The sequence below is a fragment of the Mesocricetus auratus genome, unplaced genomic scaffold (assembly GCF_017639785.1).
Source record: "Mesocricetus auratus isolate SY011 unplaced genomic scaffold, BCM_Maur_2.0 Super-Scaffold_100023, whole genome shotgun sequence".
Taxonomy (NCBI): Eukaryota; Metazoa; Chordata; class Mammalia; order Rodentia; family Cricetidae; genus Mesocricetus; species Mesocricetus auratus.
This window is the reverse complement of record NW_024429204.1, coordinates 76,020-362,235: the sequence shown is the minus strand read 5'-3', so window position 1 is coordinate 362,235 and position 286,216 is coordinate 76,020. Positions and strand designations below refer to the sequence as shown.

Here is a 286,216-nt window from a genome sequence, read left to right as displayed (position 1 = left end):
TATAAGCTCTAAGGATGCTTCAAATAATTAAAGTAAGCAAATGAATCCCATTTGGAATTGTACTAAATTTATACATTGATTTTGGAGAAATAAACTTTTTTTTTTTTTCGAGACAGGGTTTCTCTGTGGCTTTGGAGGCTGTCCTGGAACTCGCTTGGTAGTCCAGGCTGGTCTTGAACTCACAGAGATCCGCCTGCCTCTGCCTCTCGAGTGCTGGGATTAAAGGTGTGCGCCACCAACGCCCGGCTGAAATAAACATTTTGTAATAGTAAGTCATCTCAAGCTAAAAAAGGTTTATATATATATATATATATATATACATATATATGTATATATAATTTCATGAGATATGCACACACAATTCAGGCCTCAATCCATCATCTATCTATCTATCTATCATTTATCTATCTGTCTATCTATACTCAGTCTCATGTAGCCCAAGCAGGTGTCAAACTCAGCATGTAGCTGGGTATGACCTTGAATTCCTGGACTTTTTGCCTCTGTCTTCTGACAACTAGGATTGCAGATGTGGACTGCCATGCTTGGATTTTATGTGATGCTAGGAATTGGTTTTTTTTTTTTGTTTTTTTGTTTTTTTGGTTTTTTTTTTTTTTGGTTTTTCGAGACAGGGTTTCTCTGTGGCTTTGGAGTCTGTCCTGGAACTAGCTCTTGTAGACCAGGCTGGCCTCGAACTCACAGAGATCCGCCTGCCTCTGCCTCCCAAGTGCTGGGATTAAAGGCGTGTGCCACCAACGCCCGGCCTGATGCTAGGAATTGGGATCAAAGCTAAACTTTCTGTCAAATGAGCTTTATTCTCCACCCATTCCATTTTATTAGTTTTCCTGTAGATCATATGAAGTTATTGTTAAATTCTTATTACTTACTGTGCCCTTATTACAAAGGACTTCTACTTCCATTGAGCAATCTACTGGTAGATTAGAGAAAAATCATTTACCTTTAGATATTGTTGGCATATTAGTATCTTAATAAATTCTTTACTGAAGCCCTGCCTTTTTCTAATAGTCTCATGTATTTCTAGGTATAAAATTTTATCATCAGCTGAAAATGGGGTTTACACCTTTGTTGATGTCTACACCCATTATTTTCCCCTTTTATTAAACATAGATTATTTTCTCATAAGTATAATCTGAATACAATTTCCCCTCTCTCTACTCCTCCCAGCTCCCCCATCTCCTCTTCCATCCAGATCCACTCCCTTTCTATCTCTCATTAGAAAAGTAGATAAAACAAAAACCATCGTTTAGAAGTTGGGTTAGACAAACCAATACAAAAATAAAAGATCCCCAAGAGGAAGCGAAAGAATCAGAGACCCACTTGTTTGCACGTTCAAGAATTCCATAAAAGTAATAAACTGAAAGTTACGGAGTATATACAAAGGACTTGGAATTCAGAACTGGTTATTGAATAACGGAAGTTTGTATAATGAATTCCAGGTTTGAATGGAAATGATTTTAATGAGTCACAGTTTATAATTTTAGGATGACGTTTGTGGTTGGCTTGGATATAGTCATCTGTTTATCAAAATGTTTGTTTATGTTGCATTTATATTAGAAAGGCTGGTGGGTTTTACTGATGTCCCTTCAGGGTTTGCTGACAGTGTCCTGTGTATTTCCCCCTCAGTTTGTTGATAGAACAGACTGTGCTGGTGTTCCCAGGGGATTTTTTTTTTCTTGACAGCTCCTATGTTCCTTGAATAAAATTTGTTTGATCTCAGAGCACTTTTTTTTTCAAGAACTTGCTAATGTCTCCTCCCTAACACTTTCTGCTAGAACAGGCCATGCCCTTGAGTTACATTGGCTGTGTAAAATCAACAGGAGAGTGCTTCCTCTCTGTCTGGGACTAATTTGAGTTGCATTAAAAGGTCATTTCTACACTCTTTAAACCCATTTAGTCCTTGTATCTGCTCAGTGACAGCTCTCCTGGTTTTTCTGTCATAATTGGTCTATTCTAGTTTAGTATTTCTTTGGGACCAATTTTTGATATTTGGTTTTGTTATATATATAAATTTTATTTAAATCACAAACAATCTTACCTCATATCAATCCTAGTTCCCTCTCCCTCCCATCCTCCCATGCCCCCCACCCACACCCCCATCCATTCCATAGAGAGGGTGAGGAATCATCAAAGTCTGTCACATCATTTGGGGCAGGACCTAGGCCCTCCCGCATGTGTCTAGACTGAGAGAGTATCCCTCTATGTGGAATGGGCTCCCAAAGTCCACCTGTACATTAGGGACAAATACTGATCCACCACCAGAGGTTTCATAGACTGCCCAGGCCTCCTAACTGACACCCATGTTCAGGGGACCTGGTTTGGTTCTATGCTAGTTCCCCAGCTGTCTGACTGCTCAGGTCAGCTGTTTCTGTGGGTTTCCCCAGCATGGTCTTGACCCATTTGTTCCATCCTCCTCCCTTTCTACAACTGGATTCCAAGAGTTCCGCTCAGTGCTTAGCTGTGAATCTCTGTTTCTGCTTCCATTAGCTGCTGGATGAAGGCTCTAGGATGGCATTTAAGGTAGTCATCAATCTCATTATAGGGGAAGGGCATTTAAGGTAGCCTCTCCACTATTGCTTAGATTGTTAGTTGGGGTCATCCTTGTGGGTCTCTGGACATTTCCCTAGTGTCAGATTTCTCTTTAAACCTATACTCCCTCTATTATGGCATCTGTTTTCTTGTTCTCCTCTATTGTTCCCCCGACTCAATCTTCCTGATCCCTCCAGTTCTCCCCCCACTCTTCTCCCCTCCTCTGTTTTTTAAAAGGTTGTATTCATTTAGTATACAGTGTTCTGCCTGCACTCCAGAAGAGGGCGCCAGATCTCATTACAGATAGTTGGGAGCCGCCATGTGGTTGCTGGGAATTGAACTCAATGTCCTTAACCTCTGAGACATCTCTTCAGCCTCCACCCCCAATTTTTTTTTTTTTTTTTTTTTTTTTTGGTTTTTCGAGGCAGGGTTTCTCTGTGGCTTTGGAGGCTGTCCTGGAACTAGCTCTTGTAGACCAGGCTGGCCTCGAACTCACAGAGATCCGCCTGCCTCTGCCTCCCAAGTGCTGGGATTAAAGGCGTGCACCACCAACGCCCGGCTCACCCCCAATTTTTGATATTTGAATTTTGCTAGAAAATTACTGTTCTCAGTCAGGCTTTAACATTTCTTCCCATAGCTTTGCTTCTAGACACAAGCAGTCTCTTGTCAATATCCCCTGGGTCTGTCTCCCTGCTGTCTCTCCCCTGCTCTGTCTCCCCGGCACCTGTCACCCCTGCACCTGTGTGTCCATAGATTTTTTTTAAGTCTTTGAGTAATGATTCTTGGATCATATAGTAGGGGCATTTTTAGGTATAAAGAGATAGTTCTCTGTAGCTGTATTGCTTTTGTGCTCACACCAGCCATGTATGAGAGTGGGAGCTGTCTCTCATCCTTACCAACATTTGGTGGGGTCAGCATTTTCTTCTTTATAGGAGGAGTGTAGTAGCTTTGTACCCCTGTGTTTGTTTGCATCTCCCTAATATAGACATACTCTCTATATCATGTCTTTATCTCCCTTGGTAAGGTTTGGGCCCCTTTTTTAACCTGGTTTTCTCTTGTTAAGTTCTTAGTGTGTTTAGAGGGCAATCATTTTTCAGATATATGTTTTGCAAACATTTCTTTCAGTATTGGGAAGAGTGTTAGAGACTGGGTATTTGTATCCTACACCTCACTGATGTATTGAAGCCTAATCCTCAAATGTGATGACGTTTGTTGGCAAAGCCTTTTGAGAAATGATTAGGTCCCCATCCCTTCTGCTCTGTGATGACACAGAGCAAAGAAGGGTTTCTGTAAACCAGAAAGGCTCTCCCCCATAATAACTGTGTTGGTCCTCATTGCCCTCAGACAGGAAGAGTGACAATCCAAGCAGGAGTCAACGGTTCTGCCCAAAGACTGGTCATCGGATTATAGGAGTGGAAGAGTCTCCAGGACAGCTGGAGCTGAATCGTCCTGGAAAGAACATCCACCATCTGGCTCATTTCAGATATTTCTGGGGGGAAGTTTCCATTCTAACCCTTGGCGCTCCTTTTACTCTCTGTAGGAAAATTGCTTCTAGTCATAGAATCATGCTCACTCCCTTAACTTTGACCCCTATAATAAAACAACTTACTATATTGTAATAACAATTTGTATATGTATCACAAATCTCCCTAAGGATCATAAGCCTAAATAAGTTTAAATTAGCATTGCAGATAAAGGTTTTGAACTTGACTCCATTAAAAAACTCTTACTGGCTTATGAACCATTTACCTCTTGTAGTCCATGTTGTATTCTGGCTGTGCAAATGGTAGTGGTCAACAATAGCACAGAGAACACTGGCAGTTTAATGATCAAAATAACATTCATTATAATTTTAGCTGATCTTAACTCTATTTTAGTCCTAATGGACCTAGTAAATGGAATACATATACTGATAGAATTCGAAATAGAAATTGTTTCCTCGTTAATATAGTGGTGAAAAAATAAAAATAACAAGAAAAAGAAATTGTTTTTAAAAAAACAACAGGAAGGACAAATAAAAACAGAATTGCAAATTATAAATTTAATTGTCAGGTTTTTTAAAAACAGGAAAACAAGCCGGGCGTTGGTGGCGCACGCCTTTAATCCCAGCACTCGGGAGGCAGAGGCAGGCGGATCTCTGTGAGTTCGAGGCCAGCCTGGTCTACAAAGTGAGTTCCAGGACAGCCTCCAAAGCCACAGAGAAACCCTGTCCCAAAAAACCAAAAAAACAAACAAACAAACAAAAAACAGGAAAACAAGAAGCAAAAATAATCAAATGGCTAGTGGTATCATTTAGCCAGTGGTTCATGAAAATGGAACAAGACTTTCTGGTTACAATTAAAGTACAAGATCACACTATTGGAGATTTAATCTGTCACTAAAAGTAATAAGCGTGTTTTTAGCTATATTTTTTTTATTAACGCAAGCAAAGACATCTATTCAAGCTTCATAAACTGTTTTGCACATTCGTATGAGTGTGGTGAATGTAACAGTAGTGTATGCATGCTCTCATGTGTGGAGGTGCATGTATGTGTGCGGGTGCACATGAACATGTATGTACATGTATGTGGGGGCTGTGGTTGACACCAGGTGTCTTCTTTGATGGCTCTCAAGCTCCTATTTTGAGATGGCGTCTCCCATTTGAGTAGTATAGCTAGCTAGCCGGTTTGCTCTGGGGAGTCCCATGACTCTGCCTCCTGTATTCTGGGATTACAGCCAGGTCACAGTGTTTGTTCACTTGGCATTTACAGAGGTGTTGGGGATCTGAACTCCGGTCCTAGAGCTTGGGTGGAAAGCACTTTGTCTGCTGAGCTGTCTTTCCAGCCATCCGAGCCTTACACTTTTAAGAAAGAGTAAATTCTGGAAAAATGTTCTTGGTTCCTCTCCATGTGTGCCTGATTTTAACATTTTCTCTATAGAACCATGGGTATAGACCAAAGGATACTTTTTTTAAAGACTTGTGCTTGAATTACAGTTCTACTTTAGTCGTCTCAAGGTCAAGAGGTAAGTCATGAAAGCATCTAACAGCATGGGTGGAGACTGGTGTTGATAGCTTGATCGTGTTTAAGAACAAAAGAATTCACAGTTAGGGGTAGGAACAGGGAGAACAACCTATATGATTTTACTTCTTGCTGCTTAGTAAATCTGTAAAACAGTAATGCTGCTCACAGTAGTCTAAACGAAGGTTTAGTTGAAGTCGGGGATAAACTCACAGGACTGTTCAACACTGAGCCTTCAGTGAAAGCACACAGGGGAAGTAGAGGCAAGAGGAAAAGGGACCCAGTGTTGATCTTGCATAAACAAGTTTGAGGCCAGTCTGGGATGCCAGGGACCCTTTCTCAACACACACAAACAAATGCCGGAAAATGTTGAAATTGACTAGAGCTCTTAATCTGCAGAATTAGCCAATAGACTAGACCTCATATTTTTATTTTATGCTTTAAAATGTGTACGGCAGCTTTTCTTTTCTTCCATGGAGCTGGAAGCTACCCAAGCTCTTTGGGGTTCAGATCAAAGAATTCTTAGCTTCTGTTACAGTGTGGTGAGTTTTGGGAAAGTCATTCTGTTCTGTCTGCTTTTTTTCTCTAAATATTTTAAATAAGGATTACCCCATGTTTTACAGGGCATTAGAAACAAAAAACAATTTAGTATGATTAAGTATTATGTGATATATTTGCTAGCATGAGTCCTCATTTCTCCTTGAAGTAATTATAAGGCATCTGGGTTCTAGTCTGTCACCAATTCTTGTTTACATTTAAAAATGATGAAGCAAATAAATGATGAAGAAAAAAACTCAGCAAAGTCCCACATATATTATTGTATATAATTTTTTAAAAATTTATTTTATTCTTAATTACGTATATGTTTGTCTGTTTGTGTGTGGGTATGTGCAGGTGCCCCTGAGGCCAGACGGGGGAGTTTGACACGTTGTATTTGGAGTTATAAGTGATTGTGGGCCACTAGACATGGGTTCTGAAAACCAGTCTTGGGTCCTCTGCAAGAGCAGTGCACACTCTTAAGAACTGAGACATCTTTCCAGCCCCATTAGTGTATATTTTAAAGAAAGCAGCAAATGGGGAGAGCAGTATTCTCTCTCTGTCCTTTCCAAGTTGCAAGTTTATACTACAAGAACAACAATTTAAAAAAAAAAAAGACAAAAAAAAACATTGAAAATTCTCAACATGAGCGTGTCAAAGCATTTTTCTAGTCTATCCGTAGCCAGAAAACTATAGTGGACCAGAGAGCACAGTTTTCTCCCTTTTCTTCCATGTCTCACCTTTTACTTATGAACTAATGCGTTTAGAATGAAACCCAGGGGTTATACGTACTAGGAGAGTACACCACTGCTGAGCTTCCTCCTGGTCCTTTTGTCCCTGCCCCTGTGATGCTTAAGCATCTTGGTCCAGCCAGCCAGGGCTGGTGAGGCTTCTCCTATAGCACTGTTTCCCCCCGGTGTCCTGTAAGCCTGGAGAAGCCTCCCTGCCTCCCTCCAGTCATCCAGAGGCAGTTCCCACCACTGTGCTTGGTTCCTGGAAACTGTACAAACATACTCTGAGTAGCAGTGGGTGAGAGGAAAGGAGATAAAGACACGAATGGGTGGTGGAGCCACTGATGACCATTTCCTTGTCTCGTTCAGTGGTAAGGGACTCCTTTCGTTAAATCTGTTTGTGTCCTGGGGAGGATGCTGTTGGTCAAACTTATTATCTAGACCACAATGAACATACGTACGTCAGTGTCTTTTCAGGGACTCTGTCTGGTTTCTTTTCCCCCTCAGTGGAACTAAAAGGTGATGTTCTTACAGCTCCCAAAATTGCTTTCCAGTGACCAGACTGTTCTGATGTTTTTGTTACGGGGACGGGAAGGATTTGCAATTGCAGGACAATGACAGAAAGAAGAGTTTCAATGAGGCAGGCCTTGTCTTAAATGGTGGGGAAGTCAGGAGGAAATTCAAAGATGTAAACTACAGAAAATGCATTAAAGTAAAATCATAAAGTATTGAGCTGCTGTGGCAGTAAGCAGTTAATATTCAGCATTGTATGACCTTCTGGAAAGCAAAACAAAAGGATAGTGGTATGAATTGATGAGATATAAACCATTTTAATGGTTTGGCTCATTTCTTTTGTGTTTGATCTCTTCAGGAAAAACTACAAGTACAACGTTACTAGTCTTAGCTTCTTTATGCATCAAAATTTGAGTTTTTAAGTTTTATTTCTTAAAGACCCATAACTAAAGAAAGCCTTAAGGGAAAGAAGTGTTACTGGTTTTCTGTTTTGTCTTCCTTCCTTCCTTCCTTCCTTCCTTCCTTCCTTCCTTCCTTCCTTCCTTCTCCCCTCCCTCCCTCCCTTCCTTCTTTTCCTTCCAAAGTGGGCTTAGTGACAACTAAGGTTGGACTGAAAATGAAATAGTGGCCGTGAAGGGAAGTGTGATCTAAACATGTGGGCTTCAATTAAGTGCACCCAGGCCGTGTGTTGACTCAAACCAGGCCTTTCTATACTTCTAGTCCCGATCTCCCTCCTATAATCCCACATTTCTTTATTGGTTCATGGCCTCAGATATTGTGAACTTAAACAACCTCACCAAGTGTCTTGAGGTCTTAGATAGCATTTTACTTTGTGTTGCCTGGAAACAGGAACCAGGGAAGAACTTTGTCCATTCATGGGGGATAATACTTTGGGGGGGGGTTCAGTGGGAGAAGGGCACTTGAGCCAGCTGTTTTTAGGTTTTGGAGTTTTCCTGCCCTGTGACAGAAGCAGAACTGACACAGCCTTCCTCAGAGGGGATCTAACAGAGTGAAGGCTTTGCCTGACCAAAATCGACAAGGTTGAGCCTTCAGTCTTAGCCTCTTCACAAGCTGAAGAGACAAAAACGTTAATGGTAGGCAAATGGGTGGCAAGGTATCTAGGGACCAGGGAACCCCGAATCTCTGTCAGACTGACATGAGAGTCACCATCATGTTTCTGGAATAGAAGGAATATTCTCAGCAGAATGAACTGACATGCAGCCTGGAATAGGCTGCCCCGAGATGAGGTGCTTTGGCAGAACCCTCCAATGAATGGAAGTGTGTTAAATTGGGGAACAGAGGTCACCAGCACGAACTGCTCCCAGCATAGGATGAGAATATAATAGCAAGAATAAATGACAAGAAATGCTTCCACAGTGTAATGTCTCCTACACACCAGGCACTATCACGAACTCTTCCTTTAAGTGGGTGTTTAATCTTCACAATAAGCTGATGAGGTAGGTACTGTTCTCATTCTGAGTTACTAACACAAAGAAAGATTACTGATGTCACTACAGTTGCACACCAAGTACCCGAGCTAAGTGTTGAATCCAGGTGGCCTGCTTTGAGCCCATATTCAATGTCTTCCCTAGATTCCCCATGTTGCTCCTAATTCAGAATTTAGTAAACACTCCTAGAAAATTGTCGACAAGGCATACCGTTTCTTGTGGCTGTTGTGACAAGTGCCACAAACTTTGTAGCTTAAAACAACACAAATGTATTGTCTTAGAGTCTGGCAGTCTTTACTGGACTCCATTCCATTTCAAGACACAAATGCATTTAGTCATTTGTTCATTCATTTAACAATTTTTTTTTACTATATTCCACAGATAGTTATATGTAGTTATACAGTTATATGAGAGAAAACTCAACTACTTTCGTTGAGACATTTGGAGATCAGGTTGCCAATGAGATTTAGCCTACTCCAATTGATACAACTAAAAATTTAAAAAATTCACTGTGTGTATGTGTATAACATATGCATGTGTGTGTGTGCACGCGCACGTGCGCACATGCATGTGGGTAAATGTATTCATGTGTGTAGAGGCCAGAGTGTAATTTTGTGTGCCTTCCTCCATCTCTGTGAACCTTTAAACATTTTTCATCTTGCAAACCTGAGATATTATCCCCGCTAAAAGCCAGTGTCCTGGACCAGTGAAGTGGCTCACCAACTAAAGGGGCTAGCTTCCAACTCTGACAACCTCAGTTCAATACCAGGGATCCATGCGGCAGAAGGAAAGAACCAACTCCGACAAGTAGTCCTTCTGACTACTTGGTTTCTACAGTGAGCACATGGTTTCTACAGTGAGCATAAAAGTGTACACACACACACACATACACACGCATACACATACACACACACAATGAATAAAGGTAAAAATAAAAGGAATAAAACAATTTCCTCACTCCTTTTTCTTTAGCCTCCAAAGCCCTACTTTTGCTCTCCATTTTCATTATATAGCCAGGAAACTCCTAAAATTGGAAACAAAGGAATTCCTCCTGTGTCTGAGTGGCTTTTTTCACCTAGCAGGGTATCCCTAAGATTCATCCCTGTTGCCTCAGGTGTCAGAATCCCCTTCCTTTTTAAGGTTCCTTCATATGTACAAGGGGCATTTTTTTGTACCTTTATTGATGCTTTGTGGATTTCACATCATGCCTTCTGATCATCTGTCTCTCTGTCCCCTCACTTCCTCCCTCTGCCCTTGCAAACTTCCCTCAAAGAAAAGCAAATTTAAAGGGAGAAATCAAAACCAAAATAAAAATAAAACCGAAAACCAAAAAAATTTTTAAAAAATAGAAGATTCTTATCGAGGAAGCTGTAGTGAGGCCTGTTGAGACACACAGTGTTCACCCTTTAGTCCATTCATCTTTACTTGAAAGTGTTCATTGCCGCGAGTCCTTGGTCTGACTCAAGGATTCTGGTTTCTGCTACACCACCAATAATGGGCTCTTACTGGGGCTCCTCCTGGACATCCTGTCGTTGTCCCATGTCATGGGGATCCTGATGTTTTGGATCACGTGCTCCAACAGTTCATAGATGGGGCGGATGTTGGATGGGACAACTCACAGCCCTGGTTCTGGGCCTGGGTGGTGGTGGGGCTGGTCAGCTCGCTTTGTCAGCTCGGGTGAGCTCTCCCGCACTGCCCTGGGCGAGCTCACCCAATGCAGCCGACAGCAAGGAGCGGGCTCCTGCTCTCAGGCCCTCAACTCCAGGTCTCCCTTCCCCCGCACTCAAATCGCCAGGGTCACCTCTATGGTTTTGTCCAGACAAGGTGCAGGACCCTCTCTCCCGACTGTTTTGGGGGGGGGGGGTTCGTGATCAGCTCATCTGCTCTCAAGCTCCCCGGGCTGGCTCACCTGTGACCCTGACATCTGGGTCAGCTCTAGGTACAGGTAGCGTTTTATTTGTTCTTCTGTGAGGGACTTTTGGTCTGTGTACCTCTATTTCTTTCAGAATTGAGGGACCTTTATTTTCCAACTTCCTACCCACTCTTCCCGTTACTTGAATTTGAATTCTGAAATGACACTCTCAGGTGTTTAAAGGATACACAATTCAGTGCGTGGCCAGATGCAGAGTAAGATTCAAAAGTGCCTGAAAACCGCTAGTGCATCTCTCCATGTTTTGCTCTACTTTAAAACTCAACCTGTAGGCTGAGCGTTGGTGACGCACGCCTTTAATCCCAGCACTCGGGAGGCAGAGGCAGGAAGATCTCTGTGAGTTCAAGACTAGCTCTGGTCTACAGAGCGAGTTCCAGGACAGCCTCCAAAACAATACAGAGAAACCCTGTCTTGAAAAAAAAAAAACTCGTAAGAAAAAAAAGTAATAATTGATTGCAAACACGAGCAATGAAAGCCATTACTGTAACACCTAAAGATTGAAGCTGACATCAAAACATCGGATTATATTCTTTAGTTAAATTTTTTGTTTGCTTCATGCCGAGGCACAGAATGGAATTTTATGGCTGTGTTATGATAACACATAGCATTTTGGCCTTTATCTCAAAAAGAAGCCCCATAATTTATAGCTCCTTTCTTTCAAGAAAGATGTGTTTAAGCTTCTTATTAAACAGAAAATTGATGTTTCAACAGTCAGTTTAGGTCAGAAATTTAGACTCATTGTCATTAACTCAACAATTAAAGCTCAGAGTTCGTTTTTTTAGTTGTTTTTTTTTTTAAATTTATGACATCACATCTATGAGTAAGGATGTCTGTTGGCTTATTGGTTGTGTGAATGAAGCAGAAATTAGGGGAATGGTAGTCTAACTCCAATCATTGTCAGTCCTTTCTCATCTGTAAGCAGCTTTAAATATATGTTAATAAGAAGCTATTAAATCTGTATTGGTTACTAGCCAATGAATGGCAAGGTAGCAATGAAGATTTAAGGGGAGCACAGCTTACATGGGGCACATATGAAGTGCTCCAAATGTTATCCATTGACTAGTCAATTTTCTCACAAAGTGATGAAATGGCTATCCAGGACATAAGTCTTCCACTCCTCTAAGCAGGACTCGCCCCGCTTAAAAGAAAAGATGAAAAGATGAGAAGTAGGAATTCATCATTCCTTTACCCACGCCTCAGAGTTGCTTCTCTTCTCTCTTGTAGAGTCCTAGGCTATAGCATCCACATCTCTTCATGCCCAATGGTTCAGGATGTGGTCCTCATATTAGTCTACCATCTGCGAGTAGAAGGCAAGATGTCCACCCCAACTCTATAAACTTCTGCCCATATTGCTGGCTAATGTGAAAAGGTCAGGCTGCCCTGGCTCCAGCCATTGTCAATCTTCACAGAGCTGTCTCCCTACACCAAGCTAATGCTCTGGAAACACTCTCCTCTCATGAAAGCCTTGCCAGATCTCTGCCACACCTTCCGGTTCAGAGTTCAGGGAAGATGAAGTGTCATATCCGGGTTCTGTAATCTTGTGACCTGGCCTAGAATCCAATCTGCTACTCATTTTTAAATCTGTGATCTCAGAAAAATTATCCATTCCCCATCCCCCGATTTAAATTGAGAACAGAATATATTGTACTTTATTAAAGGATATTGGAAAGATTAAGGTAATTGCTAAAAGGCAGTTGGCATAGTGTAGGCACATTGGATATAGTCACAAAGTTGTGGAACCATAGCTGTCTAGACAAATGAGCAGCTGTCAAAACAGAGGGCTCGTGTCAGAGTCTCAGAGTCTCAGTGTATGTTCTGTGCGGGCCTCCTCTCCTTACAACTGGGGGTTGCTTGAACAAGGCACCCATTTTTCCCCTACTTTTCCTAATGCAAAGTAGTATTTGTTTAACATGATATACTAAAAAGCAGAACTTTTATTTGAGGATAATCAGTCTTAAATGTAATGTCCTAGCCTACAGCTAAGGTGGCTTGGTTCTTTTCCAGTCTTCTTGGAAAGACTATGGTCTGTGCCAAGAGTCCACTTTCTGGATTTTCTGGATTAGGCAATATGGCTGCCAGAGTAACACAGCAATTACTGTCTCCTGGAGCCCAACAGACAAAACATTGCCACGGTTCTCTCTCTCTGTCTGTCTGTCTGTCTCTCTCTCTGTCTCTGTCTCTGTCTCTGTCTCTGTCTGTCTCTCTCTCTCTCTCTCTCTCTCTGTGTGTGTGTGTGTGTGTGTGTGTGTGTGTGTGTGTGTGTGTGTGTGTGTGTGTGTGTTTAGTAAAAATTCTTATAGGGAAGCCAAGGAGATGGCTTAGTGGGTAAAATGCTTGCTGCGTTTGCATGAAGATCCAAGTTCAGATCCCTAGATCCCATGTAAAAGTCAAGTGTAGGGATGAATGTCTGTAACTCTAACAATGGGTGGAAACAGGTAGAACCCAGGGCCTTACTAACTATATAGGAGATAGAGAGTGACAGAAAAAAAAACACTCTACCCCCATATTTGGTCCTCACACATTCACATGTAAATGAAAGCACCCTCTTCCACATATTCATCCATCACATATACATACGCACACACAAAACCCTTAAAAAGATTTGGTATTAGAGTTAAGTATGATTTATAAGTGTAAAGATACAGCATGGTTCCTAGTGGATAATAACAGTTAATGAATGTTAACTGATAATATCATGATTATCACCAATATCGTCATTCTCCCTCTTGTCTACCTCATCTGAATACTAGAAAATCCATCCCAAGTGTGTAGTTTCCGTTATGTCTGTTAGCAGAGTGTTACTTCCAGAGCTTTAGAGAAAATGAATATTGGGTGTGGGGATATATATATATATGACATGGGAAGAGGTGTTCTGAAATGACTAGACCCTGTGAGCCCCAGATCTGGTGCAGGCTCCAATTCATTCATTCATCCAACTGTACGTCATCCTCATTAGAGTGGATAGCTGGATCTCACATAAACATATATATATGTCTAGCATGTTCCATGTCCACAGACACTTAAACCTTCTTGTCAGCCATTTCCCTTTGTGACATTTTGTATATCTTCTATGTTTACACATTGCCGTACTGTATACAGGCTCTCATAAAAACTTAGGCTTTCGACATAGATGCCTCCCTGAGTTTCTGGTCACACTCTGTCATCTATAAAGGAAAGGTGATGACACTGGTCCTTCCTCTCTCTTGGACCCATTTCAGGGTTAAAGAAAAAAAAAGCACATTCCAAACGAAAAGAGAATTCTGTACTTTCAAGTTTAAGTTATAGCTGTTGAAACAATGTCTTTAACTTGGTGGGAGGGTGTGGGAGGAAGGGAAGGAGAAGGAGCTGGGATTGACATGTGAAACAACCTTGTTTCTAATTTAAATTTAAAAATTAAAATAAAAAAGACAAAAAAATTGACAAATTTCTTCTTTCCATTTTCCCCCCAGTTTTTCCAGACAGGGTTTCTCTGTGTAGCCCTAGCCATTCTGGAACTCGCTCTGTAAACAAGGCTATCCTTGAACTCGAAGAGGTCTTTCTTCCTCTGCCCCCTGAGTGCTTGGATTAAAGGCATGTAGCACCACTGCCTGGAGACAGATTTCTTAAAAGAATAGAAAGATTCCTGAGGGTCAGTGAAGAAGGGGGCCTAGACTTGACAGATGTTTGTCGGTATACATATTTAGAATGCACAGAAAAGACCCCAAACAAACAGATGTTCCTTGAAGATTCACAAAGTGTGCCAGGATGTATGGAAATGCTTGCCAGCCTTTATGGGCATTGCAAAGAGGTCTCACCTGTAGAGTAATGTAGCATTTTATTACAAAATGGCACACGGGGATGTCAATTAAAGGTGTCCTGAATTTTGTGTTCTCATAGAGCAGACAGCAGCTGACCTCTGTTAATCAGACAGGAGGTTAGAGTGGGTAGGGACTTTGATGTTGCAATCAATTTATGGGGGAGGGGAGGAGAAATAAAGAAGCAGAGAGAACAGTAGTATGGAGGCAAAAAAAAAATAGTGGTTAACAAGGAGCCAGGCTAGGATGGAGATTCCAAGCTTAGCTCCCTGTTTAGGGCAGGGAAATGACTCTAAAGGTCATAACAGAATCATTGTAGAAAACAATGATAACATGTACTACCAGTCTTGATCTATTCTATTTTGAGCAGAGTCAGGTTCTATTTATTTTACATGTTTTAATATCATCCTTAAGTCTAACCATGAGACAATGTTACCAGAATTGAGATCTTATTTCTTGTTCCAAGTAACTGGAAACAAGTTATAGACGTGAGGAAATCTACTTTATTTGAAAATAAATGAGGACTATTCTTGCCAGGAAGTCATTTGACCCAGGTGGCCTTCTGAGGATGATGGTTAGGGACCCTAGCTTTATTGGCACATACCTTATCCTGATCACTTACTCTTGTGGTGCTTTTCAATTTCTTTGTTATTGCTTCTACTGATACATACATACAAGAGGTACATAAAGCTACTGCAAGACCCCTAAGACCATTGTGCTGAATTGCCATTGGCTGTCAAGCTCCTAGCAATGGAGACCATCTTTGCTCTATTAGTTCCATATCATACACTCATGGCAATGAAACTAAACAGCCGTTTTTTTATGATTGACTATCCTAGTTTGCTTTCTATTGCTATAGTAAACACCATGTCTAGAAGTAATTAAAGTCCATCATTGAGAGAAGTTAAGGCAGGAACTGCAACAGGATCAAAGAGGAATGCTGCTTACTGTCTTTCTTTCTTTGGCTTGATCATCTTATATGGTCCAGGCCCACCTTTCTGAGGATGGTACCGCCTACAGAGGGCTAGGCTCTCCTGCATCAATTAGTCAGCAGGAAAATGCCCCACAGACCAATCCTCAATTGAGGTTTCCTCTTTCCAGGTGAGTCTAGTTTGTATTAAGTTGACAAAGACTAAGAAGTACAATGACATACTATGTATATACATACACGTACAGACACTGTATTGTTTTGGAGGCTGTCTTGGAACTCGCTCTGTAGACGAGGCTGGCCTCAAACTCACAGAGATCCTCCTGCCTCTGCCTCCCAAGTGCTAGGATTAAAGGCATGCGCCACCAACGCCCAGCAAGAATTACATTCTTTCAGAATCAAGGCTGTCACTACTCTGCAGTCAGCCGAAAACTAAGCACAACAGAGGATGGAGAAGCCTGTTGAGTTCTGCCCAGTGCAGGACTTGTCACCTGCTGCTGCTTTGTGCTTTCTTGGCTGACACGGTCTTAGAATTGTAGCATGCTCCAGGTCCTCTACTCAAGCTTCCTTCACCATCATCCTTTCTCTGCACTGCTGAACACCCCTGAGCTTCTACTTGCTGGAGGATTGTACCTGGTGTGCCACCTTAAGACTCTGTTGTGAAGCTTAAATGGGCCCACGAATGCATTTTGCTTGGTGTTAGGGTCATCACAGAAGCTCACTGAAAACAGTTGGCCAAATTTTTTATTAAAAAAAAAGGGTAGAATTGCAGGGTCACAGCTATGTGCTTTTAAAACTTATAAAGCTACTGGGATCAAGGCAGTGTGGATACTGGTGAAGGGTTATAGACACACATAGATCAGTGGAACAGAACCCAGAGTTCAAAAATAAATCCATACAAATATAGCCAATTGGTTTGTGTTTTCTGGTGATTTTTTTCTCAACAAGTGGTATTGAAATAATTGGACATCTTTAGGGGAAAGCATAAATGAGGCATAGCCTTACATTTTATAGGAAACTTGTATCATAGATCTGTATAGAGTCTGAAGCCATAGAGCTTTTAAAATGGATCATGTCAAGGCAGCTGCACATATGGACTCAGAGTGGTTGTGTGAAAACCGTGCAAGCCCAAGACAGACCAAATTTCAGAGAGGAAGGAGGAATTGGAGATAAAGTCCCACCCCATCCATGGAGCTATTGGCAATTGTTAGCTGCTCCGGGGAGAGAGAAAGTCTCTTATCCCTATGAAAGTAGCCCCTAGTGAGTGAACTAGCCTCCAGTAGAAGACCACACATCCAAGAATGTTTGGGCAACACAAATTGGTCTAGAAGGATATTTTTCCAATGACACAAAAGGCAGGGTGAAATGAGGAAGAGTTAGGGGACAGGGATGAATGTTATCACTAAACATGTCCTGTAAAACTCCCAGAAAGGTCACTAGGGGCAGGCTTTCAGAATGTAAATGCATTTCTAATTTTTTTTTCCCTCCTTGCTTCAAGCTTCCAATTTGAAGATGGGAGCTTTCAGCTTTCTGTCCTAGCTAACATTCTTTCACTATGCCTGCCGTGATGACCTCTATTCCTCTGGGATCATAAGCCAAAGTCAGTTTTCTTCCTCAAATTTTGCCTTGGTCATGACAGTTTTCCCACAGCAAACAGAGATGTAACTAATGTGTAGGCTTTGTTGGTTTTCATAAAATTCCTCACACTGCAGAGATCACATGATGCATAAGGTGCCAAAGAAATTCATGTTAAAAAACATACATTTTAGCCAGAAGCCACATGAAGCCTGCTTGGTGGAAGACACTCAGGAGGCCCCTGCCTGCATCCATGATGCACAAGCCTGGCATGAGAGACTCCAGAGAGGACCTGCACACAGCCACAAAACATGGGTGGGTACCATTGTGACGAGCAAGTATGTGGTGCAGAGATGGCAGATAAAGAGAAACAGAATGGTTTGTGCACCGTGAAGAGAGGCAGAACTGGAGATACAAGGGTGGTGAGGAAGAAACTGGTATGAGTAGCCTGTGTTGCATCTGAAGCCATGGAGATGTCTTGGCCTTTGCTTTGGGGCACGTCTAGTCCTTGGTCTTGCAGCATCAGGGGTCTAAGTAGATGTCTGGGGCCCATGTTACCACCAAAGGCCATGCCAATGTCATTGGTCTGGGCTTCACCCTGGGGCCATGTTGATGCCCTAGGACTATGTGAGCTCAGGAGAGCTGGCCCCTCTCCTCATCAGCTGTGAAGTGATGTGGGCAAGGGATAGAGATTGCTGACCCTGAAAGTGAAAGAGATGGCCTACCCCTCACCTGGAGAGCATGGGAGAGCTGGCTTTAGAAATGTGGATGGGAGAGAACTGGTCCCACTCCCTGTTGGCTTTGGCACTCAGGTGAGCTGGTTCCACCCCTCAACAGGGCAGTGAGGGGAGAGCTAGTTCTGGTAGTGTGAGTTTGAGAGAGCTGGTCCCACCCCTCACATGGGAAAAGCAGAAGAGCTGGCCCTGGAGGTGCAGGTGTAGGATGGCAGGTGGGCTGACCAATTCAGCTGACCACCACCCAGACCCAGATCTTTGAGTTGGCCCACTCCAACATCTACCCCATCAAAGAACTGCTGGAGCACATGAAGGGACCAGTCCTGAAGAACCAAAGATGTAGGATTTCCATGACACAGGGCAACGGCATAATAATCTAGAGAAGTCCCAGTATTGAGAGTATAGCAGTAGCCAGAGGCCTCAAACCAAACGAATGACTCATTGCAATGAACAATTTCCAGCAAAACTGGGCAAAAGGGTGTGTGCTGCGTGACACACCACAGCTTCCACAGCAAGATAATTTGTTGGTTTTGCTTTTAATTTGTATCATTTTTTGTTTTCTTTTGGGGGGAGAGGTTGTAGGGATGGAGGGCAGATATGGAGGAACAGGAGATGAGTTGGATTGGGGTGCATGATGTGAAATTCACAAAGAATCAATGAAAAATTAAAAAGACCTTCCAAAGAACTAATTTAATTGATTAATTTAAAAAATGACCCTTAAAAATAAAACTACCCTATGATCCAAATACACCGTACCTGGAGTATACTGGCCTAGGCTATATAACAAGATATCTGAAAAGATAAAGTGATACAAAAAAATATCATAGCACTATGCAGTCCCAAAAGTTGCTCATTTAAAAATATATATAAAAATGAGTCACTGCTCTGGTGATCCCATCCTTTATTATGCAAATCATAGTCATCAATGATTTTTATCTGATTTCTGTATGCATTTCCCGTGTTCACTTCACCTGCATACCCTGCTATGAGGTCACACCAATTCTCTTTTGCAATAGGAGCTAAAGTCTCACTCGCTTCTATAGTAAATCTAGTAAGATTTTGCTCAGAAAATTGGTTCAGCAAAAGGCAGCTATAAAGTGCTATGAAGATTGCAGTCAATTTACTTGGAGTTAGTAATGATGACGCTGATGGTAATGGTGCTGATTGTGGTAACAGTGCTCAGAAACTGAAGCATTTTCTCAATAGCTCGCCTGTGTGGGATGAGCCTAACAGATATTAACACTAATCCCCTTGTTAGCATGAAAGTCAGAAAATCATGGCTCAGAACATCATGAGGACTTCCTAGGGACATCCAGAGTGAGGCATTCATGCAACTTTGTAGGACAAAGGATGATTTTCACCTCATGGGAGCACTCCAACTGATGGCGGGGGATGAGACTTGATTCAGCTCTCTTTTCCTCCTTGTTTTCTAATCAAGCTGAGACTCTTCACCAGTGGGTAGGTCTGCTTCTGCAAACAGAGAGAGCCTATCCACCAGTTGGGTCAAGGAAGTTCACCCAGGTTAGCAGTATGAGTTTGGGGTATGCAGAGAATATCACGGTGGTCCCACTGTTCGGCATCATTGCTTATTCAGATGGGTAGAAAGTAAACAACAGGATCATTTTTAATTTCCCAAATTGATAAGGCATAAGACGTGACCTTGCCAGTGCTCTTACTCTGCAGATTCATGGCTTTCCTGAACCAACCTCGTTGCTCCATTTGCTATTGTTTACTTACTATTGTTTTATAACATTTACAGCTTTCCTATTACAAAATCCAAGTGTGTCCCACATAAAAATATAATAAGCACCAAAAATTACAAACAAGGATAGCTATTACCTGCAGTCTCAACATCTAGACAAATGGAGACCCTGCTTGGCATTTCTCACAAGCTCCGTTTTTAAATTTTTTCACATGCATTTGGAGGGTCGAGGGTGGCCATACCATGATGCATGCGTAGAGGTCAGAGGACAACTTTCAAGAGTCCATTCTCTCTCCACCATGGAGATCCTGGGAATTGAGCTCAGGTCATCAGGTTTGTCAGAAGGCACTTTTGCCCAGTGAGCCATCTCAACAGCCCCTCGTGGGGTTTTTGTGAGCAGCACTTGTTTATGAAATTGACTTAGGACGACATCGCATAAATTGTTATCCTATTTTCACTTAGAACATAATTGTAACTGTTCACTTGTTTAAGCAGGGCAGTACTCACTTGACATTTCTTGTCCCAAACCATAGCTTTAATGTCCCCATATAAACAAGCCATGATACTGTGACTGCTCCACTTCTAGGCTGAATTCCTGACTTCATTAAAACTGTTCTTGGGCATAGAGAATCCTAAAGAGTCAAGACACACACACACACACACACACACACACACACACTCTCTCTCTCTCTCTCTCTCTCTCTCTCTCTCTCTCTCACATCATGAGAGAGAGAATCCTAGAGACAGGATACACACACCGACAGACAGAGACAGAGACACAGAGAGAGAGAGAGAGAGAGAGAGAGAGTGGAGGAGAGGGAGGGAGAGAGAGAGAACCAATATTTATTAGAGATTTCACTTCTAGTTAAGAGTGTGATAGTTACCAAGACTCTGTCTCCCTCAAAGGGCCTCTTGGGACCCAGTTCCTTGTCTCTTCAAGAGCTGAAGCTGTGCTCAGGCAAGGGCCTGGCATACTTCCAGAAACTCCTGAGCACAGAGCTACTTCTCTTCTTAAGCTCCTTTCTGCTCCAGCATGGCACCACCTGCCGCAGTTTAGAGCTTGTTTTCCAAAGCCCTCCTCAGGCTTTCCCAAATCTTCAAAAAAAAAACACAACAAACATCCATTTGCTATAATCTTTCAAATCTGCTTCCTACAGAATATTGAAGGCAGAGGAACCCAGCTGCCCCCACAGGGGCTGGAGAAGCATAAAAACGTGCGAATCTCATTTAGATTTGCTCTTCAAAATTAAGAAGAAATAACTGCCATAAACCTGCACTCAGAGGCAATGCAGGCACCTTGGAGGCACTCTCAGTTTGCAGAAGGCCTTTAACACCAAGCTGTGCCTTCTGCTTCAGGGATGCTTCCTGGAAGAGGCAGGTGTGAAGACTGAGCAGGCAGGAACCAGGCAGAGTAGGCCATCTGGGTAATGTTTGAGATAAGCTACAGCAGTACAGGGGATAAAGCAGAGAGGCCAATGTGCCCAGCGCTCCGCCACCTGTGCCTAAGGCCAAGGAGCAGGGGGCACAGAGGGTGGGAAGAAAAGAGACTGGGAAGGGAACACATCTTTGGAGAAATCCTGTCTCTCACACTGGTCATAAAATGCTATGTTTTGGTGGGATTCACAGGTCAGTGACTATGATTGGAAGCTCTGAACAAAATTACAATTCTAATATGCAAAACTGAAAAACAAATACTTTTTAGTAGTTTTCACTTCAGAAACGCTTTCCTTTTCCTCATCAGTTAGAACCCATCTCTAAATAGTTCCCATCCTTTAAAATGATCAAATTTTATTTTTAACATAATATTTGATACACAATAATCATATAAGTTTATGGAGTGTGCTATGTACTTTTAATGCATGAATTCATCGTATGATGATCAAATTAGAGTAACTAATACATTCAAATCCTCAAATATTTATCATTTCCTTGTGGTGAGAATATTCGAAATTATCTCACAGTGGTTTTGAAATTTATGATATCTTATTGTTAACTCCTAGTCACATTCCTAGTCCACACAACATCAGAATTTATTTTTCCTAGCTGTAAAACCACATCCACTGCTGAGGATAAGGCGTCCTAAACATTCTTGTGTAAATTCAGATTGGCAAGTCCCACCCTGACAACAGGAGATAACCGTTCTTGTTTAAATGATGATATATGCTGTGCTTTGGATGTGAAACATCTCCCATAGTCCCCTTTCCTTGAACACCTATTTACCAGCTGATGGCACTATTGTAGAACCTTTAGGAGGTGATGCCCTGACAGCCATCTCCCAAATAATGACACAGAGACTTCTTACTAATTGTGCAAGCTTGGCATTAACGTAGGCTTGTCCCACTAGCTCTTAATAGCTTAAATTAATCTGCTTCTATTAGTCTACATTTTTACTGCTTGGCTTTTTTACCTTCCTTTCATTCTCTATGTCTCTCTCTCTGTCTCATTGGTATCTCACTGGCATAATTCACTTGCCTAGATTTCCCCTCCTCTTCCTCTCTCTCCTGGGAAATCCTATGGAGATTTCCCTTCTTGTCTAGCTATTGGCTGTTTAACTTTTTATTATACCAATCACAGCAATACATCTTCACAGTGTACAAATATCCCATGACAGACGACACCTCTTAAAGTGGGTCACTGGGCATGGGGCCTTGAGGTTTTATAGTTCAATCTCACTTCCTTTCCACTTTCCTCCTTCTGACACATTATGACCAGCCACGTCACAGCCCTGCCATCATGCCTGTCTCAGGATGATGGAGTATGTCCCCTCCAACTCTGAGACAAAGGAAACCCTTTAGTGCATTGCTTTTTATAGTATGGTATTTAGACACAGCAATGAGAAAAGTAATCATTATGGGTGTGTGTGTGTGTGTGTGTGTGTGTGTGTGTGTGTGTGAGAGAGCAGATACATTCTTCCACTGAACTTCATTACCTGTCTTAGTTTTAATTGACAACTTGACATAGCCTAGAGTTATCTAAGATTAAAACCTTTACTGAGGAACTGCCTGGATCACAGTGGCCTGTGGCCATGTTTACAGGGTTTTGTTTTGATTGCTGGCCCAGAAGAGCCTAACCCATCGTAGGTGGTGCCATCTCTAGGCAGAGCCTTCTGGACTTTATAAGAAAGCTCCATGGCACATGTTGGTGCTGGAAGCCAGGTGGACGTCTGTAGTCTGTGCTTTTACCAGATGCCATGTGGAAGTCCATGATTAGCACTCCCACTGACTATAGAGGACAATGAAGCTTCTCCTGCAGTGGTTTTGATTATTGCAGACTCATAGTTGAGACAGAGAGACGTAGAAGGCTTTGTGACAACCCCCATCCCCATTCCCAAAAAAGTAACAGCCTAGATAGGAAGCCATTGAAGAGAACTCTTAAAGATCATGATAAGGATGCTGAAGTGTAGCTCTCTACAAAAGAGGGCTACTGGTGGTGGGGTAGGGAAGGACTCACTTTTCTTTAAGGAGCTGGTCGCTGGGAATTTGACCATGCTCTAGTGACTATATGGACAACACAAACTGGACTTGTCTTTGTTTTGTTTTGTTTTACTTGGAAGGGGCACAAGGAAGAACAAACCTGGGAGGGCTGGGAAGTAAGGTTGATAGGGGTTCACTATGTGATATTCCCAAATAAGCGATAAAAATATTATGTTAAAGAAAAAGAGAGAAAAGAAAGCTAACTAAGCATTCATCAGCCAGAGACCCAGCACATAGCATTCCTCCAGGGTTTCTACTTTAAGTTTCTGCTTGGGTTCCTGCTCTGACTCCCCTCACTGATGGACTGTAACCTGAAGCTGAAATAGATCCTTCCCTCCCCTAACTTGCTTTTTGTCAGGTTGTTTTATCACACAGAGGCAGAAAAGAGACAAGAACTTATCTAATTGCCCCCTAATGACTCTTAACTTGGACCATGCTATGCAATGAAACCACTGAACTGGTTGCTTTGTAGAAATACCCTTACTTTGGTCTCATCCTAGACCCAGAAGTCATTAGTCTGAGTTGAGCACTGGGAACCAGTATTTTTAAAAATATCTTCAGATGTTTCTACCATTAAACAAGACTGAGGACTACTACTGATCCTAAGAGGATGCCTTTGACCTATCTCCCTTCCCTATTAGATATTGTAATGGTAAATTTGATGTGTCAATTTAGCTAGACCAAAATACCCAGAAAAAAATGGTTAAATCCTAGTATAGTTGTTGCTCGCAGCAGATCACCCTTCACAAGCTGAAGAGAAGGGCTATCTAATGAGTTGAAGGCCTTAATAGAGAAAGTATGACCTCCCTTGAGGATGAGGGCATTCAGCCCCAAGACAATCTTCAAATTCAGGATGCCATTCTTAGTCTTCCCTGGGTATCTGCAAGTCCATTTTGCAGAGTTTGGACTAGTCAATATCTGTAGTCGTATGGGCCAGTTCCTTAAAATGGATCAGTCATTCTGTTCACCCCGACTCCCTTATATACATCTATGCATAAACATGTATACACATGCATATATGCAATGAACATATTGATATGGACTGGAAAACCTTTACTTACTTAGCAGCTGTAGCTTGTTTCCTGCCCATTTTCTAGGATCTAGCACACCCACCGGAGCACATTGATAATTTGGCAATTCCAGTCACAAGGATATCTGGTTGCAGACCACAGAAACCAATTCCCTTGGCCTGAACCAAACGGAGAAGTTATGAGAAGGGCCACAATGCCTCCTGTGATGAGTCAAGACACTTCTGAAATCTTGTTGGAGGGCAGAAAGTTTATTAGGAGTCGAGTCCATCTCTTGCCTTTGCTTCTCTGCAGGTTAGCCTTGTCATTCTCTCACTGTGTTTGCACAGTTTTCCCTGCCACAGCTCTGCCTTCCAGTTGCTGGGGCTGGAAACCTTGGCACCCTTTACAATTCTTCTCATTTTTTCCCTAGACTGCCATATTTATCCATCAACGAACCCTATGAGTCTATCTTTAACATATTTTCAGAGTCCAAACCCTTACTTAGTCACTAAGCCACTGTCATCTGATACACGATTATTGCAGTAGTCTTCCAGCCTTCCCCCAGTCTCCATTTACTTGTTCTACCTACATTTGTGGGTGACTCTCATCGCCTTCTGAGAAGAATCAAATGTTACTCTAATTTTCCAGGTAAGCAAATTGAGAAGCAAAGTAAGTGGCTAACAAAAAGTAATGAAGTTTGAGGAAATTAAAATCAGGATTCAAACCAATTGATTACATATCATATTTCACAGAGTTTGCTATCATGCCTGGGGATTCACTAACTAAATTCACATTAGAACAATGTCTTAATATAGTTCTAATAGGTAAATTAGATCTGAACAGAGTTGTCAGGTTGGGGGTAGGATTGACCTGTGGAACATCATGGCTCTGGTTAGTAGTGTGTCAACCTGTGTCCTGTTTCAGAGTTATGCACTGGAGACCAAATAAGTGATCATAGAAATAGTAAGTTCTTCCCAATGTCGTGCATCCATTATTTCAATAAATTTTCTCCATGTTTTGAAACTGAGCCAATCTCCCTGTTAATTTTACTTTCAAATAAGACTTCTAGGAATGCCTTGCATCCAGAGTCTTGATTCTAACTAGATTCTAGACAGACTTCCACCTGGCTGATTTCATATTTTCTTAATTGAAAAGATTCTTGACTTGAATTTGCCAAAGAAACAGAGACCAGGTAAATCTCGGACATTGGTTTTTGGAATCTTGTCACCTCTGCTGCTCAATCATTCTTTGAACATGAAAAAGGATACTACAATAAGGAGACCAAGCTAGGGGCAGAAAGGCCATGGGCCAGGGTTTCTCACCTACCAGTAATAGGGTATCATATCTTATTCCCATTAACTCATTAATAAGCCAACTGATTGGTGTGGGCTTAGTAGCTTGCTGCCACCTGCTCTCCAGATAGTGTTAGCATCTCAATAAACCAAAGTCTAAACTTTTAAGAAACTCTTACATTGCTATGGATTTTAGGTTTAAGGGTTGGAATTTAATTTCTACTAATTTCTGAAGATGAAAAACCAAGTAGACTTTATGGCCCCAACTCTTGTTTGCACCACCTACTGGCCCCCTACACACTTAGGGTCTTGGAGGTTGACTACACATTAAATAGTCACGTCTTAGAAAGAAGATTTCTTTAATCAATTTTAGTATGTATATGTGTGGTTGGGTGCCTATTAGAGTGTATGCATGTGCGCTACATGCAAACAGAAGCCTGGAGACATTAGAAGAGGTGTTGGGTACCCTGGAGCTGGGGTTACATACAAACGGTTGGGAGCCACTATGTGGGCACTGGAAACCAAACCCAGATCCTCTGCAAGAGTAGTAAGTACTCTTAACTGCTGATCTATCTCTCCAGCCCCAAAAGAATTTGAAGAATTACAGCCAGTAGGTTTATTTCTGTGAAATCTCCCCCAGCAATCATGGGTCTGGAATGGTTGCTCCACAATCAGGCAGGAGGCAATGGCTGATTAACCACCAACTAGAGTTGTGCAAGGTAAAATCCTCCACTACTGCAACCTGTGAGACTGTGAACCAAAGAAAACCATTCTGACCTTAAATTCAGTAGATAAGCATTAGCTTCAACATTTTGAGGCTACATTAGCAATTAGTCACCTCACCCAGGAAATTGAGAGCTCCACAAGAACCATCCATCCAGAACCTCATGTGGTTCTTTAAGAACCCCAGAGGCTCCCTCAGGTCTTTCTAGTCATTTGACAATCGGCCTTTCCATCTGATGCATGCAATTCTGAGTTGACTTGGGTTTTAAGGCAACATCAGGGCTCAGCAGCAGTGCCATGCCCCTGCAATAGACCTGAGTGAGAATGTCTACACTCATTCTTTCTGTTTGACTTTCAGTTCACTGTTGTTCCTTATCTCCACAGCAGGATAATCCCTGGGCTGATAAGCCACCCTATCCATCTGCCCAGACATTCCTGCTTCCTGAGTAGTAGGATGGGCTGGAGTGACATTGAGTACAAACCCTAGATTCAAACTCTGGCTTTTAGTTGTGTGGCTTCGGTGAGAGAATGAGTCTGAACAGGCACAGTAGATGCTGAACTAGTGTGTGTGTGTGTGTGTGTGTGTGTGTGTGTGTGTGTGTGTGTGTGTGTGTGTGTGTGTTAATTTTGCATGCATGCCTTTAGGTTCATTTCTATCACTCTGTGCTTTACTGCCTTGAGACAGGGTCTCTCACTGAACCAGAAACTTGCCATTTGGCTTGGCTGGCTGGACAGCTCCCAGGATCCACCTGACTGTGCCTTCTAATTCTGTGTTTATACAAGCAGCCATGCCAGGCTTTTTGTGTGAGTGCTTGGGATTTGAGCCTGGGTCCGCCTTGTACTTGTACAGCAAGCACGATTATACACCGAGACATCCCCACAGCCTCTGTAGTCTTTTTCTTTTCTTTCTCTAAATCAAACATCAGCCTCTTTGGGTTTTTGTAGCTCCCACGAATCCTCTCTCCTATGGTCTTTTCCTACTTTACTTTGATGGCTACTTTTCCCTTCTTTCTGCCCCACTTGGATCAGCTATTTGTCTTGTCTATCCCTGTATCTCTCTTGTTTAGCCCTGTCTGACACATATTAATTGTTCCAGAATGCTGCTTACTGATAAGTAGTTCTAAACTTCTGGTCCTTACCCATCTACCACCACAAGATGTTCCAGCTTGAGTGATGTACACATGAAAACAACTCAGCTCCAAAGACTCCCTTCGATTGTGTCAAGGGTAGAGTCAGCTGTGTCAACCTTCACTCTTCTAAAGAGTGGGCAGCACAGAGTGGAGAGAGAAGCCCCATCATTTCCAGATCATCAGACTGCAAAAGAGCTTTTCCGAATCATCACATGGTCAGTGCAACCAGTGCCTTCAGTTGTGGACATCATGGTGACACATTGGGCCAGACTGTTCGCGGAGTCATGGTGGGTAGGAGATAAGATGTCCACGCTGCTGGGACTTGGGGAATGGCACTTCTGTCCAGCTGCTGATAGGCAATGTGAATCTTCTGTTAAATCCTTAACCCTCTAATTGAGATCTCAGGGGTTTCAGCTTGGCGTAGGGTGATGTCATAAGGAAAGCTACAAGCTACTGTCTGTATCAGACATCAGGGCAGAGAATTCAGTACAAATTTTTTAATTTATTTTCTGTAAACTCAATGTTATATTCACCTACATTGTCTCTCCCTATCCTCTGTTAGTGGGTAGGGTTATTTTACCATAAAATAGCTGCAGATTATTCTTTGGGGGAATTATTGATTAAGCAGGGAGAAGTCCTGCTCATGTGATAGGCTACCTGGTTTGTATAGCAGAGACATCTGCAGCACTTGAAACAGAAACAAGACCCCTGTTGAAGAATCATAAGAAACACCAAGCACTGACATCAGTTCTACTTCAAGGCAATGACAGGCATAGGTAGGCTAAACCCTGAGGAGATGATGGAGAAGGTGGGCAGTTCAGAGAACAGAGAAAAGGACCTTCTTCATGTCCATGCAACACTGAAATGCAATACTGAAAGGTACCCCAAAGGAAGATAAATATTCAAGCCAATCTTTGGAGTGCTTCCTTATCTGAAAAATATCTGCCCTTCCAAATTTCAAGGGGGAACAGTGGTAGGGATACAGGGACATGTCTAGGTTTTTTTTGGAGAGAGCCAATTATGATGGCTTGCATCTGTAACCCCAGCATTCAGGAGGTGGAGACAGGAGAGTCTTTGCCTCAAAACCTTGCCTGGATTCTAGAGAACTTAACTGTCCGGAGATTCTTTTTCCTAATCATGGCATAAACCTAACGTTTATCTCCAAGCTGGGCAGCATTAAGCACTTCCCATGCTGTAACTCACTTCATGTTGTAACCATTACCATTTCAGCTGAGGAAACCGAGCTATGGGTGATTCAAGGACTTGCCTAAAGTCACATGAGCTCATGGTAGCAGAGCTGGGACCATTGACTTTGGAGGTCTTAGTCTGTGGTCTGTATACCTCATGGTAAGGCCATACTGCCCTGCCATCAAGACCATCTTACAAAAACCTCTTAGCCAGGATCCCACCATAGCCATCATTTCTAGAAACCAGCACCATGTACCTGTCTGTCTGTGCCTCACCTCATGACTCTGGTGTTCCTTGGTGTCTCCATTATTCACTTCTTGGCTACTGTGAGATACTTAGCATGAACTTCTCTCTTCTTCATTTTTGAGTTCCCCGGTATCCCGTTTGATAAAAGACACCAACTGGCAAACATGAAATGTAAAAGATATTCATGAATTTAGAGACATGGGAGATAACTGAGGTCATATGGGGCATGATTGAATACAGTAAAAGTAGTCATTATCATTTACTGTCTTCTTTCTAAATCCAGCAGAATATAGTCTGTTCCTGCATTGTCCGTTTTGTCATTCACACAACCTCCTGAGACAGGTCCTGTTTTTATCCTCATTCAACTTAATTTAACTTAGGTTTACACAGTTAGAGATCTGCAGGGATAAGTTTCCAATCTAACTCATAGTCTTAACTTGGACAGTGTTCAGATACCTGCCCAGATGGTCTAACCTTCCATATTCAACATGGGAGCACAGGATTGTCTTGTTATTGATGTCATGTGGTTATAGCATTGCTAGCACTTTTGGGAGATTTGGAAGGCCCCCTTGCAATGTATAGTTCTATGTGCCTTTTGTTTCCACAAGAAAGGTACTTAGTTTAAAATCACTTTGCAAATGAGAAAACTGAGACGCAGGGAGGCTTGTTAAGTTGCCCCAAATTCAACCATTAGTAAGTGACAAGTCAGAGTTTGGTTCCAAGTGGTCTGATTCTGAAGCAGTCGACCATTCTGCTCACCTGACCACCAGCAGTGGTGGGTCATTCCATATCCCCGTCTGTGGCAGCTCACTCTTTAATTAGCTGGAGATCTTCAAAGGGCTAAGGCTGTGGGCTTGATCTCTGATAGTTGTAGCCTGAACCTTTATCCTGCCAGATGTCCTGCAAATATCCCACAGATCTAAGCCTGTGGTTACCAAGGAGACCAGGTGGGAAAATGGGGATGGCTCAGTGCCAGCTAGTCAGCTCTGCAGGGAAAACTGAATTGCCAACAAGAGGTCAGAATTTACTTCTCCATATCATTAAAACCCACCAAAAACATACTAGATGGATCTGGTCTCCCTGCACCCCCAAGTATGAAACCTGTCCCCAACAGAACGCACAAAATATTGTCTTCTACAACCCTTATATTTTGAAGGGGTCAAATGCCACACTGTTTCATAAAAAGTAAATACTGTATGTCTAGATATCTGATGACTGTAAAACAAGATCATTTTCCAATGGAAACTTGGGAGGTTGGAATGCAGAGCCCAGAGTCATAGGCAAAGTTGGGACTGCTAGGGACTAAGGGGATCAAAGGCTAGCCGCTCATCATACAAATAAGGGGGCGGGCTCAGACATACTGCCAACAATGGCCTAATAATAACTGGACCTGTCATCTGCTGTTAACAGGCTGGTGAAAGGTGTGAAATTGTTTGTTCAGAACTCTTTGAAAATTCGTTTCGGCTTTGTTGGCAGAGTTTAGTAGTAGAAATAGCCATGTAATTGCAGAAGGAAAAGGATGTTCTGCTGGCAGGTTGGTATTTCGACAGCCAGACCGAAGGGGAAAATTGAACTGGCCGATTTGATCCACCGAGGTAGCCAATAGGAAGCTATTTTCTCAAACACCTAGGCCCTGTATTTGAATTACCTGGCTGTATTTATGTTAATTCTAGGTGATCCCTCACCTGTTTCTAGCCATGAAATCACATTGAACGTTTAAACCTTGACTACTGGGGAAACTGTTACAACACTGTACATTGTTCACGTTTCACAACTCTTGGAACAACAACAACAACACAGGTTTATGGCTTTCAAAGTGAAGTTGTCCCGTCACAGTGTTACACAATATCACGCACACATTGAGTGACTCTGAATTGTGGACTCTTCTCTCTGTCAGTAAGTTATCCGGTGCTGTTCTGATGTGTTTGCTTTTGAGAGGCAGTTGACATCGTTCACTTCAGCTTTTAATATTGCTTGATTCTTGTATTTTGACATCTTGCCGATAACATGTCATGGGGAGATTCTACTCGAGATTTTTTCTATTTGCCTCTTGCATTTGGATAGACATCTCTTTCTCTAGATTCATGGAATTCTCTGCTATAGTTTGAGTGACTAGGTTCTTGGTGCCTTCATTCCTTCTCTCAGCTCCTTATTGGGTCCTTTGGGTTTTGGGATTTGGTCTCTTGATCTTATCTCAGAATGTGGGGATGTTGTGGTCACATCTCTTTGTTCATGTATTTTCCTTTGCTGGTGACGTTTGGTTGCAGTATATCTTGACATTATCCATTTTCCTTCATACTCTTTTATTTTTCTCTCCTTGATGAATCTATTGCTGGGACTTATCCCTGTGGATGGGATTAGTTTTATTATTCATGAGGTTTTTCTTTTCTTTTTCTTTTTTTTTTTTACTTTTTATTTAAATTAGGAGCAAGCTTGTTTTACATGTCAATCACAGTTCCTTCTCCCTCCCCTCCTCCCCTGCACCCTACCAGCTCCCTATCCCATCCCCTTTCTGAACCCCAGGGAGAGTGAGGCCTTCCTGGGAGATCTTCAAAATCTGTCTCGCCCTCCCCCATGTGTCTAGGCGGAGAGAGCATCCTTCTATGTGGAGTGGGCTCCCAAAGTCCATTCGTGTACTAGGGATGAATACTGATCCACTACCAGAGGCCCATGTAGACTGCCCAGGCCTCCTAACTGACACCCACATTCAGGAGGTCTGGATTGATCCTATGCTGGCTTCCCGGCTGTCAGTCTGGGGTCCATGAGCTCCCCCTTGTTTAGGTCAGATGTTTCTGTGGCTTTCTCCAGCCTGGCCTTGACTCCTTTGCTCATCACTCCTCCCCCTCTCTGCAACTGAACTCCAGGAGTTCAGCTCAGTGCCCAGCTGTGGGTGTCTGCTTCTGCTTGCATCAGCTACTGGATGAAGGCTCTAGGATGGCATTTAAGGTAGTCATCAATCTCATTATTGGGGAAGGGCATTTAAGGTAGCCTCTCCACTATAGCTTAGATTGTTAGTTGGGGTCATCCTTGTAGATCTCTGAAAATTGCCCTAGTGTCAGATTTCTCTTTAAACCCATAATGGCTCCCTCTATTATGGTATCTCTTCTTGCTCTCCTTTATTCTTGTCCCGACTCAATCCTCCTCTCCCCTCCTCTTCTCCTCTTCTCTTTCTCCTACCTCCCTCTCCCCTCACCCAATGCTCCCAATTTGTTCAGGAGATCTTGTCCCTTTCCCTCTCTCTGGGGGACCATGTATGTCTCTCTTAGGGTCCTCTTTGTTTCCCAGCCTCTCTGGCAGTGTGGATTGCAGGCTGGTAATCCTTTACTCTATATCTAAAATCCATATATGAGTGAGTACATGCTGTGTTTGTCTTTTTGTGACTGGGTTACCTCACTCAGGATGGCTTCTTCTAGTGTCACCATTTACCTGCGAATTTCAAGATTGGTTTTTTTTTCTGCTGAGTAGTACTCCATTGTATAAATGTACCACATTTTCTCTATCTACTCTTCAGTTGAGGGGCATCTAGGTTGCTTCCAGGTTCTGGCTATTACAAATAATGCTGCTATGAACATAGTTGAACAGATGTCCTTGTTGTATGAATGTGCATCTTTTGGGTATTTGCCTAAAAATGGAATTGCTGGATCTTCTAGTAGACTGATCGCCATTTTGCCTGAGGAAACACCATAGTGATTTCCAAAGTGGCTGTACAAGTTGGCACTCCCAACAACAGTGGAGGAGTGTCCCACTTCTCCATATCCTCTCCAGCATAAATTGTCATTGGTGTTTTTGATTTTACTCATTCTGACAGGAGTAAGATGGTATCTCAGGGTTGTTTTGATTTGCATTTCTTTGGTGGCTAGGGATACTGAGCACTTTCTTAAGTGTCTATCAGCCATTTTAGACTCCTCTATTGAGAATTCTCTAGTTCTGTACCCCACTTTTTAATTGGATTATTTGGTGTTTTAGTGACTAGTTTCTTGAGTTCTTTGTAGTACATTTTGGACATCAGTCCTCTGTCAGATGTGGGGTTGGTGAATATCTTTTCCCATTCTGTGGGCTGCCGTTTTGTCTTGTTAACTGTGTCCTTTGCCTTACAGAAGTTTCTCGGTTTCAGGAGGTCCCATTTATTAATTGTCAATCTCAGTGTCTGTGCTACTGGTGCTATGTTCAGGAAGTGGTCTCCCGTACTAATTCATTCAAGGGTACCTCCCAACTTCTCTTCTAAGAGACTCAGTGTGCCTGGATTTATGCTTAGGTCTTTGACACATTTGGACTTAAGTTTTGTGCATAGCAATAGACATGGATCTATCTGCAGTCTTCTACATGCCAGTACCATTTATTGAAGATACTTTCTTTTTTTCCATTGTATAATTTTAGCTTCTTTGTCAAAAATCAGGTGTTCATAGGTGTGTGGTCCATATCAGGGTTTTCATTTAGATTTCATTGGTCTACCTGTCTACTTTTGTGCCAGTGCCAAGCTGTTTTCAGGACTATAGCTCTGTAATAGAGCTTGAAGTCAGGGATGGTGATGCCTCCAGAAGTTCCCTTATGTACAGGGTTATTTTGGCTATCCTGGGTCTTTCATTTTTCCATATAAAGTTGAATATTGCTCTTTCAAGGTCTGTGAAGAATTGTGCAGATATTTTGATGGGGATTGCATTGAATCTGTAGATTACTTTTGGAAAGATTGCTATTTTTACTACATTGATCCTATCTATCCAAAAGCATGGGAGATCTTTCCATTTTCTGGTATCTTCTTTAATTTCCTTTTTAATGACTCGAAGTTCTTCCTATACAGGCCTTTCACTTGTTTGGTTAACGTTACCCCAAGATATTTTATGTTGTTTGTGGCTATTGTAAAGGGTGATGTTTCTCTGATTTCTTTCTCAACCCATTTATCATCTGTATATAGTAAGGTTACTGATTTTTTAGTTGATCTTGTTTATCTTGTTTCCTGCCACTTTGCTGAAGGTGTTTATCAGCTGTAGGAGTTCCCTGGTAGTTTTTTGGATCCCTTATGTAAACTGTCATATCATCTGCAAATAGTGAAAGTTTGATTTCTTACTTTCCAATTTCTATCCCCTTAATCTCCTTTTGTTGTCTTATTGTTCTCGCTAGAACTTTAAGTACAGTATTGAAGAGATATGGAGAGAGTGGGACAGCCTTGTCTTGTTTCTGATTTTAGAGGAATCACCTTGCAGTTTCTCTCCATTTAGTTTGCTGTTGGCTGTTGGTTTACTGTATGTTGCTTTTATTATGTTTAGGTATGTTCCTGTTATCCTTGATCTCTCCAAGACCTTTTCATGAAAGGGTGTTGGATTTTATCAAAGGCTTTTTCAGCATTTAGTGAGATTATCATGTGGTTTTTCTTTTGCAGTTTGTTTATATGGTGGATTGCACTGATTGATTTTTGTATGTTGAACCATCCCTGCATCCTTGGGATGAAGCCTACTTGATCATGATGGATGATTTCTCTGATGTGTACTTGGATTTGATTTGCCAGTATTTTATTGAGTATTTTTACAACAATGTTCATGAGGGATATTGGTCTGTAGTTCTCTTTCTTGGTTGTGTCTTTGTGTGACTTGGGTACCAACGTAATTGGTAATTATTGCCTCACAAAAAGAGTTTGGCAATGAACCTTCTGCTTCTACTGTGTTGGACAATTGGAGGAGTTTGGTATTAGCTCATCTTTGAATTTCTGGTACAATTTTGTAGTAAAATCGTCTGACCCTGGGATTTTTTTGGTTGGGAGAATTACGATGACTGCTTCTATTTCATTAGGGGTTATAGGTCTGTTTAAATTGCTTATCTGTTCTTGATTTAATTTTGGTAAGTGATATCTATTCAGAAAATTGTCCATTTCCTTTAAATTTTTGAATTTTGTGGAGTACAGGTTTTCAAAGTATGACCTGGTGATTCTCTGGATTGAATTAATCTTCTTGTTCATATCCTGTCTGAGCCACTGTTTTATTTTAGTAATAACATTTCCAAAGACTGATGGGTTTGTTGGTGTAGACATCTCTAGTAGTTTTATCTAGAGACTTTCTTCTTAAGTAGCCTGCTTATGTGTGCTCAGTCACTGGCCCCACTCCGAGTAGAAAACAAATTGTTTTTGTTTGCTTGTTTGTAGAATGAGGCCTTTATTTTTCCTCCTTCTGTCTTGGAGCCATGTGGCCTGACTCACTTCTCATCTTACTTTTCATTTTCCTTCTTTTCTTTTCTTTCAAGACAGGGTTTTTGTATATCCCTGACTGTCCTGGAACTCACTCCGTAGACCAAGTGTTCAAGACTGGCCTGGAACTCAGAGATGCATCTGCATCTTCTTTCAGAGTTCTGGAATTAAAGGCATGTGCCACCATGCCCAGATTTGTCTTACTTTTCACTGTGTCACTTTTCCACTGCCTCTGTGACTTCTCAGAAATTCTTCCTTTCTTTCCCTCTTTGGAACGTAGTCTATATTTTTCCTGTCCTGGCTGTCAAAGGGTCACAAGAGAAGCAGTTTCATGTCTGCCACCTTACCTAGAAGTCTTCTGTATTTCATCGATTTATCAATAAACATATGGAATACATGCTAAGGCTTGGCACACTTGTCGATTGCTTGAACTCAGCTGAGATTCCTTCCCATGACCCATGACCATCTTTATTAAACTGTCCTCAGTGAACATGCTGAGAATCACCTATTCAGACAAACACAGTAAATCTCTCTCTCCATCTCTGTCTCTGTCTCTGTCTGTGTGTGTGTGTGTGTGTATGAGTATGCGTGCGTACAACTTTGTATATCTTACAGTAGGTGTTTCCTCTGTCTTAATTGATGCTATTTTAAGCATTTTAAAGTGCATAATGTTTATCTTGCCCCTGCCCTCTGGGCAGAAATTTCCAGAATAGAGAACTAAGTTTGAAGACTTTCTATTTAAGGTTGCTTCCATGTTTTTCTTTTTTTTTTTTTTTTTAGAATTTGTGGTCATGGTTTGAGGGATGGAGAGATGGCTCAGCAGTTAAGAACACTGACTGTTCTTCCAGAGGTCCTGAGTTCAATTCCCAGCAACTACATGGGTAGCTCACAACCATCTATAGCGATATCTGATGTCCTCTTTTGGTCTACAGACAGACATGCACTGTATGCATAATAATAATACATAAATCTTTTTTTTAAAAAAAGAATTTTTTGTCCTGGTTTGAAAGATGATTAAATCCCCAAATGGATAAAATTTTGCTTAAAAACTTCCATTATTTGGAGGTGTGTGTAGGATGAAAATTAGCTGATTTTTGAAGTATCCAATATCTTTTATTATAAAAAATGAGAAGGCATCATTTCATTTAGGGAATGCTAATTGCTTAAAACTACACTCTTTGAATGAACCTATATTGGTTTAATGAAGTTTTCCTGTGATTAGTATAATTTACTGCAATTGTATTCAAACCCCAAATTATGGGTATTACACAGATGAAATACAGTCCTGGTTGAGGCAATTAGTTTAATGACTTTCCTGATGGGAAGTGAAGCAGGGACTCACAGAGCAGGGCTTCCCGTTAGCACATGATGTGAGGCCAGCACTCCTTCCTGGCCCTTACTGGGCGGGTCCTCGTTCCTGTGCCAGCCACTTTCTGCCTTTTCCTTTGTGAGCATGTGGCGTTTTTGCAATCAGCACCTCCTCTAGTGGTGTCTTAGTGTCATTCATTGGTACCCTTAAGCTGTGCCATGCAAGTCTCCCACACCCCTCACTCTGATCATACTACCCTGCTGCCTTGTACAATCAAGCATGTTGTTTGTTTCATGAAGGTCCCTGGGGCAGTGGCGTGATGGCCATTCTTGGTCATTCCTCTAGGAAGTCCCTGAAACTGACCAGATTCTTTAGGAAGAGGACCCTCCTTCCCTAAAGTATACAATAAAACTACTGAAAATAACCGTCATAGAACACCAAGTTGGACTTCCTATCAGGGGTGAGTAGACATGTGTTTCATCTCCCCAGAAAAAGTTTTATTATAGCACGAGCTTTCAAAGTCAAAGTGAGGATATACCTGTGTGTGTGTACATATGTGTGTGTATATATATGTGTGTGTACACATATGTGTATATATGTGTGAGTACACATATATGCATGTGTATGTGTGTACACATATTTGTATATATATATGTAAGTGTGTACACATATGTGTTTATATATGTAAGTGTGTACATGTATGTGTTTATATATGTAAGTGTGTACACGTATGTGTATATATGTAAGTGTGTACATGTATGTTTATATATGTGCATGTATATGTGTGTGAGTACACATATGTGCATGTATATGTGTGTACACATATTTGTATATATATGTGAGTGTGTACATATATATATGTGTATATATATAGTGTGTGTGATTGTGGGTGAGTACACATATGTGCATGTATATGTGTGTGTACACATATCTATATATATATGTGTGTGTGTGTTTATACACACACAAACACACACACACACAGGATCTTGGGCTGCACTGCCTAATAGCATTCTTCATGTTGACAGGAATGGTCTGTGTACATGGTTCGATATGACAGCCACCAGTGTTAGTGCCTGCTGAGCACATGAATTGTGGTTAATGTGACACATAGCTGACAGTTACATACTGAACAACAATAACAGCATGATCTACTTTAGGACTCACAAAGCCCCCTCACTGCCTTTGTCCACTGTTTGCTTCTCATTGCCTGCTTCCACCCATTGGTGGCAGCTCATTGAAAAACACCTATAATTTTCCAACTAAGACAGTGTCTGTCATGCTCCAAGGTTATATGTGCTGTCTCCCAAGTATGGAATTTCTTTTCTCGTAACTTTTGCCCAGAGATAGCATACCTTCTTTCTTGGTCCAGCTCCATCCCCTCCTCCTCTGTAAACCTGACCCTCCTGTGTTAGAAGCAACTGATACTCTCTGGATATCATGAGGAGAGCCTTTTGTGTATTATTGCTCATTTGTCCTGTGCATTAATTTTAATATACAGAAATGCAAGGTGGCTCAGGGTCATATAACTAGAAAGAACCATAGATTAAAACCGAGATCTGTCTGACTGTGAAGTCCACCTCCACAATGCTTGGTTAGCATGGTCAATGTACTCCTGAATTAATATCTTAAAAGGTACACTTTACTGACGCACTGGAAAGGCTTCTATGCTCCCAGCATGACCCAGGAATATAAATTGGCATGACCTTTGTAAAGGGAGCTTGAATCCTATTTGAATTCTTTAAAAGCATGCATGCTGTTTGCTCTGGGCATTTCTCTTAAGATAATCATCATGGCTAGGTACCTGGTCTTATTCGCAAAGGCTTCACTGTAACATTGCTTACAAAGATTTTAAAATGCAAAAAGACAAGTTTATAATCCATAGGAGATTAAGTAAATTAATCAGAATCTGCACAATTGAAGGATATTTAGTCATTGAATATAAAGTTTTGTGAGACAGACTATCATCACTGTTTTTATTGAGAAAGACTAGTTATAATATGGAATGCATCAGATGATTTCCTAAGCGGAGCAAAAGTTGAGGATGCTTGTTATCTGTACAGATGAAACTAAGACCCAAGAACAGCAGACTATAATTTTGTATTGAGTTAATGATGCATTGAGTGACTGAATGTAATGGTTATGTTTCTGTCCTACTGCTTACAATCTATGAAAGTGACTTTATTTGGAAAAGAGCTCTGCAATGTTTGTGAGTATGGTTTGAGTGAGTCCCCGAAGCATTCATGTATTGAAGTTTAATCCCCAGTGCTTCGCACAATGGCTTTGGAGAATAAGTACAATTAGTTAAGGTCACCATGCTGGGGCCTCATGCTTGACTATTAGGGGTGTTATCATAAAATGGAAAGCAACTAGGCTAAGCCATGTAAACATTCTTTTTCTCTTGATGTTTTTTTCATCGAACTGTATAGACTTGGGTCTGTTTGGTTTTTGTGTGCGATATTTTTTGTTTGCAAATTTTTTATAATAAAGTTTATAAAAATTGTTAAAAATGGAAGGAAGCCAGGCCAGGCACACAAACACACTCTATTTTTCTTACTGTGTGTTGCTCTGTGCACCTATGTGACTCTGACAGCGAGAAAGTTATCACCAGTTTCAGGGCCTGGAAACACTAGGTCTGTGAGTTAATAAACCGTTTTCCTTTATACAATTACCCAGTCTCCAATATTTCATTATAGCAACACAAAATGGACTGCTACGGGGTCTTTGTAGATGTAATTAGGATCCCCTCTTATTTGAGTGGGCCCCAATCTGATGACAAGAATCCTTGGAAGAGACAGAAAAAGAGAAGAAAGTCATTCAAAGATGGAAGTACAGCCTTGTGGGATGGAACCACAGGTAGAACATGACTGCAGTCACCAGAAAAGACAAGAATGGTCTTCACAAGGAAGTTGACACCGACACCACCTCCCTAGTTTACAATCACATAAGTTCCTGTTGGGTTAAGCCACCTAGTTTGTAGTAATTTGATATCAAAATAGTAACACATTTTTATTCCCTATCTTTAATAGTAGCACGGTGTCTGCACATATTAGAATTTTAACAGACTAAATCATTATTCATATACAGGGATGGTGAATTGAACTTTTAAATGGTTTCCAACTAACATGTATTAAACATCGGAAAATTGCACTTAATAATAGATTTCCAGTTTCAGAGTTATCCAGAAAGAGAATTGATGTTTGTTGGGTGCCTACTGTGAACCAGACACTAAGATGAGATTAAGCACACAAATTACATCACAGTGAGAGGAAGTGCAGGTACTGTAAGTTACAACGGCAAAGCCAGGTCTCTGGAGTCAAATTTGGACTCTGATTCTTATTAGCTATATGACCTCAACAGATCATTTCACTGTGTTAGTCAAAATTTACTTTTAATTGGAAAGCGGAAAAGTTACTCCTATCTCCTGCCCTGTTCAGAGGATTAACAGGGAGATCGTATGAAATAGCCCTTCAGGAGCCAACATGGGAGTTTTCAGCAGATGGGAACTTTTAAGCGTGAACCATGTAGAAGCCCTAAAGGAATAAGTAGGAACTAGATCCCTCGTCTGAGAGTGAGATGCTGAACACCCACTTCTCACAGTTCCCAGAACTGCGGTGCTTGGAGGCCACTGAACCCCCATAGAACTTACCGAGAAGTCCTAACCCCAGAATCCATACCCACATCTCTTACCCATCTCCTCCTTGTGGACTTAGAAGGAGGAGGAGAGTTCTGCATATTCAGTTCATGTCTTTGTGGGGAGTGTGAAGTTGGGAGTATGTGGCCTGTGCCTTAATTTGGGTACTGGCATAGCCTGTCATAGGGAAGCTGCTAAGTAGGTGTGTGTGTGTGTGTGTGTGTGTGTGTGTGTGTGTGTGTGTGTGTGTCTAAGTACAGTGGTAGGAACTTCTATGGTACAGAAATAGACAAGGGACCTTGGTGAAGGCATCCCTTCTTCCAAGGACTGGTTAAGACAAGGGACCTGCATTCCTCATAGAGGGATTATCTCTCAGCCTAGACACACCGGGAAGGGCCTAGGCCCTGCAGCAAATGATAGGACAGACTTTGAAGATCCCCTATGGAAGGCCTCACCCTCCCTGGGGAGCAGAAAGGGGATGGGATAGGGGGTTGGTGAGGGCCAAGGGAGGAGGGGAGGGAGAGGGAACTGGGATTGACATGTGAAACAAGCTTGTCTCTAATTTAAATTTTTTAAAAAAGGGAGAAAAGAAAAGACAAGTGGCCAGGCTAACATTCCTTCTAACAAGAATTGGTTGCCAGGAATTTGAAGCTCCTAGAAGCTTATTGAGTCCTGCAGGGTGTGATACAGCGTATGGTTTCCTGCCGTTATACAGGCCACACACCACCCATGGCTACCAGTGTGACAGACCCTTCAGTACAGGTGTTGGAGGTCAACAGTTGACTCCTAACAGAGAGCTAATCTGAGTAGGGCTGACTGGTACTGATCTCTCACCCAGGGTCCAGGCAGAAAGAATATCTTCCCGAAGTCCTGCAGTGACAACAAATGGGCTTCATGGGACAGCCTATATTTGATACCTGCCATACACTTTTTAAAAATACACTGTCCATGTTAAATAGAAAATTTGTGATGAGCAACAGAGAGGATTGCAGGCTTGCTTTACAACTGACAATCAAGTAAAGTAAATCCCCCCCCACACACACATTTTCTCCTTCCACCAACAAAGCAGAGAATTCTGAGAGAAGGATTAGAACCAGAAAAAGCCAGACCTCCCCGAAGTAGCTCCTTTTCACATTGGAGGCACTGGGGAAGCTTCAGAAAGATCTTCATGGGACCAGGTACCTTGATTTAACTAGAACCCAGGCGTTGAAATTTTTAGTGATCATCACAGATTGGGAACCATGTCTCTAAAGCTAGGGCCATTGCCTGCACTCGGTGAAGAATGAGGAGTGAAGAGTGACCAGACCCCACAGACAGAAATAAAAGTACTACATGAAACGTACCTGAGGACATTTGTTTCTCTAAAGTTCCAAGTTTGCCGAGTATTCTGTTGGACAATAGTGGCTGAGGAGAAGAGACAGATGGACTGAATGGATTGAGTTTTGAAAAGTGAAGAGATCAGAGTCATAAAGGCCCATAGGAACTGCTTGACAGAGATCACTGGAAGGTTGATGTATCTGGGTGCCCAGTGAGACGTGGGGTTGGACCGAAGCACCCTGTGGGGTGTCACAGAAGAACATACCATCTCATATTTATTCCTCTCTAGAGCGGCCCTATAAACAAGCCCTGCTACTATAACTCTGCCTAGAGAATGGGCAAGGTTTCTACAAGTTTAACTAGCAGGGAAGTGATGCAGCCAGGACTTGAATAGCAAGTCTATTCTCCTTTTAAAGAGGGAGTGGGAGGTAGCTTAGTCAGCAAAGTACTTGCCATACAAGCATGGAGTCCTGACTTTATTCCCCAGAACCCATGTGAAAAAAACCAGGTGTGGTGATGCACGTGTGTAGACTAAATGCTGGCGATGCACGTGTGTAGACTCAATGCTGGGAAGACAGAGATAGGCAGGTCTCAGGGACTTGTTAGCCAGACAGCCTAACCTATTGTGATCCAGGCCAACGAGAGACCTGTCCTAAACAGGGTAAACTGCAAGGTATAACAGCAAGGTTGACTTACGGCCTTCACAAATATACTCACACATGTGCACAAGTACCCATAACGTGTACCCGTATATGAACACACACATATACGTCAAAAACTTTTCCACAGCACTAACTTGCAGAACAACTTTTTGTGATGCTGGTAAGACTTAGTAAATGCATTCCCTACTGCAAACCACCACCTCCCAAGCTCTAAAAGCCTGTATTTAGGGGAAAGTATAGCGTCCCCAGATTGAGCAGGTGGAAATGAGTTATATGAGGCATACTTCATGGATTATTTGCTCATCTAAAATTCTGATTTCAATGGTGTTCTGTGTCTCAGCTGGCACTCCTGGGGGGGGGGGGAGACTATTTGAGAAGGCAGCCTCTGACACGGTAGGGAATGGAGAAGCCAGAGGCTCAGATCATAATATTGGGGCAATGCTGACAGGCCAGACCGATGGCATTGAGGCTCAGATCATAATGTTGGGGCAATGCTGACAGGCCAGACTGATGGCATTGAGGCCATCACAGGTAGCAGACCTGACTGGCCAGGTGACACTTTGATCTCCTTGTACTGTCTGTTCTCAGCTGAATGGTATTTGTTTCGTGGCCATCTCTGTCATTCCCTCATGATGCCTACTGGTTCCGTTGCTGTGTTTTAATGAAATGTCATCTCATTGTGCCTGTACTTGCTGTGCTTGGCCTCAAGGCTGTTTTACTAAAGGGTACAACCTTGTAAATCAAATGGTAAAAAAAATAAACCAAACTCCCTGTTCTCTGAGTCTGTGACTGTCAAGCATGATGCACTCTTATCCATCTCCGGCTCCTGGGATGGAGACTGAGAGATGCCTTGACCTCATTCAAAAGGAGTTCTTCATATGGGGACTTCCCACCACAGGGGCTGCCTGTTGGGGCAAGTGGAGATGACAAATGGATGTAGAAGAAATGGGCTGCAGAAGGTAGGTATTCATAAAATTACTCATATGCAAAGAGACAAAATTTGCTAATGAGTAAATGTTCTCATCATCCATTCTCGACACCCGTCAAAGTAAAAAAAAAAAAAGTTTCCTGTAGTCCATATAGAGAACTGCTGAGATTTTTGAGATGTGGAACCAGAAGAAAAGGTTCACAGAGGAAAATCAGGTGAAAAGATGGGAGGAAGGGAAACCAATGGAAATTATGGACTGGACTTCCAGGTACGTTTGTGGAAGACTTGAGAGTATGATAGCCAAGCAATCTTAGGCAATGAGATAGGTCATTCCTTGCAATAATTTAGTAGGATGGCATTCTTATAATATGAGTTTAGTCATTATAAATAAGGAGTTCAGAGGCACATTCTTTATCCAAAAGGTTATGCAACCAACTATTTCCTCCTCATCCTGAAATATTTACATCACTCCAAAGCAAAGAGCATTTTTAGATGTTTCTTTGTGGATTGGTTCCCTTGATGTAATTCAACAAACACAAAAGAAGACTGGAATGTAATCATTGTAACAAGCGGACTTACAGTTGGACTCTGGCTTATTAATGGACCATGAATATCCAGAAGCTTGCCTGGTTTACAAAGTAGCAGAGTCACTGTCTCAGACAAAGTATAAAGGCAAGGACAGACAGCCAATGGTTGTGCTCTGATTTTCACATGTATACCTTGGCATTCGAGTGCCTACCTCCACCCCCGTAAACACATCTCAAACTCACATGCAGAGAGGGGTGTTATCTGGAACCCTTCTCAGTTCTCTGCTATATTCATTATTTGTAATGGGTACCTAATAATATATGGTGAGGCTCTTTTGTGGTTTATATAACTCTTTCTGTACTTATGAGTATTTCCTTTACCAGGTCCTTCAATGAGCCGATACACACACATCTCATACACTGATGTTTTTGCAACCAGTCAATGGATTTCAGGCCTGAATGGCATGTGCTTTTTAGAACATATGTATTTCAAGATTGCATTCAAAAACCGTGGAATATATTTTCAGAAGCAAAATACATTAGTACTCTTTACCCAGAGCCCTCCTAATGATGGCTGTTGTCCTCTTGTTATAATGTGCTCCATTGTGATAGCCTTAAAGCTGTACCTCAGGGGAGACTGGACTTCTTGTAGTTGGCTAATGATTACTGAGCCTGAACATCTTTCAGACCCATGGCTGAGCACTGGGGTGTGGTCTCTGTAGTCACTAATTTGTAGCCATTGTCCACTTCCCCAAAGAACTGCCCTTGTCCAATTGCAGAAGAAAATGCACACATCTATGCAGCCCACCACATTACACCACTTGCCTATCATTGTCTGTAACGTATTTAAGTAAAACACACCATTTCTTTCTAGAGGTTTCCTGCACTCCTTAAGCCAGTTATTGCTTTATTTTCTATAAATAATAAAAGATACTGAAATCACACACACACATTCACACCCCTCTTCTTCTACATAAAGTTGTAAGCACATTTTATATAAAAAATAAGAGCTTTAGCAACTAAATAAATACATGGCAGCAAAACAGAGATCAAGGCAGAGGGTGACAGTGGCATGGCACTTGAGAGCTGGGTACACTCTCTTTGTAAGAGGTCAAGTTGCAGGGGCTTACTGCTATTTTTTCAACGTTTTATGTATGTTGTACCTCAACACCAAATCTGTTTACACTCAAAAAACCTTCCAGGTGGTTGGGTGGTAGTGGCGCATGCCTTTAATCCCAGCACTCATGGGGCAGAAGCAGGGGGATCTCTGTGAGTTCAAGGCCAGCCTGATCTAAAGAGTGAGTTCCAGGGCAGCCAAGGCTACACAGAGAAACTCTGTCTGGAAAACAAACAAAGCCTTCTAGGACCATGGTATTACATTTGTATCTTTTGAGAGAATTGATTCTTTTTTGTTTTGTTTTTTTGTTTGTTTCTTTTTTCGAGACACGGTTTCTCTGTGGTTGTCCTGGAACTCTAGACCAGGCTGGCCTCAGAACTCACAGAGATCCGCCTGCCTCTGCCTCCCGAGTGCTAGGATTAAAGGTGTGTGCCACCAGTGCCTGGCTAAGAGAATTGATTTTTATACTATTAATTTCTTTCAACAACCTGCATATTCAGATTTTGTGTTTTGTCTATGATGTCAAACATTGAACATTCTGGATCTTGTCAAATTTCATGTTTTTACACACTTTTTAAAAATGTAGTACTGAATGTTTCTTTTGTATTTATTCTTCAATAATTTACAGAATTTTTTATCACCAAAACTGTGCTTGTTTTCCCGTTTCTATTTCTACATGAATGTACTATAGAAAAGAAAAATGATTTATTTTTCTACGTAATTCTTTGTATTTGTAATCTTCATTCAAATTTTTAAAGAAAAGTTTAATTTACTCAGTTTTTAAAAATATAATCATGTTATTATGTCCATTAACTTTATACTTTTGTGTTTCTTGCAAAGCTCCAAGGGTATATTAACCTATACTAGTAATAGCAGGCACAAGTCTTTATAAAATCCTGAGCAGAAATGAATATTCAATATTTTGTCTCTTTTCTCAAATGTTTATGCCAGTCATTTCATTTTCTTATGTTATCACATTTGCTTATAATTGAATTAAGATGGTAATGCTGGCTGTTCTTGTCTGGTTCTTTAACTTAAATGCTTTTGGGATTTTACTCATTAGAATGATGTCTGTTACAGCATTGATTTTGATAGATTTTATTATAGTCAATAACACTCATTTCATTTTAGTTTTCCTTGAAGCTTCAAATAGAATGGCTGTGGAATTTTATTGAGCGCCTTTTGGAAACTATAAGGTCATATAGTTTTCTACCTTTACTTTATTGGTAAAAAAAATTGTTGATGAATTTCCCTGGCTGAAACTTTGTAACTTAGAATGGCCAGCTCAGTTACCGTGTTAGGGTTTTAAGACATTGGTAGACTCTTCCGTAGTCTTTTACTTAGTATTGTTGCCTCTAGATTTATGATTGGCCCATAGTTCTCTTTTTGCATTGTCTTTATTCAGCTTTAGTGTTAAAGTTATGCTGGCTTCCTAAATTGAGAAGCTTTTAGTTTTCCTTGGGTTAGAATAAATTAATTAACACTGATATTTTCTATTATTTGAAGATTAGAAAGTTGAGCTGTGGGATCATATATCCTGATATCCTTTTCAATGGTAGAACTTTAATAATTCATCTCCTCTCCCCAGTTATAATTAGTTATTCAGGTTCTCACTTCCAGGATTAAATTTGGCAATTTCATGTAGATACTCAGCTTTATTGTTGTGGAGCTGGTATATAATAAATCTTAAAATTATTTAAATCCCTCTATATCTGTAGCTATGGCTGTTTTCATTTCCAATCTTATCTATCCACGGCTTTTCTTCCCTATTATACTTCAGAGATGTTTTATTATTTGGGTTGAAGTTTTGAAGAACCAGTTAAACTACTTTACTGTTTCTGTTTCCAGTGTTGTCTGCCCAGCTGCGATGTCTCCTTCGCCTGTAGAGTACATCTTTTTCATTCTCCTGTCCAATACTCTTGCCCACCATTCCTTTCCTTATTCTTAGATTTTTACCAAGATGTGGATGTGTTTTTTATTCTAAATAATTATTAGGATTGCCTTGTCTGTTTCTAGGATCTTATTTAGACCTTATTTTATACATTTTCAGACCATTATTTTGTATGTTTAGTTGTTGCCCTTATCTGTATAAAGGGCATGCCCCAGAGCTCACTTGCTCTCTCTCTCTCTCTCTCTCTCTCTCTCTCTCTCTCTCTCTCTCTCTCTCTCTCTCTCTCTCCCCCTCCCTCTCTCTCCCTCTCTCTCACTCACTCTCTCTTTTTCTCCCTCCCTCCCTTCATCCTTCCCTCTCCCTCCCTTCATCCTTCCCTCTCCCTCTCTCTCTCTCTCTCTCTCTCTCTCTCTCTCTCTCTCTCTCTCTCTCTCTCTCTCTCTCTCTCTCTCTCTCTCTCTCTCTCTCTCTCTCTCTGTTCTGCTCCCAATCTGATCTTCCCTGATTCTGAGTCCCCCATTCTGATTAAGTCATTGTTTGATTACAATCTTCTTTGTGGTGTTTTGTCAGTTAGGATACAGGGATACTAGAGCCATATGAATTATTATATACCCCAAGTGTCATCTCTTCTCACTGAGGATCTCTGACTGGTTGCATAGGAATCTGGCTACTCTAGTGCTTCTTGGGTTAAACACCTGTAAAGTTGGTGCTATGTGCTTCCCATACAGCAGAGTTTATCATCTGTGAAGCTAAAGTTTTCCCTTTTAAATTTTGGGAGTTTCATCAGAACATGCTGGGGCGTATGTTTCCTTTCCAATCCTGCTTAACCTTTGCTGTGGTTTCCTACAACAATCATACTTCGTGATCTGCAGAAAAGGTCCCTGCATTATTGTGTCTTCACTGACCTGCTCTTTGTGTGCTTGGAAGAGTCGCTTGCCCTCCTGATGACCACCTCTCTGTGTTGGGTTTGTGGTTTGAGTTGTTTCTTTCACTTGACCCCTCAGGCCTTGAGCTGAACCTCAAACTGACTATCCCTTTCTTGAGTGACCCAATCTGTTTTCATCTGGAGGGCACATTTGTTTGTTAACTTGTTTCAAAGGCTTGCCCTAAATTTCCCCGGCAGCTCTTGCTAATTTTTGTGCGGCTCCTCTAATAGCTCTAATTTTCTCTTTAGTCTCTATGTTCCAATTATTACTTGTGTTTCTCTCTAGCTATTGTATTTTTATGACCTACGATTTTTGTGTATTGACACAAAAAAGTTCTGGCGGAACTGTTGAGAATGCCAAGTAACATCAAGTACATTACAAGTACAGTTGATGACCTTATAATTTTGGCTCCAAGGATTTGAGTCAAAAGGTGGAGGAGTTAGGGAGTAAGCCTTTGCATTTTACTGCCTTTTCACGTGCATCCAACCTGCCATTTCATACACAGACATGAACTGTATCCTTCCAGCTGATGCAGATATTTCTTGAGGATGGGCAGTCCCCTGAAGTCAGCTAGCTCTATGGAGGGCATTCTTTTCAGATCCCTAGCTAAGCCCTTTATATACCTTAGGTAAGGGCTGGTTCTCACATAGGTGGGTCCAGGGGAGAGAAACAACAACAAAATATTTAGCAACTCGGATGCCCTGTGAAAATCCCTACCATATGTCCGCACCAGGTGAAGGAGATGGGATGGAGATTTGACTGAGTTTAAAAGGAATCAGGCCTTGCTAATCACCGAGTTCCCACATTTCTTCAAGGCAAAACGATGGTCATTGCCAAAGGGTGCTCACACAAGCCTCTTTCCCGGTCCTGGCGTCTGCCTTGCCTGCCCATTGAATTCTCCAGAGGAACATGAAACAAATGGGGATATCTGTCCACTCTGAGTGCAGCCCAGGCTTTGGGATGTTTGGCCTTATCCTTTACAGGCCCTGGCAAGTGACTCCAATGTGCAGGCAGGGTTGAGTGTCACTGGTCTCACCTGGAGTGACCATTTGGTTCTTGTACCACACCCATTATGTACACCCTAGATCTTCATTGTCCTCCACTTCCCATGCTCATGTTTATTATTCATTCCATTAGTTAGGGTTGTCGAGAAGAACAGAGTGATAGAATGATTATCTATTAAAGAGGTTATTGGTTGGTTTACCTGATGTGGTCAGATTAGTCCGACAATGGCTGTCCCACACTGGAGAGGCCAAGAAGTCATTAGTTGATCAGTCTACAGGGCTGGGTCCCTCTGGAGGCCAATCGGGCTTTTAAGATCTGGGGAGGGGGCGCTCCTGAGTAGCTGCTGGTTATCATTCCATGTTGGAAACCTAAATAAGCTGGCTCTAATATCAGCAAAAGAATCATAAGACTTTAGACCCATGTTGGGTGTTCAAAGAAGCTGCAGAGAAATCAGCAGCAGCAGCTGGACAGATAAACTCACCTGTAAGAGTAAAGATCAACTGAACAAAGAGCAAAGCTTCTTCCGTGTCCTTTTCTTTGGGCCACTACCCAAAGGTGCCGCCCACGTTTCGGCTGGGTCTTTCCAGATCGGTTAAGGCAGTCTATAATATCCCAGAGACATACTCAACAGGCCAACCTGATGTAGAAAATCACTCATTGGGATTTTCTCCCTCAAGTGATTCTATGTTGTATAAGGTTGACAATTAAAACTTACCACAATATTCAGTACTTTAGGCACTCAATTCATAGCTCTATTCATTTCCTCAATATTCATTATCTACTGCACTCGAGGCAACAGGCTGCCCAACAGTGGGAGATGAATAAAAGCCTCTATGTACATTTACATAGAGGCCTGGCATGGAGTCAACCTCCAAAACAAAATTATTTGTCTGTCTGCTTATCTATCTTTTCCATTTCTCCTAAAATAAGCCAGAAGAAAACTGCAGAGGACTGCCCATAATCCTGCTTGGAAAAAAAATGTTTGTGGGGTGGGGTTGCTCAAGTTTACTTAAAAAGTCCATTTGAAAAATTCAAACAGGTAAAGATGTCAGCATCAGTCATTGGCAGAGACAAATGGGACAAGCAAAGAGATCTGTGATCAGGGAAGCCTTAAAGCCACACAGCACGCAGACTTGCATCACGAATGCCTGCTGCTATCTTACTTAGAATCTATACTTCCCAAAGAAGTGGGTGACCAACTTTTCCTACCACAAATTTCCCTTTTTCGCCAGATGACTGTATTCATAGGTACTGTATAAATAGCATCAACTTTGAGTCACAGTGATGAAAAGCAACTTCTGGTACTCAGCTTTTTTTTTTTTTATCAGTTCGATGCTATCATTTTTATTGATTTAATTCCCACCAATATTCAGTACATCACAGATACATTCTAAAATATCATATCTATATGACAAACCTGTTTTAAGTGAGAAATAGTTGTATTTACTTATGAGGTGTTACATAATATCTCATGTACAATGTTGGAATTAGGGTAGTCAATTTATCACCTGAAGTTTTTGCTTTTATAGGATGAATACCTTCAACATTTTCTCTTTTGAGATATGAGATATTATGTTTAACTATATTTACCCCATTATGGCATAGCACACCAGGATCTATCCTAGTTAACAAGAACAGAACTGGAATAAGGGGTAGATAACTCTTAAACACTTTGACTTTGTTCTCTTTAAATTTAGACTCATAAGAGGTATAGACAGTTTCCATATTTGTCTTTTATAAGGACTGTATTAGTTTGCACTTTGACCAACTGAGTATAAGAGTTCTCCATTCTTCCTAATGAAACAGCATTTGGTAACTATTGCCCTTTCTTTTTTTGTTGACACAGGGTGTCTCTATGTAGCTATGTAGACCAGGCTGGCCTAGAACTCACAGAGATCAATCTATCTCTGCCTTCCAAGAGCTGGGTTTAAAGGGGTACTCAGCTTTTGGTGCGACTGATGTCCACAGATGGAGGAGAGGTGGGAACTGACGGGATGATGATGAGGGAACCCATGCTCCTCTGCCAGGCCCTTAATGTTCCCTGCCTTGATCATGAATACCCTTCACACACAACTCAGAGATGGGGAGGCTATGTTCCTTCCTGGATGAACATGTATGTGGGCAGGCTTTTGTAAGTGAATGCCAAAGAAGGGTGTTTAAAGAGAGACCATCCTGGACTTGAGCTCCATATGCACCAAGGAGAGCAAGGAACATGACTTCTGGGATATAACAGCAAATATCCCAACTTGCTTCATGCTTTACCCTCTGAAGCCCAACATAGAGCCAAGAAAGAAACCAAAGAACTCTCAGAGTAGCCTGAGAGAGTAGATATCCTACCCATGGGCCCTTGGGCACTTTACATGTAGGAAGGAAGCTTTAACTTCCAGGGTAGCATCTGCTTACTTCTCTTTACAGTTTTATTTAACTAAGTATGAGCTGTGTCCGGTTCACAAACCTCCACAGATAGAGAGAAACACACAGGGAGGCATCTCGAGGCTGTTATAGTCACACACGTACACAGACTACAGATATCAGGAGAAACAGGGAGACAGAACAATGGCGATGCGCAGAAATCAGCATACTCTATCCTTTTATCCCATTGCCTTTTCAGTGAATACAAATGTTTCATCTCCTGGAAATTCTGCCACCTGACCCCAGGCAGGTACACATTCCTCCTTGTCCTAGGTTGAGATGTCTGGAAGAAAACTCATGAGGGAAACCTGCCGGGGCTTATACAGACACTCATGGGGATACAACAAAGAAGGGGGGTGCATCATGGGTGGGCAAAGGGAAAATCCAAGACACTATGAAGCCCTACCATTGCCTTAGCTGACTCCATGGGAAGTTCTGGAGCCAGACTGGCTCCCTGGAGGATCATGACACACAAGTCATTGTGACTGCACATAATGTCTACACATAAGTGGCCACTGAGGAAGGTTGCCTGTGCAACCCAAGCAAGGAGGGTCCCTAAGACTGAGTTGCTGGGGAAAACAGGGACAGATAAAGTCTATCTGTCTGTCTGCCCAGAATCTTTCCCCCAAGTGAAGTCTACAAATCATTCACTGAAGAGGACCAAAGAGATAAGTCGGATTATTCATTACCGTCCTTAACTTAAAATGCTAGAGGACTAGTGACTTCTAATCTTCTCTGATGTCGATGCTGGGGTCCAGCCTTAGCTTGGGTCCAGGCACTGGTACAAGGAAAACTTCTGACCACCGAGTGGCCCTGAATAGCTCAGGCCATCTTTATTTATGCTTAAACAGAGTTATTTCTTACCAGGGCTACACGAATGGCTTTATTATTGACTTCTAATTTTTTTACTTCAAGAAATACATCACAATTTAAGGAATACATAGCGATCATGATGATCATTGTTCACCTTTATGCTTCTGTGATACACCTTCCCACCCCCGAATAACCTTACTCTAGACACAGAGTTCTGTAAAGGGAAGCCTTTTCCTTGTCTGCTGCTTTGGTTTATCCCCACCAGTCGCCTGGGCTCTGCCACGCTGCAGTCCCCAAATAACACACAAGACGCCTTGAGAGAAGCCTTCCCGCCAGCCTAGTTCCAGAGCCGCATCAGTCCCAAATAACACACAGGAGGCTATATTAATTATGAAGCTGTTGGCCTTGCTTGTTTCTTACTGGCTAGCTCTGACTTAAGTAATTACCCCATAATTGTTAATCTAAGTATTTCTCTTACCAGAGAACTTTCTGGGCTTCCTACCCCATGGCATTACATCTTGACTTTCCTTCTCCTTCCCAGAGTCCTCCTGGACTCCTAGTCCCACCTATCTTGATTCCCTGTTGGCCAGCAGTGCTTTATTGACATATACACAGGACTTCCCCAACAGAATTCAGCATTTTTGCAGGCTTAACTAAATGTCAAGCCAGACACATCATGCTCTTGTAGTACTTATGTCAACTGGCAGCTACTTGTGGTTACAAAGTTAAAAAGTTAATAGACATGGACACAATGCTTGAAGGACAACGATATTCAAACCCAGACAGTTATTCCATATCTGCAAGATATATTTTTATACAGTTCCCTTTTCTACAAGAGAGTCCCATGTCTCAGTCTCCCTGCAAAAGGCAGACTCTGACATAGCTTTCCTTCTCCATCTTACTATACCATACTTCTTCCACAATACAAGCTATGTATAGTAAAGATGGATCTATCGATCCCATATTTTATATTGCATTATTCCCACCAGACTATACTAGACCTTATCATTGATTTGGTATAATTGGTGTCCAGGGAACTTACTGTCAACAGTTGGCACTATGTCTATTCTTAAGGCTTTTTACCTATTCTGTGTGTTCCTGCCCTACTTCCCTTTCCAGAACTGTGAGACACAGTTAATACTCCAAGCGGTGTTTTCTCACATGTGCCTAACTATCTCTCTCAGGATTAGGAGTTACAGTTAGTAATTCCAGATAAGAGATTTGAGGAACATTAGTTCCCTGTTGAGTCTTAGGGGAAAATACTTGAAGAGGAACAGAATTTCCAGGGAAAATTACATCCTCAACTTTACGTGTCATGCTTTCTTCAAGCCCGTGGGAGACCTGTGCCTTTCTGAGTGGAGACGGAGGAGAAGTGGCTGGGGAAGGAAACAGAAGGGAGGAGGGGCGAGGGCACGGGACGAGAGGAGGGAGGGGAAACTGTAGTCAATATGTAAAATAAATGAAAAAATGCTAATTAAAATAAAAAAATTTACTGGTCTTCATACATATATATTATACAAGCAATTATATATTATATATATTATACATACAATTAAAAGATGGTAAAACTGAAACTGAAGTTTCAATAGAAAATGAATAATACAGATAATGCAGCTTTCAAACTTCTGTTATTAATTGTGTGGTGTATCTAGGTGCTTCTTGTGAAGAAAATCAACTTGGTTAAAAATTCAAATTTTTGAAGATTTCCTTTTCTTATTGGGGTAAGTCTGGAGTCCTCTATTTGATATTTAGGTCCCACAGGTTCTGGTCCTAACTGCCAAGCTTAGGTTAGCTGGTCCTTCATACCCAGCCTACGATGTTACTCTACTGTCTGGAAAATTCTCTAAATGGGTCTAGGTGACCCCTATATGTCTGTCACATCAAGGGAAATCAGCAACATCTTTGAGAAGCACTAGCTCCCTTGTTCTCAGTCTGGGTGATGTTTCTTTGTTACTTGCATTTTTTATTTCTTTAATTGCCTGATGCAATGTGAATGGCCCCAAATATTTTCTGAATGTAAGAGTAACTCCTAGCAGAATAAGAATGTTGGGATAAACTGCCTGCCTGCCTCTTTTCTTCTGTGATTGTAACTCTTGGCTCAGCCATTGGGAGGACTCCTGAGAGGCCTTTCTCTGAGCAGGGCCGGCCCAAGGCCATCACACGTGTTCGGCGTATGATGCTGAGTAATTAGGGAATTGGTAAGTAGACACATAGAAGGCATGTTCCAGGACAATGAAGGAGGCACTCGTCTCAGAAAATGGTTGTCCAAACTATTTAATCCACGTCAGCTGTGTATCTGGCACATTGCAACAGGCATTTCCTGGGTCTGGCTTGTTCCTGCCCTGCTCAAGCCCAATGTGACAGAAGCCGCTGTTTCTGCAGTGCTTGGCTGGGGCTGGAGTCTGAGAGGGGAAATGGAAGGTTGCATGTTCGACGTGCTCCTTTGAGATGCAGAAGAGTAAGCTGTGCCTGGGTACAACGTGTTGAAAAAATGACCTCCCGAATAGCTGTGCCATTGTTAGTGACTTGAAGGGACACGGTCAGTGTCTCAGTTCAGCATTTTTGGATACTGTCTGTCTATAGTGATGATGTTCTTGCCTGACGTGGGCTCTTCTTCTTCAGAGAGTAGGATTCACCTCAGTGAACCAGAGGAAGGACAAAGGAGCAGACTTCCAGCATTGAATGCTGGTTCCAGGCATTGACACAGATTTAGTTTTTTTTTTTTTTCCATTTCCACACGTGTTAAGTATGGGAACCTACGGGTCTCATGCCAGAGTTGCGGGACCCTCAGAGTCAAGTATAGGAACCTAGGACAGGAACGGGCAGACAACAAGACACTTGGGAAATGTCAGTGCCAATCCTCACTGTGGTTTCTGCCAGTCCTAGCTGGCCTATGTATGAGGGCAGAAATCAGGGACAGTGTTCCACCATGCAATTGCTTCTGCTTTCATTGCCCTTGGTCACTGGTGACCAGATGTGTTTAATATTGGTTTTGCCAGTTGTAGTTGGAAAATAATACTCTTTTTTTCCCTAAAAAAGAAATATATGAGTCAATCACAGAAATCTATGAAGGTATATTTATGTAGCAAAAAGAAACACTGTAAATCTGATTACAGTAAAGAGAAATGATCCTGGATTAGTTGGCTGGCCCTCCAGGCTATCTTAGGAGCATTAGAGGAGGGAGGGAGAGGGAAACTTGGAACTGAGAGAAATTAGGAAAGGGGCGTGGCTACAAGGGGTGTGGCTACAAGGAAAGAATGTCATCAGCCACCAGAAGTTGAGATATGCAGGAATATGGTCCTTCTATAGTCTCCGGAGGGAGAGGACTCTGGAGAGTAAATCTGGACTTCTAGCCTCAAGAACCTGGAAAAAAAAACACCTTTGTGCTGTTTAAACAGACCGAGCTATGGTCATTTGTTGCAGAGGCTACGGGAAAGCAGTAAACCACTTAACTATTTGTGGAAATCATTGCTATGGCCACAATTTACAGTTTTTATTTTTGCTCTTTGCTTTAAGTGTAGTTTCTCTTATTTTTCTGACTCTTGTGGGGGAGAGACATCATGCAAAATTAATAGAGCCTAGATTGAAGTTAGCAGTAGCAAATTTTTGAAGCCATTTATTTGCATTTTTCCAATTATTTGCGTTTTTCCAAGTAGTAAAGACCTATTTTGCTCAATATTAATCTAATCAGTTTTATGGAACTTTGGTACGATTTACGTTTTGGTACTTATCTCTGTTTTTAATCCTTAATAAAGAATCTGGATTTAGAATATTGTTGACCTGAAGGTTAGGTAAAACATTATATTTTTCTTAAAAAATAAGTTGTATAGAACACACACACACACACACAATCATCCAATGATGTCTCTAGCAGAGGGTAAGTGTTGAAAATAATTGCTTTCTACTTCATATTTCCCACTGTGGAACCCCAGGCTGGGAAGTGGGTAGACAGCTGAATGCTCTTCCACCTTTCAGGACATCTGTGTAGAATGTTGTAGGCTGTGGATTTGGGGTGGGTTGTGACTGACTTTGTACATTCATTTATCCCTGACATCCAGAGGATCTCCTGGTAAAAACGCCGATGCACTGGATTCTCCAACTTCATGCCAATGATGCTCTAGAGGTTCTCACAAACACAGAATGACAGGACACCGAGCCAGTGACCCCAGAAGGAACGCAGGGGTAGGTCCTCCCCACTCTCTAAGGAACCCTGCTTCTTGCATGTCACTTATTGGAGAGGTTTAGTTCAATAGTATTGATGGTTTGCTGACATTGACCATCCACCCTGGCACCTTGCTGGAAGGAAGCTCATCTAAGGTGCAGGGTTTTTTTTTCTTCTGTGAGGCACCATATCCTCAGAGAGAGTGATGGTTCTGACACTCAAGGAACTTAGAACCTGGCTCAGAGGCCAGGTGTGGACAGAGATGCCAGAACCAAAGGTACATTTCCATAGCTGGCAGGTCATTGCACCAGGCAGATGGGAAGGAGCCAGGGGACATCTTGATTCCTCACAGAACAGAAGGTGGGTGTCTGAAAGGGGCAGAGATCCATTCCTGACAGTTCTCCTTCTAAAGCAGAGGGGAAGAAAGAATGTAGCTGGAGGTTCTTGTCCCGCGAGGTCCCGCTGTCGCTTCAGCATCAAAGAAACACACAAAGATGCTACACTAATTATAAAACTATTGGCCAATGGCTAGGGCTTCTTCTTATTGGCTAGCTCTGTCTTAATTATTAACCCATAACTACTAATCTATATATTTCTACATGGTCTTATCTTACTGGAGAATGCCTGGCATGTCCTATCCTCCTAGTCCTTCCATGGCATCCTTTGTGCCTACCTTTCCCAGAATTCTCCTCCTCTCCTAGCCCCACCTATCTTTCTGCCTCTATCAGTCAAACAGTGTTTTATTCATCAACCAATAAGAGAAACATATATACAGAAGGACATCTACCATCCGAAGAAGGTAAAGATGCTGGGCAACTGGGAGACGTAAATGGTGTAAGAAAACGGAGCTTGGGTGGATAAAGAGTTCTCTTTGTTTCCTTCATGGTATTGTTTGAAGTTTGCATTCCTTGTACTATTCTCAATTCTAGAAAGATCTTATAATGTGATTAACTTTTCTTGTCATTGTCACAGGGGAAAATTGAAAATAAAGAGGATTGAGTTGGGCAACGGCAAAATGCTTTGTGGAATAATTTAAGTTCTTGAATAAAAATTTTATCACCCAGGATCTGAAGTTGAAGTGGGACTCTGATCAGTTTTCAGAAAGGACTGAGGGATTTTCCCCCAGCTCTTAGAGTTGTGAGGCTACTGGTTAGCATTTCTTAAGGTCATCTTCCACTTGGCTATGCTGTTAAAATGAGAATTTTTTAAAAGAGTAGTTTTAGTTTCCATAAAAACCAAGCAGAAGTTCAGAGCCCCATGTATCATCTTGTAGGGTGAAACCTTTTCCTTGCCAGCCACTTTGGTTTTTCCGTGCCAGTTGCCTGGGCTCTGCCGTGTTGTAGTCCCCAAATAACTCACAGGATGCTGTATTAATTATGAAGCTGTTGGCCGTTTGCTTCGTTTCTTACTGGCTAGCTCTGACTTAAGTATTTACTCCATAATTGTTAATCTAAGTATTTCTCTTATCAGAGAAAGGGTCTGAACCTCTTACTTCTATGGCAGCTACATGATGACTCTCTGTGTTTCTCCTTCCCAGAGTCCTCCTCGACTCCTAGTCCCACCTATCTTGCTTCCCTATTGGCCGACAGGGCTTTATTGACATATACACAGGACTTCCCCATCATCCTCTGCCTTCAAACATTCATGGCCTCCCTCTCTTAGTCACTGTTCTTTGAAGAGAGACCATGACCAAGCATTCTAGAGGGTTAGTCTGCTATCATTGCAGGAAGTCATGGTGCCGGAGAAGTAGCTGAAATGATATCTGGATCTGCAGGCAGCAGGAAAAGGGAGGGCTACTGAGCCTGGCATGGGCTTTTGAAACCTCAAAGCCCACCTCCAGTGTCACACTTCCTCCAAGGCCACACCTACTACTCCTTAGAATCTTTCAAGCCGTTCCACTCTTTGGTGACTAAACATGGAAATACATGAGCCTGTGGGTGGCATTCTTATTTAAACCACTATATTCCCTTGCTAGCAACATCTGCCAAGGAATCATTCTTTCATACTGTTGGCGAACCTACATGAAGCTATCAGGGTCCCCAGATTGCATTAGAGCTCCCTGATACTGTTGCATTATACAATCTTTAGGCTTAGACACACGTATCTAAGTGTATCACCATTACGGTGTTGTCATGCAAAGGAGCTTCACTACCCTAAAAAAAAGCTGTATACCCACCCTCCTCCCACCCCTGGCAACCACTAATGCTTCAACTGCCTTTACAGCTTGCCTTTTCATACAGTTGGGATTGTACAGTGTGGCTTCTTTCATTGGTAAATACGCATTTAGCTCTCCTCTGACTCATCCCATGGTTTCCTTTCACTGCTGAACAGTATTTTATAAGCCGAGAATTCACAGTTGTTGTATCCATTGACTCTCAGAAGGACATAATATTTTCTTCTAAGTTTGGGTGATTATGTCAAGGCTGTTACAAACATCATAAGGATGGTTTTGTGAAGCAAAGTTTCTACTGCCTTCAGGCAGATACCAGTGAATATGATTGTTGTGCTGTGTGGTGACATTTCTCTAAGACACTGCTAAACTACCTCCCAGTGACTGTATCATCATACATTCTCCCAGTAGTAAGTGAGATTTTTTTTTTTTTGCATTCCTACTGGCTTTTGATAGTCTCTGTGTTCATGGTTCTTACTACTCTAAATGGTTGTCTTAGTTAATGTTCTGTTGCTGTGAAGAAACACCATAACCATGGCAGCTCTTATAAACAAAAGTATTTAATTGGGGATTGCTTACAGATTCAGATTTAGTTCATTATCAGCATGGTGGTAACCATGGAGGCATGCAAACAGACATGGTGCTGGAGAAGTAGGTAAGAGTTCTACATTAGGATCAGAAGGCAGCGGGAAGAGAGAGAAATGCTGGGGCTGGCTTGAGCCTTTGAAACCTCGAAGCGCATTCCCAGTGATAACTTCCCCCAACAAGGCCGCACCTCCTAATAGGACTATTCACTGGTGGCCAAGCATTCAAACCGGTGAACCTATGGGGACATTCCTATTCCAACCATCGTAATTGTTATACTAATCTTTTTTTGTTTGTTTGTTTGTGGGTTCTGTGTACATGTGTGTATGCGGAAGACAGAGAAAGATTGGAAGAATCAGCCCTTTCCTTCCGCCATCTGGGTTACATATATAAAACTTAGGTTGTCAGGCCTAGCAGCAAGCACCATTACCTCACCAGCCTGCAGCACCATACTCCACTGCAGTTTTTCTTGATACCTACAGAAATTTAGCTTATGGACTCTGTGAGGCCATCGGAAACCTCACTGCAGAGCTGAGGAACTAATACATTTTTTTTATTCTACCGCCTCCTACCTTCCCCCAGAGGCCCTTACCTATTTCCTAGGATTAAAAAATTGCATATAAATATAAAATTTTGTGGACATTACAGTAAATTATACTCAAAACATACAACTGAACCTTGTCCTCATTGTCAAAGTTGGGTGGCTTGAATTTCATTTTTCAAAGTTTCTTATAGTTTGAGAAGACAGATTTTTGCTTTGGCAGGTTTAAACCAAAAGACAAAGCTTAGGGTAGAATGTGAGAGTGAAAAATACTGGGGAAAGTTTCATATGACCTTTATTGATAATGGGGAAAATTAATTAAAGAAATGCAATGTTTTATCTCCAACATTACTTCAAAAATGTGTTCCAATGCATTGCAATTTGAGATTGAATCCCAAGAGCGAACAATAAAATAAGTGTATTGTCTAAGAAAGTCAAAAATACAAAACAAGAAAGCCAGCTCCCCTGTCTCCATCTCAGAATCTTTTCTTTTCAACTTGAAGTTGAAAAGGAACACTTATTAAGTCTAAGACAGGAATATTTCAGATTTGGGTGTTTTTTTCTTCTTCTTTTTCTCTTTTACTGTCATGGTTGCTTGCTAGCTAAAAACCAAGATATTTGATTAAATTCTAGGTAGTTTTCCAGTAGGTGTACATAAAACCAACCAAAGAAGACAATCCTCTTCCCTGGAACATAAAGTTAGAAAGAGGCAATGAAAAACTCCCCCTTGCTTCATTTCCCAACATTCTGTCTTCACATTAGCAGGTTTTTGTGCATTTTCTCTTCTCTGCTGGTAGCACTATAACATTTTCTTTTCCATGCATTCAAGATTTAATAACTTCAAGCGCAGTCAACATTGACGTTGCTGGGAGCTCAGCTCCATTTCATGTTTTTCTGGCTGATGGAATAGCCTTCTTCAAAGAAATGCCAAATATGTGTGATGCTAACTCAGTTGAAATAAGACAAGATGTTCATAAAAATGACTTTATATAAACTGGTCCCTTGGGTCTTAGGAACTCTCGGTGGATAGCATACTGCTTCTAGATTTGGGATAAGGTAGCTATTGTCCCTTCTGTATGGTCTGTTATGGACATTTCCAGAAAGTTCATGAGGGAAACAAAGGCAAGGCTGGGTTTCATATGACCTCAGAATCAGGTGTCGCCCACACCAACAAAACAAAAGACTCAAAGCCATGAGTTGCTTTCACAAGCACCTGTGTGCAACAGTCGGTTGAGAACCCAGTTATTTGCCGAATTGCCCATGAATCCTGATGATAACTCGGCATCCCTGGTCTGACGCTGAACACCAGGAAGACCTCTGGAGGCCTGGAGACCACATTGGAGGCCACAGAACCTGGAGTCCAATGGCAGCAGAGCACTGCTGCTGTAACTGGAAAATGCAAGCAGGCAGCACAGCTGTACCCTCGTTATATCTGAGCCTTGCATTGGAAGGAGCTGCCCACTCTGGGGAAGACACTTTTCCCCCTCAGTGGGATTAACTAAAGAGACTACCCATGAGTGGGTCTCTTTAGTTAATCCCAGATTCTGTCAAATGGACCGCCAAGATTCACCATCATATTATCAACTACTCAGAGTCTGTGTTTGGCTTCAAAACTCTTCTGGGTCTGCATCTTAAAGCTGTTCCTAAGAAACCCTTCCTGCTGTGGCTTTTGGTGTAATGGTCCTTACAGAATTGGGCTATATCAGAGATAGCACAAGCTGGATTGAGCCCAGTGCTCAATTTGTCCTCTAAAATGACACCCAGATACAAAGGAACATCCCTAATAACAACAGTCTTTTATTTAATGAGATCTTAAGGCACTGTGCCAAGTGTTTCACACCTGTCATCTCATCTGGTCCCCACCTGTCCCTGGAAAAGGTTCCCTGTAATCCTAACCTCAGGCCCAGCAACTCCTCTACCAAACACACACCTGTGTGAAGGATGGGCGGGGCTGCAGTGTGGGTGGTCTGCCTGATGCCACTGCACTGTTAGGTTTGAAGCTCAAATGTCCCCCGAAGGCACATGTTTTAAGGGCCTGTTCCATGGCTGAGCTGACAGTGCTGTTTAGGTGGGACTCTGCAGTCTTGTGGAGGTGGGCATGGCTGTCACAAACAGGTGGTTAAGGGCAGGCTGTTGAAGATTTTAACCCAACTTCTGGTTCTACTATGTGGGCATCCTCTCTCTCTGTCTTTCTGTCTGTGTCTCTGTCTCTCTCTGTCTCTCTGTCTCTGTCTCTCTGTCTCTGTCTGTCTGTCTGTCTCTGTCTCTCTGTCTGTCTGTCTCTGTCTCTGTCTGTCTCTCTGTCTGTCTCTGTCTGTCTCTCTGTCTCTCTGTCTCTCTTTCTGTCTCTGTCTGTCTGTCTCTGTCTGTCTGTCTGTGTCTCTGTCTCTCTGTCTCTGTCTCTGTCTCTGTCTCTCTCTCTCTGTATGTTTTTGTCTCTCTTTCAGTCTCTCTGTCTGTCTCTCTGTCTCTGTCTCTGTCTCTCTCTCTCTCTCTCTCTCACACACACACACACACACACACACACACACACACACACACACACACCTTCACCACATGCTCTTGCAAGCATGATCCCCCACTATGCTGCCCCTGCCATAATGAATTGCACTTTTTTTAAACTATTGACAGTTGTTAAGATCAGGGTCAGGTGTTGCCAATTTCTTGGCCTTTTACTGAAAGACTTGAAAACTGGGATTTACATGAGCTTTTAAAGTCAGGGAGATACATTTATTTTGGACAAAAATGATAGTGCCGATTGCCGAAGAGAAGAGACATTGTTAAGATCAACAGCAGTTACATGAGTGGGAAGGTTCAAGAGAAGTTGGTTAATAAGTGGCATGGTTTGGGTGGTGCTCTATTTTGATTGACAGATTAGGCCACAATCCTTTTTTTTCCTATTACACGTGTTCCTTCCCATGTTGCATGCGAATTAGTCATATGTGTGCCCAGCTATACATAGATATTGATGGTAAATAGGGAGTTCTCACTAAAAAGTTCCTCCTATAGGACACAGTTTTGCCTTACTCCATACTCAAAACCAGTAAAGTCCAGATCAGCCCTTGTATTCTTCAGACCCAATATGTTGGAATACACTTGAATAGAAACTTAATTTGAGCATTACCAGGGGCAGTGAAATTTACACTATTGTTCAGAGATGGGAATACATGTAGCCTTATGCAGGTGGGATTCAGAGATTGTGAGGTACAATGTTTGGAGTCCATTGTGTGTGTACATATTTGAAGGAACGAGCCTAGCATGTGAATAATAAGATGAGGGAATGCACAACCAAAACCAGTGATGGTGTCCCAGGGTACTAAACTGTCTCCTATGCTTGTCTGCCTCAAAACCAGGAGCCTAAAAAAGGCTTTCCTCCTGTAAGCTGTTTCTGTCAAGTATTTGGTAACAGTAATGGAAAAATAACTGATACACATGTTCCTGGATGTGGGGGTGAGAGGAGTAGCTACAGATGGCACAGTAGAAATAAACAAGAGATAGTAGTCTTACATTTCAGCAACTCTTGAATGCAATGTGTGTTGGGATTTTATAGGTAAGCTAGGAATATTCCACCCCGTCTCTTCTAGTCTCTATTTGTTCATTGAGCCTTGCATTCTAGCCCGCTGGGATATTTTTAGACCAGAAATATCAGTGCAACGTTAAGGATTAAATAACTAATTTTGTGGTACATACCCACATCTGGCAGACAGGGCATACCTTTATATAAACTTAAAAGCCAACGCAGGCTACATTTCTCTTTTACTTCAGCATTCAAGCTGCTTTCTTACAGTTGTTCACAAATGGAACATGCTGGGTTGGGTTCTGAAAACCAAGAATCCTAAAGGGAAATTCATGACTTCAGAACCAATTTTCAAGGTTAAAGGATTTAGGAGTTTGCAAAGAACATATGGCTAACCTTATGAGAAAGGAAGTTCAAAACGTCCTGGCCTCCTGGGGAGCCACCATCCCTTTTAAAAGCCCCTACAGAATCTGAAAGGACAGCAATGAGGAGAGAGCATTTGGAAGTCATCATTTGCTAGAAGCTGTGCCTGCCAGCCTGTGCATTTTCACACATGAATGTGTTCTCCATTATGCTAGCCAAGCATTTCCTGTGGCATCCAGGTTTGTGATCCCTGCTTCCTGTTCTCCCCCTTCCTCAGGGAATTATTCAAGATTCATAGCCAGCATTCACTACCACATTTTCCTCTCTGCTCTTAGTCACACTTCCATATATGGAAATATCACTTAGCTGGGATACAGTTTAGAAAGTGTCTAGTGTATTGTGATGTTTCTAAGCTAAGTCATCCCCTAAGGATGAAGTGGCAGCAACAGGCGTGTGTGTGTGTGTGTGTGTGTGTGTGTGTGTGTGTGTGTGTGTGTGTATGTGTGTGTGTGTGCTTGTGACGGTAGATAGCCTTTAGAGTTGCACACTTGTTATTTAGCAAGTCAATGTCAAGAACCGATCTCTCTCAGTAGTTCTTGGACAGTAAACTGAAGCTTAGCTACTTAGAAAGGAATCTTCACTTAGCTGCCTAGAAGGAAAGCTGCAAGTCATGATGGGACATTTTCCCCATAATGAAGGATTTCAAATGCCCTGCACATTTGGACATTTCCCCTGCTTAAAAAGAATGACTCAATCACAAGGTCAGTTCAGCTTGAATAAATGGAAATAAAGTCAGTACTTCAGACTGGTCTTTTAGCAGATGATGTGCCTGTGTCAGAGGGCTGCAAGAACTCCTAGGGAAAGCTTGGATTTCTGCAGGGACCTGGGAGTCAAATAATTGCCCATCTTTTTGTGCTTCTGTAACCTAATTTCTTTTAGTAGAGACCAGGCCTTCTAAAATATAAGCACTAGCACATAACCTATAATCCCAGCACTCAGAAGACTGATGCAGAAGTCACTGGGAGTTCAAGGCCAGCCTGAGATTTATATATTAGGTGCAAAGTCATGCACAGTGACTGCCATAGCATGAATGATGAAATCCAAACTCCTTGGAAGAAAGCTGAAGAGTTATCAAATGTCTAATAACTGTTTTTGTAGTCAAGTCCCTGTGGTTAGGGGCAAGGCTGAATGAGAAGATCCTGCAAAGCTACAGTCTAAGTGAGGGACTCTGTCATCAAAGACTTAAGTGCAATGATACATGTGTCAGTCTGTTTGGGCTGCTATTTTAAAAATGCCTCAGGTCAGTAGCTTAAGCAATAGGTACTTGTTTCTAAGCCTAGGGTGAAGGTGCTAATAGACCCAGTTCCTGGGGAGGGCTCCCTGAATGGCTTACTAGTGATGGTCACTGTCTTGCATCTTCCCTTGGCCTTTCCTTGCTGGAGAGAAAGGAGAGGACAAGGAGGCAGGATAGTCATTCATTTTCTAAGGTCACTAATCCTATCATGAGACACCTGCCTTCAGGACAGCAACCAAATCTAATTCCTACTCAGTACCATCCTACTGGGTGCAGGACTTACACATGTGGGTTCTCAAGGGGTGAAAACATCCATCCCGTTAGGATAAGACAGTGATCAGGAAAGCTGGCATAGACTGGAGGGAACTCATTTTTCCCAAGGGTCTATGAAACTCTGACTTGATGCAGCGCCCATGAATAGCTTCCTCCTGCGACTCCTGATTTGTTGGAGCTCAAAACAGCGGGAAGACACGTTATACCATAAATGCAGGAGGACATGCATGTGATCATGCCGGAGTGTCAGTCATCAGTTGGCTGAAAGGTGGAGCTATGGGTAAGGCTTGAGATGGGTTGTGGGGAGAAGATTGAGGAGGAACTGGGAGGGACCGCAAGGCAACACAAAAGAATTGACAGTGGTCTTGGAAGGTGGTCTCCAAACTTCCTTCTGAACAGGTGGAAATCCCCCACCCCAACTCTGCCCTTGGGCCAAGGTTCTGCCCTATCACTGGGTTGTATCTCCAGTGCAGTTTGTAAATTTTTAGCAGCATTTTTGACACAGTCTATACATCTCTTCTCTGCCTTTTCTGACCCCTCTGATTCCTCTTCCAATGCTAGATCTCCAGGGCCAGTGAGACAGTTAATATATCAATGATACCATTCACCCAGATTAGGTAGAAATCTTTTCTATCATTGGTCTTGGGGTGTTTGAGTTGCAGTTGACTTCTAGCCTGTCGGCACCAGGTCTGGAACCAGCCTGGGGAAGATCATATTTATTTAATGTAGAGAGTAAAAAAGAAAATCTTTCATCTGTGCAGAGACATGAAGTGGTAAATGAAAGAGAGGCAGCCATTTGGCAGGAAACCCAGCCAGACAAACACCCCTGGGTGTGTCCCAAGCCAACCTTCATATGGGGAACCCTTTGCTCATTGTGTTCTGCAGACTTCTGAGCTTCAAAAATACCAGGACATAAATGGGTGATTTTATGAAATTCATATTGGAAGTAAAACACTGAAAGCTGTACAATTTGATGAAGTCAAATTGCACCAGGCTTTGGGCCAGCTTTTCTAGAATGGCCTTAAACTGTATACCTCATTCCCCTCCTCCCCCTTCCTTCATTGCCTTCTTCCCATGTTGTCTGAACATCCCCTATGGCTGGCTCTGACTTAGGCACAGAACATGTCAAAGACAAAGGTGCAATACCTGTCATGTTGCTCACCCTACAAATATGCCTTGTATTTGCCCGGCTCTGTGCCATGACTTACAGACAATGAATCAAAAGGAAACGCAGAATCAAAGTTTTCAGTATATAATCCCATAGGAACGATGGTGGATAACTAATTAAATTAGAATGTTAATTTCACTTCGAGCCCCTGTACAAACGAAATAAGAGAGATGGAGGGGGAGGAGAAGGAGGAGGAGGAGAAGAAGGAGGAGGAGGAGGAGGAGGAGGAGTAGAGAGAGAGAGAGAGAGAAGCCAAAAGTGGAATGAATAGAGTTCTGCAAATATGCACATTTGCACATCAAGGGAACCCAGGTGTTTATGGCATCAAATACAATATGATCTAGGAGGAACAGGACTAATGTACTTAAGACACACCTGTCATCAATCTATGAATCTTTTCAGTTTATCTTCTAAAATCAAGACAAGTAAATGGATAATAAAAAGACTTTTCAATCAAATTATGTCAACTCAGGAAACTAGTTTGATAAAGAAATTAATTGCTTGAGATCTAGGTAGATATAGTCTCTGATGAATGTCTGCATCTGTGTGTTTATCTGTGTGGGGTTTTGTTGTTTGTTTGATACATTTGTCAGTCTGTTTGGGCTGCTAAATAAAGTCCCACAAAGCAGTAACTTAAGCAATATCTGCTTATTTCTAAGTCCAAGATGAAGATGCTGATATATCTAGTTCCCGGTGAAGGTCCTCTGACTGGCTTATCGATGATGGCCACTTTGCTTTTTTTCCCTAAAGCCTATCTTGGCCTTCAGTTCTTAAACTTCCCTCAGCCTTGGAGAATGCTGGAATCGCAGGAATGCACTTCCACATCTGATGCAGGTGAATGACCTTTCAAAGTATGTTTTAAGACTGATTTAAAGTTCCTTTTCTTTATTCTTTATTTTTTCTCCTTTCTTTTCTTTCAATGTTTTCGTTTGTTTGTTTTGCTTTGGTTTGGTTTTTAAGTTAGGGTCTGTGGCCTAGGCTGTCCTCAAATTCATGGTGATCCTCCTGGCTTGACCTCTTGGGTGCTGGGATGATGGATAGAAGACTCCATTCCCAGCTTCTTTTAAAAGAGCCCAGGCTAACCTCAAGTTCTCTATGTAGTTGAGGATGGCTTTGAATTTCTGATCCTCCTGCCTCCCGCTCTGCAGTGCTAGGGTTACAGAGTACACCACCACACCCAGTTTAATGCGGTGGTAGGGGTCAAATTCAGGGTTTTGAACATGCTAGGAAAACACTACTCACTGAGATATACCCTCAGCTCATGGATTTAAATTTCTTGAGCTCTTATATAGGAACTGTAGAAGGTAATCCTTTTTTTTAATTTTATAATTCAGACGAAGTTTCCACTCCTCTGGTTTCAGGGTCAGGGTGTGTTTGTTTGACTGGTCCTTTTACCACAGTCAAGGCTTAGGAGTTTCTCAGGTGTAGAACTTGGCTTTGTTATTGTTTTAAAAATCGGTGCTGAAGGGTCTCGTATGATAGGCAAAATAAAGATTGGCTCAAATGAATTGGCTGAGTTTTATGTGCCAACCGTCGTCATTTCCTGTGTGCAGAAGTACAGGTTTATAAGGGAGGGGCAGTCAGCTAGGTGACAAGCTACTTGCTCTCTCATCACTGGGGGAAACCCTGCCTGGTTTGGGGAAGATGCTGCTGTTTTATCAAATCTGTTTTTGCTTTCCTGTTTCATGAGTCCTTGAACATGGTAGTCAACTGAGCACTGTGAGTCTCATGACCCCCATGAAGTGGTCTCAAGTTAGTCCCTCCTCTTTCTGAGTGTCTCAGTGTGTCAGGATGGTTTGCCCTGACTATTACAAGGGTATAAATGAATGGTTTCTTAGTACATAGCACAAGAAGCTGTCCTGGCAGGCCTTAGGTCTGTGAGACTTGTCCGTAAAGGATTACCTCCCTTGAGTAAGCTGTTTCCATAGATATCCAATCACAAAGACAAATGAGGTGATTATTTCCCAAAGTGCTTAATAGCATGTCCGACATGAAAATGTTAATGTAGTCCCTTCGCATATAAACTAGTGATGGTTCAGCCTGGAGTTCTCACGACAGAAAGACCATGGGCAGAAGACTGTTCTCTAAGTAGTCTCCCTTTGTTGACAGTTTCATTTTCTATGGTTTTAGTTGCTCATGGTCCACTGTGATCTGACTATATTAAATGGAAAATTCTAGAAGTAAATAATTCATTAACTAAAATAAAATCTTTTTGAGCAAATTATATGCTATAATTGCTTTCTTTGATGGCTAGTTGGTGTTGTTAATTAATATCTTACTGAATATCATTTATAAACTTAACTTTATCCTAGGAAAAAAACATAGTATGGTATCAGGCATTTATGTGGGGTCTTGGAAATGTATCTCCATGGGTAAAGCGGGATATGTATTCAGCTTTAGCCATTTATTCTCTTCTGATTTCATCTTTTGTTTTTAAGCTTTCAAAGTGCTGTAATGGGGTTTGGCCTGGTGACCTATGTAATCAGGACTCAGAGTGGAAGCATGAATTCATGGCTAATCTAGGCTACCCAGTGAGTGCAAGCCAACCTGGTCTATACAGCATGACCCTGTCTCCAAAGGAGGAAGGCAAAAAAAACCCAATTTTAAATGTTTATTTCTGAGTTATCTTATTTCCATCTTTCTAGAAACCACCTCGTGAGAAAAGCTGAATAGACAGAGACGGAAGAGGAGTAGAAGGGGAGAATTCACTGAAAAATGAAATGGGGCCTCTCTGGAGCTGCGGATGTCGGATCCACTTAGGTAGACTCTAGTCACTTCCTGTTAAGGCAGTGGTTCTCCTCTTGGGTCTGTTCTTACCTCTAGCCTACCTAATGTTTTTGTTTGCAAAACAGGGTCTGATGTTTCCCAGCCTGGCTTCAAACTGAATGTATTTCTGGGGATGACCTTGAACTCCTTGTACCTCTGCCTCTACTCCTATCCCCAGACCTGGGATTGCAGGGGCAGCCTACCGCATCCAGCTCTTCTCCTTATATGTCTACAGTGTTTTCCTCTTACCAGTCACTCATAACAAACAAAGACATCTGTTACATCTGTTGAGGGTGTGGGGGGCCATTGTATCTTGATTGGGCTGTCTGCCTCTTACTTTTGAAGGATTAATTTCCAAAAGAGAACTTTGAGGCACCCTGATACCTTGGGCTAAGAGAACCTGGCTCAGTCTTCCTCACAAGGATATCATACCTCACCCGGCTTATAAAATTGGCCTGAAGCGGAACCTGCGAGAATCCTTTTGTTGTTTTTTGCTCATGCTGACATTAAACACAACTCCCAGATGTCATTTGCTTGCTCTCTCCTGCTCAGCTCCATCTGGACGGCCTCTGTGCTATGTCGTTTATCTTTTCCCCAGAGTGGCTTCCAACCCTGGTTGTCCTTCCTCTCCTTTCTTTGGCCCTAGTGGTGAGGCTCCAAAGTTCAGTTACTTTCTAGCCCCGAGGCTTATTCATTTCTCCCTCAACACCTTTGAGACAGACAGTTCACTCTGTTTATGTGCTTTGGCAACTTTTCTAATTTGGAACGTTCTTCGGCTTATCCAGAACCATAGACACAGCTAACAGAAACACCTTGTTTCTTTAGAGCCTACTGAGGACATCTGTCTATGCCACTGGCCTCCAGCTGCCTGCGGCAGTCCTGTGGGACTCAATGAGAAAATATTAGGATATTTGCTTATAAATTCTCAACCCTTTAGAACTTCCATCTTTGTGACTGTATGATTCTGGATGCACATAATATAGTAATTTAGAAATACATTTTATCAGTTCTTAAAGCATATGGTATTCCTCATTTTAATATCTTTCATATTTGGAAAGTTTAAAATTGGTGCCTAAATAAAGTCTAAGGTGTGACTTAATTAGCAGTGTTATCTTTCTTTCTTTATGATATATAACATGAATAGTGTATCACTGATATTGTCTTGAGTTCTATTATACATAATATATATTATATATTGCATGCATATACACAGTGTTACTCAAAAAGTTCTTAGCACCAATAAGTTTGCAAAACAAGAGTCTGAAGGTCACTCTGCAAACAGGGTTGTTTCTGACCATGATCTTACGGTGGTTAGTACTCTGCGTTATGGATTGTTTCTTTTCTTTTTTTTTTTTTTTCATAGTCTTTTAAATTGATTCTTTGGGAATGTCACATCATGAAGCCCAATCCCACTCATTTCCCAGTCCTTCTACATCTTCCCTCCACTGTTGTAGCCCCCCCTCCCCACAAAAAATAATTCACTCCAACTCTTCTGTCTCTCCGTCACTTATTTGTTACAGTGGCCTTGGGGACTGATACGTATTACGCAGCATACCCTCCTTGCCCAAATGGCTTACCTGCAAATGTTCATTGCAATGGGTTGTAGGTTTGGTTCAAGGCCTCTGGCTTCCAGTACACCATCAATACTGGACCCTCACCGAAAATTCTTTCAGATATCTTGCTGTTACCCTGAGTCATGGAGATCCTGTGGCTATGGTCCCAAGAATCAGTTCCTTCACTTTCTTCAGCGGGTCATAGATGGGGTAGATGTTGGGGGGATATCAAAATCAAAGTCCTGCATGTAGGCCTGGATGGTAGTTGAATTGGTCAGTCTAGGCCTCCACTGGGACTTCCCCATTCAGGCAAAGGTCAGGGCCAGCTCTCTGGTGCATGGCAAGGAGTAGGGGCAGCTCATTTAGTGTGGCACCCTACTGTGGGGACAGTTATCCAAGGGCCATAGATGGTTTGGGCCAGCTTTCCCGAACCCATACCATTGGGACCAGCTCTCCCAGGAAGAGAGGGCAACTCTCCTGATGGCTCCAGGTAGTAACATGACACACAGACATCATCAGAGACCCCTAGTGAAGTTAGGCCATGGACCCAGACACAGCCCTCCACTTCAGCTTGGGCCCAGATATCACCATGACCTTGGGTGGCAGAACAGGCCAGTCAGATTAGACTGGCCTTGGACATCAGCATGGCCTCAAGTGGCAGCCAAGACCAAGGGCATCTGTATGGCTTTTTCTGTTAACACAGACCATGGACATCGACACAGACCCCAGCTGTGGTAGAGCCATGGATACGGACACGGCCCTTGGGGCCAGCACAGGTGCAGACATCACTTGGCCCCAGGTGGCAACATAGACCACCCATATCAGCTCATTCCTCACCACCTTTTCATCTTCAATTCTGTGTCTCTACATAGTGCACAAGCCTCTCAGCTTCTCCTACTCTCCCATTTATCCACCATATACCCATTCATTGTAGTGGTACAGGATGCCAGGTGGGCCCATATAGATAGTTTCTTATCATACATTTCCTTGGATTAATGATTAACTCTGCACGTGTGTGTGTGTGTGTGTGTGTGTGTGTGTGTGTGTGTGTGTGTGTGTTGTGTTCACTGAACTATAAACCCAGTTTAATACCAAACACTCATTACTGTTCTTTATACTTCCTAAGACATCTTCCATAATCTAGATCAATAATTTGTAACCCTAGCAGACCTAAGATCTCTTTCATTAGCTAATGTTTTAACGTTCTTTTTAATAGCTTAAGGTGAAATTCACAAGTAAGTTTTAATTAAGAATGCCATATTAGTTAAGAGTATCCTAGTTGCTAAAATAAGTAGACCCTACATTATTTAATGGATTCAACACAACAGAAGTTTGTTTCAATTCCTCTGATTGGACTATGCAGATAAGTAACATGTGAGAAAGAGACAGAGACATACAGAAGTGTGTGTGGAGGTTTTTGTGGTATAGTCCTGGAAGATACATATTTTACTCCTCCTGCCCAGCGTCTGTTAGCTAGAATTTAGTCACATGAATATAACTACCTGCAAAGGTGACTGGAGGCAAGAAAGAGATGAGACTGTGGACCCCAAGGATTATCTAGAAGCTTCTGCTACAACTAAATGTCCCCGTAATAAAAAGGAGATTTAAAAAGTATAGTTAAAATGATATAATACTAATTATATAAATCCTTCAGATGGACACACTAGAGGGCATGAACCAAATGCTTAGGTCCATGTGAAGAATCATTTGACTGTGAAGGTAATTAATATGATTGATGTAACCGGTGTGTTGTATTAGTGTCTACCACATCCTTCTTAATTTACCATGTCTAGCTTCAGTATCCCTTGCCAGTGACAAAGTTCCTGAGACACTGATGAACAGCTCTCGGTGAAAATCTGAACAAAGATGTCCTCCCTAACATATGCAGCTGATACATTCTGGGAGAGCCCGATGCATATTAGAAGTTTTTGTAAAATTGCTTTGTCTTTTATGTAAAATAAATGTCTGTAGGCTCAAAAAATATAAAGATGGTTTTAACTATATAAATATCCCAGTGAGACACTGGGAGGCTGTGAGGGGTGAGAGTTAATTTTTCATCATATTATGAGATGCCCTATATCCCTGGCACCCTTCTGTTGAATACCGGTAGACACCCATAAATCACTGGGACAAGCAAATGCACTTCCATGAATTATCTAAGCATCATCTGTGGAGTATTACTGGTTCTACTGCTCCATTGGCCTTACTCATTAAATGCTTGTCCTATTCACACATGGATGTATGAATAATGTTATAAATAAGTAAATTCACTAATACTAGCATGTTGATATAAAGTAAGGAATATGAATATACATAGAGTGCTAGTCTTGTGCTATGTGATCTTCATAACAATCTTGCAAAGTAGGTATTAATATTTTTTTGCTTTACAATGACCAAAGGGAGAATGTGAATCTAGACTTGGTTCCAGAATGCGTGGTATTTCCTATGCTATTAGGGTGACCATGCATCATTGCTTGAGTCTTACCCTGGAGCAACTATGATCAGCATTGTTTTCCACTGGGAAATGGTCCCAGCTTGGGTAATAAATTACATGGCTGCCCTAGTTTTCATATTCTGCTATTTTCATCTTGATCTGTTTGGGGAAGAGTCAAGAGAAAGAGTCAAAACCATCAGGGGGATTACTAAAGGCATGGAATGAGTTACCTCTGGCCAATTTATCCTCCATGCATTTATCCACAGAGATCTGAATATGTTTATCTCTTAGTAGAACAACTTCCCTAAACAGCAAGAAAAGTGTGTACTCTGTCTTTTCCAGTCCAACAGTATTCTGTTCTTCACATTCAAATCAAATATGCTATCCAGTGAGAAAGTGAAAGAAACATTTCCAAATTTGAGAAACAGTAAACACAGAAAGATAAGCTAAGACATTCTACCCAAGGTGGTACACTAATATTTGTTTGCTTTTTCATGGTCTGGTCCCATCCCTGAGTCAGGAAGAAACCCTCCTGTTGATATATTCAAGTCAGAAGACTATCCCTGTTTTCCTGTTCCTAACAGTTTTCACACCATCACTTTAATTCATCAGTTTTCTGTATGTCACATGTCTGCGTTTGGTCTCTTTTATGGTAAGTAACAGGAAAACCTCACAGGGTAATTTGGACACCCAAAGACTATTTAGCGAGACACACATTCTCACCATCTCGTTCCTGTCCAGAATAGCTCCTGTCACTCTGTCCTGGCATCCCCTCACTTTCTGTTTTGGTTTTACGTGGTGTTTTGCTGTTGTCTCTCTCCAGCTTCATCTTGCTGGTGAGACCACGTGAGTCTTCTCTGTCAATTTTCCATCATCACTGACAATTGCTGCAGGACACTCCTGCAGTGGTTCAAACACAGACCAACCTAAACCCTTTCCTAACCACTACCCATCACTCCCTTGAAATCAGATTGACAGGAATGAAGACATTCTAAAGAGATACATGTGCCCCTCCGTTTGAAGTTTTGAAACAATGCTCTTCCCCACCCCCTAAAAAACTCAGGATGTACCCCTTGAGAATCACATGCTGAGAGAAGAAAAAGGCTAAATCCAGGTACCAATCAGAAAAGGAGGGATCTTGTCTCTGGGAAAGAGATCTTAGTTACGAAAATTTGTCAGAACACCTTGCTGAAGAGACTAGAGCTAAGACAGTGACAATGCGGGGGGGGGGGACACTATGCCTTGACCAGGTCTACTTAGGCATGCATACCCCACAGCATAAACAAATGTAACACATATTTACGTAGTTAAAATAATATTCCACAACAAAATATTAGCACTGGCTTACTAAGTAAATACTGCTCTGGCCATAGATAGGTATGTTTTCTTCTCACCCCTTAAAAAGTAAGCAAAGGCAGCTCAAATCATAGTCCCAAGGTTATCACACTCCAGACTGAAATGCGCCCTAGAGCATGACAAGACTGAAAAGACTTAGTGCCTTAGGGGTCTCCCACAACCAGAATATACCTAGGATCTTGACCTTTCAAGTCCAAGGCTGAGAATAGAAAAAGTGGCTTCTTCCTAATACTTTGATAAGTAGCATCAGAGAGAAGAGAAGCCTCCGATATACAAAAATATATGAGTATGTATATTAGAGAGTGGACATCGTAGACTACCTTCACTTCAGCCCAGCCCATGGAGTAGTAAGAGGTCTTTGTGGCAACAGCATTACAGTGTACTTCTCTGCCCAAGCCAGCTTCCTTCGGGTCCTACCATTGGTCATCCAGAATACTCCCAACAAACTTTCTATTGAGAAATCTCACTCTGTACACTTGTTTCCAAGGACACTGTCCTTGTATCACTGCTAGAAAATGTTGAGGAAAGACTGACAGCATCTAGATGCTGGTTATACTTGAGACCTGACTTTAAAAGATGTTGAGAGTGCACACCTTTAATCCCAGCACTCGGGAGGCAGAGGCAGGCAGATCTCTGTGAGTTCAAGGCCAGCCTGTTCTACAGAGAGAGTTCCAGAATAGGTACTAAAACAATACAGGGATATCCCTTCTCAAAAAAACAAAAAAAAGACGTTGAGAGAGCTATGGATGTCATCTCTCAGTTGAGAAATAGAACACACTACACTGGTGATGGTTAGCATTTACTACACCCAATGAATGGTCTTCCTTCAGACTCTAGATGTTTGTTTTATACTTAATCTTTCTTTAGCACCACCATCATCACTCCATGATATCACAGTTCCCAAACTCTGTCCTTGAACCTACAGAATATTTCATTCACCCTAATGAGTCATGACAGCAGAGTTAGATGATTTAGTGTTGAAGTCAGCTTCTGTATTTAGTAACTATATGGTTCCTGTTATAAAACCTTGTTGAGCCTTAGTTTCCTCATCAATAAAAAATAAGAACAGTGTGTGTTTGGTCAAATATTCCTCCAGGATACACTCTTAACACAATACTCTGTACAGAGCAAGCATACTACAAATATCAGCAACTACTGGAACCCGATAAGCAGCTGAATAGTGCCGGAGGTAGGTTTTTAGTGAAGCTAACCTCTCAGCATAGTGTCAGACGTTAGCTGTTCTTATTCTGTCTGTTTCCATATCTTGGGGATCAACAGGGGTGAGGAAGCCATGCTGCCTTAAGCAGAATGCAGAGGCAAGAAAAATGAAAACACATCCTCAGAGAGCCAGAACAACTCTGAGAAGAAATGCTGGCAAAGGAAGAGGGTGGTTACTTTCATTTCCCCCGAAACCTGAAGGCACAACAGGGGCTTCCTAATGAGAAGGAGATTTGGAATTAGTCTTTTCCCACTGAAAACCTAAGCTGGACAATAGCATCCAAGGAACACTTGATTACAGATCCAAGATCAGAATTCATTCCGAATTCAGACTGCGCTGAAAGTATTTCAGAAGATTTTAAACGCCTGCTATGATCCTCTAACCACATTTACTAATTTCCAGAGCAAAGAACATAGCCTACTGAGTTGAAGTTGCATTCACTGAATAGCCTTGATGTGAGGAAACAAAAGCATTTCTCAGGATGGGTTTCCCAGCTCTAATTGAAGGCAAGCCAGAGGATCCTTAGGGGCCACTGTCCAGTGTGTTTCCTCAAACTATGATTTCAACCCTGTGTTATCTAGCTTTCCTAAATGGTATTCTTGCCCCGTAATGGCAGACCTGATGTGACTTCATGACATAACATCTTGGACTTAGGAATAAGAAGGATAAAGGCTGGGAATCAAGGAGCAGAAGAGAAACTGGAAATATGTTGTTCTCTTGATTCTGGTTCCTCTTCTGGGACCCCAGGGAACAGCTATTGGTTGATCACAATACTTCCTACATGACCCCAAGGCATAAACTTTACATGTTTTGAATGCATGAGCGCCCCGTTATCCTCTTACCTTCTTAATGGCTTATTTAAATGAAACATAGCTGAGTCAAACAGACTTGGTTGATGTGAAATGTCATTCTGTAAATATGGCTCTCTTATTGGTTGATGAATAAAACATTGTTGGTCAATAGAGAAGCAAGATAGGTGGGACTAGGAGACAAGGAGGATTCTGGGAAGTGTAGTTAGAAGTCGCCATATGATCCCGGGAGGAGAGGATGCATGAGTCTGGCGTTCTCAGTAAAATAAGACCTTGTAGAAATACATATATTAATAGTAATGGGTTAATACTTAAGACAGAGCTAGCCAATAAGAAGCCCTAGACACTGGCCAACAGCATTATAACTAGCAGAGTCTCTGTGTGTTATTTGGGACTGACATGGCACTGGGACCCCATGTACTATCAGTCTCCTCTTTCAATATGTGGGGATGAAGAAAAAACATTATCTGCTTTTAAACTTAATTCAACTTTACAAGCAGGCTAACACCTGAAATTTCAACACTTAGGAGACAGAGGCAGAATAATTAACTACAGCAAGTTTGGTCTATACATTCAGTGTCAGTTCGGCTAGGACTGCATACCAAGATACTATCTCAAAAAACGAAATCTATTTCATGAACAAATGGAATACCTTTGTCTGCTTGGCACTAAAAGTACAAAGACTAGGAGTAAAAAAATCATGTGAAGGGGACAGACCAAATGACCCTCAGAAATAAGAAGCTAATACTATATGAAGATGCTAAATGTATACATGAGAGTGACACTCAACTTTACTTTGATGAGGGATGGTCAAGGAGGCTTTCTGGAAGAGGTGATCATCGTGCTACGTTCTGGATTGAGTATGAGTATGAGTTACTCTGGCAAATGCATGAGAAGGGGATGGGGACATTGTATGCAGAGAACATCTTATGCAAAAGTTCAGAATGTGAACAATACTACACGTCATTTATTTTATGAACTTCAGCTTGGATCAAGGAATGTGCTTTAGCTTTAATCAGCACCATAGGAGCAATTCATTAATGTGTGTGTGAAGCACCCCAATCAGGAACACACACTCCAGAATGTTTCATTAGTTTTGTTTAAAGACTCTAATTGGAAGTCCACACTCCAAAACTGGTTTCTGCAAGAACCTCAGCAGTCCTCATCTCCCTTCAACAACTGATGGTTTGTTCATTTTTATGATGAGTCCAGAAATTAGTTTTGTTGGTGAAAAGAATGGTGTATAAACTGTACAGGTGCCTGGGAATATGATTGGGACTCTCCATACTCGTTTGGCCCAGACTCTAAGAATTCTTTGCATCTAACAGCTTGTACCTCCTTTCTAATGGCCTGTTAAGCCTTAGACAACTAGTTGTCTGTGCCACAGCTAATACAGGATTCTTTTGCCTACTTCTGACCAAAAGATCTACCGAATTCCTTTCCTAGAATATTCACTCATCAAGCAAAGTATATGTCAGACATAGAGGTAATGTTTTGGGCTTAAATGAAACATCATACTTGATGCTTATTGAAAGCTGTAAGTATAGCAGAGTTCAATACTCTTGGGATGGAGGCAGAAATAGAGGTGATCTAATACCCATATCCTCTTTTAACTACGATAGACTCTAGATATCTTGCAAAAGAATTTACTGAGTAGACACAGCCAAATTGGCAGGAGCCCATTTTCCACAGCATGGTCCTCTGTTTGTTTTTAACAGTGCTAGCCATCCTTCCTTTCCATTCCAGGAGGGAGTGAGCAAAGGAGGCCAGTCTAACTGAGCAGCAGGAAGAAGCAGATTTCCATGGAAAAGTGCCCATGTCCTAACAGAAAGCAAATACCTGTACTGCCAAATTTGCAGGCTGATTCAAAGACAAAAGCAAAAGTAGCTGGCAACTGATAGTACTAGAAGCAAGAACAGCCAGGTATGAGGTACAGGCCAGGATGAGTGGTCACGACCGAGGCTGTGGGCTGTAGGTGATGGCACAGTATACCCTCCGTCATAGCGTCAGAACATACTGTGCTAGTTTAATGGAGCGTCCCCCTGCTGGACCAGAGCTGTCTGCAATCAAGCTCATCACCTACTGTTGCCATGTACATCCTATGAGTCTGCTCTGCCACCTGTTCCCTGTTTAGCTGCTGACATCATCATTTATCTAGTTTTTTTTTTTTGAGACAGGGCTTCATGTAACCCAGGCTGGCCTCAAACTTACTGTACAGCCAAGGATGACTCTGAACTCTTAGTTCCCCCTCTTCTACTGGGAAGAACTCCCAAGTGCTAGGATTTCAGGCATGTGCAACTGTCCTAGTTTGCTTCTCTGCTGCAATAATAAAACACTGACTGCAAGCTACTTAGGTATTGAAAGGGTTTGTTTAGCTTGTAGGTTACAAATCATCAAGGGAAGCCAAGGCAGGTGCACAAGACATAAATCTGGAGGCAGGAACTGAAGCAGAGACTGTCATGCTTACTGACTTGTTCAGCCTTATTGGACAGCCCAGGCTTATTTGGTATAGCACCCACTCACCGTGGGCCCTTTTATATCAATTAGCAATTAAGAATGCGCCTCACAGACACTACAGGCCAATCTGATGGAGGCAAGTCCTCAACTGAGATCTCCTTTCTCCCCAGTTATATGTAGGTTTGTGTCAAGTTGACAAAGACTACTCATGGCAGCCAGAATTCCTGGCCACAATCACCGAGCCTAAGAACTTCTCACCAATGACATCTTTTGACTTTGCTCCTGCTGCTCCACAGTCATTGGCCTTGGGTCTGACCTTCTCCATGTCTCCTTTGGATCAGTGTCATGGCCGACACCGCAGGAAGCAGCTGCACTCCATTTCAGCCCCTGTGCCTTAATACCACATTAGCCTTTCTAAAGCACAGATGAAATCCCATAGAGACTTCTGTTTGTCCCTAGACAATCAAATCCCAGAGCATGACACATGAGAAGTCTTTGAATCGGAAGTGACTAGGGCTAGCTTGGGTAAAGGGGGCATCGTTGACTAGCAGATCTGGGCTGTATGAAACATAAGAGTTGTCCTACAGGGGTTAATGGGAGGCTCAAATGCCATTGGGGTTGTCTCTGTGTTTTGTTTTTATTGTTTGCACCATTAGCTTATAGCACGCCCTGGGCAGTCTGAGGTTCACATTTATCCAGTTCCATCTATCTATTTTTATTTAGTTTAAATTGGAAAATTCTCAGGAAAGACCTGTTGGTCCGGTGGGGATAATGGATTCATGTCTAGTGTAAGGCTTATGAATAGGATGAGGCCATCATGGCTGAGTGCATACACTCATGGAGAAGACCCAGAGTATAATGTACCATCAACACTGGTTACACCGGGCGGTGGTGGCGCACGCCTTTAATCCCAGCACTCGGGAGGCAGAGGCAGGCGAATCTCTGTGAGTTCCAGGCCGGGCTGGACCGACAGCCTCCAAAACAATACAGAGAAACCATGTATCATAAAAAACAAAAAACAAAATGAAAACGAAACAAAACACTGGTCACAATGTATGTCCACACATAAGCTATTAAAATCTTAGACATGCAAACACAGCCCAGGAATTTCCTTCCCCACCATTACTCTTGCTAAGACAGCATAGGATTCAAGTCTTTAGGCTCTGGAGACAAGACTGCTCTGGTCCAGCAAGAGTCAGCTCTCCCAGTGTTTAGTTATGTGGCCTTGTAAATGTTACTAACCCACGTGTCTTGGTTTCCTGATCTATAAAATGGGGAGAGAGGTATAGTGATACCAACACGAAAGCTTCAGGAGGCCCTGGGCTTTGCAAGCTCTTAGAATCCAACTGGGTTCACAGTGTGCAGTATGCACTCATAACTCTTCCTCCTCCCAGGTGCCCTGGGCATGAGTAGGCAGCCTTCGGAAAGCAGCAGGGCATCTGGCTACTGACTGTTGCCAACAGAATGAGATCAGGGTTAATCAGAGGAACAGACTGACCTGATTCCCAGCACTCCAGCAAAGTGACCCAGCTGACACCTTGGAGAAGACAGTGCCAGGAAGAGGAGCTCTTGGCACAGGCTCTTCTCCATAAGGCAGGACTGAGAGGTCTTCAAGTGTCTTGTTCCCCCTGTCAGAGGAGGACAACATCTGGGAGAAAGCATATCGCCAGCTATGAGATTATAATATCTCTAGCCTTGCGGGTCATAGCCTGGAATCATCTCTTTATTAACTAATAATAAAGAGGTTCCTGTAAAGGGAATCTGGGTATGATATTATGACTCATTAAGCTGCCCAGTTAAAACTGGGAGGGTGTTTTACTCTTTTGGTCCCATTTTTACACTTCTAAAGCAAGGAATACAGCCCAACTTTTGGGGGATGGTTTGGATTCACCTATTTATGTTTACCCATCACTCAGAAAAGCTCAAACCAAGCACTACACTCCAAGAGCATGCCCTTCCCTTTCCTGGGCAGCCGAATCAAAATTAGTCTTGGAACAGAGAATGCAAGGAAGGGCTGAGGCACCAGCCAAGCAAAGAATCAACTTGTTAGGAGCCTCTATGGAGGTGTTGAAATTAAGCAAGTTAAAAGCATATTAGTTTAAATGAGGCTTTTCATAAACAAGGGGAGATGTTTAGGTAGGAAGTAAATGTAATCATTTTGTAAAAAGGCATAATTTGATAATTAATGTGGAAATTGTCAGAATAATCTTGAGCGAGCCCCAGGAAATGAAGAGCTCTGTCTTGATTAAGGAACACTCAGGAGAAAAAGATATTGGAATGTAGGCAATTCACCAGCAAAGTCCTAATAGCAAGTCTTATTAGACGTGTGTGTGTGTCAGGACAGGGTCTTTTGTCACAGCTGTGTTTTGTCCTGATTCACAAAGCCTAGAAACACAGAATAGGGAACAATACAAGTGTGTGTGTGTGTGTGTGTGTGTGTGTGTGTGTGTGTGTGTAGCAAAAACAAGTTTCTTTCTGCTGCTTAGAAACCCCACCTCTACCAGACTCACACAGGAAAGCAGGAAAACACAAGCTTACTAGACAGATACCCAATGCCCTACACCTTGCCCATCTAGGGCTCTGCTACTCCAGGCCCACAAAAGACACTTTGGGTAACTTCCTATGAAGTTCAGTCTCCAGTGAGACAGAAAAGCATCCTAGGGAAGAGCTTGACAAAGGTGCCCACAGCACAGTAGTTAAGACTAAGCTCTAGATCTAGAATGCATGGGTCCACCTCTCCACTTGGCTGCTGTGTTCTTGACCTCCAGTAGGCTTCTTGAGCTTGAGTGTGCTAGCATCTCTCTCAAAGGGCCCTTTTGAAGATGAAGAGTCATTCTGTGTAAAGGACTCTCAGCAGTGCCTGACGCCTGAGGTGTGCTCTGTAAGTGTCAGCTGTTAATACGAGCTTCACTGTCTAACACTGCAGCTACTGGCTGCAGGTGACGGACAGCACTAGAAATGGCAGATAAGCACTATGAGACGCATAGAGATCCCAGACTTTGTACAAAAAGAAACATAAAATTTCTCATTGGTAATTTTTTCCACAAATGTCTGTGAGTTCGGGAGGCCAGCCTGGTCTACAGAGCGAATGCCAGGATAGGCTCCAAAGCTACACAGAGAAACCCTGTCTGTAAAAATCAAAAACCAAAACCAAACAAACAAACATAAAAAATTTATTGTCAAGATTAATTTCCCTCACTCTGAATTTTTTATTGTGGTTTTAAGAAAGCACATAGTACAAGATTCATCATGTTAGCTATGATTAAGTGTTGTAGTTCAATAATGTTGCATTGCTGTGGAGAATCCAGAAGTTCATCTTTCAAATCCAAAACTCCATGCTCATTAAACAGTAACTTTTCATTTGCCTTCCCCCCCAATCCTAGCAGCCACCACCCCACTTTCTGTTTCTACAAGCTTGACTGCTTATACAAACACCTCAGAGAACTAGAACTACAGTATTTGTGCTTTTGCTACTGGCTTCTTTTACTTAGCACAATGTCCTCAGAAGTCATCTGTGCTATAGCATGGGACAGAGCTTACTTTCCTTTTTAAATAAATTCTATTCCTTTTTGAAAATTGTTTTAAAATGGTATAAAACTTAAATTTAAATTTTTGTCCCATAGTACATTTCTATTGGATGGCAATAGCCTAAATCATTGGCTATCAACCCCAGCGATCCCAACCCTCCCTTACGAGAACTAATTTTTAGCTACTTCTTTGCTCTCCTAAAGTGAATTTCACAAATCATATCACTTATCTACACTTACAAACTTTTACAAAGATAATAACCTTACTATAACATGAAAGATAAAGGAAAGGACTCTGTAAGAGAAAATGCATTTCAAGTCATGTTTAAACATAACTACTTGAAGTTCGTATAGTCAGATGCTTGAATGGATACAGGCAAGCAACACTACCTCAGAGACTAGCAATAGTATTTCTATCAGAGATGAGATTTCCTAAGATGTAACACTTCAATACACTCCAATAAAACAAAGTAGAATTTTCTATTTATATGCTCATATTATTATGAAAATTATTGTAAATACAAATGGAATACAAATATAAAAAGTCTATAGAAATTGTAATTAGGTACCAGGCTCAGAGACTTCTAAATAGTTTCTTGAAACTAAATAAATGCCCTATTGGAATGATAAGAAATAAGTGGATCCAACAGTAATACTTCATTGTGAAATCGCCATATGGATAGTAGCATATCATGTATTCCTGGGTACCTTCATATCCATTGGAGGTCACAACAGTTCTGTCATTGGTGCTTAAGATTGAGCACCCCTCTCTTTTCCAGAACTCTCGCTTTGATGCAGCATAACCTCCTCAGAACCAACAAATCTGTATCTGAAAGGCACAGTCTGGTTATTCCCAAGAGTCAGTGTTCGGTGGGCTGCTCCATTTTCTTGACTAATAGTCCCATCCATCTATAGGTCCCACCTTGGACTGTAACAATTCAACATGAGGACAGACCTCTGGTCTAGCCTGAGCCAAAAGCCTGAACTACAGGTGCTCCCCCAGAATCTTTAACACAACATACTCAGCATCTTCCCCTTCAAACCTGTGTCCTTCCTTGACATGTAGGGATCATTGCCATCAATGTTTTCTCAGAACCAGAATGTCCTTCCCCTCTCCCACCACCTTTACCTCTGATGCTTTTATGTGGCATAGTCCTCAGAGACATCTCAGTGTTGCTCCTGACTCCAACTGTCATCAGCATCAACATTCAGCCTCCACACTCAGATCTGACCTTCTTTGTTCATCTTCCCAAAGTAAACACCCCAACTCCTTGCTTCTCCTTTGGCTGGAAGATTTGCTGCCCAAAAGAATGCCCTTGGCTTGGCCAGTAATGGCTATCATATATTAACCTAAGCCTGTCTTGGGTTTCTCTCATTCTTAATTGACTGCCCATGGGTAAGTGAGTCAGCCTTGAGATACCCCCTTCCTCATCTATAAAATGGTTATCACTGTGTTTGCTCCGTAGAGTTGTTATAGGAAACAAGTACACATTTTTTTTGTAATGTTCCTATAGGGGAAACAAAAAAAAATGGGTCCTTAGGCCATATTTCCCCTTAGCATTCTGTTTTCTTTCTTATATTCTGAGCCACATATTAGCATATTATCACATGTCATGTCATCTTTGTCAGACAGATATCCCTGAATAGAATAAAAAGTGAACTGAAATCCTGTTATAAATGTGTTGATATGAAGAAATGTGTATCTACTATAGAATATAAGGAGATCATTTCGGGTGTATTGTAGGACTCCCAAGTGGCTTAAGGAATAATAGTTGATGGTCATAGTGCAGTCCTGGCAACTGATTGACACAGTTTGGGTTTGGCTTAGGAGAGCACAATTATAAAATCATCAAAAATTTTGGATACCACCATCCTTGGTCCTGCATGCCCTCCACACTCTCTTCTGCATGGAAATACCAAACAAAAATGTTAATCTCATATATTTGAAAGCGTGTCCAGTTGATGGCATCCCAAGTCCCTATGTCTGACAATGTCCAGGCTGCAGTAACCAGGTCCTCAAGTCAACCTGCTCAGGGAAGTCTCCCATGTTCTGACAGACCTTGACCACCCTTCCCTTCATGGAAGTCTGAAATACTGACTGACTGACAACACATCCTGGTTGCTTTGTCTCTCAGTAAAATTGCTAATCTCTCAAGAGAAAGAGCAGCATCTTCCAACTCTTCCTATCCCTGAAGCTCCAGTACACAGCTCCACTCAGACATGAGTCAAGGAAAGAAATGCCAGCAAATGAAATGAGAAATTCAGGGCTGAGAAGGACAGAAGTTAGGCCAGCTCTAAGGATTCATGACATTTTTTCCCACCAAAGAACTCTTTTTTTCCCAGAATAGACAGGCTAAGGTCTTAGGAGGAAGCAACTTTCTTGAGGTAGATTTGGCCACAGGCTCTCAAAAGTCAAAATAGTTACCCATGTCTTCCACCTAAAAGCTGAATACCACCCTAGAGCTCCAGAAGAAGATGGACTTTATTCACCTAATGATGTCTACCATTATCCAGAGGAAAATGTTTTTGTATGAAAATCCAAGTATCCATTAAGAACTCCTCTTTAAAAAATAAATAAAAAGAGAAATCCCTCAAAGGAAAAAGAGCACATTCCCAAAATTGTTTCTTCCAAATATAGATCAGACTTGAAACAAAGTTTGACCCTTCTGGAGTTCAAGTTCATTTATTCTTTGCCTATACAGCTTCAACAGCTACTTTATTTCCAAGAACAAAGGTTCATTAAAAGAAAAAAAAGTCTTTAAAGTCTCCTTGGACATCAAATAATTCTACAGAGGAAGTGCTTTGATGAGGTAAGTGTAAATGAGTAAGAAACATAAGGATTAGATTTTTCATATAGTACACATAGATTGGTGAAATGAGGGGGAAAATCTTGGGAAATGTGGTTTGCATTTGGATTCTGCCTACTTTACAAACAGTGATTAAGTTGAAGAACGAGGGTTTTCCTTGCATCTTATTTCTCACTGTCAACCTCAGGGACTCTCAGTCTTTCCCTATGGAGGATAATGCCAGTCACCCCAGTAGGACTGTTGCATCCATAATACCCACATTATCTAGGTTTAAAAACCAAATTGGGATTTGTAGCAGATCCTTTTCCTAGCAGACTGGTTTGAAAGCGGTGTTCACAAACAGCTGTCTGGAGGAATTACAGAGTTACACAACTAGTCAAATGCAGAGACTAAGTGACTGAGTGACTGTGGGGAGCCCAACCCAACTACATCTACAAGGCATTCACTAAACCTGAGGCTCAGAGAAAATCATGGAAGACAGGGCAGAAAGATTATAGGGTTAGAGAACCAGGATTCCTATTGACAAATAGTATATTCTAGACATGGTAGGGAAGCTGCATCCTTGGAATTTGAACAATATGGTGGCCTAAACAAGATCTGCGCAATGACAAAACCAGTTGACATGTAGACATGAATGGGAAAAATCTCACAAGATCCTGTCCATAGTTGAAGAGCTACAGACAATCAATGGGTATTGAGAGAAGAAGAATCAATTTTATATAGGGACAGGCTCCCTGATAGGTCATTCAGTGCCAAGTAGCCAAATAGTAAGCCCCAAACAGATGTACATAAAAACAACACTAAATGGTCTCAGTAGGTTTTGTGTGTGTGTGTGAGTGTGCGCATGCGTGTATGCAAGTGTATGTGTGTGTGTGTAACAATAATAATGAAAGAAATCATTAATTTGAAAAGGAATGGGGAGCATGGAGGAAGCTGGAGTGGAAAAAGAGAGGGATAGAAACTATGTAAATACAATACTCATGTGTAGGATTCTTAAAACAAATTCAAATTAAAAAATAATATTCTTCCTGCACTGCCACCAGAAGCATGGTGTTATCCAGGCCTGAGCTGCTGCTAAGGGCCATGTCTGAGTCCATGGCCCTATAGCAGTCAGGGTCTGTGTGGATGTCTGTGGCTCCTGTTACCATCGAAGGCCATGCGGATGCCCAGGGCCTGGGCTGTCACTTGGATCTATGTTATTTTCAAGGGCCGTGCTGTTGCTGGGCCATGCCAATCTGAGTGGCCTACACTGCCATGCAGGACCATGGTGACATCGGCCTGAGCTCCTGCCAAGGACCATGTTTGGGTCCATGGTGTTACTACAGCCAGGGTGTGTGTTGATGTCCATCACCCATGTTGCCACCAAAGACCACATGGAGCCTGGCGTTGGTGGCTCACGCCTTTAATCCCAACACACGGGAGACAGAGGCAGATGGATCTTTGTGAGTTCGAGGACAGCCTGGTCTACAGAGCAAGTTCCAGGACAACCTCCAAAGCAATACAGAGATATCCTGTCTCGAAAAACAAACAAACAAAAAGACCACATGGATGCCTGGTGACTGGGCCACCACCTGTGACTATGCCATTGCTGAAACCATGCCCATTTGAGTGGCCTGTGCTGCCACCTGGGACCTTGGTGTTGTCCAGGCCTGAGCTGCTGCTGAGGACCATGTCTTGGGTCTGTGTTGATGTTCCTGGCTCCTGTTATCACTGAAGGCTGTGAAGATGCCCCAGGTCTAGTCCACTACCTGAGGCCATGTTGATGCTTAAGGGCCATGCTGCTGTTTGAACCATACTGATCTGGGTGGTCTTCATCGTCACCAGGACTATTGTAACATACGGGCCCAAGCTTCTGGGCCCATGGTCCTGCTGCCGCAGGGGGTCTGTGTTGATGTCCATTGCCTATGTTACCACAGATGCCCATGCAAACCATGCGTATTGAAATCCAAGGGCAGTGCTGAGGCAGCCCAGCCCTCCATTGGCCCTAGGAGAGCTGGTCTTGCCCCTCACTGGAGAACTGGCTTGGACCCTCATGGGAGAACTGGCCCCACTCTTCATCACAGGTGTGGGGGAGGTGGTTCTGCACCTTGCCAGGGCGTGGGTGGTCCCAGCACCCCAGACTGGCCAACTCAGCTACCACCCAGGCACACATCTAGGGCTTTGAGTTGAAGCCTCCTAACATCTACCCCTTTTATGACCTACTAGAGTGGGTAAAGGGACCAGTCTTTTGGAACCATAGCCACAGCGCCTTCATGACTTGGGACAACAGCAGTATATCCAAGAGGCATTTCAATGGAAGTCCAATATTGATGGTGTACCAGAAACTAGGGGCCTTGATCCAGATCAACAACTCATTACATGATGAACATTTGCAAGTAAAACTGTTTGGACAAAACGCTGTTCTGTGTGACACCCCACAGCTCCCAACACCACTAGATGAATGAAGAGTTGATAAAGAGGTGGAAAGGACAGGGAAAGGTGCTTTTTTGTTTGCTTTTGTTTTGCTTTTTTAATTAACATTTTTTATTTTTTTATTTGTTTGTTTTGATAATTTTCTTTTAGGGGCATTCTAGAAGAGTGAAGGGATATGGGGGGACTGGGAGGTGAATTGGGGTGCATGATGGGAAATTCCCAAAAAATCATTTTAAAAAATGATGTTTAAAAAGATACATTCTGCCGGGCGTTGGTGGCGCATGCCTTTAATCCCAGCACTCGGGAGGCAGAGGCAGGTGGATCTCTGTGAGTTTGAGGCCAGCCTGGTCTACAAAGCGAGTTCCCGGACAGCCTCCAAAACAATACAGAGAAACCCTGACTCGAAAAAACAATAACAACAACAAAAAGATACATTCTAACAATGGAGAAAAAAATAAGATTCCGTAAATGAAAACAAAACTCCCATCTGCTGGCTAAATGTGATTCACAAACCATAAGTAACTCTGAGTCCTGGTGCTGCTGAGCTAAAAACATCACCCTCCAGTAACCAGAGCGTGGGGCTGGTATTCCCATTTCAGGAGGCCTCCTCCCCCCACATGGCGGATGATTCTACCAGTTGCAGCCTTGGTATGACATTGTGCATACAACACAGTTGGACCAGACTGAGGATGTTTTCTTTGAGTCAGCGCATGCTTTCAGACAATTTAGATAGGAGACTAAGTGGGATTAGCTCTGCTAAAGCAACTGACACAGAATTCAGCACAAGAAAGGTGCTCATCAAATGTTGTTGTGTCTGAATATAGACTTTCCTTGCATCTGAGGATCAGAACCAGCTCGTCCTGTGCAGCCCTGCTAAGTAGGGTAGGCTTTTGGGCTGGGACAGCCCTACTTTCCTGAACCCAGACATTCTCCATGTGGAGCAAACAGGTCTCTGTCCAGAAATGATGGAGCTCAGGGGGACGAAAAGCAAGCCATAGGGTTGCCGTGTTTGTCCTTCAGCACAAAGAGCTAGCAGAGACAAAACAAACCAAAGCCACAGAAAGCATTAGATATAAAACCCGGAAAGAAAACTAACAGAAAACAGGAGGGGGCGGGTTCCAGTCATTGGGTTTTGAAGCCACATCCATGGCTTCCTAGGTATGCACAGGTTCTACACAGCAGGGAAACCAATGGGAGAACAGGAAACACAACCTGTGGCTTAGAAAAAAAACACAGCCAAAGTCATAAGCCATTCATCCAACAGAAAATCCAAGACCCAATAATGTGGGCCGTACCATTGCACGGGTTAGCATCCCGGACTGAATGAGGAGGAAGTGAATGTGGACAAGCTTCCATTTCTCCGATTCCTGACAGAAGGTACAATACGACCAGCCGCTGTGCTTTTTCTTGCTGGGGCGTGCTATACCTTCAAGCACTGTACCAAAATAATCCCTCTTCCTTAACATCGCTCCTTATCAGGGATTTGGTCACAGCAAGGACAAAGTGACTAACAGCGTCATGCCTCCATCCGTGTACACTTCTTGCATACTACCTTTGATGTTTGGAACTCCAGATGACAGAAGCCCTGAGAGAACAGGTCTGGGTCCTGGGAGGCGTAAGAAATGTGGAGGCTGAGGAAGAGAGGAAGAAGTCTGACTGAGAAGACAGTGGCCCCCAATTCATAAGCCACAGCAGGCTTTTGGCAGCTGTCGGTGAACACCACACATAGGGCAGGAACCCGAGTAGTTCTTCTGATGGGTGGGAACCCTGGTTCGGGTATAGCCAGCTCTGGCCCAGTGTTTTAACTGTTTTGAGCCTTGGTGTCTTGACCTAGGAAGTGTTGGAGTCCCCCCCCCCAACTTTTCCATCGGCTCTTCTTTCTTCTGTTCCTTCAACTAGTCCGCAGCAGCAGTGCTTGGCACCACCCAGGTTAGCCCCTCCTCCTTGAACCATTTGGAATTGGAGACTGCACCACAGGCAGAGCATCTGGAAGCAACTTTCTTTGGGTGGGAAAGGGAGTGAAAATGTGTGATTCTGTTTCATTTCCTCAGCCTTCTTTTAATATAGCCTAACCCTCTGGTTCCTATCAGCATAAGGAACTGGGGGGTGATTACAGGGTAGTAATCTTGCGGAATGGAGGGTTGGCCTCTCCCTGAGGCCAGATGAGTGATCTCTCCTTGGCTCCTTGGCTCCCCAGAGTCAGAGTAGTATAGACACTCTCTCATAAACGGATGTTGCATGTGAGAGTGGTTTTCTCTGGGAAACACATTTAAAAAAAAAACAAACACATTTTTATTCACAAGAAAACATTTAACGCAGTGGCCCATTATTGCTTATCTGGTAAACTTGTGGTAAATGGATGGAAGAAAGAAGAACATTTGTGTTCCAAGGCAAAAAATAGTTCCTTAAGCTAAACTGTTCCCAGCAGGAGAGTTAGCAAGATGAAAGATAATTAGTTCAGTTTGGGTAGAACCACCGGTGGAAGTGCCTTTTCTTGTGAGCTCTGTACTCATTAAAGCAATGAGCAGCCTTGCAAGATAGAGAACATCTTCCTTAGATACAGAACAGATGCAGCCCCTGCCACCCCAGATTCTGTAGCTTAGCTAAGTTCCGGAACCCCTACCATGGTCTCCATCTGAAGACCAGAGTGGTTACTGGTCCCACCAGGATGGAAGAGACTTCCATGGGAGCAGGAATATTTCTATAAACTGTCAGGTCTGATGACGGGTCCTGGCCCCCAAGGGGAAGGAAAAATAAAATTGGGAGATGGGAGACTGCAGCAGCAGAACCTCTCAGTTCTACTTTGTGGACCTGGCAGGAGACTTGTTAGCCTCACCCCCTACCAGCTAGAATCCCAGAAGGAAAGTGATGGATCTACAGGCAGACCAATGGGGAAGAAAGGGACTAAGGGTTACACTTTTTTCTTTTGGAAGCAGCCCTCATAGGACTTTCTTGGATTGAATAAGTCCCAATGGCGATGAGTAGATACCAAGACCCCAAAGGAAGGTTCCTCACAAAGAAAGAGGGTGCCTGGACAGCAGATTTGGCTCCTTAAGCAACAAGGGCTGAGTCTGGTCCTGGAGGAAGAAAAGACCTTTTATCCCATGCCTCCTGCTCTGCCAGCAAGAATGGGAACACCTCAGAGTGAGTCTGAATTGATGAGACTAGAGAGTTTGCTGGCCCTGGGGAGCAGATAATCAGAATATTCAGAAAATTTGGCTAGAAGACCCAGAGGGTAAGGGACTACTACATTTCTTGTGGACAGTGGCATCTTGGGATTTGCACAATTTATGGGGGCAAAATACAAGATGTAGCTTGTTTGGATTCTTAAGCAGGTGAAGTGAGTTATTCTGGTTCTATGAAGTTAATGAAACCAATGCTTTTGAGTCCCTTCCTTTGGCAAGCAGGCTTTTCCAAGACTCCCAGGGGTAGCCTAACAATGAGGCCACATGGCATTACTTTTTGTGAAACATTATGATCAAGAACTTTTTGTATTTTTTTTTCATAGAAAAGACCTCAAGGTTGTAAACCCCGAGTGTCCTACAAAGCCTGAATATCCAGTTATGGGGGAAGAGTATGCTCCTGGAACATTCCCCTAGTCCAAGTCCTAAGAACTGACCAGTAGTGTGCAGTTATCGCCAAAGGATGGTATTATGGTATTTTCTTTTCTTTTGGTTGTTGTTGTTTTTTTTTTTTTTAAAGATAGGGTCTTATCATGTAGGCATGGCTGTCTTGGAACTTGCAGAGATCTGCCTCAGCCTCTTGGATGCTGGAATTAAAGGCATGTGCGCTCACACCCAGCTTAATGTATTTTCTAATTAGCACTAAGTAAAAAGAAAGGTTATCGACTTCCATGGTTGACTGAACTCTAGCAGGAAAACGAAATGCGCAAAATACAGGACACAGTGAAATGTGGCAGCTGAGGAAGTTAAGTAAGCAGAGCAGGTGCAGGCCAGATGTGCATAGGCAGAGGACCAAGGACTTCTGCAGAATCAAGGAAATCGAGATCAGCCTCTATTACTTACTAAACAATGTAAGAAAGGAAGGTTTATTTTGGTTCCTACTTTGAACATATACGTTGAACATCAACCACAATAGCAGGGGTGTGAGACAGTTTGGTCACAATGTGTCCAAGGAGGGAAAGCAGAGAGAGAAAGATGAGGGTTGGATGGTGCTCAAACTGTTTCCATTTTCAACCCTAAGTCAGAGGACCCATGGAAGTCACTTCATAGCTCCTGCCTGGTACATGGTTAGCCTAAGTATTAGCTTTAAATTTTTATGGTTGTAGTACTGGGACTTGAACCTAGGCTTCAAGCTAGTTAGCTACCACTGAGCTATACTGGCAGCTCAATAGTTAGTTTCACTTTTATTCATGCACTGCAATCTCATGTAACCCAGGCTAGCCTCAAACTTACTATGTAGCCAAGGATGACCTTGAACTTCTGCTTATCCTTTCAAGTGTTGAGATTGTGGGCATACATCACACTAGTTTATGTGGTGCAGAGGTATTGAACCTAGGCTTCCAGCATGCTAGGACAGCTTTCTACCAATCAGGCCACATCCCTTACCCAAGTGTTAGTTTTTAATACTATTGTTGCAAAAAGCTGCAATTGCTAATCACTTTAAGCAACTCAACAGTAAATTCTGCCTACTTATTAATGCAACAAAATTTTCTTGGGAAGTGGAAATATTCCCTTTCTTTTTCAATCTGAACAGCTAGCTGGACACTCAAAATTTTTCTTCACTTGGAAACTTTTATTTAAAAAAATACCAATTCAAGGGTTGAAATAGGTGAAGTGGGGGAAACCGAGGCAGTGAATGCTGTAGGTTTTTGTTTCCATTCTTGGGCTTACTCTGTAACATTTATTTTGGGTGTCAAGATTCCAATCAGTTTTGTAGCAGAGTACCAGATGTTATGCTTACATGGTTGAGCAAAACCTAAACGGGAATTCTGCTAACCACAGCATCGTTGTGTGAAAAAGTTGACTTATATTGCAACGAACTTCAAAGCAGAGCTTCTCTGTGTACCTGAAAGTGGGAGCCAGGGGGCAACATCAAGTGTCTTCCTCCATCTCTTTCCACCTTTAGTTTTTGAGACAGGCTCTCTCACTGATCCTGGTGCTTACCAATTCAGTCAGACTGCCTTGTGAGTGAGCGTGTCTCCATGCCTGCAGTGATGGGGTTAAGTAAATCCATCACCACACTTGACTTTTATAAACCTAAGTCTTTATGCTTTTTACTGCAGCATGCTACTAACTGAGCTTTCTACTTAGCCACAGACCTTTGATTATGTCACTTACCTGTTTTTTAAAGTTATTTTTTAAACTTTGTGTATGACTGTTTTTCCTGTATGCATGTCTGCACACTATGTGCACTCCCAGTAGCCACAGCAGTTAAAGGCACCTGATCTCTTGAAGATGGAGTTACAGCTGGTTGTGAGCCACCATATATGGGTTCTGGGTGAACACAGGTCCTCAGTAAGAGTGGCCAGTACTCTTACTCCATGCCTCTCTGTCATTTCCCATTACAAGTTTAACTTACAAATCTGAGGCTGACATAGACATTCCCTGTTATTACCACCGTTAGACACTTCATGTTGAAATTTTAGATGCACACAGATGTAAATTTCTAAGTCGGGCGTTGGTGACGCACACCTTTAATCCCAGCACTTGGAAGACAGAGGCAGGTGGATCTCTGTGAGTTCGAGGCCAGCCTGGTCTACAGAGTGAGTGCCAGGACAGGCTCCTAAGCAATACAGAGAAACACTGTCTCCACCCACCCCCCCAAAAAACAAAAAAAAAATGACTTGATCAGAACAAATATAAATTTCTAGCAGACAGTACTCAATAGGGAATCCCCAGCTACGCTGATCTGAGTGGCCAACACATTCACACACACTCTGGCATTTTTGGGAAACCACAATGGTTCTTCTACCTTACACTCCAGCTGAGACTAATATTCTATGAATCAAACATGGCTCAAAGAAAATGACAGGAAGGCAAAAGGGGGTCTGTGAATGAATGGGTGTTTGTAGGGGAATTCTGTGAGTGGATATGTGGTTTTAAGCACACACACACACACACACACACACACACACCACGGCTCTGCTGTCAGCATAGTCACTCACCACACCAAGAAAAACAGACTCATGTTGACTTTAATAGGTGCTCTGGCAGAGATGGGCTGTTATGACAGTGGCCTGGGAAGTTTGAGCTCTGAGTGTTGTTTCAGCTTTCAGCCACCGCATTGAACTGGGAGGAGACCGGGTTGAGTGGGAAAACTCTCGGCACCAGTAAAGCCAACACCACCCCAGCTTCTGTGGTCTGATGATCCTAATATGTGAGGCAACAAGTGGCTCCCTCCCTTCCTGGCTGGTCATGGGCCGCTACTGCCGGGCTTGTGGAGCCGAAGCCCGAGCTGGCTGACCTACCATGTTTCAGGACAACTTTGTGGCTGTTTTATCTGCTTACAGTAGCAGTAGGATCCCTGGACAGAATCTCCACTAACAAAAGAGTAAAGAGGAAAACAAAACTATTCTAGCCAAACCTCCTGGGAGGTGAAATTTGGAAGGTAGGGGTGTGGGCTCTCTCTCTCTCTCTCTCTCTCTCTCTCTCTCTCTCTCTCTCTCTCTCTCTCTGTGTGTGTGTGTGTGTGTGTGTGTGTGTGTGTGTGTGTGTGTGTGTTTTCAATGGGGTGGGGAAGGTGACATCAGACAACTAATCCTACAAGGGTTAGACTGTTACTGCCACCTACTGGCCCATCCCTATTAGTGTGGAATGGTGTAGTATTTAGTGAGTCACCCAAGACATGCTATTTTTCATTTTGGAAAAACACTGTATCTCAGCAGAACTTTGCACTGTTATCTGTTCTTCCTAGAGATATGGTGGGCCCCTTAGAAATTAAAGTCATATGCATTCCTTATTTGAAAAAAAAAACCACCCACTCCAGCCATCCTGTTATTGCTGACCATAGGAATTTGTTATGTATAATTTACATTCTTTCCCATACTTGCTGTTTTTTCAGATGGGAAGGGCAGAGCTTTAGAGTGTAAATCACATTCCTGCAGGCAGAGGGAGCTAATAGCAGGAACAAATTGCCCTTGAGGTTGACAGCACACATCAACCCTCCAGAAAAAGAACTCCAGTGGAGAGGCAGAGCTCTTTGTCTAGGGATGTATCTTAGCCCACTTCAGGTCATAGGCACAAAGGGATAGAAAAGCTGTGGATAGACCCTAATTGCCAGTACCAGTAATTTTTCTAGCCGTCAGCACAGGGAGAGTGCATTGGCAGTTTGGTCGTTACAAATGAAGGCAACCCCAGAGTCCCAGAGATCTGAATCTCTTCGAAAGGAGGAAGGGTACATAGAGTGATTCTCGAAAGATCTGACTGCCCACCAGCCATCTGCAAACTGATGACGCTGGTTAAGAGGCTATGGGTAGAGACACGGAGGCTGTCAGATGATGGGGAAACAGGACAGGAACATAAGCATTATGTCCAGACATCTCGAAGAAAAGCCTTGGGGTCCTGGATTGACCTGACAGCTCCTTTGTGGTTCAGTACCTGAGGGCAAGGGCTCAACTGCTCCATGCCATCTCATCCTAGAAATCAACCAGATACCACTGAACTGACAGGACTCACAGAACACACACCTGAGGATCTAGGACAACCTTTCCTCTGGAATTGGGCTATTACTCTGGCATTTGGCACGCAAGGGAAGCAAGCCCTGTGCTCTAGAGGCTGCTGGGAAGATAGGGATTCTGAGAGCTACATCCAGAGCATCCAGAGTTATTTCAAAGGCACCTTTGTCTTGAAGAGCTGTTTTCCTGTGGTGCCAAAACTTACCCTTTTGCAGTTGGATCTAGGCATTCTCCACTTTAAGAGAAGGTGAAGGCAAACAAGAGAGCTTAAGTCTTCCCCAGTTGTGCCTGTCTAGAAAGAACCTCAGCAACCTGTAGTATAGAGCAATCTGACTGGTGAGAGCAAATGCAAGTAGCCTTTGTTATATAGTCAAGGGTACAGTACACATTTCTAGTAAGGGGGCATTCTGTTATCCTGCATGCGATTTGGTCCTGTAGTTAAGGGTATTGTATGTGTCTTACATACAGCGATGTAATTTTTTTGGTTCTTTTGTATGAGATTTTAAGGGCCATTTCTTTTAAAGACCAACAAACCTCATTTCTTGTGGGTTGTGAAGCTAGAGAGTCCTTCATTTAGCATCCAGAAAATGGAAGGGGCTCTCTGCTCTGGGACAGGAGCGTCTGACTACTAGAAGAGGGTGTGGGCATCTGAGAGAAAACCTTCCTGCTGTCCCAGGATGGTGCTGGAGCCCCCAATATGCAGACCCTTATAGTTTCAATGGCATAATAGCATTCCAGTACCAAAGAAAATGCAGTAATTAACACATGGTTATACTACAACATGTAAGCATGAGTCCAGACAGCTAAAGAGATGCCCAAGCTGGTTGACTCAACTGGGCAGCAAAGCCCTCTAGCAAATTCTATTTTCTCAGTGATTCTCCTGTCCTTATTAGGCTCTGGGGGGAGGGATGTGCTAATACCCTCTTCTCCCACTTAAGAGGGCAGTCAGGCTGGGGTCCTGGAAGTCTTTGCTAGGACTGTGGGCAGGAAGCTGTCCTGACGCTCACTTCTCTAGCTAGTAAGGTACACTGAACATAAAGACCAGCTTTCAACGTGAATACTGAGATACCGGATCACAAAAAGTCGTAAGCTAAGCTGAGCCACAAGAAGCCTTGATGGGACCTGGACTAAGCAAACCTTTGAACAGCGTGGGAGTGTGGCAAAATATGTCACCTCAGAGGTCAGGAAGCTTTCATAAATTTCTACCCAACAAGCCAGGTGAGGTCGTACATGCCTGTAATCAGAGCACTCTGGAGGCAGAGATAGGAAGACTTCTGTGAACTCAACACCGGCTTAGCTACATAGAAAACCCTTGGGTTGTTTTTCTTTCTTTCTTTCTTTTTTTCTTCAATCCATTGCAAGAAAAGAATAGCAGGGTAGACAAAGTCACAGGTGAAATTTTTAAAGTGGACCAAAGGCATTTTTAGTGGACATCAGAGACAAGGAAGATCTTTTACAATTCAGCATGCCTGCAAACTAAACAATTCAAGTCCAGCCATTTTCCTCTTCTTTTGTAGGCAACAATAATAGTTCCTTTAAGTTATTTGCGAAGAGAAAAGGGGCCATCTGGGTGGGAGAGGCAAAAAAGAGTAATGAGAAATATGATCAAAGTACATTGTATACATATGAAAATGACATAAAGAAACCCATTATTTTATACAATCAATATATGCTAACAAATTGCTTTAAGTTTGCAGAAGAGCAAAATTTAAAAATCCATATTCATTTATTGTATCAAATTCCAAAGTCTGACTGAAAAAAAAAACTACTATAACCTTTACTGTGACCATCTCCCCACAAGGTTTAGAATATTTAAAAATCTAGTAATTATGGATGAGCAGTAAGATTGTGGCCATCACTGTCAGCCATTCAAATACCGGCTGCAGAGAACCAAATCTCAAATATAACCATGGGAACATGCACACACATGAAGAAGAGGTGTTCCACTGGGTGGTGTGTAGGAGGAAGCAGTGTGCCGCCATTAGCCATGTGACTTACTAGAGGCACACACAGATGAGGTAATAAAAGAGCAGTTTACCATACCGCTAACCACACCCACTTTAGGCATGACTAAAGACGTATACGGACGTAGGCGGTGAACTACGTCACTAGCCAGGCCCACTTTTGGGCATGGCTAGGGGCATTACGGGGGAAGGTATAAAAGACTGAACAACGGAAGTCTTGGTCTCTTTTTCCGGCTTTCGGCTTCCAGTTCGGCAGCAGGAAAACTACTCGGCTCATCTGGGTTACTTGTTTGGGCTCTTGTGAGTAATTTCTACAATAAATAGTTTTATTTTCAGTAAGTGTGCCGTTTATCGTTGCAGCATCAGTGGTGGGATGCAGAAGCCAGAGGTCTTTTTCCATCGCAGAAGTAGGAAATACAAAGGCACAATATTCCGCCTGTGGGATTTCCGGATGTTTAAGCCACACTCACCTTGTAAACACTGTGGTACGCCCACCATCCTATGACAGTCAGTGGGCACAGCCAGTGGAATCTGCTCCCAAAGGTCCCACTTCTTATTTCCCATCCAGTAGTAAGCCTTTCCCTTCTCTGTGCAACCTCCCTATGAGTCACTCTGTGAGGGCCTCGAAATGCACCACGTACCCCAAACATTCTAGAAACCCAATTCCAAAATGTAGGCCTTAACAAAGCAGGTACCATTTCTCGGGGTGCTCTGAGGCAAGTGACTTCTGAGTGGGGGCCAAGAAGGTTGGGACTGACATAACCCATTTTATTTCTCCCGGGGGTGAGAACTTGATTTCCAACTTTACCACAGAGGCAGTTCCAGTGAAGACTGGCATTTACCAGGTGCTAGGTGTCACAAAAATGCTCCACGGGGCAGTGAAACATCTGGTCATGGGTGGGAGAGCAGCTGGTCAAGGCTTCTTTTTTATGAATGGTGAAAGGGACAGGAGGGAAGGAAGAGAGACCTCTGAGGACCAAGGATGACAAATGATTTGTAGGCCAGGACCAGTGGTATGGTGCAGAGGGTAACAGTAACACAGCCATGGAAAGTGTTGGTGTGGTCACTACAGCAGCTAAGAGCACTTACTCAGAGGGAAAAACAGAAAGTTCTGAACTCAACGTGCTTTCCTAGATGTTTCCTACAGAGCCAGAGAGGGAACATTGCTTCATGTGTATTTTGGTTCTTGTGTCACACCACAGCAATGTCAAGTTCACCATCAACTCCCCAGGCACTTAACTGTCTGTTTGTGGAAAAACGGGCGTGTGCCCCTTCGGAGGGGGCTGAGCCACCCACTAGATGAGACCCAGCTCTCCTGGGAAAATGAACTTGGAAACCATCAATGACATGCCATAGAACCTATAAGAGGGATACAAATTTGGGGGCTCATCAAAACTGCACAGAAACCAAACAAACTCACCTTACCTGCAAAGCGATGTTTTAAAGTCATAACTATGTTCATAAACGCTTGTTTGATGGAAATGTGGGGAGAAGGTCAAAGCTGGTTAGCAAAGCTCTGGTCTACCACACCAGAGGCCCTGGGTTCAGTTCCAGAACTGCAGGAAAAAAGGGATGGGGAATGGCAGGTAGTCCATGCAGCATGCACGCACGTTCGTGGGACACAGGAAGCTGAGGACTGTGGCCTGCCCTGGACTCCCAATGCTGTTTGGCTGAAGAAGCAAGTCTGTGGGTGGTTCTAACTCAAGGGTTCACCCAGAGCAGTGACGGTGACCCTGACTATTCATGGTTCACTTAACCCCTCATCTGGGGATTCTTTCTGAAAGAAGGAAAACATAACATCTGCAGTTCAAAACTTTCCTTTAAGAGGGCGAAGACACAGAAATCATTGCGCGCACGGCGAAGTAAGGGAAAGGGCTAGCAAGTTTGTATCTGTACGGGCCACTTGTTTGAGAAAGAAAAATCCAACTTGGTAAGCATGACCACGGTGACAGACAATGGCTACACTTCCATAAGCCCTTTAAAAATGCTGTTTCTTTTTTCTCTTCGGCACATAGAACACACACGCACATGCATTATCCTAAAGTCAGCTGTAAAATACAAGGTTGCTTATAAACAGTTGAAAGACCAAAAAGATATGAAGAAAAAAAAAAAAAAGAGTCATTCTAACAGACAGGCATTTGAGGAGTTTTTCGTGTGAACTGATTTATTTAAAACAAAGATCCAGGGTGGGAAAAATGTTCTAGGAGAGCATGGCACAGATGAGATTTAATTAATACTCACTAGCACCTCACATGAGACAGAAAGACAAAGTAGGCAACATACCATAGAAGGGAAACCAAGCACACGGGAAGGCACCTGGCAGGAGAGGAGCCTCAGTGCCCCAGATCCTCTAGCAGGGTCACTTGGGTGCGTTCAGTTGGGACAAACAGCGTTTGGAATGGAATAAAACAGGTTCCCATCTGAAGCTCGGGCTCCATTGCAAACAGCCTTCCAACTTAGGCTGCTGGTCATCTGTCATGTGGCTAGGGGCCGAGTATGCTCTGCAGGGACACGAAAGCTCCCCCCCCCATTGTGTCTCTAGAGGGAACCCCAATTTCAGCAGTGGGTTCTGGAAGTTTCTAAGCATTCTAACCTGGAAACACCAAGTAGAAGATGGAAAAGCAAACTGAACTTAAAACAATCAGTCGAATGGAAAGGCAGATTCATAAAAATAAAACCCAGTGAGCAGTTCATTAACCGGTTGGTTAAGTCGACATCTGAACGAAGATATTCATACAGCGTCCACAAGACACATGAGCACAGAGCCATTGCTGGCCACCAGGAGCAAACGGCTATCCTGTCCTTCCAGCACAATGTATAGCTACCAGCAACCACAGGCCACGTGCTGAAGTTAGGAGACACCTCCTGTTGTCAAAGGACCCCAAGTCATGCTCAGCCTAATGTGTGTTCAGGACTATGGGAGACAAGACTTACACTCTCAAATCATGATCCCCAAAGTCCCCTCTGTTCCTCCTGTATGCTCTGTACATTTTGATCTCCACATAGGAAGGTCCGTATGTGTTCTGTTGCCCTCTCAGGTCTAGGCACTCTCTGGAACATCTGAGATTAATGAGGCCCCTTCATTTCTTTCCAACTCCGTTGGTGACTTTGGACTTGGAATGCCGGTTCCTTCTTCTGGAAGAATGGCTCTCGCTGTTGCTTGAATGCTTGGGTGGGCTGTCTTCAGAACCTACCCAAAGGAAGTCAACACACCATCACCAGGGGCTTCCGGGCTTTGCGGCTGGCTGGCTCCCGGGATCTGTGGTTCTCCCTTCTAGCCTGTCCTCTAGAAGCCAGCTCTTACCCGAGACTTGGTCTCCCTCTAGTGGCCTCATCAATAAATTAAGGCCATGTGAGCCTAACAGCGTCTCACGTGTATAAGGCAACAGCCCCCTAAGACCTGGGTCCTGAGGAATTTTTCTTCTGGTAGTATGTAAAATAGACTGGACACAGCAAGTCATGAAGACCAGAAGTGCGAGTACAAATGAAAGCCCAAACAACAGACAATTAAAAGTCCAGCAACATCAGTATCCATCGTAAGCTTACAACAACAGTAGAGTCCCCAAGTTGTACCCACTGAACTGTTAAACGGACTTTGTAAGCTCTCAGCTGGAAAGATTCTTGACTTCATAAAACTAAAACTTTAGCAGAGAGATCAACATCTTTACAAGACAGTTACTTGCTGCTCATAAGTGACAGCCTGAGGTGACATTTTAACACTGGGCTGACTCCTCCAACAGAGCCTGTGTCCAGTCCCTACACCAGCGGCTAAGCCTAACCCCCTCCTCCCAGCCCCAGAGTTCTGGTTCAGTTCCCTAAGAATATTTCCAAAGACAGACATTTACTCCCACTGCCCAAAAGCCCACACCAGCATCTTATCTTCATTCTAAGTATCATTTGTCACAGTCCAAAATTTTCTGATTTTTCTTTTTTCTTTTTTTTTTTTTTTAACTATTCTTCATAAGCAGTATCTCTTCCACCCATGAATTCTTTCTACTGGAGAACCAGGAGTGCCCAGGGCTGGTATGGAACTGGATGGAACCAGATAAGGTCAGTCTGGTGAGCCCCTTGACCCACACATGTCAACAATCTACAGGGTGGTAAGGAACTGAGCAGAGTTCCAGAACCAACGCCCCATGGTCATCTCTACGCATGGTTTGTAAAGAAACTCACACAAGCCTTTGATCCTTCCCAAATCAAGCTCAGGCTCTCAGACTCAGTTTGCTCTCCTCCACCACGCTTTTTGGTTTTCACAAGTACTGAAAACTACTGGCAGATGGAAGCCTCTTCACTGCCAGTGTTTCATAAATTTAAATTTGTCAGATAGCCCAGTCACCCTAGATCATTACAAAATGCTTCCCAGGGAAAGGCTCACACGGCTCTGCCTCCAGAATGAAATCCATCGAATCCTGCAGCCTCTTCTGAAAGGCCTTCCCTCGAGCGCACACGGATCTCTAAGCATTTTCACTTACTGTGAAAGCCAAGAGGGAGAGTGCTCCCATCATGGGGCTTGAGGAAAGCAGAACTCAGTCTGGAGTCTAGGCTCACAAAGCAGACTTCTGGCTAGAGTCTGCGGAAACTGTGTGTTTCTTAGCAAGTGACATGTGGAATGTGATGAGTAGGCTTAAGACACTTCAGTGTCTTCACTGATGCTCAGACCCAAATCTCCACAGTAGGTCTGAGGGTACAGAGGACTCCATAAAGCTCTAAACAATGAGCAAGACAGTTGTTACCTTTTGAGGCTTTCCCATGATGCCAGGAGATCTCTGGACTGTATGTGCCATCTTCACACTCCGAATAGGTCTAGAGGGAGACACAGGTTTAGTGGGTAAACTTTAGGTCATCCCAAGAGGAATCCCAAGAGGATGAAAAAAAAAGTGAGTTCAGGCTGAGTGTGACAAAGGTTCACCTTGTATTTCTCTGCTAGAAAGCCTACAACCTTCTGCCAGACCACACAGAATCAACCTTCTAGAAAGCATTAGCTCTGAGGTTGGGATATAGCATGGGCAAGGCCTTGGGTTTGATCGTGATATCACAGACATCCAAGCTCAAAGTTATGAATAAAGGATGACGGCATTATCTTTATTTAAACAAAGACAGAGATGGAGAGATAGCTCAGTCGGTAAAGTATTTTCCATGGAAGCCTGAGACCTAACTTCAATCTCCAGAACGCAAATAGAGAAGCCTGGCAAGGTGGCTCATGCTTATTATAACCAGTGAGAGGGATTGCAAAAACAGAACGGAGCCGTGGACAGGTACACAAAGAGGAATGGTATCCGAAGCTAGCCTCTGGCCTCCACATAAAAGCTATCCCCGCCGGGCGTTGGTGGCGCACGCCTTTAATCCCAGCACTTGGGAGGCAGAGGCAGGCGGACCTCTGTGAGTTCGAGGCCAGCCTGGTCTACAAAGTGAGTTCCAGGACAGCCTCCAAAGCCACAGAGAAACCCTGTCTCGAAAAACCAAAAAAAAAAAAAAAAAAAAAAAAAAAAGCTATCCCCACCCATATCCTCTTACACGCACGCACGCATGCACGCACACATATTCCCAGGACCACACTAATGCTAAAACCCACTCAGACCATCCTCCAACTGAAAGACACAGGCAGCACAGGTGGGGAGCCTGGACTGGAACACATAAAAAGGTCTGAAAAGGCAAAAGAGACAGAATACAAAACAACCTTGAGAATGGGTTCAGGGGTTTCCAATGTCTACATTTGTTTTAGCTAATTTTTAAATGTTTTTATTCAAATAACTAAGATTTTAAACCCCTTGCAAAAGTGGGTTAAAAATACTGACCAAGCCAGCTACAAACAAGCACAGCTGCGTAACAGGAGCACATTCTGACAAATGTATAGCAGGACTGACATTGCTCCCTAAGGTTGCTAATGCCATTTCTTTCCCTCTTCATGTTTGGGTAACCCTGCTGGGTCTTTCAAATGAAACCCAGTCTTCTCCTACCTTTTCCCGGTGACCGTAGTGCTCTGCATACCAAACCATGCCGTACAGACACAGGAACGTGGTGAAGGCCTGGAAGACAGAAAGACACAAAGCCGCTTTATAGCTAACAGTGTGCACATACTTCACTTCCCAGAACTTGGGTTTCTGGGAGAATCCAGACGATAGCTCAGTGCCTTTTGCCGTATGTCTTCAGGGATGTGGCCAGAATGTGCAGTCAAGAGATGAGCAGGAACGGGTTTGGCAGACTGGGGTTGGGCAGGCAATATATATTCCGTTTGTAAGAAGGGCTGTGGTGAGACCAGACATACGGCTCTATCAGGCATCCATCTCTAAAGAGTGAAGAGACTCGGCTTAAGAAAGAGAACTTCTGGCCAGGGCGTTGGTGGCGCATGCCTTTAATCCCAGCACTCGGGAGGCAGAGGCAGGTGGACCTCTGTGAGTTCGAGGCCAGCCTGGTCTACAGATCGAGTGCCAGGACAGCCTCCAAAACAATACAGAGAAACCCTGTCTCCAAACAAACAAACAAACAAAAAACCAAAAAAAAAAAAAAAAAAGAGAGAACTTCTGGATAGAAAAGTCACATTCAGCCTTGTCACACAATGCCTGGGAAGGCATCCCTATGAACAGAGCAAGAAGGGCAATGCTGTGCTTACTGCCCTGGCTTTTTGGTGCCAGCTGCCCCACCCTGACCCTTGTTGCTGTTGCTTCTGTAGACAGGAACACAAAGAGACTGAAAATACTTTGCAATGACCCAAGAGAGATGAGTGGCTACGCAGAAGCCAGGCATCTCTGCCTCAGCCTTGACCGTTCACTGAGTCAGCACCGCACCTTAAATGAAACTCCAGCGTAAGACAAAAGTACAGACAGTTGGGCCTCTGCATGTAGAGGTTTCCCATCCTCAGAGTCAACAAACCTGTTTAGAAATACCTTGAGGAGAAAAAAAAAGTGTATTGACACCTGATGAGGAAGTCCTTGTGTATGTCAATAAAGCACTGTTGGCCAATAGGGAAGCAAGATAGGTGGGACTAGGAGTCCAGGAGGATTCTGGGAGGAAAAACACAGGGAGTCACCATGTAGTGGCCATGGGGGTAAAAAGTACTGACCTTTCTCTGGTAAGAGAAATACTTAAGATTAACAATTATGGAGTAAATACTTAAGTCAGAGCTAGCCAGTAAAAAACAAGCAAACCTCCAACAGCTTCATAATTAATACAGCGTCTTGTGTGTTATTTGGGGACTACAACATGGCAGAGCCCAGGCGACTGGTGGGGAAAAACCAAAGCGGCTGGCAAGGAAAAGGCTTCTCCCAACAGACACCAAATATAAAAATTTTTAAGTGCTCATCATCATTCCCCCCCAAAAACAAGTTACGCAGTATTTATGTTTTATCTACAAGTGATTTAAATGCTATTGGAGGGTTATGAACACACTCTGCAAGCGCAATGCCAATGAGAGCGTAGGGCTTGATGGCTACTGGATTTGTGTATTCCAAGGGGGTGGGACGGAACCCATCTCTCACGGATATTGAGAAGACAGGATTTCAAAATGTGCCAAAAAACTAAGGAGAGAGGGAACAAGACGGTCAGCGGAAAAGGGTTGTAAGGGGAAAAGGAGGGACCAGGAAGAGTTGAGTGAAATAAACTAAAGCAACCAAATGAAGCAGCCTGCTCTCCAGACCTCTTACACCAAGCCATCCGCAATACCCAGAGAGCTCACACTATTTCCTATGGATGCTCGAGTACGTTGTTACCTGTTACCTCATCCCAACCACGGGGACAGGTATGGAATCAAACTTTCAGTTCTTTCTGGGAATCAGAGCTTTAGATCTAAAAGGACGCTTCAGAAATTCTTTATCTTCACACCCAGAGAGGTGAACGCCTTCCAGGGCCTCAGGTGGCATGGGGGAGAAACTGGAGCCAGAACACAGGTTTCCTGATAGGCCAGGTTCCGGTTTTAAAGATGTTATTGTTCTAATCAGAAACTGGCTTTTGTAGTGACCAGCCCCCCCATCTCAGCAGCCATGACAGGCTAACGTGTGCTTGCATGACCTTGCCGCTCCTGTCCTGGTCACTAAGGTCAGATGCCCTCCTCTGGCGAGGAACCAATCAGAAGTTAGCTGGCGGGGCTGTGCTGACGGCTCTGGGCGTGCTTTACGGACAGTGCACAACAGTGACTGTGCAGAACATAGCAACTGCCCAGGGAGGGCCTATAAGCCATAGCAACCAGTTGACCAATCAACACAGGGCAGGTCACCCAAACCTGGAAGCGCACCAATCCTGAGACTGTTTCATACCCCTAGACACCCCCCTTACGCTGCCCTTTAAGATCCCTGCCTCGGGGTTGCTTGGGGTCTTTCTCCAGCCATTCGCCAGGGTGGAGGGGTGAAGGGCCCGAGCTAATGGTTTTAGCTCGCTAAACATCTACAATAAAAGACTCTTTGCTTTTGCATTGAAATGGGCCTCTTGGTGATTTGGGGGTTCAGAATTTGGGCACAACAGCTTTGTGTCTTTACATCTTCCAATCACCATCCCTGCACGGAGCTCCTCCATCCGCTGAGAAAAACAAGGGCATCGCGGAGCAGCAGGCGCCGGCCTGGCCCACGCTGCACAGACACAGTCTAGGAGGTGAGGCACAGACAGGACTGAGTAGCAGAATTGAGAACCTGTCCTCAACATCTGCTAAGTGCCTCTGAAGTCAGCGTGCTCCAAAGCCCCGAAAGAAAGGAATCTCAGTGCTCCAGCTGGCTGCCCCCTTCTTTACCAACGAGGCTGTGATGGGGCCATGGCTGACAAGAAAGCATGAAGCCCAATCCATAGGCAAACTAGCCTTCGTCCAAATTTTCCAACACATACCAACATTAAGCTTGCCGTTTTCCATGGGAGGGAAAGAATAACAACAAGCAGAAACGAATCGCGTGTGAACCTCCATTGCGTTAGGGCTTTCACAAGGGCACAACAGGATGTCTTAAGCTGCATACAGGGAGACGGGGTGTTTAGGTACCTCTCTGCCCATACCGACTGTGGAACGAGCCCCGGAAGAGGAAAGTAAAGCTTCCACTGGCCCGCCATTATGGATTCTGACCACCAGAGGGCAGGCGTGCAAGCTCTTTCCTTTCTCATCTCCCGTGAGGCTGCAGCTGGGGCTTTCTCCAATGGGAAACAGCAGCCAGAGCCGGCTTCGCAGAAGGACCGGGCAAACACAGGCAGGTGGCAAAGGAAATGTGCTCATCATCATGATCACCACACAAAGGGCCTGATGTGGCTGCCAAACCTAATTGCTTCACCTAGGTACAAGAGGCTCATTTTCTACTTGGTTCAGGAGACAAAAAAAAAAAAAAAAAAAAAAAAGCAGGTAATTTATAGGTTTGCAATCATACCTGTGGAAATCCAGGAAAGTACCCACTTAAAATGTCAAGGTCTGGATTTAAAATAGTAATTGCATAGATTTTGTTTAGAGAGGGGTAAGGGAGGGAGGACAGAAAACTCTGTGGGATGGAAGCCAGGCAGTCTGAACCCATAGATAGCAGGGAACATGCAGAATTCACCTTGGCTTTACAATATGGTGACGGACATTAAAATGTATGGTGGTTATTCAACAACGTTTGCTTCTACATTAATCTCAAATTCTGCGTGTGGTGTCCGGTCTTACGTTTTTAAGAAAACATGTATACGCTTCTAAGGAAACTTAGTGTACCAGAGAATCCATACAGACAGCTAGAGAGTTCAGTTAACATGCTGGGGTGTGAGAGTAATAACTTACCACACAAAGGAGCCAAAATACGACGTAGAGTATCTGGGTCTTAGAGAAGAGGTCTTGTCCGAATTTTATGCAAACAATAGCTTCCAGGAAACCAATGACCCTAAGCAGACAAGGAGCAACAAGTTCAATGTTAGTTCACCTTGTCAGAGCACGTCCATCTCCAGGAACATGCAACAGATGAGTCTCAAAGCCAAGACTTCTGTTCTAGACACTGGTAGGGGGTCCTCTACAAAATTACAGAGTTCCTTCCTACCACATTTTTTTTCTAGAAGTATTTCCCCCCTCTTCTCTAAAATCTTGACTCACTTTTTTTTTTTTTGTTTTGTTTTGTTTTAATATCTAGAAACCCTCGGCATCAGCTGAGAGTGGACCTCATGCCAACTCGGGGACCCTCTGAAGCCCAGAGACCCCACTATCTTTGAGAGGTGGTTCAGTTTGCTGGTCAGAATCCAGCTACTAGAGAGCTGGGTGTTGTGACCTGGAGACTGCTTCCTCTAACCTTCTTCATGTGCTGTCTTCACATAGCCTCTGGCAGACACAGATAGGGTGAGAGCCCTCTAATGCAGTCTGTCAATACTTGAAGGCATCAACCACATCCCCTCCTAGTCTTTCAAGAGTTTCATGATTAAATACCCTTCGTTTTACTGACAATATAAAGCCTTTTATCCTCTCTTAAGCAATTTTGCTAAGAACAAAAAGATGTCAACACACACAAATAATTCGTAATTTCCATTTAATTAAAACACTACAGAAAAGTTATTAGGCCTTTATTAAGGCTCAGAGGTTGGAGATAAGGATGGATGCGGTGAGGATTATGAGTTAGTTGGGATACAAAGATGGTTAAAGAACGTAGGTATTAAACAACCGCACTTTAGAGAGTCTGTGCTTGCAACAGAATTCAGACAGTCAATTATTGGGGAATGAATATCTGGGTCCCTCTCTCCACTGGCAGACAAAAATCATAGCCATCACCCAATGCATTTCCAATTCCCTCTCACATACACACATACACACCATTTCAACAGAAGCCTCATAAAATAATTGCATTTACTTATTAAAATAATTAATTTTCTTATTAAGTAAAAATTACAGGAGACCATTGTTTTCAGCTAAGCTCTTGCCTCAGGTCCTGACAGAGCAGGCTAAAAGTCAGGATGGAGTCACTCATGCCAAAGAAGTTTCCTGCCACCAAGTAGGAACCAAGGTATTTATCTGATTTAAGAAACTGAGATTAGAGATCACAAAATGTAAAATGTGCCAAACAGGCCAATTTCATGGGCATAAGGAAGTTCTTCCACCTAACCCTATATGGAAGGTAAGCTGATATGATTCTGTTTCCTTATCTTTATCTGAGAAGAGCATAATGCTGTGATAATCTTTCTATTCTTTGTTTCTGTTCTCTCCCCAGCCTTTAACCCTTACTGATATGAACCTATACTCATCAGCTTATTGGAGCACTCGTTGTACTTTACAGAATAAGTGCTCCCCAATTCTAGAAAATAGAAGAATTAAGATCTTCAGCTAAACTGTAATTTGTCCTTTGACACCAACTTTGGTAGTTTTTTTCATTGTTTCATTTTTACTTTATTTTCCCTTCATTCTTTGTTTTACATGTATAGGTGTTCTGCCTGCACATATGCCTGTGCCTGTGGAGACCAGAAAAGGGCATCAGATTCCCTGGGACTGGAGTTGCAGTTGGTCATGAGCTACTGTATGGGTGATAAGAATCAAACCCAGGTCCTCTGGAAGAGCAGCCAGTAACTACTGAGCCATCTCTCTAGCCCTCTTAAATGCTGACCAGAATCTACTCAGTGGGTTTCATAAAGATCTGCAGATTTTTTTAAACACCAGGATCTCCAGGATAGAGGACGTCTCAGTTTAGCCATTATTTGTGTACATGGACGCATCTCAGTCAGAGACTTGAAGAACTTACCTGACTCCATTTTAAGGCAGGAGCCATTAGCTGTATTGTCAAAAAATAAATTTCTATTTACTGCGAAAGCTGAGTTGCTGCTTTTAAGTCTGTTTTCTGGAGCCTGACCTGCCCCAACCCATGACCCTGTTTTTTGAGAACACCCTGGCCCTCCCTAATCCTCCCTCCACAGATATGTGGTTTTGCAATTTTTCTATATTTCTTTATTGCTCCACTGTCTCTATTCTGTAAACCTGTTTTATAACTACTCATGATTTTACTCTTTAAAAGAGGACCAAGAAATAGACTAAGGCCTGGTCTCTTTAACCCAACTTAGGGGACAGTTGCTAGCCAGCTCTTGTGCGTACCCCAATAAATAACAAGCTTGCTTCAATTTTGGCTCAAAATTGTGGTAGTGCTCTTATTCTTGCCCAACGGGATTAACATTTTCTGGAGGCCTCTGAGAGATCCGACCACCTACCCAAATTCTAAAGCTAGACCTTCACCCCAGAACTCTAGGGCTGAAGTCAGGTCACCTCAGGAGGTGCACATCTTGGAGGTTGCAAGGCTCTGAGGTGTATTTTCAGCTTGAGCTAAGCAGTAAGCATTTGCAGAAGCTCCCCTGCTAAACCACCATCTTGTCTGTTGAGATCCCAATCTGGGATGTAAGTGTGTTTGATGGGGTGTCAGTATTCTCCCATCCAGGACAAAAAAAGCAAGGCGTAGCATCATCACCCACCTGACCAGAAAGTACCCCAAGTGGTAGCTAAGAGATTAATAATGGAAATTATGCCCAGATTTGGCCTCCCCATATCTCTGTGGCCTAACCATGTGCCTTCATAGCCAAGTTGTCTCAATTGCTCCCTAAGGCTCTTAACAGAACTGGAAACTTTGTTGCATGTATCATCCTTGGAAAGAGAAAGGACAATAGAACTTTGAAGGGATTTTAACTAAATATAGGCTGTAGACTGATAACTGGGCTGACCTCTTGCCTTACAACCTTCTCAGAGTATGATGTAATACCAATCGGTAAACGTTCACCACATATGAAATAGTCTTTGGGTGACCATCTCCAATGATCCCTCGAGGGGCCCACTTGCCCAAAGACCAGGTAACTTCCTGAGATTATGGGAACTGTAGTTCTTAAATGATAACACCTGATCAAGGACCAGATAATTTCCTGGGGGCTCTGGGAATCACAGTTCTTAAAAGATAACACCCAGTGCTTCCAAGCCTGTTTCATTCATTGTCAATTCCCAAACAGCTCACATTTGGAGTTGACTTTATATTTTCAAAATTTATACTTATTTTTAAGTGTGTGTGCGCGTGCGTGCATGTGTGTGTGTAGGGAACACAAGTGACCAAGGAGACCAGAGGTATCACATCCCCAGAGATTGGAAGTATAGGCTATTGGCAGTTGTGAGCTGCTAACACGAATGCTAGGAATTGAACTCCTGTCCTTTATAAGAGCACTATGAGCTCCTAAATGATTAACTATCTCTCCCTAATGCTGCAACCTTTTAATATGGTTCCTCGTGTTGTGGTGACCTCCAACCATAAAACTGTTTTGTTGATACTTTCATAACTGTAATTTTGCTACTGTTACAGATGGTAAATATCTGACATACAGGATATCTGATTTTCAAACCCCGTGAAAGAAAGGGTCATTCGACCTCCCCAAAGGGGTTGTGACCCAAAGGTTGAGAAACGCTGCTCTAGACCCCAGAACTTAATTTTAATCGCTGTCCGATAAGGCACACTTTTCTATAACAGTTATTTCTGCTTAGCCTTGTTGACTTTGCTGTTTCTCCTGCCCACCTGGACTGTATTTCTTGGATACGCAATTAGAAGGAAACTGTCACATCACCACCCACCTGTCTGAACCATGTCTCCTTCCACTAGTAAATTGATAACACTTCTTTGGAGAAGACCTTTGCTGAAGACATTTAAGCATGAAGGAAAAGCTGTACATGGGGGTGGGGGAGAATCCCTAGCTGAGAGTCAAGAGCTCATGGCTGGAAGGACTCCTTCAACTGACATGGGGAGGAACAGCTAACACCCCTCCTTTCCAGAACCAAACACATGACATCAGAGGACCTCCTCTGCCAGAGCCCACCAGGGTCCTAGATCTGAATTCTCCTTCTTCCCACACAGCACTAAACAAAGGAAACTTAATCTACCTCGTCACTCTTAATGCTGTAATCACCTGGGCGGGAAAACAGGCTCACCCACAGACTCAGGAGAGACAGTGACAATGGCCCTTTGTCTCCTGCGGTTGGAGAAGAACTTCCTGAATTCTACCTTGAGTATCTACATGTTTACTCTTTAACACCACAGAGGAACCTCTCAGAATCTTCATTACAGTGGTATGTGTATACATACATACACAGGAGAACTCAGGAGGGAAGGAAGACCACAGCAGTCATCTCTGGGTCTTCTCTGCATGACAGTTTCTTTGACATTTTGCTTAGACGTTTTCACCGTATGTGCAAAGATTTCTACCTCTGCCTGAAGTCATTTATCCTATACTTCCACACTCAAATTAGAACCCAAATTAGGTCTTGAACCTAGGCTACCTCAGGGACTCATCTTCCTACACAGATTTGCCCAGATTCCTCCTGAACTCTGGGTGTGAAATAAGATGGTAGATTGTTGGTGTTTAAGCAGCAGAATGACTTAATCTGACACACAGAAAAGAGGCTCGTTCACCCATAAAAGGGTTTGGAGGGGGGAATCGGGAGTATGGAACAGTAAACGGTATATTAACTAACAGCTCTTATACCCACAATTTGCAACCATGTGGCTGTGTTAATTCTTGGAGCAATAATATTATACTTTGGTATGTAGCAAGATCTTCTAAGGTAAAAATAACATGAAGTGTAGCTTAACCTAGGACAGGATGATGTCCCAAACTCAAACACGTTCCATACTGGATCTAATTTATTTTATAAACTAAGGACTCTCGAGTTCTTTGGGAAATAGTTTCTGACCTTGATCAACTTCCTTTATGGGGGAATTTACCCTAGAAGACTCTGAACAAGAAATATTCAAAGAAATTTAGGGACTCGAAATGACAGACTATGGACACCCCCATGGAGGGCCTCACCCTCCCTGGGGGAATGAGGGGATAATGGGGGGGGGGATGGGGGGAGGGCACGGGAGGAGGGGAGGGAAAGGGAGAGGGACCTGGAACTGACTTGTGAAGCAATCTTGTTTCTTATCTAAATTTAAAATGGAAAATTAAAAAAAAAAAGAAATTTAGGGACTCAAAATGCTTCGAAACCCCTGCAGTCACAGATACTCACCCAAACACCCAGCACTGTGTCCCCACGCGCTTGCACTGTGTGTCGGTGAGGTAAGCATAGTATTGTCTGAAAGAGCAGAATGGGACATATTAGCACCTCTACAGACCAAGGTTCTGCACAATGATATCACTTTGACAGGGAGTGAAAAAAACCTGCCCTGCCTTGCTTACTGTATTCCAGCTGCCTGGTCTAGTTACACTCAAGGGAACAGCCAGCCAGGGTTATTCAAACATTCCCGTAGGAGATTCTGAATTTGGGTTGGGTGGCAGTGAAGGGAGCTCAGCTTACAGGATCACACTGTTGGCAAAGACAGCACTGGTCCAGCACAGCCCTAAGCAAGTCAACCTGGGCCTGATCCAGCCTCTCCGTAGAGTGGAGACCACTCCAGAGGGTCAGCTCCAGGCTTCTTCAACTGTCTCTTCTGGCATCTTCAGGGTTATGGGTGTTGCTTATACTAGTAAACACGCGGACATCTTTGCCTTGCTAAAACTGGAAGGATCCCAGCTGCACTTCACTTCAGAGGCATGACGGGGGATGGGGAGGTAGGGAGGGTGGATTCTGAATGTCGCTGACAAGATGATGAGCAAAGAGTGTTCAAGTGCTCAGAGCAGCACCCACTGACAGAACTACATACGAGCCGGAGACCCCTTTCAGATGTCTCTAGTTGTCACGTGAAGATAAGGACAGATAAAAGTCACTTTAATAAAGTCACCGATATATAAACTATACCAATATACTAGAATGTGGTATTTTCTATAGCTCTTGAATGAACTCGTGTGAAATGTGTGTTTACAGGTACAAAAACATTTCAGTATGGACTTGCTATGTTTGGTGAGTGGGTGTCAAATAAGACAGTGAGATTTGGAACTTCACAAGTACTCTGAGCCCTGACCATGCCTGCAGAAGGCAAGTGACCCAGGGGCTCACCATTTTTTGGGGGGGAAGGGGGTTTCCCTTGTGGGTTTGAGAGACTCTGTGGCAAAAAAAATGTAATATATGCACACAGATTTTTCTACTTACCAATAATCTCACTTTAGGAAACCTAGTGTCACCTTTAATACTTTGTAACGGGATGTAAGAGGACCAACAGGGACAGACTGCACAACTGTTGAAAACAAGGGTAGTTCTAGGGGAATGCCACTAGGTGAGCACTTTCTTTTAAAAACTCTCTCTGTTGTACTGAGGTCTCAGATCAAAATACGTCCTTGATATTCTGGACAATTACTTAGAATAACATTTTCACAGAAAAATCTGTTAGTTGATGTGACAGCCCTTATGCTAGGGATGAAAACACAAAGCAAGTATGTTTCTTCAACAAATGGCAGTGGGGATGGCCGGAATTACCTCACTGTAGGAGCCGTAATGCAGCCGATGAAGAGAATTCTACACCAGCTTAAGGGATGGCTGGCTTGGAATACAAAGATGTGCTTCAAGAAGAAGGTGTTCAACTCAGTCAACTGGGAAGAAGAGAAATCAGTCACCCTGTGCCGGGTTACATCATGAGCATACATTCCTGAGACAGGCTTCCTGGAGCTAAAAGGTAACCAGTGTGTCCAAAGCATTCTCAAAAAAAATATATGGGGGCCTCCCAGGGATTGATAAAGCAGTAACAGACAATGCATAACCACTGACCAACTAACTGGGAGCGGGTCTCTCTGCCTGTGTGTGCATGTGCCCATATGTGTATCACTGGAGTGGTGGGAAGGTCATCGGCTATTTGAAACATTTCCTGTTTTGCATTTCTGCCACTTTGCTCCTCTGTGTGGCCTGCTGAGACAGTCAGGACAGACTTTGAGCCCAGGACAAATCGTACAAGTCAGTACTTCTGGGCTTATGGAAATCAGGCCAGTGTAAAGAAAGTCCAACTCTAGGTAAGTCAGCACTGCCCTAAAGACGTCTGAGGTCCATCGGAGACCTGACTACCAGAGGCATGCAGTGTGTATGTTCAGGACGGAGACGCAACTTTTGTTGGTGGTGTTCTGAGACGGGGTCTTTCTCTGCAGTGCTGGCTGGCCTGGTACCCTGTAGCCCAGGTTGGTATTGAACTTGCATTAAACCCCTTGTCTCACTCTCCTTAGTGCCAGGATTATAAGTGTGAGCCACCACTCCCATTTTGTAAGGATTTTTTTTTTAAGTATTCTTATTTGCGGTTGGTTGAATCTTCAGATATGGACCTCACAGGTAAGGAGGCAGAGTGATGTCTTCAAACCTCAGTAATGATTTGTTCACTTGTACTTCTGTAAATATAAACTCTTGTCTATCAATGAAGGAATTGCTAGCCGGGTGTTTGCTAGCCCATGCCTTTAATTTCAGCACTCGGGAGGCAGAGGCAGGCGGATCTCTGTGAGTTCGAGGCCAGCCTGGTCTAACAGAGAGAGTTCCAGGACAGCCTTCAAATCAATACAGAGAAACCCTGTCTCAAAAAACAAAACAAAACAAATTTAATTAAAATAAAAAAATAAAGAAAGGAATTGCTTTCCATGTGTGAACAAGAATTTTCACTCTTAAAAGTGATATGCACTGGTCTTTTCCATCATATTTTAATTTTTAACTACCATTTATATACTTATTGTATGTGTGGTGTAGGCACATGTGCCGTACAGTGAATGTATGAAGGTCATAAAATTCTATGTTTGATGATTCTGCAAGAACCCCAGAAGCTGTGACAACCCCTGGGGACAGCAAGGAAAAAAAGTCTATCTCCAAAACCAGAGGTATGAGAATGAGAATCGTTACCCAGTGACTACTGAGATTTCTTCCACCTCGAATGCTTCTCTCCCTCAGTTTTCTGCAAGGTTCACACTATCCATGGGTCCCATTTCCACAGCTGAGACAGCTCTTTGACCGTTATACAAACTGGGAAAGGCTGAGATGCAATTTTGTATACCAGGAGAGTGAATTGGGAATACAATAAAATATTCAGTGGTAGGGTGCAAGACTCTGGAAAACCCAGTCGTACTTCCTTCTAATTAAGGAAAGGACAAAACTCAATGCCAACCCACTTACTGTCCCAATTTTATAACTTCCCCCAGTATCTATCTGTTGAGGATGAGTTCCAGGACATTCCCTGGGCACTATGAATACTGCAAAAACTAAAATTACAAATTAAATAAAAAAAAAAAACAAAAACGTTCACATAGTTCCTTTGGTTTTGAAAATATTCTTCAGAACAGTGTTACACCTAAATTCATTGGGTGATGGGTGCTAAATATGACCTTTCCCAGAAAATCAGTTCCTAATTTGTAATTCAGAGACTCCAATTTTAAAATGTCTCCACACTGAAGCCATAACCTAGATTTTAATTACCCTATATGCCAGCTACAAATTCTCTCCCAAAGTGTTTAGCTGATATGAAACTTAATCCACCATTAATTCCAGCCTCCAGGAAGACTCATGTTTTGGTTTTTTCCCCCTTCGAATGGGCAGCTCTAAGATTACCTGCCAGATGATCATGAAGAGGTATATCCCAGCCACTCTCTGGAAAGAAGACTTAGGGTCAAACCACCTGACGTACGTCCAGCTGGCGGGGGTGAACTGTAACACGGCACGTTTGATCTTCCCCGTGGTGGTATGGATGTCCCTGGAAGAAGAGAATGGAAACCGTGAAAATCCAGGGGTAAGAAAGAGGGAAAAAGGTAAAAACTGCACTGATGGTATTCTAGCAAGTCCTCTGAACGGAGGGGACCCTTCCTAGTGGGAGCCTGGGTCCCAGGACGACACTGGATTGTGTGGGGGGGGCTTCAGGAATGTCAACGGCATCAGAGATCTGGGTGCTGCTGGGCTAAGAGGGGGCTAAGTTTGTGAAGGGTGTGAAAAGAGGGTAACAGGAATTAAAGATACAACCTAGAAGCACCCGGGAAGAATGCACCTGGGGCAAGGCTACTATTCCCTCCCACTCTGTCTCCCGAGGGGGTGCTGTGGTAAAAAGGGCTCATCTTTCAAGCTCTTGAGCTCACCAAAGTCATTTATTTCTCCCCATCCTTCCCCAGAGTTAGTGGTGACAGTGATGTTTAACTTTTCATGATTTAAATCCTGGTAATCACACATTCAAATGTCTCCCTGTAACAAACAATCTATTTTACCCATGAGAAGATTTAGGTTCAAAGATGGTGTAAGGCCAGCTTTGTCAAAATAGGAACAAGGTCTGCCAGCCCGCCAACTAGCCCAGTTAAGTCGAAACCCAAGCTATTTAAATAGCTGGTGGGTATTATAATTCAACAGAGGTGCTGAGAAGACATCCCAGCAAGGTTGGAGGCACAATAGCACTATGAACAGAATATTTTCAAAATGCCAAATGTAACAAAACAGAAACTGAAATACATCACAATCCAGAAATAGATTATATTTACTGTACCGAAGAGGTTCATTGAGTTTAAAATAGTCTATATTCATTCGTACATTTAATGTGGCTTTCAAAACATTGAGCCTTTGTTTAGCATGGGCTTATATTCTGGCATCTTGACAAAATGATTCTGAAGTTGAACTTGGGAGAATAAATGCATAAATACAGGGATGGGCTGTGGTCATATCAGAGTCACCCTGGTATAAATCTGCACTCCACTGCTTAATGACCATGTCTCCTTAGGCAAGTTTCTGAACCTGGACCTCACCATTACCATCCCAAAGAGAGGGGCAGTGACTATCCTCAGGCAAGGCTCTATAAAGGCACTTTGCTCCACTTGCTTGTCTGGCCCAGATACAGATCTACACAGTAGGCCACTTTTAAATAATTACAAAGGCATCAAGTCAACAGCAAAGAAGGGATTATTAATAAGCTAAAGAGGATAGACTAGATAATTAAGGGCAAAAGGTATAAAATCTCTCCTTTGTACCACACACCTATAAAAATCTGACCTAGGCTAAACATGGTTGTGTAGGTTTATAATCCTGCAAGCAGGAGGCTAAATCCGGAGGATGGATTTCAAGGTCAGCCTAAGCTATGTTAGTAGATGCCACCTAAAAAACCAACAAACAAAGCAAAACAAAAAACCCAGACAAACAAACAATAAACAGAAATTTGCTCTGAGCTAGATCAAATACATATATTTTTTCTAATGAAAAACACACAGTCAAAACGCTGAAATAAGTGGGGCCCAGTGGGCTGACCTGTGATCCCAGTGACTAAAAGCTTGAGGCAGGAGGATTACAAAATCAAGGTCTGCCTGGGCTACGGAGTGAGTTGAAGGCCACCACAGCAAATTTAGCGGGATTGGAGATGGAAAGAGGGCTGAGTATGACTTGGTGGCGGAGAACTTGCTTAGCGTACGCAGGTACTGGGCTCAGTCCAGCCACTGTGGGGGTGGGGCAAGTCAAAACGGAAAGCTAAAGGGCCATTTGTGGCCAACGTGCAGCCCAAGCATTCTTGAACTACAAAAGGCAGCGAAAGAGAAACTCCAGAAGGAAGAGGCAGAAACCCTTTCAATTTAATGTGGAATGAATCTGAAATGTCTAAAAATAGATTTCAAGGAAACAGTGAATGAACCCAGGTACACTCTCAGGATGGCTCGAGACTTTAAATCACTGAACTCTGGTTGTGAGAAGCTTACAATTAAAAAGAGAGAGAAAGGACTAGAAATGCACAGAGAGATACTTAGATACACCGTGATTTTCACTGCAGCCTTTGTAACAGTAAAACCTTAGAAACAATTAAGCAACTGAGTGACCATGAACCGGTTACTATTTTACGGTTTGTGCATAAATTGGAACATGTATGGGAAAGTCCTTTAAAATCATCTTTTGGCAGAATTTTGGCTGATTTGGGGGGAAAGGTTCATATTTTGTGACATAAACTTCCTAATGCAATGAAAACATCTACCATGCCGTCATCACACCTCAGCTCTTCTCCTCAACCATGGTCCCCGCTACAAGCTAAGGAGCAGCGAATGAAGCAATGAGTGAAGCAGAATGAAGTAATGAATGGATGACGTAATGGCGGTGACACAAACTGCCCTCCTACATGCACAGAGCAGGGGGGCAACCCTCAAACTGGAGTCCAAGTAAGCTTTCCCGATGAGAGGACAAGTAATCAGGGCCAGCGAGGGAAAAGCAGGACTAACCTAGTCTCCACGATGCAGACCAAGTCTCTAGTGAAGGAGCTTGCACATGGCTATGTGACTTTAGGTTCCTGTTGTGACATGGAAAAGGGTCTGCCCTCCCAGCCTGCAGATAGGACTTTGCACTTAAGACTAGAGAAGCCGTAACAGACTTATGTGGTGGTTTGGATGAAAACGGCCCCCATAAGCTCATAGGGAGTGGCACTATTAGGAGGTGTGGCCTTGTTGGGGTAGGTGTGGCCTGTCTGGAGGAAGTGTGTCACTGGAGGTGGAGTGGGCTTTGAGGTTTCGGACGCTCAGTGCGTCTCTCTGTCTCTCTCTCTGTCTGTGTCTCTGTCTCCTCTCTCCCTGTCTCTCTGTCTGTCTCCTCTCTGTCTCTGTCTCTGTCTCTCTCTGTCTCTCTCTCTCTCTCTTCCCTGCCTGCAGATCCAGATGTAGAACCTCTGGGATTCTTCTCTAGCACCATGTCTGCCTCCATGCCTCCATGTTGGGCTAAACCACAGAACTTTGTAAGCCAGCCCCAACTAAATGTTTTCATTATAAGACTTGCCGTGGCCACGGTGTCTCTTCACAGCAAAAAATCCCCAACTAAGACAGGATGTGTGACAGGACAAACCTACTGTTTATTAAGAGCTCACTCAAACAACAGTCTGACAAAAATTGAAAAACCTTGCCTAGGGGCAGACCCTTTAATCTATGGATAAGAGTTTGGATTCAGGCTGAGGAAGTTAAATTCAAGGAGTGTCTGTGAGAATTATTTTGAACCAAAAGGGTGCTCCAAGATGAAATGGTAAATGATTTAGCGTTTTCTATACATGTTTTTCATGTTTTAAGACAGAGTCTCACGATGTAGCCCAAGCTGGCATGAAAGGCACTTCATAACCTACACTGGCCTTGGATTTCCATACTTTTCCTGCCTCAGCTTCCCACGTGCTGGGATAACACTTGTGAATCACTACACGCAGCAACATTTGAAGTCAGATTTATAATCATCTGTGCTTCAGTTGACAATGCACCATTCATCTATAATTGTGAGAGCTGTAGTAAAGCCCAATCCATATACAACACTGTGACCAAGGTTCCAAAGAGGACTCACTTGAAGCTTGCCCAGTGGTAAGTCCTCATCTCCAAAAATCGGCAAACAACCATGCCCAGCCAGATGCCACCACCATTGCACAATAGGATGTCCAGAATGACCTGGTCCCACCAGCACTCAGCAAAGTTGGGCAGTAGATGCATGAAGAAAAGCTGAGAACACAAGAGAAGACAGTTGGGAAAACACTGCCAATGGAGCACCATGCATATACACTCTTTACATTACACACTATTTCAGAAAATGTGTTTCCCTCTCCCCAACCTAATGCATATAAAAGTAACACTGACAAAGTCTGAAACAGGCTCTTGCTTTTCTATAGGGAAAGGATTCTGCAAACAACATTTATCTACCCAAATAGCTCTCCTTTAAAAAAACAAACAACAAAAAACAAAAACCTGGTTTTCAAAGAATAGTGGCAGCCCCAATGAGTCACACTGGCTAGTGACGCACGAAAATATCTTTAAGGGGAAGAAACACACAGGTTTCAAAGCTGACAACAAAGTGCTATAAAACCCTCAAAATGGCCGGGCGGTGGTGGCGCACGCCTTTAATCCCAGCACTAGGGAGGCAGAGGCAGGCGGATCTCTGTGAGTTCGAAGCCGGGCTGGACCGACAGCCTCCAAAACGAGAAACCCTGTCTCGTAAAACCAAAAAAAAAAAAAAAAAAAAACCCTCAAAATGGAAGCTTGAGAATGCAAGCTATGTGTTTGGGAACAATTCCAGTATGGTGGCCAATCAGTGAGTCACTGTAAAACCAGAAGGTGAAGCCAGGTGATGGTGGCACACACCTTTAATCCCAATGGCAGAGGCAGGTGGATGTCTGTGAGTTAGAGGTCACCCTGATCTACAAAGAGAGTACCAAGACAGGCAGGACTGCTACACAAAGAAACCCTGTCTCGAAAAAACAATAAATAGCTAGCTAGATAGGTAGATAAATAAATGCAGAAGGTTGGCTGCTGATGGCATAGCGAAGGAAACGGAAAGGCTCAACAGGACATTTAGAGTATTGGTACCCAGCAATGTCATCTTTCAGTAGGCACCAAGGTGTGCATGGTGATCAGATAACAGGAAGCCTAGGCTGTTAAATCTCAAAATAAACCAGACTTGGGCAAGTGTCACAGTGGTGACATCCCTGGACTGTGGGGACAGCATGGACTCACCCTGACTGAGGTCGGTCACACTGGAGTCGAGTAAGACCCGACCCATTTATGACTCATGATGCCCTTGCAAAAGGAAGCTCACAAAAGCTCAGACACACAGGGAGAAAGCCGCCTGATGATGAAGTCAGAGATCACAGTGGTGCATCTGTAAGTCAAGGCTGCTAAAGACTGCATCCAGTGGGTAAAGGCTCTTAAGAGGGGGAGGTCTTGGAAGGGCTGTAGCAGGGCTCAGAAGGAAGCAGCCCTGCCCATAGCTTGGTTAGACTCTAGCCTCCAAAACTGGGTGAGTATACTGATAGGAGCCCACCTCGCTGGAATGCCTCTGTAAATTCGGGTCAGCAGTGGCTAGCACTGAGAAATACACTCTGCACATAGCCAAATTCTGTGTGCTGGGAATGATTATTAAATGTAAAACTAATTGGAAGTTGTTCTTCAGCTTTCATTTTGTTAATAGTTTCTCAGGGTATAGTTCTCGTTAATTGCTGGGCTTTTGATCACAGGTAACGGTGCTCTATTGCCAAATCTTGACCAGAGATAAAATACCTGTTCTTGTAGTCCAGGATATCCAGTTCTACAGATCTCAAAAAGAAAGCTGGTGTGTAGGCAAAGTGACTCACTCCTACACGGATTCCCTCGCTCTATCCATCTGTCTCACCCTGGACACCAACTTCATCTGCTAACTTGGTTTCATTCGTGCTTTTTTTGTTGTTGTTGTTGTTTTGTTTTGTTTTTTTAAGACCACAAAGGAGCAGAAGTCCTCGAGGACATAGAGAGCTCTGCTTTAGTTTTTGCTTCTTAAACAAAAATATACAGTACTGCCTCGGGATGCTATAAGTCCTGCTTTGCACAACAGGGACTGGAAGATGAAATGACTGACTACCATCTGACAGCTTGCAGCTTCCTCTACAAACACTGAGACTGTGCGTCCCCTACCTCCTCCTCTCCCCCGTCCACGTCCACGCTTTACCTCTGTCAGCTCCCAGGTGATGCTGATGGTCCAGCAGAGCCCATAACTACGGATCAACAAGGCCTTCATGGCCCAGCCCCAGAAATGCCCAAATGCAAATATATCAAAGTGGCTGATGATCCTCTCCCAGGTGATCACGTGGCAGTTCACGGCATACTCCTGGTTAACATAAAGGGTTCAAACGTGATAACTGCTTGCACAACAAATGTAATATTTAAAGTTACTCAGAAATATACAATACATCACATGGCAGTTCACAGCATACTCCTGGTTAACATAAAGGGTTCAAACGTGATAACTGCTTGCACAACAAATGTAATATTTAAAGTTACTCAGAAATATATAATACATCAAAGCTAGGATCAGAAACGGAACCGACATCCTCACAGGCTTGAGGACTTTCCGCTCTGAGTTTATGTAATACTGAATACATTTTTGGGTGGGCATTTTTCCCTTGGAGTGAATCAGTTCCTGTCCAGTCAGGCAGTTCAGGCTCTCCATCTTCCCCAGAAGTCCCTCACCTGCATCTTCTCAGCACTTTCATTGTCATAGGACATTTACAAACTTTCAGCCATATCTTCTTCAGCCCACGATGTTTAGAGAGTGCTTTTATATTTCCAAGTCTACCAGACTCCTTATGTTTCATTGTTAGCTTTTATTAAGCTTCTCAGTGGACAGGTACATGTGATGTCTCTTTTTAAAGATATGCTGAACATTTGCCGAATTACTTTGCTTCCCATTTTATCAGTGTTGCAACTGTCATTTAGAAACCACCAATTAGAAAACCTCCTCATGGTAACTCACTTATAAACTGACACGTTACTCTAAGCCTCTTGCTATAAGCCTTTCTAAATTGAGCGGGAAATGTAGGAGTGCTGGAGTCCTATCAAACTCTTCATTTACTGCAGGAATCCTAGAGGCAAGGTCCCAGGTCCTGCAACAATGTGTTCTGGTTATAGGGTCTTCTTGGCTGACAGAGAAACAACCTGGGGCTAAAGCCACTTGTCTATTAATTTAAGGAGAGTGACAAGGTACCACGTGTCCAGAATTCCTCAACCTCTCACCTTATGATTACTCTGAAACAGGCTGCTTAGGGGTCGATAGGGACCTAGGTTGGGTGTGTCTGTTTTCAGTGGCAACTCTTAGCATAATCACCGACTGGAAGTGCTTCTGGGGGCTTTTAACATACATTTATGCTTTTATTACAGAAAGACATTTTAAAAAAACTATAAAGATCTAAGTTGCATATCCTAGCATTAGAATTTTAAAGAGTAGATTAACCAGTTAATCACTTCTGGAGGTCCCTGAGGTGTAGGCATAGCAGTTTGGTTGCCTCCTCTCTCCCAAGGGATAGGTCCCAGAATACATGGAGGATATCAAAATCCAGATACTCACATCCCTAATGTACAATGACAGCTTTTGCATACAACCTACAAACATCCTCCTACAGACTTTAAGTCATTTCTAGGTTACATGTCCTACCTAACACAGAAGAAATGTTCTAAATAGTCTGTATTATGTTTAGTAACGTGATAATTTCCCCTTCTGAATATTTTTGATTTGAAGTTAGCTGAAACAATGGATGCTATTGGGAGTGGTACTAACTATGATGCAGTACCACAATAATGGAGCAGGAAGTACCATCCCATCTGTCTTAGTCAGGGGTTCTATTGCTGTGAAGAGATACCATGACCAGGGCAACTCTTACAAAGAAAACATTTATTTGGGGGTGGCTTTCCTACAATTTCAGAAGTTCAGTCCATTATCACCATGGCAGGGAACATGCAGGAAGACTGGAGAAACAGCTAAGAGTCCTACATCTTGCAGGCAACAGGAAGCAAACCGAGACACTGGGCATATCCTGAGCATAGTAAACCTCAAAACCCGCCCCCCCACAGCGACACACTTCCTCCAGCAAGGCCACACCCACTCCAATAAAGTCACAGCTCCTAAAATTGCCACTCCCCATGATACTCTGGGGGCCAATTATATTCAAACTACCACACCATCCCAGCCTAGTGCTGGCTGGTTAGGTGTTTGAGGAGCTCAACTGAGGAACTGTCTTTATTAGACTGTGGGATATTTTCTGTATTAGGAGGCCTAGTGCATCGTGAGAAGTACTATTCCTGGGCAGGTCCTGGGCTGTGTAAGAAGCAAGTTGAGCAAACCAAGGGAGCAAGCCAGTCAGTAACCAGCATTCCATGGCTCCAACCTCTGCTGTTGCTTGAGTTCGTGCCCTGTTGTCCTTCAATGATCAACTGTAACTGGGACACGAAAGCCAAAGGAACCCTTGTTTTTGCTTTCATCGTGAAACTCAGCAAAGTTAACATTCACAAGTGTCATCCCAAGAAAGTTCTAGCCATTCTGTGATGGTGATTATTTCCTGATCTTTTAATCCCTTTGTTATTTCTTAATTCCCAGAGCAAATGTCTGTGCCCCAAATGCCTATTCTTTTCTCCAGAACACCACCAGCTTTTCCTTCAACCTGCACTGGATAGCAGGCATTCAAAACACTAGATGAGAAGGTCACAGTAAGAAACAACAGCTACTTGACTTTGGTTTTAGCCCCTGGCGCCCTTGCAGGTTCCTGAGGTGAAAGGGTACCGAGCGCATCTTTTGTACGAATGGTCTTTCAACTCTTTCAGAGGGAGTTCCCTAAGGCCTTGGAAATCCCAGAATGTCTGGAGTGTCTCTTACTCTAATGAGGCAACACTTGGTGGCTCCAGGATGGGAGCTCAGCACTCTAAAGACAAAAGAAGTATTAGAGGCCAGATTTCCAGTCCCACCCTGCATCCTGTGACAAAACCGTCATGCAAGCCGCTCCACTGTAGGGGCTTGGAGAGTGGCACATTTGCATGCTAGGACTTTGGTACACCTTACCTCTAAAGGGACCGAGGTTAGTGCATTTGGAACCCTGCCAGCCCTCAAGCCAAGTACCTTTTCTCTGGCTATTAATCCATATCCCTTTAAATGAACTGGTAAAAGGCGTCTCTGAGTCCTGCAGGCTGAAGTCATGAAGACAGGGCAATGCTCCTATGTGTGGCTGCCTATTCGGAAGCACGCGTGGCAGTAGAGACTTGTGACTCACATGGAATACAGACCGTCCTGAGGACTGGCTTCTTGGCTATGGGAACTAACAGCTCATGGAGGTAGTGTTGCTGGCGTCAGAGGAGCCGGGGAACTGAATAACGTAGGCAAAGCCTACATCGCAGAAGCGATCGCTGTGGCCGGGCGGTGGTGGTGCACGCCTTTAATCCCAGCACTCAGGAGGCAGAGGCAGGCGGATCCCTGTGAGTTCGAGGCCGGGCTGGACTGATAGCCTCCAAAACAATACAGAGAAACCCTGTCTCGTAAAAACCAAAAAAAAAGAAATGATCGCTGTGAGCATAAAGGAAAAAATGCTGACTTTTCCTCCCAAATAAATAGTCTTATCAATAAAAGAAAGCCTAAGACTACAAAGGGTTCACGTATGTGTGTTCTAAACAGGTAACAAATGAAATCTGACCCTTTATGCAAGCAGGTAGAAGACTACAGCACCAGGCTGCAGGCACAATAGCAGAGATACTAAGCATGACCCTGACAGGTACAGTAGGAGCCAACGAGATAGATCCGTGTATGCCAAGCACTGCGCAGGCCTTCTGGGATTCATAGCCATCACTACTTTGTTCAATAGTAAGCCCTCCCCATCTACCACACACATTACCATTTCACCTTGCAGAACAGGTAAGTGACACAAGCAGAATTCAGGACCAAGGCCACGTGGTGGGTGTGTGTGTGCTGTGTGTATGCTTCTTAGCATATGCCCTTGTTTCATGAGAGGTTTTCGTTTTCCTGGGTGACATCGCTTTGGTAAAATCTACACAATGGTGCCCCCTGAGATCCAGTTTTTAGCTGCACACCCAGGAAATAAGGAAAGGGATCAGCTTAAGATGTGGACTCTGCTGGGCGTTGGTGGCATACACCTTTAATCCCAGCACTTGGTAGGCAGAGGCAGGCGGATCTCTGTGAGTTCGAGACCAGCCTGGTCTACAGAGCGAGTTCCAGGACAGCCTCCAAAACAATACAGAGAAATCCTGTCTTGAAAAAACAAAACAAACAAACAAACAAAAAAAGATGCGGACTCATCTTTCCTACACCCAGAACACAACCAAGTTCACAACTGGGCCACTAACAAGTACATACCATGATGTCTGCTTCTCTTGTGGCGTATCGCAGATTGGGATCTAGCCAGTACATTAGGGATTTAACCTGCTCGAAGTTCAGGAAAAGGAGAAATACCAAGAAGAGGAAGTACAGCACGCTGAGGCCTGATGGAAACAAAACAAGGTCGCGTTTAGGAAAGACACGCATTGGATAGACCCAGTGGCTGGGAGTTACGGGAGGCATACATATCACAATGTAGCCTTCTAGGAATCTATCATAGCCAGGTATTTTTCTTTGGTGAGAGGATCTGACACGAAGTCCTAATTCAGGTTGAGAGGGATTCCTGTCTCTGAAGAAATGCTACTTAAGCGAAGCCTTGAAGGATCAGCAGTCAGCTGATATGAAGTAGAGAGCGGCCATGAAAATGGGTCCCTGAAGAGAACTACCTCACTGTGAGGCTGAGGTGATGGGGAGGGGGAGGCTGTGAGGCTGAGGTAATGGAGAGGGGGAAGCTGTGAGGCTGGGGTGAATGCTGGTAGTGGAATACATTAACAGACACTTACGTGACAAGATTAGGGGACAAGGCAGGGCTTTCTGATTTTCCTCCCAAGGTCAATGGGGGAAAAAATGAATGAAACAATGTTTTATGAAGGTGAATGAGTGGACTGCAGGAGGGTCACACTTTCATATTCTATCTGAGACTTATCCTTCAAATTAGCCGTGACAAGTATTATTTTCTGTGACAAGTATTATTTTCTTGTCACATCTATCACAATTGCTATCCTAAAGAAACAAACTCCATGTCATTCAAAAAAGTAAAGCTAGCCAGGCAGTGGCGGTGTACAACTCTGATCCTATTACTCAGGAGGCAGAGGCAGGGAGATCTCTGTGAGTTTGAGGCCAGCCTGGTCTTCAGAGCGAGCTCCAGAACAGCCTCCAAAGCTACAGAGAGAAACCCTGTCTCAAAAAAAAAAAAAAAATCAACCAAACAACAAAAAAGCAAAGCCACTAACACACTGCAAGTCAAAGGCTTGTATGTTACTTTTCCAAAGATTTGACAACTCCCCCTAACCCCGCCACTAGAGGGAGCTGTCATTTCTTCTGTCAAGCCTGCTGGAATTAGATCAGTGAATCACAAATTTGGCCTAGCTCTCATCTCCAAATAGCCACCCCAGAGAAGAGGATGTGTGTATTTGGGATGAATACGTGACGAGGGCTACAGCCCCAGGGCTTCTAACTTGACCCCTCTCTGTTCACCAAGGGCACTGAGGCCCCCCGTAGAACAGGCCCAACCCAGCCACACATCCCAGGGCTAAGGAACATAAGTTTTCTGATCCATGACAACTACCTTGGGGGACTGCTCCCAATATCCTTTATATTATATACCACACTTCTGAGCCTGCCATGAGGTCACCTCTGCAGCCTCCTGAGCTAAGGCCTGGCTCCCCCACTGTGCATCCAAATTTTAGACTGAGTCACTCCCTCAGGCCTTTCCTCATTATTCCAGTGGAATCACCAGTCACTGTCTCCTCACCTAGTTTTAATTAGCTAACGCTCAGTTACAGTTTATAGTTTTTGACTATCGATTACTTTAATAGTTTGCTCCCTGTAGCGTCCTCTGGTCCTTGGCTGGAGGAGGGGCTCCCAAGGACAAGGTCTTATTTGTCTTCTTCTCCTGGAGAGCCCCCGGCTCTTCAAATCTGTCACATACTCAGTGAATAGAGCTGGTATAAAACTTCACGTGTAAATTCAAAATGGTAAAGAGTTGCTGGGTGTGGCAGTGCACGCCTTTAATCCCGACACTTGGGAATCTCTACGGGTTCAAGGCCAGCTTGATTTACATAGTGAGATACAGGACAGCCAGGGCTACACAGCTCTGTCTCAAAACAGCAGAACAAAGATGAAGAGTTAACTTTACCAGCTGAAGGATGTAAGGCGGGCAGCTTTAGTAAAATAACCTCTTACATTTCCAAATATGGTTACACCTCCTTAACCTACAATAATTTATTGCAAGTCTTACTTAGGCAAGATTAACACACTAAGTATTAACATTTTATTTTACACTCATTCAGGTCATTTGACTTTCTGGATGACAGAATCAAGTAAAAATAAGATTCAATATTTATATACTTAATAACAAACTTCAGACCAAATGAGGGATCTGTCTTCCAGAAGAAGTTTCTAGTTTCCAAATTCCTAGAAACTAAATTGCTGGGCTTCCGCAGATACTAACGAGATTAATGTGCTCTTAGCATAAACGTGAGCTTGCATTGGTAAAGGAAAACAAGTCAGAAAATTGGGGCATTTGCTGAAGCCAAGCTCTGTATACACTAAGAAACAAAAGTATTAGAAGCAGGCACATGGAACAAATATGGTACCTATGTATAGGAATTTATGCTAACAGCAACCATTTTTTTTAATCAAAGAATCTTAGTAACATTTTCGTATTAGGTACACTAAAAAGTTGGATTTTTGTTTGTTTGTTTTTAAGCTATGATATTAAACCACTACCATGATACACAGACAAAAGATTTTGTTTGCCTTGTTTTTGTTTTTTTGACACAGGGATTGCCTGTATAGCCTTGGCTGCCCTGGAACTTGCTCTGTAGACCAGGCTGGCCTTGAACTCACAGAGACCTGCCTGTCTCTGCCTCCCGAGTGCTGGAACTAAAGGTGTGCACCACAACTGCCAGGCAGGAAAAGAAAGTAGATTGTCATCTACTAACGGGACTCACCGAAAACCATTCGCCATAAGGCTGGATGAGGTCGAGTAAATGGACCTGCAAAGATAGGAAGGACATGAAGTTAGAATAAACTGGATTGAGCCACAAAAGAAAACTCTGTTGATCTGCATACAGGGAACAGTAAGAAAGGCTCTCCGCTGTTAATTTTTTTTTTTTTTTTTTTTTTATGAGACAGGGTTTCTCTGTATTGTTTCGGAGGCTATCGGTCCAGCCCGGCCTCGAACTCACAGAGATCGCCTGCCTCTGCCTCCCGAGTGCTGGGATTAAAGGCGTGCGTCACCACCGCCCGGCTCCGCTGTTAATTTTTATTTTCTCTCCCCACGCCTTTTCAAGCAGCCCTCTTAACCTTGGAAAACTGCAGAATTATGAACCCAACCTGCCGAGAGGGACATGCCAGGCACGTAAGCACAGGCTCTGCCTTCAGTTGCCCTGTGCCGGAACTGACTTCAGGAGCTTGTAACAAAACAGGGAAGGATTCACAGCTATCCTCCGTGTTTCTCGGGCTCCAGATAGCAGGGGCAGCAGTGGTTAAGCGGCACCCTCATCTGGGAACTGAGGGTCATGGCAATGATGGTTCCAGTAGGGTTCAATGTAGAAGTAGCAGAGTACAACCTCGTTTTGTTTGTTTAGTATCCATTGCTCAAAACAATCATGCCAAGTAGGTTTTGTGAGCGGGTTTGGGGAACAGCAAGATGAGGAAACAGGCTTAGAATGATGAAGTAATCTGCCTCCAGTCACACAGCCTGCCAATAGTATAATCAGGTCTGGAGTCGCTGAGAGGTCACAGAGTCTGAGGGGAGGCCTTTATTACAGAATATACCCAGGGCCCAGAAAAGCCAGAAGAGCCACTGGAAGGTCCTCTTCTAAGAAGTCTCATAACTAACTAACTGCAGGTTCAGATGGGCTCCATCTGACCTCAGGGATGGGGTGTTTTAGTTAAAATTCAACTTGCACTTGATGATCCTTTGCTATCCTGGGATAGAGGTAGAACTTAAAAGCTTCCAGGTTTTGTTGTTGTTTGTCTGCTAAAGGAAAAACAAAGAAGAATGGAGAAGAGAAAAGGAGGAGATGGCAGGGTATGGTAGACATCATACCCTCTCCTTCCCTGGCCTTCCAAGGGTTCTTATACTACACCTCCCTGTAGAATGATGCCTCCCTACAGGACTAGGAAGAAGCCTAGGAACTGAAACCACACGCACGCACGCACGCGCATTGTCAAAGGGATTCTGGCGAAGTGTCTCACCCCTCTCCTCTTTAACTCGAGTGCATGCTAAACCAGCAGAGGTAATTCTAGTCCCCTGAGACTTTTCAGTCAGCATACACCTATTGGACATCTATATGCCCACTGGACTCAGTGTGTTATAAATCCCTGTCCTCGGGACTGGGCAGGAGAAGTACATGCCTCAATTCTAGCCCAAAAGACTGGAGAACAAGTAGGAATTTTTCAAGCTCAGTGTCATGGCACAAGCCTATCATCTAAGAGCACTGGAAGCTGAGGCAAGAGGGTTAGGAGTTCAAGGCCAGCCTGAGCTACATAACTAGACTATGTCTCAAAAATCAAAAACAGGAGGCTAGGGAGGTAGCTTAGTGGGTAGCCATTTGTTAGGCAGATGTGAAGGCCTGAGTCAAAGCCCAGAAAGCATACATTTATAATCCCAGGGTTCCAATGCTGAGATGGAAGGCAGAGGCAGAGGAGTCTCCAGAAGCTCACAAGCCACATGCCCTGACAAACAACAAAGAGACCAATAAACACCCAAGCTTATCACTGACCATAGCATACACGTCCCTGCACCCACCCACATCAACATGAGCACATACATACCATCATACACAACGATGATTAAAAATCACAAACAGGTTGCTTCACTCCTAACAACATAGAAAACCATCCAAGCTCACTCAGCTGCTGCTGGACAATACTTGCCCTGGGTGTCAGCTTAAGACCATCTTGGTAGAGAGGCCCAGGGATAACTGCTCACAAGGACACAGAAGGGATGAAGAATGTGGTTCTCTACAGCCACTTGCTGCATTATCCAAGCTCAAGGGGCCTCTCTGAACTCAACGTTATGTAAGAGAGTAATCAATTTCCTCATCCTTTAAGCTATTTAAGGGTTTTCTGGTACGCGAGCTATTCAGAGTCTACAAATAGAATCACAGAGCCCTGTCCATGAAAGAAGACCAAAACTACCACACTGATGTCATATCCTGAATTCACACATGCTCGAAGCACATGGTCATGAACAAACATAGACTTATATACGAGCATTTGGAGCAGCCTTTAAAAGGTCAAGGACAAATGCCTATGAAGTCCCCAAAACAGAACCATTCTGGGTACGCCATCCTCTTGAAGGCATGCCCCCAGATGTCTTTGAAGGAAAACACGAGTTTGGGACTCCCATCTTCACGTTCGTTTTCATTAATTTATTTGGGAACATGTGACAAGGGTGGAGAGCACAGAGAATAAGGTAACAACTGATTGGGAAGTCCTGCGTATATGTCAATAAAGCACTGTTGGCCAATAGGGAAGCAAGATAGGTGGGACTAGGAGTCCAGGAGGACTCTGGGTAGGAGAAACACAGGGAGTCACCATGTAGCCCGCCAGAGAAGATGTCCGGAACTTTTCTCCGGTAAGAGAAATACTTAGATTAACAACTATGGGGTAAATACTTAAGTCAGAGCTAGCCAGGAAGAAACAAGCAAGGCCAACAGCTTCATAATTAATACAGCGTCTTGTGTGTTATTTGGGGACTACAACTTGGCAGAGCCCAGGCGACTGGTAGGGAAAAACCAAAGCGGCTGGCAAGGAAAAAGCTTCTCTCTACAAACAACAGTCTTGTAGTAGATAATCTACTTGAAAATGTGCCCCTCCCAGGAAGGCCGGCAATCTGAAAGCTGGAGCTGAGAGAAAGGATACAAAGCCCTCTGAAAGGACCACCTGAAGCTATTTCTAAAGCATTCTTCCACAGGGAAAAATGAACTTTTACCACCTATGTAATGTGTGAACCAGTGACCTTTACAAAACAAATTACGTAAACACGTATGCTGTGCAAGCATGGTTCCAAGAGAATCATCCCCACTGCCTGCCTGGCTGATGCTATGGTTTGATATGGTTTGTCCCCTGGATGCTCTAGAAATGCATGCTGAACTCCGACTGCTGCCTTGGTTGACTGCGGCTGAGGTGGTGCTGGGAGGAGGGGCCTTTAAGAGGTGTTTGGGTGATCAAATGCAACTCTTTAGTTAGTCAGGTTAATGTTAATTCTCATGGGTTTGACTAAGTTCTTGTTCTCACAAGCCTGGGTTATTTATCTGAAGGGCAGTCAGTGCCTGTTTTCTCTCTTAACAGGGAGGCTCAGAGCAATCTCCTGGCTTCTTCCAATCATAGACTACCTTCACCTGCCTCCAACATCCAAAGCATGCAATGTGTAGGTCAACCAAGCCCACGCTATGGGAAAAGAAAGGCTGGCGGGAAGGAACGGAAACAGAAGGAAGGGGAAGCATATTACAGTCGGGTGAAGGCCCCACATCGTGCACCTAATAGGAGAGATGGCTGCAGCAAGGACCAGGCAGATAGGGCTGGCAGGCGACCTCAGGTGATGACCCCAGTGGTCACAAGTTTCAGCTTTCTCATCTATAAACTGAGCGGGCTGAACTAGATGAGCTCTGGACTGGTGTTCCTCTCTTCACCTGGAGTCTAGAGTCTGCATGGTTTGGCTAAGAATAAGGTAATGCATAGGGACCAATGGCACAGGTTTACCTTCCCAAATGAAATCAAGACCACAGTCCCATGATGAAAGAGGGCTTCAATGGAAAATGGAGGAAAACCCACAAGTCGCACCAATTACTTCCAAGAGATTTAATCCCTCCACTTCCAAGCCTTTGGCATCTGTGAAAGAAACCCCAGTGCCCAGTTACTGAAGAAGCACCAGGAAAGACACTTGCAAATCAGGGCTGTTGAGACTCACCTAGAATTTCCAGAAAGCTCTGGGCTCAAAATAACCGGAAAACAAACAAATGTGCCTTCAACTCATGAAAAAGTGATCACTGTGAAAGCTGTATTTTTATACCATTTTTGATGAGAACATTAGTCTCACAGTACAGGGGAGACACTCACATTGGCTACTTCTGCAGCATTCCAACACGGCGCCCTTGAAGGAAACAAGGGGCTGTATGACCAAGAGCTCCTTCTCAGCTTAAAATCTGAAGACCTTAAATGATGCATAGATGGAGGAAAATGAAAGCTCGCAGCGCCAAGAAGACATTTGATAACGTGTGTATATGGGGGGGGGTTGTTCTTAGCAAATTTTACAACAAGGTCAATAATATAAAACTTGTCTTCCTATCCTAGTTAACTACGAATAATTATAACCATCAATCATCAAGAAAAAGTATTATATCTGCTTAAGGTTTGTAGGTTTGCATACAGTGTAAGATTTCCACTTAAGGTAAATTCAATTTAAAAGTTGAAGTTGGGTCTTGAGAGATGGCTCAGCAGGTAGAGAAGCTGTCCCCAAAGTACGAGGACCAGATTTCAGATCCCCAGCACCCACACAGCTGCCTGCCCTGCATGATGGTCCACCTGTAATCCCAGCAGAAGTGGTAAAGTCAGAGCATCCCTGGAGGAATTGGCGACCTCTAGGTTCGACTGAGAGGCCTACCTCAATACATAAGATGGATACTGAGCCAAGAAAACAGCTGGTGCTGACCTCTGGCCTCCACTCCACACACATACAGTTGTGAATGTACACACACAAGCACACATACCACACAAATGAGAACAAATGCAGGCTAAAATGTTAGGAAAGCTCAACTTAGCTCCCAATTAACAGGTCACTTACAATTCCTTCTTGAAGAAACTAGGCGTTGTGGGTTTACTGTCTTGACTTCTATGCTACCAGCAAAAACTACCATAACTTTATAAAGCACAGTGCTACAACTGGAGAAGCAAAACAACAAAACACAATTTAACTGCCACCACCTTGGGAGACCTGAGGGCCCTTGCCACAGACCATGTCTGACAGCATCCAGTGACATTCAGAATGAGATTCCTCTGCCATACATGGCAATGTATAGAAGCATGGGAGTCTGCGTGCTGAGTACATCTTGAAGGATGACATTTTAAATCTGGGGAGACCCATGGAGCATAACCCGTAAGGAAGACGGCAGAAAAATCTCAGAGAAAAGTACATACGCTGAGCATTTAGAAAAGGGTACAGAGGCAGGCGGATCTCTGTGAGTTCGAGGCCAGGCTGGACCGACAGTCTCAAAAACAATACAGAGAAACCCTGTCTCAAAAAAAACAAAAAAACAAAAAAAAGAAAGAAAGAAAGAAAAGGGTACAGAGGACAAGCACTGAATAGTTTAGGAAGGAGATGTGGAAAGGGACTAGGAACAAAATACAGCAGCTTATTTATAAGGAACACGTCAGAGGGAAGGTGTGAGCTAATCGGACGCACGGAAGAAAGGTTTTTGCTTCTTTCTCTAACCCTGACAGAGCAGGTCTGTAACCATCAAATGTCTGCCTGGTCCAAATCCACAATCAGCAAAGATAACTATGACAGCAGATGGCAAATTGTGTAAGCAGTAAACACGAATTGGAGCTACTGCTGTCTTTGGGGGGGGGACACGACCGACAGGAACTGAGTGCTACACAGCTGGTAACAATGAAAAACCATCAAGGAAAAGAACAGTTGAGCAGGGCATGGTAGTCTACTCCTGTAATTGCTTGTGATTCCAGCACTCAGGAGACCACGGTAGGAAGCTCAACCAGTCAAGGTCACCCTGTGCTGTATAGTCATTTCCAGACAGCCTTAGAATACACAGAGAGATCTTGTGCCACACCTCCCCACACCCTGCCAAAAAAGCACAAAGTTACAGAGAACTTAGCATTCTTCACAATTTGCTGGTGGTTTGGCTCCCAGAGGCGCATGCGTCAGGAGATCGATTCCAGTGTGGGAATATTAAAAGTTAGCGGACGCTGTAGGAGGCAGGATCTAGTGGGAGGTCACTGAGTGCTGCCCTCAAAATGAATAGTGCAGTTCTCTCAGGACCCTGGTTATCATCAAAGGGTCATTATAAAATATCAAACTCAGTCTTAGTAGGTAGGGTCCCCTGGGCCCCTTCTTGCACGAAATTCTATCATGAGACAACGCATCATGATGCCAAGACAAGAAGCGTCACCAAAGCCCCATATATTTTGTTACAGCAATAAAAAACAAAACAAAACAAGCCAACCCATGCGTTTAACATTATTAATTAGTTCTCTCTCTCACAATATCTTCCTGTCATCCCCATCACACAGCAGAAAAACTGAAACACATTTAAGGACAGTAGGGGCCACAGAGCTGAGAGGAGGCAGAACAGGCAATCTGCCTGCTGAGCCTGTGCCCATGACTGCTACACAAAACCCATCTTATAAACGACTTGCATCTCAAAAAGTCAGAGGGGCATGGCGTCCAGAACTACAACAGATCAGAGCATCACTCACCATTGGGGAAGGCTAGCACGCTGATGATGAGAAAGAAGAAAATTACTGAGAGGATGCCTCTCCAGATGTTGTCTTCAGGAACAGAGTCATCCCTGAAAATAGAACACACGGAGAATTCATTCTCAGATCTAAACAGGAAACCAAAAAGCAGTACACTTTCCACAGTCTAATACCCAGAGACTGCAGATTTTCTTTTGCTGAAGTCACTACACGCAGTTTACGAGTCAGTGTCACTTCCTAAAGCCAACAACTCTCATAATAAAGACCAGTTCTTACAGGAAAGGCTTCTGGAGGCTGAATGTATAGCTCAGGAGTGCTGTGCTCATCTCCACCACCAAAATTATATAAATAAACCCGATCATCTTAAGCACCAACTTACATTCTACTCAGACATGCATCTGAGACCCACTGTTCTTCAAACACAAAAACAAAACCCCAGGATGTCAAAGCACAAGGTTTTGTTTTTGAGAAATGCCTTTTGATGATAAAAATAACAAAAGATGCGCTTCGTTGCCCAGGAAGTGGCAAGAAAAATTTCAAAAACTCAGAATGGAACAAGAAATCACCAACCAGGAAGGCAGCAATGTAACAAGATTATATCAACTACTCTTGAAAATGGGAAGCTGAGGACCTATAGAATGTAGGGAGGGGGCTGGAGAGATGGCTCAGAGGTTAAGAGCACTGGCTGCTCTTCCAGAGGTCCTGAGTTCAGTTCCCAGCAACCACATGGTGGCTCACAACCATCTGTAATGAGATCTGGTACCCTCTTCTGATCTGCAGAAATATATGAAGGCAGAACACTGTATACATAATAAATAAACAAATCTTAAAAAAAAAAAGAATGTAGGAAGAGGCATGAAAGCCTGTAACAAGAAAGGGACCAGTAAAAAAGAAAATCAACAGGGGAGAAAAGAAATCACAAGATTTAAGATCAGTACAGACGCAGAATGATAAAGAAGGAAATGCTACCCTTCCTCCCATGCATGGCCTCTCTAACACCACTTCCCTATCACCCCAGCGATTGGACTGGCACCTTTGGAGGTTGATGTGTTCCCTGAAAGGTTCAGGCATTACACTGGCCTGCCCTGTTACCTGGCAGGATGCACTCAGGCAGCTCTCTGGCCAGCCCAGAGTTCTGTGAGAACCATGCAGATGCAAAGGACCCCTTTAAAGGACTGACCCCTGCCCATCTCTCTCTCGCTCCCCTCTCTATCTCCCCTCCCTCTCTCCCTCTCCCCTCTCCCTCCCTCCCTCCCTCCCTCCCTCCCTCCCTCCCTCCCTCCCTCCCTCCCTCCCTCCCTCCCTCCCTCCCTCTCTCTCTCTCTCTCTCTCAGGCCAGCCTGGTCTACAGAGTGAGTTCCAGGACACCCTCCAAAGCCACAGAGAAACCCTGTCTTGGAAAAAAAAAAAGGAAGGAAGAAAGAAAAGCGAATGTAAAGGAGGAAACAGAAATGTAAGAAGGAGGTTTCCTGAATTATTGATAATTTCTGAGAAGCTTGGGAGAAGAAAGCTCAGCACTGCAGATTTTAAGACGCAGAATGAGTAGGCAGAAAGTGGATGACATGAAGTAGAATGGAAGGAGATATTTTAAAGACTGGGAGACAAGCAGCAAGCAACTAAAATTGGTTAAAAAGAAGCTGCATTTATGCTGTGCAGTGGTGGGGTACACCTTTAATCCCAACACTGGAGAAGCAGAGGCAGAAACAAGTGGATCTCCGAGTCCAAGGCCAGCCTGGTCTACAAAGTTAGTTCCAGGACAGTCAGGGCTATGCAAATGGCTGTACAGGAGGAACGCAACATCTTCGTTCAGGCCAACGTCCCATTGCCCTTCCTGTGAGATAGTGACGATAGCAGCTCCTCTTTATCAAGCATCTAGTTTGTATAAAGCACTTGACAGGCAGCTAACATTATTGCTAATTCCCACAGACAAATGCAGAATAGATATCGTCAACCACATTTTAAAAATGACACAACTGCTCAGGAAGTTAGAAGATGCAACATGGGCATTGGAACCAGGGCTTGCTAGATCCCAAGGATGACGCTTCTCCTATGCCCAGCTGCTGGGTTTTTCCTGACCCAGGAAGTCCGAGTAATGAGAGAAGCAACAAGTAGGCAGGAAGGACTTTGACAGGCACTCTCTCACTCTACACACACACACACACACACACACACACACACACACACACACACACACACACTACAAGTTAAACTCGAGGCTAAAATTAATCACTAGTTCCAAGAAAGGGGGGGGGGGATTCCATAACTTTACTTCAAAATATTGTTTGTTATTAGAAAATAAGGGGGGAGTCTACTAAAGAGATTTGACTAATTAAAAACAAGCCAACCACCTCATAGTGGAAACATTTTCCTGAACTACAGCACAACACACAGAAACCATGCGCAAATAACAGACCAGCAAAGCAAAAAAGTGGAGGAGGCCAAATCAGCAGTGAGTGCCAAGGAGATCCAAACTTGAGGAAGGGACCTGTGTGTGGCTCCTATGAAGACAACGGGCTGAGTGTTCTAACCCGGAAAGCGTTCCTTCAGAAATCAACTAACAAAGCATAACAGCCACAGCAACATCAAATGAAAGTGGGAAAAAGGGTTGTGAGTGAGTTACCATTGGGCAGGGAATGAAAGACACTCATGGGAAGAGATGGACAAATTAAACTAACACCAAGAGACCACTTTTATCTGACGAAACAAGGGAGGCTATGAAGAAATAGGTAAGCAGGCACCCTGTGCATTAATTCCATTTGTATGAAAATATACCATGTGTGTCCTGTGGCTCAGCTATTCCACTCTGGGTATCTCTGCTTCAGACACTCTCTTGTGAATGTGAAGTGACATGTGTACTTGACTGTTAATTGCCAATACACACACACACACAGAGACAAAGAGAGAGAGAGAGAGACAGAGACAGAGAGAGACAGAGACAGAGAGACAGAGACAGAGAGACAGAGACAGAGAGAGAGAGAGAGAGAGAGAGAGAGATAGAGAGAGAGAGAGATTCACAAAAGACTGGACACAAGATAGACAGTTACCAAAGAAACCTGATTAAATTACAGTCTAGTCTCATAGCAGAAAACTTACAGCCATAAAAAAGAATGAAAGTGTCTACAAATTAAACTGTTCCATGGAGTTAAAAAGACATCATGAAGTAAAAACAAAACAGTAGAACAGTGGTTTTGATAAGCAATTGTTTGCACAAATAAGGGTTAATATATGTTGGAATATAAGCTATAATGTGTGCTTGTAGCTACCTAAAAATGTCTGTGCACAACCACTCAAGAAACAGGGAAACAGGCTTTATTCAGTGACAGGGTCTGAAAGAGAGGTCCTGGGAGAGACTTTCCCCTACACAAACCTCTGGTATAACCTGGATTTCAAACGATGTGAATAAATGTCTACAGAAACCAGCTAATCAATCTCCATTTTAAAATTATCGACGAGTGAGACGGCTCAGGGGATAAAGGGTTGGTGCAAGCCTGACCTCTGGAGTTCAATCCCCAGTGAGTGACTCCACAAAGATGTGCTCTGATCTGCACATACACAAATATGTATTCTGACCTCAGCACATACATACAGCCCCCCAATGCCACACACACACACACGCATGCATGCACACATACACACAATAATACATTTTTCTTAATTCAAAAATAATTTCTGACTAGTGAAAACACACATCAGCAAAAGAACTTGAGATTAATACTAAGGACATAAAATCAAAGCTGAGTGCAGTAAATCACTCTGGTGAGCTCAGCACTTAGGACACTGATGCAGGGGAGATCGGGAGCTTGAGGCCAACAGGGGATACACAGCAGTTTCAAGTCAGCCTGGGCAACAAAGCAAGCATCCTATCTCAAAATAATAATAATGATAAATCATAACAATAGCAATTGTTATTGGTAATTATTATGATGATGATTAATGATAAAAACAAACCTGTAGCTTTAATTTTCGAGCAACATGACTGGGCAAAACCAAATACGGTCTATTTAATGTCTGAGAGGAAAAAAGGTGATGAAGCAATATTAACAATGGCAGTTCTGTATTTGCCTAATTAGAAAAGATGTTTAAAGACAAGGGGGACTTTAGTGAACTGGAAAAAATCCTAAACAGGAGACTCAGACTCAGTAGTGAGTTTGAAGAGGGGAGAATCTGAGTCTTGTCAGGCCACGGCCCTTCCCTCACAATCTGGCACGCCTCGGGCACAGAGAGGGTGTGGTGTCTCTTGCACTTAGCACAGGTAAGAGTGTGCAAAAGGAACCAAATGCACTGCAGGGATGCCCACCCAGCCTCGTGGTGATCTGAGCACACAAGGCCATACTTCAAGGCCCGCTGTGAGTCCATCTTCTCCAACCGCCAAGTCATGGGGAAATGTAGCCTTGGGTTTCGGTGCACAGACAGTCTCCAGTTATGCGTAACAAGGAACTTGGCTGAAAGGGCCATACTTAGAGATGCCAGCAATCCCACTCAGAGGCGAGAACCGGACTCTATCTATGGCTATCGACTGTGTTCTGTGCCTCACTGATCAAACTACCTGCTCTGTGAGTAAACCGCCTACTCAGCCTTCCGAACACTTAAGGTAGGGGAGGTGATCATAGCTACATCTTACTGATGAATCCTGGTCCCAGGACTGGTCCCAAGCTGTCTCCCGTGTAGGAGTTACACAGTGCAGTGACCAGCCATATAGTTCTCCTAGTTGAAATGCCAGTTTTGTGACCTTAGGCGGTTTATTTAACTTCTCTGTGCCTGTTTCCTCCTCCGCTAATAAAGACTAGTCGCAAGTTCTACCTCATGGGATCCTCATGGGGATTAAATGACTTAGCTGCTACTTAGAGGAATGTAGTACAGAAGGGCCCACTCTCATTAGTCCATGTCTCCACACCCTGCTGTTGTTTCCATTGGCTCCTTCATCTAATTGGTGCTGTGTTGGGGGACTTTGAAATGCAGGTTCGAGGTCAAGGCTTCTCATTCATCATTACATGGGCTTGGGGTGGGGCAAAGTCCTCTTCTCTCTGCTAAACTTGATCTGTGCTGAAGGGCACTGGCCAGGCAATGACAATGCAAAGGAGCCAGCTGTGAATAAGACTGCCATTAAGGTCCCCAAGGCACAGGTCCCATCTGATTCTGTCGAGGGACTTTCCGTGCTCACAGCAGGTTGACAGCAAGCATCTCCAATATAGTGGGGGGTGGGGAGGTGGCAAGAATGTTCTGGATGATATGGCAGAGTGGGTGGGGAATCGGGTAACACGACAGCGATCCCAGCCTAACCTAGAGAGTCCACTGACAGACTTTCCTACCCCCTGCAAAGGGTCAGCTGCAAGGGTCAGCTTGCAAGGGCCTGCTGAGACCACAGTAGGTATTAACAGCCTAGTCAGGCTTGCAAGCACCTCTCAGTGAACATGGGTAAAGTGGTACAGAAACCACCCAGAGAGAGGACAACCAGAGCAGGTAAAGGACAAGTCAGGCGAGCTTTGGGACTCAGATTCTGTGTCAGTTCCATTTCTGACATCTATGGACAACTGGGGTATAGTCTTCCGGAGACTAGGCAACCCCGCTTATTCATGACCTTTAGACAAGGCTTTTATCCAAGGAACCAGAAAGATGACCAGATCTAGTCTTCACCATGACTCCAAAGGCCTCTAGGCTATGTATCCTTATTCTCCTCGGATTTCCTTTGAGTACGTGAATTAGATAAATCATGTCACAACCAAGAATCATCTCTTCAGTGGAAAAATCTAATCCTAAATTACAAGGTAGACCTATGTTAACCAGATGTCGTAGTTTTTTAACAAAGCATTTATTCTATCTTAAAGGAATTTGGGAGCTGAATCAAGAATTACTTGCTCAAAGATCCACTAAAGAACTACTTTCAAGTTTGCATAGGGCGTCCTTCATCCTTTCAATGATGGAAGATGTTGGGCCTTCCAAGGATGAAAGATATTGGGCCCCAACCATTTCACAGGAAACAAATATTGACAGAAAACAATGAGAGTAGCTATAATAAAATACATTGAGAACTATATACAAAAGGCATCCTCTGTGCTTCTTGGAACATCAAGAAAGGTGTTCAGGAAAAGAACCATCCAAATGAGCTGTGAAGGGTGCTGTGTGCTTGATTGTGGGCAAGAGGAGCCAGGAGAGACAGAAGTGAGCCACGGGTGAGCCAGGGAGTTGCCTAAGCCTGAAGGGTATGCTGTGTGCAGACACGGAGGAGCAAAAGTCGAAAAGATAACCTACACCGTGAGGTAGAGCCTCCACACCCAGCTTGTACTTTCCCCAAGTGGTAGGCACATAGCTACCCAACCAGCAGGGGGCAGGCAGGATCACAGTTTTGGCTTAACAAGCAATGAGCCCAAAGGATAGGCCCTTCCAAAGGACTGACCATTTGCTGAGCTAAAGCTTGAACAGCTGAGGCCCAAAAGATCTACTACGGGCCAGGTAAACTCCAGAATAGCAAAGAGTTAGGCTGATTGGCATAGGGATTACTCTGCTGTTGAGCAGCACTGAGCACAAGGCAGACCAAGGAGGCAGACCAAACTGACTGGACAAGTCCTGGCTTTTGAATTTAAATACAGCTGACTCCTGGACACAAATCTAGAGCTCCAAGGATACTATCACAAGATAAACCGTGATGTGTGGAACAGTAAACAAGTATCTGAAAGGACCAACCTGAATTAGCTAAAGAGGAGCCCAAGAGGCAGTAATTCCTTGGTATATAATCTCTTTGGGGTAAGGTACCATTGAAACCAAATAAATATCTGAGTCACCCAAGGGCCTATTCACTGCAGAGACCTCAAAGAAATATATAGCTCTTCCCTTTAATAAGTTTATGATCTCATTAGGGGAATATTAAAAGAAACATTAAAAAAAGAGATAAGTTTAAAAACCTATAAACATGCTTATCTAATTCTAATTGTAAAATGATTCAAATAACTGGGAAAGAGAGATGGTGAGGAGCAATGTTAACTGGCCTTCAAAAGGTTGGTCTGGCTTCAGCTGTGTACTTCTTGAGCCATCAATTAATATTGCTGGTGCAAGAGACACCAAGGTTTCTGTTGTACATAGAGAAAAGAAGATATGATATAGGAAAGCAGGACCAAGACAACCTCATTGGTAGTATTGGGAGGCATTTTCTTTTGGGTCTTTATATTGTTTCGAGGGAGAAATCAGGAAAGCTGAGAGAAACCCCTAGAGAACCTTAAAGAGACCCAGAAATATGGTTCGAGGAAAAATGAAAAAGTAAAATTTCCGAAGTTGGTAAGAGAAATTAAGTAAGAACAGTTACTTAAAAAAAAAAAATCAAACATCTGCCCATTCTTCTGTCGGCTGCCTATCCTCTTAGTTCCATAGCTGGAGAAAACAAGAACAAATGAATCTACGATCGAATAGTTACAGTTATTTGCCATGAGGCAATCTAGACAGGGAACAATTTCTATTTGCAAGTGCCAACAAGGCTGCCAATTCACTACACCTCTTCAGATCGTGGGTAACAATGGCAGAAACTTGTGGGATTGCAATTTTGGGGGTTATTTATTTTGTTTTTGAGACAGGGTCTTACTACTCTGTAGCCTTGGCTGCTGGGAAGTCACTATGTCAAATAATTGCATTTAAAGCAGGGGACAAGAGATTAGGTTTCTTCCATTTATAAGACTTTTCAAGTGAAGATTCAGGGTGGGATACATAAAAGCAACCTTCTAAGAACATGCCCTCAGTGACTATAAGAACCTACCAATAGGCACTATCTCTGAATGATTCTACCATCTCCCAATAGCAAACCCTGTACTTAACTTCCCATCAGTAAGTGCCCTTGAGTGATACTCAACCCAAAGGAACTCTCTAACAGAAGAACTCCTGGACAAACCCAACCTTACCTCAGACTTTTGTTTGAGGTGACAAATCCTTCACATTCCAAAATTCTTGCAGGGTATTCATAGCACATAATCTCACCAGGCACTATTATTACATCCTGGTAATACAAAACTCCCAAAGTATTCTACTCTCTTAGTTAAGTAGGTCTTTGCAAAAACAAACACCAAGACATGTTTTAAAAGTTTGAAAGAATTGCACTGAACATTACCTAAGTATAAGTTCATATAAGGTACGGCAGTCAGTCAGTCATTACAAAAGAGCATAGTGTGAAATTTTTTTCAGTTTAGATGCCATTACTTTTGGGGCTGCAGAGATGGCTCAGTGGTTAAGAACACTCAAGGCTCTCTCCAGAGAACCTGGGCTCAATTGCCAGCAACCACATGGTGTCTCACAACTGTCTGTAACTCCAGTTCCAGAGAATCCAAATCCCTCACACAGACATACAGGCAGGCAAAACAACATAAAAATAAAATAAAAAAACCCCACATTATTCTTGATCTTCCTGGAGCAAAGTTGAGCTATCTTTATAATATCCCATTTACATGGATCGTTAAGTTTTTACAAAAAGTAGATGCTAATAATTCCTACTAATTATGCCTCTAACTTTATGTAAGATAAAATGCATGATTAATCATTCCTCATTGTGTGATTTATTTATGAAATTAGCATAAGAAATAAAATTGTCATAACTTCTGGAAAGGTCCATAGCCCAAGGTTCAGATTATTTTTTTTATTACTTTTGACAAACTGTTAAAATTCGTACTCATTTTTCCCACTTCACTGCCACAACGCATCAACTAGACAGAACACAGCACACACAAAAAAAGAAGATCCCAGAACATTACTTTCTGCCTTAGAAAAGAGAAAGGCAGATCTATTTTGAAATGGCCTACAATAATACTAAAGACATAGGGCTGATTCTCTCTTTTCACCATCTAAAATAAAATAGTATATTTGTTTCTTTCATTTCTAAAGACCCCCCCTCACCATTCTGTCATCTCAAACCCACCTACTAGATGAAGTTAATGTGAAAGAAATAGGTATTTTATACTAAGTCCATATTCCAATGCCTCTACCTTTCCCCCCTCAATTCCAGAACAAAGCATATCCTATTCAGCAACAAACATAATCTAGAAAGCATTATCAGACAATGAAATCATGCTTCTTAACCACTTAACCCAGTGCCAAACAGTGAGCTAAACAAGTACAAAAAAAAAAAAAGGATTAATTCTCATCAAAATCCTACAAGGTATCAATAATACTGACATTTTCACTTTGCATACAGATATGGAAACTGGGGCTTAAGAAATTATGCAGGCATATATTCTATGTGGTAAAATCAGTTGGCATAATGAGTAGTTGAATGTAACCACAATTAGTCTCAGGAGTGAGCCCTCTCCAAAGCTAGAAACTATAGGAGGGGAGGGAGGTCCCAACTGCAAAATATCAGCGGACTTTACGATGATGGTCGTGGCGCCTCTAACAAAGAACAGAGTAACTGTTACCTGCTATTTCTGTCTTTGAGGTGATGCATACCATAAACGTTTGCAATTGAGTCTGTGTTGTACAATGCTGCCCCATGTGAAGCATCACATGCCCTTTGTCTTCCCCTCTACTACGTAACGGAAGCTTCTCCAATACCTGTGACTGGTCAACTATCTCTGCATCTTTCCCCCAGGCTTTGATTGATTATTGCACAAAAATATCAAGAGGAGCTGGGCGTGGCGGTACAAGCCTGTGCTCACAACACTAGGCCAAGGCAGAAGAGTGGGGGTTCAAGGCTAGCCTGGGCTGCCTGCCTAATCCTTTTTCACAAAAATTAAAAGAAGGGGTTGGACACTTGAGAAAGCTGCCATTAATGGGGCAGGTACTCTGCTTAACAGGTTTGCACACGTTTATGTAGTCTTCATACCCTGAGCTGAATACAAACATTTTTATTCGTTCTGCAGGCACAGACCCTCACACTCAGAACAAAATTAAGTAACTCCACTAAAACCACAGCCAATTTTGAAACCAACAGTCTCTCTTGGAAGTCACAATGGTGTGGTGGGTAGGGTATGACTCCCCTCCCTTTAAAAAAAATATAACTTAGACAATATAAATCATAAATAGAAGTGGGGTGTGTGTGCTGTGGGATCCAGTAGCTCCTTGGCTGGGGTCGGGGAGCCACGGGAGCAGCGCCCTTGAAAAGTAAGAACATATGCACCCATTAGAAGTGCTTTGAAGATATGCATATATTTTTAGGGGAATAAGAGCTGTGTTGTGCTGCATACACTATGTGGTTGTTTAGCGTAGTGTTTAGTAGTCTCCAGGTACCACACCATTGCTCAACCTTATCTCTTCTCAGCATGCATGTCAGGAGATGGATGACAGGGCGGGGTCTGCCCCGTGTGATGGGTGATCAGCTATAGTCTATGCAGTGCCCTGGAGCTGGTCGGTACTGGGCTGTGCTTGATGGGAGGTGTGCACTGGGATGCGTGTTGAGGCTGTGGCATAGGGGTGCCATTTGAGATCAGGGGGAAGGTTATGTTAGATGATTGTATGCAATGCATATAAGAGGTGTGGCGTTGGAAAAAACAATGTGATGCACCTCACATGTGCATTGTGTGTGTGTGTGTGTGTGTGTGTGTGTGTGTGTGTGTGTGCCCGGCAAAACTGAATACCAGAGGGGTTCATTGGGAATCTAGTTGTATACCAGGCCTGCGTACGGAGTGGTGTGTGTGTGTGTGTGTGTGTGTGTGTAGTTTGCCCTGAAAGCGGTGCAGTCATGGAATGATTCATGCGGTGTGCTAGGAACCGACCACGGATGAAGTGTGGCGGAGCACAGCGTCCCGGCAGTGACGTGTGGGGGATGATGCAGAGCGAGGGATGTGGGTGACCCGGCTAGGTGACCTGCCCTGAGCTCCTGGTGTGGCCCGAGGCACCGAATGAGAGAGAGGATTTGGAGGCGAGGGGTGGCAGGTGGAAGAAGAGAGTAGGCTGAGAGGACTGCGAGCCGCGCGGCGGGCGGAGGAGCTGCGTGGGCCGCGCGTCCGCGAGCTTGCACGCGCGCGGAGCAGCTACTCGCTTCCCCACCGCCAGTCACACCGGGGGCCACCCTTTCCCGGCTCGGGCGCCCCTGCGCGCGCGCACGGCCGGCCGGGCCCACCTCACCTGGTGAAGGCGAAGTACATGAGGCTGATGATGGTAAAGCTGAGCAGGGTGATCGTGTGCGGCCGGTAGAAGAAGTCTATGGTGATGTCCTCCACTTGCTGCTCGTTGATCATGCGGAAATGCATCCTGTAGTTCACGTCGTCCTTGCTCAGAGTCCGGCTCCCCACGCACGACGCCATGGTCCTTCTCCCCGTCCTGCCGCGGAGGCGGAGGCCCCCGCCCGCGAAGGCTGGGACCCCGGCGAGTGGCAGTGACGGACGGACCGCGGCGGCGGCGGCGGCGGCAGCGGCGGTGGAGCCGCCTGACGCTGGGACCCGGTCTGGCGCCCCGCGCCGGGTGCTAGCAGAGGGAAGGACCGACGCGCGAGGGCGGGGTCGCGGCGGCGCCACCACCGCGGCCCGGGGTCGGGGGAGAGCGCGGCCGCCGGCGGCTGACCCAGGCAGGGCGACATCGCGGAGCGCGCATCCTGCGCCCAGAGTCGCGGGAGCTGGGGGTCCGAGCGACGCGTCGATCGGCCGCGGGGGCCTCCGAGACCCCGGCAGGCTCTCGTCCCCGCCGGCCCCGCGCAGCCGGCGTCCCCTCCAGATCCGCCGCTGATGGTCTCGCCCACTCGGAGCGCAGCTCGCTCACGCGGGTGACGGCGCGGGGAGGGCGGGCGCGGCGCGTCGCTGGCTCGGCTGGGCCACCCGGCGGTGCCGCCACGCTGCGTTCCGCGCCGCCGCTGCCGCCGAGGACCTGCCCCCCCCCCCCCCCGGTGGAGCGGGAGCGACGGTGTCCGAGTCCGCTCTGCTTGCACCCAGCGGCTGCGAGCCTCGCGGCTAGGTAGGTTCTCGGTGACCCGGCGGTGGGCAGCGAGGGGGAGGCTGGCGGGGGAGGGGTGGTGGTGTCCGGGCTGGTCCTGTGCGTGCCTGAACCTTGTTGGGGTCCACGCTGCCGGGCTTCTTTTCCGGCGCTAGACGGTGCCCGGAAACTGTCCCGGCCTCCCGTGGAAGTTCTGTTGGGGATTCTCGGGCGGCCCTAGCAGAACGCTTTGGTTAGGTGAACCGCCTTGGGGCGGGGGAGGGAGGCCGCGCTGCCTAGAGGCCCTTTATTACGAAGTGTGCGCCTCTCATCTCCGGAGCTCAGGGTTGGTTAGTTAACGGTAGAGGTCTCGAACCCAGAAAAGCCGGTATCCGCTCTTTTCCCTGTTCCTCAGAGTGTAATACAGGGTGCAGCCGAGAACTGGAATAGCCTACGATTGACTTGAGAGATGTTAAGGATCTTCCCCCCCCCCCTCTTCTTCCGTCTAACTAATGGACACGCCGCGGAGTGCAAATCTGTACTCGTTTCTGAGAGCTGTGTGTGGCCTGCACTTGCCCGGTATTCAACACACTGGAATCCCCCCCCCCCCCCCCGAGGTTCAAGGTTGTAGCTTGAAGGGTCCCTGGGAAGGTGGGCCCAGGGAGGGGACGGAGCTCTGTTTTTTCCTTCTGTTCAGATGGTTTAGACGTTGCATCAGGGGTGTAGTGGCAAGTAAAGGCGGAGGGTGGAAATTAGTCTTCAGCGTTCAGATCTTTGAATGCAGATGGAATTCAACAGTGAGTTCACTCATATGTGGGAGGGCTGTTGCCACTCCATTCTGGACAGACCCCAGGATGAAGTTGGGGTTCTGGGGGTTGGCTTGGAAGTATCACAAAGTGCTTTGACTGATCGTGTGGTTGTATTCTCCACCTTCATGAAAACATGCGTTGGAGCTGAGCGTGGACGCGCAGGTTAAACTGTACAGCTGTTGAGTTTTCCCCAGCATAGCACGTATAAAAAGCATTGTGTGGAGAGTAGTTTTTTGAGTCTTCATCATGGGCTGGAATGGCATGTCCCGTCTTGATATTGCCGAGAGTTCACTTCGAGAACCTGGCTGTCAAGTCACAACCCCCGTGGGAGAAAATGTTTTAAGAGAGCTTGTGGTTTTGTGTTGAGCCACACCGTTCAGAGCTGTCCTTGGCCATTTGTGGATAGACCTTCCTTGGCGGTGCTAAAGCTTCACTAGAAGTTTAGTCTTGGCTTGGTGACATAACTGAGTTTCCACTTTGAGTGACCGCTGCGGAGACCAGAAGAAGTTAGAGGGAAATTTTTGACAGGTTTGGAAGTTCCTTTCCAACTGAAATTTAGCAAAAGTTACCCATCCCGCAAGGTTATTGCAAACGCGTCCTTCTTTGGGTCATTTCAGAAGGAAAGAGATTTGCTCCTGTATAACTCTCACCCCCATACTACACACCTCCAAGACATTAGACACTCAATTCAGGGCATGAAACAAGCTGAATTCCATTGTGTAGAGAAAAAAGGTACAGAGTCGTAAGCAAGAGGTAATTTATAACTAACATTTTTGTCTGTCTAGCACATAATAATCACATCTTAATTAATATTTAAGTGTTGCTACTGGTTTGGTTTTAGAATTGGTTTGTTACTTGTTTGGGTTTTGTTGGTCTGTCCTTCCTTCCTTCCTTTCTTTCTTTTCCCAACATTCTCAAATGCGTTGTTCCAGCTTGCCTTAAACTTTCAATGCTGTCTCTGTCCCAAGAGGGAACTAGAGGAGGCGTTCACTACCATGCCCAGCTGCTCCTTATTCTGACCCTTTCTGTTTGAAAGCTGTTCTTTTTCTTGCAGCAGGATTTTTACCAAACTGCCTTTGTTCTCTTTTGAAGGACTGGGTATCAGCTTCAGTCAACAGTTTCAGTGTCCCATTTAGCAATGTTATTTATGACTCATTTAAAACAGTGGGTTTCCTTTTGTTTGCTTTGTGACTAATTTATATGCATAAATACATTTTAATAACTCAGCATTATATAATCTGCAATGTATTTCCTAAATACACTTCAAGCCAAGTTCCAAGAACATTTCATTGCATCACAGGTCCAGTTTCCTTTTGAAGAGCAGATTAACAGTTGATTTTGATTGTTGCAATTTGAGCATGTACAGATTTTTTTGTGTTGTTGGGTTTTGTTTTGTTTTTGTTTTTTGAGACAGGGTTTCTCTGTGGTCTTGGAGGCTGTCCTGGAACTAGCTCTTATAGACCAGGCTGGTCTCGAACTCACAGAGATCCGCCTGCCTCTGCCTCCCGAGTGCTGGGATTAAAGGCGTGTGCCACCACCGCCCGGCTTCTTTGTGTTGTTTTTAAATTGTGAAGCATATCTTTATTTTATAGTTCCTGTTTTGGTTGGTAGCTGAGACTGTCTTTGCTTGTGGCTTTTTGTATATAAGAAGCATTTGATTAAACTGGACATATTTAATTAAATCCTTTATTTTAGGAAGCAATTTATTACCTATTTGTCTGCTGTTTGACTACTGTTTTAAGTATTTGAGTAAGTTAATCTTTCTTCTTTTGATGATTCTGTTTTTCCTTTGTAGACTAAGAGAAAAATGGCCCTGCTACAGGGACAGATACCCAGATGGTTCAGCTCGGTTAAATGGAGTAGCTTTATTAGAGCTGTGCAAATCACAAAACAGCCTGCACGACCAGGAAAAACATCGTCAAACGGCTTCTCAACTCAGGCTCTGTTGTCCCCTGACACTTGCTTTCTCCAGTGGGGAATGAAGACTTACAGGACTTCCTCCTTGTGGAATAGTTCCCAGTTTGCCAACTCCAGTAGGCAGGAGAGCAATTCTTCGCAAAGCACTCTGCTTCCTTCAGTAAGTGAAAAGCCGGAGATGATACCCAGTCTTGAATCTGAGCTGCCTCTTGAAGGTAATTCTGGACATTGAGGAAAGTCCCCCTCTCAGGGGTAGTCTTTATCATGCTGCATATTTAGACAATGCCCATTTCAAGTCCTATTTTATACCAGTCAGGAAAAGGGGCAATGTGGGCTCTGTTCATTTAGTTGTGTGAAGCTGCTATTTTAGTAAGTTCCCAGGTTAGTTTGTGTCAGATTATTTCATCGCTGAATGTGTAAAACATTTGCTTTCTAAATATTTGATCTTGTAGCTTCTTTTGAAAAGTGTCCTTTTTGGCATTAGTTGGAATTATTAGGGTTTAGTTGATATTATATTTATCTTTGGGGTTTGTAGCGGCATCCTGTTCAGCCAGAGGATTTGTGATGTTGGCTACACACCAGATGCCCTTTTGGATGCTCTGACCACAACCCAAGAGAGAGAGCCAGCCCCTCCTCTTCCTTATTAGGGGTCACCTGAAGCCATGCCCCTAGGCCACCACAGCAAATCCACTGGCTGAACAAGATGCCGCTGTAGGAGTATACAGTTTTGACATATGTACATACGTACATACATACATACATTTAATTGTGTGATAATTGCCGAATGGGAACAGTGAATTTCCCTTGAGTTGCTTTTCAGTCAACACTCCTCTCTCCATGACTGTTGACATAGGGTTACATTGTTATGCCACGGGTAGAATAATACTCTGTTAGTAGAATGTGAATGAATGCTAAAAGGGGAGGTAGGGAGGAGAAGCTGCCTGTGAAAAATGAGAAAGGATAGTTTAATAGAGTAAAACAGTAAGAGATCACAGTCTGTGTTCCTTTAAAATCAAAATTTCAAATGTCTTCCATTCCAAGTCGTATTAAAACAATAGCAGAGGGCTCCATATCGGGTCAGAATAGAGGACTGACAAAGGATTGCAGGTGGTAGGAACACAGAAATTCTAGGAGAATTTAGAGAGGACAGCATTGGATCAAAATGAGTGAATTCTAGATATCGTAACTTCAGAATGTTGATTTGGGGTATTAAAAAAAGTCGTGCCGGCCGTTGGTGGCGCACGCCTTTAATCCCAGCACTCGGGAGGCAGAGGCAGGCGGATCTCTGTGAGTTCGAGACCAGCCTGGACTACCAAGCTAGCTCCAGGACAGCCTCCAAAGCCACAGAGAAACCCTGTCTCGAAAAAAAAAAAAAGTCGTACTTTTGGCCAAGTTCACAAACCACATCTCTCAGAATGTGGTTGAAGAGCAGTAGATCTTTAGTATTCTTACCTGTTGATGAAAATGATGAGTAGTTTTGTGCCTTACTCAGACAAGGTTACCCTGGAACCCTGGCATTTAGGAAACTGCAGTGAGATAATTGCCTGGTTTGTGTTCACTGTCTCAGAAATGGATTGGATACCTTCAACCTTACCAACAAACTTCTTCCCTTGAAGGGAGAATAGTTGGTCTCTCTGGTTACTCAAATCTTAAGATATTTTTGGACCTTTGTGGTATGTGGGGTCACAACTATTAGGCCATGCTGGCTTCAAACTTGCTGTAATTCTCCTGTCTCGGCCTCCCCAGTGGAATGCTGGCATTACAGGTGTGGCCCATCACTCTAGGCTTGGAATTCATAAGCATCTAATTCTGAAATGATCTCAGTACATAACCAATGAAAGACACAAACTAGGGAAGATAGAATATTTATAGAAATAGATTTTTGGGTTACTTTCTTTCTTGAGATGAATTTTATTTTTAATTATGTATATGTGTATACATATGAGTGTAGTTGCCCATGGAGCCCACAAGATGGTATTGGAGGCCCTAGAATTGGAGTTACAGGGTTGTGAGCTTCCTGATATAAATGCTAAGATACCAACTACAAGAGCCCCTTTAGAGGAATAATTGCCCACGTGTATATGACCGTGCTGACTTGCTTCTCTCTTCCCTCATGACTCGCTGCACAGAACTGGACGACCTGCCTCCACTGTCCCCGATGCAGCCGATTTCAGAGGAGGAGGCTATTCGGATTGTTGCAGACCCTCTGCTGCCTCTGTCCTCCTTCACGCTTGGAGACTACGTAGATCACTCGGAGACGTTGCAGCGGCTAGTACAGCTTGGTAGGTTTCTCCCCGACCAGTCAGCCTGTGATGTGTTCGTTTGTTGACCCGTTGTGCACCGTTCTCTGCTCCCCTGCCTTCCTCCTGGAGCCCACCATTCTCTCGGCCTGTAGCATAACTTTCTTAACATGCTGTCCAGGACGTTATCCTTGAATCTAGGTCATTAAAGGAAGCTAGAGCTGTTTGGTGCACACCTTCCTTCAGTCCGATCTGTAATCTAACAACCTTGCTGGACCTGTCTTTCTTGAGTCTAGTTTGGCACTTCTACTTGATTTTCTCAGGAATGACCCTGGGGGAGTTGAGAGGAATTGAATAGGTAAGAGATTGAGGAATCAGAGTTCCCAAGTGCATAGTTCCCTGTTCTTGTACTTCATCTTGGACCATCTTAATCTCTAGGGACTCCAGTTTCTAGTTGTGGTTGTTTAATAGGTTAGGGTTTCTGTTGCTGCGAAGAGATGCCATAACCGTGGCAACTCTTTTCAAGGAAGACATTTAATTAGGGATGGAAGCATAGCAGCATGCAGGCCGACATGGTGCTGGAGAGGAGCTGAGAGTTCTACATGTGGACCCACGGGCAGCAGGAAGAGGGAGTCACATTAGACCTGGCTTGAACATTTGAGACCTCAAAGCCCATCCCTAGTGACTCACTTCCTCCCACAAGACCACACCTCAATAGTGCCACTCCGTATGGGCCAGCAGGGCGGGGGTCATTTTTATTGAAACAACCACAAGTATTCCTTATCCAAAATACCTGGAGCCAGGAGGGTGTGAGATTCCAGGCTTTTTCGTTATTTTTCGGAATATTTGCATAGACTTTTCTAGTTGATCATCCAACACCCCAAAAAGTCCAAATTCTAAAAGTTTTAAGTGTTTCACATACTGGCGTCTTACATTAGAACTCTTGTTTTGGGGCCTTTCAGTTTCTTTTTTTTTTTTTTTTTTTTTTTTTTACGAGACACCTTTCAGTTTCTTGCTCTCTCTGATAAGTCTGTTTCTGTGTGTTGTGTTTGTGGGATACAGATACATCTTGTTTTAGCGAAGAAGCCCCTTTTTTATTTCTCATTCCCCACGTCTTGGAAAGCTGTTTTGTTTATCAGAAAAGGGAAAAGAATCCTGTGCCATGACAGAGAGCCTAAGGAGTTGTCCTAGTTTCTTTCCTCCCTCCCTCCCTCCTTAACATCTGTTCAGGACCTTGTCCTCCATATTCCGTCTCTCACGTTTGCTCTTAGTACTCTTTAATACTCTTTTGTCACTGTGTGTGTGTGTGTGTGTGCGCGCACATACATGTATACGTGTGACCAAAAGATAATTTTTATTTTCATTTGCTTGGCTCCTTTTGTTTTGTTTTAAACCAGGTTCTTCCCTTGGTCTGAAATTGCAAATAGGCTAAACTGACTGGCCAGTGAGTCCCCAGGATTTGTCTGTCTCTGCTTACCCAGTGCTGGTATTACAGGTGCATACCACCTGGCTGCCAGGCTTTTTTTGTTGTTGGTGGTGGTTTTTTGTTTTGGTTTTTTGTTTGTTTGTTTGTTTGCTTGCTTGTTTTTTGTTTTCCCTTTTTCGAGACAGGGTTTCTCTGTATTGTTTTGGAGGCTGTCCTGGAACTCGCGCTGTAGACCATGCTGGTCTCGAACTCACAGAGATCTGCCTGTCTCTGTCTCCCGTGTGCTGGGATTAAAGGCCCGGCCTTTTTTTTTTTTTTTCCTTTTCTTTCTTTTTTTTTTTTATGTGGCTTCTGGGGATCAAACTCAAGTCCTCATGTTTACAAAAACCTCCTGAGCCTAACTAACTCCAGTGTCCGGGCCTGAAAAATCTCTGTAGTGTTAGTGTTCCTTCTAAAAATTGCCAATTGACAGCTCTGGTTAACTGTTACAAATCTTCAAAGTCTTCCCCAGGCCTTTGAGTCGTCCCTGCTTTCCTTCTGCTCACCCGTCAGCCTCCTCTCTTGCCTACTTTACTCCTTTGGTTGACCAACAGTCAGAGAAATTACCTCAAGCTCAAGCAGCTTCTGAAATGTGTTCTCTGGCCCTACCAGAACAGTGACCCTTCTGAGTTCCACTCTGCCTGCTTTTATGGCTGCACTGATGACAGTGTTTGGGACCCAGTTAGTCAGATATTACCCAAGTGTGTAGGAAATGACTTAGGTTCTCAGGAAGCTTCGTGTGAGGCTAGGCATGGGATCTCTGCATGTGGAGCCATAGGTAGCTTGATCTTAGATCAAGACCAGCCCTGTCTACATAGTGGAGTTCTGGTCTGCATAGTGAGTTCTAGGCCAGTCACCTATTTGAGAAGAACTGCAAGGTGAAGATGGAGGTAAAATGAGAAATACAAACAAGGGCTCTTTCATTAACCTAAGCATCCATAAGTTAATGAATGATTAAAGGAAATGTGCTGCCGGGAAGTGGTGGTGCACGCCTTTAGTCCCAGCACTTGGGAAGCAGAGGCAGGCAGATCTCTGTGAGTTCAAGGCCAACCCGGTCTACAGGGTGAGTTCCAAGACAGACTCCAAAGCCACAGAGAAACCCTGTTTTGAAAAACCAAAAATAAATAAATAAACAGATAGATAGATAGATAGATAGATAGATAGATGAATGAGATGTGCTGCACATATACATAATGGAATACTAGCCACTCACAGAGATTGAAGTACTGTCATTTCCAACAGGACTTGGGGCACTTGCATGCAAAGTCGTGACTCATCAGTAGAAGCAGAGAGAGGGAGGGAGGGAGGGAGGGAGGGAGGGAGGGGAGAGAGAGAGAGAGGAGAGAGAGAGAAGAATGGTGGTTTGTGGTAGGGGAAGTGATCATGGAGAGATGTTGGTGGGAGGGTACAAAGTTTCCCTACTTAGTTCTGGCAATCTATGATGTACTTAAGTATGTTTTAAATACCTGCAAAAAAGATACATGCGGTGATAACAATAATTAGCTTTGTTTAATCATTAACTAATTTCGATATGCCTAAAAGCATCTATTGAACCTCAGATCGTACACAGCTTAGGAGATGTTCTGTAGTAAGTTCAGAGGTAAAAGATGACATCTGATACCCGCTACGAGCAGGACAGGAAGTCACCTTTCCTTCCAGAACAGCTTCCCTGGTCTACAGCAGGTAGTCAGAGTGATGGAGGGGCCACGTGGTCCAGGACTGTAAATAATCTACTTAGAGCTTTCTGATGTGTCTCAGCCATTCTTTCTGTGTGTGCCAATAACCTCAATAGCGTGTCTTAGAACTAACTGTAAAGGGTAGTAACTTAGAGGATCCCGTGCTGCTTGTCTGCGTTTTTAGTAATAAAGCCGTGGTCCTCTTCTGTGTGTTTTCCTCCTTTCTCTGTCTTCTCTACGTCCCAGGAGGCCAGTCCTGTGCTCACGGGCTCCTATGCCACCCGGCTCCTAGACAGCTTCTGCCAGAGCATCGTGAAGGCCAGAAGGGAGAGGTCAGGTCATTTTCCTCATGCTCGCTCTTCTTCAGGTCCCTTAACTAACTGCCCCTCCCATGGCAACAGCTCCTGTCGTGTGGCTCTTTGCTAATAGCTTACAGCTCCCTCTGGCTCTGGAAAAGGCCTGGTCTCCTTACCTCTGCTGCTAGATAGCCTTGGTGTGTCCACTTAGCTCTGCCCATACCACTGTATTACATTTCTTTCTGTTTGAGCTCAGTGGGATAACATTTAGTGATTTCCAGACCTCACTGATGAGTAAATATATGTAACAGTCACAGATGCAGCATCAGTATCTGTTAGAGTATATGCTGGTCATTGTCTATCCCCAGTGCTTAGCAGAAGTCTCTGTCTGGTGTTTTGTTTCAGTAGAATCCTCAGTGACCTGAGTGACTTGAGCTCTCCCGATGGGATTCTGCTCTCCCACTGCAGCTTAAAAGCAGCTTTCCATTTCTTCACAGCCAGGGTGTGACAGGTCACACTGAGCAAGGCCCTCAGACATGTGTAAACTCACTTGGAGTCCATGTCTTTTAGGTTATTTTTTGAAGCTATGTTTCCCCATGAAAACTGGCTTCCATCTCATTTTTTTAATTCATTCATTGATTACACTTGATTTTGTGTAATTTTTAACGTTACAAAAGAATTACATGTAGTTGATAGAAGTTCAGCTATTCCAAGAGACACCCTTGCTCCCAAGTATTACTATTACCAGTTTGCTGAGTAATTTTCCAAAGCTTCCTCTTACAAAGTAAGTGGAAAGCTAGCCATGGGCTTTTTATTTTCTATAATTAATATCTGCTTACATTCTTTGTTTTTGTGGTATAGAACTAACATGTACTTAGATTATTAATCTGAAAATATGACACAGAAACATTTCAATGTAACTAGTGATCTCATTGTACTTTAATTATTTCTTTTTCTTGTTGAATTAAAATACTGTCACTAGTGTGTGGTAAATTGTTTTAGTTCTGTCTGGATATGTTTCTGGTTTCTGTTCCATGTATGACGTAGATGGGTATGCACACACTTGTCATATCAAAAAATTAAATTTGGATTACATTTGTTTCTAAAATTGGTGAATGAATATGATGATATTTCTGATTGTGGATACTATTAGGGAAAAAATGTTTTGTTGCTTTATAAGTAAGACTAATATAAAGGTGCCTCTAGCAATAATTTTAGAAAATGAGTTTTGTTTTGTTGTACTGAAGAGTGAACTCATCACTGAACTACCTCTCTAGCCTTTTTAAATTTTATTTTTGTATTAGTCTCTTTAGGTTTCCCCATTGACCATGAGCTCACTGTATAACCCAGGCAGGCTTCAAGCTTAGGATCCTCCTGACTCAGCCTCCCAAGCAGCTGTCAGTGTGATTTAGGGACTTTCTCTTTGGGGGAAATGTAAGCACAGATGTTTTGTTTTCCTTTCTACATTGACCATTGACATAAACACTATAATTGATTCTGATTTATGTCTGCAACCAGTTTCATTTAAAAAGTTGCCATTTGCCTGTCATTTCTCCCTTAAATAGCTTATTCATCAGTAGTTTTCCCTGTATGAAATTAATGGCTGAATAAGAAACTGCCCTCAAACCAATCCTTTTCATTTGTTACAGGAGTGGATTTGTCTAAGATAGAAAGACATACCGATGCAGCCAACCTCCTTCTAAGACTGGATTTTGAAAAAGACATTAAGCAAATACTCCTGTTTCTTAAAGATCTGGGTTTAGAAGATAGCCACCTGGGACCATTCCTGACAAAAAATTACACTATTTTCTCTGAAGACCTTGAAAATCTTCAGACAAGGTAAAGTTTGAAATGATTCCCACATAACCTAGGAAGTGGAAGACTTATGTATGTGTGAGAAATTTTCTAGTCTGCTATCAGTGATCTACTGAGTAACTATGAATGGTTCTTTTTTTTTTAGGAATACAGTCCTCTGCCTGCAGAGGGCACCAGATCTCATTCAAGGTGGTTGTGAGCCACCATGTGGTTGCTGGGAATTGAACTCAGGACCTCTGGAAGAACAGTCAGTGCTCTTAACCGCTGAGCCATCTCTCCAGCCCATGAATGGTTCTTTTAGCTATGGACTTTTAATCTAAATAGAGTATTTAAAATAGTTTTTTTGTCGACTGTTAATTATGTCTCTTTGCATCTTAACTGATGAGTTAGTATTGAGATATTTCTCTTCAGAACCTGGAAATTTGTCTCTAAAGTCTCTATTAGCAAATAATGGAATCATCTAAGGGTACGCTTACAAGTTGGGCAGATTGTTACTGATGTTACTGATTTTCTTTACTTTTTCCTGTTTGAAGACGTGGTCTCACTATATAGCCCTGACTGGCCTTGAACTCATAACCATCCTACTTTGCAGACATTGAGCATTCTTTGAGCAAATTGTTTATAATATACTTTCCCATAAGTTGAAAGGTTATTCTCTTTGTCGTAGCCATGGTTCTCTAAATAAGAACACTGGTAGCCTTTTAATACATATTTATTAGAATGGACTGCAGGCTGTGATTCAGCTAGTCCAACAATGGCTGTCTCATGACCAAAAGGCCAAGAATGCTCTAATTATTCAGTCCATGAGGTTGGAAGTCTCAGCAGACCTACACTGCTGCTGAATCCTGAAGAAATCCTGGCGTGTAGGTGGTATATGTTAGCATCCTAAAGAGGTTGGTACTGATCCCATCAAAGGAATACCAAAGCAACCGGATAAAAGAACTTCTCAAGCCGGGTGTTGGTGGCCCACACCTTTAATCCCAGCACTCGGGATGCAGAGGCAGGCGGATCTCTGTGAGTTCCAGGCCAGCCTGATCTACAGAATAAGTTCCAGGAGAGCCTCCAAAACAATACAGAGAAACCCTGTCTCGAAAACCAAAAAAAAACAAAAAACAGAACTTCTCACCAGCTAGAGAGCAACAGGCAAAAAACCAAAAGCTTCCTTCTCCCAGGCCTTTTTATGTGGGTTGCCACTGGAAGGTGTGGCCCAGATTTAAGGTGGGTCTTCTTCCTCAAATAACCTGATTAAGAAAAATCCCTCACAGGTGTACCCAGCAACTTGGGTTTAGTTGATTCCAGGTATAGTCCAGTTGTCACCCAAGACTACTCGACAACCCTTTCTTTAAGTAGAACATTTATTTTTTTAATTATTTTATTATATATTTAAATTAGAAACAAGGTTGCTTCGCATGTCAGTCCCAGCTCCCTCTCCCTCCCCTCCACGCCCACTCCCCCATCAGCCTCCCCCCACCCAGTCCCCACTCCGTTCCCCAGAGAGGGTAAGGCCCTCCGTGGGGGATCTCTAGAATCTGTCATTTCATTCTGGAGATGGCCAAGGCCCTCCCCCAAGTGTCCAGATTGAGAGAGCATCCCTCGTTGTGGGATTTGTGTGCCAGGGATATATACTGATCTACTACCCAAAGCCCCATGGATTGCCCAGGCCTCCTCACTGACACCCAGATTCAGGGGGTCTGGCTCAGTCCCATGCTGGTCTCTCAGCCATCAGTCTGGGGTCCAAGATCTTTCTCCCTTGTTAAGTAGAACATTTATAAACATCTTTGCACTTCATTCTTCAGTCAGAGTTACCAATCTGTGAAACAAATTTCTGTGAGTTCCAGGCCAGCCTGCCTGCTATACATGCTTGTAATCCCAGAACTTGGGGAACTAAGCCCAGAAAATGAAAAGGTCAAGGCCAGCCTGAGCTAGGTATATAAGACCGTGTCTCAAAACTAAAACTTTTGGCTGGAAATAGATGGCTTGCCATTCAAGTGTGAGGACTAGAGTATGGATCCCCAGAACCCACAAAAAGCCAGATGCCATGCCACGTGTCCGTAATCTCAGTAGGCTTTGGTGATGGGAGGCAGAGAGTAGAATCCTCTGGAGGTCAGACCATAGCTAACCTGGCTTAATGTGGCCGTGAACACTGGGAAGGTGGAAGACTAGGACTGACCCCTAAGATTGCCTTCTGACTTCCACCTGCTCCTCCTCCCCACCATTCGCACGGTAATGATTTGTTTAAAGATCTTCCCAAAGTATTTTAGGATTATTTTCCGATTTAAAATAAATGGAAACCAATAAAAAAAATTGTCAGGTGTTTCTCCTGAAAATGTGTCCACATTTGGGCTATTACAGAGGTTTTGGCTGGAGAGGCGGGGACTTTTGAGACAGGGTTTCTTTGTGTATCCCTGGCTGTCCTGAAACTCACTCTGTAGACTAGGCTGGCCTCAAATTCAGAAATCTGCCTGTCTCTAATGGGACCTGTCTCTAATGAACACCACCACCCAGCTTACAGAGTACTTTTATTGATCTCTTTTATGGAGAAGTTTTTTAATGTTACTATAGCACTGAGTAGGCTCAGAAGTTTGTATTTGTATAAATGTGTGTGAGAGAGAGAGAGAGAGAGAGAGAGAGAGAGAGAGAGAGAGAGAGAGAGAGAGAGAGAGAGAGAGAGAGAGAGAGTGTGTGTGTGTATGTGTGTAAAAGTAATAATCGAAAAGAGATTGGGGCAGGACACAGGAGGAATGGGGGTGGAAATTATGTAAATAACAGTACTCCTGTATGTACTCAAAGCCTCAAAAAAAAACTAGATGTTCTTTCAGAAAGTAGCATGAAATATTTTATTTCTCTAGGAAATGTTTATTATGCATGCTTGTTTTTATTATTTCTCCAGAGTAGCTTATCTACAGTCAAAAAATTTCAGTAAGGCTGATGTTGCACAGATGGTGAGAAAAGCACCGTTTCTGTTGAGCTTCTCTGTGGAAAGACTGGACAACAGACTGGGATTTTTTCAGAAAGAACTTGAATTGAGTACAAAGAAGGTAAAGAAAAAAAGTAAGAAAAAAATGTATTCCCTCTTTTAGTAGCCTTTAAACACTATGCTTCTAAGTGCCTGACCTACGCAGGTCCTATAAATGCATGACACTTTGAGTACAAAATGAGTGAGCCTGGCAGACTAGAACAAGAGGCTCCATCCCTTTATGCTCTACCATCAAAACCTTCCTTAAAATCTGTTTCCAGGTTGGCTTCCCCATCAAATAATGTTAAGTTGATACATATTTCCAAGCTTTCTGTCATGTCTTAGTTTGGGTCATATTTTAAATTTTAGCTTGGCATTCCTTGTAATGCCTTAGTTTTCCAAACTAGTTAAACGTGCATGTGTAGTGATGATAATTATTATGTTTTAACTGTAGACTAGAGATCTGGTTGTTCGTCTTCCAAGGCTACTAACAGGAAGTCTGGAGCCTGTGAAAGAAAATATGAAGGTAATGTATCTTCAAGCTATGAGAAGCTAATTTCTTTATGTTCTTAAGTTGTCTTAAGAGAATAAATATTGCTGTTGTCATCATGCAAAAAAAATGACAAAACAGGTTTTAACAGAGGGTATTTCTAAAGGACAGAAATGACAGTGTATTTCGGCACATGGTCTTGCACATGAAACAGTCTCCCTAAGTCTGCAGACATTAGGACCCATGACCCTGAAGCAGTGAGGTATAATTGGGACCTGGAAACTGCTATCATGAGAATTGATGGTTTGAGAATGTTGGAGGCTGTTTTGTCTCTGTTGCTGTGACAAAACACCATAACCAAAGAGCAAATTGGAGGAGAAAAGGGTTTATTAAGCTTATACTTCAGCATGGCTGTTCATCACTGAAGGAAGTCAGGACAGGGACTCAATCAGGACAGAATCCCAGAGGCAGGAGCTGATGCAGAGGCCATGCAGGGAAGCTGCTTACTGACTCGCTCCCCATGGCTTGCTCAGCCCACCTTCTTACAGAACCCAGGACCAGCAGCCCAGAGATGGCACCATCCCACATGGGCTGGGCCCTCCCCAGTGATCACTGTAGCAGGCTTTCTTTGGGGCCACCAACTAGCTGCCATATTAGGATACAGAGACTTATTAGTTATGAATGTTTGGCCTTATGCTTACCCCACGCTCTTATAACTTGTTTTAACCTATTTCTCCTCATCTACATTTTGCCTTGGGGCTTTTTACCTTTCTTTCATCCTGTGTGTCCTATTTTTCTTGCTGCTTCTGTGGCTGGCTGGCTGGCAGCTGCCTGGTGGCCCCTGGCGTCTCTCTCTCTCTTTCTCCCTTGTTCTCTTCTCTCTCCTTCTCCGGAGCTTAGATCCCTCCTCCTGTTTAGTCTCTCTGCCCACCAGCCCCACCTATCCCTCCCCTGCCTAGCTATTGGCCATTCAGGTTTTCTGTTTGACCAATCTGATGCCTTAGGCACACAGAGCAACACATCTTTACACAAGTAAACAAGTGCATCATAAACAAATGTAACACATTCTGCACCATAACAAATGTAACGCACCTTTCATAGTTAAAGTAGTATTCCACAACAGATCATTAAATGAGAAAGTGCCTCAGAGCTAAATCTCATTGAAGCCTTTCTTCAACTGAGGAAAAAAACGATGACTCTAGCCTGTGTCAAGTTAACACACGGCATCAGCCAGTACAGAGGCTGACTCAAAGGAACTTGAGAAGCCAGAACATTGTTGTGTTTGGCACCCATGGCACTTTTCAGTTCCACTTCTGTCCCAGAACATGCCAGGTACATTTTCACCGCAGTGGGTGGGAGATGGGTCCCCAAGAGCTGATGCGCTCCTGACGGCCAAAGTCATGATTGCTTATCCTTCTGTAATTAATTCACCGTGTAGGCCTCCTGGGCTTTTCACCTTCTGTCTCTACATCTGCCTCCCCAGGCTGTCTCTCACCCTGAGACAATTGCAGACTGGATTCCAGCTCACTGTCTCATGGTTCCCCAAATTCAAGCCTCCAGTGTAGCTCAGTTTCAAATAATGTTACCTCTCTAGAAGGCACAGAGTCTCTGCATACCAGAGTGCAAAGGACAAAGTGAGATTCCTGTCCACCACTGGCCCAGGAGTCACCGTCTCACCAAAACCTGCAGTGGGTTTTGAAGATTGTGTAGGCTGTAGGCGTGTCTTGAGGGTAGGCGTCTGCCTGTCTTGATAGTTGTTCATTTCCAACAGTCGTCCCCTCAGTCTCTCTGCAGTCAAGTCTGTTTTTGTCTACTCCGACTCTTCTCTATAACATCACACAGGGGCTTCTAGTCCTGCATTTTGTCTGGAAGTCAGCACTGATGGCTTGTACTAGTCCACACAGGCCTCCTTTCTCTACGTGTTACTCCATCTCACGTTTTTCTGTGGACCTCATGACCATCAATGTAGAGAAGCTCTTGCTAGTGTCAGGGGTTTGAAATTTGGGTAACCCCAACCAGTGAGTTATAATCCCTTAAGGGGCAGGGTATAAATGACCCCGAATTTTAAAAGGTTATTAATTTAAAATTTAGAAGAATCAATTTGCCCTCTGGCGTAGTGCCAAAAGACCATTCCTACTCATGACTCCCAGGAATTTACTTTCTTCTAGGTTTACCGCCTTGAACTTGGTTTTAAACAAAATGAAATCCAACATATGGTCACCAGAGTCCCAAAGATGCTAACCGCAAACAAAAGGAAGCTGACGGAGACTTTTGATTATATACACAACGTGATGAATATTCCCCACCACATCATCGTCAAATTCCCACAGGTAACGCATCTCCCAGCTCTGTCAGACAGCTGCCCCGCAGTCAGGCTTCCAAGTGTGGTGCTGTGCATTTGTAGGGAGTTCACAGCTGCCGGGCTCCTGCGGATCCTTGCGTCCATTTGTCTCTACCACTGTAGCTTTTACCTGATCCTGCCTTTGCCTTTTGGAATCAGGCGAAAACTCAAACATAGTCTCTTGGGGTTTTCTCCATTAAAAATAGTGTTTCCTTTGTTAATGGTATAGACATGTACAAAGATTATGACCTTAATTAACTCTCAGAACTAGAATGCATTTAGTCCACTTCCTTGACAGTGATGTTTGTAAGTGGGTTATATGAGAATCTAACCTTGTCCTACTCTGTGGATGCAATTATGTTTCTTGTGGGACTTTTCTTGGAGCCACCAGCTGCCCAATAGTGATACAGAGACTTATTATTAATTATGAAAGCTTGCCCTTTAGCTGAGGCTCGTTCCCAACTAGCACTTGTTTGGTTGTTTTTTACTCTTTGCTCCTTTGGGGGCCCGCCACCCAGCTGCCAAATAAATCCACACAGAGGCTTATTCTTACTTATGGATGCCTGGCCTTAGCTTGGCTTGTTTCTTTCCAGCTTTTCTTAAATTATCCCAACTACCTTTTGCCTCTGAGATTTTTCCTTTTCTTACTTCTGTATACCTTATTTTCACTCTTACTCTGTGGCTGGGTGGTGGCTGGCCCCTGACATCCTCCTCTTGTTCCATCTTGCTCCTCCTTCCTCTTCTCCCAGATTCTCCTTCTATTTATTCTGCCTGCCAGCCCCACCAATCCTTGCTCCTGCCTCATTATTGTCCATTCATCTCTTTATTAGACCATCAGATGTTTTAGACAGGCAAAGAATCACAGCTTCACAGAGTTAAACAAATGCGACATAAATGAATGCAACATATCTTTGCATCATTAAATGTTCCACAGCATAAACAAATGTAGCACATCTTAAAATAATATTCTACAACTAGCTCTTATAATTTAACTTGTTTTTATTAATTTACATTCTGCCACATGGCTTTGATCTCTCTCCCATTTTGTATGCCCAGCTTGCTCTGCATCTTGCTGGGGTCTCCTCCCTGTCTCTCTCCCTCTACCCCAGTCCCTCTCTCTCCCTGGAAGTCCCGCCTATTCTCCTGCCTAGCTATTGGCTATTCAGCTCTTTATTAAACCAATCAAAAGGCACCATAGGCAGAGCCACATCTGTACAGTATATTAAAAGAAATCCCACAACAGGGGGGGTCCAGTCATTCATTACAGAATGGACCATCTGCCCTGGATTAGAATATGTGTGAGCACTGAGATTACAGAACTCAGTCATATGTGGCTTGTAATCTAGTGAGAGGCAAAGGTTTAAAATAAACTTACACAGTAGTAGAGGGCTCATGGAGCGAGTAATTCAGTATAGAGGAGAGAGAAAATCATAGAAATACTAATGCATATTGAGTTCTCACTGCTTTGAGTGTATGGACTCATTATAGTCCTTTCTGACAAAAGGAGAAAAAGGGACAAACTGAGATTCCTGTCCACCACTAGCCCAGGAATCACCATCTCACCAAAACCTGCAGTGGGCTTTGAAGATTGTGTAGGCTGTAGGCGTGTCTTGAGGGTAGGCGTCTGCCTGTCTTGATAGTTGCTCATTTCCAACAGTCTTCCCCTCAGTCTCTTTGCAGTCAAGTCTGTTTTTGTCTACTCCGACTCTTCCCCATAACATCACACAGAGGCTTCTAGTCCTGCATTTTGTCTGGAAGTCAGCACTGATGGCTTGTGCTAGTCCACACAGGCCTCCTTTCTCTACGTGTTACTCCATCTCACGTTTCTTTTTCTGTGGACCTCATGACCGTCAGTGCAAAGACACAAAGGGATATTTTGTTCCAGAAGCATACCAGCGTCACGCCAGGTTAGCAGCGTGTACTTTTTGTGGTCACTGTTCCCAAAGCAAGTTAGTTTTCGACAGCTTTTTTTTTTCTTGGTGTCTTTCCTTCTGCATTTACCACTTTGCACACTGTGAAAGAAGCCGAGAAGTATTCTCCCTGTGGAGTGTCCCACAGTGTCTGTTAAACAGCCAAGTGCTTAGACCACCTTCAGGAGCCCCAGGTCCTTATGCTGCAGGTTCCTACCTTGTCCTCCTCTTACCTCTGACACAGGAGGCTCTTGGTATTTAGCCATATCAAGATTCCTGTGTCAAATGGCTGGGTTTTCCTTAGTCCTTGGGGATTTTAACAGGAAAAGGCATGTTATCCCTCTTCACCCCCCAGAGGGCAGCCTCGTTTTACTTTGATTCTTGTTGGGTAACATAATTTAAAGATCATATCAGAGACACTTCAACACTACACAGATGATGAATTCCTTTTTGCTGACACAGATCTTCGTTCTCTCAAACTTAGCAGGTAGTCTAGAATCTAAAAAGCTTGTTAAAACAGATGTCTGTGCCTCGTTCCCAAGTTTTTGGGTGAAGTGGTTTTGGGGTAAGGCCTGAGGACTTGCTCTTCCAATGCTCTCCTGGGTCTTGAGTCATCATGTTGGCTGTCTTCCGTGAATCTCCCCCTCCCCAGGGTTTCCCTGTGTGTGTAGCCCTCCTTGACTGTCTTGGAACTTGCTCTGTAGACCAGGCTGGCCTCGAACTCACAGATCCTCCTGCCTCTGCCTCCCAAGTGCTGGAATTAAAGGCGTGTACACAACCATTGCCCAGCAAAGGCTTTCTTTCATTATCATTGTGTGTTGGTTTTTAGTCCCTCTTAAATCATAATTTACCTTTATTTTCTCGTTCACTTTTCTTAAAGATGGGCTTTTGCCCTATAGCCCAGGACTTCTGCCCAATAGCTCAGGCTTACTTTGGAACTTGCTATGTGACGTAGGCTGGCTCTAAGCTTACTACTCTTGCTTCAGCTTACCAAGTGCTATAATTGCAGTTGGACACCACTATGCTCAACTCATAATTTCTTATCTAATAATACTTAAATGTGTACTGGGACTCAAACTCAGATCCTCTTCTATCCTGGACGTTTATCTTTCAATTGATCTACCCTCTCAGCCTCGTTAACTATGACTTCTCAACAGAAATTGTAGAATTTAAGTCCTGTAGCAGTAATCATATTTAGTGAACATGTAGTCAATGTCACTAACTAACTAACTAACTAAAATAGTAACCAAGTCATTTTGTTAGTATTTCAGCTTTTTATTGTAAATTCCTTTCTTTTCCAGGTATTTAATACAAGAGTATTTAAAATTAAAGAAAGACACTTATTTCTTGCCTACTTGGGAAAAGCACAGTACGATCCAGCAAAACCCAACTATGTCTCTTTGGACAAGTTCGTATCTGTTCCTGATGAAGTATTCTGCAAAGAGATTGCCAAAACTTCAGTAAACGATTTTGAGAAATTCTTAAAGACACTTTAGTTTTTGATGAAAGTTTAAATGTAAATGTATACATGAATAAATCAGTGTATTTTTAAAAATAAATGCCTCAGAAATAGGCTAACTTGGGACTAAGGCAATGGCTTAGTCAGGCAAGTGCTGTTCACACACAGGGACCTTAGTTTAATCCCCAGAATCCATGTGATAACTGAGGGCTACAGTGTAATCCCAGTGCTGGGGAGATGGGCGCTGAAGGAACCCTTGGGCTTGCTGACCAGCCAGCCTTGTCCAAATTGGTGAGCTCCAAATGCAGTGAGGGATCCTATCTCAAAAGCTAAGGTGGGTGAGAAAGATACTCACCTTAGACCTCTGGCATGCACACACCTACATACATACGTGCACACATACATGCACACATACTGACACACAAACACAGAGGGAAACAGACTAGGTTAGCTGTGCTGCTGTTCTGGGCAGTCCTAAAATTTTAAGCAACTTAAAACCATATATGTCTGTTTCTTGAGACTACAAGTGGTTTAATGGAACAGATTGATGTATCCTGGATGTTTTCATCATGACTGTAGTGTCGTCATCTTCTAAAGGGAAGAGAGATGTTAAAGATTACTCTTTAAAATTTGTTTGCAGTCGGGCGTTGGTGGCGCACGCCTTTAATCCCAGCACTCGGGAGGCAGAGGCAGGCAGATCTCTGTGAGTTCGAGGCCAGCCTGGTCTACAGAGAGTATGTTCCAGGACAGCCTCCAAAACAATACAGAGAAACCCTGTCTCGAAAAAACAAAAATAAAAAATAAAAATAAATAAACAAAACTTGTTTGCAGGGGCAATGCCAAAGCGTCACATATGTGTCTAAAATTTAAAGAGTCAAAGTAGTGTAATCTCTATTATACCAGGAGGAAAGAAATAAAACAATTTTCAAAATATTAAGGTTTGTCGTAGTAATTTGCATGTATGTGTGTGCGGATGTATGTTCACACATGCATGTGGGTAGCCACAGAGGACAGAAGGAGAACATTACTCCTCAAGCTAGGAGTGACAAGTGGTGATGAGCTGCCTGGCCTTAGTGTAGGAGACTGAACCCAGGTTCTCTGACAGAGCAGCAAGGGTGTGTGTCCACTGAGCCATCTCTGCAATCCCCTAAACATTTTAAACCAACATGAACGAGCACAAGCAAACACTAAGCCCCAGGCATCCTGCCCATAAAGTTGGATTCTTTTGACTATATTGGATATCTGATACCACCTTGACATGTGGCCTTCCTCTCCAGCCGCTTTCACCCTGATGCTGAGACTTGTCAGGGTGAATACTGTAGAGAATATCCTTCGCAAAGCAATGCCCCAGTGCACAAATGCGTTTGTTGACTCCTGTCTTTCAGACTTCGCGTGCGCTGACCATTGCATACACTCTTAGAACCGAGCGAGATCAGGTAGCAGAAACAGAAGGGGAGAAGGCAACAGAACTTTAGAACTTGTGACTAAAGCCATTAAGTAACATTTTGAATTCATAATGATAACACTTCTGTGCTATCCCAGGCTTCAACTTAAGACAGCAGGGAAAAGAATGTTGTGCCATGGTCAAACCCAACGGTAATATCAGTTTCCCCATTTTCTGTCCTAGACGTCATGTTTTGAAAGTATACAGTATTTACTTGCTCTGCTTTTAATGTTATATACAGATTCTAAAATATATCTTAGGTTTAATACATTTTTTGGTTTTTGGCTAGTGGTTGATGGGTGATCCAGAATGGTGTCAAATTCACTAGGTAGACGACTCCAGCCTAGAACTTGCAGTGATCCTCCTGCCTCAGCCTACTGAATCCTAGAATCATAGGCAAGTGTCACTACTCCCACCTTAAAGTTAGTATTTTTAAAGTTTGTCAACCTAACTTTCTATTAAAATGGTTACATATGAATCCTTAGCTGGAGAAAATGAAGCCTGGAGGTTCTGTCTTCTGATATTAGTTGTGCAGCATATATGATCCTAGAAATAAGGAAGCCTTATTTTGAACCTGGATTTCCCAATTCTAGTAAAAAAAAAAATCCACCTTGCTTTACCTGGTGAGGGGTATATCTGCACTGAACGTGCATGTGCATTTTTTTCTGTGTTATTTCCAAAATAATGCAGTGTGGCGTTTTATATCCTGCATCAAAGGTAATCTAGATGTGGCCTAAAGAATACAGGAAATGTACGTAGATTGTATTAAACCATAGGCATCCTGTGGCGTTCTAAAACCCCCTCCTTTCACACCGAGCACCCCATTACCTGCCTCTGAGCAATGGCTCCAACAGAACTGCGCCTGCGCGTCAGCCCTCCTTCCCTTATCCCCGCCCAAGGTACGCAGGGCGCCTGCGCGAGAGCCCTGCGCGTCCTCTAGGACTTTCCCAGGAGGCCGCGCGTCACTCTCGGTCAAGATGGCGGGCCGGCCTGCTGGTGAGTGACGGGTCCTCAGTGGTGCTCGCGGGGCGGTTTTATTTTCACAGCAACTCGCTCCCCTCCCGCCCTGTCCCCGGCCAGCCTGAGGTTCGGGACGGGGGCGTCTGCCGGTGGAGCCCGCCGTGGCTCGACAGCTTGGGGAAGCGAGCGGGGAGGCGAGCGGAAGGCGGCGGGCCGGCGGTGAAGCGGGGGAGCACTCGGCGCCGGACGCTGCCCTCTGCTTTAGCGTTCCGAGGCAATGGCGTTCCGCCCCCTCGAGCTCCTGTCCAGAGTGGACGGAGTTGCGGTGTTTGCTTACAGCGCGGGGTGTATCTGGAGCTGGCTCTTGTTGTCTGTGGGCGCTAAAACAAACCTGCCGCGTTTGAACCGTGATTGGAATAGCGGCCACCGTTCTCACAGCCCTTAGACATTGTCAAGGTCACCCACTTGACAGAGTTTTAAGGAGCCTTACTAAATTTAGGGTATTCTGCGTCAGTGTTTGTGTTTGATATGAGAGACCTGATTTCAACAGAGGTCTGCTTGGCTCCTTTCCATGACCCTGCTTCCTATTTATTTATTTATTTATTTATTTATTTATTGCGACAGTCTCTTAACCTAGACAAGGTGGAAAGGGTGCGCAGGGTAATGCCTTGCACGTTTTATGTGTTAAATTGATATCAATCGTTATCATAACCACAGCTATGTTTACAGCTTAGCTCCTGTGCATCTGTTTTTGGTATTTTTTTTAACTCTTTTAAATTTTGTATTTCAGAATTTTTTGAGTCAGGGTGTAGTGTAGACCAAGCCAGCTGTGACTTCACTGTGTACTGAAGGATGACCTTGAACTTCTGATGCTTTTGCTTCCCTTAAATGCTGGAATTGGAATGCACCCCCCACACCCATTTTATATGGTGCTGGGGCTGTGACTCGGGGCTTTACCAACGGAGTGATTAGCCCTTAGTTGTTAATTTCCCCCTTTTCATTTCTGAGGTTGGAGGAACCCATGTAGTAATCTAAACTAAGGAATGGGAAGTCAGGAGCTAATTGAGAGGAAAACTTGCTTTTCTTCCTTGGTAAGAAACACTAGCCCTAGACAACATTTTAAAACAAAAGTTTGGGGCATGGAGAAGAGAGCTCCGTTGTTAAAGTGCTTGCTTTGCAGTGCAATCACATGCCTAGATTCATTTTCCAGAACCTATTTTGTTTGTTGGTTTTTTAATAAAGCCTGAGTTCCAGGCCAGCCATTTTCATGGTGAGACCTGCCTCAGTAGACCTAGTCCATGGTTTTCATCTTGATGGAGAGGCTCGGGTAGGCTAGTGTACTTGGCAAGTTCCAAACCAGTGAAAGATGCCATCTCAAAAGTAAAAACATGACCAGGACCTATTGTTGTCCTCTGGCCCACGCTTGTCCCCCTTCCCACCCCTCACATTTTAAAAATACAGGTTAGGTTTGTTCCACCTTCTTTCCTTGTCAACATCAGGCACTCCCCTACTGCCTGGATGGACCTCTTTAAGGTTACTTGCTCAGCCTCGTTTCCCAAAGAGTTATGAGTTGTTTGTTTTGTTTTTTGCATGGAGTATTTTGCATACTAGGCTGAGCTACATTTCCAGACCTTGTTTTAATTTTTCTTTGTTTGTTTATATAAGGTCTGGAATCCACAATGCATGTCACAGTAAATTTTAACATGTAGTATTTCTCCTTATCCATGTCCAGTTAGCTGTTTAGAAGAATAAAAATTGGCTTCTTTGCTAATCTATTGATATTTAAATGATTAACTGGTGTTATATATAGTTTCTAGAAATTATATTTTAAAGATGGTCGGTGAAATTATGTAGACTAAAAGTTTTGGAGACTAAGAGCAGCCTGTCACCTAAGCTGTGCGTGCATAGCTTCACCCTCTTTGAGAAGAGTTCTGCCACCACAAATGATAGAAATGCCCCAGATCTCTTTCTTGTCCCTTGTCCTTTCAGTTCTGATAACAGCAGGTGATGGCAGGGCAGAGGGCATTGGGATTTGAGAACCCAAAGTGGCAGGAAGTATACCTGTGGATATTAGGCACCTTTAGTTTTGAGCTCACAGTTTTCTCCCCTGATGTCATAGTGAAATGATTGTCTACATTGTGTACAAAGGGATATTCATCCTTAGGTTTATAGGAGTATAAGAGTTTTTTGGCTATTGATGTAAATGTCTGAGTATAGCTGTTAACAGTGTGATACTTACAGTTGCAGCGTCAAGCAAGTGGCTCGATGGTTTTCGAAAATGGTATTATAACGCTGCAGGATTCAACAAGCTGGGTGAGTATCTGTTCTCTGTGGTCATCTTGTTCTTCCTGAATGTGGTGCTTTTTAAGAACTCTTGCAGTTCCAAAAGATGTCTTATTATGGTTTTGTGTGTATCAAATTTAAAATGAACCTATTTTGAGTTTTTTAATCTTTTGAAGAGAAGGCTTTCTCATCCATATATGATTTGTAAGCTTCCTTAGAGCTGTCTATTTTGCTGTGAACTTCACTTTGTGGTCCAGAAGCTGAATGGAAGCATCGGCAGATCATAGCATTCCTTAGTACAATTTTAAGCTCTTTATGACTTTAAAAAAGAGTTTATCAGCCGGCCAGCCGGTGGTGGCACATGCCTTTAACCCCAGCACTGGGGAGGCAGGAGGATCTCTGAGTTTGAGACCAGCCTGATCTACAAGAGCTAGTTCCAGGACAGGCTCCAAAGTTACACAGCGAAGCCTCGAAAAACTAAAAGAAAATAAAGAATTGATCAGCCGGGCGGCGGTGGCACACTCCTTTAATCCCAGCACTTGGGAGGCAGAGGCAGGCGCATCTCTGAGTTTCAGGCCAGCCCTGGTCTACAGAGCGAGTTCTAGGACAGCCTCCAAAACAATACAGAGAAACCCTGTCTCGAAAAACCAAAAAAAAAAAAAAAGAATTGATCATACCAGGGTGTGCTTGTGGAGGTCAGAGGAAGACTTCTAGGAGTCAGTTTTTTCCTTCCATCATGGGGTCTAGGGATCCAAGTTGGGTCATCAGGCTTGCCCAGTAAGCACCTTCATGTGCCTAGCCATCTCACTGGTCCTGTTTACTTCTTCCTTCATCTCAGATTAGAAGGAGAGATGAGGTCTACTCGTGTTTTCAATTGAAAGATACACATTGTAAATATTTTCTAAACTGGTTCATATGAGATAGGAATTTTATAATAGTGGTTTTAAGAGGCCCACATATTCCTTCAAGAAACGACTCAGGTCTGAATTGCTTTTGGTTTCCATCTTACATAGTGATTTGGTGATTTTTTTTTTTCAGTGAAGTCTTGAGTTATAAATTATAAAGATGTTTTGCTCATTAGAAAAGAAAAGTCCTGGATGGAATAGATGGCTCAGTGAGCCTCACATGCCTGATGGCCTGAGTTCAGAGCCCACCACAAAGCTGAAACAATAGCACAAGCAGCTGTAATCCCAGGGCACCACTCTGGGAAGATGGGAGGCAGAATCTCTGGAAGCTGGTGGGCTACCTCTTACAAGTAGCACAGAGATTATCTCAAAGTGGAGAAGCAAGAACTAACACCCTTGACCTCCACACGCATGTGGAGGTACATGTGTGTGCACGCACACACACACACACACACACATATGAAAAGCTCCTACTAGATGTGGTGCGTTATGCCTGTAATTCTAGCAGTGGGGAAACAGAGACAAGAAGGTGGTCATTTCAAGGCAAGCATGAGTCTGAGGCTGGGTGGGAAGAAGCAAAGTATGCTCTGAGACAGCTCTCTGATCTGGTTTTTATATTCCTGTCACAGGTCTAATGAGAGACGATACCATGTACGAGACCGAAGATGTGAAGGAAGCCATAAGGAGGCTTCCTGAGAATCTTTATAATGAGAGAATGTTTCGAATTAAGAGAGCCCTGGACTTGTCCATGAGGCATCAGATCTTGCCTAAGGAGCAGTGGACAAAATACGAGGAGGTAGAACGGGTTTGCTTTGTCTAGTGGTGTTGGTCACTCAGCATGCCGTATCAGAAATGGGAGAAACACATTCGTTTGCGTTTTAGTGTTCTCCAAGTCATGCTTCATAAGTAGCATTTCAACAGCTAAGTGAGGTTAGCAGAAAACTGTTAGCTCTATTTTAAAGAACAACATGGTAACTTAGAGCCGAAGTGACTTCTACAATCACTAAGCTAGTCTTTAGTATCGAAGGCCTGGGCTAGAATCTCAGTTTTCTGCCTCGTTGGGCCATTGTTTTTTCCCTCTACTTCAGTTCCTGCTCTAATGAAGAGTTTTAGTTATGTGAGCCCCTGAGTGATCTTCTAGTTCCTAGCATGGACGTTGTCATTGAAACCTGGCAGACCCTTAGGTGTTTTTTTTCCCTAGGACTCCTCACTGCATGATCTTTGTGAGCTTTTATATTTAAAAAGCACGTAGTTCCTAGAAGTTCAGATCATATCTTCTTGTGTTACAAGCCAAAGTTTGTTGTAATGAATATGAAGTTTAAGTCCTATTATTTTTCTTCATTCTTTAGGACAAATTCTACCTTGAACCCTATCTCAAAGAGGTTATTCGGGAAAGGAAAGAGAAAGAAGAATGGGCAAAGAAGTGATCTTGCAGATGAGATCTATGGGTGTGCGTGGTCTCAGCATTTTCTAAGAGGTTGTTTCAACCTGAATCACAACCTAAGAGTTATTTGCTCTGCAGATGCCTCACTTTAAATAAATGTCTATTGTAACCATTGTTGGAATGTTCGAATTTAATTCAGACTCTTACTCTTGATAATTACTGTAATAGTTGTGTTTTTTTTTTTTTTTTCTTTTGGTTTTTCGAGACAGGGTTTCTCTGTATTGTTTTGGAGGCTGTCCTGGAACTCGCTCTGTAGACCAGGCTGGCCACGAACTCACAGAGATCCGCCTGCCTCTGCCTCCCGAGTGCTGGGATTAAAGGCGTGCGCCACCAACGCCCGGCTTACTGTAATAGTTTTTTCTGACAATTTTTTCCAGGCTTCTAAGATGTTTCGGTTGCTGCTTTACTGCCTGAAAATGAGAAAGCCTGCTTTAGTCGTCTCCGCATTGTCTAGATAATCAGCCAGGTTACTGAAGAATACAGCTTTTTATATAAGCGGAATGGTCAGCTTTAGATTCCCTCTGTGGGCTAGTGGGAAGTCATCATAGCAAGTCCTAAACTGCAGGTGTGAGACGCTGGAAGAGGCAGCCAGCACCGAACAGATGGGCAATCAGCGTCCAATGTGACTGATGGAAAGAAGGGGAAGGATTTCCTGGACACGGTGTTTCCCAACACTGCTCTCTACCTAGATACATTTTGCATCCTACCATTAGAAAAACTAAGTATCCCAATCTGGGCTTATAGAACGTGCCTGTGTATGTACAGGTGCACATGCCCCTGTGTTAATCAGTATGTAGATTAGAAAATTCAAAACAACAACTGTTAATAATCAGACATCTGTACCGGCCTGTCCTGGGCTTCTGACAGGACACACCCTCAGCTGCAGCCACTAAGAGCACCACCTGTGCACATTCACTGTGTTCCCTTTTAAAAGGGCCCTGCGCACCTCCCATCCTCTCTTTCCCTCTCTGTATCCCCCTCCCTCTCTCCCCCTTTCCTCTGCTGCTGCTCCTGTCTCCTCTCTTCCCTTTCCCATTTTTATGGTTCCTTTCCCTAATACCCCTCTTCTTGAACCTTGTCATATGGCATCTCTCAAGCGCTGCTTTTCTTACATTACAACAACTCCCCCAACCAAAAAAAAAAAAAAAAAAAAAGGCATTTGGAAGATAATAGCGAAAAATAGAAAGACAAATCATACTTCCTTTAATGTTCCTTTGAGAACTACATATTGAGCTAAGCATCAAATGCATGCCTTTAATCCTAGCAATAATGAGGAGGCAGGATGGCCAGTTTGTTACATACACGTTTCCAGGACAGATGGCCACACAGACCCTGCCTGAAAAACACCAAAAAGCAAAACAACAGAAAAGTTAGGTACTAAACCGCAGTGTTTTTAGATCATAGGCTAATTAAGAATACAAATTAGGGGACTGGAGAGATGGTTGAGCAGTTAGGAGCACTGGCTACTCTTCCAGAGGTCCTGAATTCAATTCCCGGCACCCACATGGCAACTAACAACTGTAACTCCAAGATCTGACACCCTCACACAGTCATATGTGTAGGCAGACACCAATGTACATAGTATAAGAATGAATAAATTATTTTAAAATACAAATAGGGGGCTTGAAAGATGGTTCAGTGGTTAAGAGCACCGGCTGCTCTTCCAGAGGTCCTGAGTTCAATTCCCAGCAACCACGCGGTGGCTCACGACATCTGTAATGAGATCTGGTGCCCTCTTGTGGCCTGCAGGGACACATGCAGACAGACTTATTTTACATGCATATATAATAAGTAAATAAATCTTTAAAAAAAAAACTTCAAATAAGTCACTGCAGCTGTGACTTGTGAGGCTCTTTGGTGGCGGTAAGAGCTGGACCTGCTGTGGAGGTCAGAAGGGGGGATAGATACCTGTTGTGTGAAGCAGGAGTTTCTGATGGGGCTCTGCAGATGGAAGAACAGGAACCGAGCTTTCTGCTACATTCAAAATTCATATAGCAGCCTGGCTGTCACCAACAGGCGCACGCCTTTAATCCCAGCACTCTGGAGGCAGAGGCAGGTGGGTCTCTGTGAGTTTGAGACCAGCCTGGTCTACAAGAACTAGTTCCAGGACAGCCTCCAAAGCCACAGAGAAACCCTGCCTTGAAATTTAAAAAAAAAAATCAAAGCAATTAAAAGTCACAGGTGCCTGTGCATTCCTTCATTCAAAAAGAAAAAAGTTCAAAAGACACGTAATGTCGGCATTTACACAATGCTAAAAGATTCTAAAGCCAGATGTGTTCGACATGCGGACATACACTTGTGATCAAAACCCCAGGGCTTGGGAAATAGATGGGCTTTTGAGTTCAAGATCAGTTGGGTTTTACACTAAGTCTGCTTGAAAAAAAACAAAGAATATCTTAAAAGTTGTGTTAAAATATTAGAAAGCTAATTTATTATTAAATTTCCAGAAAAAACTTTCCTCTGACCCTCGGTTATATTTTGAAAATTGTCCTGAAAGTTGTTCTGGTCAGTTCTCCAAGTTAGAGCCTTTCTAAAACGTTTTTTGCTTTTAGTAAAAGTGGTTCCTTAACATTCCTAACATTATAAGGTTTTGAAGCAAATCTAAAAGCAATAATGACAAGGGATGGACTTCAACAGAAGAGATTTTGACTTAATAGGAGCAGGCGGTTCCACGATAGCCTCCATTGTTCAAGGCTTAAAATGTGACATAACAACGGGGTGGCCTCTAATTTGGAGAAGAGTTCCTACCTAATCCAAGCTGTCAGTGTACATTGGTTACTGAGGTAGAATGCAGTTAGTTACTGCTGTTTGTGTTCTTGTTCACTTGGGGTTTGGTTTGTTTGTGAGACAGGGTCTGTTTTATATTGTTCTGGTTGACCCACAACTCACTGTAGTCCAGACTGCCTCAGATTATCCTCCCTCTGCCTCTGAAATGCTGGGATTAAAGCCACACGCCACCACAACTGGCTTAATGTTTTCAATGTTGTGAGTTATTATTCTGTTGTGTTTAATGTGAGAATAAGCAGGGTCAGGATTCAGATCACTGGGACATGGGGTACATGAAATGAACTTGTGAATAGTCCAATGCAATCCTGTTATTGGGAAAAGAGAGCCTTTGTGTTACAGAGAGCTAGCTGCACTGCCTGAAAGTCACTGTGGGAAACAAATATTGGAATCAAGTCATTCTTAGATGATTCTGTGTTGGACCATGTAAGCCTCAATCCATTCACTACCTCCTAACCCTTAGGAAAACCAGCCTCGGAGTCAGTTGGCTGGACTCTAAAAGCTAATGATAGAACCTGTTTTACTGCATTGTAAAACTGTACTCACTGTACTGTATGTTAAGGCCATAAACATCTGTCTCCTAAGTGTTGGGATTAAAGCCGTACCCCACCACAGACTGGTCAGGGACGACCTTGAGTACTTTATCTCCTGCCTCTTATGGCTAACTAGTGGCTTAGTGTGTGTGGTTAACTAGTGGCTTAGCATTTAACCAGGCGTGTAGCTAACTAGTGACTTAGCTCTGCACTCTGATCTTCAAGCAAGCCTTATTTGTTAGATTACAAACAACATATTACTACCATCATTAATAAGAGATAGATTGGTTGTGAGCCTAGCCTTTAATGGCTGAGCCATCTCTCAGCCGGGCGTTGGTGGCGCACGCCTTTAATCCCAGCACTTGGGAGGCAGAGACAAGCGGATCTCTATGAGTTCAAGACCAGCCTGGTCTACGGAGCGAGTTCCAGGACAGTCTCCAAAACAATACAGAGAAACCCTGTCTCAAAAAAAACAAAAAAAAAAAGAGAGAGATAAATATATGCATATGTTGGCTACTGAGCTTTGTAATTTGACACATAGTTATAGTCAATGACCTGCTTCTCAAACTTCTGAGCTAAGAAAGCTGTGTCAAGCAGGATAGAACATATCTGCACAGGATAGTTACCTAATTGCAAACTTAATATTCATTAGATCAAGATAACTTTCCCAAACTGTGCACTCACACAATCTGGTCAGTGTTTATTCACATGACAGGAATTAAAACATGCAGGAAAATACAAAATCACTTCCCCCTACCACAATCAGGTCCCTTTTCATAATGGTGACTCCAGTAGCTGGTTGCCTACCATGAATTATCCTGCAGTGTAAACTATTCCTGTTTTGGTCTGAAGGCAGAAGCAATGCTCCTCCATGAATGTCCTTTTCCTGTGACTTCATTTTATAATTGACTACATGACTCAAATGGACAATTTTAACTCTCTGAGGTGGTACATTCATGTAAGAACTTTAAAGTTGTAGTAAAGAAGACAGCAAAGTCATTGCCTGTGAGAGCAACAGACTTGAATCAGGGCAACCTGAGTCAACATAATAGAACTTGCTTCAGAAAAAAATTTTCTAGCAGAATGGAAATGTAGCAGTTCTAACATTAATATGCCTTACCAGGGAGAAATTACTTCACACACTTAGGACATTCATAAAGAAAAATACATTTAATTTTTAATAAATACATCTCTGGCTAATACTCAAGGAGGAGCCAGCCTAGACAAATGTTGCATTTGGGTCATGGTCCAGGTTACACTTTGAACAATTTATATAGAGACAGGAGACAGCATTTCTAGCTACTTCAGCAGATGGGAGACTTACACATCAAAAATATTCCCAGAATTGTTTCTTAAGAACACCAAAGCCCTGACATAGGATCTTCTTCACTAAGGTGAAGGTGGCAGGAAATGGTAAAGACAGGAAATGTAGAAGGCAGAAAAGATAAAAGCTGGGATGGGGAGGTCTTGCACAAGATATGTCCCACATCAAGTTAGCTTCTTAAGAAGAATAGCATCTTGTGTACTACTTCCAGGGGGATAATGGAAGAAGATGGATGACTTCTATGAAGTCAGTAGAAACTGTCATGCAATGGGACAAATTCAGGGAGAAGGCTAATTAAACAATGCTGCACAAAGGGAACACAGGGTATCTCAAGATCATTACTGACTGCCGGGCGTTGGTGGTGCACGCCTTTAATCCCAGCACTCTGGAGGCAGAGGCAGGTGGATCTCTGTGAGTTTGAGGCCAGCCTGGTCTACAGAGTGAGTTCCAGGACAGCCTCCAAAGCCACAGAGAAACCCTGCCTCAAAACACTAAAAAAAAAAAAAAAAAAAAAAGGTCATTACTGACTAAGCCCACAGTGACCTTGGGACCTTAGCTCCGTGTAGTGGGAAGAGTTTGGTTCTCCCCATTTGAAGCAACCTGTCCGCAAATTACCAGCTCTCCCAAGCAAATTCCCGGATCTAGACAAGGCTCTCTGTTTATTGCCAATATATCAGGACCTTAGGTAAAGCTCTGAAGGCCTAGGCCCCAGGCTGTTACTAGATCTCCCAAGAATGTTTCTCCTCCCTGCCTGAGGGCCTGGATAAAGCCTTGGTTGATCAGGCAAATCCTCAACACTACAGTGTTTTACTTTCCAAATAGCTGTCACCTGCGGTCCTGTTGCCCATATGACAGAACTATGCTTTTTGTTTGTTTGTTTGTCTGTTGAGACAGGATTTCTCTGTATTGTTTTGAGGCAGTCCTAGAACTTGCTCTGTAGACCACACTGGCCTTAAACTCACAGAGATCCGCCTGCCTCTGTCTCCCGAGTGCTGGGATTAAAGGCGTGTGCCACCAACACCCAGCAGAACTATGCTTTTCTCAGGAGGAAAACTGGAACTTTATGGCAAACCAGGCCTTAAGGTTGCTTGTGACCCTGTAATGGCTCCTTGAGCAGCTTGCTACAGGCATTTTCTTTGATATGGAGATTGGCCTTGGGGATGGCTGTAAATCAGGGTTGGCTCATTGTAATGGCTTGGAGCCAAATGTCACACTCCTAGTGAACAAATCTATATCCTAATTTCTAATAGGCCTGGTGAGTAAACACTCATCTTTGGGTATTTTAGAGGTAGTCCTCCCTCAGCTAAATTCTACTTTATGAGACTTCCTATCTCCTAAGCATTTGTAAATCCATTGTATTACCAATATTCCTCTTCTACATCACAACTTAAAAGTGGAATGTCCATCCTGGTCTACAAAGCGAGTTCCAGGAGAGCCTCCAAAACAATACAGAGAACCCCTGTCTCAAAAAAACAAAAACAGTGGAATGCTACTCAACACATGAGATGCCTTTTAAAACCTCCACATTATTAACAAAGAGTGGATCATACACACAAAGGTAAAATGAAAAGTACAAGGTACTGAAGAAACTAAGCCTCTTCAAGTTTGGCGACCTGCTTTCCATGGATGCACCAAAAGCAAGTTGGAGTTGACGACACACATGTTTCTACACACAGCTCCCTGCTCCCAATGCTCAGAGCTGACTCAGCCCACAGAGCAAAGTTATTCAAAGGCCTGCCTCTGGCTCCAGGACCTTTCAAGGACTGAATGGGACCTCACAGGTCAGGGAGTCTGGCTGCAGCTTCCCACTCAGATCCAAGGAATACCAAGCACACCGGCTGCAGCACCTCACCCTCGCCACTCCCCATTTGGGGACAGCAGTACCTTCCTTCCATGTTGCAGTTTTCTAACTCACCCTTGCTCAAAGCACGGAACATGAAACCACTGGCAACAAAGCCAAGTCTGAATCCGGTGGCAGGAAGTACAGTGTACCTCTTCTGCATGGCAGGTCACTTAGGGGCCTGATTGGCTAGTAAGGCCTGAGTGATACGATCACATCCCATAGGGTTACAGTGTCCTTAAAGACACAGCACAATTGTTCCTGCACCTGCCTTCCACCCCAAACAAAGGCCTTTTCTAGATCAGCACAGATATGCATTGCTATAGCACCTGCCCCTGACTCCAGTAACAGACCCTGCTATCTTCCTGCACTCAGTAGGCATTTCCCCTTCTTCCTGGACACAATGTAGCTAGCTAGCTTGAACAGCCCACTATACTTCCTATGTGCAAGGAGTGATTCTCTGTCAAAAACTGGAAGGGTTCCCGGAATATTAACCACTAAAGAGAGATTTAAGGATACAAAAGGAGATGTTTGTTATGTGGTTTTACATTGGGGTCAAGTAAACCGAAGGTGCTTTTTGCCTGGTTGTCACTGGAACTTCAGTAAATCAGGAAAGAAAAGTAAGAACCAGATCATAAACAAGATAATAGGTCTTTCTCCCATCAGAGGCTAGATGATGGCACCATTGCTATAGGAATTTATTCCTGAAATGCAAACTCTTGGCAAATGCATAATAATAAAAAGGGTAGTCTTCATGGAAAGTTGAATATTTAGAGAGTAATGGAACTAGGAAGATTGTGTTTATGAACACTGTAGTTAGCCAGCACAACTTCCTTGGTGAGCAGTTTAAAATGAAACAAAAGAAAGTCTAACAGCATCATTCCAAGTTCTCTATGTGAATAGTACTGGTAGAATGAATTTCTCCATGTATGTAGAAAGTGGACTTATTAGACTGTCTCGCAGGCTCAGGTAGAGCTAGTCCAACAATGGCTGCGTACCAAAGGAAATTTGAAGATTATAGTAGTTGTTTAGTTCATTAGACTGGATGTCTCAGCTTCATTATACACCAAGATTCCAAAGATGTAGGCTCTAATGCTAGTAAAATAATGAACTTGGTAACCAGAACTAAGGTAAGCAGCCAAAGAGAGAGAGAGAGAGAGAGAGAGAGAGAGCTTCTTATGTATCTTTTATCTATGCAGGCTACCACCAGATGTTACAATTCATACTAAAGCTGAATCATATTCTTTCTTTATGTGTTTTGTTTTGATTTGGTGTTTTCAACAAAGGGTTTATCTGTGTAGTTCTGAAACTCATTCTGTTGACCTGGTTGGCTTCAACCTCAGAAAACCCAAAGGCTTCGGCCTCTTGAGTGCTGGGGTTAAGCATGTGCACAGCAACCAAGCAGACAACGCTGGATCTCATTACCTTTTTCTATTCGGGGTTTCTCTGGTGGCTTTGACTGTCCTGGAACTCATTCTGCCAGTCTGACTTGGAGGTCACAGAGATCTGCCTGCCTCTGCAGGTGCTGGAGATGTGTGGTTGGTATGCAATGTCAAAATGCTGGAACTTTGTCAAGCAGCAATGGTCACATTATTTCACAACATAGCTTCATGTGCTATATATATGAAATTCCATGCTTCTTCATGTCCCACGGGGCACTTCATCTTGAAGTACTGCCCTCAAAGGGGATTATCCAGAGATGGTTTATTATGTCATGACATTGATATCTATTTAAAACAAATCAAAATCACTTCTGTTTATGTGTGTGACTGTAATGTGATTACAGGTCTTTAGACCATGACTGTTATGTGGAGACCAGAAATCAACAGGGTGGAGTCTACTTTTGGCCTCCAACAAGTTAAAAAGTAGACCCACAAAGCCGGGCGTTGGTGGCGCACGCCTTTAATCCCAGCACTCGGGAGGCAGAGGCAGGTGGATCTCTGTGAGTTCAAGGAGAGCCTGGTCTACAAAGCGAGTTCCAGGACAGCCTCCAAGACAATACAGAGAAACCCTGTCTCAAAAAAAAAAAAAAAGTAGACCCACAAAATTCTAATTTCACTGTGTGAAAAGACTTGACTCTTCCAAATGAGAAAGTCTCTATGGAAGAAACATTTGCTTCTTATCTGATTCCCTTACAGGATAAACAGGAACTGAGAATGTGGAAGTATTTTAGAGATGGGGAAAATTCATTATTTCACTTCATTAAATACTATAGTTTTGCATATATTTGCCTTCTATCTAAGCCTGTTAGGACCCCAGGGATGGATTACTTACTGTATTTTTTTTGCTCCAAATTAGTCAAATTGAATAAATATGATTTAAATTTTTAAGAATTTTGTCATTTTCCCTTTTGTATTATTTTTGTCTTCTTTGTAAGAATATTATTACCATGACTCCCTAGAAATCACACTATAGACTAGGTTTCCCTAGGACATCAGAGTGATCTGTCCATGTTGACTCCAGAGTGCCTGCATTATAGTTGGGCATGTCACTAGATAAGTTGGTTCATTTAATTGGCTTCCTGAGGATGAGTAACTGAGCCTGGATGTTTAGGCTTGCCAGCACCCAGACTCTGCTTGAACTATGAAAAATAGCACTTTTTCTTATCATTGAGTGAGTTATAGGTCATCAAAGGACCTGCGAAGAGCTCTGTTTTATTCTGCTGATGGTGAAACCCTGGCTTACAGAGACAAGTAGATTTTGAATATAGTTAAGTCCATCTTCTCATATTACTCATCCCATGATGCTAACGCCTCACTGATTTAAGTGGAAGCCACCTAAGTCAGGTATGGTGGCAGAGACCTGTAATCATGGTACTTAGAAAGTGGAGGTAGGAATTTCAGCGTATCAAAGTCATCCAAGATGAAAATGGCGCATGGTGTGTGGTGGGAAGACTACAGAACAAAGGGAGACTATGACTGGTTCTTGACAGTGTTCATAATCTTCCCTGAAGCTCCAGTAAGTACTTCAGGGCTAGGGCACCAGCAATTTTTCGGTAATGTATTTACTACCCCATCTTTCCTATTCTTTTTCCTTTATAAATTTTATTTAAATTAGAAGCAATCTTATTTTACATATCAATTCCAGTTCCCTCTCACTCCCATCCTCCCATGCCCCACATGAACCCCCTATCTCACTCATATGGACTCCCCAGAGAGGGTGAGGACTCCCATGGGGGATTATCAATATGTGTCACATCATTTGGATCAGGGCCTAGGCCCTACCCTATGTATCTTGGCTGAGAGAGTATCCCTCTGTGTGGAATGGGCTCCCAGAATTCATTGGTGCACTAAGCATAAACACTTTTCTACTACCAGAGGCCCCATTGACTGCCCAGGTCTCCTAACAGACACCCATGTTCAGGGGGCCTGGTTCGGTACATTGCTGGTTTCCCAGCTATCAATCGGGTCCATGAGCTTCCACTTGCTCAGGTCAGCTGTTTCTGAGGGTTTCTTCAGCGTGGTCTTGACCCCTTTGCTCATAATTCCTCCCTCTCTACAACTGGATTCCAGGAGTTCAGCTCAGTGCTTAGCTGTGGGTATCTGCTTCTGCTTCCATCAGCTTCTGGATGAAGGCTCTAGGATGGCATATAAGGTAGTCATCAATCTCATTGTAGGGAAAGGGCATTTAAGGTAGCCACTATTGCTTAGATTCCTAGTTGGAGTCAACCTTGTAGATCCCTGAACATTTCCCTAATACCAGATTTCTCTTTAGACCTATAATGGCTCCCTGTATCATGCTATCTCTTTTCTTGCTCTCCTGTATTCTTCCCCTGACTCAATCTTACTGCCTCCTCATGTCTTCCTCCCCCCCCTCTTCTGCTCCCCTTCTCTTTCTCCTACCTCCCTCTTGCCATGATCCCAATTTGCTCAGGAGATGTTGTCCCTTCCCTTTTTTTTTTTTTTTTTTTTTTTTTTTTGGTTTTTCGAGACAGGGTTTCTCTGTATTGTTTTGGAGCCTGTCCTGGAACTCTCTTGGTAGACCAGGCTTGGTCTCGAACTCACAGAGATCCACCTGCCTCTGCCTCCTGAGTGCTGGGATTAAAAGCATTAGCCACCAACGCCCGGCGTCTCTTCACACTTTTATGAGGAACAATGGCAGTTTTTTTTTAAAGGAAGGAGTCTGAATTGAGGTGAACTCAGGGGAGGGCTACCCTTGGCACCCCGAGGGCAGGGCTTGTACAGGTGCCACAAAACACTGCCTGGACTCACACCAGCCCCACTCTACCTGCACCACCCAGTTATGTTGAAAGCTTCACCCAATATGCCTTCTCCACCTACTCAAGGAACAGATGCCCAAGGTCTACAGGATGTAGGGAGTACTTCTCCATCCATACCTCCTGCTGAATGTGAGCCCACTGAATCCTGACTCTCCCCTCCCCTAATTGCTGTATGTCAGCAGGAAGAAGCCAGACTTAAACTAATGCCCCTATACCCAGGGAGTCTGTGTTGTTTAGGTTAAAGCTCTACAGGCTTCTTTATCTATGCAAAGAGGTTGGAATGTTTGGGAGCCCTGTTCCAAACCATGCCTTCAAGGTGCCAAGGATGGGCCCTCACATGGAGTCACATCTGTCCAGACTCCACCCCTTAAAAGCCAGACATTGCTGGCTCCACACCCTGAGGGCATTCAAAGCACCCATCTCTTGAATCATCTCATGTTTTCTGTTCCCCTGGGGTCACACAGGAATTCTTTGCTCAGATTAAACCATTGTGCTATGTGTGTCTCTTCTGTTCACCTGGCCCTGTCACTCAGTCTTTACTAGCCAATCAGAGCATTTACTGGCCCACCTGTCAGTAAGATGGGAGGGTTCTTCTGGTGCCAGGATTTCTGCTCAGCTCTTCTGAGGAAGTAGAAGCTGTATCTTGCTGTGCCTTTGGTTCTGCGTACATGACCTGAAGGCAGAGAAACATGGGGCATACTCTCTCTCACTGGCTGTCTTTCTCTGTCTCTTGGGTTGCAGGTGATGTCCAAAGGGCAGAGACTGCATCTTCTGGAGCAGGAAGGCTGTGGCAGCTCTTTCTTATCCCCAATAAAATACCCATTTATTATTTGTCTTGGGTCTAGTAAACCCAATAACACTTCCCCTTCACACAAAACATTTTTTTTTAATTGAAACAAGTACAATGTCTAAAGTCTATAACAAATTGTTTACATGAATAGTGTTTTCTCTTCCATGGCTTCTTCCCTATTACCTGATATCAAGATGATACAAAAAGGATTTAAAACATGTACCAGGTTAGAAATCTGGATGAGCAAATGTATGGCACTTCATTGCCAGGACCTAGGTCAGGTTTTGGAGAATTGTCTGTAGTTCCTGCTACAGGAATACTCAAGGGTCTAACCTTCTTGGGAACAAGCATGAACAGTCACAAACCCACACATGGACATCACATAATTAAAATTCAATCAACTCTCTAACCAAACAGATTTATACACGTGGATATTTTTTCTTGTAAGTATTCATTCCTGTTTCCTAGGTGTTGAGGCATTTAGAATCTTAATTTTCTTTCATCATGAATTGGTTCATGTAACAGAAAGCAAGTGCATAGGATTGGATTTTAAAGAAATCAACCAATCTCAAAGGTGTGAACTCAAAAGGGGTTACCTTATCAATGAATTTGTAGGACTTTTGTCCATATGAGTTTGCAGGTTCAAACAAAAGAGAGACATCATAATGCTTGAACAGATTGCTGACACTGGTCAGATATTTTTCTCTCCAGAATCTTGTGTAACTAAATGTGTTCATTTTAGGTCTTACTATATTCTTTATACTAAGATTCTCTCCAATATGATTTTTTCAGGATTGCACAGAATATTGAGTTATACAGAGTACACAACTTTACCACACTGCTTACATTTATAGGGTGTCTCTGCAGTGTGATTTCTTAAAAAGGCTTTATCACATTAGTTTCATTCACAGGGTCTCTCTCTGGTATGTGTTCTTTTATGATATTGAAAACTACTGACATATGAATAGGTTTTACCACATTGATTACATTCATATGGTTTCTCTCTGGTATGTATTCTTTTATGACTTATAAGACTGGCACGTTGTGAAAAAGCTTTACCACATTGATTACATTCATAGGGTTTCTCTCCAGTATGGGTTCTTTTATGACACTGGAGACTACTTACACGCGAAAAGGCTTTCCCACATTGATTACATTCATAGGGTTTCTCTCCAGTATGTGTTCTTTTATGACATTGGAGAGTACTTACATGTGAAAAGGCTTTACCACATTGATCACATTCATAGGGTTTCTCTCCTGTATGTGTTCTTTTATGTACTTGAAGATGAGCATGACTTGCAAAAGTTTTACCACACTGATTACATTCATATGGTTTCCCTCCAGTATGAGTTCTTTGATGTCTTTGAAGGTAACCATGAATTGCAAAAGCTTTACCACATTGATTACATTCATAGGGTCTCTCTCTAGTATGTGTTCTTTTATGTCCTTGAAGGTTACTATTACTTGCAAATGCTTTACCACATTGATTACAAACACAGGGTTTCTCTCCTGTATGTGTTCTTTGATGTATTAGGAAATCACTGTGCTTTGAAAAGGTTTTATCACATTGAGTACATTTGTAGGGTTTCCCTCCAGTATGTGTTCTTATATGCCTTTTAAGATCACAGTGACTTGCAAATACTTTATGACAGTGATTACATTCAAGCGTTTTCTCTCCAGTTTGTGTTCTTTTATGGAGTTGAAGACAACTGTGACACGCAAAAAGTTCACCATTTTGAAGACTTTCACATGGTTTCTCTCCAGTATGAATTTTTTCATGCCTTTGAAGATGCCTGTAACACACAAAGTCACAAAGTTTTTTTTTTTAAAGATTTATTTATTTATTACATATACACTGTTCTGCTTACATGCCAGAAGAGGATACCAGATCGAATTGTAGATGGTTGTGAGCCACCATATGGTTGCTGGGAATTGAACTCAGGACCCCTGGAAGAGCAGTCAGTGCTCTTAACCTCTGAGCCATCTCTCCAACCCCACAAAGTTTTTTTTTAACACATTTTTTTTTTAACACAGGGGTTCTCTCCTATGTGGCTTCTTTCATTCCTGCAAAGATACTTGACAAATGTAAAAGCTTTACTTCCTGCATTACACTGATGAAACTTAGAATCTGTATAAGTTAGATTTTATAATTTTGCCTAATTATAACGAGGAATCAGATCTTAAGTTTTACATTCATGATACTTCTATTCATGAGGGGTTGTTTGGTGTCTTTGAAGATACCTGTGATAGTAAGAGCCTTTATTTCAGGACCACATTTATGGCATCTTTTTTTTTTCAGATGAGATTTTTCACATATTTGAAGAGAACAGGAGGAACTCAGAGGTTTACCATACTTATTGCATTCATAAGTTTTACTGTAGTGTGAGCCATACTACATTGGCAGACTGTACCAGGAAAAATGGAAGCATTCACACATTCCAATGCTCATAGGGCTTTTCCTCCAGTGTGTGTTGATGTCTTTCCTGTGAACTTGGAAAACCAATCAATTGTAAACTTGTATAACATTCAATAACTCCACTCAAAGTGGGAACTACTAAATATCTTTTATATCATCTGATTTGCCTAAGAAAAAGAGAGAGGTACATTGCTTCTTTCCAAATTCTTTGCCCACATGGCTTGTATTTATGATTTTTTTCTTAGTTTTTATGACAATGTCTTTGTGTAGCTTTTGTCCTTGCACTCACTCTGTAGACCAGGCTAGCCTCCAACTCATGAAGTTCCACCTGTCTCTGCCTCTAGAGTGCTGGAATTAAAGGTATGTACTACTGCTTCCCCCTGGGCATGATATTATTTTAAAGAATAACAAATAAAACAGTTCCTCATTGCATTCACACAGTTTGACTTTGTTTTCCTCACAGACATTGTTATAAAGATTAAGGTTTCTTCAAAACAACCTTCTTGACTCTCATAAGCAGACCCTTTCCATACACTTAGCAAAGTCATAAATATATGAGTAATGCCAGCTTCACTATAGTCTATGCTATCTTAGGAAGTCTTGGACATATACAAAACACCTATTCAATGAAATTAAATGGATTGCATTTCTATAGCATAGCTCTCATGGGGCTATAATTCAAATGTTGGTACCTATTAAAGCATCTTTTCCTTGTCTTCTTTTTCACAGGCATGCCTTATAAACACAGAAGTACTACCTGACATTGAGGTATATAATTTTGTGAGAAATTAAGAATCATCAATATACGTTAAATTGTGCTTATTTACGCTGTTGCTCTTCTTTAAAACTTACAAGACACATTAAAATTTTTTTCAGAGGCAAATTTGTTCTACATGTACATGAAAATTACCTTCTAACTCTTCTATAACCTTGACAATGTTCTTCAATATTATGGTCTTCCCAACTGTAGCCTAAAACACAATATCATAAAATATATGATATAGTAATGGAAGTTGTACAAAATTTAAGCTAATATCTTCAATGAACCTTAGAACTATACCTTATTCACCTAATTTTCACTTTCCTCAATAAAAATTACAGAAGAGTATCAATAATCAAGAAACAATTATTCCCTTATTTTAAATCATGAAGGACTATTCAGTTTTACCTATGGCAGTGAGGTTCCTGTAGGTCTCCAGCATCACATCTTTGTAGAGACTTTTCTGGGAAGGATTCAGCAAAGCCCACTCTTCCTGAGTGAAGTTGATGTGCACATCATCGTAGGTCACTGCAACCTAAAATAACCCATACATGTGTAAAACAGAAACTGTGATACTGACATTGTGAGGTATACTTCTTTGACAATCTAGTCATATAATTCTGGTGCTCCCCACACTTATTTCATGACATGGATATTATAATGTATTCACCCAGTCACTTAAGAAGGAAACTGAATAGGAGGTTCACATGCAGCATTACTTGGCCATTTAAATAGCACATACCCTTAAGAAAGAAATCCTAAGGAACAGACATAAAGGGAGAGGCAAGCAAGCAGATCAACACTCCTCAGAACACATCAGAGAAATTGTATGATAGGGCCAGCCTATCACAGCAATGCCCCATTCCCTGGTAACATCTTCTGACTTTGTTAGGTTTCTGTTGCTGTGAAGACACAACATGAACCATGGCAACTCTTACAAAGAAATCATTTAACTGAGGTATCTCACTTAAAATTTCAGAGGTTCAGTTAAACATCATCATGGCAAGGGGCATGGCAGTGTACAGGGAGATACAGTCCTTCCATCTTGACTCAGAAGCAACAGGAAGTTGACTGACACAATGGTCAGCATCCCGAGTATTAGAAACCGCAATGCCTGACCTGACAGTGACATTTCTTCCTCTCACAAGGAAAAGCCTGCTCCAACAAAGCCACACCTCCTACTACTGACACTAGTGGGAGGTCACAGACTATGGAATGACAGCTGGGGAAGCTTCATGGCACCAAACTAGACCCTCTGAATGTGGGTGACAGTTTTATGACTTGATCTGTTGGGGGACCCCAGACAGTGAAACCAGGACCCATCCTGGGTACATGAATTGGCTATTTGGAGACCACTCCTTATGGTGGGATGCCTTGCTCATTCTTGACACAGAATGGAGTAGTTTGGTCCTTCCTCAACTTTGTTGACTTTGTTGACACCAGAAAGAAGGCCTTACCCCCTCTGAGGAGTGAATGGAGGATGGGAAGGGAGAGAGGTAGGGTGCTGGAGATGGGAAGGGAAGGTAACATGGGTTGGTATCTAGACTGACACCTAAATTTTAAATAAATTTAAAAAGAAGCAGTATATGATTTGTATTATGCACCCAAAGTGACTGGTTTTGTTTTCATTGCTTTATAAGTAACAGGAATTTTCAAAAACAAATTTATCCCAATTTTTTAATGTATACAGTTTGTGTGTGAGAGAGGTTTTCCATGTGGGTACATGTGACGTAACAGAGAATAGGGAGTCAGATACCCCAGTTCTGATACAGCACGTAGTTATGGGCCTACAAATTTTGGTGTTCTGATCTGAACTCAGGTCATCCCCTAGAAGAATTTGGGGTGAGCCACCTGCCAAGACCCAAAGTACTTTTTGGTAGAAATAGTAAAAGTCTTGACAGATTAAAAACAACTAGAATAAAGAGCCTACATAAATAAAGAGGTAAATAAATAATCATTGGGAACTTGCTACATCAATATTAATATACTGTAAAGGTAAATTTGCAACACGAACTTAATGCAATTCACAGAAAATTCTCAACACCTTATAACAGATTATCTGATTCCAAAGCTATATGCAAATTGGAAACTGATAGAATTCTCCAGAGATTACAAATGAATAATACACATGTTGACTCAGTTGGACTTCTATACTAAAACCAAATCTGCAGCAATTGAAAAGGTATACAATATTTGTGAAATAATTAAGGGGATGGAGAGAAAAGACAAGAACAAAAGCAGGAAAATATGATCAACTTTTCATCAAAAGACCAAAGGAGCCGGGCGTTGGTGGCGCACGCCTTTAATCCCAGCACTTGGGAGGCAGAGGCAGGCAGATCTCTGTGAGTTCCAGTCCAGCCTGGTCTACAAGAGTGAGTTCCAGGACAGCCTCCAAAGCCACAGAGAAACCCTGTCTCGAAAAACCAAAAACAAAAACAAAAACAAAAAAAACAAAAAAAAACTGAGATTTTGACCAATGTTACCCAGCTATCCATGATTCTATGTGTTTAGAAATTAAACAGACGTCACAGCTCACACAAATTTAATTCAAAGGACCCTTAAACTGTTCTGCTTCTGACCCTCCACCTATTGACATTTCTTCCAAACAGAGATGCCCCATGATCTAGAGCTCATTCTATAAATGGGGGTAATCTTTTGCTGTGGTTCTGAAAAGTCTTATGTCCCCTTGTGATTTGAGGCAAACCCAGCCCCACTGGTACCCACACAGAAAATTACATAGAAGAGTAATTTAAAGACTGCTTCCTGCCACATGTATCATGACACAACATGTGGAATCTGCACTATCCGCCCACCCAACACCATGCACACCTGAGAAACTTGCGCAGATCAGAAATTCCTTTTGTTCCCCTGAACTCAACTTCCCTGAATCACATCATTGTAGCTGGAGGTAGCAGAAAATTAAAAGTATTCTCATCATGTATTGCTGAAGTATGATCCCCATAACCCCCTTCTACAAATTTCTAATCCATGTGTAACACGTGTAAGACAAACCTGAAAGTGGAAAGCAATATTCATAAATTGCAGAAGCCAAACTTTCAGTTTACAATGTCTGATCCCACCACACACCCAATACAACCCTGGGATGGACACTGGACACTGATATTACTAGTATCACAGTTTCCCACAGCCTCCTTCTCTCTACATAGGATACCTACACTCAGGGAGATGCAAAGGACAAGTGTCACTCCCTAGGACAGCACACATCTCATGGTCTCTCCCCGTCCCAGCAGCAATGACAGCTAGCCAATCCTGCTCCTCCTGCTTTGAAGCCCCCACACTCACCATGCTGTGACTGTGGTTTTCATTATAGTTCCTAAAGGACAGCCAGCAGAGAATCCTGGAGAGACTGTGCTAGCTAATCCCAACTGGTCCTCCTGCGTGCTAAGCCTTCCCAGAGTGCATCATTAGCTGAGGCCACACAGCTGAACCACAGAGTATCATCAGCTCCTCTCTTGGGTATGTAGAGACTAAATATCTCAGACAGCATAGGCATTCCTAGCTCTACCCTCCCATCCCAGCAGACAGGGCCCTAATCTGGAAAGTTTGTGTTTTAGTAGACATTCTCCCAGTCTCCCAGAACACTTCCTGTTCTCTCCCAAGGCAGAGGGTCTTTTATATGAACATACCATTACAACTCAGTATCCTGGGTAGTCAACACTTTGCTTAATTCTCGGAAGTTCCACAGCCATACAAAGGTCACATTCAAACATTCATAGGTCAGACAGTATGGTTACTGTGTAACTGATGTTAAAGAAAAACAGGCCATGCAGTAGAAAACAGTGAGGGGTCATGGTAGGCCTTGGAGGCAGGAAAGAGACTATAGATACCAATTACAATCTTGAGAATTCTTTTGAAAACTTGAAACAGGCTCTATGGCCATCTGCTCCACAAACTAGGGATTTGGAGGAGAGAACACAAAGGATCACTCACAAGTTTTCTCTGGCTGTACTTCTTAAATCAATAAAAATAACAGCCCTGTTAGGCAGGGTCACACCATTTTATGCAGATTTTGGTTTTTCTTGACAGGGTTTCTCTGTATTGTTTTGGAGGCTGTCCTGGAACTGGTTCTGTAGACCATGTTGGCCTCGAACTCACAGAGATCCGCCTGCCTCTGCCTCCCGAGTGCTGGGATTAAAGGCGTGCGCCACCATCGCCTGCCTACTTTTTTTTCTTAAGTGCTATTATTTATTTATTTTTATCTCTCAGTTTAGAGCAGTGGTTCTCAACCTGTGGGGTCACAGCTCCCTTTGGGGAAACCAAGTGACACTATCACAGGACTGGCCTAAGACCACTGGGAAAAAAACATGTTTAAATTACAATTCACCACAGCAAAATGATAGTTTTGAAGTATCACTGAAAACAATTGTATGATTGGGGTCACCACATCATGAGGACCTGTATTAAAGTGTCACAGCATTAGGAAGGTTGAGAACTATTGGTTTTGGTCAATGTCGTGCCTCACACTACGTAACTGAGAATTGCTTTGAACACCTAATCCTGCTTCTGCTGCCTAGGGCTGGAAGGACAGCCATGAAACTCCTAGGTGGGGACTTGGCTGGTCTCTGGGAGGGAAAAATAAGCAGTAAATGAATATCCTCCAAGTTCTCCACATTTTATCATGAATTTATAAATGAAATGAGAACCCCTATTAGAATTTTATAAATGAACTGTAAAGCAGGTGTAGTTACAGCACAGGAAGAAAGATTTCCTGTTGTGACAGTCATTGAATTAGCCATGTGGAGTCAGGTAATCAGTTTTAGGTGTTCCATCAATGTACTGACTACCCATTTCTCAGTTTCATGGATCAGGCATTGAAAATCTAGATAAAGAACAGAACTTAATATGAAACCAATTCCTGTAGTTGCACCATTTCAACCTAAGTAGCAGAACTGGATAAAATGGTGTTGCCCTGCCAAACATGACTGTTTTTCCAGGTTTAAGATGATAGTCCTGAGAGAAATACTGTGAGTAGTACTTGGTGTGCTCTAATACAAATCTCTAGTCTCTGGAGCAACTGGCCATAAGGCCTGTTTCAACTTTTCAGTAAATTTCTTAAAGATTTCATTTATTTACTATGGATACAGTGTTCTGCACGTATGTACACCTGATGACCAGAAGAGGGCACCAGATCTCATTACAGATGGTTGCGTGCCATCAGGTGCTTGCTGGGAATTGATCTCAGGACCCTTGGAAGAGCAGTCAGTGCTCTTAACCTTTGAGCCATTTCTCCAGCCCCCAGTTTCAACTTTTTAACATAGTATTTTGGGATTATAATTACATTATTTCCACTCTCTCCTGACTCCAAGGCCTCCCATAGTCCCTTCCTTGTGTTCTCATCCATGGCCTTTATTTTTTTTTAAACAACAGATAGTCTTTGAATGTGAACTGTGTTTGGCTGCAGGGTTTGAAGCAAAGGATGGACACTGAGTGAATAACTGAATGAGCACATACAGCACCTTGTGCCTTGGAAGAGGAACAGGAAGTACTGTGGGAGATTGGATTTTACCAAACTACGATATTTCCCAGATCAGGATCCTGTCTGACTGTAGTGTGGAAGGACAAAGCTGGGAGGTCTGTGTGGTCTAGGTCATTTGATCTCTGCTCACCCAGCAGGGTAACTGCTAAAATCCAGTGGGGTTATCTTAACTAATGATGATCTTCCCAAAGATCTTATTCTTTCTTTATGTGTTTTGTTTTGTTTTGGTGTTTTCAAGACAGGGTTTATCTGTGTAGCCCAGGAACTCATTCTGTGGACTTGGCTTGCCTCAAACTCAGAAAATCGGACTGCCTGTGCCTCCTGAGTGCTGGGGTTAAGCATGTGTACTGTCACCAAGCAGCTGAATGTGGCTCTCATCACGTTTTTCCACACAGGATTTTTCTGTGTGGCTTTGGCTGCCCTGGAATTCATTCTGCCAGTCTGACCTGGAGCTCATAGAGATCTGCCTGCCTCTGCAGGTGCTGGAGAAGTGTGGTTGGTCTGCAATGTTGAAATGCAGGAACTTTGTCAAGCAGCAATAGTTACCATGTGATTCACACCATTATTTCACTACATAGCTTCATGTGCTATGGATATGTATATAAGTAATTATTATTTGAAACTCCATGTTTCTTTTTGTCCTCATTATTTTCCCATGGGCTACTTCATCTTGAAGTATTCCCTTCAAAGGGGATTATCCAGAGATGCTTTATAATGTCATGACAATGAGATTTATTAAAAGCTAAACAAAAAATTCTGTTATATGTGTGTATCTGTCATGTGATTACAGGTTTTTAGACCACGATACTTATGTGGAGACCAGAAGTAAACTTTGTGGGGTCTATTTTTGGCTTACAACTAGTGAAACAGTAGACCCATAAAATTGTAATTTTCTTGGGAATCTCATTGTGGGAAAAGATTTGAGTCCTCCAAATGAGAATGTCTCTTTTGAAGAAGCATTTACTTCTTATCTGACCACATTACAGGATAATCAGGAACTGAGAATGTACGAGTGAGTTAGAGAATGGGAAAATTCATTATTTGCCTTCCTTAGAATACTTAGTTTTGCGAATATTTGCCATCTATAAAAGCCTGTTAGTACCCCAGGGATGGATTATTTATTGTATATTTTCTTTATTGCTGCATATTACTCAAACTGAATTAATATGTTGTAAATTTTTATTAATTTTGTCATTTCCATTTTGTATTGTTTCTTTTATTTTTAAGAATAGTATTACTCTGACTCTCTGTCTGGCCTAGTGCTCACATTACACACAAGGATGTCCTAGGACATCAGAGAGATCTGTCATTCTTGACTCCAGAGTGCCTGCATTATAGTTGGGCATGACACTAGGTAAGCTGGTTCTTTTTTTTATTTTCTGAGACAGAGTTTGTGGCTTTGGAGGCTGTCCTGCAACTTGCTCTTGTAGACCAGATTGGTCTCGAACTCACAGAGATCCTCCTGGCTCTGCCTCCCCAGTGCTGGGATTCAAGGCATGCAACCACCAACACCCAGCAAGTTGGTTCATTTAATTGACTTATTGAGGATGAGTGACAGCCTGACTGGTTACAGTAGCCAGGACAAAGGTTCTGGTCCTAATTCCAGTAACAGAAGAAGGTACCCAGCAAATGCAGCCTTTCTGCCTGAAAAGTCTACTGTCTTCCAACTATGAGAAATATTATTTTTCTGTATCATTGAATCTATAATAACTCATCGAAAGACGTGGGAAGAGTTCTGCCTTAATTCTGCAGATGGGGAAAGCCAGACTCACAGAGATAAGTAGATTTTGAATATAGTTAAGTGCAACTCCTCATGTTACTCATCCCGTCATTCTAATCCATCACTAAGTGAAGATGAAGCCACCTACACCAGGCATGGTGGCAGAGGTCTGTAATCATGATATTTAGAAAGTGGAGAAAGAGCCGGGCGTTGGTGGCGCACGCCTTTAATCCCAGCACTCGTGAGGCAGAGGCAGGTGGATCTCTGTGAGTTCGAGGCCAGCCTGGTCTACAGAGCGAGTTCCAGGACAGCCTCCAAAGCTCCAAAGCTACAGAGAAACCCTGTCTCGAAAAACCAAAAAAAAAAAAAAAAAAAAAAAAAAAGAAAGTGGAGAAAGAAATTTCAGGATTTCAAAGCCATCCCAGATGAAAACAGTCGAAGGGGTATTGTGAGAAGACCATAGAACAAAGGGAGACTGACTGGTTCAGGACCGAGTCCACAATCTTTCCTGAAGCTCCAGTATTTCATGGCTCTAGAACCAGCAATTGTTAGCTAAGGTATTTACCACCCCATCTTTCCTATCCTTTTTTTATTTAATAAACTTTGTTTCAATTAGAAACAATCTTATTTTACATATCAATCCCAGCTCCCTCTCCCTCCCATCCTCCAATGCCCCCCACTTACCATCCCTTCCAATCACATATCTACTCCCCAGGTAGGGTGAGTCCTTCCATAAGTGATCATCACATTCTGTCAAGTAACTTGGGGCAAGACCTACGTCCTCCCCCATGTATCTAGGCTGAGAGAGTATCACTCCACGGGGAATGGGCTCCCAAAGTCCATTTGTTCACTAGGGATAAATAGTGATTCCTCTGCCAGAGTCCCTATAGACTTCCCAAACCTCTTAACCGACACTCACGTTCAGGAAGCCTGGTTTGGTTGTATGTTGTTTCCTCGGCTGTCAGACTGGGGTTCATGAGCTCCCTCTTGTTCATGTGAGTTGTGTCTATGGGTTTCCCCATCCTGGTCCTGACCCCTTTGCTCTTCACTCCTCCCTCTATACAACTGAATTCCTGGAGTTTGGCTCAGAGCTTAGATGTGGATCTCTGCTTCTGCTTCCATCAGCTACTGGAGGAAGACTATAGGATAGCATTTAAGGTAGTCATTAATCTCATTACAGGGGAAGGACATTTAAGGTAGCCTCTCCACTATTGCTTAGATTGTTAGTTGTGGTCATCCTTGTGGATCCCTGGAGATTTCCCTAGGGCTAGATTTCTATTTTAACCTATGTGTCCCTCTATTATGGTATCTCTTTTCTTGCTCTCCTCTAATCTTCCCCCAACTCAATCTCCCTGCTCCCTAATGTCCTCCTCCTCTCTCCTCTGCTCCTCTTCTCTTTCTCCTATATCCCTTTCCTTTCCCACATCCTCCCAATTTGCTCAGGAACTGTTCTCTGGGAGACACTGCAAGCTTTTTTAGGGCAGAGTCTAAAGAGAGGTGAGTTCAGAGGAGGGCCTGCCCTTGGCACCCCAAGGGAGGGTCTTGAAAAGATTCTACCAAACGCCATATAGATTTGCACCAGCCTCTCCCCACCTGCACCTCCCTGTTGTGGTGGAAGCTTCACCCAAACTGCCTTCTCTGCCTCCTCAAGGAACAGATGCCTGAGGTCTACAGGATGGCACCTAAGGGATTACTTCTCCACCCATAACTCCTGCTGAATGTGAGCCCACAGAGCTCTGATCACCCCTCCCCACATCAACCCTTGCCATCAGGAAGAAGCCAGAGTTAAACTGAAGCTGCTATACCCAGGGAGTCTGGGTTGTTTAAATGGAAGACCTACAGGTTTCTATATGTTTGCACAGAGTCTGGAATGTTTGGTAGCCCTGTCCAAACCCCATCCTCAAGGTGTCAAGGATAGACCCACACCTGAGTCACCTCAGTCCAGACTCTACCCTTAAAATTCCTCTATTGCTGCCTCCACTCCCGGGAGGAGGGTTGGGTAAAAGCCCGCACCTCAGGATTCAACTCATGGTTTCTGGTTTTCTGTTCTCCTGGGGCCACACAGGAATTGCTTTTTCAGATTAAACCATTGTGCTGTGTCTCCTTTGCTCACCTGGTCCTGTCACTCAGGCCTCACTAACCAACCAGAGCCTCTAGAGGACCCACCAGTCAGATGAGAGTGATCTGCTGCAGTCTTGTGTGCTGTGCCTTTGGTTCTGTGGACCTGACTGAAATGTGGAGAAGTACGGGGTGGGTTCTTTCACTGGCTCTCTCTCTCTCTCTTAGGTTGTGGATCATATCAGAAGGTCAGAGACTGTATCGTCCAGAGCAGGAACACCGTAGCAGCTACTTATTTTTACATGTGTAAGTTGTTCCCCAATTACACACCCACTTATCATTTATCTTGGGTCTGGTGAACTCAATAGCACTCTGCCTTCACAGAAAACAATTATTTTTTATTGTAACTAAAGACAAGTATGAAGTCTTTACCAAATTGTTTACACGAATTGGGTTTTCACTTCCATGAGCTCTTCCCTATTACCTGATATCAAGATGATACAAAAAGGGTTTAAAGTATGTACAGGGTAAACAGGGCTGGAGATATGGATAAGTAAAATTATGACAAGTTCATTGCCAGGAACTATGTCAGGTTTTTGAGAACTTTCTATATCATCTATCTATCTATATCTATCTATCATGTATCATCTATCTATAATCTATCATCTATATATATGTACATATATATATATACATTTGTGTGTATGGGGATTTATTGGAATGCCTTATAGGCTGCAGTCCAACAATGGCTAGCATTGAATGGAAAGCCCAAGAATCTAGTGTTGCTCAGTCTCACAAAGCATGGTGTCTCAGCTATTTTTTTTTTCTTTGTGTATGATTGAATCCCAAAGAAATAGGCTTTGATGCCAGTGAAGAAATGAATGTTCTGACAGGGAGAGGGAAAGCAAAGAACTAATACGTAATCTTCTATCTTCCATTGTCCTTCAGGCAGAAGGTGTGACTTAGATTAAAGGTATGCCTTCCAGCTTCAGGATCTGGATCAACATGTTATCTTCTTGCCTCAAACAGATCACAACTCTTCCTTTCCATTTCAAAATTAGACTTCATTCCCGATATGGTAAAATTGACAACCAAAAGTAGCCATCACAATCCATCCTTTGTCAACTTGACACACAATCATATCACTTTATGTCATGATTAATTTCCAAATGAAAAACAGTAACCAGGTTATAATTATGCCTAAGCATAACCTAACTATCCCGCATACAATCACAAATCCATTATATATTTAGAATAGTGTCAATGTCCCTTGGGGGACATCTTTCTAGTGTCTCAAACTTACCACATATGATGAGGAACCTGAAAGAAGATACTATTGCAATTTAAGAATGTATCATGTGAGAGAAACTTTTAATTGCGGTAAAGTCAATGGGAAAATGAGGAAGGGGAGAGCGGAGACCAGCCTCTGAGGACAGTAATGGCAGGAGAGGGAGGCAGAGAAAAAAACAGTGGGAAACAGACAGATAGAGAAACAAAGGGGGAGGGGAACAGACAGACAGAGGTAGAGAGAGAAATGGAGAGATGGGAGGTGCCAAGGGACTTTTGAAAGGGAACACAGTGAATGTGCACAGGTGATGCTCTTAGTGGCTGCAACTGAGGTCATATCCTGTCAGAACCCCAAGGGCAGGCCAGTATAGATGCCTGAATACTAACATATACAAATATCTGTACAAATACATTATTCACAAAATACAACAGAAATAATCATTTCTGTTATAACTTATTTCTGCAACTGGTCATGTGACCTTAGATAGAACTTAGAACTACCTTCCTCTACTACTCATTCTGTATTTCTTCTAGCCTTTGCAAGTACTTCAGCAGGTTTTGGGTCTTTTCCTAGAAACATGACCAATACTTTCTTTCCTGAGGGGTCTGTGCCCTTCATCATCCATCCCGGAATGGACTGTTATAGTTTACCATTAACTTTAATCAAAGGGTACAGTAGCACCAAGAGATGTCCTAAAGGATCTCCTGGGTTCCAGACAATTATTCTTACCTTCATTTTTGAGAGGCAATCCAATTTCCCCATGGTAATCTGAATATACCACCCCTCCTAATGGTGTTATTCCTTTCTTAGTCTGTTGGTTTAAGGGCATTTGAAGTTCAGGTGGAAGTCTGAGTTTTCAGTTCTATGGATATGTTTGTTGTGGCTCCTGGCAGGAGCACTCCGCTCTCTGTAACCAAAAATTTGAGATCAGAAGAACTTGAGAGTTGCAGAAAGAGGAAGTAAAACTTTCCCAGTTGACAACTTGAGGTTATAGTGAGTGGACCTATCCTCTTTCTCAGCCAGGAAATCATACGGAAGACCCCAGTAGGCTATAGGTGTATGGTGGCAGCAGAAGGCCTTGCAACATGAGTAGAAACCATAGGGATATGGACAACTTCTTTGCTAGCTTGCTTGTGCCTTCAGGACCTGCTTTCTCTCTCTCTCTCTCTCTCTCTCTCTCTCTCTCTCTCTCTCTCTCTCTCTCTCTCTCTCTCTCTCTCGTTTTTGGAGACAGGGATTCTCTATGTAGCTGTTTAGACCAAGCTGGCCTTGAACTCACAGAGATCTGCATGTCTCTGCCTCCTTAGTGCTGGGATTAAAGATGTGTGCCACCACCATCCAGCAGGCATATTCCTATATATCACATTCATTTGATACATTGCTGTAATGCACATCCTACTTTATGACTTGTTGGATTTCAGGTCACATGGTAAGTCAGTGGGCCACTGTCAAATATTCAGTTTCTTCCAGTGGCTGGGTTTAAGGGCTTGTGCTCACATGATTAGCTGCATTTAATTTTGAAAATGCTTCTATTGCAGTTATTGGCAGACACTTGAAATGATTTTAATAGGTGTTGTATCATCCCTATTTGTCAATGTTCCTATTCTTATAAGTTATTAAGTTTTGTTCTTTTCATGTGTGTGTGTCTGTCTGTCTGTCTGTCTGTCTGTCTGTCTGTCTGTGTGTAGACTATATAGCACAGACTTTAAAACTCAGATTGATCTTCCTGTCTCTGTGTCCATATTGTACCTTTCTGTCTTCCATCACAGTGGACACAGTGATAATCATCACAAAGACCGGCTAATAAAGAGCGATCCCTGAAGCTAAATCTGTGTCCTTACAAGACAGTAAATACTTCAGAATATTTTCCTTTTACTCGCAACTTCCATAATCATGAGAAGAAATTATTATTGCTTATAAATGATGGAGTGTTGAGTATTTTTGCTATAGCAGGACAAGTGCATTAGGAAGCCCCAATATCTTCACAGAAGTAGGCGCACTACATAAGATCAAACCAAGATCTTTGCAATTATTAGATACTTAATTTATTTATTAAGCAATCATTGTGGTTTTTTTGTTTTGTTTTGTTTTCTTTTGTTTGGTTTTTCGAGACAGGGTTTCTCTCTGTGGCTTTGGAGACTGTCCTGGAACTAGCTCTTGTAGACCAGGCTGGCTCCGAACTTATAGAGATCCGCCTGCCTCTGCCTCCCAAAGGCTGGGATTAAAGGCGTGCACCACCAACGCCCAGCAATCATTGTGTTTTCTAATGTAAAACGGACTATGAGAAAAACAGGAAAGTGTTTTTACATGCTCTTGGAAGTCTTTTGATGTGATCAAGTTCTAAATTGAACAGGAAAGTAAGGGAAGTTCTTATCCTGAATAAGAATGAGATGATATATTTATCAAAGTATATCTATGTTAGAAAAGCCTGGCCGGGCGTTGGTGGCGCACGCCTTTAATCCCAGCACTCGGGAGGCAGAGGTAGGAGGATCTTTGTGAGTTCGAGGCCAGCCTGGTCTACAGAGCGAGTTCCAGGACAGCCTCCAAAGCCACAGAGAAACCCTGTCTCGAAAAACCAAAAAAAAAAAAAAAAAAAAAAAAAAGAAAAGCCTGGCAACCTTTTGATTTTTTGAGACTGGGTTTCTCTGTGCAACAGCCCTACTTGTCCCAGAACTAGCTCTGTAGACCAGGCTGGCCTCAAACTCACAGTGATATGCTTGCTTTTGACTCCCGAGTGTTGGGATTAAAGGCATGCACCACCACTACCCGGCTCCTAAAACAGATTTTGCATTCCACATGTGCCGTCATCTTCAGTGTGCTTGCACTGGAGAATTTGAATAGTGACAGGAAACTGCAAGTTGGTTCAGTTAGGCAAATGAAAGACTTCAACAGGAAAGATATTACTATAATTGTTTCATAGTACATGAGTAACAGGAATCAGCATATCATACTTAACTGGCAGGTCCTGTGCTGGAGGTACCAGAAGATGAGAAAGATACGGAAAGCAGAACAAAGAAAAGATAAAAGCTGGGGAGGGGAGGTCATGCTTAAGCTATGTCTTATTCTAAATCAGCTCCTGAGGAGGAATAGCCTCTTGTATACTACTCCCAGGGGAAAATGGAGGGAAATAGAGATTTCTAGAAAGTCAGCAGAAATTATGGTGCAATGGGACAAACTCAGGAGAAGGCTACTCAAACAGTGCAGCACAAGGGGTAACACAGGGTAGCCCAAGAACATTATTGGCTAAGCCCACAGTATCCTTGGGACCCGTAACCACAGCTTCATGTGATGGGAAGAGTTGTGTTCTCAGGATCTGAAAAAACCTTTCCACAAAGGCCCTGGCTCCAGAACATTACATTCTCTCCTAAACGTATCCCAAGTTTTTATGGAGGAGCTCTATTTTATTCTTGATACCTCAGGATCTAATGGAAAACTCCTAGGACTAGGCAGGCCCCAGGCTGTTACTGAATCTGCCTAGCATGTTCCTGTTTTTGAGAAGGAGCTATGTTCCTTCTCCAGGAGTGGGGACCTAAACTGTGTTACTCAGTTTAACCCTCAACACGACAGTGTTTCCTTTTCTAATACTTGTCACCTGGTCTCATCTTGCCCATCTGGCAGAACTATGATTTTCTCTGGAAGAAAACTGGACTTATACGGCACACCATGCCCTACTGTTTATTGTGACTCTGTAATGTCTCCTTGAGCAGCTTGTAAAAAGCCCCGTTCTGTGATATGAGGATGGACCTAGAGGGTGTTTCTAAATCAGGGGTTTCTCATTTGTCATGGTTTGGAGTCAAATGTCTGGACAATCCTGGAGAACAAATGTGTATTTTAGCATCCTAATCTCTAAAAGGATAAGTTAGCATACTACTTATCTTTGGGTTATTTTAGAGGTAGCACTCCCCTAGCTAAATTCTATTTTCTGGTACTTACTATTCCCTAAGAATCTTTAGTGGCCCCTGCGTTTAATCCCAGCACTCGGGAGGCAGAGGCTGGCAAATCTCTTTAAGTTGAGTTTGTGGCTATGGTGCTCTACAGAACAAGTCCATTTCAGGCTCCAAAGCTATACAGAGAAACCCTGTCTCAAAAAAACCAAAAAGAAAAGAAGGAAGGAAGGAAGATAATGCCATTTACACCTTTTGCACAATTAACTCCAAGTGGATCTTACACCTATATGTTAAATGTGAATTGCAGAACGTCTATAAGATACTAGAGAAACTAGGTCTTTCCAAGTTTGGCAATTTGCCTTCAATATGCACCAAAAGCATATTTTCACACAAATCTCCCTGATCAAAATGCTTTCCACAGATGCAGCCCACAGAGTGAAGTATTCATAGGCCAGCACCAGGGTCTGGGGAGTTGCTTGGGCCACATGGGACCTCACAGAACACTGAATGTGACCACAGGTTCCCATGCAGATCATGGTGGACCTGCCACACTGTCTCCCATGTCTCCCAGTCACCTCCCCATATTAGGATAGAACCCCTTCACTCACCATGCTGTGGCTTCCCCATTCATCCAAGGTCCCCTCACAAGCTCCTACAGTAGCTCGTACAGGGCGGCAATCAATCCACTGATGCCGGTTTTGCTGGAAGTGTCTTGTAAGACTTGTGACCGGCAGGTTGGCCTAGTATCCCTGATTGGCTAGAGAGGCTTGAGTGACAACAGCACTTCCTTAAGGGTTAGAGTGTTCTTAAAGACACAGCACAGGGGTCGCTGGGCCTGGCTTCTACTCCAGACTCTGTCCTTTTATAGAGATATGTAGAGACACAAATTAAAATATCAATTACCTCTGTCTCCAGTAGATGACCCAGCTGTCTTCCTGCAGTCCACAGGTACATCCTCTTCTTCCTCCTACACACCATGTGCCTAGCTTGCACAGACAATTACACAATGCAGATTGGGGTGATTCTCTTATTCAACAGATGGAAGGGTGCCCAGGATATTAAAAAATAAAGAGAGATTTTTTAGGACACTAAAGATCGTGTTTGTTCTGTGGCTTCTTGCTAAGTTCTGGAGAACTGAGTCTATGTTTTTACCTGGTAGTCACAGGCTCTTCAGACAACTGTGATAGAAATGCATGAACCAGGTCTCAAACAACATGATATATCTTTCTCTTGCCGGAAGACTGGGTAATAGCTCCATTACATTGGAAGGTTTATTCCTGAAATTCATGTCAAATTCTTGAGAAATAGAAAAGTAACTATACAACACTCTAAAAAAATTCTTGAGAAATGAATAGTAATAAAATGCTTAGTCTTCACGGTAAGTTGAATACACAGAGAGAATGGGGCTAGGAAGAATGCCTTTTAGAGTGCTATGGTGACCCAGCATACCTTTCTCAGGGGGCAGGTGAAAAAACACTTGCATCATTCAATGTTCTCTACTTGAACAGGACTGGCAGAATGAATCTCTCCATGTTTGTTGGAAGAGGGCTTATTAGAATGTCTCACAGGCTGAGGTCCAGCTAGTGCAACAATGCTGTCTACCAATGGAAACTTGAAGAATCCGGTAGTTGTTTACGAGTCTGGATGTCTTATTTGGTCATCAGTACACGAGAGTATTTCAAAGAAGTGGGCTCGAAAGCTATTAAAGGAATAAACTCAGTAGCCAGAGCTAGGGCAAGCAGGCAAAGAGAGAAAGAGAACTCTCCTTCTTTAATATATGTACACTGCCACCAAAAGGTGTGACCCAGATTGTAGATGCATTTTTTTCTTATGATTTATTTTATTTATTTATTTATTTAATTTTTTTGAGACAGTATTTATCTGTGTAGCACTACATCACATTCTGTAGACCAGGCTGGCCTCAAATTCAGGAAATCCAACTGCTTCTGCTTCCTGAGGGCTGGGATTAAAGATTTACATGAACACCAAGCTGGTAAAGGTGGATTTTATCCCCTCCAAAGATCTAGACTAAACATATGTGTTCCTATTTTAAAACTTTAAATAAGAAAATGCCTGCCGGCATTGGTGGCACACACCCTTAATCCCAGCACTTGAGAGGCAGAGGCAGATGGATCTCTTTGAGTTTAATGTCACCTTGGTTTACACAGCAAGTTCCAGGGCTGGCTCCATCTCCAATGAGAAACCCTGTCTCCAAAAACCCAAAACAAACAAACAAGCAAATAAAATACTGCCCCACCTTATTGAGTTTTAGGTAAGACTAGAGGTAGTCAGTTTGACTACCTACAATAGCCATCACAACAGACAACACAGAAAAAATGAGAAAGATTTGTTACCTCATGTGACAAGGAGACCATGGGTGTAATTTCCAAAGTAATTCTTTTCCTACACAAAGAAAGCATGGGAATTTTATTTAGGGAGTTCAGAAATATAACTGCAGAGTTCTCCCTATTCCAAAGGATAGTCAGTCAACAAGTCCACTTCTGAACATGATCAAAATGTAAAAGCAAAAATACTTACAAACATTCTTATCTTAGGAATCAGTAAAACAAAAGGAACTGTATTGAAAGGTCACAGAATTGGGAAGGTGGAGAACCACTGATCTAGAGGTTTCTGAGTGTGACCATATGGTGCTGGAGGGAGCTAACAGTCTCTTCCTCCACATTTGGAAAAACTGAGTCCAACGTCTGTCCAACTATGTTCATAGCAGCATTATTTGTAATAGCCAGAACCTGGGAGCAGCTTAGATGCCCCTCAACTGAAGAATCGATAAGGAAAATGTGGTACATTTACACAATGGAATATCACTCAGCAGTAAAAAAAACAAGTGAAATCTTGAAATTCAGGGGCTAATGGATAGAAATAGAAGAAACCATCCTGAGAGAGGTAACCTAGTCACAGAAAGACAAACATGGTATGTACTCATTCATATATGGATTTTAGATATAGAACAAAGGATTACCAACCTACAATCCATACCACCAGAGAACTTAGGGAACAAGGAAGACTCTAAGAGAGACATGCATGGTCCCCTGGAGAAAGGGAAAGGGACAAGGTCTCCTGACCATATTGGGAGCATGCATGGAGGGGAGAGGGAGTTGGGAGAAAGAGAAGGGGAGAAGAAGAGGGTAGAGGAGGACATGAGGGAGCAGGAAGATTGAGTTGGGGAATGAACAGAGGAGAGCAAGAAAATAGATACCTTAATAGAGGGAGCCATTATAGGTTTGTGCCAAGGGGGAAGAAGGGACGACAGGAAGATTGCAGGGTCTGCTACTGGAGTCTGGGGAGAGTTGTACTGAAATGCATAGCTTTGTCAGGGGTGGAAGGCCAGGTCACCAATCATTGTGCTCTAGCTTTAAGGGCAGTGTAACCCTGTGGGAGGTGCTTTTGTCTCTCATGGCACACTAACCAATCAGGCACTCCAGGCTACCTGTCAGTCACAAGAGGTACAGGGCCCTTCTGGGAGCCAGTTTCAGGCTTGTCTCTGAAGAGGAGCAGGGGCCTTTTTGTGTGTGCATTCCTGTGAGTACTGCTACAGGAAGCTGAGTGGAGAGCATGTGCAGTTCAGGAAACCACCACACGGTGAGTGAGGGCCTGGTGTACCCAGAAGGGGAGGAGCAGATGGAGAGGTGCAGGAGCTAATGTGGTGGGTCCTCCCCAGATCTGAGTGGAACTTGTAGCCAGATTCCCTGTCCTGTGCAGTTTCACGTGGTCTGTTCAACTCCCCGGATCCAGAGGTAGGCCTCTGAATAACTTTGGTCTGTGGGCTGAATCTGCTCAAAGCATTGGGAGCAGGGAGCTCTGTGTAGAAACATCTTGGTAATCAACATCAAGGTGCTTTTGGTGCACCCACGGAAAGGTTGCTGAGCTAGGAGAGGCCTTGTTTCTCTATGATCTTCTAGACATTTAGCATGTTGCATTTTCCCTTTATGTGTAGACATCCAATGTTGCGATGTTGTAAAAGGCATGCGTTTGGTTGCACTCCACTTACATGCCATGATGTAGAAGAGTAGAACTGTTGATATAAAGGATTTGCCGATGCTTAGGAAATAAATGATAAGTCTCACAAAGGAGAATTTAGCTGAGGGAGGACTGCGGCTAAGACACTCAAAAGGTAAGTGTGTGCTAATCAGACCTGTTAGAAATTAGGATGCTGGGCTGGAGAGATGGCTCAGAGGTTAAGAGCACTGGCTGCTCTTCCAGAGGTCCTGAGTTCAATTCCCAGCAACCACATGGTGGCTCACAACCATCTGCAATTCAATCTGGTGCCCTCTTCTGGCATGTAGACAGAAAACTGTATATGTAATAAATAAATAAATCTTAAAAAAAAAAAGAAATTAGGATGCTAGGATACACATTTGTTCACCAGGATTGTGACATTTGGCTCCAAGCCATTACAAAGAAGCCTCGCCTGATTTACAATCAGCCACTTGGCTCATCTCCATATCAAAGAACAGCTGTAACAAGCTGTTCAAGAGGCATTACAGGGTCGCAAACAACCTTAAGGCCTGGTGTTCCACAAAGTTCCAGTTTTCTTTTTGAAGAAAGCATAGTTCTGCCCGGTGGGCAATAGGACACCAGGTGACAACTATTTGAATATCTAAACACTATTGTGTTAAGACTTGCCTGATTAAGCCAGGCTTTCATTTATGCCCTCAGTCAGAATAGAGGAACATTCTTGGGATAGCTAGTGACAGCCTGGGACCTAGGTCTTGGAAGAGGAACAGGAAATACTATGGGAGAGTGGAGGATTTTACTAAACTATGAATTTCCCTGTCTGACTGTAGTGTGGAGGGGCAAAGCTGGGAGGACCTGTGTGGTCTGAGGCATTTGATTTCTGCTCACGCAGTAGGGTGACTGCCTGAAGCCCAGCAGGGTTGTCTTAACTAATGATCAGCTTTTGGATGGCTTAGCCATCTGGAGCAGAAGTGGGAAGTAGCTTACAGCTTCTTTCCAGGATTCTCCTCCTGCTGTGCTGTGGAGAGCTGTACAGAAGACCACAAGCCATGGTTCACAAAGATCTCAGCTAACAGCCAGTCTTACTTTTTATTTTCTGCCCCACACGTGGATTTTGAGAGTGTGTGTGTGTGTGTGTGTGTGTGTACCCAGACCAGGTAGAGCAGGTTGGCTGAGCTATCAGAATCTGAACTGCTTGGGCTGGGCTGGACCATGGGCCAGAATGAGGATCTGTTAATCTCCGTGTTGACCTAGACAGTGGGCCTTGGCCTCTGAGCTTTGTTGAGTGTGGATTCCCTGGGGGGAAAGGGAGGCTCTACCATCCTGGCATGGGAGATTCTGAGCTGCTAATATCGCTGTCCAGTGCACACATAGGCATTGCTTTTGTTGTGCAGTGGGAAGACAGATTGGGAAACTGAAGTTCTGGCTATTGCATTCCGTTTTGGGTTTGTCTTACAAATGTTACAGATAGTTTAGAAACTGGTAGAGAGGAGATGATGGGCATCACCCTTCAGCAATACATGACTGCAGTGCTTTCAACTTTCTGCTACTGACAGCTATCATGGTGTGATTCAGTGAAGGTCAGTTCCAGGGCACAGAATGTGTTTCTGAGCTGTAGAGGTATAGCATAGTATTTTGCGGGTGAATAAAGAAGATACCACATCTTGTGACATCATCCATGTAGCAGGAAGCAGACACTAAATTATTCTTCACATTGTTTTTTGATTGGACATCATTGGGGATGGGTATGCCTGAAACCACAAGGGGTAACAAGGGGCTGTAGAGTCATAGGAGGCTCTGGAGGAGATCACTTACATTTTCTGGCTCTAGAGCATGGGGCCTTTTTGGACTGAGTTTCCTTTGGTCGTTTGGTTAAAAGTTGATTTTCCTGCTTTTACTCTTGGCCTTTTCTCTCCATCCTTTATTCTTGTCAAATATTGTACACATTCTTGATTATTGTAGCTTCCATGGTAAATATACAATTCATATTGTATCCATGTGCATAATATATATATTTGCATGGAGCATTCTGAGTGTTTCCACTTTGCATGTAGCTTTGGAATCAATTTTTCTCTTATAAATAGTTATAAAAAGCATTGTCTTTGGATTGTATTCCATTTATGGTTCAAGTTGACCATAAAGAACACCTTAATATTGCTGCATCATGTTCTCTAGGATCATTTTATATACTTTATATATTTATGTGTTGTTTGTCGGTGACAGACTTTTAGAATTTTGGATAAAAAGTCTTATTGGGCTTGGCAGGTGACCCAGAACATATTCTTCTTGGTAATGACCTGGGTTCAGATCCCAGCACACAAATCAAGAGATTCATAACTACCTCCTACTCCAGGTTCAGGGGATCTGACAGAGTCTTTTCTGGTGTGTCACCTGTACACAAATGGAAGACATTGTCTTAAACATACAAACATATACATTTAAAAAAACAGGCATAAAGCAGGGCATTGGTGGCGCACGCCTTTAATCCCAGCACTCGGGAGGCAGAGGCAGGCAGATCTCTGTAAGTTCGAGACCAGCCTGGACTACCAAGCGAGTTCCAGGACGACCTCCAAAGCCACAGAGAAACCCTGTCTCGAAAAACCAAAAAAAAAAAAAAAAAAAAAAAACCAAAAAAAGAATCAGTCTTGTCTTGGTTGTAGTAGAGCTCATGACTAAGCTGTTTTTAAATGTCTTTTTCAGCATCTAATAAGATGATCATTTTTTCCGTTTCAGTTTGTTTATATGACAGATTTTCCTATGTTGAACAATCCATGCATCTCTGTGATGAAACCTACTTTATCAGGGTGGATTTTTTTTTCATGCACTCTTGGATTTGGTTTGCCAGGTTTTTTAAAAATTTGTCAGTTTAAATTTGGATTAGAAACAAGGTTGGTTCACAAGTCAGTTCCAGGTCCCTCTCCCTTTCCCTCCCCTCCTCCGGTGCCCTCCCCCCAGCCCCCCCATTATCCTCTCATTTCCCCAGGGAGGGTGAGGCCCTCCATGAGGGTGTCCATAGTCTGTCATTTCATCCAGGGCAGGGCCTAGAACCTCCCCCAAGAGTTCAGGGTGAGAGTGCATCTCACATTGTTGGATGGGAGTCCAAAGTCCATGTGTATACTCAGGATGAATACTGATCTACTGCCCAAGGGTCAATAGATTACCTAGGCCTCCTCACTGACACCTCCATTCAGGGGGTCTTGATCAGTCCCATGATGGATTCCCAGGCATCAGCCTGGGATTCAAGAGTTAACCCTTGTCAGGTCAGCTGTTTCTGGGGTTAAACCAAACCAGTCTTAATCCCTTTGGTCATCAGTCCTCCCTCTCTGTTACTGGCTTTCTTGAGTTCAGCTCAGTACTTAACCGAGGGAGTCTGCCTCTTCTTCCATCAGCCACTGAATGAAGTTTCTGTTTCCCAGACTCTCTGGCCATGGGATTGTAGGCTGACACTCCCTAGATCTATGTCTAAAATCCATATATGAGAGAATACATGCCATGTTTCTCTTTTTGTGACTACGTTACCTCACTCAGGATGGTTTCTTCTAGTGTCATCCATTTGCCTGCAAATCTCAGGATTCCATTTTTTTTTTCTGCTGAATAGTACTCCATTGTATAAATGTACCACATTTTCTCTATCCACTCTTCGGTTGAAGGGCATCTATCTAGGTTGCTTCCAAGGCAGTATTCTTTTAACACGTAAAAGAACACGTATTGGAGAGAAACTCTATGAAAGTAATGTGGCAAAGTCTTTGTACATCATTGTAGTCTTTGAAATTATGAGAGAAAATCGTACTGCAGAGAAACCATAATTGTAGTCAGTGTCGTAAAGTTTTACACTTTGTGGTGGTGCTTATACAAGAGTAAAACTTTTAGTGTTTGATCATTCTGTTAAAGCCTGTTCATATCACAATAGTCTTTGAGGACCTCAAAAAGCTTATACAGAAGAAAGTCTGGTTATAAAGGAATTCATAGGATCTTTAGCCAACAAGAGTATTCCAGAGAAAATAATTTCACAGTGTCAACAATCTGTTCAAGCAGTATACTGTCCATCTTTATTTTGTTTGCACTTGCAGACTCATATGGACAAAGTCCTACAAATTTAAATGATAAAACAACCCTTTTAGATTTCCTCTTCAATGACATGAAATAACTAATTCAGGTATAGAACTTTATGGGTGTTTATTTGTGACTTTTCTGTTGTGATATAACATACTGTCTACATCACCTCATGAAAGAGTTTCATCTGACTCTTGGTTCCAGAGGGATACAGGATCACCATGAAAGCAGCATGGCAACAGGTGTCAGACATGGCAGATATAGCAGGATGCTAAGATCTCACATCCTCAACCTGAAGAATGAACCAGACAGTGGGAACTGGAAATGGTATGCAGATGTCAATTATAAAACCATACCCCCAGTGACATATTACCTCCAGCAAGGCATCATTTCCTTAATCATCTCAAATGATACCACCAACTGAGAAGTATTGATTTCTCTGACTTCAAGCCTACATGTTTGCTTTTGTTAAATGCAGCAGTTCATGATACAGAAAAGCTGTAGGTAGGTCTTTATATGCCTCAACATCTGGGTTACAGGAATGAAAGCTTACAAAAGAAAAATAGCCATGATTGGAAATGTGCAATGATTTTTGTTAATTTTTATTTTGTTATATCAGTGTGTCTTTAGTTATGTGCATGTGCTTAGAATGGTAAATCCTTTAGTCTTCATGTATTTATTTCTAACAGGAATCACAGAGTGTTGTCAAAAACCTCACCTTTATTCTGGGGAAGGATTTGACTTAACTGCTTGGCCCTGTCTTTATCCCTCTCACTATTTTAGACCTTGGTCCTGGGAATGAACTTTTAACTGCTTGGCTATAGCTCTAGCCCTATGATATTTTAAACCTTTAGGAAACAGGGAGGAATGAGAATAATCCTGCTCATGTAAACAATATGGTAAAGATGTTAGATATCACAGTTGACTTAAGATTCAATAAAAACATCTATTTCACTATAGGCTTGAGTAAGTAAATTGTTTACCATATATATTCAAGTATGGTGTCTGAGATCACAGTATTGTGGTTTGTATTTTCAAAGTTTTGTACTAGGTATTGAAGTGTCCTGTACATGTGACAAATCAACTTACTGAATTTTATTTGCTGGTTCATGTATTCCTTCTTTGACTCTGTTAATCTTCTGTTGTGATTTTACTTGGTGAAATGTATAGAATGATTTTACCATTATCTAAGTGGTTCATTGTTTACTTAAATATTAGGCAATGTTAAACTTAATATAAAGGTGTCTGTGAAAAGTTAGTAGCTTCTTGTTCCTGGTTTTATTTTATTTTTTTATATTTTCGCAAATTCCCTTCAGATGTTGTTGTTTGTTATCCATCTTAGCCTGGATGTCAGTAATTAGTCAGGGCTATCTTTGAACTCATACATCTCATATTTCATTCTCCTGAGTTCAAGACCAAGGGTAGATGATGTATCCCCATGTGTGCTCCTTTGTTGACAAGTTTCAACAATGTTAATATTAACCTGCTTAATAGAAGAGAAGGTAAGAAAATACTTCGTGTGTGTATCAAAGAGGCATTCACATCTGTCTGGTAGAGATATAATAAAATAGAATAATCGTCATTCGACTGTAATTTCATTTTGTTTCTCTTCACAGAAAACACTTGCCAAGTCAGTGAAGGAGGAAAATACCTAACTTTTGAATGTAACTAGAAGACCAAACCAGGAACAATGGATGCAGGACAAGGACAGTGCCCTGAACCCTTCCTCTGCAGTGACCTCTTTGAGAATCTAGTTCTTGAAGAGGAGAAATGATGCCAAAAAGGTAAGGCAACACCAATGGAATTTTGACTTTGAGAAACTAGGGTTAGAGTTAGATTCAGAGTTAGGGTTCAACTCAGGGTGAGGGTTAGGGTTAGGGTTAGAATCGGGGTTACATTCAGGGTTAGCCTTAAGTTTAGATTCAGAGTTATGGTTAGATTCTGGGTTAAGGTTATGGTTAAATAAGCAAATAAGTAAATAAATAATTCCATGATTTATGATGTTGAATACTTAACTTGTGATCCATGACATCATCATCACCTTAACTAAATAATTAAATAATTAGATAAAAAGACAGTCTTGCATAATTAACCATGCCAGACTCGATTTTCATAAATAGATAAATAAATGATTGCCTTACTTAACCACCACAGAGTGGCACCAGACTCCACCATTTGTGGATTAGACAAGGACTGATTTAAATAATTGGATAGAGTCATATAATGAGCTCCTGAGATGATGTATTCACCTATTTAAATGATTACATAACCAGATAATCAGAAGGTTTTGAATAATTAATCCATCCCAGACTCTATAATCATTTAAGAAATGATTAATAACTCAATAATTCCATAGAGATGATGTTGCATACTTGACTCCCACAAGGTGGAGCCAGACTGCGTATTCCTCGAATGGATCATGATCGATTTGATTAATTACATAATTAAATAACTAATTAATTAATTAGATGTCCTTGCATCATCGGCTCCCAGGAGGTCATCCAGAGTTAGCGTTAGAGGCTTAGGGAGTTAGAGGGTTAGAGTGTTCAGGGTTCAGAGTTAGAGTTTAGGATTCAGGCTTCAGGGGCTAGGGGTAGGGTCAGGGTCAGGTTCTAGGATCAGTGTCAGAGTTAGAGTCAGGAGTCTAGGGTCTAGTAGGTTCTAGTGTCAGGGTCTAGGGTCTACGGTCATGGTCTAGGGTCTAGTTGGGTCTAGGTTCAGGGTCTAGAGTTAGGGTCATGGTTTCAGGTCTACAGTCAGGGTTTATAGTCATGGTCTAGGGTCTATGGTCATGGTCTAGGATCAGGGTCTAGGGTCATGGTCTAGAGTATAGGGTCATGGTCTAGGGTGTAGGACCATGGTCTCAGGGGATGGTCTAATGTCTAAGGTCATGTGAGGAGATAATCAATGCAATGGCGAAACAAATATTTTTATTAAGAGGAGAAAGCACTTACATACAAGCTCGGAAGATGAGATGCGTGACAAGCTTCCAAGAGAGCAAGTTTTTGCTTTTCCTTTTCTTTTATCCTTACCTGTGCCCTTACCCCTGTCCATACCTCACAGTATTGTGGGCTCACCCCTACAGTCATGGTCTAGGGTCTACGGTCTAGCATGTAGGGTCTAGGTTTAGGGTCTAGGGTCAGGGTCCAAGGTCAGGGTCAGGGGTCTGTGGTCAGGGTTTCTCTGTGTTACTTTGGCTGTCATGGAACTCATTCTCCCAGTCTGACCTGGAGCTCATAGAGATCTGCCTGCCTCTGTGGGTGCTGGAGAAGTGAGGTTGGTTTGAAATGCTGGAAATTGTCAAGCAGCAATGGTCACCATGTGACCCACATCATTATTTCACAATCTACTTTCATGTGCTATGGATATGTATATAAGTAATCGTTATTTGAAATTCTATGCTTCTTCATGTTCCCATCATTTTCCCATGGGGCACTTCATCTTGAAGTACTGCCTTCAAAGGGGATTATCCAGAGATGCTTTATAATGTTATGACAATGAGATTTATTAAAAACAAAACCAAAAAAGTTCTGTTATATGTGTGAGTCTGTAATGTGATTACAGGTTTTTAGATGATGACAGTTATGTGGGGTCTATTTTGGCCTACAACTAGTGAAACAATAGACCCATGAAATTCTAATTTTCCGGGCAATCTCATTGTGGGAAAAGACTTGAGTCTTCCAAATGAAAATGTCTCTATTGAAAAAACATTTACTTTGTATCTGACCACTGTATAGGATAAATGAGAACTGAGATGTGGAGTGTTTTAGTGATGGGGAAAATTCATTATGTGGATTCATTATAATATTTAGTTTTGCATATATTTGCCTTCTATCTAAGACTGTTAAAACCTGTAACTCCCTGTCTGGCCTATAACTCCCACTACAGACTAGGCTGTCCTAGGACATCAGACACATCTGTCCATCTTCACTCCTGAGTGCCTGCATTATATTTGGGCATGTTACTAGATAGGCTGCTTCATTTAATTGGCTCACTGAGGATGAGTGACTGAGCCTGGCTGGTTAGGGTAGAGAGGACACAGGTTCTGGTCCTAACTCCAATAACAGAAGAAGGTACCCATCAAATGCAGCCTTTCTGCCTGAAAGTCCACTGTCTTCCAACTATGAGAAATATTTTTCCTTATCATTGATTCTGTTATAACTCATCAAAGGATCTGAGAAGTGTTTGCCTTATCACAGAGATAAGTAGATTTTGAATATAGTTAAGTGCAACTCCTCATGTTAATCATCCCATCATTCTAATGCCACACCAAGTGAAGTTGAAGCCACCTGAGCCAGGTATCGAGGCAGAGTCCTGTAATCATAGTACTCAGAAAGTAGAGGTAGGCATCTCAGGATTTCAAAGTCATCTGGGATGAAAATGATCAATGGGTTATGGTGGGAGAACCACACAACACAGGAGACTGTGAGTGTTTCAGGACAGTGTCCACAATCTTCCCTGAAGCTCCAGTACTTCAGGGATGTGGCACTAGCAATTGTTAGCTAATGTATTTACCACCTCATCTTATTTATTTATTTTTTAAATATTATTTAAATTGGAAAAGTCTTATTTTTCATAGCAATCCAAGTTCACTCTACCTCCCAGCCTCCTATGCCTCCCGCCAACCCCCTCAATGCCATCATACATGTAATCCCCATGGAGCATGTGGTCTTCCATGAGGGATAATAAAAATCTCTCAAGTCATTTGGGGCAAGGCCTAGGCCCTCCTTTGTGTAGCTAGGCTGAGATAGTATCCCACCATGGGGAATGGGTTCTCAAAATCCATTCATGCACTAGGGATACTTGCTGATCCACTGCCACAGGCCCTGTTGACTGCTCCTAACTGACACCCACATTTAGGTGGTGTGGCTCCTTCTTATGCAGGTTCCCCAGCTGTCAGACTGGAGTCCATGAGCTCCCCCTTGTTCTGTGGGTTTCCACAGCATGATCTTGACCCCTTTGCTCATCATTCATCCCTCTCTGAAAATGGACTCCAGGAGTATGGCTCGGTGTTTAGATGTGGGTGTCTGCCTCTGCTTCCATCAGCTACTGGATGAACGCTCTAGGATGGCATTTAAGGTAGTCATCAATCTCATTATCAGGGAAGGGCATTTAAGGTAACCTCTCCACTATTGCTTAGATTCCTAGTTGGGGGTCATCTTTATGGATCTCTAGACATTTCCCTAGTGCCAAATTTCTCTTTAAGTCTATAATGGCTCCCTCTATTATGGTATCCGTTTTCTTGCTCTCCTCTATTCTTCCCCCAACTCAGTCTTTGGGCTCCTGTCCCCTTCTCTGCTTCCCTTCTCTTTCTCCTAACTCCCTATCCCACCCACTATGCCCCCAATTAGTTCTGGAGCTCTTGTCCCTTTCCCTTTATTTGGGAGACAATGGCAGGCTTTTAAAGGGAGGAGTCTGAACTGAGGTGACTCCAGGGGAGGGTGCCCTTGGCACCCTGAGGGTGGAGTTTGGAATGGTGCTACTAAACACCATCTGGATTGGTACCAGACTCTCTCAGCCTGCACCTTCCTGTTTTGGTGGAAGCTTCACCCAAACTGCCTTCTCTGCCTCCTCAAGGAACAGATGTCTGAGGTCTACAGGATGACAGCTAAGGGATTACTTCTACACCCATAACTCCTGCTGAATGTGAGCCCACAGACCCCTGATCACCCCTCCCCACATCAACCCTTGCCAGCAGAAAGAAGTCAGAGTTTAATCAAAGCCCCTATACCCAGGGAGTCTGGGTTGTTTGGGTGGAAACCCTACTGACTTCTATATCTATACAAAGGGGTTGAATGCTTGTTAGCTCTGTTACAAACCTCGCCCTCAAGGTGCCAAGTGTGGGCCCTCACCTAGAGTTATCCCAGTCTAGATTCTCCTAAAAAGCACACTATTGCCAGCTCCATCCCTGGGGGGTTAAGCCCCCATCTCAGGATTCACCTCCTGTTTTCTGGTTTTCTGTTACCTTGGAGTCTCCCAGGAATTCTTTGCTCAGATTAAACCATTGTGCTCACCTGATCCTGCCACTCAGGCCTTACTAGCCAATCAGAGACTTTAGTGGACCTGCCAGTCAGATGGGAGGGATCTATCAGAGTCTCCTGTGCTGTACCTTTGATTCTGTGCACAGACCCAAATGTGGAGAAGTGTGGGATGGGCTCTCTGTCACTTATTCTCTCTCTTGGGTTGCAGATTGTGTCAGAATGGAAGAGACTTGCATCTTCAGGAGTAGGAACTCCATGGCAGATCTTTAGTATTATCTGTGTAAATTGTTTCCCAATAAAACACCCACTTATCATTAATCTTGGGTGTGGTGAACACCGTGCCATTACATGAAAAACTTTCTTCATTGAAACTAAAGACAGCCAGGCGTTGGTGGCGCACACCTTTAATCCCAGCACTTGGGAGGCAGAGGCAGGCGGATCTCTGTGAGTTCGAGGCCAGCCTGGTCTACAAGAGCTAGTTCCATGACAGCCTCCAAAGCCACAGAGAAACCCTGTCTCGAAAAACCAAAAAAAAAAAAAAAAAAAAAAAAGAAAGAAAGAAACTAAAGACAAATATAAAGTCTAGAGTCTTTAACAAATTGTTAATATAAATTGGGTTTACTCTTCCATGAGTTCTTCCCTATTACCTGGTATAAAGATGATACAAAAAAGATTTAAAACATGTACAGGGTTAGAGATATGGATGAACAAAATTATGACAAGTTCACTGCCAGCACTTTCTGTAGTTCCTGCTACAAGAATACTCAAAGGTCTAACCTTCTTGGGAACAAGCATGAACAGTCACAAACACACACTGACATCACATAATTAAAATTAAATCAAATCGCTAACCAAACAGGTTTTTCATATGTGAATACTTTTTCTTGTAAGAAGTTATTCCTGGAACCCATATATTGAGGCACTTAACGTCTTAACAGTTTTCCTTCATCATGAATTGGTTCATGTAACAGAAAGCAAGCACATAGGATGGATTTGGAGAAATTGATCAAGCTAAATGAGGTTTTTTACGTAAAGTATGAAATCAAAAAGAGTTTCCTTATAATTGAATTTGTAGGGCTTTTGTCCGTACCAGTTTGCAGGTGCAAATAAAATAGAGACATCATAACGCTTGATCAGATTGTTGACACTTGTCAGATATTTTTCTCTCCAGAATCTTGTGTAATCAAATTTCTGTTGGCTGAACATCGAACAGAATCCTTTATAAGATTCCCTTCAGTATGAATTTTCTCAGGCCCTCAAAGATTATTGTGATATGCAAAGTGTACAACTTTACCACACTGCTTACATTTATAGAGTTTCTCTGCAGTATGATTTTCTTCATGATTTTAAAGATGGATGTTACCTACAAAGACTTTACCCAGTTAGTTATCCTCATAGGTTCTCTGTCACGTATGTGTTCTTTTATGACTTACGAGACTGCACTGTTGTGCAAAGGCTTTACCACATTGATTACATTTGTAGGGTTTCTCTCCAGTATGTGTTCTTTTATGAGTTACTAGATTGCCCTGTTGTGAAAAGACTTTACCACATTGATTACATACATGGGGTTTCTCTCCATTATGTATGCTTTTATGTCTTTTAAGCACCCCATGGCTTGCAAAAGCTTTACCACATTGATTTCATTCATAGGGTCTCTCTCCATTATGTATTCTTACTTTGATGTACTCAGGAATTACTGTGCTTTGAAAATGCTTTACCACATTGATTACAGTTGAAGACTCTCTCACATGTATATGTGCTTTTATGGCTTTGAAGCTGTTCGTGAGTTGCAAAAGCTTTACCATATTAATTACATTCATGATGTTTTACTCCAGTATGTGTTCTTTTATGTCTTTGAAGCTGACCATGACGTGCAAAAGGTTTACCACATTGATTTTCTCTCCAGTATGTGTTCCTTTGTGGAGTTGGAGAAAATTGTGACATGCAAAGATTTCACCATACTGAAGACTTTCATATGGTTTCTCCCCAGTATGAATTTTGCACACCTTTGAAGTGCTAGTAACACACAAAGGTTTTAACACACTGAGTATATTCACAGCATTTCTCTCCTGTATGGCTTATTTCTTTCCTGAATAGATAATTAGCACATGTAAAAGCTTTACCACATGCATTATACTGATGAAACTTAGTATCTGTATGGATTAATTTTACAAGTTGGCTTAATTGAAAGGAGGAATCAGATCTTACGTTTTACATTCATGATACTTCCCGGTGTGATGGGTTGTTTTGTGACTTTGAAGATACCTGTAATAATAAGACCCTTTATTTCATGACGCAAACTTATGGGTCATCTTTTTGTGTGTGAGACATTTCACATATTTGAAAAGAACTTGAGGAATTGAGAGCTTTTCCATACACTTGCATTCATAAATTTTCCTATAGTGTGAGCCATTCTACACTGAGAGAATGTACCAGCACAAATGGGAGTATTCACATATTCCGATGCTCATAAGGATTTTCTGCAGTGTGACTTTGCTGATGTCTTCCCAATGAAGTTGAAAATCCAATTAATACTAACCTTGTATCACATTCAACATATCTATTTAGGAGTGTGAACTCTTAAATAATGTTCATATTTTCGAATTGTCCTGAGAGTGAGGGGGGAGCTACATTGCTTCCTTCCAAATGCTAGGCTCACATGGCTTGTATTTAGAGTGACATATGATATGCTTTTTTTCTTGCTTTATTTTTTGAGACAGGGTATCAATATGTAGCTTTGGAGTGTGTCCTGGAACTCTCTCTGCAGATCAGGCTGGCCTCCAACTCACAGAGACACACCAGCCTCTGCCTATGGAGTCATGGTTGAAAGATACACACTACCTCTGCCCCCTCTACATGATATTCTTATTGAAGGAAGAATAATAAATAAAAGGTTTACACATTGCATTCACACTGTTTGACTTTCTTTTCCTCACGTACATATGGTGGGAGAATTAAAGTTTCCCCACAAAAACCTTCTTGACTCTCATTAACTCACCAGGTCACCACATGGACCAAGAGAACCACAGTTTGTCCCATGATCCATATAAATTCCAGCAGAAATGACAGCTCAGCAGACCTGCTCTGAACACCCTACACTCACCATGGGATAGTTTATGTTCTTCCTTATAACTCCCTAGAGCAGGAGGAGAGGAAAATCCTGGAAAGAAACTGCAAGCTATTGCCACCATTACTCCTGTTTGCTAACCCTTCTCAAAGTACCTCATAGGCTTTGTCCACCCAGCTGGGCCTAGAATATTAGCAGCTCCCACCACCAGGTGATCAGAGATCACATGACTCAGAAAACAGTCCTTCCAGTTCTGTGCTTCCAGCCCTGCAGACAGGGAGTCAAGAAAGTTTGTATTTTTGTAGACATTTCCCCACTCTCTGAGAACATATCCTACTACTCATGCAAAGCACAGATTTCTTTATGGGCACATTTCATTATACATTCAATGTGTAGTGCCTCCAACCATTAACCTCATAGGTGGGAAATACTTCAGCCAAATGTATGTCACATTTACATAGTAATTGTTGCTTTGCTGCAACTGTTGTTTAAGAAAAACAGGTCATGATTTAGAAAACAGTGTGGAGCCATGGTAGGGCTTGAGGACTGGAAAGAGACAGTGGATATGATGTGGTTATGATTTAAAAATTCATTTTGAAAAGTTGAAAAGAGCTTTATGGCCATGTGCTCCATAGACTAGGGATTTCTATTAGATTACATCAAGTATTTCTCAAACTGTTTCTCTCAGACTGTACATCTAAACCCAGAAAAGTAACGTGTTAGGCAGGCCACAACAGTTTACCCAGATCTATTTTGGTTGAACTATGCTAACTATAGCAATTTGTTTTCTTTACAAGGATTGTCCTTTATATAGAGTCTCGATTCCTCTCATCTGTGGATCCCAAGAAATGGCCAATCAGGACAATTGTGGATCATCTAGAATTGAATACCTAATTCCACATCACTAATATCAACTACTGTTGCAGGAGGATAACTCAACCTCCATTCTGACTCTCTCGTTCTGCACTGTGACTCCACAAGCTACACAGTTGGTCATTGAAATCAATACTTGCACAGGTCCCTCTTCACTTATAAATCCCCCACTAAAAATCAGAGAACTTGGAGTTCACTCATTAACTGGTCTATTTTTCCTTCTTACTGACTAGTCAAGGCCCAGACTGGAAGGAGATGCAGGCTTGTCTTCCCAGCTCAGGGTAGGAGAAGCAGGATTAGGTGGTCAAAGCAATTCTCAATGACACAGCATGAGGCAAGCCTGAGCTACAGGAGACTTTGCTCTACACAGAAATCAATAATCAACATCACTTGGGAGAAAAGGAATGAAACCAGTAAAAACCTAGAAACATTGGAAAACAAACAAATAGGGGTAAAAGCAGTAATACACTTACAGAAAACATTAAACAAGATACCAATAAGTGGTTTCTTAAGAAATGAAAATAATGCTTTTTAAATATTTTAGAAAACATAGGTATATTGACTTCAAAAAATAGGAAGTTCCCTAGAGAGAACATCATTTACAGCACAAGTTCTAATAGTTCTTAATAATAAGAACTCAGAGTCAGCTATCAGGGGTGAAAGCTGAAGGATCATAGAAGCAGACACTGCCTCCTTGGACTGACTGCTGTCTCTACAAAATCTCAGACTGAATGCTCAGACCAAATCCTCTCACTGCATGCCCTCCTGTCCACTCTCATCCTATATTCCTCTCTGTCCAACCATATCACTCCTATGTCTACCTTTCTAGTACTGGGATTAAAGGCATGTGCTCCTATGTGCTGGGATAACATTTGGGTGAGATGTTTCTGTTTCTCTGTCTCTCTCTGACTTTCGCTCTCTCACTCACCCAGAGTGACCTTGAAGTCACAGAGATCCTTCTGCCTCTCATCCTAAGTGCTGGGATTAAATTTGGGCCCCACTACTGTCTGGTCAGGAATGACACTGAGTACTCCATTTCCTGCCTCTATGGCTAACTAGTGACTTAGCAGATGTGTAGCTAACTAGTGACATGGCTCTAAACTCTGATCTTCAGGTAAGCCTTATCTGTTAGATTACAAACAATATATTACTATAGTCATTAGTAAGAGATAGATTGATGTTGCGCATATGCATATGTTGGCTACTGAGATCTGTAATCTGACACATATTTATACTCAATGACCTGCTTCTCAAACCTCTGAGCTGACATAACTATGTCAAGCAGGATAGAACAAATCTGCACAGGAGAGTTACCTAACTGCAAATTCAACATTCATCGATTAAACTTCCCAGACTATACACCCACATAATCTGATCTATGTTTATTTTCATGATATGAATTAAAACATGCTGGGAAATCATTCCCACATACCACAGTCAAATCTCTTTTCATAACTGTGACTGCAGCAGCTGGTTGCCTATCCTGAATCTTTCTGTTGTAAAAAAAAAATTCTTATTTTGGTCTGATGGCAGAAGCAATATTTCCCCCATGTGAATCCTTTTCCTATGACTGCATTGTACAGTCAACTACATAACTCAAATGGACAGTTTTAACTCTCTGAGATGGTACATTCACTTAAGAATTTTGAGCCGGGCATTGGTGGCCCACACCTTTAATCCCAGCACTCGGGAGGCAGAAGCAGGTGGATCTCTGTGAGTTCAAGGCCAGCCTGGTCTACAGAGCAAGTTCTAGGACAGCCTCCAAAACAATACAGAGAAACCCTGTCTCAAAAAAAAAAAAAAGAATTTTGAAAGTGTTGTACATATGTCATCAAGGTCATTACCCTGGAGAGCAACAGACTGGAATCAAGGCCACCTGAGTCAACATAAGAGAGCTTGCCTCAAAAAAAAAAAAAAAAAAAAAAAAAAAAAAAGATGTTTTCGTGAGAGACTGGAATTCCCTATACAAAAAAAAAAAAAAAAAAAAAAAAAAAGAGAGAGAGAGAGAGAGAGCTTGCCTCAGAAAAATTTGTCTAACTACTTCCAGGAAGGTAATGGAAGAAAATGGGTGACATCTATGAAGTCAGTAGAAACTATCATGCAATGGAACTAACTGAGGGAGGAGGCTAATTAAACAATGCTCCAAAAGGGGAACAAAGAATATCCCAGGATCATTACTGAATAAGCCCACAGTGGTCCAGGAACCAAAAACCAGAGCTCCATGTAGCGGGAAGAGTTTGTTTGTCCAGATTTGAAGCAACCTCTCCACAAAGGCTTTCTTCTGTACCATTACCAGTTCTCCCAAGTAAATTCCTGGTTTTAGGCAAGGCTCTCTTTTATAGTCAATACATCAGAGCCTTAGGGAAAGCTCCCACGTCCTAGTCTGAAGGCTATTATTAGCTTTCCCAAGAATGTTTCTACTCTCTGACTAAGGGCCTAAATGAAAGCCTTGCTTGATGGGGCAAATCCTTAACACAATAGTGTTTTACTTTTCAAATACTTGTCACCTGGTGTCCTATTGCCCACCTGGCAGAACTAGATTTTTCTCAAGAAGAAAACTGGAACTTTATGGAACACCAGGCCTTAAGGTTGCTTGTGACCCTGTGATTCCTCCTTGAGCAGCTTTTTTTTTTGTTCTTTGATATGGAAATGAACCTTGTTGATGGCTGTAAATCAGTGGTGGCTCTTTTGTAATGGTTTGAGGCCAGATTTCTAGGCCATCCTGGTGAACAAATATATCCTAGAATCCTAATTTCTTTTTTTTTTTTTTTTTTTTTTTCGAGACAGGGTTTCTCTGTAGCTTTGGAAGCTGTCCTGGAACTCACTTTGTAGACCAGGCTGGCCTCGAACTCACAGAGATCCGCCTGCCTCTGCCTCCCGAGTGCTGGGATTAAAGGCGTGCGCCACCAACGCCCGGCTTAGAATCCTAATTTCTAACAGGCCTCGTTAGCATATACTTATCTTTGGGTGTTTTAGATGCAGTACTCCCTCATCTAAATTCTACTTTATGAGACTTCCTATCTCCTAAGCATTTGTAAACCCTTTGTCTTACCAATTTTATTCATCACAGCTTAGTAGTGGAGTGCTACCCAATACATGAGATGCCTTTTACAACCTCCACAAAATTAACAATAAGTGGATCGTTAAAGTAAAAGTTAAATGCAAATTGCTGAACCTGTATAAGTTCCTGAAGAAACTAGGTCTCTTCAAGTTTAGCAACCTGCTTTCCATGGGTACACCAAAAGAATGTTGAAGCTGACTATAAAGATGTTTCCTCACACAGTTAGTTCCCTACTCCCAATGCTCATACCAGACTCAGTCCACAGAGCAAAGTTATTGAGAGGCCTGCCTCTCAGTCCAGGGTATTTCAAGGACTGCACAGGATCTCACAGGACAGGAAGTGTGGCTGCAACTTCCCACCCTGATCCAGGAAATACCCACCACACTGGCTCCATCACCTCACCATTTGCTACTCCCCATCTGGGGATAGAGCCCCTGGCTCATCATTTGTTTTCCAGACTGTCCTTGCTCAAAGCATAGCACACAAAACCACTGGCACCAGTTTCTCTTCAAAGCCAGGCCTGAAGACAGCAGCATAGGGCCTTGCAACAGACTGGCAGGTCGCCTAGGGATGTGATTGGCTAATGAGGCCTGACTGACAAGAACACCTCCAATAGGGCTACAGTGTGCTTAAAGACACAGTACAATGATTCCTGACCCTGCCTTCCAGCCCACACAAAGGCATTTTCTAGATCAGCAAAGATATGCATTTCTGTAGCACTTGATCCCTAGCTCTAACCCTGAAAAGAAGACCCTGCTATCTTCCTGTATTACATAGGCACATCACTTCTATCCCCTGGATACTATGTGGCTAGCTAGCTTGTTCAGCCCACTATGCTTACTATGTGGATGGAGTGATTCTCTGTCAAAAACCTGGAAGGGCACCCAGAGTATTAACTACTAAAGAGAGATTTAAGGATACAAAAGGAGATGTTTGTTTTGTGGATTTACAATGAGGTCAGGTGAGCTAAAGCTGCTTTTTACCTGGTTGTCATAGGAAGTTCAGACAATCAGGAAAATTAGGAATCAGATCACAAACAAGATAATATTTTTTTCTCCCATCAGAAAGCTGGATGATGCAGCACTCGGGAGGCAGAGGCAGGCGGATCTCTGTGAGTTCGAGGCCAACCTGGTCTACAGAGTGAGTTCCAGGACAGCCTCCAACGCCCGGCGAGCTTCCTCTTTCAATAACCTTTATATATGTGGGCTACCACCAGATGGTACGATCCATAGTAGGGGTGGATCATATTCTTTCTTTATGTGTTTTATTTAGTTTCTTTTTGCTTTGGTTTTTTTTTTTTTTTTTTTTTTGGTTTTTCGAGACAAAGTTTCTCTGTGGCTTTGGAGGCTGTCCTGGAACTCACTTGGTAGTCCAGGCTGGTCTCGAACTCACAGAGATATGCCTGCCTCTGCCTCCCGAGTGCTGGGATTAAAGGCGTGCGCCACCAACGCCCGACTTGCTTTGGTATTTTCAATAAGGGCTTATCTGTGTAGCACTGGAACTCATCCTGTGAACCTGGCTGGCCTCAAACTCAGAAAATCTAACTGCCTCTTCCCCATGAGTGCTGTGGTTAAACATGTGCACTGCCACCAAGCAGCTAAATATGAATATCATCATGTTTTTTGATACAGGGTGTCTCTGTGTGGCTTTGGCTGTCCTAGAACTCATTCTGCCAGTCTGACCTGGAGCTCACAGAGCTCTGCCTGCCTCTTCACGTGCTGGAGAAGTGAGGTCGATCTGTAATGTTGAGTTGCTGGAACTTTGTCAAGCTGCAATATTCACCACGTGGTCCATTACATTATTTCACAACAAAGCTTCATGTGCTGTGGATATGTATATAACTTATTATTTTTTGAAATTCCATGATTTTTTCATGTCCCCATTATTTTCTCATGGAGAACTTCATGTTGAAGTACTGCATTCAAAGGGGATTATCTAGAAATGCTTTATAATGTTATGGCAATGAGATACATTAAAAACAAAACAAAAATTATGTTATATGTGTGTGTCTATTATGTGATTACAGGCTTTTAGACCATGACACTTATGTGGAGACCAGAAATCAACTTTGTGGGGTCTACTTTTGGTCTACAACTAGTGAAAGAGTAGATCTATGAAATTCTAGTTTCCCTGGGAATCTCTTTGTGGGAAGAGTCTTGAATCCTCCAAAAAAGAATATCTCTATTGAAGAAACATTTACTTCTTATCTGACCACCTTACAGGAAAAACAGGAACTGAGAATATGTGTTTTAGAGATGGGGAAATTTCATTATTTCATTTCATTAGATTTAGTTTCCTATCTAAGCCTGTTAGGATCCCAGGAATAGACTATTTGCCACATATTTTCTTTATTGTCGTTCCAAATTAGTCAAACTTTATAAACATGTTTTAAATTTTAATTAATTTTGTCATTTTCCCTTTTACATTATTTCCCCCTGTTTTTTCCTTTTTTATTTCTTATTTTTTCTTTATTTTTTTCCTTGTTTTTAAGAATACTATTACTGAGCCGGGCATTGGTGGCATACGCCTTTAATCCCAGCACTCTGGAGGCAGAGGCAGGCGGATCTCTGTGAGTTCCAGGCCAGCCTGGTCTACAAAGTGAGTTCCAGGACAGCCTCCAAAGCCACAGAGAATCCCTGTCTCGAAAAACCAAAAAAGAAAAAAAAAAGAATACTATTACTGTGACTCCCTGTCTGGCCTAGAACTCATACTATAGACTAGGTTCTCCTAGGACATTAGAGTGATCTCTCCATCTTGACTCCAGAGTGCCTGCATTATAATTAGGCAATTCACGAGTTACGTTGGTTTATTTTATTGGCTTCCTGAAGATGAGTAAGTTAGCCTGGCTGGTTGGGACACAGGCTCAGGTCCTAACCATAGTAACAGAAGAAGGTATCCATCAAATGTGGTCTTCCAACAATGAGATACATTATTTTTACTAGCTCACAGAGATAGTAGATTTTTAATATAGTCAAATGCAACTCCTCATGTTACTCATCCCTTCATTCTAATGCCTCACTAAGTGAAGTTGAAGCCACCTAAGCCAGACATGGTTGGAGAGGCCTGTAATCGTGGTCCTAAAAAAGTGGAGGTAGGGATTTTAGGATTTCAAAGTCATCCAAGTTGATAATGGTAAATGGGGTATGGTGGGAAGAACACAGAACACAGGGAGACTGTGAGTGTTTCAGGACGGTGTCCAAAATGTTCCCTGAAGCTCTAGTACTTAAGGGATATGGCAGCAGCAATTGTTAGATAAGGTAATCTCTACCCCATCTTTGCTATTCTTTTTTTTATTTTGTAACTTTTATTTAAATTAAAAACAATCTTATTTTACATACCAATCTCAGTTCCCTCCTCCTCCTGTCCTCCCATGTTCCCCATAGACCCCCACCATCCCATCAGCCATCCACTTCCCAGGGAAGGTGACACCTTCCATGAGGGATCATCAAAATATGTCCAGTCATTTGGGGCAGAGTCTAGGCTCTCCTCCACGTGTCTAGCTAGGCTAAGAGAGTATCCCTCCATGGGGAATGAATTCCCAAAAATTCTTTTGTAAACTAGGGATGAATAGTGGATTCACTCCTAGAGGCCCCATAGACTGCTCAGTGCTCCTAACTGACACCTATATTCAGGGGGCCTGGTTCAGTCCTATGCTGGTTCCCCAGCTGTCAGGCTGAGGTCCATGAGCTCCCACTTTCTCTCAGGCTAGCTGTTTTGTTGGGTTTCTCCAGCCTGGTTTTGACCCCTTTGGTCATCATTCCTCCCTCTCTACAACTGGGTTCCAGGAGTTCAGTTCAATCTTTAGCTGTGGGTGTCTGTTTCTGCTTCTATCAGCTACTGGAAGAAGGCTCTAGGATAGCATTTAAGGTAGTCATCAATCTCATTACAGGGAAAGGGTATTTAAGGTAGTCTGTCCGCTATTACTTAGAATCATAGTTGGGTTCATCCTTGTACAGCTCTGGACATTTCCCTAGTGCCAGATTTCTCTGTAAACCTATTCCCCTGACTCAAGCTTCCTGCTCCCTCATGTCCTCCTCCCTTCCCCTCTGCTCCCCTTCACTTCACACATCCTCCCAATTTGCTCAGGAGGTCTTTTCCCTTTCTCCTTCTCTGGAGGAACAATGGCAGGCCTTTTTAAACATGGAGTCTGAACTGAGGTGACTCCAGGGGATGGCCTGTCCTTGGGACCCTGAGGGTGGGGTTTGGAAATGTGCTATCAAACACATCAAGGTCTCAAGTAACCTTTATCCACTTGCACCTCCCTATTATTATTATGATGGAAGCTTCACCCAACCTGCCTTCTCCACCTCCTCAAGGAACAGATGCCTGAGGTCTACAGGTTGTCAGCTAAGGGATTAGTTTTCCACCCTTAACTCCTGCTGAATGTGAGCCCACAGAGCCCTGATCACCCCTCCTCACATCAACCCTTGCCAGCAGGAAGAAGTCAGAGTTTAATAAAAGCCCCTATACCCAGGGAGTCTGGGTTGTTTACGTGGAAACCCTACCAGCTTCTATATCTATACAAAGAGGTTGTAGTGTTTGTTATCCCCTGTTCCAAACCCCACCCTCAAGGTGCCAAGGACGGGCCCCCACCTGGAGTCACCTCAGTCCAGACTCTGTCCCTATAAAGCCCTGTATTACAGGGTCCACCTCTAGGGAGTTGGTATAAGACCCCACTACAGGATTCACCTCAGGGCTTCTGGTTTTCTGTTCCCCTGGGGCCACCCAGGAATTCTTTGCTCAGATTAAACCATTGTGCTGTGTCAATTCTGGTCTCCTGGTCCTGTCACTCAGGCCTCACTAGCCAATCAGAGCCTCTAGCAGACCTGCCAGTCAGATGGGAGGGATCTTTCAGATTCTCATGTGCTGTCTTTGGGTTTGTGTACCTGACACAGAAGTGGAGAATCTTGGAGTGGCCTCTTTCTCACTTGCTCTCAATCACTTGGGTTAGAGATCCCCAGAGAAGGGTAGAGACTGCATCATCAGGAGCAGCAAGGCTGTGGAGGCTCTTTTTTTTTTTTTTTTTTTTTTTTTTTTGGTTTTTTGAGACAGGGATTCTCTGTGGCTTTGGAGGCTGTCCTGGAACTCACTTGGTAGTCCAGGCTGGTCTCGAACTCATAGAGATCCTCTTGCCTCTGCCTCCTGAGTGCTCAGATTAAAGGCATGCGCCACCAATGCCCGGCCGTGGAGGCTCTTTTATTATTTGTTCAAATTGTTCCCCAGCAAAACACCCATTCATCACTTATCTTGGGTCTGGTGAACTCATTAACACCCCCGCCTTCACACAAAACATTTTTTTAAATTTAAGCTAAAGACAAGTATGAAGTCTTCACCAAATTGTTTACATGAATTGTGTATTCTTTTCCAAGAGTTCTTCCCTACTACCTGATGTTAAGATGATACAAAAGGATTTATAATGTTTACAGGGTTAGAGATATGCATGAGCAAAATTATATGATAAGTCATTGCCAGGACCTAGGTCAGGTTAGCGAAAACTTTCTATAGCTTCTCAAAGGACTAACCTTTTTCAGAATAAGCACGAACACTCATAAACCCCCACACTGGCATCATACAATTAAAATTAAATCAAATCTCTAACCAAACCAATTTTCACACGTGAATACATTCTCTTATAAGCACTCATCCCTGTAACCTAGGTATTGAGGCAATTAAGTCTTAACAGTTTCCCCTCATCACAAATTGTTTGATGTAACAGGAAGCAAGCATGTAGTATTCACATTGTATTTAGTGAAATCAATCAATCTTAATGAGGTTTATAATGTAATGAATGAAAATAATGAAATAAAAAAGTTATTTTATCAATTAACTCATAGGATTTTGTTCATATCAGTTTGAAGGTACAAACAAACTAGAGACATCATAATGTTTGAACAGATTGTTGACACTTGTGAGATATTTTTCTCTCCAGAATCTCTTGTAACTAAATGTGTGTTGGCTGAAGATCTTACCAAATTCATTATAGTAAGATTCCCTGCAGTATGCATTTTATCAGGCCCTCAACATGCAAAGGGCACAACTTTTCCACATTGTTTACCTTTATAGGATTCCACTGCAGTATGATATTTTCCCCATGATTTTAAAGACTTATGGTATATACAAAGGATTTACCACATTGGTTACATTCGTCTCTCTCAAGTATGTGTTCTTTTATGACTTACGAGATTGCTGTGTTGTGAAAAATCTTTACCACATTGATTACATTTGTAGGGTTTCTCTCCAGTATGTGTTCTTTTGTGAGTTACTAGATTGCCCTGTTGTGAAAAAGCTTTACCACATTGGTTACATACATAAGGTTTCTCTCCAGAATGTGTTCTTTTATGCCTTTGCAGTTGAGAGTATTGTGCAAATGCTTTCCCACATTGATTACATTCATAGGGTCTTTCTCCAGTATGTGTTCTTACATGCCTTTTAAGATCACCATGACTTGCAAAAGCTTTACCACATTGGTTACATTCATAGGGTTTGTCTCCAGAATGTGTTTTTTTATGACTTATGAGACTGCAGTGTCGTGAAAAAGTTTTACCACATTTATTACATTCATAGGGTTTCTCTCCAGTGTGTGTTGTTTTATGTGTTTGTAGACTACTAACATATGAATAAGCTTTACCACATTGATTGCATTTGTAGGGTTTCTCTCCAGTATGTGTTCTTTTATGTGCTTGTAGACTACTGATACTTGAAAAGGTTTTACTACATAGATTACATGCATAGGGTTTCTCTCCAGTATGTGTTCTTTTATGTATTTTGAGTTTAGATTTTTGTGAATATGCTTTGCCACACTGATTACATTCATAGGGTTTCTCTCCAGTATGTGTTCTCTCATGTGCTCGGAAATTACCGTGATGTGAAAAGGCTTTACCACAGTGATTACATTTGTAGGCTCTCCCTCCTGTATGTGTTCTTTTATGTCCTTGAAGCTGACCATTACTTGATAAAGCTTTACCACATCCACTACATTCATGGCTTTTCACTCCAGTATGTGTTCTTCTATGGAGATGAAGACAACTGTGACATGCAAAGATTTCACCATATTGAATACTTGCATACAGTTTCTCTTTAGTATGAATTTTTTCAAGCCTTTGAAGTTGCCTGTAACACACAAAGGTTTTAACAAATTGAGTATATTCACATGGTTTCTCTACTGTATGGCTTCTTTCATTCCTGCAAAGATAACTGGCACATGTAAAACCTGTACCACATGCATTATGCTGATGAAAATTAGTATCTGTATGAATTAATTTTATAATTTGTCTTAATTGTAAAGAGGAATGAGATATCAAGTTTTACATTCATGATGCTTCCACTCATGAGGGATTATTTTATGGCTTTGAAGATACCTGCGATAGTAAGAGCCTTTATTTCATGGTCCCCATTTACATCATCTTTATTATATGAGATTTTTCTCACATTTGAAATGAACTGGAGGAACTCAGAGCTTTGTTATACTAATTGTATCCGTAAGTTTTTCCAAAAGTGTGAGTTACATTACATTGGCAGAATGTACAGGACAAACGGAAACATTCATACATTGCAATACTCATAAGGGTTTACTGCAGTGTGAGTTGGTTGATGTTTTTCCAATGAAGTTGGAACACCAAATTGTAAACCTGTATCATATTCAACAAATCTACTCACAGTGGGGACTACTAAATATCTCTCATATTTTGTAATTGTCCTGGGAGAGAGAGACAGAGAGAGAGAGACAGAGAGAGAGAGAGAGAGAGAGAGAGAGAGAGAGAGAGAGAGAGAGAGAGAGAGAGAGAGAGGCAGAGAGACAGGAGACATTGCTTCTTTCTATGCTCACATGGCTTATATTTAGAATAACATGATATTCTTTTTATTTTCTTTGGTTTTTGAGACAGGGCTTCTCTTGGTAGCTTTGAAGCCTGCCCTTGTGATCACTCTAAAGAGCAGGCTGGCCCCAAGCTGACAGAAATACACCTGCCTCTGGGATTAAAGGCATGCACCACCATCTCTTGGATCTACAGGATATTCTTATAAAGGGAAGAATAACAAATGAAAGGCTTCCACATTGCATTCAAAAGTTTGACTTTCTTTGCCTCATAGTCATGTGGTGTAGGGATTAAAGTTTCTCCAGAAAAATTTTCTTGACTCTCATTAACTGACCCTTTCCATATACTTAGCAATGTCACAAATATATGAGTAATGTCAGCTAGTCAAGTCTGTAGTAAACAGACTCTTTTTTATTAGATGGTCTTGGACATACACTTATCACCTATTCAATGTTTATACCATTTAAAACATTTGAGTAGTATGAAGCCAAATGGATTGGCATTCTAAAGCATATCTCTCATAGGGCCCTATTGCAAATGGTGGTATCTGTTAAGGCATTGTTTCCTTGTATTGTTTTTCACAGGAATGCTTTGCAAACACAGAGTAGCTACCTGACACTGAGAAATATGATCTTAAGAGTCATTAACATACTGTAGGCTGCTTATTTATACTATTGCTTTCCTTTAAACCTTACAGGATACATTAACATTTCCTCAGGGACAAATTTGTATAAACTTGCATATGAAAATTACCTTCTATGTCTTCCAGAACTTTGACAATGTTCTTCAGTATTATAGTATTCCCAACTGTAGCCTAAAATACAATACCAGAAACTATATGATATAGGAATGGAAGTTGTACAAAATTTAAGTTGATATCCTCAGTGAATCTTAGAACTGTGCCTTATACACCTAAGTTTTCATTTTCTCAACATACATTACAGAAGAATATCAATAACCAAGAAGAAGTTGTCCCCTTCTCTTAAATCATGAGGAAACTTCAGTCTTACCTATAGCAGTGAGGTTCCTGTAGGTCTCCAGCATCACATCTTTGTAGAGCCTCTTCTGGGAAGGATTCAGCAAAGACCACTCTTCCTGAGTGAAGTTGATGTGCACATCATCATAGGTCAGTGTGCTCTAAAATAACCCACACATTTGTAATACAGGAAGTGTGATAATCACATTGTATATGTATACTTCTTTGACAGTGTATTCATATAATTCTGGTGCTTCCCACACTTATTTCATGGCATAGACTTTAGGAAGAATTCAATCAGCCACTTTAAAAAGAAATTGAGCATGAGGTTCACACGCACTATTTCTTGGCCTTTTACACAGCATAAAGCCTTGAGAAAGAAATCTCAATGAAGACGCATAAAGGGATAGGCAAGCTTGTAGATCAACACTACTGAGAACACATCAGAGAAATTGTATGATAGGGCCAGCCTATCACAGCAATACCCCAGTCCGTGGTACCAAATTCCATCTTTGTTATGTTTTTATTGCTTTGAAGAACCACCATGAACCATAGCAACTCTTACAAAGAAAATATTTAATTGAGGTGTCTCACTTAAGATTTTGGACGTTCAGTTAGTCATCCTCATGACAGGGGGCATGCCAGAGTGCAGGCAGAAGTGGTGTTGAAGGTTAGATTCGTACCACTCTGACTGACACACTGGGCAACATCACTAGTATAAGAACCTTCAATGCCTGACCCTACTGTGATATGCTTCCTCTAACAAGGAAAAAACCTACTCCTACAAAATGACACTTTATACTACTGTCAGTAGTGGAAGCTTGCAGACTATGGACTGGCAGCTGGGGGACCTTCATGGCACCAAACTAGCCCCTCTGAATGCGGGTGACACTTATGTAACTTGATCTGTTGGGGGACCACTGGCAGTGAAACCAGGACCCATCCCAGGTCCATGAATGGAATTTTTGGAGTTCACTCCCTATGGTGGGATACATTTCTCAGTCTTGATACAGGATGGAGTGGCTTGGTTCTTCCTCAGCTTGGTATGCCAGACTTTGTTGACTTCCAAAAGAAGGACAAGAGGATCCTGGAAAGAAACTGCAAGCTACCTGCCACCAGTACTCCTGATTGCTAAGCCTTCCTAGAAACCCTCATTGGCTAGGGCCGCCCAGCTTGGCCTAGAATAGTAGCATCCCTCAACCAGGTGTTCAGAGATCAAATGACCCAGATAGCATAGTCCTTCTAGCTCAGCAGACAGGGGCCTAGTCAAGAAAGTTTGTATTTTAGTAGACATTTTTTTTCAGTCTCCTAGAACACATCCTGCTCCTCTTGCAAAGCACAGGGATATGTGTGTACATATTCCAGTATACTCTCGGTATGCAGCACCACCACTTGACCTCATAGCTGGGATATACTGCAGTCAAATGTATGTCACATTCAAAAACTAACTTGGTACTGTGTAACTGTTGTTTAAGAAAAGCACACCTTGAATTAGAAAACTATGAGGAGTCATGGTAGGGCTTGGGGACAGGAAAGAGAAGGTGGGTATGATGTAACTATGGTCTAAAAAATTCATTTTAAAAAGTTGAAAAGAACGCTACCGGGCATTGGTGGCTCACGCCTTTAATCCCAGCACTCGGGAGGCAGAGGCAGGTGGATCTCTGTGAGTTCAAGACCAGCCTGGTCTACACAGCGAGTTCCAGGACAGCCTCCAAAGCCACAGAGAAACCCTGTCTCGAAAAAAAAAAAAAAAGTTGAAAAGACCTGGAGGCAGAAGTAAGCAGATCTCAGTGAGTTCGAGGCCAACCTGGTCTAAGGAGCAAGTTCCAGGACAGCCTCCAAAGCAATACAGAGAAATCCTGCCTCAAAAAATCAAACCAAAACAAAACAAAATGTTGCAAAGACAATTATGGCCATGTGCTTCAGAGTGAAGGGATTTCCATTAGAGCAGGTTAAGAATTTCTCAAATCATTCCTCTCAGACTGTATATCTAAACCCAGGACAATAACAGTACTGTTAGGCAGGCCACACCAGTTCACCCAGGTCTATTTTGGTTGAACTACTCTAACTACAGCAATTTTTTTCACAATAATGTCTGTCCTTTATCCAGATTCTTGATTATCCTCATTGGGGGACCCTAAGAAATGACCAATCAGGAAAATTATGGATCATCAGGAATTGATTACCCAATTCCACATTGCTAATGTCAACTACTTTTGAAGGAGGAAAGCTCAACCTCCATCCTGCCTCTCTGCCTTTCTGCACTGTGATGCCACCAGTTTCAAAGTTGGTCAATGAACTCAATACTTGCACAGGTCCCTCTTCATTTTTAAGTCCCCACTAAAAATCAGAGAGCTTAGGGTTCACTCATTAATTGGTCTCTGTGTCCCTCTCATTGATGAGCCAAAGATCAGGCTTGAAGGAGGTGCAGGATTGCCTTCCCAGCACTGGCCAGGAGAAGCAGGATTAAGTGTTCAAAGCAATTTTCAATGACACAGCATGAGGCAAGCCTGAGCTACAGGAGGCTTTGCTCTACACAGAAATCAATAATCGACATCACTTGAGAGAAAAGGTATGAAACTAATAAAAAACTAGAAACATTGGAGAACAGAAACAAGTACAGGTAAAAAAAAAAAAACAGTAATATACTTGACCAAAGGGGTGATCCTGTCCTCACACTGGCTCCTCAGACTGACTGCTGTCTCTAGGAAACCTCTGGCTGAAAGCTCAGACTGAATCCTCTCACTGCATGCCCTCCTGTGTCCTCCACACCCTATATTCCTCTCTCTACCCAGCCATATCAATCCTATCTCCAACTCTCCAGAGCTGTGATAAAAGGCGTGCGATCCCAAGTGTTGGGATAACCTTTGTGTCAGCAATTTCTCTCAGACTCATTCTTTCTCTCTGTTTCTCTCTCTCGATATCTGTCTGTCTCTCTCTCCATCCTTCTTCCCCTCACTCTTCCTCCCTCTCACCCCTCTCTTTCTCTCTCTCCCCACTAGAGTGCCAGAGTGGCTCTGTCTCCTAAGTGCTGGGATTAAAGCTGTACCCCACCACTCCTTGGTCAAGGATAACCTTAAGTACTTGCTCTCCTGCCTCTATGGCTAAGTAGTGGCTTAGTTGTGTGGCTAACTAGTGTCTCAGCAAACTAGTGACTTATCTCTGCACTCTTATCTTCAGGCAAGCTTTATTGGTCAGATTATCAACAAAATATTACTACAGTCATTAATAATAGATTGATGTTGCCCATATGCATATGTTGGCTACTCAGCTCTGTCAACTGACACATAGTTACAGTCAATGACCTGCTTCTTTAAACTCTGAGCTGACATAACTGTGTTAAGCAGGATAGAACATATCAGCAGGCAAGTTACCTAATTGCAAATTCAGTATTCACTGGGTCCAGATAACCTTCACAAGCTGTACACCCACACAATCTGGTCTGTGTTTATTCACATGACATGAATTAAAACATGCTGAGAAATTACAAAAGCATTCCCACTACCATTATCAGGTCCCTTTTCGTAACGGTGACTCCAGCAGCTGTTGCCTACCCTGAATCCTCCCACAGTGTAAACTATTACTCCTAATTTTGTCTCAAGGCAGAAGCAAGGCTACCCTTGTGACTGTATTGACAGTCGACTACATGACTAAAAGGACAATTTTAAGTATCTGAGGTGGTCCATTCATTTAAAAATTTTGAAGGTGTAGTGCAGAAGACAGTAAGGTCATTGTCCTGGAGAGCAGCAACAGACTGGAATCAAGTCCACCTGAGTCAACATCAGAGAGCTTGCCTCAGAAAAAAATTTTCTAAGTGAATGGAAATGCAGCTGTTCTAGTATTAATATGCCTTACCAGTGAGCAGTCACTTCACACACTTAGCAGATTAATAAAGAAAACTACACTTAGCAATAACATGCATACATCTCTGGCTAATTCTCAAAGAAGGCGCAGCCTAGACACATTTTGCATTTTGTATATGTTGTCAACCTTCAGTGTCTTTTAGGGTCATGCTCCAGGTTCACAATTTGAACAATTTAAACAGAGACAGGAAACTGCATGTCTAGTTACTTGGGCAGATGGGAGACTTACACAGCAAAAATATTCCCAGAATTGTTAAGTACACCAGAGACCTGAATCAACAGGACCTTCTTCACTGACTGGATCCTGAGGTGACGGTGGCAGGGGATGAGAAAATAGGAAATGTAAAAGGTAGTAAAGACAAAAACTGGGATGGGAGCCAGGAGTTGGTGGTGCATGACTGTAATCCAAGCTCTCAGGAGGCAGAAGCAGGCGGATCTCTGTGAGTTCAAGGCCAGCCTGGTCTTCAGAGTGAGTTCCAGGACAGCCCCCAAAACAATACAGAGAAACCCTATCTTAGAAAAAAAAAAAGGTGAAATGGGAAGGTCTTGTATGAGATATGCCCCATGCCACGTAAGCTCCTTAAGAAGAATAGCATCTTGTATACTACTTCCAATGTGGAAATGGGAGACTTCTATGAAGTCAGTAGGAACTATCATGCAATGGGGCAAACACAGAGAGGAGGCTAATCAAACAATTCTGCACAAGGGGAACATAGGGTATCTCAATGATCTCAAGATAATTAATGACTAAGCCAAAAGTTGGTGAAACTGATAACCATAGCTTTGCCTCTGAAGCAACCTGCCCATAAAGTCTTTGTTTCAGACCATTACTAGCTCTCCCAAGCAAATTCTTGGTTTTAGACAAGGCTCTCTGTTTTATTGTCAATGCATCAGGCCCTTAGGGAGAGCTCCCAGTAACTAGGCCCCAGGCTGTTATTAGGTATCCCAAGAATTTTTCCCCTCCCTGCCTGAGGGTCTAAATGAAAGCCTTGATTAATCAGGCAAGTCCTTAGCAAAACAGTGTTTTATTTTTCAAATAGTTGTCACCTGGTGTCATATTGCCCAGCTTGCACAACTATGTTTTTCTCAAGAAAAAAACCTGGACCTTTATGCTACACCAGGCCTTTAGGATGGTAGTGACCCTCTAACACATCCTTGACTAGCTAGTTACAACAGGCCTGTTCTTTGATATGGACACAAACCTAGTGGCTGGTTGTAAATCAGGGCTGGCTCCTTTGTAATGGTTTGGAGCCAAATGTTAGCCAATCATGGTGAACAAATGTGTATCCTAGCATCCTAACCTGTAGACTTAGGTAGCATACTACTTATCGTTCGGTTATTTTAGAGGCATTACTCCCTCAGCTCAATTCTATTTTGTGGGACTCACTATTCCCTCAAAATTGAGAAATCCTTTATATCAACAATTCTACTCTTCCGCATCACAGCTTAGTAGTGGAGCATGTCCATTTATGGGTGTCTTCACTGGCCCATGCCTTTAATCCCATCATATTGGAGGCAGAGGCAGATAGATCTGTGAGTTTGAGGCTTGCCTGCTCTATAGAGCATGTTCCAGGTCAGGCTCCAAAGCGATACAAAGAAATCCAGTCTCAAAAAACCAAAGGTAAATAAATGCAAGAAAGAAAAAGAATGCCATGTACACTATACACAAAATTAACTCCAAATTGACTTTACACCTGAATGTTAAATGTGAAGTGCAGACACTAGAGAAACTAGGCCTCTCCAAGTTTGGCAAGTCGTCTTATGTTTGCACCAAAAAACACATTGGTGTTAACTACAAATATATTTCTACACAAAGCTCCCAGATGGAGCCCACAGAGTGAAGTATACATAGGCTAGCACTACAATCTGGGGATTAGCTAAGACCATATAGGACATCACAGAATACAAAATGTGCCCAAAGGTTCCCAGTAGCCTCCAGGGGGGCCTGTCGTACTGTCTTCCTGCCACCCCATTCCATCCTCCTCATCTTGGGATAGAGTCCCTTAGCTCACCATGCTGTGGTTTTCTTGATTATCCATGCTCCCCTCACAATCCCCCATAGTAGCACTCACAGTGCAGCAATCAATCCACTCCCACATGTTTCCACTGTAGAACCAAGCCTGCAGCATGGCTCCAGGAAGTGTCCTGCAAGACTTGTGACTGGCAGGTTGGTCTGGCGTCCCTGATAGGCTAGTGAGGTTTGAGTGACAAGAGCACTTCCTTAAGGGTTAGAGTGTTCTTAAAGACACAGAACAGTAGTTCCTGGGCCTGGCTTCTACTCCAGACCTGTACCTTTTAGAAATCTGCAGAGACACCACTTACCCCTGTCTCCAGTAGATGACCCATCTCTCTTCCTGCAGTTCTCAGGTACATAGTCTTCTGCCTCTTCCACACTATGTGCTTAGCTTGCGCAGACCATTACACAATGCAGATGGGAATGATTCTCTTATTCAACAGATGGAATGGTGCCTATGATATTAAAAAATAAAGAGATTTTTTTTTTTGGTTTTTCGAGACAGGGTTTCTCTGTGGCTTTGGAGGCTGTCCTGGAACTAGCTATTGTAGACCAGGCTGGCCTCGAACTCACAGAGATCCACCTGCCTCTGCCTTCTGAGTGCTGGGATTAAAGGCCTGTGCCACCAAAGCCCGGCTAAATAAAGAGATTTTTACAACACAAAAGAAGGTGTTTGTGATGGGTGGTGGCGGCACACACTTTTAATCCCAGCACTCTGGATGTAGAGGCAGGCAAATCTCTGTGAGTTCAGGGTCAACCTGGTCTACAGAGTGAGTTCTTGGAGCGGCTCCAAAGCCACAGAGAAATATTGTCGATCTTCAGTATACATGAGTATTTCAAATAAGTAGGCTAGTAGGCTAGTAAAGGAATAAACTCAGCAGTCATAGCTAGGGTAATCATCCAAACAGACAGAATTCTCCTTCTTCAATAACCCTTATATATGTACACTGACACCAAAAGGCGTGACCCAGATTATAGATGGATTTTTTTCTCACGATTTATTTTTTATTTTTGTGTGTAGCCCTGCACCACTTTCTGTAGGCCAGCAGGTCCTCAAACTTAGGAAATCCAACTGCTTCTGCCTCCTGAGGGCTGTGATTAAAGGTGTGCACTATCACCAAGCTGCTAAAGGTTGAGTTTCATGACCTCCAAAGATGTAGATTAAAGATATGTATCTCCATTTTAAAAGTTTAGTAAGAAAATCCCTGCAGGGCAGTGTTGGCCCATGCCCTTAATCCCAGCCCTTGAAAGGCAGAGGCAGATGCCCTTGAAAGACCAGGCAGTTCAAGGCCAGCCTGGTCTATAAAATGATTTTCAGGACTGGCTCCATATCTACTGAGAAACGATGCCTCGAAAAATCCCCCAAATAAACAAGCCACAAACATGTGAGCAAACAAACAAACAAAAAATCCCCCAGCTCACTAAGTTTTAGGTAATTCCAGAGGTAGCCATCAGACAACCAACACAGGAAAACATGAGAAAGATTTCTTACCACAGGTGTTGGTTGTTATTTCCAAAGCAATCTTTTCTTAAAGAGCTAAAGCATGGGGATTTTACTTAGAGAGTCCAGCTCCATGTGGTGGGAAGAGTTGTGTTCTCAGGATCTGAAGCAACCCCTGCACCAACGCCCTGGTTCCAGACCATTACATTCACCCCCAGCCAGCCTCGTCATCCCATCCTCTCCATCTCGGGATAACATCCCCTCACTCATCATGCTGTGGATTCTATGTTTATCTATGCTCCATCACAATCCTCTAGAGTAGTGCTCACAGTGCAGCAATCAATCCACTGATGCCTGTTCTGCTGTAAAACCAGGCCTGCAACATGGCTCCAGGAAGTGACCAGGAAGACCTGTCACTGGCGGGTTGACCTGGTGTCCCTGATTTGCTAGTGAGGCTTGAGTGACAAGAGCAATTCCTTAGTGGTTAGAGAGTCCTTAAAGATACAGCACAAGAGTCCCTGGCCCCAGCTTCTACTCCAGACTCAGACATTTTGGAGATCTGTAGAGACACTAATTTCAATATCACTTACCCCTGTCTCCAGTAGATGACCCAGCTCTCTTCCTGCAGTCCACAGGTACATCCTCTTCCTCCTCCCCCATACCATGTGCCTAGCTTGCACAGAGAATTACCCTATGTAAACTTGAATGATTCTCTTATTTAACATATGGAAGGGCACTCAAGGTATTAAAAAATAAAGAGAGATTTTTAGGATACAAAAGAAGATCTTTGTTCTGGGGCTTCTTGCTAAGTTCAGGAAAACTAAGTCTACTTTTACCTGATAGTCACCGGCACTTCAGACAGACAACCATGAGAGAAATGCAGGTACTGTATCAGAAACAAGACAATATATCTTTCCCCTGCCAGAAGACTGGGTGATAGCTCCATTGCACTGTTAGTTTAATTCCTGAAAATCTTGTCAAATTCTTCAGAAATGAATAATAATAAAAAGTGTAGTCTTTACGGTGAGTTGAATACTTAGAGAGAATGGAGCTAGGAAGAATGCCTTCAAGAGTATTATAGTGAGCCAGCACATTTTCCTCAGTGGACAGGTATAAAAATACTTATATCATCCAATATTCTCCACTTGAACTGGACTGATAGAATGAATCTCTCCATGTTTGTAGAATGTGGATTTATTAGAATGTCTCACAGGCTCTGGCCCTGCTAGTCCAACAATGGCTGCCTACCAATGGAAAGTTGAAGAATCCAGTAGTTGTTTGGTTTATGAGTTTGGATGTCTCAGCTGCTCTTCAGTATACAGGAGTGTTTCAAACAAGTGGGCTCTAAAGCCATTAAGGAAATAAACTCAGTATCCAGAGCTAGGGTAAACAGGCAAAGAGAGAGAGAGAGAGCTCTCCTTCTTCAATATCCCTTATACTGTACACTGCCATGAAAATGTATGACCCAGATAACAGATGGATTTTTGTCATGATTTTTTTAATTTTTGTTTTATTGGACACAGTGTTTATCTGTGTAGCCCTGCATCACATTCTGTACACCAGGCAGGCATCAAATTTAGGAACTCCAACTGCTTCTGCCCCTGAGGACTGTGATTAAACATCTACACCAACACCAAGCTGGTAAGGGTGAATTTTATCACCTCCAAAGATCTAAATTAAAGATACGTGCTTCCATTTTAAAACCTTTAATAAGAAAATGCCTTCTTAGCCAGGCATTGGTGGCACACGCCTTTAATCCCAGCACTGTGAGTTTGAGGCCAGCCTGGTCTACAAAGTGAGTTCCAGGACAGCCTCCAGAGCCACAGAGAAACCCTGTCTCAAAAAACCAAAAAAAAAAAAAAAAATGCCTTCTTGGAGGTGGTAGAGTGCACCCTTAATCCCAGCACTTAAGAGGCAGAGGCAGATGGATCTCTTTGCATTCAAGGCCAGCCTAATCTACAATGCAAGTTTCAGGACTGGTTTCATGTCTATTGAGAAATCCTGTCTTGAAAAGCCCCCAAAACAAACATTAAACAAACAAACAACAACAACAACAACAACAAAAAATCCAGATTACCGGGTTTTAGTAATTGCAGATGGAGTCAGTTTGGCTACCTAGAATAGCCATCACAACAACCAAGACAGAAAAAAATAAGATATCTTACCTCAAGTGATAAGGAGACCATGGGTATAATTTCCAAAGCAATACTTTTCTTAAACAAGGAAAGCATGGGGATTTTACTTAGGGAGTCCATAAATGTTCCTATGGAGTTCTCCCTATTCTGTAGAATAGTCGGTCAGCAAATCCACTTCTGAACATGATCACAGTGTAAAAGCAGAACTACTTACACACATTCTTATCTCAGGGTTCACCAAAACAAGAGGAACTGTATGGAAGGGTCACAGAATTAGGAACATGGAAAACCACTCATCTAGAGGCTACCGAGTATGACCATATAGTCTTGGAGGGAGCTAGCAGTCTCTTGAACACTTGGAAAAATGGAGTTCAAGAGGTACAAATCCAAGAGCTTCTCACTAAGAAGCAGAAAGTCTGGAACCAGAGCTGTGGACTCTCCAATCCAGTGACAAAGAAAGGCAGAGATGAACATTCCACAATATTTGTGGTCCCTGACAAGACAGGCACTTGCCAGTGGAAGCCTGTCTTCTTGGCATGTTCATTGAGCTTTTCTGAATATTGGGTACTCTCATTCTCAAACTCTGCATGTCCAATGTGACTTGCTTATGCTTCATTTTCAGCTGTTTATAGAAAGGATTTGGTCTGTGTTAGGGCCTGGACCAACAACCAAAAAACTCCCTGAATACAGGCATTCAAGGAGCACAAATAAATATTAGCACATTTTTCCTTTGTTGTCTAAAATTAAAAGGTTACAGCTAATACAAGAAAAACTATACAATAATTACAATAGCTTTACACAATATATGCAGGCAATAAATGCATCAACAATGTCTAGTCCATCGGCATTTGACCAAAAAAACCCAAAAAAACAAAACAAAACAACAAAAAAAACCCAGCATCTCTCCTATATGCTGAGACCAAAAGATTGTACCTAATTTACTTTCTGTTCTTACTTGTATTATCAAAGCTATCTTTTTTTGTCTCTCAATGTATAACTTTACATTTCTTAAGTGAATTTCTTTTCTGAATCTGATACCAAGAAAAACAATAACTATGGCTATAAAGTCTTCAACTCCCTCAGAAACACAAGAAGGAAATAATACTACCTGAGTAAGCAGGAGTTGTAAGCAAGTGACTTCCAAAAAATATTAGAAATGACAGAAACTGCTGGCTGCCTGGACAGTCACCCAAGGGTCCTCTGTAACATCGGGTCATCCATCTTTGGTCTACTGGCCTAATATTTCTGACAAACTTTTTTTGTGAAGCAGGATTTTTGCAGGACTCACACCTTTTCTTAGAAGGTTGGCTGTCAGTCTCTTTTGTGTCCTTCTTACACATTTTGGACAGCATACTGTCAGCAGTTGAGACAAGGGCACTTCCTTGCCCAGTGACTTACACACACACACACACACACACACACACACACACACACACACACACACACACACACACACACATATTTAAATTAAATTTAAATTAGAAACAAGGTTGCTTCACATGTCAATTCCAGGTCCTTCTCCATTTCTCTCCCCTCCTGTCATGCCCTCCCACCAAACCCCCACCCCAATATCCTCTCATTTCCCCAGGGAGGGTGAGGCCCTCCATGGGGGTGTAGTGACTTACTTTTGCTATTAAGAAAATAAAACCTATGTGGTGTTTCTTTATTGCCCATCATCTTCTCTGAATTATACCAGTGCTGTCAGGATCAGACATTTGTCATTTTCATTAAAAAACAACAACAAAAACAAAAATCAAAACTACGTAGCCAAGGAGTGGTCATTTACAAACATAACTCTGTGAAATCTATCAATTCAGGATGCTACTGGCATAACATATTTCTCGTTAGAAGGTAATGCCAAATTTCATTCAGTACTTTCAATTTATTTTGCTTTTATGTGCATTCGTATTTTTCATACATGTATGTCTGTGTGAGGGTGTAAGGTCCCCTAGAACTGTAACTACAGACAATTGTGAGCCACCATGTGGGTGCTGAGAATTGAATCTATGTCCTCTGTAAGAGCAGCCAGCCAGTGTTCTTAACTGTTATACCATGTCTCAAGCTCCATCATTCAGTCCTTTAAGTATAATTGTGAAGGGTGGTGTCAGATCTGGAGACAGAGTTTACCTTCTCCTTCCTTGGTGATTGGAGCTTTGATGATGGTGTTTCTATTTTAAGCATCAATTTACTTATTTTTGAACTTTAATAAGTTTTAAAAATGAATGGCTATAAGGTTAAATTAATGAACAAGTAGTTTTCCAGTATGTAACAATTATCTATCAGTCTGACAAAACAAATAAACCAAATTTAGCCATGTACCTAATGGCTATGGTTATTTTAGAAACTTTTCATCAGAAATAACACACAACCCTATGCTTAACTGTCTGCCACATTCTTTTTCTTTATACAGTAGGAAATGATATTTTCTGCAAATTTAATTATTGTGGTAAAAACTACTTGCTAAAGGTTTTCTGATGTGTAGTTAGAGTATAAATCCCAAATTATGACCTAAATGCACAGATATTTAATTGACTGGAAACCCCCCTGTATTACTGAGGATTCTCTAGAGTCACAGAATTTAAGAATATAATCTCTTTCTCCATCTATTAAGTATCTATCTATCTATCTGTCTGTCTATCTATCAATATCTATCTATCATCTACCTCTATTTTTACATCTTATCTATCTATCTATCTATCTAGGTATCTATCTGTCTGTCTGTCTGTCTATCTATCTATATCTATCTATCATCTATCTCTATTTTATATCTATCATCTATCTCTATTTTACATCTATCATCTCTCTCTATCAACTCTGTCTATCTATCTAGATATCTATCTGTCTGTCTGCCTATCTCTCTATAGCTATCTATCATCTATCTCTATTTTATATCTATCTATCTCTATTTTACATCTATCATCTCTCTCTATCAACTCTGTCTGTCTGTCTATCTATCTATCTATCTATCTATCTATCTATGTATCTATCTGTCTGTCTATCATCTACCTCTATTTTACATCTATCATCTCTATCAACAGTCTATCTATCTATCTATCTAGATATCTATCTGTCTGTCTATCTATCTATATCTATCTATCATCTACCTCTATTTTACATCTATCATCTATCTCTATCAACTCTATCTATGTATCTATCTGTCTATATCATCTATCTCATCTAAGTTCCTCTATCTATCTACCTATCTATCATCTATATCTATCTCTATCATCTATCTATATCTGCCATCAGTCAATCTATCTATATCTATCATGTATTTATCTATATCATCTATCATCTATATTCTATCTATCTACATATGTGTATATGGGGATTTATTGGAATGCCCTATAGGCTGCAGTCCAACAATGGCTAGCAGTGAATGGAAAGCTCAAAAATCTAGAGTTGCTCATCCCACAACTTGGGTTCTCAGATGCTGTTTTAAAATTTTTATGTGATGGAATCCCAAAGAAGTAGGCTTTGATGCCTGTGAAGAAATGGGTGTGCTGGCAAGAGGAGAGAAAACAGACAAAGAATCAACATGCCACCTTCCTTCTCATGTTGTTCTTCCAGCATAAAGTATGACTTAGATTAAAGGTGTGCCTTACAGGCATAAGGCATGTGTCATCTGGCCTCAGGATCTGAATCAAAGGCATGTTATCATTTTGCTAAAAGGTTCAGATCAGAAGTCTTCCCTTCATTTTGAAATCATAGTTCATTCCAAATAATGTCAAGTCAAAACACAAAAGTAGCCATCACAATCCATCACTTATCAACTTGACACACAATCATATCAACTATTGTCATGGTTAATTTCCAAATGAAAAACAGTAACCAGGTCATAACTGTGCCTAAACATAACTATCCAATACAATCACAAATGCATATATAGTTTAGAATAATGACAATGTCCCTTGGGAGACATCTTTCTAGTGTCTCAAACTTACTTCTGATAACAATTGATATTCACTTAATTGATGTTACCACATATGATGAGGAAATTAAAAGAAAATACTGTTGCAATTCAAGAATGTATCATATGAGAGAAATATGCCTTCCAACTTTTATTGAGGTAAAGTGAATGGGAAAAGGGGGAAGGGGAGAGCCGAGAGGGGAGAGTGGCCACTGAGGACAGGAATCACAGAAGAGAAGAGAGAGGCAGAGAAAGAGAGAGGGGAGACAGAGAGACAGAGAATCAGAGAGAAAGAAAGAGAGAGAGGGGGAGAGAGGAACAGACCGACAGAGGGGGAGGGAGAGAAATACAGAGATGGGAGTTGGACAGGAACCTTTTAAAAGGGAATGTAGTGAATGTGCACAGGTGACGATCTTAGTGACTGCAGCTGAGGTCATATCCTGTCAGAACCCCAAGGGCAGGCCAGTACAGATGCCTGAATACTAACATATACAAATATCTGTACAAATACATTATTCACAAAATACAACAGAAACACTCATGTCAGTTATAATTCTAGATTCTGAAACTGGTCATGTAGCCTTAGATGGTATTTAGAACTACCTTCCTCTGCTACCCATTCCATATTTCTTCCACCCTCTGCAAGTACTTCAGCAGGTCTTGGGTCTTTTCTTGGAGATTTGACTCAAGCCTTCTTTCCTGATTGGTCTGTGCCCTTTGTCATCCTTCCTGGAATGGATTGTTGTAGGTTCCCATTAATTTTGATCTCAGGACACAGTTGCACCAAGAGATGCCCTAAAGGATCTCCTGAATTCCAGACACTATTCTTCTTACCTTTACTCACAGAGATCCGCCTGACTCTGCCTCCCGAGTGCTGGGATTAAAGGCGTGTGTCACCAAAGCCCTGCCCTTTGTTTTATTGTTAAGTTTCTGTCTGATAGTCCTGTCTAGTGGTGAGAGTGGGGTGTTTAAGTCTCCCACTATAAGTGTGTGAGGATTTATATGTGATTTGAGTTTTAGTAATGTTTCTTTTACGAACATGGATGCCTTTGTATTTGGGGCATGGTCGTTCAGAATTGAGACTTCATCTTGGTGGATTTCTCCTGTGATGAGTATGTAATGATCTCCGTCATCTCTTTTGATTTAAAGTCTAATTTGTTAGATATTAGGATTGCTACCCCTGCTTGTTTCTTGGGTCAATTTTATTGGAAAATCTTTTCTCAACTCATAACTCTGAGGTAATGTTTGTTTTTGAAGCTGAGGTGTGTTTCTTGTATGTAGCAGGATGGATTCTGTCTTTGAATCCATTCTGCTAGCCTGTGTCATTTTATGGGTGAGTTAAGACCATTAATATTAATGGATATTCATGACCATTGATTGCTCATTCTTGTTTGTTTTGGAATGGTTGTTGTTGGTGGAATTGTATGTGAATTTCCACCCTTTTTTTTTGGCTGTTGGTAAAGTGGAATTATCTATTGCCTATGTTTTTCTGGTTGTAGTTAACATTCTTGGGTTGGAATTTTTCCTCTAGAACTTTCTATAGGGCTGGGTTAGTGGATATGAGTTGTTCAAATCTAGTTTTGTCACGGAATACCTTTTTTTCTCCATCTATAGTGATTGAAAACTTTGCTGGGTATAGTAGTCTGGGCAGGCATCCATGGTCTCTTAGTGTTGGTAGAATATCTATCCAGGACCTTTAGACTTTCAGAGTTTCCATGGAGAAGTCAGGTGTAATTCTGATAGGTTTGCCTTTATATGTTAATTGGCCTTTTTTCTTAGCTGCTCTTAATATTCTTTCTTTATTCTGTATATTTGGGATCTTGATTATTATGTGGGGAGGGGACTTTTTTTGTGGTCCACTCTATTTGGTGTTCTGTAAGCTTCTTGTACCTTCATTGGCATGTCTTTCTTTAGATTGGGAAAGTTTTCTTCTTTGATTTTGTTGAATATGTTTTCTGGCCCTTTGAGGTGGTTTTCTTCACCTTCTTCTATACCTATTATGCTTAGGTCTGGTGTTTACACAGTGTCCTATATTTCCTGGATATTTTGTGTTAGGGATTTGTTGGACTTAAGATTTTCTTTGATCTATGAATCTATTTCTCCTAGTGTATCTTCAATACCTGAGATTCTCTCTTCCATCTCTTGTATTCTGTTGGTCATGCTTGCATCCATAGTACCTGACCTTTTGCCCAGCTTTTCTATTTCCAGCATTCTTGTTTTTTTTTGTTGTTGTTGTTTTTTCTTGGTTTTTCGAGACAGGGTTTCTCTGTGGCTTTGGAGGCTGTCCTGGAACTAGCTCTTGTAGACCAGGCTGGCCTCGAACTCACAAAGATCCGCCTGTCTCTGCCTCCCAAGTGCTGGGATTAAAGGCGTGCGCCACCAATGCCCGGCCTATTTCCAGCATTCTTAAAGACTGTGTTTTTTTATTGTCTCCATTTCAGCTTTCAACCCTTGCACTGTTTGAATTGTTTCTTGCAAGCTTTGATTTGTCTTTTTCTCCTTCTTGCATTTTTTGGATTTTTGGTTTGTTTTTCTTCCATTTCTTTCATTTTTTAGGTTGCTTTTTCTTCTGTCTTTTAAAGGGATTTTCCCGTATCCTCTTTGAGGGCCTCTATCATTTTAATGAAGTTGTTTTTAAGGTCATTCTCTTCTGCTTCATTTGCATTGGAATGTTTGAGTCTTGTTGGTGTAGTCTTTGGATTCTAAAGGTGTTATCTTTGTTTTTCTGTTGCTGAGTGTTTTTGTATTGTCTCCTTCCCACCCCTTCTTCCAGTGGCTGCAGACAGAGCCTCTTCCTCTCCTGACGGGTAGGGGGACCAGGGTTCCCTCTCAGTGGATTCAAGCAAGTCCAATACTCTGGTAGTTCTTCTCTTCCTTGTCCTAGTCCTGGTCTTGTGGGTGGAGAAGGAGACTAGTATACTGGGGTGCATTGGCTCCCAGTGGGGTGGGAGCTGCAGTGGTATCTCGAAGGCACAAGAACATGGCCTGGAAACAGGCCCCAGCTTACCTGGTCCTGTGGATGGAGCCCATAACATGTTTGATTTTATAAGCCAAAACTCTTTCATAGATTACCAACAACAAGAACAAAACCAAAATGAATAAAGAAATAAATTAGTCATCATTGGGAACATGATGCAGTAGGATTAAGATGTTGAATATGGCATATTTGAAGTACAAAATGAATACAATCCAAGGACAATGCACAACAATTCATAACAAAATGCTGATTACAAAGCTAAATTCACAAAAAATAAAAAATAAATACATAATTTCTTCCAGTGCTATCCATTTACCTGTGAATTTCAAGATTCCATTGTTTTTTTCTGCTGAGTAATACTCCATTGTGTAAATGTACCACATTTTCTCTATCCACTGTTCAGTTAGGGGGCATCTAGGTTGCTTCCAGGTTCTGGCTATTACAAATAATGCTGCTATGAGCATAGTGGAGCAGATGCCCTTGTTGTGTGAATTTGCCTACTTTGGATATATGCCTAAGAGTGGAATTACTGGGTCTTGTGGTAGATTGATTCCCATTTTCCTGAGGAATCTCCATACTGCTTTCCAAAGTGGCTGTATGAGTTGGCACTCCCACCAGCAGTGGAGGAGTGTTCCCCTCTCTCCACATCCTCTCCAGCATAAATTGTCTTCGGTGTTTTTGATTTTAGCCATTCTGACAGCATTGGAAGAAACCATCCTGAGTGAGGCAACCCAGCCACAAAAAGGCAAACATGGATCACTTATATATGGATTTTAAACATGGATCAGGAGAGTGCCAGTCTGCACTTCTACTGACAGAGAGTCTGGGAAACAGGAAAGAACCTAAAAATATACATGGTACCCAAGAGAAGAGAAATGAGGCAATATCCTCTGAACAGATGGGTAACACATTGAGGGGTGGGGGTGGGGGAAGGGGACCTGGGAAATAGAGAGGGGGAGAAGTGGAAGAGAGAGTAGGACATGGAGGAACAGGAAGGTTGACTGGGGGGGGGTAGGATAGGGGGAAGAGGTAATCATAGGTTAGAAGACAGATCAGGCACCATTGTGACCTCTAGTGATCTAAACGGATGACACCAATTGGCAAGCTAAGCAATAGTGTTGAGACCACCTCGAATGCCTATTCCTGATAGTGAACTTGATGTCTATAACCATCCTGGAGCCTTCATCCAGTGACTGATGGAAGCAGAGGCAAACAACCACAGTTAAATACTGAACAGAACCCAAGGAACCCAGCGACAGAGAGAGAGGAACGAAGAGCAAATTGGCAAAGAATGGGCTGGCAAAACCAGCAGAGACAGCTGACCCAAACAGGGGAGAGCTCTTGGACCCCAGACCGACAGCTGGGAGGCCAGCATGGGACCGATCCAGACCTCTTGAATGTGAGAGTCAGTGAGGAGGCCTGGGCAACCTATGGGGTCCTGAGCAGTGGATCAGTGTTTATCCCTCGAATACTAACAGACATCGTGTGTCCATAACACAAAGAGGGTTGCTCTCTCTGCCTGGACTCTAAGGGAAGTGCCTGGACCCTACCCTGAATGAAATGATAGACTCTAGATATCCCCTATGGGGAAGGAATTGGCAGTAGGGTGGGAGGATGGGGGATGGTGGGGGGAGAAAGGGAACTGGGATTGACATGTAAAACAAGCTATTTAAAATAAAAATAAAAATAAATAAATAAAAAATAAATAAATACATAAGCTACATTCATAGTTGAAATACTCAGAATGTTTAATGGGATTTTGAAAACATAGTATAGATAGACATAATATGAGTTTTATACTTACCACAAAGCTACAACAATCAAAATGTGTACAGTAGTTGTAAAAGGACAAAGAGTCTGGAGAGTGAAAGCCAAAAACAGGGCTAGAAAAAATAGTCAAATATTAATCAAAAGAACAAGAGAAACTTATCCACAAAAAGTGTGATCTTGACCAATGTTATCCAACTACCAATGAATCTACATTTACAGAGATTAAATAAACACACATTTCAAAACTCCAGTAAAATTAACCCAAAGTGGCCCTTAAACTGTTGTTTCTGACTCTCCAGCTACTGATATTTCTTCCAAAGACAGAAGCCCATGCACTAAAGCTCTTTCTGCAAAAGGAGATTTCTTGCTCTGGCTCTGAAGCCCTTAACACCTCCTGTGGTTTCAGGTAAACCCAGGCCCACTGATGCCTAATCCCAAAACAACATGGAAGAATAATTTAAAATTGGCTTTCTGCCACATGAATTATTGTCCAAGATATGGATCCTGCCCTAACTACCTGCCTGACACCATGTACACCTGAGCATCTCTGCAGACCGACCAGAATCTCCTTTTGTGCCCTGGACCTAAGCTTCACCGAATCACAGTTATTTTGGCTTGTCGGAGAAGACGGTTAAAAACATTCTAATCCTGTATTGCTGTAAGACAATCCACATCACCTTTTTTCTATCATTTTCTAAACAGTTTGTAATGTTTATAACACAAACCTGAAATTGGAGTACAATACTCAGAACGTCTCAATACCAGATTGCCTGTTTTCCAATCTGTGCTCCCACTGCACAACAAACCAAGTGCCTGTGTGGGCATAGTGCCAGTGATACTACAAGCATCATATCCTCCCATACCAGGGTTGCAGAGTCTCACCCCAACCAAGAAATCCATATAGAGTGAGGCTCAGAGGACAAGGACAATTGCCCAGGTCACCACATGAACCAAGAGAACCACAGTCTGTCTCATGGTCCATACAAATTCCAGCAGAAAGGACAGCTCAGGAGACCTGCTCTGAACACCCTACACTCACCATGGTAGAGCTTGTGTTCTTCCATACAACTCCCTAGAGCAGAAGGAGAAGAGATCTCTGGAAAGAAACTGCAAACTACCACCACCAGTACTCCTGATTGCTAAGCCTTCCTAGAGTCCCTCTTTGGCTAGGGCTACCCAGCTGGACCTAGAATATTACCAGTCTCCCCAACAAGGTGACCAGATAGTACAGTCTTTCCAGCTCTTCCCTTCCAGCCCAGCAGACCGGGGCCTAGTCAAGAAAGTTTATATTTTAGTAGACATTCTTCCACTCTCCTAGAACACATCCTGGTCTTCATAGCTGGGAAATACTCCAGCCAAATGTATGACACATTCAAACAGTATCTGTTGCTATTGTGTTACTGTTATTTAACAGGCCATGAATTAGAAACCAATGAGGAGTCATGGGAGGGCTTGGGGACAGGAAAGAGAATGTAGATATGATGTATTTATGATCTAAAAAAGTTATCTTGAAAGTTGAAAAGAGCTTTATGGCAATGTGCACCAGAGACTACGGATTTCTATTAGAGCAGATCAAACATTTCTCAAATCTTTTCTCTCAGACTGTACATCTAAGCCCAGAAAAATAACAGTTCTGTTAGGCAGGTCACAACAGTTTACCCAGATCTATTTTGGTTGAACCACGGTAATTACAGCAATTTCTTTTCACAGTAAGGACTGTCGTTTATAGAGATTCTTGATTCCCCTCATCTGCGAACCCCCAAAATGGCCAATCAGGGCAATTATGGATCATCTGGAATTGATTACCTAATTCTACATTGCTAATCTCAACTATGATGCAGGAGGAAAGTTCACCCTCCATCCTGCTTCTCCCTTTCTGCACTGTGACTCCACCAGTTTCACAGTTGGTCCATGAACTGAATTCTTGCACAGGTCCCTCTTCATTTATAAGTCCCAACTAAAAATCAGAGCTTGGCATTCACTCATCAACTGGTCTAGTGTTCCTCTACTCTAATCAGTTAAGGCCCACACTGGAAGGAGATGCAGGATTGTCTTCCCAGCACTTTGCAGGATTAAGTGTTCAAAGCAATTCCCAATGACACAGCATGAGGCAAGCCTGAGCTACAGGAGACTTTGCTCTAAAATCAATAATACACATCACTTGAAGAAAAGGACTGAAACTAGTAAAAACCTACAAACATTGGAAAACAGAAGCAAATAGACCGCTGTCTCTAGGAAACCTCAGACTGAAAGCTCAGACTGAATCTTCTCACTGCATGCACTCCTGTCTCTTCCCACCTTATATTATTTTCTCTGTCCAGTCATATCAATCCTATTTCCACCTCCCTGTGCAGGGATTAAAGGTGTGTGATCCCAAATGTTGGGATTAACTTTGGGATAACCTTTGTGTAACCAGTTTTTCTTTGAGACTGATTCTCTCTCTCTCTCTCTCTCTCTCTCTCTCTCTCTCTCTCTCTCTCTCTCTCTCTCTCTCTCTCTCTCTCTCTCTCTCTCTCTCTGTGTGTGTGTCTTGTAGCCAAGAGTAGCCTTGAACTCACAGAAATTCGTCTACCTATGTCTCCTAAGTGCTGGAATTAAAGCCATGCCCCACCACTGCCTGGTCAGAGATGATCTTGAGTAATTGATCTCCTTCCTATATGTCTAACTAGTGGCTTAGGTGTGGTTAACTAGTGGCTTAGCACTTAGCTAAGGGTGTAGCAAACTAGTGAATTAGCTCTGCACTCTGATCTTCTGGCAAGCCTTATTTGTGAGATTATAAACAACATTACTGCAGTCATCAAGGAGAGATAGATTGATGTTGCCCATATGCATATGTTGGCTACTGAGCTTTGTCAACTGACACATAGTTACAGTCAATGACCTGCTTCTCAAACCTGAGGTGTCATAACTGCATCAGGCAGAATAGAACATATCTGCACAGGAATTATCCTAACTGCAAATTCAATATTCATTGGCTTAAGATAACCTTCCCAAACTACATCCACACAATCTGGTCTGTGTTTCTTCTCATGACATGAATTTAAGCATGCTGGGAAATTAAAAAAAATCATTTCCATTTACCACAATCAGGTCCGTCTTCATAATGGTGTCTCTACCAGCTGGTTGCCTACTCTGAATCCTTCCTGCAGTGTAAACTATTCCTCCTATTTTGCTCTTGAGGCAGAGGCAATGATCCCCATGGGAATTCTTTTCCTGTGATAACATTGGATAGTCGACTATGTAACTCAAATGGACAATTTTATATCTCTGAGGTGGTCCATTCATTTAAGAATTTTGAAGTTGTAAAATAAAAGACAGCAAGGTCATTGCCGTGGACAGCAACAGACTGGAATCAAGGCCACCTGAATCAACATAAGAGAGCTTGCCTCAGAAAAAAATTCGTAATAAAATGGAAATGCAGCATTGTTGAAATGCTGGAACTTTGTCAAGCAACAACGGTCACCATGGTGTCCATGCCATTATCTTACAACATAGCTCCATGTGCTATGGATATGTGGATAAGTAAGTATTTGAAATTTCATGCTTCTTCATGTCTCCATCATTTTCCCATGATCTTTACTCTTTTCCCATCTTTGGGATACAATGGAGGACTTTTTAAGGGCAGAGTCCAAACTGAAATGAATCCAGGGGTGGGTCTACCCATGCCACCCTGAGGGAGGGGTTTGGAAATGTGCTACAAAACACAGTCTATACTCTCACCAGGCTCTTTCCACCTCCACCTCCCTGTTATGGGGGAAGCTTCACCCAACCTGCCTTCTCTGTCTCCTCAAGGAACAGATGCCTGAGGTCCATAGGATGGCAGCTAAGGGAATACTTCCCCATCCATCTCTCCTGCTGAGTCCCCTCCTCCCCACATTGTTCCTTGTCAGCAGGTAGAAGCCTGCTGGAAATATATGTATCTCCTATTCAATGTGTATTCTGATTAAAATTTCTGAGCGGTATGAAACGAAATGGATTGGCATTTCTACAGCATAGCTCTCATGGGGCTATAATGCAAATGGTGGTATCTGTTGAGGCATTGTTTTCTTTCTTCTTTTTCACAGGCATGCCTTGCAAACACAGAATAGCTGCCTGACACTGAGTTACACGTTTTGTGCAGGATCCTCTGGCAGGTAGAGCTGGGGAAGGGCCGGTCCAGCCAGTTTCCTCCAGGGGCTGAGCAGGAGGGTGAGTGCTTCAACAACTCAGATCCTCCCCCACTACTAATTACCTGGAAGAAAATACACACTGAGTTGGGTGACTTGTGGAAGCAGGATCTTCCTTGTGGAAGCTCGATTTACTCCAACAGGCAGGAACTTTTATAGGGCTGAGTTTGGGGTTGGGAAACTTAGGATGGGGTAAGGTGATATGAGGAGTAAGGGCCAATAATATTCCACCAAGCTGGCAGGTAGCTAGACAGGGGGCAGTCTTACATCAGGCTTTGCTGAGTCACCCCCAAGCAGAGGTTACAGGACAGACACAGGTTGACAACATCTAGCCAGGCTCAGAAGGTTACACTGGTCCTTGCATCCCAGCCTTATTAGGGAGAAATTAAGAATCATCAATATACTTTAAGCTGTGCCTATTTACACTGTTGCTCCTTTTTTTTTTTAAACTTCCAGGAGATAAATTTCCTCAGAGATACATTTGTATAAACTTACACTTGAAAATAACCTTCTAGGTCTTCTAGAACTTTGACAATGTTCTTCAATAATATGGTACTCCCAACTGTAGTCTAAAATACAATACCAGATAATATATGATATATTAATACAATTGTACAAAATTTAAGTTAATATCTTTATTGAACATTAGAAGTATGCCTTATTCACCTAATTTTCCTTTTTTTCACTCAAAATTACAGAAGAGTATCAATAACCAAGAAACAGTTGTCCTCTTATTTTAAATCATGTAGGAAAATTCATCTTACCTATAGCAGTGAGGTTCCTGTAGGTCTCCAGCATCATATCTTTGTAGAGACTTTTCTGGGAAGGATTCAGCAAAGCCCACTCTTCCTGAATGAAGTTGATATGCACATCATCATAGGTCACTGCATCCTAAAATAAATACATGTATAAAATACTAAGTGTGATACTCACATTGTAAATGTATGCTTTTTTGACAATGCAGCCATACAATTCTGGTGCTTATTTCATGGCATAGACATTATTATGTATTCACCCAGTCAGTTTAGAAGGAAACTGAATAGGAGTTTCACATCAATTCTTGGCCCTTTAAGTAGCATATAACCTTGAGAAAGAAATCCCAATGAACAGACACAAAGAGAGAGACAAGCAAGCAGATCAACACTACTGAGAACACATCAGAGAAATTGTATGATAGTGCCAGCCTGTAACAGAAATACCCCAGAACCTGGTACCAACTTCTGTCTATGTTAGGTTTTCACTGCCGTGAAGAGCCACCATGAACCATGACAACTCTTACAAAGAAAACATTTAATTGAGATTTGTCTCTTAACATTTCTGAGGTTAAGTTAATCATCATCATGGCAGGGGGCATGACAACATGCAGGCAGATGAGCTGCTGAAGTTTAGAGTTCTTACATCTTGACTCAGGGGCAACAGGAACTTGACTGACACAATGGGCAGCACCTGAGTATAAGAGACCTCAATGTCTGATGCCACATTGACATACTTCCTCTAACAAGGAAAAACCCAGTCCAACGAAGCCACACATCCTACTATTGTCAATAGTGGGAGCTCACAGGCTATGCACTGAGAGCTGGGAAACATTCATAGCAACAAACTAGACCCTGTGAATACAGGTGACAGTTACATGACTTGATCTGTTGGGGACCCCTGGCAATGAAACCAGGACTCATACCAGGTCTATGAACTGACTTTTTAGAGCCCACTCCCTATGGTGGGATACCATGCTCAGTCTTGATACAGGATGGAGTGGCTTGATCCTTCAACTTGGTATGCCAGACTTTGTTGACCCCGAAATAAGGCCTTACACCCTCTGAGGACTGAATGGGGTTGCAAAGGGGAATAGATAGGCAGCAGGAGATGCGGAGGGAGGGGAACTAAGGTAGGTATATAAAACGAAAACTAAATTTGTAAAATAAATTTAAAATGAAACAGTGTATGAATTCTATTATGCACCCAAAGAGACTGCTTTTGTTCTCATTGCTGTATAAGGAACAAGAATTTTCAAAACAAGTTTGCACAGATTTTTGTGTATACAATTTGTGTGTGAGAGAGGTTTTCCATGTGTGTACATGTGACAAACCAGAGAAGAGACTGTCAGAGATCCCAGATCGGGAAAAGCAAGTAGTTATGATCATCTACATTTGGGTGTTGGGACCTGAACTCAGGTCATCTCAAGGAAAATTAGGTGCTGATCTACCAGCTAGGCCCAATATTCCTTTTCAGATTAAAAACAAGAATAAAAGAGCCTACATAAATAAAGAAATAAATAATCACTGGGAACTTGATGCATCAATATTAAGATACAGAGTAAATTGGTAAATTTGCAACATGAATTGAATACAATCCAAAGAAAATTCCCCACACCTTATAACAGGATATCTGATTCCAAAGCTATATGCAAATTGGATATGGAGAGAATTTTCAAGAGGATTACCAAAAAAAAATTGTACACACGTTCACACAGTGTGACTTCTATACTTACAACAAATCTACCACAATCGAGAAGGTGTACAATATTTGGGAAAGAATAAAGAGGAAGGATAGAAAAAGCCAAGAAAAAAAAGCAAGAAAATATAATCAACTTTTCATCTAAAGACCAAAGGAAAGTCAGCCAGGTAAACTGTGATCTTGACCAATATTACCCATGATTCCATTTATTTTTAGAAATTAAATAAACAACCCACACAAAATTAACTCAAAGGGACCCTTAAACCGTTCTGGATCTGACCCTTCAGCTATTGATATTTCCTCCAGAGACTCCCCATTGTCTAGAGCTCTCTCAATTGGGGACAATGTTTCTGCAAGTCCTCATGTCCCCTTTTGGTATGAGGCAAACCCAGCCCATTGATGTCCACACAGAAAATAACATAGAAGAATAATTTAACATCTGCTTCCTGCCACATGTGACACAACATGTGGAATCTGCTCTATCCACGCAGCCAACACCATGCACAAGTGTCTAGCTTCTGCAGATCAGAAATTCATTTATTCCCTGGAACTTAACTTTCCTGAATCATGCCATTGTATCTGGAGGCAGCAGAAAGTTAAAAGCATTCTGATCATGTATTGCTGAAGGACGATCCCTATTGTCAATGTCTAGTGCTTTGGGGTCCCTGGGTAAGGTCTCACCAAAATCAGGACACAGGGAATGCAGAAGACAAGCAACTGCATTCAAACTTGACTTTTGTAGAACTTTTATACATAAGCTTATGCAAGCTGTCTCACAATCTTCAAACCCACAATATCACACAAGGCATCAGGAGATGTCTTGCCCCATGAAACAATGTCTCTACTATATTTAAAATACTATGTAGTAACAAGCACTTCCCTATATCTATAGAACAGTGGAGCACAGTTCATTGACCCTGAGAGACACTTCATTATCTTGAGTAGCAAATTCTGGCAGATCATTTGAAACATGTCAGCAGAAGTACGCTTCCAGCTATTCTTGGTCGGCCAAATCTCATGCTTCAAACTATGCGTCATTCGACTCAGGAGGAGCCTGCACCTCACTAAGCCAGCTCTGTATCTCAATACCCCATCACCTCCTTCTACCACTTTCTAAACTGTGTGTATCACATGTAAGACAAACCTGAAAATGGATTTCAATTTTCATAAATTCCAGAAGTCAAACTTACAGTTTTCCTGTGATGCACACTTGATACTGATATTACAAGTATCACAGCTTCCCATAGCCAGGGCTGCAATACATCCCTCTCTCTTCCCAAGGAACCTTCACTCTAGGAGACTCAGAGGACAAGGGCTACTGTTCAGGAGAGCACATGACTCATGGTCCCTCCCAGTCCCAGCAGCAATGAAAACTAGGCAGACCTGCTGCTCCTGCTCAGAAGGCCCACACTCACTGTGACTGTGGTCTTCATCATAGCTCCTACAAGACAGCCAGCAAAGAATCCTTTAGAGAACATGCTAGCTACCTCCAACTGGTCCTCCTGAGTGCTAAGCCTTCCCAGAATACATCATTAGCTAGGGTCACACAGCTGAACCACAGAACCTCAGCAGCTCCCCTCTTGGGTATGTAGAGACCAAATATCTCAGACAGCATAGGCATTGTTAGTGCTTTCCTTCCATCCCAGCAGACAGGGCCCTCGTCTGGAAAGTTTGTGTTTTAGTAGACATTCTCCCACTCTCCAAGATCACTTCCTGTTCTTTTCCAAGGCATAAGGTCTTTTATGTACTCACACCATTACATACTCGGTATCCAGGGTAGCCAATGGTTTCCTTAATTCTGGAAAGTCATACAGCATACAGAGGTCACATTCAAACTTCCATAGGTCACACTCTATTGTTACTGTGTTACTGATGTTAAAGAAAAACAGGCCATAAACTAGAAAACAATGAGGGGTCATGGTAGGCCTTCCAGCCAGGAAAAATACAATAGATACTATTAATATGAGGCTGTTGTAATAAGAGAATTCCTTTGAAAAGTTGAAACAGGCTTTATAGGCATCTACCCCAGAGACTAGGGATCTGGATGAGAGAACCCTAAGGGTCACCCACGTATTTTCTTGGCCTGTACATCTTAAACTAATAAAATAACAGTCCTGCTAGGCAGGGTCACACCATTTTATGCAGATCTTCTATTTTGGTTGAACTGGTATAACTATAGCAATTTGGTTTCATGATAACATCAGTACTTTATCCAGATTATTGATTGCCGTTGTCTGTGGAACACACGAAATGGCCAGTTGGGCATTTTATTAATAATCTAAAATTGATTACAAGACCCCATACTGCTAATTTCCACTGCTGGTAAGCAGGGATTGGCTCATGTTCCTTCCTTCTCCCTGCACTGTGCCTACACCAGCTTCAAAGGTGGTAAATGAACTCAATTCCTCCATGTATCTCTCTTCATTTGCAGGCCCAATACAAGCCAGAGGAATTGTTAAACACCCATTAACTAATCTATATCACCTTCTCAATGACCACTCAATGCCCTGCCTTGGAGGAATTGCAGCAGTATTTTCCCAGCGCTGGGTAGCAGAGGCAGGGTTAGCTGTTTCCAGAGAAATTATCAGCCACATAGCCTGGGGGCACCCCTGAGCTCAATATAACCTTCCCAAAATATGAACCCACAAATCTGGTCCATCTCCATTTACATGACATTAAATAATACATCCTGGAAATTTGAAGACAATCACTGAATCTGCCTAAATTTTATCAATTTTATTTAATGAACTGTGTCATTTTCTGCTATGTATTACTTTTTAGAAAGTGTACTTTCTAAAGTCATCCAAGATGAAAATGGTCAATGGTGCATGTTGGGAGGACCACAGAAGGGAGACTGTGACTGGGTCAGGACAGTGTCCATTACCCGCCTCCCCAAACTCCAGCACTTCAGTGTTATGGCACCAGCAACTGTTGGCTAAGGTATTTGCCACCCCATCTTTCCTATTCTTTTTTTATTTTATAAAATTTATTTAAATTAGAAACAATCTTACTTTGCAGATCAATCCCAGTTCCTTCTCCCTCCCACCCTCCTATGCCCCCTACAGAACACCCTATCCCTTCTCCCATCTACTCCTCAGGGATGGTAAGACCTTCCATGAGGGGTTATCAAAATCTTTTACATCATTTGGAGTAGGGCCTAGGCCCTCCCCTGTGTATCTAGGTTGAGTTATCCCTCATGTGAAATGGGATCCCAAAATCCTTTTGTGCACTGGGAATAAATACTGGTTCCTCTGCCAGAGGTCCCATATACTGCCCAGTGCTCCTAGCTGACACCCAAGTTCATGGGGTCCTATGCTGGTTTCTCAGCTGTCAGATTTGGGTTCATGATCTGCCACTTGTTCAGGTCAGCTGTTTCTGTGGGTTTCTCCAGCCTGGTCTTGACCCCTTTGCTCATCACTCCTCCCTCTCTGCAACTGAATTCCAGGAGTTTGGCTCAGTGTTTAGCTGTGGGTGTCTGCTTCTGTTTCCATCAGTCACTGGATGAAGGCTCTAGGATGGTGTATAAGGCGAAGGAAGGCTATTGAAGGTAGCCACTCCACTACTGCTTAGAATCTTAGTTCGGGTCATCCGTGTAGAACTCTGGACATTTTCTTAGTGCTAGATTTCTTTATACCTAAACGACTCCCTCTATTATGGTATCTTTTCCCTTGCTCCCCTCTATCCTTCCCATGACTCAACTTTCCTGATCCCTCATGTCCTCCTCACCCCTCCTCTGCTCCAATTCTCTTTCTCCTACACTCCCCCTCCCCCACATACTCCCAATTTGCTCAGGAGATCTTGTCCCTTTCCCCTTCTCCAGGAGACAACGGCAGGGTTTTTAAGGGCAGAGTCTGAATTGAGATATATCCACTGGATGCCCTCCATGACACCCTGAAGATTGGGTTTGGAATGCTTCTACCAAATACCACCTGGACTCACACCAGTCTCTCTCCACCTGCACCTCCCTGTTAAGGTGGAAGTTTCACCCAACCTGACTTCTCCACCTCAAGGAATACACGTGTGAGGTACAGGATGTCAGCTACGGGAATACATTTCCACCCTTACCTCCTGCTCAATGTGAGCCCACTGAGTCTTAACTCCCACCCTCCCCACATGGTCCCTTGTCAACAGAAAGAAGCCAGACATTAACCTTCGCCCCAAACCTAAGGAGTCTGGATTGTTTAGGTGGAAGCCCTACTAGCTTCTATATCTATGCCTAGAGGTTGGAATGTTTGGTAGGCCTGTTCCAAACCCCACCCTCAAGGCGCCAAGGATGGGCCCTTATCTGGAGTCACCTCAATCCAGATTAAGCCCTTAAAAGTCCACTATGGCTGGCTCCACCACAGAGGTGGTGGGGGTGGGGGTGGTAAAAATCCCTCACCTCTGGATTCACCTTGTGGTTTCTGTCTTTCTGTTCCCCTGGGGCCACACAGGAATTCTTTGCTCAGATTAAACCATGTGCTTTGTCTCTTCTGCTCACCTGGTCCTGTCACTCAGGCCTCACTAGCCAATCAGAGCCTGTAGTAGACAAGCCAGTCCGATGGGAGGGACCTTCAGAGTAAGTGTGCTGTGCCTTTGGTTCTGTGTACCTGACCCAAAGGTGGAAAGTGTGGGGCAGGCTCTTTCTCATTTGTACTCTCTCTTGGTATGCAGATCACATAAGACAGCAGAGAATGCATCTTCTGGAGCAGGAATACAGCATTTTTATTATCATTGGTGTAAGTTGTTCCCCATTAAGACAGCCACTTATCATTTATCTTGGGTCTAGTGAACAAATTAACAACCCGCCTTAACACCATTTTTTTATTGAGACTAAACATAAGTATGACTTCTAACAGTTTGTTTACGTGAACTGGGTTTTCTCTTCCCTGAGTTCTTCCCTATTACCTGATATCAAGATGATACAAAGAAGAACGAAAACATATACAAGGTTAGAGTTATAGATGAGCAAAATTATGACAAAAGCTTTGCCAGGACCTAGGTCAGGTTTTTGAGAACTTTCTGTAATTTCTTTTACAGAAACACTCAAAGGTCTAACTTCCTTGGGAACACGCATAAATAGTCACAGACCCACACACTAACATCACATAATTTAAATAAAATAAAATCTTTAACCAAATAGATTTTCCAATGTGAATATTTTCTCTTGTAATGAGTCAGTCCTGTAATCCAGGTGTTGATTCATTTAAAGTCATAAGTATCCCTTAATCATGAATTGGTTCATTTAACAGAAAGGAAGCACAAATAATTGAATTCATAGAAATTGATCAATCTGAATGAGGTTTTTTTATGTAATTAAAGAGTGTGAAATCAAAATGGTTAAGTTATCAATGAATTCATAGGACATTTGTCCATATAAGTTTGCAAATGCAAACAAACTAGAGATATCATAATGCTGAAGGTCAAAACAAATCACTTATAAGATTCCCTTCAGTATGAATATTCTTAGGCATTCAAAGATTACTGTGATATGTAAAGTGCACAATTTATACCACACTGCTTACATTTATAGGGTTTCTCTGCAGTATGATATTTTTCCAGATTTTAAAGACTGATTATACCTACAAAGGCTTTACCACATTGATTACATTCACAGGGTCTCTCTCAGGTATGTGTTTTTTTATGTCTTATGAGAGAGGAGTGTTGTGAAAAAGCTTTACCACACTGACTACATTCATAGGGTTTCTCTCCAGTATGCATTCTTTTATGTCTTTGAAGGTGACTGTTATGTGCAAAAGCTTTACCACATTGACTACATTCATAGGGTTTCTCTCCAGTATGTGTTCTTTGATGTACTTGGAAATGACTATGATGTGAAAAGGTTTTACCACATTGATTACAGTTGTAGGCTCTCTCTCTTGTATGTGCTCTTTTATGTCTTTTAAGGTAACCGTTATGTGCAAAGGCTTTACCACATTGATTACATTCATAGGGTTTCTCTCCAGTATGTGTTCTTTGATATACTTGGAAATGACGATGATGTGAAAAGGTTTTACCACATTGATTACAGTTGTAGGCTCTCTCTCCTGTATGTGTTCTTTTATGTCTTTTAAGCTGACCATGACTTCCAAAAGCTTTATCATATTGACTGCATTCATGGGTTTTCCCTCCATTATGTGTTCTTTTATGGAGTCGGAGACATGCAAAGACTTCACCATATTGAAAACTTTCATATGGTTTCTCTCCAATATGAACTTTCTTATGCCTTTGAAGATGCCTGTAATACACCAAGGTTTTAACACACTGAGTATATTCATAAGGTTTCTCTCCTGTATGCCTTCTTTCATTCCTGAAAAGATAACTGGCACATGTAAAACATTTACCACATGCATTATACTGAAGGATGCTAGTACCTGTATAAATGAAATTTATAATTTGTCCTAATTGTAAAGAGGAATGAGATCTTAAGTTTTACATTCATGATGCTTCTCTTCATGAGTGGTTGTTTTGTTGTCTTGAACATACCTGTGATAGTAAGAGCCTTTAACTAATGGCCTATATTTATTGTATCTTTTTTATGTGAGAATTTTCACATATTTGAAAAGAATTAGAGGAACTCAGAAAATTACCATACTTATTGCATTCATAAGTTTTCTAATAGTGTAAGTAATAATATATTGGAAGAATATACCAGAAAAAAATGGAAGTATTCATACAATCCAATACACATAGGGGTTTTCTGCAGTGTGAGTTTGTTGATGCCTTTCCAACAAAGTTGGAAAACTAATTAATTTTAAACTTGTATCACATTCAAGGAAGATACTCAAAGTGGGTGACTACTAAATATCTATCATATCTGCTAATTGTTCTGACAGAGAGAGAGAAAGAGAGAGAGAAACAGACAGACAGACAGACATTGCTTTTTACCATATTTTAGGCTCACATGGTTTTTATTTATAGTGACACATGATATTCTTTTCTTTGGTTTTTAAGACAGGGTTTCTCTGTGTAGATGTAGAGCCTGACCTGGAATTCACTGTGTAGACCAGGCTGGCACCCAACTCATAGACACCCAAATGCCTCTGCCTTCCAAGTGCTGGGATTAAAGGTATTCACTATCTCTGCCCCATGGGACATGATGTTCTTATTAAAAATTTCCACATTGCATTCACAGTTTGACTTTCTTTTCCTCACTGACATGTGGTATAGGGATTAAGGTTTCTTCACAACAACCTTCTTGATTCTTATAAACTGACCCTTAGCAAAGTCACAAATGTATGAGTAATACCAACTGTATTATAGAATCTTTTTCTTAGAAGTCTTGGACATACATGTATCATCCATTCCACGTACACACCATTGAAAATACCTGAGCAGTATTAAACTAAATGGATTAGCATTTGTACAGCAGAGTGCTCATGGGGCTATATTCAAATGGTCGTATCTCTTAAGGCATTGTTTCTTTGTATTCTTTTTTTTTCAAGACAGGGTTTCTTTGTATTGTTTTGGAGGCTGTCCTGGAACTCGCTCTGTAGACCAGGCTGGCCTCGACCTCACAGAGATCTGCCTGCCTTTGTCTCCCGAGTGCTGGGATTAAAGGTGTGTGCCACCAACGCCCGGCTCTTTGTATTCTTTTTAACAGGAATGCCTTGCAACTACCGAAGGTTGCCTGACATTGGGGTACACATTTTTTTGTGAAAAATTAAAAATCATCAGTATACTTTAAACTGTACTTATTTACACTATGTCTTTCCAGGACACATTGAAATTTCTTCAGGAGCAAATTTGTATAAACTTGCACATGAAAATTACCTTCTACATCTTCTAGAACTTTGACAATGTTCTTCAATATAATGGTCTTCCAAACTGTAGCCTAAAATACAAAATCAGAAACTATATGGTATATTAATGAAAATTGTATGAAATATAAGTTAACATCTTCAGTGAACACTGTAATGGTGCTTTATTCACCTAATTTTCTCTTTTCTAAATGGAAATTACAGAAGAGTATCAACAACCAAGAAAAAGTCATTCCTTTATTTTAAATCAAGAAGGAAAATTCATCTTACCTGTGGCAGTGAGGTTGCTGTAGGTGTCATGCATCACATCTTTGTAGAGTCTTTTCTGGGAAGGATTCAGCAAAGCCCACTCTTCCTGAGTGAAGTTGATGTGCACATCATCATAGGTCACTGCACCCTAAAATAACCCACACACGTATAAAACAGAAAACGAGAAACTCACACTGTAAATGTATACTTCTTTGACAATACATTCATATATCTCTGGTGCTTCCCACACTTATTTAATGACATGGACATTATAATGTATTCACCAGTCACTTTAGAAGCAAACTGAATAAGAGGTTCACATGCACATTACTTGGCCCTTTAAGTATTATATATCCTTGAGAAGGAAATCCCAATGAACAGACATAAAGGGAGAGGTAAGCTAGCAGATCAACACTACTGAAAACACATCAGAGAAATTGTATGATAGGGTTAGTCTATCACAGCAATATCCCAGTGCCTGGTATCAACTTCTCTCTTTGCTAGGTTTTCATTTCTATGAAGAGATACAATGAACCATGGCAACTCTTACAATGAAAACATTTAACTGAGGTGTCTGCCTTAAGATTTAAGAGGTTCAGTTAAACATTATCATGGCAGGGGGCATGGCGGTGTTCAGGCAGATGTGGTGCTGAAGGTGAGAGTCCTTACAGCTTCATCCCGAGGCAACTGGATATTTCGGAGTACAAGAAACCACAATGCCTGATCCCAGAGTGACGTACTTCCTCTAACAAGGAAAAGCCCACTTCAACAAAGGCACACCTCCTACTAGTGTCACAAGTGAGAACTCATAGATTATGGAGTGTTACCTGGGGAACTTTCATGATACCAAACTAGACCCTTTGAATGTGGGTGACAGGTATGTAACTTGATCTGTTGGGTGGGGCTGGCAGGGACACCAGGTCCTATCACAGGTGCATGAACTGACTGTTTTGTAGTCCACTTCTTGTGGTAGGATGCCTTGCCCAGTCTTGATACAGGATGGAGTAGCTTGGTATTGTCTCAACTTGGTATGCCAGACTTTGTTGACTCCCAAAAGAAGTCTTTACACCCTCTGAGGATTGAATGGGTGATGGGAAGTGACAGAGGTAGGGACCAAGAGACATGGAGGCAGGGGGACTTGGGTTGGTACATAAAGTCTAAAGTAAAATTTTAAAATTAATTTTAAAAAACCAGTGTATGATCTATATTATGCACCCGAAGTGACTGGTCTTGCTATATTTCTCTATAAGTAACAAGAATTTTGACAACAAATTTATCCCAATTTTTTATGTTTGTGTGTGAGAAAGGTTTTCCAAGTATGCACATGTGACAAGGCAATGCAGAGGGACTCAGATAACCAGGATCTACAGTAGCAGGTAGTTATGAGCCTCCAAATTTGGTTGTTGGGTTCTGAACTCAGGTCATCTCCAAGAATATGTGCTGAGCCACCTGTCAAGCCCTACAGTCCTTTTTGCGCAAAACCCTAAACATCTTTCACAGATTAAAAGCAATGAGAATAAAAGTGTCTACATAAATAATGAAGTAAATAAATAATCATTGGTAACTTGATGCCTCAATATTAAGATACTGTACAAGGTAAATTTGCAATAGGAACTGAATACAATCCAAAGAAAATGCCCAACACTTCATAACAGGGAATCTGATTCAAATGCCACATGCAAATTGGAAACATAAAATTCTTAAGAGGATTACAAAATAGTACAAACATTGACACAAGGTGATTTTTATACTTACAACAAATTTACAGCAATCGAGATAGTGTACAATATTTGGGAAAGAATAAATGAGATGGAGAGTAAAAGCCAAGAACAAAAAGCAGGAAAATATAATCAACTTTTCATCAAAAGACCAAAGGAAACTCAGCCATGTAAACTGAGATCCTGACCAATGTTACTCAGCTACACATGATTCCATGTATCTAGATATTACATAAACAGACTTCACAACTTTGACAAAATTAAATCAAAAGGACCCCTAAATTGGTCTGCTTCTGACCCTCCAGCAATTGATATTTCTTCCAAACAGATATGACCCATGGTCTAGAGCTCTCTCCACAAATGTGGGTAATCTCTTGCAATGTTTCTGCAAACTCTCATGTCCCCTTATGGTTTGAGGCAAATCCAGCCCCATGATGCCCACATAGAAAATAACGTACAAGAAAAATTTAACGTCTTCTTCCTGCCACATGTATCATGACACAACATGTGGAATCTGTCCTATTCATCCTTGTAACACCATGTACATCTGAGAAACTTCTGCAGATCAGAAATTCGTTTTCTTCCCTGGAACTCAACTGTCCTGAATCACACCACTGTAGCTTGTGGTAGCAGAAAGTTAAAAGCATTCTGATCATGTATTGATGAAAGATGATCCCCATCACCTCATTCTATCAGTTTCTAAACTGTGTATAATACATGTAAGACAAACCTGAAAATGGATTTCAATATTCATACATTTCTGAAGTCAAACTTTCAGTTTTCCAATGTATGGTCCCACCACACACCCAAATCCACCCTGTGATGAACACTGGACACTGATATTACAAGTGTCACAGCTTCCCACACCCAGGACTGCAAGGCCTTCCTCTCTCAGGGAACCTATACTCAGGGAGGTTCACAGGACAAGGGCCAATGCCCAGGAGAGCACATGGCTCATGGTCCCTCCCAGTCCCAGCAGCAAAGACAGCTTGGCAGACCTGATGCTCGTGCTCTGAAGCCCCCACAATCACCATACTGTGACTGTAGTCTTCATTATAGATTCTACAATAGAGTCAGCAGAGAATCCTGGAGAGAACTACCTCCAACTGGTTCTCCTGAGTGCCAAACCTTCCCAAAATGCCTCAATAGCTAGGGTCACACAGTTGGACCACAGAGTATCAGCAGCTCCCCTCTTAGTGTATGTACAGACCAAATAACTCAGACACCATAGGCATTTCTTTCTGTACTGTGCCTACACCACCTTCAAAGTTGGTAAATGAACTCAATTATTTCATACACCTCCCTTCATTTGTTCCTGATACAAGTCAGAGGGATTGGTAAACACTCATGAAATGGTCTATATTTCCTTCTCAATGACCACTCAAAGCCCAGTACTGAAGGAACTGCAGTAGTGTCTTCCCAGCACTGCACAGCAGAGGCAGGATTAGTTGCCTTCCAAGTAATTCTCAACTACACAACCTGAGGGCATACCTGAGCTCAATATAACCTCCCAAAATGTGAACCCACAAATCTGGCCTGTCTTCATTTATATGACATGAATTAATATGTCCTGGAAAATTAAAGAAGAAAATTACTTTATCTGCTTGTCTGAGTTAAGATGTTTATTACTGTGAAAAAAATACTATGATGGCCACAAAATGTATAAAGAAAACACTTAATTGGGGTGGTTCACTTACAGATTCAGAGGTTCATTCCATTGTCATCATAGTGGGGAACATGATGTGAAGGATAATGTGGTACTGGTTACCTCTTGATAAGCCGGCCACAGGAAGTTGACTGATATTCTTTTTTTCTGGTGGTTTTTTTTTTTTTTTTTTTTTTTTTTGGTTTTTTCGAGACAGGGTTTCTCTGTGGCTTTGGAGGCTGTCCTGGAACTAGCTCTTGTAGACCAGGCTGGCCTCGAACTCACAGAGATCCGCCTGCCTCTGCCTCCCAAGTGCTGGGATTAAAGGCGTGTGCCACCAACGCCTGGCCCTTTTTTTTTTTGACTGATATTCTTGGCCATATCCAGAGCACAGAAACTCCAAAGCCCATCACCAGTGATGATACACTTCTTCCAAAAATGCCAAACTCACTGCAACAAAGTCATGTCTTCTAGACAAAACCCATCCTCCTGCATACAAGAAACACACCTCAGCCTCAAAGGCAGACATTACCTTAGAGTTAAAGGTTAGGAAAAGATTTTTCAATCAAATGGACCCAAGAAACAAGCGGGAGTAGCAATCCTAATATCTAACAAAATAAAATCAAAAAAGATGAAGGAGGTCATTTCATACTCATCACAGGAGAAATCCACCAAGAAGAAGTTTCAATTCTGAACATCTATCCCCCAAATACAAAGGCATCCATGTTCGTAAAAGAAACATTACTAAAATTCAAATCACATATAAAGCCCCACACACTTATAGTGGGAGACTTCAACACCCCACTCTCACCACTAGACAGGAATACCAGACAGAAACTTAACAAAGAAACAAAGGGTCTAATAGAAGTTATGACCCAATTGTGATTAACAGACTTCTATAGAACATTCCATCCACATAAAAAAGAATATAACTTCTTCTCAGTGCCACATGGAACCTTCTCAAAAATTGACCACATACTTGGCAACATATCAAACCTCAACAGGTACAAAAAAATTGGAATAACCCATGAGTTATCAGACTACCATGAGTTAAAATTAGAATTCAACAACAACACAAATTGCAGAAACCTTACAAACTCACGGAAATTGAATAATGCACAATTACACCATTCTTGGGTCAAAGAAGAAATAAAGAGAAATTAAAGACTTCCTAGAATTCAATGACAATGAAGACACAATATACCCAAACTTATGGGAGACTTTGAAATCAGTGCTAAGAGGAAAGTTCATAACACTAAGTGCCCACATGAAGAAACTGGAGAATAGTTACACTAGAGAATTAACAGCACAGCTGAAAGCTCTAGAACACAAAGAACTCACCCAGGAGGAGTAGACACCAGGAAATAATGAAACTGAAGGCTGAAATCAATAAAGTAGAAACTAGGAAAACAATACCAAGAATCAATGCAATGAAGAGTTGGTTCTTTGAGAAAAATCAACAAGATAGACAAACCTTAATCCAAACTTACCAAACGGCAGATTGTGAACATGTAAATTAACAAAATCAGAAACGAAAAGGGGGACATAACAACAGACACCGAGGAAACCCAGAAATCATTAGGTCATACATCAAAAACCTGTACTCCACAAAATTTGAAAACTTAAAGGAAATGGACAATTTTCTGGATAGCTATCACTTGCCAAAATTAAATCAAGAACAGATAAGCAATTTAAATAGACCTATAACTCCTATGGAACTAGAAGCAGTCATCAAAAGCCTCCCAACCAAAAAAAAAAAAAGCCCAGGTCCAGATGGCCTCAGTGCCGAATTCTACCAGAAATTCAAAGAACAGCTTATATCAATCCTTCTCAAAGTATTCCACACAATAGAAGCAGAAGGGTCTTTGCCAAACTCTTTCTATGAGGCTTCAATAACCTTGATCCCCAAGCCACACAAAGACACAACTAAGAAAGAGAATTTCAGACCAATATCCCTCATGAACACTGACGCAAAAATACTCAATAAAATACTGGCAAATCAGATCCAAGAACACATCAAAACAATCATTCACCATGATCAAGTAGGTTTCATCCCAGGGATGCAGGGTTGGTTCAACATATGAAAATCCATCAATGTAATCCATCAGATAAACAAGCTGAGAAACAAAAATCATATGATTATCTTACTAGATGCAGAAAAAGCCTTTGACAAAATCCAACACCCCTTCATGATAAAGGTCTTGGAGAGATCTGGGATAACAGGAACATACCTAAACATAATAAAAGCTATATACAGCAAACCAACAGCCAACATTAAACTAAATGGACAGAAACTCAACATGATTCCGCTAAAATCAGGAACAAGACAAGGATGTCCACTCTCTCCAGACCTTTTCAATATTGTACTTGAAGTTTTAGCTGGAGCCATATGACAACAAAAGGAGATCAAGGGGATACAAATTGGAAAGGAAGAGGTCAAACTTTCACTATTTACAGATGACATGATAGTTTACATAAGTGACCCAAAGAACTCTACCAGGGAAATCTTACAGCTGATTAACACCTTCAGCAAAGTGGCAGGCTACAAGATCAACTCAAGAAAATCAGTAGCCCCACTATATACAGATGATAAAAGGGCTGAGAAAGAAATCAGAGAAGCATCACCCTTTACAATTGCCACAAACAACATAAAATACTTCGGGGTAATGATAACCAAACAAGTGAAAGACCTGTATCGAAGAACTTTGAGTCTTTAAAGAAAGAAATTAAAGAAGCCCTCAGAAAATGGAAAGATCTCCCATGCTCTTGGATGGGTAGGATCAATGTAGTAAAAATGGCAATTGTATCAAAAGCAATAGATATACAGATTTAATACAATTCCCATAACATCCCGGCATAATTCTTCACAGACCTTGAAAGAACAATAATCAATTTTGTATGGAAAAACAAAAGACCCAAGATAGCCAAAACAACCCTGCTCAACAAAGCAACATCTGGAGGCATCACCATCCCTTCTTCAAGCTCTATTATTGAGCTGTAGTCCTGAAAACAGTTTGATATTGGCACAAAAATAGACAGGTAGACCAATGGAATAGAATTGAACACCCTCATATTAACCCATACATGTATGAACATCTGATCTTTGACAAAGAAGCTAAAAATATACAATTAGAAAAAAAGAAAGCATCTTTAACAAATGGTGCTGGCATAACTAGATGCTGACATGTAGAAGAATGTAGATACATCCATGTCTATCACTATGCACAAAACTTAGGTCCAAATGGATCAAAGCCCTCAACATAAATCCAGCCACACTGAACCTCTTAGAAGAGAAAGTGGGTGGTACCCTTGAACGAATTGGTACAGAAGACAGCTTCCTGAATATAACACCAGTAGCACAGACAGTGAGGTCTACAGTTAATACATGGGACCTCCTGAAACCAAGAAGATTCTGTAAGGCAAAGGGTACAGTCAGCAAGACAAAAAGGCAGCTCACAGAATGGGAAAAGATATTCACTAACCCCACATCTGACAGAGGGCTGATCTCCAAAATTTACAAAGAACTCAAGAAGCAAGTCTCCAAAACACCAAAGGATCCAATTAAAAAGTGGGCTGCAGAACTAAATAGAGAATTCTCAATAGAGAAGTCTAAAATGACTGAGAGGCACTTGAGAAAGTGCTCAACATCCTTAGCCATCCGGGAAATGCAAAGCAAAACAACTCTGAGATACCATCTTACTCCTGTCAGAATGGCTAAAATCAAAAACACCAATGACAATTTATGCTGGAGAGGTTGTGGTGAAAGGGGAATACTCCTCCACTGCTGGTGGGAGTGCCAATTTGTACAGCCACTTTGGAAATCAGTATGGAGATTCCTCAGAAAAATTGTAATAAGCCTACCACAAGACCCAGCAACTCTACTGTTAGGCATATATCCAAAAGATTCACATTCATACAACAAGGACATCTGTTCCACTATGTTCATAGCAGCATTATTTGTAATAGCCAGAACTTAGAAGCAACCTTGATGCCCCTCAACTGAAGAGTGGTACATTTACACAATGGAGTACGATTCAGCAAAAAAAAAACAAACAAACAACAACAACAACAACAAAAAAACAATGGAATCCTGAAATTTTGCCAGCAAATGGACGGCACTAGAAGAAACCATTCTGAGTGAGGTAACCAAGTCACAAAAAGAGAAACATGGCATGTACTCACTCATATATGGATTTTAGACATAGATCTGGGGAGTGCCAGCCTACAATCCCATGGCCAGAGAGTCTGGGAAACAGAACTTTCATTCAATGGCTGATGGAAGCAGAGGCAGATTCCCACAGCTAAACACTGAGCTGAACTCAAGGAATCCAGTGACAGAGAGGGAGGACTGATGATCAAAGGGTTAACCCCCAGAAACAGCTGACCTGAGAAGGGTTAGCTCTTGAATCCCAGACTGATGGCTGGGAATTCAGCATATGGGACTGATCAAGACCCCCTGAATGTGGGTGTCAGTGAGGAGGCCTAGGTAATCTATTGGGCCTTGGGTAGTAGATCAGTATTTATTCCCGGGTATACAAATGGACTTTGGGTGCCCATCCAACAATGAGATGCACTCTCACCCTGGACTCTTGGGGGAGGGTCTAGGCCCTGCCCTGTATGGAATGACAGACTATGGACACCCTCATGGAGGGCCTCACCCTCCCTGGGGAAATGTGGAGATATTGGAGTGGTTGGTGGGAGAGCATGGGAGGAGGGGAGGGAAAAGGAGAGGGACCTGGAATTGACATGTGAAGCAACCTTGTTTCTAATTTAAATTTAAGTAAAAAAAGTAGAATATATTTGAGTAGAATATCTGACACAATGCATAAACTTCCTAGAAGCTCCAGCATTAGTCCACACAGTGGAAGAATGCAGATAACGTGGAAAAGAAATTGAAACATTTTCCTTTAAAGACAAGAGACAAATTAAAGGTCTTAACAGAAAAAAAAAAGAAAAGAATTTGTTTTAAAAAGAAAGTCATGTCTTCTAATAATGCCACTCCCTATGAGATTATGAGATGATAGGGCCAATTACGCTCAAAGTACCACACTGCCACAACCAGGTCATTTTTCATGATGATGACTCAAGCAGCTGATTCGCTACCCTGTTTCCCCCTTACAGAAAACTCAATAAACCATACTTTATACTCTGGTCTGAAGGCAGAAACCATGCTCACATGCAAATCCTTTTCCTGTGACTACAATGGACAGTCAACTACATGACTCAAATGGATGATTTCAAAACTCTGAGGTCATACAGTCACTTAATTTAAGAAGTGGTAATCAAGAGGACAGCAAGGTCATTGCCCTGGAAAGCAACAGACTGGGATCAAGGCCACCTGTGTCAGCATGAGAGCGCTTGTCTCAGAAACCTTATTCTAAAAGGCTGGAAGTCCAGCTGTTCTAGAATTAATAGAATTCCAATGAGAAGTATCTTAACAGATTTAAGAGATTAAAAGAAGGAAAATCTCTGTAATGACAGCATGCAGACATCTCTGGCTAATGCTCCAAGAGGAGAGAGCCTAAAACAGATTTTTTTTATTTTGTTTTTTTGAGACAGGGTTTCTCTGTGCAGCCCTAGTTGTCCTGGAAGTAGCTCTGTAGACCATGCTGGCCTCAAAGTTATCACGATCTGACAGCCTTTGACTCCCAGGTCCTGGAATTAAAGGCCTACAACACCACTGCCTGGCTCCTAAATGAGCTTATACTTTGAAGAATTTAAATAGTGACAGGAAACTGCAACTTGGACTAGTTATGCAAATGAAAGACTTCAACAGAAAAGGTATTACCATAATTATATCATAGTACACGAATAACCTGAAACAGCATGTCATACTTTACTGGCAGGTCCTGAGGTAGAGGTGCCAGAAGATGAGAAAGATAGGAAAAGCAAAACAAAATAAAATAAATAAATAAAAGCTGGGCCTGGGAGGTCTTGCTTAAGCTATGTCGTATTCTAAGTAAGCTTCTTCAGAGGAATCAGTTCCTGTATACAACTTCCAGGGGGAAATGGAGGGAAATAGGAGACTTCTAGGAAGTCAGCAGAAACTATCACACTATGGAACAAACTCAGGAGAAGGTTTCTTAAAAAAATGCAGTACAACGGGAGCACAGGGTATCCCAAGAACATTACTGACTAAGCCCACAGTGGCCTTGGGACCAATAACTATAGTTCCATATGATGGGAAGAGTTGTGTCCTCAGAATCTTAAGAAACCCCTCCACAAAGGCCCTGGCTCCAGAACATTACATTCTCTCTAAAACATCTTCCTAGTTTTAGATGAGCTCATTTTATTCTGGATACCTCAAGGTCTAGTGGAAAACACCTAGGGCTAGGCTCCAAACTGTTACTGGTTCTGCCAAACATGTTCTTGGGTTTAAGAAGGAGCTATCTATGTTCCTTCTCCATGTGTAAGGACATAAACAGAAAGTCTTGCTTGCTCAGTCCAACCCTCAACACAACAGTGTTTTCATATTCAAATACTTTTCACCTGGTTTCATCTTGCCCATCTGGCAGAACTATGATTTTTTTCTAGAAGAAAACTGGACCTGCATGGCATACCATACCCTAATGCTCATTGTGACGCAGTAATTTGAGCAGCTTTCGAAAGCCCTGTTCTTAGCCACCAAGCCTCCTCCTAGGTGCATGCACAACAGTACAACCCTGGGCATGCCTCCAGGCAAGAAGCACGTGGTCCAGTGGCAGAGGCAGTGGTTGCCCCACCAACTGCTGCTCTTTCCTTAATGATCCTGCCACAGGTTCGCCTGATGAAACCTTGTCATAACTTTTAATTCCTCTAGATAGTAAAGTTTGCGGGGATTGGGCCAGGGGCTATTTGTAAATCAGGGATTTCTCCTTTGTCATGGACAATCCTGGAGAACAAATGTATATTTTAGCATCTTACTCTCTAACAGGCCTAGTTAGCACACTACTTTAACTTTGGGTTATTTTAGAGGTAGCACTCCCCGTGGAACTTACTATGCTTTGCCAAAATTCTGAACGCCAAAATCTCCAAGAGGCCCATTTCGACGCAAAAGCAAAGAGTCTTTTATTGGGGTTATTTAACAAGCTAAACCCATTAGTTCAGGCCATTGCAGTGAAGGCCGGAGAAAAGACCCTGAGAAACTGTAAGGCAAGGGATCTTAAAGGGCAGCATAAGGGGAGTGTCTAGGGGTATGAAACAGTCTCAGGATTTGTGCGCTTCCAGGTTTGGGTGACCTGCCTTATGTTGATTGGTCAACTGTTTGTTATGGCCCATAGGCCCTCCCAGGGCGGTTGCTATACTCTGCATGTCACTGTTGGGCACTTGTCCGTAAAGCACAGCCCCACCAGCTAAATTCTAATTGGTTCCTTGCCTCGAGGGCATCTGACCTCCTAGTGACCAGGACAGGAGCGACAAGGTCATGCGAGCACATGTTAGCCTGTCATGGCTGCTTAAATGGGTGGCTGGTCCCTCCCCTATTCCCTAAGAATTGGTAAATCCTTTCTATCAACAATTCTACTCTTCCACATCACAGCTTAGCATGGGAGTGTGACCCAACCCAAGAATGCCATTTACAGATGTCTTCAGTGGCCCACGCCTTTAATCCCAGCACTGGGGAGGCAGAGGCAGGCAAATCTTTATGAATTTGGGACTAGCCTGCTGTACAATGCAACTTCCAAGTCAGGCACCAAAGCTATACACAGAAATCCTGTTTCCAAAAACTAAAAATAAATGAATAAAAGAAAGAAAAACAATGCCATTTTCACCTCGCCCACAATTAAGTCCAAATGGATCTTACACCCAAATGCTATATGTATAGCACAGAACTTCTAGAAGACGCTAGAGAAACTAGGCTGCTGCGAGTCTTCAGTATGCACCAAAAGCACTTGGGGGTTGACTGCAGAAATGACAGCAAGCTCCCTGATCGAAACGCTTTCCACAGATGTAGCCCGTAGAGTGAAGCGTTCATAGGCCAGCGCCAGGCAGTTCCCGGGAACACAGGAGACCTCACAGGACACTGAAGTTCCCACCCCGGCACCAGGAGGTCCAGCCCCATCATGTTCCGCATCACTCACCATGCTGCGGCTCCCGCGCACAGCCGTCTTCAGCGGTCGCCAATGCGCAGGCGCGCAAACCCCGCGGTCCCGGCTACGGCCTCGGGTGACGCCCGCGTGAGCGTCTGCGTGACTCCACGGCAACCACGGCGACCACGGCGCGGGCGTCACGATGATGACGCAGACTCTACGTCCGTTTACGGCGCGACGTGATGACGTTCGGAAACGTTTGTTTCCGGTGCGTTTCGATGACCCTCGGCGCCCCGTTGGTGACCACCCTCTTCCGTGTGCAAACGCCATGGCGACGGGTCGGCGGCTGGGGCACGCGTAGGAGCCATGTTTCCCGGGGAGGCGTGCTGATGACGCGATCGCCCCGCGTCGCCGCGGCCATGTTGCCGGGACCGCTGTGTTTACAGTCGCAGTGTTGATATCGCGCCTCTAATGACGCCATCGTCCGGCGCCGCCGCCGCCACATTCTTGGGGGGGCTGTGGTGTTTACAGTCGCCATGGCGACGCCGCCGCCTGAAGACCGGCGTCGGCCATGTTCCCAGCGCGTGTGTGATGACGCGTTTTCCTCTGCGCCGCCTCCGCGCCCGGTTTGAAGCCTCCACGAGTTCGCGAGTCCTCCCGTCCGTCCCGTCCGTCCGTCCCACCCGCCCCGCCCGCCCCCGCCATGCCGCCTGGGAAGCCCCTGCAGCCCGTGCTGCGGATGAAGGTGGACGAGCTTTTCCTGCGCTGGCTCAGCGACCCCGGCACCCAGGACGCCCTGCGAGAGGGGCTGCGGCGGCTGCAAGCGGGGGACGGCGACCCTGACGTCATCACTGGGGGCGACCCTGACAGCGTCAGGGCTGACCTCATCGGCAGGGGTGACGTCATAGCCCGGGGTGACGTCATCACCGGGGCCCCCTTCGCCCAGCCTGCATCGCCGCTGGACATCACCGGATGCAGGAGAGCCTCGAGGAAGACGAAGGTGGTGAGTGAGGGAGGTCGGGGGAGGGGGTGGGGGGTGACGCCAGGGACACCAGGGGACAGGGACAGAGGAGGAGACATTTTAAGGCATTTGCATATACTTTCATATATTTGCATGTATTTACCATGTGGGCAGGTATTTAAATATTTGAATGTATATGCGCAGTGCCTGGCTTCCACAAGCAAGTCCAGGGTACATTGTGGCGCCCGTTTCACAAGCAACTCCGAGGTATCAGGAAAAGAGATGCCAGACGTCCAGCTGTGTGTACTAAGAGAATGCATGGGCAGCCTTTATTGCCAGGAGTGTGTGTGTGTGTGTGTGTGTGTGTGTCTTCATTACAAGTGCTAAGAGCTCTCTCTCTCTTGTAGGAGGGAGCAGCCTTATATACAGGCTTACAGCGCAGTGGAAAAACCCCAGGTAGAAGAGAGCGTGTTTTCCTCCTGCTGAATGTTGATGTCAGAGGGTCAAGGCCGGGGCAGTAAGCCAGGACTAGAAAACAGGAAGCACTTGGACTGGAAAACAGGTTGCACTTGTAGGCTGACCAACAACTCACAGAGACCCCGTGAGGTTGGGGCCCAACATCTCCCCGCTTCTTTATATATAAATTAGCACCTAGCTCAGGTGACTAGAACGTTAATGCCAATCTTAGTATACAAACATTTATAAACAATACTTGGGAATGTGGGCGTCTTTCTTTCCAAACTACTTCCTGCTGTTAAGGGGCACTGAAATACCATGGGGTTCATGAAAAAAAACAAACAAACGCAGAAACCTGTTGAAGTTCTTGTTTTTGTGGTCTGTAAGGCTGCATCATCTCAGCTGTCTTAGATGTTGGGTCACCTGGGCCACTGATTCAGGTGGTCTTGCTTCATCAAACCATACTAGTCTGGAAGGAACCTACAGTTTATGTTCTGTGTAAACAAAAGTAGAAATTTTTTTCCCAAGTAACCTGTCCTTATATTTAAATTTAGAAGTCAAAGCATTTTCAAAATATGTAAGTTGGATTAATTTGGCAACATTAATAATCAAATGTCTTAGCAGTTTTTGTTCCTTTCTTAGCAATTAAACAATTAAGAGACAACACAACTGTATACAGTATCCAGACTCTCTGTGTATTTTTCATTGCATATACCTTTATCTTTTCCTTTTCTTTTCCTTTTCTTTTCCTTAATACCAGTACCTCGTTTATTAACTGTTACCAATTTTCAATTTACCCACTTTTAATCCATCTTCCAAATGAGGGCAATCTCTCAGCTTCCCCTTTCTTTCCTGACCTTGGTGTCAGGCAAAGGCCTGGAGATTTAATGCAATCCACCCCCCAACTGAGGGCGATCTCTGAGCTTCCCTTTACTTTCCCAAACTCAGTGGATCGGGCAAAGGCTGGAGATTAATTCAATACACCTTCTCCTTAGAAAAAGCCTCTAGATTTGACCATTCAATTTTACTGTTGTTAGAAGTTGAGGTACCTGTTTTTAAATCTTTTCTTTTTCGAGTCTCTCCTCTCCTGAGTCTTCTTTCCAGTCTTTCCAAGTCTCTCTGGATCTCGGTGGGACCTCCAATTGCGGCACCTGGCTTCCACAAGCAGGTCAGAGGTATCAGGAAAAGAGAGACCAGACGTCCAGCTGTTTGTACTAAGAGAATGCATGTGCTGCCTTTATTGCCAGGAAAATGTGTGTGTGTGTGTGTGTGTCTTCATTACAAGTGCTAAGAGCTCTCTTGTAGGAGGGAGGAGCTTTATATACAGGTTTACAGCACAGTGGAAAAACCCCAGGTATAAGAGTTTTCCTCCTGCTGAATGTTGATGTCAGAGGGTCAAGGCCGGGACAGTAAGCCAGGACTAGAAGACAGGAAGCACTTGGACTGGAAAACAGGTTGTAACTCAAATAGACCCGTGGGGTTGGGGCCCAACATATATGGTGTGTTTACAAACATTTAGCATATTTGCATACATTTTATATATTTGCATACATTTTATATATTTGCATATATTTATCTAAATATTTTTAACATATTTGAATACAGTTGTGGACATTTAATATTTCTGTGTAGCATAATATATGTCTATGCATTTAGTATGCTTCCAAACATTTAGTGTATTTGCATACATCTCATATACTTGCATATAATATGTTTGTGCATATTTCAGTATATCTGAATATATTTGCATTCTGGCAGGCATCTAGGATATTTGAATGTTTTGGGGCATATTAGCATGCATTTGGTATGTCTGCATACATTTCATATATTTGCATATATTTAATATATTTGCTTATTTAACACATTTCAGTACAGTTACTGACATTTAGTATTTTTGCATAACCTAATATATTTCCATGCATTTAGCATGCTTCCAAACATTCAGTGTATTAGCATACTCCTCATATACTTGTTGCATGTAATTCAATATGTTCACACATATTTTAATATATCTGAATACATTTGCATGCAGGCAGGCATCCGGAATATTTGAATGCATTTGACTTATCTCTATACATTCCACACATTTGCATATGTTTTAATATTTCTGCATTCGTCATCAATCACCCTGTGGGCAAGGTCACTGGTGTGTGCATGGTCTCAGGATCTGTTCAGAGGTGTGGGCGTGGTCATTGGGGAAGGCGTGCCCCCCCAGGACCTGCTCAGTGATATAGGGGTCCGGGTTGTATATTTGGGCAACTTTGGACCTTGTGTCAGGCCTGGTGTTTGGGGCGTGTCCACATGTGAGCTTGGCTGGGTAGGGACAGCAAGATGTGGGTGGAGACAGAAGCTTGTGGGTGTGGCCGTCTGTGGGTCTCAGTGCATACTGGTGGGGCTGCAGTGTGGGCGGGGCTTCAAGGACTCCTCCCACATGGGGCGGGGCGTGAGGATGGTGCCGTGTGGGCGGGGAAGGGTAGATGTGGCCGAGTTGGGCAGCCCCTGGTGTGGGCGGGGCTGGGTTGGGCAGTACCCCTGGGCGCCCCCCCCCCCCAGTAACCACGCTGACACCTCCCCTGTGACCCCGCAGCTGCAGACCCGGAATCATGAGCCCCCGCTGGCCCCGCCTCCACCCCCTCCCACAGCGGCCCTGCCCCCAGGTCTCGCAGTCCCTGCCTTCTTCTTCCCACGTGGGCGCCCGGGGGCGGGGCCGGACTTGGATGACATCATCGCCCGGGTGGAGCGGGTGTTCGCGGGGTTCGAGAGTCAGCGGGCAGGGCCCAGGGACATGGGCGTGGTCGCCAAGGTGAGTGACGTCACCGTGGGTAGGCGGGAGTAGGGCCCTGCTGCTGACCCCTGACCCACCGACCTCGGTCGGGGTCACTCTCTGACCCCCTGACCTGCTGTGCCCCCCCGAGTCCCGGCTGACCCTGGGTGACCCCGCTTCCCCTGCCCCCAGGCCTGCGGCTGCCCGCTCTACTGGAAAGCCCCACTGTTCTTTGCTGTGGGCGGGCCGCGCACCGGGTCAGTGTCTGTGCACAAGTTCCTGGCCATGTGGCGGAAGTGAGTCTGGGGGGGACGGAAGTGAGGGCGGGCGGAGCCAGGAGTGCGCGGGGTGTGGCTGGGGGCGGGAGTGAGTGTCGCGGCCGGGTCTAGTGCGGTGCAGGGTTAGGGTTAGGGTTAGGGTTAGAGTTGCGGTTAGGGTTCAGGGATTCAGACTGGAAGCAGCCGGCGGGCGGGGCCTGCCAGGCGGAAGCCTCTGTGAGTGGTCTGGGCCTGCCCCGCGGTGACGTCACCCACCCGCTCCCCAGTGTGCTGGTCACGTGTCACGATGACGCCGCCCGCTTCATGCAGCTGCTGTCAGTGCCAGGGGGCAGGGGCCTCGCCCAGGAGGATTTCCTGCCCCTCCTCCAGGTGCCCTGCCCCCCCAGTGCCACCGCCCCCTGTGGATACTGCCCGGGATTGCCCCTGCTCCGATGAGCCCCACCCCCTCGCCAACACAGACCCTTGACTGACCCTGCCCCCTGACTCCTCACCGTTACTGGCCAGTTTTCTCTGACCCTGCCCCCTCACCCCGCCCCCTGAGTGACTCCTCCCCCTCACTGGCCACAGTCTTCACAGAACCCGGCCCCTCACTGACTCCGCCCCTGGCTCCTCCCCATTGCTGGCCCCGTCTCTTTCCTGTTCTCACTCCACAGACTCCTCCCTGACTGACCCTGCCCACTCCATGACCCCCCCCTGAGTGACTCCTCCCTCTCACTGAGCCCGCCCCCTCACTGACCCCGCCCCCTGCAGGATGTGGTCCACACCCACCCTGGCCTCGCCTTCCTGAAGGAGGCGCCCGAGTTCCACTCCCGCTACATCACCACGGTGAGTGACGCGCCCCCGCCCCGCCCCTTGCCATGCCCACCTGGTTACTCCCGCCCACCGCGGCTGGCTCCGCCCGCTGACCCCTAATCTCCGACCCACAGGTCACCCAGAGGATTTTCTACAGTGTCAACCGCTCCTGGTCAGGGCGGATCACGTGTGCAGAGCTGAGGCGGAGCCGCTTCCTGCAGGTGGGGCCCCGGGAGGGGCGGGTCCCGGCGGGAGGGGATGGTCCAGGAGGACAGGGGCAGGACACCGATAGGGAGGGGCGGGTCCCTGAAATGGTTGTGGGCGGAGCTTGGCGAAGAGGCGGTTCCTGTGTGACTAAGGAGGGGCTGAACGGGGCTGGGCAGGCAGGGGGCGGGGTCACCTGTAAACACTCAGACCCCAGCGTGGGCGTGGCCCGCCCCGCTGCACTTGTTCACCATGTGGCAGTGACAACCCATCTCCTTGACCTCCGTGTGGGCGTGGCCGACTTCCTGTGGGCGTGGCGACCCTCGGGTGGACCTCTGACCCTGCGGGAACCGGGCGACCCCTGCAGTCCCTCCACCTAGGAGGTGGCGCGGCTGGAGGCGGAGCCTGACGTGAACCGGCTGCCCGAGTTCTTCTCCTATGCCCACTTCTACGTCATCTACGTCACCTTCTGGGGGCTGGATGGGGACCACGATCTGATGATTGACAGGCGGGACATGGGTCGTCATGGAGATGGAGGTGAGGCAGGGCTGGGGAGAGAGGGCGGGGTCTGAGGGGGTCTGGCTGCGGGCATGGAGCGCGTGACTGAAGTGTGGTGGGATAGGTGGGTGTGGCCCACCCTGACCCGCCCCCCTCTTCCTGGCAGCCATTTCCTCCCGGGTGATTGACAGGATCTTCTCAGGTGCCGTGACCCGGTGGGTGCTAGGGGATGGGGGGCGGGGCTTCTTGTGTGGCGTGTCTGTGACGCAGACTGGGCGGGGCCAGTGACGTCACTGAGCGGTGGGCGGGTTCTCCCCCTCCCAACCCCTGCAGGGGCCGCTCTGTGCACTCGCTCGGGAAGCTGAGCTTCGCTGACTTCGTGTGGTTCCTGATCTCCGAGGAGGACAAGACCACGCCCACCAGGTGTGTGCAGCGCGGCCGTTTATGTGGGTTCCATGACCCGTGCGTCACGTGTGTCTGCATGCCGTGTGTGTGTCGTGCGTGTGTCGTGCGTGTGTCACGCGTGTCATGCATGTGTCACGCGTGTGTCATGCATGTGTCCCAGCATCGAGTACTGGTTCCGCTGCCTGGACCTGGATGGGGACGGCGTGCTCTCCATCTGTCGTGTGTGTCACATGTGTGTCACGCGTGTCATGTATGTGTCACGCGTGTGTCCCAGCATCGAGTACTGGTTCCGCTGCCTGGACCTGGATGGGGACGGCGTGCTCTCCATGTTCGAGCTCGAGTTCTTCTATGAGGAGCAGGCGCGGCGCCTGGAAGCCCGGGGCATCGAGCCGCTGCCCTTCCGTGACCTCGCGTGCCAGATGCTGGACATGGTGAACCCGCGCGTGCCCGGTGAGCGGGGTCATGCATCCGGCCCGGGTGGCCCCTGGTGACCCCGTCTGACCCTGTGTGGCCTCTGTTGACCCCGCGACCCCAGGGCAGATCACGCTCCGTGACCTCAAGCGCTGCGCCATGGCCGCCACGTTCTTGGACGCCTTCATCAATGCCGACAAATTCCTGGAGCGCGAGCAGCGCGAGCAGGGGGCGGGGCCCGCGCGGGTGCGTGACGGCGCAGGCCACACCCCAGCCCCTCCCGCCCCCCAGTGCCCTCCCCGCCCCGCCCCCCTTCATGGCGCCATCCGTGACCCCGCCCCTCTCCCGGTGCCCCGCCCCACGACTCTGATGTCACCACTCGGCTCTGCAGGACGTGGACCCCGCGGGCCCCGAGCTGTCGGACTGGGATCGGTTTGCAGCCGAGGAGTACGAGGCCCTGGTGGCGGAGGAGGAGGAGGACGCGTGAGTACCCCGCCCCTCTCCTAGGCCCCTCCCCTCCCCTAGGCACCGCCCCTTTCCCAGTCACTCTGATGTAGCCCCGCCTCTTCCTGTAGCCCCGCCCCTCCCCCGCAGGCCTCGCACCCTGTCACTCTGATGTAGCCCTGCCTCTCCCTGTAGCCCCGCCCTCCCTTAGGCCCCGCCCCTTATAAACCGCGCCCTCCTGTGGCCCCGCCCCTTCCCCCGCAGGCCTGGGATCCTGTTACTCTGATGTAACCCCGCCTCTCCCTGAGGCCCCGCCCCCTCCCCAGTCACTGTGATGTAGCCCCGCCCCTCACGTTGCCCTGCTCCTCCCCGCAGCCCCGAGAGCCTCTTGGATCTGGAGTTCGCAATTGGTGACGATCTGGAGCCTCTGTGACATGCGAGTCTCGGAGTGGGGCCATGAGGACATGGGAACGCCCACCCCAGCAGCCCTGCTCCTAGCCCCTCCCCATGACGTCACGGGGCCATCACACGTGTGCGCCGTGACGTCACACTTCGTATTTTTGGATAAAGATTTTCAGAGATTTTCACCTTGGCTTCCGTGTCTGTGTGGGACGCAGGGTGGCGCATAGTCAGACTCGTGCGGGACGCGGGGTGGCGCACAGTCAGACTCCGTGTCTGTGTGGGACGCAGGTGACGTGGGGTGGCGCTCAGTCAGACTCCGTATCCGTGTGGAACGCGGGGTGGTGCACAGTCAGACTCTGTATCTGTGTGGAACGCGGGGTGGCGCACAGTCAGACTCCGTATCCGTGTGGGACGCGGGGTGGCGCACAGTCAGACTCGTGCGGGACGCGGGGTGACACACAGTCAGACTCCGTGTCTGTGTGGGGCGCAGGGTGGCGCACAGTCAGACTCTGCCTCCTGTGCGCCACCCCGCGTCTCTCACTGACTGCTGAGCGTCTCTCACTGATGAGCGTCTCTCACTGACTGCTGAGCGTCTCTGACTTCGGGCCTCGCCCCTTGGCTGCGCTCTCAGGCTGATGAGCTCCGAGAGCACCTGTGCCACTTTTGGTCTCACCCGCGGAAAACATGCGTTAGGTTGATGGCTTAGTGGCTCTTGAGATCATTAACGTTTCGCTGGACCTCCAGTTACGGCCAGAAGACGGGCGAATGGTGTTACCATGCATCTCAGCTTGCTTCTGCCTCGCTCTCAACAGTCGCTTTCCTTACCCTTGTCTGTTTCCCTTCTCTTTCCGGCGATCTTACGCTCTCCCGCCGCCTGCCTGCCTGCCGCAGCGCTGTCCTGCTGCTTCCCATCCTGGCCTAGTCCTTTCCCCCGGGATTGTCCTGCTTCAATAGAACTCTTGCGCTCCTGTTCCTAATGCCTCTCCTGTTTGTCCTATCTTCTACCGTGTTTCTTCTCCAGGTGGACACCAGTAGCTCGCAAAGGCCTGGCCCCGGGGCAGCATCTGCTGAGGGCGCTCTGAGAGGTTTTTGGTTTTTTTTTCCCCCCCAGGAACGAAGTTTTAAGGTTTTGTGCCCTAGCACCGCTCATACAGACTGGCGCATTCATTCCTCAGGCCTATGGTGGTCTTTCTGGATGTTGTGCCCTTGAACTCTGGTGTCCTGCTGGTTTCGCCCATCTTTCTGCCTCACTCATGGAGAAAAACGCCAACGAAGTTATAACTTAAAACTCTCTAACTTCTGTCAGATGGGAATGTGTTTATGGCAGCCGCCATCTAGACCCTGTGGCCTAGCCTTAGGTCCGCCCACTCCATGCCTTTTTGCCTTTTATTTATTTATTTTTTGTCTGTAATTTCTTTCACTGGCTCTGTTGTGCATGGCTTGTTTGTGGAATGGCGTGCCTTTCCAGGGCCTGGTAGGGGACACATTTCACACAAAAAGGTTGCCTGTTTCATCTGCAGCAGATCTGCTCTCTTGTCACAGTTTTAATTCTGTTTCTTTAAATCTCTGTCTGTTTGCTGCAACATACAAACCAGAGATTATACTCTGGTTCTCCGTTTTTTACTTTTATCCAGTCTTGTGTGATATATCTGCTTGTCTCTGTACACTGATAATTCTATGCAACTTAAATTCAACTAAGCTGTCTCAAATATTTATAAATTGTTATATATCCATAAACAATGGTAAACATTTAAGGTTATAAAGGTCTATTTCAATGTAACAGAATATTTATATCACCCAGTCTTTCCTGTAAGCTGGTTACAGAGGTAAAGCTTCTATTACAAAAGGGAGTTTTTCTCTACTTGTTTGTTATTTATAGGTGTACATCTAGCCTACTTAGTTAAAACAGTTACAGTCGGGCTATAGAGCTCTGATTAAAACATCCCTCCACAGACTCTCAGCTTCAATCAAGTTCTCCAGACAGATCCTACACTAATCCGTAGCCACCTATGTGCTTAAGGCAAACAACTAAAGACAAATTTTGTCTGAGATACACTAAACAGACAGACAGCCCTCAAATGATCAGAGATCTAGAGAACATGGCATTTAAAATGTTTTATTAAAAAGCTTTTTATAACAGAGTGACAGGCCAGCTGCTGACTCTACCCCATTTCCTCCAAGAAGAAACTCCACCCACAAAAGTGGTAGTACTGGCTACTGAGCAATCCTGCCTTTCACCTCAACTTTTGCTAAGGACTCTTCAGACCATGGACAAGAGTACAGTGGAATTGACTTTCTCCACATTGCGTGGGCCAACGGTAGAAAAGTCTAAAGTTCCTAATTCACAGTTAGCACACTATCAACAAAATAAGGTGTCCTTAAAGCCTCTGTGTAGGAGGAAGTCTGACCTCTGCCCTCAACAGCTATGGAAGGTGACCTTGGGGGGTGACTGTCCATGTGGCCGGTTAGCAATTCTTTGTCATTCTCTAATAATTAACTCAGGTAAAATTTTATCCTTCTCAAGAACCCTGATGCAGTTTGATGACTGTTGGTTTCAATATAACTTCTTACCATTCCTTTGTTTAAAAATGTTTTAAGATATAACAAAGTAACTTAAGGTGTACAAATACAAGTTATCAGTTCTTTCTCATTATGGTACTGTTCATAGTCTTAACATTATTCAATAAAGTTTGAATGAGCTATTAATCCAACTCTAACAGATAACTAAACACCATATTATACCACTATACGATAACTGCAAAGTCAAAATTAAGGTACGTTTCATTCTCCTAATAACATCTGTCAGTTTTAAAAATGTTAATGCTTTCAGTCAAGTTGTTTCTAACATAAATATGATGTTAATGTTTCTAATACTTACGTTGTCACAAATTCAAAGGATGCTTGTAAGTTCTAGGGAGTCGAATTGGACCCACCCAAATAGATCAGATTCACTCCAGATAGATATTATTCAACCTTTCTCTGGTCCCGGGACCCCCTTCCCTCATCTTGGGACCCCCCTCGGGAACTCCTCCCTCTTATGATCCTCCTCCTCTCAAGTACCAGGACCTAAGAATATTTTTTTTAACTTAACTTTATCCTCTGCTCTGCTGATGTCTTGCCAGGTCGAAGAGGTGCCAGAGAGTTCCATACAGCCTGGACTGTGATGAAACAACTGGCTACCCCAGGACATGGCAGTACTCCAGCTTCCTAGTATCCCCCAAAAATGGTCAACGCCCCCCAGGTCAACAGGAAGCAGTCTTGAGAACTCGTCACCCTTATTCCCTAACCTGCCATGCCTAACACCTCACCTTTTTTAATGATAAATAAAGGTGGGAATGTAAGGATTCAGGCATTACGCTGGCCCGCCAGTCACCTGGCAGAATGCACTCAGGCATCACCCTGGTCAGCTCAGGTTCAAAGGACCCCTTTAAACGACAGACCCCGCCCACTCACTTATGCTCTTTCCACTCCACTCTCTCTCTTCCCTCTGTTCCCCTGGGGCAGACAGGATTTTTCCTGTCTGTCTCTTCTCTCCTGTCCTCTCTCTGTCTCTGTGTCTCTTTACCTCT

General features: G+C 43.1%; 5 protein-coding genes, 1 long non-coding RNA gene and 2 pseudogenes across 9 annotated transcripts; 3 read left to right on the top strand and 5 right to left on the bottom strand.

Annotated features, from left to right (window-relative positions):
• Positions 1–98,363: 98,363 nt before the first annotated feature.
• Positions 98,364–145,170, bottom strand: Ptdss1 (phosphatidylserine synthase 1). The gene is made up of 13 exons (XM_040730616.1): positions 144,840–145,170; positions 133,806–133,897; positions 127,313–127,357; positions 124,617–124,741; positions 120,435–120,593; positions 118,308–118,459; positions 114,597–114,738; positions 112,503–112,615; positions 111,159–111,224; positions 105,942–106,041; positions 102,184–102,252; positions 100,960–101,029; positions 98,364–99,416 (listed from the first exon to the last, which is right to left on the bottom strand). The coding sequence occupies exons 1-13, from the start codon at positions 145,016–145,018 to the stop codon at positions 99,307–99,309; spliced, it is 1,422 nt and encodes a 473-aa protein (XP_040586550.1). The 5' UTR covers positions 145,019–145,170; the 3' UTR covers positions 98,364–99,306.
• A 348-nt stretch (positions 145,171–145,518) lies between these two features.
• Mterf3 (mitochondrial transcription termination factor 3) lies at positions 145,519–165,926 on the top strand. Of its 2 annotated transcripts, XM_005072660.4 has the most exons (8): positions 145,519–145,661; positions 148,224–148,560; positions 150,475–150,627; positions 155,672–155,861; positions 158,728–158,875; positions 159,248–159,319; positions 161,452–161,613; positions 164,836–165,926. In XM_005072660.4, the coding sequence occupies exons 2-8, from the start codon at positions 148,236–148,238 to the stop codon at positions 165,028–165,030; spliced, it is 1,245 nt and encodes a 414-aa protein (XP_005072717.1). In that variant the 5' UTR covers positions 145,519–145,661; positions 148,224–148,235; the 3' UTR covers positions 165,031–165,926. The 2 variants fall into 2 exon arrangements, with proteins under 2 accessions (XP_005072717.1, XP_040586552.1); XM_040730618.1 differs by lacking the exon at positions 145,519–145,661 and having other exon boundaries at positions 148,366–148,505.
• On the bottom strand, positions 164,794–167,186 carry LOC121133729. Its single transcript, XR_005870703.1, has 2 exons — positions 167,058–167,186; positions 164,794–166,408 (listed from the first exon to the last, which is right to left on the bottom strand). It is a non-coding gene; the product is annotated as an uncharacterized LOC121133729 (long non-coding RNA).
• A 148-nt stretch (positions 167,187–167,334) lies between these two features.
• LOC101825739 (cytochrome b-c1 complex subunit 7) lies at positions 167,335–172,142 on the top strand. The gene is made up of 4 exons (XM_005072661.4): positions 167,335–167,433; positions 169,639–169,710; positions 171,215–171,381; positions 171,935–172,142. The coding sequence occupies exons 1-4, from the start codon at positions 167,415–167,417 to the stop codon at positions 172,010–172,012; spliced, it is 336 nt and encodes a 111-aa protein (XP_005072718.1). The 5' UTR covers positions 167,335–167,414; the 3' UTR covers positions 172,013–172,142.
• A 6,303-nt stretch (positions 172,143–178,445) lies between these two features.
• On the bottom strand, positions 178,446–198,020 carry LOC106022844 (annotated as a pseudogene).
• A 17,710-nt stretch (positions 198,021–215,730) lies between these two features.
• On the bottom strand, positions 215,731–217,232 carry LOC121133618 (annotated as a pseudogene).
• An 11,900-nt stretch (positions 217,233–229,132) lies between these two features.
• LOC101836531 (zinc finger protein 41-like) lies at positions 229,133–275,402 on the bottom strand. Its single transcript, XM_040730359.1, has 7 exons — positions 275,084–275,402; positions 263,685–263,811; positions 263,428–263,488; positions 253,986–254,112; positions 237,131–237,277; positions 230,980–231,106; positions 229,133–229,265 (listed from the first exon to the last, which is right to left on the bottom strand). Exons 1-4 carry the CDS (start codon positions 275,360–275,362, stop codon positions 254,103–254,105), a joined length of 477 nt encoding a protein of 158 aa, XP_040586293.1. The 5' UTR covers positions 275,363–275,402; the 3' UTR covers positions 229,133–229,265; positions 230,980–231,106; positions 237,131–237,277; positions 253,986–254,102.
• A 318-nt stretch (positions 275,403–275,720) lies between these two features.
• Ppp2r3b (protein phosphatase 2 regulatory subunit B''beta) lies at positions 275,721–282,832 on the top strand. Of its 3 annotated transcripts, XM_040730356.1 has the most exons (13): positions 275,721–276,035; positions 279,037–279,252; positions 279,406–279,509; positions 279,758–279,860; positions 280,242–280,316; positions 280,418–280,504; positions 280,868–281,024; positions 281,152–281,200; positions 281,319–281,408; positions 281,665–281,840; positions 281,926–282,047; positions 282,193–282,284; positions 282,621–282,832. In XM_040730356.1, the coding sequence occupies exons 1-13, from the start codon at positions 275,736–275,738 to the stop codon at positions 282,676–282,678; spliced, it is 1,629 nt and encodes a 542-aa protein (XP_040586290.1). In that variant the 5' UTR covers positions 275,721–275,735; the 3' UTR covers positions 282,679–282,832. The 3 variants fall into 3 exon arrangements, with proteins under 3 accessions (XP_040586290.1, XP_040586291.1, XP_040586292.1); XM_040730357.1 differs by lacking the exon at positions 281,926–282,047; XM_040730358.1 differs by lacking the exons at positions 279,406–279,509; positions 279,758–279,860.
• The last annotated feature ends 3,384 nt before the right edge of the window (positions 282,833–286,216 follow it).

Excerpts from the sequence above, each read along its gene's own strand:
- LOC101825739 (XM_005072661.4), top strand. Across the intron at positions 169,711-171,214 it reads TGCAGGATTCAACAAGCTGG|GTCTAATGAGAGACGATACC; the intron begins GTGAGTATCTGT and ends TTCCTGTCACAG. Across the intron at positions 171,382-171,934 it reads AGTGGACAAAATACGAGGAG|GACAAATTCTACCTTGAACC; the intron begins GTAGAACGGGTT and ends TTCATTCTTTAG.
- Ptdss1 (XM_040730616.1), bottom strand. The coding sequence starts at position 145,018 with ATGGCGTCGTGCGTGGGGAGCCGGACTCTGAGCAAGGACGACGTGAAC. Across the intron at positions 124,742-127,312 it reads CTTATGGCGAATGGTTTTCG|GCCTCAGCGTGCTGTACTTC; the intron begins GTGAGTCCCGTT and ends TGTTTCCATCAG. Across the intron at positions 114,739-118,307 it reads TACCACTGGGCAAGCTTCAA|GGACATCCATACCACCACGG; the intron begins GTGAGTCCTCTT and ends CTCTTCTTCCAG.
- Ppp2r3b (XM_040730356.1), top strand. The coding sequence starts at position 275,736 with ATGCCGCCTGGGAAGCCCCTGCAGCCCGTGCTGCGGATGAAGGTGGAC. Across the intron at positions 279,861-280,241 it reads ATTTCCTGCCCCTCCTCCAG|GATGTGGTCCACACCCACCC; the intron begins GTGCCCTGCCCC and ends CGCCCCCTGCAG. Across the intron at positions 282,048-282,192 it reads AGGGGGCGGGGCCCGCGCGG|GACGTGGACCCCGCGGGCCC; the intron begins GTGCGTGACGGC and ends TCGGCTCTGCAG.
- Mterf3 (XM_005072660.4), top strand. The coding sequence starts at position 148,236 with ATGGCCCTGCTACAGGGACAGATACCCAGATGGTTCAGCTCGGTTAAA. Across the intron at positions 148,561-150,474 it reads ATCTGAGCTGCCTCTTGAAG|AACTGGACGACCTGCCTCCA; the intron begins GTAATTCTGGAC and ends CTCGCTGCACAG. Across the intron at positions 161,614-164,835 it reads TCATCGTCAAATTCCCACAG|GTATTTAATACAAGAGTATT; the intron begins GTAACGCATCTC and ends TTTCTTTTCCAG.
- LOC101836531 (XM_040730359.1), bottom strand. The coding sequence starts at position 275,362 with ATGGCGTTTGCACACGGAAGAGGGTGGTCACCAACGGGGCGCCGAGGG. Across the intron at positions 263,812-275,083 it reads TGCGCGGGAGCCGCAGCATG|GGTGCAGTGACCTATGATGA; the intron begins GTGAGTGATGCG and ends GGGTTATTTTAG. Across the intron at positions 263,489-263,684 it reads CAGCAACCTCACTGCCACAG|GCTACAGTTTGGAAGACCAT; the intron begins GTAAGATGAATT and ends TTTGTATTTTAG.